The sequence below is a fragment of the Strigops habroptila genome, chromosome Z (genome assembly GCF_004027225.2).
Source record: "Strigops habroptila isolate Jane chromosome Z, bStrHab1.2.pri, whole genome shotgun sequence".
NCBI classification, from domain to species: domain Eukaryota; kingdom Metazoa; phylum Chordata; class Aves; order Psittaciformes; family Psittacidae; genus Strigops; species Strigops habroptila.
In genome coordinates this window covers 64,268,822-64,511,391 of record NC_044302.2, presented here as the reverse complement: position 1 = coordinate 64,511,391, position 242,570 = coordinate 64,268,822, and the positions used below count along the sequence as shown (strand labels likewise).

Genomic DNA, 242,570 nt, shown 5'->3' with positions numbered 1-242,570 from the left:
ACTTATTGATAAAAATCTGCATTGCGTATTTTGGATCAGTTGTTATCCATCTTGCTCTTTGGTATGGTAGGTAAAAAGTACTTCCCATTCAACTTTGGTAGTGTTTATCATTTACATTATGCAAGTGCAATCAACTACTAGTGTGATTTAGCAAGTTTAAACTGTATTTATACATAAAAATATTGCTGTAACCCATCAGAAAAAAATCAGTCATATTTGTATTTAGAGGTATAACACATCCTGTGTGATAGAAATAAAATAAATCTATTTCATTTCCTGATTTTTTCTTATATTCTTTCATTTATTAATATAAATTAAAAATATCTATTAATATATTTCTTGACAAAAATATTAAATATTAAATTTGTATATTAAAGATATATAGTTTTATTATATTATTATATGTTATATATTATATATCATATACTATATTCTTATATATTAAATATATAAATATTAAATATTAAATATAGAAATATTAAAAATATTTATTAACATAAATGAAAACATAAGACCAAAACATAATGTCCCAAAATATTTGCTGCTGATGACAGCAATACCAATTGAGTTAAAGACAAGTACACAAAACACTTTACAGTCTCTGAGGTGATGTCAGGGTACTCTGCTGCTACTGACAGTCAACCTTTCATATTGATGCACGGTTGCTATTTCTTCAGCTTCCTTAGCTGACTGCTGAGAATCTCTTTTAAACTCACTTCCTGTTTCTTTCCTCTAGAAAAGTGTGGCCTTCTTTCAATCTGAACAATTATTTAATCCTTATGATTCAGCAATTATTTTTTATTTTACTCATGTTTTCCAGCAGGGGAAAACCTGAAGGCAGAAGCAGGATTGGTACAATGCCAGTCCTTGCGCATGTGTACAAAAAACTGCATGGATGTACTGTTCCCCTTAGAATTGTAATCGTTCTTTTGCTCACAATCCCTTACTTCTTTTGGTCAACAATTTATCCTGAATCTTTTTCTTAGCTCTTCCTTTGAAAGGTGTACTAGCAAGACTAATGTGACTGACATTGTAATATCTTTGTCCCAAAACTCCCTTAAACAGTGCCTTAGTTATCTCATTTTTCTATCAGTGTTTAGGCCACTTACTCAGTTTCCGCTCACACCTCCTCACATGTTTGAAATGTGCTGGCTTTCATTGTTTCGGCTATCTCTTCTCACACTAAGCTTTATTTTTCTGTTTACTCTGTGTGAAAAGCCACAATTGCTTTGCTCTGTGACTTTTCACTCAGCCATTCAATACAATAAAGCTACATTCTCTTTTGTTCCTTGCATCTGTCATAATCTGCTTATTACCAGTCTTCCTGTGGTTAATAGACTTTTAGCTTGTCTTCCCATGAAAGGAAAAAAAAAATATAGTATTCTGTTGTTTTCCAATTTTCATCTTGTTGGTTAAAAAAATAAAATAAGAACATCTGGTTGCATTTTTCACTTTCTTACTCTCAAAATACAAAAATGTATTTAGAAGAAATGTAAATTCTTATTTTTCTTTTTAAGGAGTAGGCAATGATCCTGGACATAAAAAAAAAAAAATCATTATTTGTCTGGTAAAGACAGGACAAGAACTGAACTCTTAATCCCTTGCTGATGTAAGGTTTTTCTCCCTGTCCCTTCAAGATGAGTGTGACTCTGAAGACTTCTATTATGGAAACCATTTATTTATTCTATATCTAGGTAGTAATGATGGATTCATCATTATTACCTGCACTGTTGTACAACAAGTTGAGCTGATTAATCTGTCTTAAAAGTCAGCACAAACCTAAAGACTCCTTGACAGTGACAAATGCTAGTAATCAGTGTAGTGATCGCTTTGCCCTGCAGAGGAAGGCTATCTCAAAAGCTCTGTGCCTGTTCTTGTTTGCTACCTCAAAATGAAAAAAAGGTGTTTACAGAAGGCTGAAGATGAATTTGTTCTTGTACTCCATGTCTCAGCTTCAAAACAACTGGATCACCACAACAAACCAGAAATTCTACTACTTTCTTTCAGGAATCTGCTTGCTGTTTCCTTACCCAAAAATGAACATCAAAAACATCACCCTGAGTGAGACAGGTAGAACTGCTCACTGGACACCACTTCAGTGATACTTCTTCCTGAATAGAGCTGGGAGCTACAATTACAGGGGAGGTATTCCTGCTGCTGCTGGTGGCTCCCATCATTTCTCATGCAGGCATATTCAGTGAAAAGGGTTGAGAAAGTGAGTGGTAGTTTTAGCAATTCAATACTCCTTGCAGTTGCAATGCGATCATTTTTCAGCCAGTTCAAATAGATGTTAATTTTTGCTTCTCATTGAAATGATTGAATGGCAATCAGTTTTTGTAAATATTATGGATTAAGAGAAACCAGACAGGTTAATCATTTTACAAAAAGTCCAATCTTTAAGGTTAAATAATTCTGAGTTTAATATTTGGAAATAAATACTTCTATGTCATATGTAAAAACCTGTGTTGAAAAATGTGTGGTGAAGTAGGAAACAGATGAAGTTGATATTAAAGTAAATTCACTTTGGGAATATGGGTCCAGAAGCAATCTTTCTGGGTAAAACTACACAGCCAAACAGCTCTCTCATATATTGGGCGTGACAGTTCACTTGTTACTTTGTTTCCAGTTTCTCTTCCAAAGCAAACTGCTGAGCTGCATCTGACAAAATTCAGTTGGGGCCTGGAATACATTCTTCAGAGAAAAGCCTTGTAAAATTGTGAAGCAACTACACTTTCAGCACTATCTTATCAGGTTTCATTCCTCCTTGAAATCTATCTGTGCCATAGATACTCCTGGAGAAGAGGAAAACAGCTTCACCTCATTTTAAGGAATTTGAACTGAAACTGCATACAAAACTCACAGCTGTGTCATTCAATTCCAGGGGCCAAGGTTTCTCTGGAATAGATAACTTACGGTGTCATGACACAGCAAAAGCAGGTTTAGGTTTTTGCTGATTGTAGCATTCAGAAATATAGCATGAATTAGTCCATTCTCTCTTCAGTCAGAATAAACTGCGGAGTATATGTGGGAGAATGTGGGTAAAATAGAGGAAGGAGTGGGAAACCTCCAAGTTCTCTCCACACCATGTTAGTTAAATAAAAATACTGAGCATCCCAACTGAAATCTTGGACTGAAGTCCCAAGGACCAGGATTTTCAGTTTTTCTCAACAGCCCCACATATTGACTCAGCTTTTACAGGGTTTTTGAGTATAAAGACCATGGAAGTCTGAGCACTCCAGCAAGCCAGTAGTCCAGACTCCGGGCAGGATTTTCTTCTTTCTTTTGCTTTTGTAAAGGTATTTTGATTGACATTCTTTCTTTTGCCAAAAAAGTCCTTATTAAGCCAATGCAGTGCTGTGGGGAGAACTCGCCAGCAGGAATTCTGCTTCACGCTAAGTTCTACCCCCTAAACTAGTAATGCAACTCAAATGCTTCCAAAGGCATGGTATACTTCTTCCTGTGTATTCAAACAGTTCTTTGTCAACTGTGACTCCTTAACTCCTTATTCTGCTTCTTTAAATATTACTGCACTGTACTGGAAATGCATGCTGGAAATGCAAGCAAATGACTTCTACCTAGTTCTGCAGTCATGTTGGTAAAAGGGTCACAGTGTGTTGTGCCACCCACCTTCACTGCAGTCTGCTCTGTTGTATCCTCAGTGGATGAATTCCATGTTCTTATCTTCTGACGAATTCAAATGTTTAGTCATACTGTAATTATTCCTCATCTTAGTGCAATACAGATCATTGAAATGAAGCCCTACTTGCCCTTATATTCTGCTCACACCTAGCCACTGTGTAAGAGAGAAAGTATAGTGGATCCTATATATCCTACTTTGAATTACTCCTGGAGCAGTCTAATATCCTCAGAGAAGAAATACTGCAGGAGTTTTTTGCCTTTGAAATCATCCATTCAGAGTTGCCAAAGTCCCTCAATTTTTGCGGTATTCATAGACTAGAGCCCAAAGTTGCATGGCTTCAAGTCAAGCAGTAGCGGATGTTTAACTTCAGCATTTAAGTACAGATGATTTTAAATCTCTGGCAATGTCTTCAAAAAGCCTGTGTTGCAGGAGTCGTAGTTTCTATTGACTTGTATGTATCTTATTATCTCAGTTTCTTATTTACTCTGCTCTGCCACAGATCTCCTTTAAGGTTTTTGATTCACCACAATCTTACCCAACTTTTATAATGAACCCACCACTGTGCTTAGCAAAATGGATTAACACAATGGTGTTCTCAATTTTTAATGAATTTTTAATTTTAAAACATTTGAATAATATCATTACCAAGTCATTTAACACATATAAGATTAAACCACACAGACAAGCCTTATACTGAGTTTAAGCCTGGAAATGTACCACCGTGTGATTTGAAATCAAAGCTTTATAGCTCTTAGTGGTATAAAAAAAAAGCAGATGCAGAAGACAGTCCAGCAAGGTGAGTAAATCATTAACAGTCTGTGAACATGAAATTGCTTTATGAGAAGATTAAGGAACTCCTGGGCTTTGCTCATATAAAACACCAACGCGATTTTTAGCAGATAAAGAACAAAGTTCTTTCTTATTTATATTAGCACCTGAGCTTAAATTACAGTTAAAATCAACCACCACTAGGTTAGTACCACTTCATGATGTATTATTTATGTGAAAATCTGGCTAAGAGCATGATTTCCAGATATTGCTCCTAAACAAAGGTAGTATTTAAGCTATGTATCAACACAAAGTGGCTTCACAGTTCTGCAGTGTCTGCATAGTCTAGACATTTCACATACAGATACAATAACGACCACGACAGTAAGCAACTATGAATGAGCAAAGAAAAGCTTTCAGACAAAATCTCAAGGTATATATAGCAAAACAGACACTTCTACAGGAAGGATAGAAAATATTTTCAATAGCTGCCTCTTAGTTCACATCCATTCTGAATTTCCAGAAGAGAGTATTCCAACAGCCTAGAAATACAATAATGTCCTTAAAAGCAACAAGAAAAGGAAGCTGATGAAAATTCCAGTCCGGCTTGTTTTTCTAGAGCATGCTCAATCTGGTGCCCATGAAATCAGAATCCAGACAGAACCTTTCCTTAAAAGCATTGTCTCTTCATTACCTCCTTCATGATTTCATCTGCCATGACGCCTTACAAAGGTGAGGTTCTTGTCGTGATGAAAAACTGGCAGGTTCAAACTAAATTAAAGACATGGGCACAAAAATAAGAGGTATGCTGCTCTGATGGAAAAGTTGTGTAGGAGCTTTTGTCAATGATTGGACAGTCCTCCTTCCTCCCTCTCTCTCTTAGTGAATCCTAGAGCAGACAATATTAAAAGGCATTGCTACAAGCAGTAGAGTAAAGCATGGTGGAAGCACTTTAGACTGGAAAAATAATGAAGAGCACAAACAGCTATAACTTGTAATTCCCAATTTATATTTTATTGTGTTTGATGGCAGATATTCGTTTTCTCATTTCACTTTAATCTTTAACCTCACTTCACTTTAATCTTCCATGTTGAGTAGAAAATGATTGTTAAAACAGTTAAACAATAATCTTCTAAATTAACGGCAATAAAAAGTATGGTAGCCTGAGTTCAAACAACCTTCAGGACTTTATGAACTATCTTTCTTACGTGGTGTTTTTGTGTTTGAGGCAAGGAATTGTGAAAAGATATACCTGCATATAACAGAGGTCAGAGGTTTTAGTACCCCAGAATAAAAGATTTCAGTAGCAATAGGCTGAGGGTAGGAAGGAACTGGACACCCATTCAACTTTATCTCTCCTGGGATTACAGGATCAAAAAAAGAAAAAAAAAAAAAACCTACTCTTTCACAGTTTTGTGTTTTGTTTCCCTGCTCTCCCCCCCCCGCCATGTGGAATACCAATGTTCATAGGGTTTTATTAACAAAACAAAGTTTCCATACTCAGTGATCTTAAATACCTGATCTTAAGGATGTATGAGTCTTGTGGAACTCTACCACAGGTGCTAAATAAAATAATAATTTAAATGAATTTGGGAATTCAAACACTTTACTTACTCACTGCATACTTACATATGGTAGCCTAACTGTGCCACTGAACTATAGGGGCAGAAATAAACCATGATGCCAGTTTAACAGGCCAGTTAAACCACTCTTTGCTCCTATCCATATAGCCAAGTTTGTCTGTTGACTTTCCTTCTACATTTTTGAATATGGCATGGCTTTTGCAAGAATATAATCAAAATATAGTTGACAATCAGCTGGGTACTTTAAACTTCTAGAACTTCTGAAAACTTCCTAGCAGAGTAGGGGTGACATAAAAGGATTTTATTATTTTAGAAAATATTCTGTAATGTACTGACTTGTGAACTGATTTAAGTGGTCAAGCCATGCTGAATTTCAAAGGAAATGGAATACAGTTCTTTCCCTTACTGATGCTGTGCTGAACTATGCAGCTTGTAACAAATATGCAAGTGTTTCCTATTAGGATGAGAAACATCAGAAATCCATATAGTTTTGTGCTTTAGGGTGGTCTCAGAACAAGAATTGAAACTACTGGCTTATATCTGTATAAACTCTGGGAGATAAGTGGATTGAGACCAGCAATGCGAAGGACGTGAGGGTCTTGGTGGATGAAAAACTGAGCATGAGCCGGCAGTGCACGCCTGCAGCCCAGAAAGCCAACCGCATGCTGGCCTGTGTCAAAAGGAGAGTGACCAGCAGGTCGAGGGAGGTGATTCTCCCACTCCACTCTACTTTCATGAAACCCCACCTGCAGCACTATGTCCAGCTCTGTGGGCCCTAATATAAGAAGAACATGAATCTGCTCGAGCAAGTCCAGAGGAGGCCATGAAGACCATCAGAGGTCCGGAGCACGTCTCCTATGAAGACAGGCTGAGAGAGCTGGGCTTGTGCAGCCTGGAGAAGAGAAGGGTCCAGGGAGCCCCTATAGTACCTAAAGTGGGCCTACAGTACCTAAAGGGGCCTACAAGAAATCTGGAGAGGGACTTCTTATAAAAGCAAATGGTGATAAGACAAAAGGGAATGAGTTTAAGCTGCAAGAGGGTACACTTAGGTATTAGGAAGAAGTTCTTCATTGTTAGGGTGGTGAGACACTGGAACAGGTTGCCCAAAGAAGTTGTGGCTGCCCTATCCCTGGAAGTGTTCAAGGCCAGGGTGGATGGGGCTTTGAGCAACCTGGTCTAGTAGAAGGTGTCCCTGCCCACGGCAGGGGGGTTGAAACTAGATGATCTTTAAGGTACCTTCCATGAAAAACAAGGTTGCCTGCAAAATCCTTTTTTTTTTTTCTCATTTTTTTCCTTTTTCTTTCTTTTTTTTCATTTTTTCCTACCAGCTTTCTTCCTTCCCCCACCCCCCCCTTTTTTTTTTTTAATTTACTTTTATATAATGTTGGTACTTGGCCTTTATTCTTTAGATACCTTCCTCAAGTGGTTTCCAGGCATTTCGAAATCTTGCACTCAATATAGCAAATATTTATTACCTGTTTAATTGCAATGATGAATTAATAGAAGCTGCTTCATTACCTGAGACACAAACTTTTGTTTTCTATGCAAGCATATGCTTGAAAATCTATGCAAGAGTTTGCTTTAACAGCCCACTTGGGTTTTTTTACTGAGAAGGTCATCTCTGGTTACAGTGATTTTCAAATTAATTTGAAAACTTTTATTTGAAAATTTATCTGAATGAAGTGTTCATTCAGAAATCACTCATCTTGTGAGTAGAATTTATAGTCTTAGATATTGTTCATATTAGATAATTTCGTGTCCGTTTGCTGCACTAACTTGGTTAACTTAATGAATATGAATTTAACAATACTGAAAAACAAAGAAACTTTAGGAGCTTTAGCAAAAGAATGGAAAAGAAACTATGACAATGAAATCTAATGAGATAAGGAATTAGGTCCTGTAAATTAAAACCTAGTTAAGAAAACTTATTAACTTATCAATACAAATTAATAAAACTTAACACAAAAAGTCCAAATAAGTTAATCAGTATATGATAAGTCAAATCCTGTCTGCAGTATTCCACAAATAACCAGCAATAATTAAATGGCATTCAGGATTACCTTAATGAGAACAAGCAGATTACTTTCATTCACTCTTCTAAAGAACTCAAAATAGTTCGGATAGGAGAAGGAAGTGAACACTGAGCAGCATTGCTTGAATTCCTTGGTTCAGAGCTTTTTCAAGATTCAACAATCCAGAGAATGCATTTTTATTCTAAATCTTCTACCTTGTGATTTTTTTTTCTGTGAGAAAGAGTACAAATTTTTTAAAGGAAGGTGGAAAGAAGTATTTCAGAATATAATCGTTTATTAAGAAAGCAGGTCTCAAGAAAACACAATAGAGAAGAAAAATAATCAATATACACAAAAGTGATTAATTTCACATCCATGGTAAAACAGAAAACAAGACACCTTAAAGCCTCATGTGGGTATACAAATTTAATAAAATGAAATAAGAATTATAACAAAGTTATGTGTTATTAACATAAAATTAGCCCCAAATGTGTGTAAAAAGAAATTTGAAGAAGGAAAGTGTAAGACATTCTGATAGCAAGATATGAAAATAAAAATTGTCTTTCTCATGAATCAGTTACATAGTGGAATAGTTTAACTGCGTGTTGTAGTGTGAAGAAATAAAAAAACCAGAATTGTGATGCTGCAAGCTTCCCATTAAATTGATAAGTAATTTTAGAGTATATTTAAACTTGGAGAGAAATGTGATTTCTAGGAACTAACCCCAGCTGTTCAACAACTTCAGCAGAAAAACAAGCAAGCAAAGTCAATTAAAGTACGTGAGTCTGTTAATGATTTTACTATATTTTAATATGAAATAATGTTATAAAATAATTTTCCTAATTAATCACTGGCCAAATTTTACCAAACCTTCTCCTATTTCTGACTAGTTAAAGAAGGTATGTGCAAGCCTTGCTTAAGCAGTAGTTACTGTACACAAATTGGAATAGTTTAATTTTTAAGTACAGTATTAAAACCCATAGTAAGTTAAGCATTCTTAACATTTCTGCAATCGTTCTTCATTCTAAATTGTATTCAACACAATTGCAAATTGACTTCTCAGTCCTGCTATTGGATGTAAAAAGAGGGGATCTTATCTCTGGTCAAATGGTGTAAATGCTAACCGATTTGCTAAAAGGTCATTAATTTCTACTTTGGCATGTGTTTTTATTTCTGTTTCATATTAACAATTGTAAAACAAAGATAGCATTTTCTTCCTTTGCTATTTTGATTTTGTTTTTTCCAGGACTAGTGACAATTTGAAAACTCTTTGTTCAGCCACCAATATTAGAGATGTGCACACAAGCTAACAAGTCTTTGCTGGTTTACAGTAAAAAGAGTAAAAAAACTACACACATGAAAGTAGCACTCTATCTAAAGCATTTACCCTAAAATTGTCTGCTGTGTTAGTTTTCCAACAACTGGCAAAGACTCACCCATTCCTTTTGATGATTTTTTTTACAGGAACATGAGTTTTGGAGCTGCAGATTTGTTGCTTGGTAACAAATGCAGCAGATTTGTGTCTAGAGTTTTCCTAGACAACTTTTTCCCAGATTCAGATATACAACAGTTTTATAGAAAATTGAACATTTAAAAATTTTTTTATTTCTTAATGAAAATCTGACTTACGGTTAACATGGAACATGTGCCAAATAGTTATACTATTTTTCAGCTAAGTAAGTATGCTAAATACTTCCTGTAGGGGGGCAAATATTTGCTGTTTACCTTAATTTTCAATATATATCAAGTTAAACTAAACTGTACTTTTTATGCTGCATACATATGATAAAACGCGTACTTCCTCACCAAGCTGCAACAGACATGTAGTAGTTCACTTTAAGAGGCTTGTTTGTCCCAAACAAAGTTTTAATAACAATAGTATACTGCATTACACAATTGTTGCATCTTCTCCAAATTGATGTATATTGTTTCACTGCCATGGACATAGAAATGCCTCAAATAAGCCAATAGTAAGTTACAAACTTGTAGAGCCAGTCATGACAGGCATCATTTAGAGGATGAGCTTTTCTGGAGTCCCTAAGCGTCTTTTAGCTTGACTTGGCAACTGCTAGTATATTTTACAGCAGAATGAAGACCAATTTTGATGGACAAGTGCCAAACAGTCCTTCATCCTCCACTGATCTGCAAATGATTGAGTCAAAAGGTGATCAGTAATAGGACAATTTCTCTATATGTAAACATACTGCTTTCCCTCTGCAGAGTGTATTGCCATCTACTGGGAGATATTCAGCTTTTGTGAGCATAATGTTACACCACATTTATGCTTCTCAGGAATCCACACTGGAACTAATGGAGACACAAAAAGTGTTAAAATATTTGCAAACTGTGAAAACCATGCAATCCAAATAGCAAAAACGCGCACCCAAACTGTAAATCCCCTCTTGTTATAACAGCCAGAGCTTGTTGAACTGCTGGAGTAGTTAAAAAGTAATGCAACTAAACTCATTGAGTTGTGCTGATACAAAGTTGCTATGGCATTGGCTTCAGGCAGAAGTCTACATTGAGTTCTGGTAACTATTTTGGAGCTTTTCATGCTCCAAGGCTACAAAAAGAAAGATGTGGAAAGGGCTTACATGCAATGAACAGACCTAAAACCTGGGGATAGGCTGCCAAATGCTGTATTATTCAGGTAACCCACACATATACGAGTGGGTAGGGTAATCATAATACAGACAAATGCTGGTATAATTTATGCAGGAGGTACATTATTTCTAGAAGTGGCTGCTAGGGTGGCTGGCTGATACGGTGTGTTCACAACTGCCTGAGCACTAATGTCTGTGCTAAACAACCTCTTATGACAAAAAATTATCAAAATGTTCAAGAAGGTTTGTTTTTAAGTTCAGGCAAGTGGCATATACCTGCCTGTTCCCTCAGGTCTGCTCCTAGTGTGTTGGATGCTGTAGAGCTGCATAGACGACTGGTTCAAAAGAGTCTTTCCCGTAAGTGTGGCAATTCATTCCCTCTCACATGAAGAGCACTGGGAAACTCCTAGGTTTCCTAAAGCAACAGCTCTAGGAAATTCCTGCTAGCACACAGTTGTAGAAAACCACTTGGTTTGTTCCAGTATTTAAAGACTGACTACTAAGAAGATGGAGACTGCCTTTTTACAAGGAGTCACATAGAAAGGGAGAGGGATAAGGGACACAAGTTGCTCCTGGAGAGATTCTATTTGGACACAAGAGGAAATTTTTTCATAATGAGAACAAACAGCCATTGGAATAATCTCCTGAGGGAAGTGGTGGATTCCCTAGCATTTGACGCTGTTAAGACGCAGCTGGACAAGGTGCTGGGACATGTAGTCTAGGTCATGCTTTGCCAAGACAAGTTGGATCAGATAGCCCTTGAAGTTGCTTCTGACCTGGTATTCTACAGTTCTAAGATCCTATGAAAACAAAATGTGATCTGTGGCAGCAAAATGGAATTTCTTACGATCCAAATATATTAACCCAAAATAGAAGATACTGTTTTCCATGCCATCTTCATTTTTAAAATAAAGTTTAGATTTGTTGTCTGCATAGCCTGAGAAGTTATAAACCAATAAATTGGATACTGCATACTTCTAGCAGTGATTTTTTGGCGTGTTTTCTGAACTCTCAATAAAGTGCCTACTTATAGACACTCGCAGGATTCCAACAGGCAGAGGTTTCAGAACAATGTTGTTTTTAGTAAAATGTAAAATCCAGCATTAATATGGTTGCTGAGTAATCACAATATCTATCCAACTTAGCTTACCACTCAGTAGGATACATGATGAAAGGGGGATTTTGTTATGATGGGGGTTTTTGAGAATAAATTCAGTTAATAATTTTAATACACTTGGAGTACATATGGCCTTTTGAAAGAAAAACCTAACTCTGCAATTATTTGCCCAAGAAGTCTATGACAAGTATTATGCAGAAAACACTAAAGACTTGACCCTTCTTCTCAAAACACAGTTTTAATAACCTGAAGCTAATTATACAAATTTTAAATAATACTTTGATATAAAGGAGGGGAATGAATAATTCTATGTTAGTCAGTAGAATTCAAGCTATGGGTTAGTGCGATAGAAAGTTTTTAGCTCATGTAACTTGATTGATTCCAGCACATATCAGTTATCTGAATGTAATTCATCATTTATTTACAGTGTGATAAAAAACTTTCTTTTTTTTTTATATCAGATTACATCAAAAGTACAGATTTATGTATTTATTTATTTATTTTCTCCTCTCTCTCTTTTTGACATGAAATGACTTTGTGTTTTGGTTTTTTCATCTATATGTTTTGGAAAAAATTTTGTTCTCAAAAAAATAATTTTTATTTTTCTGCAATCATTCCCATTGCTGGTTCAGTTTGGAAAACGACAAACTAAGTTAAATTTTAGTTTAGCAACTATTCCAGCAAGCAGACTGGCTGCAAGTGCAAGCTGGGGCTGTATCCTTTCTTTATATCCTCAGCCCTCTGTGCTCCCTGACCTTGACCCAGAAGCTGCCACACACACAACCTTCCTGAAAACTGGAGAAATCAAACACTTTATGCCTAATCCTATGGCACTCTAGTTTCCAGTCTCACAGCAGTTGTAAACCTACATTTCTAGCAGCCTTTTCTGCCAGAATACCCATGGTTAGGGCTGTCTGTACAGCTTCACTCAGTTAAAGAAGAGTTAAACACTAGTCTAGTCTAGTGAGACAGGGCTGTCTGCATTAGCTTTGTGTAATTATATAGCATAAAGTGTGTATGTAAGATTTCATGTCAGTTTTCTGCAGATTTTTGCCTGTGTATGCTGGGACTTCAGCCAAGGTGTCATCACTTTTCCCTTTTTCTTCTGTTTTCTCATGAATGCAACTTTTTAGGTGACATACAATATCCAGCTGGATCTATGAATGTGCATAAAAGTCTCTTTGATCAAGGAAAAAGGTTTTTATAGGCTGTAGAAGACCCATTTCAGAAAGACATGCAAACTTACAACTTCATAAATTTCATCTTGCTCATTTGCTTATGAGTGCACACAGGTGCAATACAGAAGAGTCTGAGAGTTAAAACTGGCAAAAATAGATGCCCAGCTGTTCTATTTTTTTGTCTTTAAAAATCTCTGCTTGATCTTAGTAATTATTGGGAACCACAGATTTCTAACTTGCCTGTTTTCCAGTGTGAAGAGGAACAATGTTGGCATGAGCACAGAGGTGTTATGTTCTAGACAATCAACTATAAAAATAGTAAAACAGTTGCCTTTTTGGCTTCCTGCACCCAGCTGACTGCCTTTGATTCCAGGCAGCACTGTATGTGAACCATAATATGGCTTCTGTAAAACATTAATCCCTAGTGTGGATTTGCACAGTGAAAGGCAGCAGCCTAAACCTACCCACTATTACGACTTACTCTTTATTTTTTGAAATAGATGAGTCTTTGAATAAGATGAAAGTCAAATTTACCCTGCTCAGAACAAAATATATTCTACTGGTTTTGCATTGCTAAGGGCAATGAACTCTAGTTTATAGACTTCTTTTTCTTTTCAGTAAACATTTATTTTTTATTTTTTTTTTTTTTTAGGAAATTACTGTAGCAGGAGATGCAAAACGCATCTGCGCTATAGCTACATATGTATTCCTCCAGATTTCTTTGCTTGCTTCTAAACCCTAGTAGCAGTTGGTTTGTAGTTCCCATTGGAAGAGCTGTTTAATACTAATCAGAATAATCCTTTCATTATTTATGATTTTAAATTAAAACTCACGTTCTCCTTTTTCTTTTCTTTGACAAACAGCTAGACTAAGACACAGGTTAAAATAGAAAATCCTTAAGTGTAAGTTAACAGCTTCTCCTAAAAGTTTTCGAGTGAGGTACATTTGTATGTAGGTAAATTCTCTAGCTCGTGTGGACCCAGATATACATGTATATCCACAGAAGAAGTATTTCCATAACTGTAGAAACACATGGTCTACAGCATGTTCATCTTATGATCTGTTGCAGTCATATCTTGCAACAGTTTGACAATGCTGTATGTTAATACCTTTGGATGCCCAAAGTCACGTAGTGATTACTAAGATACAGGTGCTCATATACTTAGGGCCCAGAAGTGAGGTGATATGTCATTTGGTTATGTTGCTGAATGCATTTTGAAAGTTAATGTTTGCATCCCTGTCACAGCACATACCCCTCTCCCTGTGAAGAAACCCTCCTCTGTTGTTAATGAGATAAAGATGTGAGAATTTTTTAAGTTATTTTTTCTCCCTTTATGTAATGGATGTGTCAAAAAAATCCTTGGAAAAAGAAAAAAAAAGTCAAATAAAACCTTGTTGCAAAGTTCTGAGTCCTGTTGGCTGAGTTTATAATTAAACTTGGTTTTGCATGCAGTCTAAAACAAGGTGTTGCAAAGTTCCCTTTCCTGCCCTCTCTCTTCACCTCCTTCCCTGGGCCCACACCAGGGCTGTGTCCCAGCACCCTGCACTCCCACCATCCCTCCCCTTGCTGTCCTGAAGATGTCCGGGGTGGTTAGGATTTGTCAGGTCACACCTCGGCCCGTCAGGACGCGGCGCCTCCTTTGCCCTGCTTCGGCCCATCGCTTCATTTCATCTGCACAGAGCCTGGGGACGAGCTGGCCTCGTTAGAAGCAAATAACCACAGCCAGCCAAAATGAGCCAGCTATTTTCTTCCCACTTACCTGTCACATCCTGTTGGCTTTTGTTAAACCAGTCAGGGCTTTTATTAACCCCAATCCTGGCCATGGGAGGTAGGCAAGAATGTACATGCATGCATGTGCATATGTGTGTGCAGGCACATGTAGGCATGGAGTCCAGTGAAAGCTTCTGGTTTTGGCTTGAGGGTGGTGGAGGCCCGGCAATACTCCCAGCCCTTGCCTCTCCCAACACACTCCTTTCTCCCCTTCCTCTCTCCACCACATGCTGCCTGCGGAAACTCCTCCTCATCCAGCCCTGCTGTTTTCCACCTCTCCCACCTGTTCACTTGTTGCTTTGCCAATATTTCTTTCATTTCCCTAACATGAAGGTTTGACTCCTACTCCTCCTTCCTCTCCTTTGGTCTGGCACCATTTTCAATTCACCACACTTCTTTCCTTCAACCTGGTTCACAGTGATCCCCATCAGCCTGCCTTTCTCCTTGTCATCACCAGCTCTCCACTTCTATCTCCACTTCTCCTCTGTTTCCCTAGCTTTTACCACCCCTCTTTACTCCTGACCAGCCTGAATCTGGAGCGACAACATGTTTTGAAGAATGTTAAGTCTCACTTGTGGCAAGCCCTACAACCTCAGCTGTAACCACAGCAAATACACTCCTGTGATCCAGCAGACTCCCATCCCCACCTCTGCACACGGAGACAGGAGACCGCAGGTACAGAAATGTGGGATTGTTGGCCAGAGTCTTCTCCTGGGACTGGGGCAAAAACGTACCCCTCTAAACATGACATTATGCACAGTATGCACACACCTGAAGCTTGACTCTTACTTCATACTTGCTCTACATTAAAGTTGGTCACTGCTATCTTATTATATGTTGTACTATGAAGTCCAGCAACTAACCTACTGGTAACAACAGTGTGAGAGCAGAATCAGGACAGCACTGGATGAATTTAAGATCACTACAGATTCAGCTTCATGTTTTTACATAAGAAATCTTCCAAAGAAGGTCTATCAAAAAATGTGTTGCAATAAGTTCTATATAACGATGTCTACAGACAAAAAAAAATTCTAACAGTAAAGAGTGAAAACTTCCTGTGGACAAACATAAAATCTAGAAATTATTCTACTCCTAACTGAAAAAATAACTCATTATTTTACACCAGGATTATTCAACTCTACGTTCCTCTTTGTGCATGTGCGCCTATTTCTAACTGCTAGCCTAAGGAAAACTGCATTTAATTTGCTCGGTATGGTACAAAAAACCTGTCACTTGTCTGACATTTTTTTGTAAGGCTTAGAAAGTACAGGTTGGTTCTTTTATGATTAGTTTACATGGTATTTTCTTGGCAAAAATACATCAATAAATTGTGGGTACATGCCAGAGAAAGCTGTTGATGGCAGAGCAATAGCTGGATTTTGGAATCTGAGCTGTTCTCCAGTGGGTGCTGAAGTATTTCCTGACAAGAAGCAAGAATCTGACTTTAGCACAGCGTTGGATTGGTTTTATTTCTTTGGTGTTTTCACAAGGCACCTTTGCCTTTTCTTGGAAATGAAGGACAAGTCTGTTCTCACACCCTTCTTTTCCCCTACTTTGCAGCCTAACTATATCTGCACCTCCACCTCCTCCCTCCTTCTTTTTTTTCTTTTCTCCATCCCCTTTAAGTTGTAATTCAATCTCTTCCAACTCATGATCTCTTTTCTCTTTTTGGCACCCCCTTGGCTCTTTCTCTCTCATTAGTTTAACTTGAGTTAATTAGGAATAGTAGGCAGCCCTCAATCTGTTATGTGTTAAGATAGAACAATCCAAAACAGAGAGGCACAGACACAACTATGTGATTTCATTGTCTAAGGGAGACAGAAAACCAGTGGGGATTCTCTTATCTAGACTAACATCTTCCCAATGGTTAATCTAACTGGCTTTAAAATGTTCCGCAAATGCAGATCTAGGGTAACAATCCTTCCGTGTTTCCTATTCTTTTTTTTTTTTAGTTTTTTTTTTTATTTCATCATTGTCAAGAATGAGTGAATTGGATTGACATGGAGGTGATAGTGGAAGAGAAATGTCTACATGTCAAAATGACAATGTATATTACATGGTTAACAGAATGAGTGGTACGTGCAATGACTGTGGGTATTTTCATCTGTTCTGTTGTACAATAAGCTCCTTTTTTTCCCAAGTGTATCATCAAGATCACTCCCAATTCAATGCAGATTAAGTGTTTGCTTGAAGGATCTCTTTCTATGAGTAGTATCACTTGATAAATGTAGAACTGAGGTTAGAATCTAAGTTTTTACTTGTTGCTATTGCCAAATTGTGTATATATAGAGGTCATGCCTGGTATTCTCAATGTAGTACTGATTACAGACCTTAGGGCAGAGTGTGCTGTGGAAGTGAAATATAACAGATCTAAGAAATCAAGTCCTGATTGTAAAGGTAAGGCCTTGCATTTTTGATTGACTACATATGGTACTGTATGGATTAAATGCATGCTCAGGAAAGACACCATAACTGTGCAATGCAAATATATATGCCTGTCTGTGTATGCTTGTATGTTTATATTGTATATGTAAATACATAAATACATACAGTTTAAATCTTCAGAAAGAATTGTGTAAGATTCATGGACTATGAACAGCCAAAGTCACAGCTATCGTTACATTAAATTGCTAATTTTGCATGTTTGTGCCTGCATGCATATGAAGATGTGTGGCAGTAATTAGTGCTAATAATTTATCCATTAATTAGCAATACTAATATAAATATGCTTTGAAATGAAAAGAATTCCAATGGTCTTTTTGAAATCTGATATCCAGCAAACAGAATGAAAAATCTGTTAGAAAAAAGGGAAGAGAGACATTAAAAGTACTGCAATCAAAATGTCATTATGTATGTTAGAAAAATTAATCTTCTTTCCGCCATAAACATCTCTTCATGACAAAGAAAACATCAGACTGATGGGGCAAAAAAGAAGTTCTAATAAAAGACAAAGTAGAAGTTTGATTATCAGAACTTGCAAGAATGTTAAAGCATTGGAGAAGATAATATCCCCTCAAAAAGACATTTTTGGCAGTTTCTTTTGGGGTGTGTGAGGGAATTTCTAGCTGGACAGAATCAACAGAAGACCAACTAATGAGATGTTGTGCTAAGTTTAGGGGGTTTTTACAGTTTATGGTTAATATATTGACTTTTGTGCAATTATGTACAAACTGTATTAGATCCAGTGTCTAGAAATAGATTTGGCCCTTCTAATGATCCACTGTTTGATCTTTGCTTTATATCATCATACAAAAATGCAGTGATGGGTGTTGATGTATTTTACACCACAAATGAAAAAATACTTCTCTTTTTCCATGGTATTAAAAGAACTCATAATAACACCTCTGTTTTAGTATTGACAATTAAGACTTTTTAGTTTACACAATCATTTTCTTTCTATAAGCATTATAGATCACAATGGAAGAGTTGCATAAGAAAAAGGTATAAATGTACGATTTAATAAAAATCCAGAACATTATAGATCTATACACTAGATGACCATAATAATTTTACAGTTCTGATATCTGAGATTATACCAATTCTAGTTCTACATAGATGCTGAAGCATCTTCAGTAAGCCATAAAACACATATGAACTCACACATGAAACCATTGTTTAGTCAGAAAGTGAAATAGCAGGGTAAAACGGTAAAACTAAACTAATCTAATGTCTACCCAACAGATCTCTAGAAAGTGCATACCTTTAGAAAAGCAGAAAATGATCATACATGTAGCAAAAATACTGGTGATTTTAAAAGAGTAAACATATTTATCTCCCTACATGCAGTAGATTAGAACAATAGTTTTTGTCATTTCTCATTTTCCCCATGTCAAACTGGTGTGCAAGCTCCTGATAATGCTCTCTGCCTAAACAGCACATTTTTCAGTGCAATGCACACAAAACCCCTGTCTTCCATCAACATATATACTGGCATGGCAAGAGCAGGAGAAAGACAGTGCAGTGAACTGAGAAGAACCACTTTAGCAGGTAATATGCTACTAATAAACAAGGGCAAGTATTTATCACAAGCTGAGTAAAATGACTGGAATATTGACATGTAACACAAAGAGGAAACCACGGCCCAAGTGGTTTTGATTCATTGGCATCTATGAAATTTAGTCTGGACAGAGTTTCCACAGCAAGCTGAGCTTCAGCTTTATTGAGTATGAGACTTTGTCAAAGCTGCAGAATTGATGACCAGATAATAAACAGCTACAGAACCAAGAGCAAAGTAAATTTTAAAATGCACAGTTAATGCAGTGGTGGCTGTATCCTAGGAGTGTTAGTGTCACGTAGCTGTTCATACATGTGGTTATCTAACCTGAAATAGTACAAAAGCATAAGGGCAGCAGTTTTAGGAATTATCCTTTAAGAAACACTGCTTCAAATGGATTAACAACTGTGTTATTAAAACCTGGTGTAAATCATTTTGATGTAATGACAGTTTATCATATGTTATCAACTGGTTTTTGTAGTTGATTTTTCCTTATTCTTGAGACATACATAGATTCAGAAAAATAAATAAATAAACATGGTATTTTGGCACTTGAAACAATGGTATTTTTTTATTTGATATAGTGCTAAAATTCATCTCCGAAGTAGAACACAGACTACGAAATATTTTAAAATGCATTGGTCATATGCAAGACTGCTAATAAATACATCTAAACTCATGCTATAAAAATCTATAAGAAAATAATGTTAGCCTTTTACCCAGAAATATTTCAGTGCTTTTATATTTTAATCATGGAGAGACATACCTGAAATTCTTAGGACAAAAAGCAGACAGATTCTTACTGTAATGGAGTGACCCACCCAAAGTATCCTTTCCTTTTTTGAACGCTGACAACCTTTTTCACAAATACTTCCTTTTTAATCCACTGCATGGCATTGCATAGAGTGTCTGCTTCCTCAAATGCTCACCATCAGGCAAAGTATTTTTTATCATGAATATTCATGCTGAATTTTCTATGTTGTCTGCCTGGCTACATGCACAAACCTATTTGACAAAATGTGTGTACTCAGATTAGTATTGATTGTTACCATATTGCTTAAGCTTGAATTTGAGTAAATTAATTTAATGTCTTGGTTTCTAACTTCTATTAACATTAATTATTATTCCAAAACCAGTAAAGAAAGTCTGGCACACCAAGAAGTGTTATCCTTTTAGATTAAAGCAAGCAGCTTTTCTTATTTTGTGTTCAGGTCTGGTGGAAAATCAGAAGAACTCCGAGAATTTTTCTTTGGAGATAATTGTGAAGTTATGACATGCTCATGTGTTTGGAATTTTAAAACTTTTTCCAAAATGAATTGCCGTGACTTATTTTAAGAAATATTCTGTGTGGTCTTTTTAGAAACTGAACAATGAAATCTTGTACAAAAATACATAACCTTAACAACATGTTATGAGTGTATATTACTTAACTAACTCTACACATCAGTTCATGACAAAATTAGGGCTTGGGTAGCACAGAAAGGGAATGGATGTGAAAGGCCTTATCAAAACTTCATTACCTTAAAGTTCCTTCTTGTGGCTTCCAGTGAGGTATCATGGCCAAATAGGTATTCCTCTACACTCATTAAAAACGAACAAACAAACAAACAAATAAACAAACAAACAAACAAACCAAACACCAAAAACAAAACAAAAACCAAACAAACCACAAAAATTAGTAGATTTGTTGTTGACTTGCATTTGAATGCGTTATTTGTACAGCTGTAGCTACACTAACCCAGAGAAGACACTACAGTCCAATCGAACGAAATGTTCTGAAACAGTTTGCTTTACCTGCTGTCACAAAGAGAAAATATGGGAAAATAAATCATGAGATTATAGTCAAAACAACTCGTTCACTTAGTCTTTCAGAGCTTCTTACATTGATTATTCTTCTATCCAAAAACTGTCTATAATTAAATATTTTTAAGTGTATTAGTGAACTGAAAATGCGGTTCTCCAAACACTGAACATTTCTGAACTCTGAGTACTAAATGCATCAATACATTTACTTACAAACTGACATCTTAACAATTCTTTGGCTTAATATGAACTTGCATGACTTTTCTAGATAGATGAACCTGCTCTAATCTTACAATTGCTCTTCCTCTTCATTGTAAATTACAACACTTGAATCTCATGTAATTTTTCCCGAGGGAACAGATATTCTACTGTTTTTCCAAGAATGATCCTGAGTAGAAAGAGATTTTTCTCTACTTTTCACAGAAACATGGCAGTACACTCTTCCACTATTAATTAAGTGTCCTTGGCAATGTAGGGCACATCATAAACAAGATAAGTTTTTGTTTCTAAGAACTTAAAATTCTGGGAAGATATTAAACAGGTATTGCACAGGTATGACACAATTATTATAATTTTCTTTTTAATTAGTATTTTTTCATTTGATTTTCTGACAAGAAATCAGCTATATGGATTTTGTTGGCAAACTGGAGGCTGACAGACCTAGTAAAAGCTGATGAAAGACTGAAAAAGGGAAGTGAGTCTTGTGAAAAACGGACCCCAAAGCATAAGTATTCACAGACAGTAGACTCCATCCTGATACTGCAGTTGCATCAGTTACCTGTAAGACAAGAACGAAATGGAACATATTCTAGTGCAAAGCATATTTTAGCTGCCAGATTTACCACTTACACTTGTAGTGTAGTAGAGTGATTTAAAATAAGATAGAGGAAAAGCAGATTTATTAATGGGCCATGAAAGAGAATGTGAGAAGTTTCAATGTTAGAAAGAAGACAGAGGGCCCCTGTGTGGCCCCAACTACGGTGATTAATTGATTAGAGTAAAATGGAAGAAAAACAGGTTTAAAAACTCATTTGCAGCAGTTTGAACTCCAGCTCCAAGCAACTAACAAATTTTACAGTGGCTTTGCGAATATTTCTCTTCAAAAGGCACATCACAGAGGTATAGACACTTATACACTGAAAGAGAATGTGAACTATCTGCTTGTGCTCTCACTGAGCTGTTGAAAGGAGGATTCAGCCATTGTTAACCCATAATGAGAAAATTCTGAGTGCGCAAACTAAGTAACCAAGATCACCTACTGAGGTCCTTTCCTAACAATTTTATGTTTTCTCATTTTGTTTAAATAGGTTGATATAGAAATTCTCTTTGATTCCAGTTCATATTTTAGCCCACTGTAACTAAGTTTTCATCTCATAAACCCTTTCTTTACCTTCATTAGTGTTCTGAGTTTTAGCTCATACATAGTTTAACAGTCTCCTTTTTCCTCTACTTCTCACTTCATCTACTTTTTTACCTTCTGGTTTCGTAGAAGTTTTTATATTTACCTATGCTGAATTAATACAAAATTCAAGGTGAAACCTCAAGATAATGTCAGAATTTTAGTTAGTTTTGAAATTGTAGATCTTTCCTGGCAAAGTTAGGAAAGGAGTAGTTTTGTACAAAACTTATCCTGAGCAAAATAACCGTGAATTTATGTTGGTTTTGAAAGACTAAATACTGTCTCCATCATCCTGCAAAACGTCTGTGTCAATGAAGTTTAGCAAGCTAACTAAACAAGAAAGAGTAGGAATATTTTCATTTTTCAAGCAGAATTTAGAACTTTATCTATATGTAACTTGTTTTTCAGGGAAAAAGAAAGGAATAAATACTGATTCTGACTTCGACCACTGTCTCCTGCTTTTGACTCATTTTTGCTTTCTCCACAACCTGCTGAACTCCAGGTAAATTTTAGCTTACTAAAATTTACACAGAATACAAATTTGGGTTAACATCCAGGTAATGTGTAATTCATAGAAATACTTGAGTACTTAGTATAAGCACAGTTATTGTGCTTAGAACTTAACATTCTTACTACCAAAGCAACATGTCAGATTATATGTATTTGACAAGCCTCAGCAAAATGTTGAAAAATGCCTTAAAGTGTTATAAACATGTACTGATTTTTCCTGGGAATAAGAAACCCTGATGTTCTCAGCTCTTGTATTCTTTATTACACAAAGTGACAGAATCAAGATTTTTTAAAATTATTCTGCTATCTAATAAATAAAGCAGTCAAACCAAAATAGACCTCATTTAATTTTAAAACTTTAAAAATATATTAAACTCCTCAAAGGTTTGTTTTAAAAATCTGAATTTGTTTCTTCTCTTGGGACACTTTGGTAGCAGCAGTCAGATGACATTACACACAAATGGTGTAAAAAAAGGGGTTAATTTGTATTCTTAATTATATAGATTACCAGTGGCGTGGATACACTGATGATCAGAATAAGCTTTGGAGCTTTAGCTTAAAGTTACATGAAATCAAACAAGATGAAGTGGAGACTGAAGCACACTTTTCATTGTTTAATCTGTTTATGGAAAGAAAAACAGAACGCTCTCCATATTTCTCTGACACAAATACACATACACACAAAAAAAAACCAAACCAAAAAAAACCCCAACAAAACAACAAAACCCAGAGAAAGAGAAATTATTGTGAATTGTTTTATTGTTCCTGTTTTCTTAGAAATCATGTAACAACCTAAAAATATTTGCAGCCATTTTTTCTCAGAATTACTATAAATTAGTTGAGTACTGGTACATTTTATTGGACTACACTGTTCCCAGTTCAAACATTCTTACTCCTTAGAGAAAGCGTATTTTTTTTCTTTTTCTAGTTTTCTTCTTAGAAGGGACATGAAACGTATTTCTTGAAACAGAACCCAAAAGTGGATCTAGTTCTGTCAGTACCTGCAATAATCTACATACATATACAAATGCACACACATGTAGCACAGCAAAAAAACATACTTCCAATTTTAGATGAAAAGCGAATAATGTCACACACCACATGCTGTAAGCATCCTCCTTCCAAGATCTATTGTTACTGAGTTTGCATGTGTAAATCTGCTTGCTAACATGTTTCTTTAACAAAGCAGGAAATTAGCTGCCAGAGTGCATGTTGCTTATCTGATTTCTTGTACTAGGATGTTATCATCTTTTTAAATCCTAAATTCAAGGGATCTTACAGAAATTACTAATATACTTCAAATTTGTCACAACACATAGTGCTTTTTGCATGTAATTATTTAATTAAATGGTACACAGGACTTAAAACCACTCCTTCGCAAGACAATGGGAAAGCTCTTGACTGCATTCAGTGGAAGCTAGACTAATCACATCATCTTTCTAAAAATCATAGTCAAGTGTTTAAGCTGTTAATTCTCACTTACCAATTATGTTAATGAGTAGCATATGTACACTTGTACAATACTTCTATCAACAAACAAATGAGAATTGGATTATAACCATGACAAGGTAGACAAAAATGGAGATTACAGATAGTAAACTGATATGGCCAACTCACTGCATCTAAATTTGAAATTAAGATACAAGCCAGAGGACAGGGGATAATGTCAATCTTACTAATTACCTTAAAAAGCGAGTAGATTGTACCAACAGGGAAACAGAGACCCTTTATAATTTTCTGAAAAAGTTTTATTCTACACTGGGATTTAATTCCGAGTCCTAGAGCCCAGAGCACATGTATGCATAGATCTACAATCTTTTTAAAAAGTCCACTTTTCATTAGAAACACCAGCCTCTGACAGCATGCACAGAAACTTCCCTGAAATTTGCAAACAAAGAGAGGTCTTGCTTCATGTTAGTTGTTTGTTTGTTTAAGTTAAACTAAAAAGTTGGGGAACAAAGGAGTTGGAAATCCATCAAAATTCTCCATTGGCATTACCATACAGGGAAAATACTTAAGTGTCACAGTTGTCTTGAAAATGTTGTGTGATGAATCATTGTGCTGAGTTGGTTTTTTGGTTTTTTTATTTCTGATAATTCATATTCCTACTGTCAGTATGGTTCTTTCTTAGTATTTCTCATTTCACTTCAATAGTATAAAGGTGAGTTTTGACCCCAAGATTGCTTACCTGTGTGGGTGGTTTTTAGCCAGCTCTGCAGGAACTTTCTGGTAAAAGCAAGTTGGGGAAGGGGTGGTACAGAATGACACAAACGAAATGTTATTGATTTCATATTAGTTTTACATCAGTTTAATTGTAACATCAGTAGACTTAGTTTTGATTTCTTCTACTAATAGCAGGTTTCAAATCATGTTCCAGCAGCTTACTGCCATAATATATGGAAAGGGCATAATGGCTCCTGAGTGAGAAGGTTTTTTCTTGTTTTCACAGTAGAGATCTCAAGGCCCAATACATCCTATATCAAAAGTTATAAAAATAAATCTTTCAAAAACACAGTAGTTATGCTGATTAATGTCAAATACTAACATTAAGAATAATAAAGACTGATCTATGGAAGTCAAGGAATATACATTTAGAAAATTATTTTTATATATCAAAACCCAGGTAGATTAAATATACTTCTGACTTTTTTTCATTTATAGCTGCACAATAACTTTTTTAGATGCGCTTTAAAACTTTAAAAGTAGAAAGAGCATTATTTTCACATGCGAGGCTTTCATAACTGAAGAACACTGAAGAACACAGTCACTACACACAGGCATATAAAGCACACATTGTAATTATGTAAAATCAATCAAGGCTGTCTAAATCTTGGCTTTGAAACAAAAGTTCATGGAGGAAATGCTGAAAATTACTTGGCAGTAATTGTTGCTAACAATGCAGGTTAATAACTAGTTGGGTTTGATTCTGATCTAACCCTGACTAGTTTTGCACTTGCATGAACTCTATTGATTTGCGTTAAATTATTCATGATGTTCACTGATAAGAGCTTTTAACTGTGACCTGTGGCATAAAATCTACCTCCTCATTTATAACCAATTATTTGAGGAAACTTTAAACTATTTTGTTACTTATTACTTGCTCTCATTTGACCTGTGTATTGAAAAAAGTGTTTAAAAAAGTTTTAGTTTAATTTTTAACAGGAAAAACAGGAATAGATTTGTTGTTCTGACTCATGCAAAATGGACTTAATGTCACACTTCTTAAACAGAGAATAGAGACAAGAATAACAGTGTCACAAAAAGGTATTCTAAATGCAAAAGTTATTCTATGCTGCTATGACTGAAGCTCTAGACAATAAAACAGTACTCATTTACTAACCAAGATGTTCTGAAAATACTGTTTATTTACCAGTTCTCATTTTTACTGCCCAAATATTCTTTCTAATTTTCTGAAAGCAGTATTGCAAAAGAGATATAAATGTCCATTAACTTTTAGAAAAACAATAGACAATTATTAATGTTTTAATTAAATAATATCCTGTTGACATGAAAACTAGTTTAGTCTGAGTGAAAAACACATATTTTATCAGTTGCTAATTTATGAATAGACTGTTTCTATGCAAATGCTTAATGTCATGATTAAATAATAAAGAGGAATTTATAGAGTAGAAAAAATTCTATTGATAAAAGTAAAATACAATGCAGATACAGACCTTTACAAGTCACAGTTATATTATTTGGTATGTTTTATCCCAGTTTTGTGAGAATTTCATTCTTCTCCAGAAATGTAGATAAATTTTTGATGCATCAGACTATGATGAGTTCTTTTTATTGAGATTTTCTTGTTTGTTTTATTGCCTTCTGCACAATAACTATAATCTCTTTTATTTTTGTCTGAATTTTTTTATGATAAATTCAAAATGAGAGAAAAACAAGTCATTTCAATTTAAGGAAAAGAAATATATTACATGTTACCAAATATTCTTGCAACTTTTAGGAAATGCTGTAATGTTGAAATAGCTACTGCTTAGTCTTCTAATTTGTATTACAAAGAAAATTGCTTCCTGTGGCTGAATAGGCTCTATGGCTGTTTTGAATAATGGTGTTAATAATTCTTTAAACACTGCTCTCTTTCTCTCATTGTCCTACAACATGTATAGTTCTTTTAACATTTCCTTTATTTTTTTCTATGATGTTATTTTCATGATTGCAGTTTAGTCATTATTTTATATGCAAATTGCCCTATATACAAAAATAAAACATCTGTCTCCACAATCAGTACACAGTATACGAAACATGCTACAGAAAATATAGACCACAAACAGTAGACATCCAGGTAGCAGAAAGAGTGATGAGTTTTCTAAAAATATATTTATCATCATAGAATCATCATAGAACTATAAAATCATGGAAAGGTTTGAGTTGGAAGGGACCTTAAGATCATCTAGTTCCAATCCCCTGCCATGGACATGGACACCTCCCACTAGACCAGGTTGCTCAAAGCCTCATACAACCTGGCCTTGAACATTTCCAGGGATGAGAAAGCCATAACTTCTCTGGGCAACCTGTTCTAGTGCCTCATCACAATCATAATAAAGAATTTCTTCCCCATATCTACCTAAATCTACCCTCTTCCAGTTTAAAGCCATTACTCATTGTCCTGTCACTACATGACTTTGGGTAAAGTCCCTCTCCAGATTTCTTGTAGGCCCCCTTTAGGTACTGGAAGGCTGCTATAAGATCTTCCCTTGAGCCTTCTCCTCTCCAGGCTGAACAACTGCAACTCTTTCAGCCTGTCTTCACAGGAGAGGTGCTCCATCCCTCTGATCATCTTCATGGCCCTCTTCTGGACCCACTCAAGCAGGTCCACATCCTTCTTGTGTTGAGAGGCCCAGAGCTGAATGCAGTACTGCAGGTGGGGTCTCACAAGAGGGGAGTAGAGGGGGAAAATCACTTCCCTTGACCTTCTGGTCATGCTCTTTTTGATGCAGCCCAGCATATGGTTGGCTTCCTGGGCTGCAAGTTCACACTGCTGGCTCATGTTGAGCTTCTCGTTAACCAACACTCTCAAGTTCTTCTCCTCAGGGCTGCTTTCAATCCATTCTCCGTCCAGCCTTGATTCGTGCTTGGGATTTCCCTAACTCAGGCATAGGACTTTGCACTTGGCCTTGTTCAGTTTCATGAGGTTGGCATTGGCCTACCTCTCAAGCCTGGCAAGGTCCCTCTGGATGGCATCCCTTCCCTCCAGCAGGTCAACTACACCACGCAGCTGGGTGTTGTTGGCAAACTTGCTGAGGACTCAATCTCATTGTTAATATCACTGACAAAGATTTTGAACAGTGCTGGTTCCAATACCAGTCCCTGAGGAACTCCACTCATTCCTGGTCTCCACTTGGGCATCAAGCTGTTGACTGCAACACTTTACGTGTGACCATCTAGCCAATTCCTTGTCCACCATGTGGTCCATTTATTAAATCTATTCCTCTCGAATTAGAGACAAGGATGCTGTCCTGGGCCGTGTCAAATTCTTTGCACAAGTGCAGGTTTAAACTGATGTGCATGTTTCTAATACAGCATTTTGCTTTAGATAAACCCAGACAGATTTTAAATAAATACTCCTGGGCTTCCAATCAATCTTTTAAAGAACAAGGACCCTTCAGCAGAGAGAATGTGTTTATCTTCTGAGGGCCTGCTATCCACAGAAGGATGTTATTAAGCTTTATTTACAATCCAGAAGCAGTATAACAGTTCACAAATGATAGATACGAAACCCTCTCTCTGCAGTGGAGGAAAAAAATAAAATGAAGCCATGTCACCTGGCAGTACCTGTCTCCAGTAAGGTATTTGTGTCAGAGGCAGGTGAGTAGACTTCCTTTATAGCCACAAACAATACTTATACACCTACGAGTACTGTTCAGTTTACTAGGATACTGAGTTGGTTTAGATACCTCCTTTGGGGTGAGAGGATTTGTGCTTTAAAATACCTGGTTTCTAACCACTGTTTGTGAAGAACTGCTCAGACATAGATAGCTGTATGGGTGTGACAGAAATCTGTTAAAGTATGCCCTATTCCATCGGGCTAATCATGACATATCATGTTGTCTCACCACATCAAAGTCAATGAGTGGAAATATGGCTGGTTTTCCAAAGGTGGTTTTTGACAGACTTTCTTCAGCAAACTTGCTTTGCAGAGCCACTGGTTTACAGATTAACCTTGGTACTCCTTTTGTGTTTTGCACTATTGTCCATGCAACCATGAGTAGGGAGTTTGGGCTTTCCGCTCTGAGCCCCAAGCTTCTTTTCTAGGTCCTCTGCTATCTCTTGTTCTGTTGTCATACTTTGTTGTCTGTTGTGAAAAGATTTATGGAGAGAAGGTGAAATTATGAAATTTTTTTGCAGAGGTCTCTGTTCAGCATACAGTTGATCAGAGAGCGCCTGATCTGCATACGAAAGCAGAAGAAATTGTCTTGCTCCACTAGCAGGTGGGGCACTGTGTGAATGAAAGAGAGATCCAGTTTTGGTTGCACAGGCTTCTGTGTAGGAGCAGGGGAAACGCTTCTTTTTCCCTCCCTGCAGAAAGTGTCTTGGGACAAAAATGTCATTATGGATTCAGCAGAGAATAAGTGTCATGACAGCATCCACTGTCAGCCCAAACACTGATATCAAGAAGTTATTCGATATCTTTTGATACCAAGATTAGTAGCACTAGTTTTTCTGCTTCTTGCTCTGCCTCTGCCCTTACTACAGTGAATCAACACAAGTTAAATCTGGCCATTACTGGAGCAAAGGTGTTTGCGTGAATCAGCCAAACAGTAGCTAGAACTATGATGTGTGTTCAGACTTGTTTGTGGAAGCATTTTGGAGAAATTTCTTCTGGGACATTTCTTCATACACTGTTATCATCCATGTAGCAAAAGGGAAAGATTTTTCACGGAGTTCACATTTCGAACTCAAATAAACAGTTATGCATGCCAGCTGCCTCACTCCACAGGTTTACACCTCACAGAAATTTTATAATTCTGGTGCTTTTGACACATCTTCCACTTTTAACTTAATGTCTGTTTCTGTCAGTACTACCAGGGGATCAGTAAGAATGACTGAATGATTAACTGTCTGTATAACTGTGTTTGAAGGAAGTGGTTCAGATAATCAGGATTTTCAGTAGCAGTGATGTTGTCCCAATCAAGATTTTTCAAGTGATTTTTTCATTTTAAGTTTCTATAAAGTGTAAACATGTACTTAAGCATAAAAGACTGTCTAAATTCAACACAGATGACACAATACACCTAGCAAACTATGGAGTACAGCAGCCTATTCTGTTCATTTCCTGTTCCAGGGAACTTTGAATAACAGCACCCTCAATCACCATGGAAGATTACGCACCTTAAGTGTTTCTAATTGTAGCAATTTCAAATTTTTCTAAGTTACTTAAGTAGTTATGTCATCCCTAGAAGACATAATTGTTTTGGAGTTCAATGTGTAATTGTGATAGATCATCAGATGCCAAAGATATGTAGTTTAGACATTCTCAAAGTTGTAAATGACAACAAACAAAAGAACATCTTACTGTCTGTTTACCTGTAATAAAATACTTGCACTATCCTACATTTGAGATGGTCCAAGCTAAATACATGCAGTCTTATCTGACCTGCATAGCTTTGAGCATGTCTAGTACAAGATAATAGTCAGATTTCTTTAATGATTAAATAAAATCTTTTTGAAAGGCAAGGTCTGCTTTCTGTAGGAAGCTGTGGACGAGAATTTCTTACTACTGTGATTATAATCTCAGCATTGTACAAAGAGTAAGTCACCTGTCCCCTATTGCTGGAGAATGGAGACACACAGACTCTGGGAACTGGGAGGATAGTTTGGGAGCCATTCAAATTAAAAAAACAAACCAAAACAACCCAACAGTTTCTAGCCTTTAGAAAAGTCAAAGTAATTTCTGGATAAGACATAAATCTATGCTCAGCATAATCTTTTTCTGTGACACAAAGTAAATATTTCTCTATTAAATGCAGGAAGGGGAGTTTCTGTAACAAGTATATGGCTTTCAGACTGTAATAACACAGCATACACTAACATAAAACTGACAAGTAGAATCATAACTCTTCTGGTCATGTCGTAGCCTTTGACATAATCATCAAGAGCCAACAAGTGTTTTGAAACCACTGATATGACTATGGTAAGGTGACATAGGATCTATAAGAGTCTCCTGAACTGACATCTCAGGGCAGCTAAGAAAGGCCAAGCATTTCCAGTCATGCTAGTATTGCATTTAGGGAAGACAATCCAGTCACAGGTTACCTCTGGCTGCTTCTTGTGACACACTGATTTCATTAGACCGATTGCCAGCCAGCACAACTAAAAGCTCTGTTTTTATCTTTGTGCTGCTGGCTATTAAATTGTATCTCATGTAATGAGTATGGGGCTGGAATGAATCGTAACCATATAGACCTAGACTACAACGAACTGATCAGAAAGTAAGCACTGACAACACTGGTGATATCCCACTGTATGACCATATCTAAAGAGAAAGGATACGTGTACTCTGGAATGCTGTATTTGGTTAGATATCTTTTCTTTTTTTGATTAGTCTTTGTAAAGAAACACTTGGGCATACGGTTTACAGCTTCTTCTAGCATAAAACTTTCATTTAACTTACTAACACAATGATGTAAGTCAGACCTAAAGTTCATTCAGCCCTTAATCTTGTGTTTTAGCACCACCAATATCATGCAGCAAGGCACCTCACAGCTTAATTACAACCTGAATGGTGAACCACCATTCATTTTTTTCCTTTTTGATCTTGTATCTAATAGGGATATTCAGTAGGTTTAAACTAGGAGAAATGTTATGCATTAAAGTGTGAAAAACACTATCATATAGTCACCTAATATACCATGTAGTTCTCCAAGGTGAGAGAACAAGTGGCTAAGATTCATTCTTTAGCAGAGAAAACAAGTAGCAATCAAATCATTGACCAGAAGAACGGAAAAAAATTAGATAACATCTAAAATTTTCCAAGAAAATATTATCAAGACTGTAATGCATCTTTGTTTAGGTGAAATGTGTAGTATTAGTGATGCAGGATGAGGAAAAAAGTAACAGAGAGAAAATAGCAAGAAACAGTAATAAACAGGAACATGGGACATAAGGAAAAGGAAAGAACTTCTAGGCTAGGCTAAAGGGATCCTAGGCTGAAAGTGAATAGGAAAGTTACTGGATAAGAGACAATTGGGATGGTCACAAACAGCTGGTACAAGCAATAGCTAGAATTTCCTAGAAAAAGGGAGGGGAGTCAGGTATTCATAGATATGAGAACACAGAGAAGTTAAAGGAGTTATTAACTTGAATGGTAATGGTTGGAGCAAGTCTCAGCAGATAAGGCCTGACAAGCAGATTGAGTGAGCAGATTGCTCAAGATAGCTAGTAATCTTTTTAAGAAATGAGACCTTTTTAACAATACACAGGGTTTTAAGGGAAAAGAAAAGACTCACAGGAAGTGTGGTAGTGAAGGTGATTCATGCAACCCAAGAGTGAAAGAGTGAAATAGCAAGGAAAAAAGAGGGTAAAGTGTTTGTTAAATGAAAGAATGGTATGGAAAATAAAGCCATGATTACCAGCATGTTTGCAAAAGTTGAAACTTTTCATCTAGGGTAGTACCTCATCTAAGTAGATTTCAGGCTGTCAGTATAGACATGGGAACAGGGTAAATGCTATCATTTTCCAAAGAAGTGGTCATAATTCAGTTCTAGCTTAACCATTAAAAAAAAAAAAAAAAAAAAAAAGGAATCTGGAATGGTACCCAAATATGAGAATGTATTTAGAACACTCCTGCTTGGGAGAAAGAGGTTTTGTTTTGCTTGAAACCAGACAATTCCACTGATGTCTATCTTACAGCTGCAGTTAAATTATGTTTAGAGTTAGGCAAATCTGAGCAGTTAAGAGGTGAATTAACTAGAGACAAACTTTTTGTGAGTTAATGGAGAAATGAGTGGCAGGAAGATTATTAGAATAGACTTTAGTGTCTAAATCAGAAAATGACATGTAAATTAAAAAAAAAAGAAAAAATGAAAATTACAAAAAATTGCTATGTGAAGATAGCACTGAAAAGCTATATTCCAAATAAAAGTGAACGAACCATATTTAGACATTACCTTTTTTCATGAAACTCAAAGACATTATCTAAGGCAGGCAAACATTCTAACCCAAAATGTTAAAGTCTGAAAGTGCTGTCCACAAAACTTTTAAATATACCATCCAACACTGCTATGTCTTGAACAAGCCACCTGAGGCCCAACAGCTGAAGGGTGCATCCTAAAAGAAGCAATTGAGCTGGTAATTTTGGATATCATGGTGTTACAGTGATGGGAATGGGTGCCCTTCTTCACTCATATTACAGGGTGAATGACTGAAACTTGTTCATGTCCACATGGCTCCTTACATCTCACTGAGAGACAACTGTCACGAGAATAGTTTTCAGTCTTATCCAGAAATTACTTGGACTTCTCTAAAGGCCAGAAATTGTTGTTCCAACCATATGTCCAAACACACACACACACAAAATCAATTATAATTATAACATGCTTTTTAATTCAAACAGTATGTTACATGTAACATGCATAGTAAGATGAATCTAGTGGTATGTCCTATATCATCATGAGTTAAAAGTAACAAAGCCTCCATTGCCAGATGGTTTAGGTGATGCCTGATTGATACATGAATTAACTGAACACAGTGAGTTTTTCAAAGATCTGTGTAGTCTCAATGAAAGCAAGAAGATAATTTATATATTTCTATGGCACAAATCTGTTATGCATGTATCAGAAGCTTAGCATATAAAAAAAATGCTAATTCAGTCCCAGTTTGTTCTGTGACAACATTCATTAGAAAAGCTAGGACTTACTGAGAAAAAGGAGTTTCTTGTCCCTTATAAGTGATTTGCCAACACCAGGGACATATTTCTCATTTAATGGTTAGAACTGAGCATATATGCACTAGAGGATTCCACCCCGCATAGAAAATTCGTATCTTCTAAATAATTCGTTTTGAAAGGCACAAACTCAGATTTTACAAAGGACACTAAAGTAAAAATTCTGTCCTTAAAATTGTAGTGCTATCTGGAAAAAAACAGCAAGCTTTTGCTTGTTCTACCCGCAGAATATTATTTCTGGATCAATCAATTTCTTCCTACTTTCACATTTCTTGAAACACACGTGAAGGATTTTGTGTCACCATAGTCATCCCTTATCTTGTGATCTACAAAGCAAGCATTAATTACAGGAATTATAATGTACTCTGAACATATTAAAATGTAACCGTAGTTGTTTTGGTTTTTTAGTGAATGCTTTCCAGCTCTGGGACTTATTCTTGCCAACTCTGCAGTGAGAAGGGCTTAGCTTGTTTCCAGAGCTAAGAAGTCTGTCTTTACCTTCAGAGCTGCCTTCAAGTACGTGTAGAACTTCACTTAAAATCTGGGGGCTTGCCTGCTGAGAGAAAGCAATTTTACAGGTAAGATAAGGAGGCCTTAAACTGTGTTCCCTGGTAAGAATTCGTAGTGTCTGGCTAAGCAGATTGTTTTATCAGTATTTGCTTCATCAAGGTCTCATCTCGGGGAAAATGCTGTTGCTTTTGGTCTTAAAATAAGTTGTGTCATTTTCTCTTTGTAATGAATCCTTTCATCCAATCATATTCCTGTATGCAAATATGCCATAGCTGGGTACATATAAAAAAGCACAAATAAAGCTGGGAGCTCAGTCAGGACAAAAATCACTTCACTTCCCTTATACCTCGTTTCACCTGTGTTTCAGGAACGTCCTCAGACTCATCAGCTGAAAATATGAAGAAGCAAGGTTCAGACAGCAACCCTGCTCCAGTTTTGCCAGCCCTGCCAGAGCCAATCAAAGATCTGAAAATTAAGTACACCAAGGTTAGTAGTGTTTGTGTTTCTTAATTTTTCCTATGCATTCAGCTCAGACAGTAGGATGTGCTCATTTTAACCTTATATGAATCATAGAAGCAACTGTAAATCAGTGCTCAAAATGTTTATTTTAATCTGCTTCTGATATTATACATGTCAGCAATTAATGTTCTGTGATCTTTTTAACCTAACATTTCAAGAAGCATGCAGGTGTGATAGAATCGTTTCATATTTTACTTGGGGTTAGTGTTGTTTTTCTCCTGAAACGAACTTTCTGCAGTGAAAAGTTTCCCAGAAAGTATTAAGGGATCGAAGAAGAAAAAGTTTCTATTATTTTATGACTTTTCTGACAGTGAAAAAAAATTAAAATGTTAGTGTGTGGCATTGTTATACAATCAGATCTAAATAATTATACCAAATAAGCTTATGTAGAAAGGGATGTGTGAAAATGAAACTAAAATAAAATACATTCCACTCATATATTTTTTTCTAGAGTTTTTCAGCTTAAACTAGTAACTATCAATAAAACAGATAAAGTCTGCCATCACTAATTACTGAGTATTACCATAAAGTTTTTGTAATAGCAAATTCTTTCCATATGCAGTTAGAAATACACAGATAAAAAAGATCTGAATCCAGGCTTGTGTTCCTGGCTCGAAAAGGCGTTTTGCCTGGTTTATATCATAGTACGCAGATATCTGCAGGAACTTTGATCAAGCTATTGGCAGAAAATACTGAAACTCTGCCCTCTGAATCATTTAGGTAGAACAATTGATCAGACTGGAACTCTGCTCTTTTGTGACTCCTCTGTTACTGTTCATTTGTTTTGCTCATCAACGTTGCAATGGAAATAAATTTTGCTTACTAGAATCACTGCTTATTTTATTTCCGAAAAGCAAGGTGTTCAGGGATCATCTAGATTAGTCCTTTAGAATTCTATTCTATCCTACCTTTTTCATGGGAAAAAACCTAACCAGATTTCAATGCATGTCTTTCATGAATAAATCACACAGGATCTTACTTTGTAAATATTTAACAGGCTAGGAAAGCTATGTAGTTCTGCAGCGTGATAGGTCTCTACTGCTCTCTTCCTGTCTTTAAAAAAGAAAAAAAAAAAAGCTTAATTCAGAGAATATACTTTTGTACTTAGGTTATACATAGGTCACAGTGGTGTTCCAAAAACTACAGTGCTATTTGTTTGACTTTTTATTTTTCCAAAGGAAAACAAGTTATATGAGCAAAGTGCCAGCTCAGAATTCTGATGTAACTGAACATGCAATACATAAATTCCTGCAAACATTTCTATCCTCCTAAAACATGAAGTTAGCAAAAGCCTATTCCATTAATATGACACAAGACAGCCAGCTGAAAAGTCTATAATGTGCAATTGATGGTGTCACACAGCAAATGCATGTTCCTATTGTGTTGACAATAGATACCATTTTTTTTAAATGCAGTTTTCTTAAAAACTGCATATAATGCGTAACTGTGCAGAAATGCAATGCACGTTTACAAAATTGTGTACCTGCAAGTGATCAAATCCAACACACTGCCTGTGAGCAGTCATCTAGCAATTTCATAAAGCCTTTCCATTCATCTTCTTCATCCTGTTCCTCTGCTGTCTCATACAAATTAGAATGTGGAGGTGTGTGATTGTTTTGACTGGTTATGTTGGAGGGATCAAGATGAAGGAAGCATTAATTACTGCTGATGTATTAACCTTTCTCTCTGAACCACCTTGGACATCAGCAGATCCCTCAGTTGTGGAAACTCAGTTTTCATTTTTTCTGGCATTGCATGACATCAACAGCCACCACACAGTGATCTGAAGAAAGGTCTGCACAAGATGTTCCAAGGACATTCTCATTACTTAACACTCTTGCTATTTTATTTTCTATGAGGGGGTGTCATTCTGGGCCTTTACAGAGATCATTTAACTAAGTATTTCTGTATCTCTATGGATCTATAGATTTCCATATCTATATGTATGTTTTAGGTTATGCCTTTCACATACAGCATAAAACTAAGCACTCTTCAGGTAATTTGAATGTCAATAATTAAATTGAGTGCGTTTTAAACAGATAAAATGGCTTGGATGTTGAACTGCAAGGTGATCTTGAATTTTTTTAATGTCTGAATCTCCTTTAAAGATATTTTGATGAACTGAATTGAACTGAATGAGTGTTGGTAGCTGGCTAAAATTATGCTAGTAAATATTTTACTTAGTCAACACTGAGGAATTAGACAATAATTGTTTGGCAAATGACTTCTGTCATGATGTTTTCACATGCACTAAGCCCTATGGTGCTTCTTTAATAAAAGAAACTCAGATCAGTCAATTATTAGGTTGCAAATTTCATGAGGAGGAGAAAACAGTAGCACATTCTCTCACTAAGCTGCATGTGGAATATCAGAAAGTGTGGAAAGGTAAGCCACTTTGAGTGAAGAAAAATTGTAGCTGAGTATCACATGATGCAATCACTAACTTCACAAACGAAGATGGGGGGGGAAGGAGGAAGTTACATGAAATACTAGCCAAGTATCAACTTCTTGTAAGTAAAAACCTGGGAAGAAAAAGAGATTTCATAGCAGGTATTCTATATTGATATACTTCTTTAAAGCTTAAAATGTCAGTCTTTAGTAGTTCCTTAAATAATTTCACATATTTTAACTGTATTGCCTAAAATATGCAGTGAGACTTCATGACATAGTTTGGATATGTAAATCAGAACTTATAGCACATGAAATGAATCTCCCCTTAGTCTACAAATCCCCCTGATTTTTAGATCTAACTGTAAGACTCATGGCAGTTATCAAACTCCAGACTACCTGAAAGACTCTTATAATCTATAAGAGCAGGTGTGAATAAGTGCCAAGAATCACCTCACCTGAGTAATGCTGAATTGCCTCCGGTACGCAGGAGCCTAGCTCCAGCCATGTTGCCTCTTCACTGTTCCTGGCCTATAAAAAAATGTTGGTGGGGTCATTACCTGGTTTACTGTCTGCACTAGAAAGCTTGTGAGCAGTCAGCTGAGCAGCCAAGCAGCTGTTGAAATTTGGTGATGGCTTTTAGCTCTGTGAAACAGGCAGCTGGGCTTGTTTGAAGAGCATTGTCAAGAAAAGCTTTACCATAGGAAGAGTTCTAGGCTATCTGGGGGCAGATTTATGGTGGGAAGAAGTTACTCTTTGTCTTGTACCATATGTTTAGAAGAGTTTCTGATGTCTAAAGAGAATGTAGCTTGAACATTTACGTATTTATAAAGCTCCCTTTAGCAGCTGACTTTGAGATAGTCCATATTTTAGACAGTTCTATTACTTTCCTGCACTACGTCTCTGTAGTATGGATTACAGTTTATAACAATAACAGTGAATTACATAAAAATTCTCTGGCAAATAATAAGTTTATAGACAGATGCTGAATATGGGTTCATGAGACATCAGAAATTAAGTATTTTCTTCTTTAAACACACTTTTAAGTCACTGCTACAGAAACACTGAGACTTGAAACCCCGAGGCTTGACCTTACAGACTTTTCACGGTATTGATCCTACAAAAGCAGTCTTTTGCATTTATGTCTGACAAACCAGCAGAAAAAAATATAAGCTGCCAGTGGAGTTCTGATTGACAGACAAAACACTGTATACACTCCACAGCATTAAATGGGCATGGCTGAACACACGTTTATGAGGGCAGCTGCCTGCAATGTATGTAACAATGTTTACATGGAGACTTTTGCCTTTTTCCTTCTCTTTCCTGTCTTTCATACCTGCATATATAAGACTGCTATCTAACTTGCAAAAGACATCTGGATAGTTTGATTTATACAGTCCTGATACAAAGATGTGTATATATTTAATATAATGAAGTTATGTTTTGGATGGGAATGGTATTATTTAAACATTAATAAGAAAGGTATTCTAAATTAATATTATGGGTGATATTGCTTGGTGCAATAAATGTAGTATTTAAACAAATACTTTAAAATCTTCCAAAAATGGTATGTTTTGCTATCTGCTTTCACAAGCAGATACAAATTTGGCATACTGTAATATCATAGCAGTGTTATGTTAATATTTACCTTTTACTTTTTCTCTTTTCTTGGCAATGTAGCTAGTTACTAAAGATTTTTTTTTTCATATTAACCATTTAACTGCTTGTTTTTGCCCTTTCACAACAGTCAGAATTTTCTGTGGATATTCCTATGATCAACTTCATCATAATCTGACTTTTCCAGGGACTTACATATTTATTTCACTGGCAGCTTTTGTTAAATCAAGAATTCCCTGGTCAGTCTTGATGGTTGGAGGAAGCAGTGACACTCTACACATGGTGTTTACATAGAAGCAAGCTGAAACAAACAGGAATATATTAACAGAAAATTCTTATCATATACATTGAAATAACATTTTTATGAATCTTAATAGGTATTGTCAAATTATTAAGCAATAATTAACTACACTCAGACAGTCAGTGTAAGTAATTTTGGTACTGAAAGCTGTCATGTTTTCGTAAAAATATTGTTGTGGTGGTAAATTATAAATCCCAGGTCTGAGTGACAAAGAGCATTTATCCTGCAGTTTCGGTGTCCTGATTTTGCCCTGTCCGGAGTCAACCATCATTTGCTTTGATTTGCCTGCCACAAAGTATTTTCTCATTTTCTATTTAAATGTTCCTACTACTCTGAACAGCAACAGTAGGTCTTTTATCCTAATCGAGAGGAAACAAAAATCATATTTTTTCTGCTTGTTGGCCTCACAACTAAGCTCCAGTGACTATAGGTGGGGCAAGATGCCATGACCCTAAAAATCAGCACAGTTTGAGCTCAAAATACCTGGTACAGTCAGTCAGAGCCTGCCATGCTCTCGATGCCCAACATTATCAAGATCTCATATATGTAGCAGCAACACAGCGGCACTAGGAGAGAGCAAGAAGGGAAGACACCAGGCGAGCAGCAGCAGGAAGGTGGGCTCAGGCAGTGGCAGGAGAGCGTGGGGGAGGTGACCCCCAAACCCATAAATCACAGAGATTGTTAGGCAGAGAATAACAGGTACTTTTAACATTGGGCTATATACTTTATCATGCCCACTTTAAAGAACAACCTACACAATACTCAGTAGCAACACAGCCTTCTTTTTTCAACATCTGTGCCATGTATCAGATTTTTCCAATAAAGCTTTCCTTTCTGTATCAAGAAATAAAAATTAAACCGACCCGGACAACTTTATCGGCATGGACTCAGAGACGGCAGGATCTAGTCTCGCAGTAATCTTGTGCACCTGCAAGTAGGGCCCAAGTTTCATTTTACATTTGTGAACAGAAATAAGTACCTCAAATTTCTCCCACACATCCTTAGTCTTCACTTTGCTTGTCCACTAAATATTCACAACTGTGTTATGATATTCACAACTGAAGAGAAACATCTTTTTAGTGAATTGTTTTATTCTCTGTCACTTAGCAGTTGCTGAATCAATTCATTTTGTGTCATCTTTAATGTGACAGAAGAGAAATTTCAGAAATACGGTTATTTTAATAGTGGCATAAAGTACATATTTTAAAAGACAACATTTACCTTTTTACAATAGTCTGTATGGTGGCATATTTTCCCTACACATTTGAAAAATATGGATTTTTCAGGAACAGTTGGAAAATCAGTCTAATTTCTACAGATTTCATCAACAGTCTCATTCACTAATCAAAACCCTAGAGACACAGAGGACTGCTCATTCCTGAAGCACTCTTTGGACATAGTTTTGAGGGATATATAGCACAGCTGAACTCAGGAAATGAGAGCGTGAAAGAGAAGAAAAGTGTCATGCCAAACAGAAAACAAAATTAATAGTAAAAGTAAAGCAGACATAGTGTGAATTTTGTGCTGTCTTTGGAGAAAGTATTCTTGTATGGCACTGATGTAATGTAGACTTTCTAAGGATTTCAAACATTTAGTTATATATTCAGCTGCAACAGTACTTTTGCCAATTACTTGTTCCCATACACAAGGGCCTAGATTTGAATTTCTGGGGTTATTACACCACAAAGGGTTACAGATCATAAAAGTTCATTACGGGAACCAAAAACGCCCACCTTGCTTTGTTTAGGCCTGTTCTAAGTGCACCAGCAATGTTGCAATAGAGAGTTGATGGTATTTGTTCCAGCCATGCAAACTAAATTCAGTACACAATGTGCTTTCAGCCAGCATAAAAGTTTAATCTTTGAATAAGGACACAGTTCCTTACATGTGTTAAATGAAATGTGGGTATCAGTTCCACTGCTGCTGGGTAAACTTTGGTATAGGTTGTGGTTGCTGTGCATTATTTGTTCTTTTGCATTTCTCAATTGCTAGCTGTATGTTTAGTACTCTATAACACTTGGAAAAGAAAGATATTAATAAAAATACAGGATTTTATAGCAAGATTAAGGAAAACACGATTTTATGTTATTTTCTTGGTTTTAATGTTAATCTTTTTCCAGTCCCTGTCAAGTAAAAGTCAGGATAAAACAGTTAAATAAGCAATACATGATGGCCTAATTTTTCTGGTATACGGATGTTCCACATAAAGGCAACAGATTTAGTAAAATGGGTTTGATGATATCTGGAAGGATGGAAAATCAAGAGTGGCAGTGTCTGCTGAGGGAAATAAATGTAAAGATATTACAGAGACCCTCAGAGTTGGAATGAAGTATGAAAAACTATTAAAATGGACACAAGTAATATTAATTTGCTGTAATACCCCATGCAGTTCAAACAATAACAGCCAGACACTGGAAGTAATAGTCAGAATAGCAAGAGTATGTTTGCATTTATGCCTAAAGGCTGAATGAGAGGCTGAAAAGTGCCACTAATGTCAGGATTACAAAAGATTTGATAGCTCTGACCATTAAATTGGAGGTAATCAAGCTATTGATAGAAATTATTGAATAAATAATGAATAATATCAAATGGTTAGGAACTTTTAAATAGAAGATAGTCATACTGATTGTAGCAGTGGCAGTGATGAAATGTCTTTAGTCTTGACTTTAATTTCAGAAAAATGTGCTATTGGTTATTTTTTTGTTGGGATTTTCTTTTTCAGAAGGAGAGAGTAAAGAGAAATCAAAGCAAAGCTTAATAAAACAGTATTCTCCAATATACTACATGTACTTTATGTAGTAAACCCAAGAATTTGGTTTACTTCTATTGGGCATGTAACAGAAATGCTCTCCATCATTACCAACCCTATGAGCATTGAAAACCCTTGTAGTTTTAGGTAGATCATTTAGGGCTGTACCTCCCTTGTACATCACAGGCTTCAGTCTGAGAGAGGAAGGCCATCGCTGTAGCAGTATCTTTTTATGATATAAAACAAAGTGAAAATATCATGTAGAGAGATAAAGTTTGCCTTTCCAAAGGAAACTAATTTTAAAAAGCTGTTTCTGGTTAAGTGCGTATATGACTTCTCATCTCTTCAGAATAACATAAAAACGGCTATTCCGTTTTTAATTCAGGTAACTATCAATCAGGCAGCTCTCAGCTATGAAATACAGATTTATTCATTAAAAAAGATAACAGACAACAGCTATGTATATTTTACTATTATTGTTGCACTATTTCTTCCTCTGCAGATATTTATAAACAATGAGTGGCATGATTCGGTCAGTGGCAAAAAATTTGAAGTCTTTAACCCTGCAAATGCAGAGAAAATCTGTGAGGTTGAAGAAGGTGACAAGGTAAAGTTTTCTTTCTTGCTTTTAATCCTAGCTTTAAATTCAATTTTGAATCTTAAAAGCAGAAAGGCAAGAGACAATCTGCATTGATGTAAAACACAGACTCAGAGATGTACCTACTTCATCACGTATACCTTCTTCTGCAGACATAATTCTTAGCTTTTTTACTAAGCCTTAGTATTTTTTGTACACTGAACAGACACTGAACACTGAAAAACTGCTTTACTCTTAGGATTTTATTCATAAGAGGAAAGTTCTGAAAAAATATTTTTGTTAATATTTTTTCTTAATAATATTTATTCTTTTCTATATTTGATCAGTGACATCTAATAATTTAATTGGAGGGGTTTTGGGGTTTTTTTGTGGCTTTTCCTTACACAGTGATGTAATCTGTTCATTACACATTTGAAAAAGGGTTTTCACTATAGATGAAAACATAAAGCGGACAAATACTTACATATTCCTACACAGACTCTATAAAGATGACCTTCTCAGTATTTCCCCCTTCAAATACTTGGCTCTGTGAAAAATGTATTGAACATAGTTCTAAAAATACCTGAAGCTGAAAGTGAGCTATCACATAGACAGTAATTTCACCAAAAATGGTTTCCTTACAGCATGTTGAATTGATGAATTTAAGCAGAGGACTAAAAAAATTGTTGAATCATATCCCACTAGAATTGTACATGTTTTTGATGTAAAATGATATTTCTTCTACCTCTTCTTTGTTCAGTGTTCAAAACCAAATTACATTGCAAAACAAGTTGGCCTGATATTTGATCATCCTCAAATTAAATTACTCATGACCTGCAACTGTTCACTTACCATTCAGAATTTTTGTAGGCTTCATTCCCTACAAGCAATCTAACAACTCATTAAAGAAAGAGATAATACTGTTCAACACACAGGTTTGCTTTCTCCCCAATAATTTTGCAAACTAATGTGTAATGACAACTGCTATTAACTAAATTGCCAAGTGAAATGTACAAATCTAGTAAATTACACAGTCATTGTGAACCTAATATTCTAGAGCCTGGTCTTTAGATAATGAGCCAAGAGATTTTAGGAATTTAATTTGTGTGTACAATGGGGTTGTCAAAAGGCTGTACACTGCCTTGCAGTAGTATTTAAAAAAAACAAGAGGAGATTACAAAGCACAGACACATATGTGGGTGGGAACTGTTTTCCTTTCAGTTTGATGGCTCTTTCAAGCTACATTTGCTAATCCTAAAGGCCCCTAGTAATAATAAAGCAGCTCAAGAAACGGTCAGTGGGATGTAAAGTAAATGTACTTCTGTAAAAAGTCTAAATTAGCTCTGAAAGGAGTTATCAATTTTTAAACTCATGGTGTAGATGTACCCAAGTTAAATTTCATACAGTTGAAGAACTTTTTTTCCTTAATTTTGATTCAGAGCTCTATATTAATTTTATATGATTTTTATTGGGTTTAATTATTTCTGTACTTGTAGTAGAAAGAACACATGGCACTGTATTTAGTTTTAATTTACATCATTCTCAGGTTTCCCTTGTTCTTTTCCAGTAAAGGTCCAGGCATATCCCCCAAAGACATATTGCAAATCTGTAGAATATTTATTATAAAAAAAGATGAGAAAATAGTAGAATGAAAAAAAGTATTAATTGAATGCACTTTTCTGGGTCACAGATAGGTGATGAGGTGTTTCACAACATTGTGACAGATTCTGAAGAAAAGTAATTCTTTTTAATCTAGTAACTTGCAGCAACCTGATGTGACTGGTCAGTTTTATGCAATGGTAATGACTGTGCTATTTGTGGAGAACCTACTTATCTTTTCCCAGACTTCTGGAAAGAATTCTGGAAAGTTCTGTGGATCTTCTGCCTAGCAGGTGTGTGCTGGACTTTCTAAGCCACTTACTTACCCCACATCCGGCTTTTAAGAATTAATTGTTGGCTACCAACATCAGTTAAAGATTCAAGATCTGGTTCACAGTTAACACAACTGGCTTTGGTGCTGACTTTGTCAACTTTGCTGACATTCAACTTTGATAGTGATTTCCCTGGAGGACACTCTAGTAACCAGCAGTGCAAAAAAAGTTCGAAAGAAATCCTTCACACAATTCTTTCAGATTTGTTTTTAATTTCTAACAAAACAAACAAACAAACAAAAAAACCCAAAAGAAACCCCTCTTTTTTATGTTTTCTTTTTTTTTCTGGAAAAAAATTTAAAAAAATGTGAAATGTAGAATTATTCTAGGCAATAAAAGCCTTTTCTCAAGAGATGTTTAACTGGGTTTTTTATTTCCTGGAACACATTTGCACAGAAAAGAGTTTTACATAATTCATTGTAGATTTTCCTGCTATAGCAAAATCCAAATGGCAAATCAGAAATTATGCTATAAAAAACATTAATGGACTGGCACATCAGCTTGCGTATTGCAAAGACCATGCTTAGACTTTGAAATATATAGTCTTAATTTTTTAACCTCATCAATTGGTCAACTGTTTAAATTATTTCAAGTACAAATGCTCCTTAAAACTTGCTAAACCAAATGCACTGATTTGTCTTCCTCAATCATAAATTGGTGTTTGGTTTATGAATCATTCTAAGGAACAGATTTTTCTAACTTGGTCTTCATCACACCACCACTTTTAGATCATGTTGAGTACTTAAATATTTAACTTACAGATTTGGGCATCTCTTTGTACATAAAAGAGATTAAATTCCATCAGCAGTGTAATTGGTGGTTTCAGACACTAGCAGACACTAGCAGGTAGAGGATTTGAAAATCTAAATTTTAAAAATAGAGATCCGTAATGTGTTTTTATTTTAGAAACTTTGAGAACCCATCTGTGTCTTACACAACTTCACATTGCTGAAATGATAGCAGACGTGTTTGAAAGAAAATAACCCATATATTTAATATTATTGTACTAATTCTGATTAGATTGGCGTGGGAGTCTCTTTTTTATCTTGCAAAACACTTTGCATATTTAACAACCAATAAGAGTAATTACAGAATCAATTATTGATTGCAAAAGTTTCTCTGTTTTCCCCACAGGCAGATATAGACAAGGCTGTTAAAGCAGCTAGAAAAGCTTTTGAGCTTGGGTCACCTTGGCGTACAATGGATGCTTCAGAGCGAGGAAGGCTCTTGAATAAACTAGCTGACTTAGTTGAAAGAGATCGGCTGATTTTAGCTGTGAGTATGATACATGAACAAAAAGACTGGGAGAAAAGCCTATGTCTGATTCTTAAAGGAAGATATAAGCAAGCATAACTGCTAAATCCTTAGAGTTGGGCTGTCTCAATACTTGTTTTTCATCTCATTATGTCTCATTAAATTGGCTTACACTCTGGTCTATTAACACCCCACATCCAAAATGTACTTGGCTATTTGATTACCTTCAAGATGATACTTTAGCCGCCTACAACTGATGCAATTTCAATTATTGATTCTTAAGGACACGTTAACATAGACCATGTGCTTAACACTTGTCTAAACCAAAGCCTGAACTAAGGCCTAAACTCAAAGCCTGGCTCAGCACTTTCAAGATGATACAAGTCAGAACTAGGAGAAATTTAGAATTTCATGGCTACACATTTTGTTATCATTGGTCCTTTATTAACTCCTGCTTGCAACTGGCAATGAGCAAAAAATCTTCACCAGAACCAAAGGCAGCAATGGATTATTTTCTAGTAGGAAGAACATGGGTGGTGAGGAATGGTGTCCTGTCTTTACCAATTACTTTGTGTTGGCCATTTTACCATTCTTAACAGCAGACGCATGGGCGGTAACACCACCACCTACTGATGGTGCACTATGGCAAGAAAGAACGTTTAAAATAGAAACCACCACCAATTTGATAGCGTAGTATTCCCTCCAACCCTTGTTTGAAACCCCTCATATGATGCTATCATTAAGGCGACCTCTTTGGTATTTCAAGCACTCTCTGAAGATGAACCTTGGGTTTCTGCCAACAGTGCCAAAAATTTAAGAGAGCAGAAGGAGTACCCAGCATTCAGGATCATCATACAGACTGATCTAGTTACAGTTTGAAGTATTTAGCCATTAACTACAAATCACACCATTGATAAGCTCAAAAATTGAAACCTTCAAAATATGTGAAATCTGCAAAGAGTCTATGGCCCATTCTATTGTCCTTATGACTGTAGTATAGAAAGATACTTGCATGTGTCCCAAACAGGTTTTTAAAAGAAAAAGGAAAATTCAAAGAAATTAAGGTTATGTCTTTCAACTCTGAAATCTGCAACTTGCCAATTCACACTTTTCTTCAACAAAGTTATTTCTTTAAATGAACCTTGTGAGCTTGATAGAGACTGATAATCACCTAGTTTCTCAGGAGAAAACCTGGATGGCTAGAACATACATTCCTAACAATGCTAGATACATTGGAGTTGAAAGAGAAAAACTTTTGAGAGAGTTACATTTTTAATAGAAAGAGTATGCCTCCTTGTCAGTTAAATACTGAATAAACAGTCATTTGTGTCTTTATTGTACAGCCTAAGGCATTACTCATACAAAGAGGCTGTAAAAATAGTCTTTTTTTCTACAGGAAAGCTGAAACATTAAGTTAGTTTTTGTTCCCAGTTGCCATTTTCATAGTATGGAAGTACTGCTATTCTCCTGGGCCCCTCCCGAGTTTCTGTTTTGGTGACTTTGTTTATATTTCCTACACCTTACTCATATTATTGACTACTTTCCCCTTTTAAATAAGGTGTGCTTGAATTAGATGCTTTTCAGACCTCATCGAAATGAAGAGAGATTTTCTTTGTTCACAAATTCTCCTAAATGTAGATATAGTACTATAGGATACCAAATAGCCTTGCAAAGAATAGAGGTCAAAACTGAACCCTAAAGCTCATTGCAAAGGCATTTTCCTGTGTTTGTGCATCTGGCCAGGATCAAAATTATTCCATTGCAGTGTTTCATATAGTCAGATATGTATAAGATGTCTCTCCTGAAGCTCCAGAGGCTGAACAACCTTATAGGCAGGCTACTGGAAGAATAAGTCAAAGCACTGAAAGAGCCACTGAGAATATTTTCCTAGGTTTCAGTCTGTTGTGATGTGCAAAGCTGTAGTGTTCGTAAGTTTGGGACAAGGGAAGAATTTTCTCCCATGTCCAAACAGAACAAAGCAGTGCCAGATATATTGCCTGGAATGTCAAGGGTATATCTCATTTAATCATTTCCCTGTTGCTAAAAAACATCAAGCATTGCTGCTTCTCTGTATGTTCCGTTCTCTTCCCAAGTACAATATCTGCATTGTTTCCAGTTAACTAAAACTGCAGACTTCACAGAGGAGTTTGCTTGTGAAACACCGTAATTGCAGGATAAGCCCGTAGACTCAGCCTAAAATGTTAAAAAATCCTTGGATGTAAAAAAAACAAATTTAGAAAAGAAAATAATATTTCTAAGACCTGACTAGACCTTGAATCTATAGTTTGCGGTTTTCCTACTAATTAGGAACAATCATACAGCATTGTTAACAAAGCTGAAGTTCCCCAGTGTCTGTGTGCTGGAAAACTTGAGAAAAAAATTCTAGCAGTGTCAATAAGATGTTAACATTCTTTGAGAACTGCGCATGATATTTAACTAGATGTCCCCAGAATTAGGGGTATTGAAATGTAGTTAATGCAAACCACGTTCCCTAGATTTGGCTGGAAATCAACCCTATATAGTGGTGGTGTCTCTGTGGGTAGAAAAGAATTGGTCAGCTGAAAAGTTATAGATGTTGAATGAATATTGGCTGATTATTATTTTAAAGGCTTATATCTCCCTGGCAAGGTGATCCACACTATGGAGAGTCAGGCCTGGATTCAAATACCAGTTAGTTCACTCAGTCAGTCAATAGTCAATAAAAGAGAGTCTCTTCTCTATGAGTATTTATTCTTCATAATGAATTTTTCTCAGTTAGGAGGTCTTGATAGCTCAGAACTTTCTCGTGCACTTCAAATGCTCGAGGTATATTCATGGTATTTTATTCCATGCTTTGAGTCTTCTTGCTCATAGAAGTTGCTAATCATGCATTTATTAAGCACCTAGAAAGATGTTCCTTAATGATTATGCAACACAGGATCCTAAGTTAATGTGACAGTTATTTTCAGTAAACTAGTGCCTACCTTAGATGTCAGTGTGAATAGGTAGCAGGAGGCCACTCATTTTATTTGCATCAGTTATTTGTATAGACTCCTAGTTGACCTTTTCATCTACGCTTGTAGAATGTTTAGTATAAACTATAACAGAATAACTGATTCAGGTGTGAGAAATGTTACTGGTTTTTTTAGGAACATCTCATCATTACAAATGTGAATAAAACATCATGAAAATTTCTCATTTGTAAATTTCTACCATAGGTCTTTCAAATGCTACGTATCCTTCAGATGGCAATTAATCTAAATTTTTGTACTAATGCTGAAATCCTCTGAACTCAACAACTGAAAACTAAATGACAAAGTACAAGCATGAAAGCCATTATCAACATTTGATATTAACTTTGTAATTGCTGTTGTGTGCAGACAATGGAAGCCATTGATGGTGGGAAACTCTTTTCTACTGCCTATCTAATGGATTTAGGTGCCTGTGTCAAAACATTACGCTACTGTGCAGGCTGGGCTGATAAAATCCATGGGCGTACTGTACCAATGGGTGAGTAGTTTTGAGATAACAAAAGTGCAGAACTGAAACCCGATGTGATCTGTGAAAAACTACCTTTTTCTAAAGTTGTGCAACACCAAAAATGTATCAAATGGAAAATATTTTCCATCTTAATATCGGTTATTTAAGATTTAGCGTATGGCTCATTTTAAACATTTAGTGCTGTTATTCACATTTATTTCTTATTTACACCACTAATAAGTACTGGTTATTCACCAAAAGATTTTTTCCTGTACATACATCTAAGAAGTCTGGTAGGTTACTTTTGTATAGTAGTGTGTAGTTTATGCAGTGGTACAGTAATTAAAACTAGGTATTTACTTAATAAAACTAAGATTAGAACAAACTGATATTTGTTTCAACTACTGGATAATGTATTAGGAAGCATACTAAGAGGCAGGAATGAGAAAACATTCCTTTATTTAGCTGAAATTTCATTCCATTCCCTTTCCTATTAAGTAGCTCTATGAAAACATTGTTTCTAGCTGCCTTTTCTCAGAAGGACAAAAACAAGAATGGTAATAAAGAAGGAATTAAGGAAAACCAGAGTGATAAATACTTCCACTTTTTTGCATCACGTAGATCTCTATACTAGGCTTAATGAAACACACGTTTATTTGAATCAAAGAGAATTTTATACTTAATGGATTTGATTTAAGCTAAGATTAAAAAATGTCTGATAGGTACCCAAGATTGCAAGTAGCTTTTAAAAGTGCACTTCCCCCAAAAAAAGGTGATAAAAAGAAATGAGGAATACTCCTTGGTGCACTGTGCATACCATATTGAGAAGCACAGTTATCACTGCAAAAAGTCAGTCAGACTGGCAGAATCAAACCTTGGAGCTAGGAAGAAAGTAGATATTGAATCCAGGTGTACTTTATGGTTAGGGTTTTTTTGCATACTTAAGATTTTGAAAATACCATTTCTAAATAAAATTGTTTCCAGCTAAGTTTGGTATCCAACTTTATCTTCTTTCTGATTTAACTGTTCCTCACAAATACGTTGTCTGAATGTCTAATTTACTTCTTCTTTCCCCCAGATGGAAATTTTTTTACATTTACAAGACATGAACCTATTGGTGTGTGCGGCCAAATTATTCCTGTAAGTTGGGGCTATTTATGTAAAACACAAGTGTTCTTGTTACAAATGGAAATACTTTTGGAATTTTGTCTATCTAAGTGCATTTGTGAAACATTCTCAATCAGAAATTTTCAGGTCCTAAAAGACGGAGACTATCCTGAGTACTCAGCAAATTCTGCAACATAGAGATTTGAATGGATCAGTCTGGTCCAGCTTTGTCTCCCTCCTCCCTGCATATGGAGAGAAAATCAGTCTCAAAGTATTGACCGACAGATTAGTTTGAAAGGCAGAATTGTGTTTTATTGGAAAGGAAAGAATTAGAAATAAACAAGTAGGAGAGGGTAGTAGTTACAGCCTATGAGCAAATAGGCTCTTTAGGACCTGGAATATCTGCTCTGCTCTGAATAGCATTCAGACAGCTGGATCTTTATTTATGACTAAGACTCATTCACTGTATTGGTGGTACAAGTAACAACACAAAGAATGTGTCCAGCAAGCACAATGATACTGAACCATATGTTCCCAAGCTCCTGCTCGGAGTGTCTGAATTCCCAGTTTTGAAGACACTTCTTTTAAGTGAAGATTCAAAAGTCCTGCCTGAGTCTGAACATCCAAAACACTGAGGAACTCAACTTTTAAATTTAAATTTATTTGTGAGGTCTACACAGCTTCAGTGGGTTGCTGTGAAAATGGTTATATGCACTAGGCACACCTAATCCACACACCTCTTTGTATGTGTGAGCAACCTGACCTGACCTGCTCAACAGCTTACCAGATTCTGAAATAGTCGTCTTGTCTATCACGTTTGCTCAGACATGTGTGTCCCACACGTGTTCCTGATGTCTTTCAGTTGAGCTGGCAGATTCATTATCCCCTTAGACCACCACATTGAATTAGAGACCATCACTGGAATATGTTTGGACCCAGTGTCTTAGAGAGCTTGGGATTTTGCTGGTTTAGATTCTCTTGTAGGTCAGGCACAAGATATTTTAAATAAAGCACTCAAAGTCAAGGTATGCTAAAGAACTTTAAACACTAGATGTGACCACTTCTAAATAAAATTGCAACCAAGAACTATAAGCAGTTAGTACAAACACAGGCTTTGCTTAAAAGATGTTCAAGGACTTCCAGGTATATCTCTAATTTTTCTCCATTGAATTGTCAACCCACCAAGCTGTATGTTTTTACATAAACCAAAAACTTTGAGGAATATGTGAATGCTGCAAAACACTTCTGCTAACTCATCATTTCCATTTCCCTTTCACACGCGCAGTTCCACTCTAATGATGATGATCCAGAAAACCCTGGATATTATATGGATAATTCCATATATTATATGGATAATAATATCTTATTTTGTGTTATTTGCTCTCTTGCTATTTTTTGGGGTGGGGTGAGACTGAAATGAGATAAGGAGAGAGATAAAGAACAGTTCCATGTATATTCTTCTAAGCCTTTCTGACGTAATAGTCAACTGTTAACTGCCTTTTCCCCCACTTTCATAAACGTTTTTTGTACTGAGGCTCATGGGCTCACTGTTTCCAGCACTATCAAAAATATTCTCAAAAGGACAACTCATTTTTCACTCAGCCACGTTGTCCTTCATACTTCTGAATATGCAGCCCAAAGGAGTCAGCTGCTCTGCAGTCTGGCTGGACTGACCACAACAGAGAACTGCCAGTGAAACCTCCAGGAAAGAGGGCAGGGGCAGCGTTATTACCTTGTCTCCTTTAGAAAACTGGATTGATGACTGATGTGATCATTTAGGATAGCAAAACTCTCAATTACACCTCTAATCCAGCACCTTTCTGTAAAGCTTTGTTAGAAAACACTTATTGCCTCTTGAAGTTTTAACTAAAACCTTGGATCCCCTGGACTAACATATACCAAAATCACTGGTCTTTGTATAACATGGCTTGCCAGTTGCTTTTTCAAAAAATCTTCTTTCTGAAAAGAGTTCAACAAAGTGTTCAACGACCCAGTTGACAATTTGCACTATTATCATAGAAAAAGCAAAGGCATTTTGGTGATGTATTAGAAATAGGATATACCTTCTCATCTGTCTTTCAGTGGAACTTCCCATTGGTTATGTTCATCTGGAAGATAGCCCCTGCCCTTTGTTGTGGAAACACAGTGGTTGTCAAACCAGCAGAACAGACTCCACTGACTGCCCTTTACATGGGATCCTTAATTAAAGAGGTAAGTCTTCAACAACAGATTTTTTTGCCCTTCTCAGAAGTGTAAGAGTATACTGCAGATGAAATACCACAGGGGTAATATAAGCCAGGCTGTCCCCTGCAAGCACTTCTTGCGTGTCTAGCCTTGTACTATGGAACTTACCCTACTGTAAACCGGTGAAGCCAAGCCAGGGCAAAAGCATGCATATCTTTCAGCCTTGATCACACACACAAAAAAAACCCACAATCGCAGTTTAGTAAACTCCATTCCTTAGCAAATATATTTGTATTACAAAAGCATGGTACCTTTCAAAGTCAAAAGCAAACAAGAAGTCAAGAGCAGAGTACTTAGAGGTGGGTGGCAATGACTTTATTAACATAGTTATCACAGAAAAAGACCTGTTTGTACAGCTTTTTTTCCTTTTTTTTTCTTTTTTTTTTTTTTTTTTTAATTGAACAAACTTTTCATCCATCTGGGTTTATTATTAACAGAGAGCTGTAAAATTGAACTGTAGACTGCTGCCAAACTTGTGAACTCTCTTCACACAGAAACTGGGCAAATACACTTTATGCTCTTGAACACGAGGAGTGTGGTAGTTTCTACAGTGTCTCCAAAGTTACATTGACTATTGTGCCCAGCCCAGCAAACATTAAAGAACAGTTAAATAATTTAGCTATCTTGCTTCCCAATAAAATCAACAAAGGTAATCTAACATGTTTGAAGAGTTGACACAGATGTCAATAATCACCAGTGCAGTAACCTTAAAGAGTGTTAATGGAAATGACTTGGCATATTTTATTATTCTACTTCAAAACAATGATTCAGCAAAACATACTGACCAGTTATATGTTAGTATTTTACAGAAACTATATGACTATCAGGGAGGAGCCAAGCCCTACTTGTTATTGCACCACATAGTAAATGCTATTAGATAATACTGGGGAGGAGGAATTGCTTTAAAAGAAATATCAGATACACCTTCTCTATTCATTTTTAACAGTATATATAAGAAAGCTTATTTGTCTGAAAGAGCAACTTCGCAGGGAAAGTAACTCAGTTCTGCTCCAAGTCTGACTAAATATCTACTTTGATATTCTGATTTCCTGAAAAGAGAGCTCATAAGTGGGAATGTGATCATCGTGTATGCACACTTAAAGAGTTACAGAGTGGTAGTGATTGGTATTACACTAGATCATTTTTAGTAAAAAACAAAATTATTCTTAGTTTACCCATTCACCCAGTGTTCAATTGGATGAGAAGTTTAAGTATATAATTATGTCTTTGTTGTATTATCTGGTAAATATTGTGGAGTTAAAAAAAAAAACCAAACAAACCAAATATTTATCTTATCAAGTCCTTCAGGATTTATTCACCCAAACCTAGTTGCATTTCAATTTACACCCACATTACCCAAATAAAGTTAGAACCCAAATCCCCGATAGTGAGCAAATCCTCAGTGATCATGTCAGTAGCTATTTAAGACTCGTGAAACTATCTATTAATCTATTTAACTTTCTACTTCTCAAGTGTCCACATTAAAAAAATTAAAAAAAAAAAAAGTGACTTTTAGTAATGCTCACTATCCTTCTCAATAGTTGCCACAAGGCTCCTTTGCTAATATGTAGAAAACAGTTTCTAATACAGACATGGAAATTAATTAAATGACCAAAGTGAGACATTGTGAATTAATCCTGTTAAGAAATACTTTTCTCACTTTTGTCTACAAATTCTGAAATACAATGCTAAGCAAATGGAAGGACCCTCATTGTCTCATCAGCTGTGGGGTAAGTATTAATCTGGAATATTAAATGAGCAGAAAAAAACATCGATAGAATGTATCTGAACATGAACCTGTAAGGAATAGAAATTGCTCAAAAAAAAGTAATTGTCTGGCGTCCATAACACAGTACATGAGATTTAGGAGCTCTAATTCCCTGGCTGAAATTCACCATTTTCTACCTGAAAATGGAACCTCTGCATGTAATTCCAATGTCCTGATTAATGTTGAAAAGAGATTCATTTAAGTGATAATACAGGAAATGCATCTTTTTGGCCTTCTAATTCTACTTTTGCTCTGCAAGTGCCATTGAGATCCAGAGCTGCTTCATAAGCCAAGAGGAAATCCTGTCCCAGTTCACACACTCGTGGGAGTTTGCCTGACAAGCTGTTGGAAGAAAGTAACTTATTTTGCCTATGAATGGAACATAACAGAATTGGTGGGAAAAAATAGGTTTAATTTGACCCACAGGAAAAGCCTTTTTAAACAAAAAAATTGAAAGAAACAGTGCATATCTCAGCCAGATTTCTCATGGTTGGTAGCTGATCTGCCCCTTTTGTGCTGTAAATGCTCATGTGGCCTACTCTCTACTTACAAACTATGTTCAGAGGAAAAACCAAAGGTATTGAGTTTGAAGTACTATTTCTGTCATCCTTCTTAATAGAATTTCAATGTAAGTCGGCAGATCATTAACTTACATCTAGAATGAGGGATAACGAACAGAAACCAGCAATCACACAGGATGATTCAAATAGGTTTAATGAAACCGACATGAAATTAAACAATCTTTTCTTTACTTCAACATTTGACCAGAAGAGCAAAGAAAAAATAAATTTATTCCTTGTCAATGACACTAAAAAGAAGCAAAATAAAATGTTCTGGTTTTTAAAAGAGATCCAGTTCAATAGCCCAAAAGCAGGTGAGGGAAAGAGGGCATATATCGTGCAAGAATAGACACGTTTGGGGCTCTAGGGCTAAGAATAAGTGTATGACTAAGAAAAGGTGGCTGGAGAACCGGAAAGGGAAGACTATATGAGACAAGATCTTTTCGTCGTTATCCTTTCTAAAATTTACAGGCTTCTCTCTCCCAATTCAGGCTGGATTTCCACCTGGAGTTGTGAATATTGTGCCAGGCTTTGGACCCACTGCTGGAGCAGCAATTTCTCACCACATGGATGTAGATAAAGTAGCTTTCACAGGCTCTACAGAGGTACTAAAATGACAGCATGAAACTATAAGCAGGAAATGTGCCCGTCTGATTCCCAGTAATGATTTAATATCTAAATTGTTCTATGTAACTGTTTTAACTTTTCTCTTTCTTTTGGCTGCTGGTTTGTTAAACAAAGTCTGTTTAATGATTTGTTGGTTATTATTAACTTTAAACATATTTAAACACTGTTTGTATTTCAGGAAAGTCCTTCAAACAAAGGCAATCCATGAGATACTATAGGTTTTAGTATATGAAAGCTAGTTTAAGTCTTGACTTAAAAAAAAAACCCAAAAGCAAAACCAAAATCTAACAACCCCTCCCAAAAAAAAAAAAAAAAACACCAAACCAAACCCACATTTTCATAACTTTTTGTTTGCTTCTTTTTTTTAAGAATAATTATTTTTTAAAATGGAAAAATGAAACTGGCTGTGCTCTGTTCTTTCTAATTTTAATACCAGAATGGTAGGAAGATACTTCAGAAACCTCATTGCTGGTGCTGCATGCACTTAGGTGAAGTGATGGGGTTTTTGTATTTGAGTGATCCTGATATTCAACTGGGTGATCTTAGAAGTGATTTTGAATATGTGTTAGTTTAATAACTGAAAGGAAGGTCACTGTTATTTTCCCCTAACCTTCACTCTGAAATGAGTGACATGATCAAAGATTTCTCAGTGCAGATATTATATAACTATAGAAATTATTTTATATAATATAGATAATATAGCTATTATATAACTGCAGATATTATATAACTATATCCTTATCACAGGACATTGTGTTATCTGTCTGTATGCACGTTACATGAAAGAGCTGCCAACTGGTCACTTAACTTGTTTGATGTACACTCCAATGATAAATATCATTGTCTCATGTCAAGGATCAGTACACACTGAGTGCAAGAGCTGTGTTTACACTTAGAAACCTTTAGCTCTGAAGGGGAAAGACAACAACCCCAAATCTCACAGATGTTTCCAACAGGCAGTAACAACTACAATTCCCAGTGCCTCATTCCCCTCCAAAGGCAGGGGGACCAGAGGGTGTATTCATATACTTTGGTGACAGTCCTCTTCACCACAGACAGTGAAATTTAGCAGTGAGGAATTAAGGCAGGAAGGCTGGCAGAGGGAGGAAAATAGCTCATGGTTGCTCCACATGAGCAGTTACAGACCAAAGCCACAAGGGCTGCAAGCATGTTTTCCCTTCATAGTTTTTCCAGGACAATTCATATTAAGTATTTCCTTTAATTATGTCATCAATGGAAAGAAGCAGGGTAGGGGTTCTGCCTCACAATGTTTGTTTCCTCTTCTTTCTTCTAAGGGAGATTCTGGAATAAGGAAGATTTGGCCATGCAGGCAGTATAGATATCTGCTTTTTCCCTCATACCCTTTGTGCATCAAAGGGCTTTCCCATGTATAAACCAGAGGAATTTCAACCTAATGGAAGTAACTGCCAAAGCAGAAATCAGTGCCTACTTATATTGCAGATACAAGCAAGTAGAATGGTGGCAACCAAAAAAGCACCAAACATCTCTGGCAGTTAACTCGAGTGTGTCTAGGGGGAAACTATTCTTGAAAGCATTACTGCTTCACAGACTGCAAGTCACCTGCACCCTGACTCTTCTAGGAAGTATTACTGGTTCATAAACCACAAGTTCTGTATATTCTCTTCTTTTTATTTTCATTTATTTATTTATTTATGATTTCTACAGTTACTGGGATAGTAGACAACTGTGACCTGATTTTCACTTTTGAGGAACTCAGAGAAGTGTTATTGAGGTCATAAAAAAATTTTTGAGATGAAGCTGTCTTCTCCCTACCTTTTAGGTTGGCAAACTGATTAAAGAAGCAGCAGGAAAGAGCAATCTGAAAAGAGTTACATTGGAGCTTGGAGGAAAAAGTCCTAACATTATATTTGCGGACGCTGACTGTTAGTAATATTTTTATTATATAAACCTACTACTTTTGCAAGTCCCACATTCTCTTTCTTTTCTTTGTTAATAAATCATTTGTATATGTTTAATGAGCCAGTAATTTTTAATGTTTTCTGGTCACACTATAATTTTAAGTTAGACTGCCACTAAAAATTGGAGGGTCATGAATGGATATGAACTTCTAACAACCTGTCCACCCTAACACAACATGAATGCAGAACCAAAAGCAGCTAGAGATGGATGTTAAACAGGTTTATTAGCTATCTGGCTGAATACTCCTCTTGGTACTGCTGATAAGACAAATAATATTGAATCTACATTTCACTAAGAACAGCTGAATGTGTGTTTTCCTAGGTGCACCATGCTACTCTTAATAAAAGGCGTTTTGGACATAAGTAAATGGATGACTATCTGTATTACAGGACCACAAAAATAGGAAGTGCTAAAAAGGGAAATGGGATGGAGTGACAAATGTTTGTAAGGAATTTATGACCATTCAAGTTTACAATCTGATGAACTCTGCATTTCTTTGCAGTGGACACCGCTGTGGAATTTGCACATATTGGTCTGTTCTACCACCAGGGACAGTGTTGTATAGCAGGATCTAGGATTTTTGTGGAAGAGCCTATTTATGATGAGTTTGTTCAACGAAGCATTGAACGAGCAAAGAAGTATACTCTTGGGAATCCTCTGTTGCCTGGTGTACAGCAAGGCCCTCAAGTAAGTAATGTTATGTGTTTCCAATATAATTGTGATGTAACAACACAGTTTAATCTACTTCTATACCTATTGTTGCATTAGTTTCAAGGCTAAGTACAGTTGTCTAGTGGTTAGTCTGGAGGACCAAGAGGAGGCAACAGGAGAGATGGCTTTCTGTGACACGATCATGGGCCTAAGGGTGAGGTTTCTTTCTCTCTTCTAGTTGCTCTTATTGTGGAATGGGAACAATTATATAGAACTGAAATGCTCTGAGAAAGCTACAATGCAACAGCTATAAAAGTGCAAGTATGACCACCCATGTCAGAAATTGCTAATATTATATTCAAATAGAGCCAGTGTGAGTGAGTAGCTTGAGGAAATAAAATTTGATACTGTCTTTTTCCCTTTTTCAAGGTTCTAGTGCTTCATTATGGTGCTGTCAGTCACAGAATATTACACAATTAAAATACATCACTTTTTTACTTTTTCCTGCTCATGTTAAAAGGTTATACCAACAGCTTCCCCATGAAATGAATGCTAAAATGCAGTATTAAAAAGCACAGCTATCACAATTCTGTGGATTCAGTGGATCACATTAGAGCATTGTTAAATTCGTTTCATCTAGAGTCTTTTTCATGTATCAGCTTGTACTAGAGCATATGTATTTTTTTGGCAGAGCTAGTATGCGCACGTAGGATTGTCACAGAATAAAGGAACTCTGTTAGAGACAGGGCAAAAGCTGGAGATAAAACAACTCCCACGCATTTGATAATGTGATGTGTTCCTCATAAGGTATCACAGTCATTTTATGTAATTAAAGATACCAAGTAAATTGGAAAACTACATTCCAAGCCCCACAAACCTTGGGTAATTTAAAAATAGTAATTTGGTGTCCTGCAATGTCTTGCTAACAAGCTGGCAGGTTCAGCTGAATAAACTTAAATGTCAGAGGCTAGAGAGATTGAACCAAGTAAACTCCAGCAGTCTGGTGTGCAGTTAATATAAAATTAATAGGAATCCACTTTCATGTTATTGTGGCTTTACTGAGTTTGAAATTAATATTAACAAACAGTTTAAATGAGAGATGAAAGTAAACTTTTACTAACAAAGAAAGGAATGTTAAACATGGAAAAAAAAACATTACTGAAAACATTTGGAAGTGCATGAAGACTCTTTTCTCTTCCAATACTATGATGTGCCTTTCTTGACCTCTTTTTTTTCTTAGCAAGCTTTAGCAGAAATCTTAACTTTTACACAGGTTGTCAGAGTTTCTTCTTTTGGAACTGGTACGGTTCCATTTAATGAAAAATTGTAACTAGGCCATTTAGGCACAGTTCTTTAGTGGTAATTATGTCAAATATCTCTCTTCAAATGTTGTGCTTGGCGTAATTCTTTCTAGAAACAAAAAATTTTAGCCTGTGTCAGGCATATTCACCATGCTCTTTTGTCATAAAGCCTACCTGAAATCCGTATTCATCCTCCAGCTTACAGGCCCTCTGCAGAACCTGCCTCAGGCAGCAAATTCAGGTAACGCTTTGCACAGTGGGCACCAAAGAAGAGCCAAAGGCCCTATTGCAGTTGAAAAAATCCTATATATGCTAATTCACGCATTATTAAGAAAAATAATGATAATCATAATAAAGGGACAACTGACAGCAATGTGAGCTGTATCATCTAAATCTTTGTCTTCTCTACAAGATGTTTATGCCAAAGAGACAGCTGGCCACCAGGGCAGCAGAAATTTTATGTCTTTAGCATGCAGTAAGGCAACTGTTTGAAAGCAAAATGACAAAGGAAGCTCAGCAAACTAAAAATCACCTCCTTATAAGTATTCCTATAAATTCAGATCCTTATAAGCTTTTATCTCAGCTTTAGCGGAATAGCTGTTTAGTCTAATACACATCCAAGATTCCCCAGAACCTTAAAAAATATTGTTGTGTTCTATAATCATGGTAAAACTTCTTGCTTAAACTGAAACATGACCTTTTTATTGTATGAATAAGAGAACAAGGTACACCTACCCTGCTGACTGATGAGTATGATCACAGAGAAGAAGCTTCTATGCAAGAGCCCCTAAGAGTAATCTCAGTATCTTCATGAGCCAGTGGTTGAAGGGCTGAACTCTGAAAGAGTGAAGAGAAGAATCATGAAAATTGAACAAATTAAAAAGAAAAAAAAAAAAAAAGAAGCAGCTGTTATAGGGCTTTACTAAACGTACTTTACCATTGACTTTTTCTTTACATAGATGTTATCTTGTACACAATTTCCCTTCGGACCTTAAGTGGTGATTGGTTGATTTGGAGAGGGGAGGGGAGGAAACGATATCCAATTTTTTTCTAGTTCCCTTTTACACCATTTTCTTTTATCCACTTTCTCAATGAATATTGGAAGGGGTCATGTTCAGCTGTTAATCAGCACTCCCAGGTCCTTTTCCACCAAGCAGCTTTCTGGCCAATCTTCCCCAAGCCTGTACCATTGCATCAGGTTGTTGTGGCCCAAATTCAGGACCCAATACTTGCTTGTTGACCCTATCAAACCTGGTGAAGGTCAGAAGAGTCTTGCTGGCTAGATCAAGCCCTCTGTTATTTTTGCAGAATCACGCTCAGCAATTTTTATTTTGGTGAACTATTTGCAGTTGGCAAAAATACTGGGAAAAGTATAAAACACAGTCACTTGAGAGATATTTTTTCATTTTTTCTACTAAAGAAAACCAGGATATCAGTCCTTCTATAGCTGATTCTCCTGTGCCAAAATTCCTGATTACTGGTCTATTTGAGAAAAGCCTGCAAAGTTTTTAGAAGTTAGTGACAAGAATATTTGCAGGGCTCTCCAGCTGTTCCACTTCAACACATGTAAGTTAACAAGGCTGGAACATTGTTAGGTTTTGGTTAATGAGTTAGAAGAACCATTGTTATCAGTGTGTGCTGGTTTTATCCCTGTAATTTCTTTTCATTTAGATTGATAAGGAGCAGTTTCAAAAAATCCTGGAGCTAATTGAGAGTGGGAAAAAAGAAGGAGCCAAACTGGAATGTGGAGGAGGTCCATGGGGAGACAAAGGTTACTTCATCCAGCCCACAGTTTTTTCTAATGTTACAGATGATATGCGCATCGCCAAAGAAGAGGTAAATAAATTCTTGAGAGCCTGTACTCTCACTGGAGATTGTCTGTTTAAATGTCCATACAAAATATTCATTTAGAAAATCAAGTGACTACATAAAAATGCTTTGAGTAAATCTGTTGCTCCGTCCTGGTGGTGTTTAAAATGCTTTTCTTGGTTTCTGATACCTGTTTCACCAACTCAGTGGGGGTGAGGTACAGAAACATGGGCCTGGCCTGCCAACAAAGGTTCCAGCTTATGTTGGCAGTAAAGAACAAATGTTGAGATTCAGATTGTTTAGATCATCCATATTGCCCATGTCTCACATGATAGAGTCACAGTAACCTGTAACAGAGAAGCAAACCTTGATGGCACAGCCTGTAAATTCTTTGGACTGCCTAAGGAACCACCAAAGTTGGGGTTTGGACACAATTGAGGTGGCAGTTCCAGGGCACCAGTGATTATCTGCAAGGAAAAGGAGAGAGTTCAAAGTACAGAGCTGATATATCATTGAGAAAAACAGTTGTGTAAACACAGCCTTGAAGTCCAGCCATGGCCACTGCTGTGTGGTTTTTTTTTAATGTTCATCTTGGTTAACAACTGCTGCAATTTTGTTGCTATTGGTGTCCATTATACTTCTTCATACTAGAAAGCTCCTTCAAAATTATTACAAATCTAGGTGTTGCTTTTAATAACCATCAATACTGTTGATGCATCTGCTCAACATACCTAGTACATTCAGCAAGAGTCAAAAAGCTGAGTTAAAAGGAATAGCAGAGCATCTAGATTTAATTGTGATTGGGAGAGAGCTGTAAAACAGGAGAGTGTTGTAAGAGAAATAATTTGGGTCTGGGAGGCAGATAGGAAACTGATCTGTTTCTTCACAGATCTATTGGTTTCCTCTGGGTCAGCAGTACAAAAATTGCTTTCCTCATGCTATTTTGAGTGTATTGAACAATGAAATCCCAGAGAGCTAAGGCAGTGTAAAGAATATCCAGGTTCTGAACCTCACAGCTTGAACAGTGGGGAATGTTCAATGGTTTTCTGAGCAATGTAGACCAATCCCTGGAACTCTAGTTAGAAATTAGCACTAAACACTTTCCAGGAAAATCAAGTGGAAAGCTCACGATCTATGGAGCAGAAGTAATTATATGTGACAATGCCCTCCTGCTCTACACAACCTTGCCACGGTGGGCACCTCTGGCTGAGAACACAGAAGTAGTGCTAGTGGGAAAGATGAGCCTGACGGACTATAACCTCACATAACACCCATATGGAAAGCAGAATTAGTTGTTTCACTTGGTGGGCATACCCAGTTGTTCAGCTACCTGCAGAAACGAAAGTCTAATAGAAAGTTTAGGAGAAGGAAGAGTTGAACATCTTTCTCAACTCTCAAACTGCAGCTTACCAAGAAAATACCAGTTTGTTGGTAAGCAGCGTAGATATGTAGCACACTGTGACCCCATGCTAACTACCTTTATGGTGGGTGTCTTTTGGTCTATTTTTATTTGTTTTCATATTTTGTTTACTTATTTATTTATTAGTAGTTTTACAATAGGCTATTTTGGTTTGCTCCATGCTACAAAAGTCTTTATGTGAATTTATAATCCTTTTTAGAACTCTGTTCTGAGACACACACTCTTGACTGAATGAATTTCGGAATAGGGCAATCTGACAGAAATATATTTTAGAAATATACATTATTTACAATAGTAAGATGTTCTAGTCAACTTCATATGTTTACATGTGTCTGAAACAGATATTTGGACCTGTTCAACAAATCATGAAGTTTAAAACCATAGATGAAGTTATCAAGAGGGCAAATAATACTACCTATGGCTTAGCAGCAGCAGTTTTTACCAAAGACATTGATAAGGCACTGACATTTGCAGCTGCTCTTCAGGCTGGAACTGTATGGTGAGTAGTGTTTTTTTAAATTCTTCCTTCAGAACTGCAGGTCGCAATGGCAGTAATTGTAGGACATTTTAACACTTCTTTGGGTGGTATATTTTTATATTTCAATTCCTGGTCATCTTTAGAGAGGTAGATTAATGCCATTCTCTTACTTCTCTCTTCCCCTTACCTCGCCACACTTAACATGCTGTTAAATAAATACTTCTTGTAAGTCTTCACAAAGTTGTCCTGTAAACTTAGTCTGAAAACAGAAATTGACTTGCTAAGAAGGAAAGGAGACAAAACAAAATACGATGACAGTGCCACTTTGGTTTCCATTCAGGATCTGGAGATAGCCCAATACATAATTTGTGGTGATTGTTTTCTGTAGTGTGTAAAGAAATTAAATATCTGAAGTTCTGAGGCTATCAATCTGGGCAGAACATCCACCTGTGATGTAAAAGATTGATAAAATGTGCTTGAAAAAAGGAAGGAGACACAAGTAAGAGAGAGCTACTACAAGTAGAAGGGCAACTATTTCCAGCAATGGAAAAGAAAGAGGCAACCTACATGGACCTGGAAAAGCAAAGGCTGAGAGATGCAAGAGTGAAAGCTAGGAAGAATAGCAGCCTGAGTCTGATAGCTATCACTGACAAACACCTGCATTTCCGTACAGCTATTTCTCAATGCGTCAGAAAGAAAACAACCAATTTTACTTGAATTCAAAACCCATGTCCAATTTCCATTTTATCTGAAAGAACTTGCGAACAGCACAAATTCCTGCCCAGGTCCTATGACCTAAAAATATACACTTTCAAATAATAATTTAACAGTTTTGACTTAGGAATTTATAGAATCATAGAATGGTTAGGGTTGGAAAGGACCTTAAGATCACCTAGTTCCAACGCCCCTGCCATGGGCAGGAGCGCCTCACTCTAGACCATGTCACCCAAGGCTCTGTCCAACCTGGCCTTGAACACTGCCAGGGATGGAGCATTTATCACATCTTTGGGCAACCTGCTCCAGTGCCTCATCACCCTCACAGTAAAGTACTTCTTCCTTATATCTAACCTCAAATTCGCCTGTTAAAGACTGAACCCATTACCTCTTGGTTTTCTTTAAAAGTAAGAAAGATTAAAATAAGAGTGGTACCTTTGGGTTTTACTGATATGTGATTTGCTGGTCTGTCTAGGAACCCTTAACTGTGAGCAGAACCTCTTTTATTGAAACCAGTAGACTGATTTCAGAAGTAGAAATTGTAAGATATGGAAATAGAGAATATCTGATTCGACAATGTTGCAAGACAAAAAGAGATTCTGTGATTCTTAGCTAAGAAGCAGGATACACATTCTGCCAAAACTCTTCATACTGTAAATTCCCCTGTGAAATTCTTTTCTTACTCATGATTGTATTTTGTTCTCAACCACAATACAGAATATGGTTTAACATTGAGTAGAACCAGACAAAACTTCCTAAATATATACAGAAATGATTCTGAATTTACCTATTAGAAGTGTACCTGCAGAAGATTTATTTAACTGTGGCTAGTCTTTAGTTTGAGAGCCTATGCACTAGTTAGGAAGGAATTTTATCATAACTATCACTTTTGTACTATTACTTTTGCAAATACGTTATTCAGATATAGTGTGTGAATATCCCCATAGGTTTATTTACAGGCAACAGAAATCCACTGATTTTTCAGAAGTTAAAAAAATTGTTTCATATTGTCAAAAGTAATTTTCCTGTTCCTCCAGGGTTAATTGTTACAGTGCAATGTCTGCTCAGTGCCCTTTTGGAGGATTTAAGATGTCAGGAAATGGACGAGAAATGTAAGTAAATACTTTTTAAAATGTAGACTCACAAGAACTGAAAAATTAAATTCTAAAACTCAAATTTAAACATTCATAACCAGGAGGGCCAGTTCAATATTTTGTCAAATTAGTCTGCATAGTGTTTAGATGCTTCATGTTGTCTAAGACAATGTCAAGCAAAGAATTACTCCATAAATCAAATAAGAAAATTACTTTGATACACACTTTTTCAAAATTACCATTTTTAGTATCTTGTATCCTACTCATATGCAAAACTATGTTTATGGTTTACAGCTTTTTCGTGTATATAGAAAGTGTAATTTGCATTAAGTTATATATGGGTGTAGTTTGTGGAATCGCCTTTCAATGCTAGTTTTTTGGAAACAGAAGATATCTAAAAATCCTTGATTTAAACTAGGTTTTCAGTTTAAAAGTCTCGTGACCACATTTTTACGTTGCATTCCAGCTTGATAAAAAATTATGACAAAAATAGTCCTCTGTAGTATTCAGATTGGTGGAGGAGTGTACAGAAATTATAAGATGATAAAATTCTTTCAAATTTCTCAGGTTCAGCCTAGTTTCAATTTGAATCATGTCTTGTTTTACCTGAATTCATCCTGATCTTCACAAAATGTGCCAAACCATGAAACTTTTGGTATGACACATCTTCATTAAATTATGTAGAATTATATCTTCTGCGGGTTTTTTGGGGGTTTTTTTTGAGCATGAATCACAAGCTGTCCTTTGTTAAAAGTGCCATATATCTGGGAAAACAAAGTATTTTTTAAGCAATGCATAAAAATCAAAATGGGTAAGTTTTCCCTTTTATTTAGCCAAATGCTTAGTACTTTTCTAAAGAATAATGGAAATAGTGAAAAAAATATGTGCAGGTGAAGTGATTCAGGGCTTTTTTTCCTCTGGGTTTTTTTGATTTGGTTTGGTTTGGGGTTTTTTTCAGAGGTAAAGTCTAGGGTTTTCATGTTTGCTCATCACTGGACTCAATCTGTAACTAATGGCAAAGCTTCTACTGACTTCAAAGGAAACAGATATGCCAATGCTAAGAGCTTTAGAAAACATCTAAATGAAATAACCCACATAATTTAGGTCATTGCTACCAAGGACTGTTCTGTGTTTGCTAGTTGCCAAAAATTGCGAGATCATCAATTCTGAATTACATCCCTTTGCAGAAATATTTTAGGGATTCATTTCCTGGAAATAACAAGAAAATTATAATAGGCTATCATAAAGATTAATATTGTCTATAACAGTGCATTTTGAAGGAGTTAAACTTTGTGTAAATGAAGTTTTTCCTAATGTTTGTTTCAAAATCATGATTAGTGGACAAATAAAAAAAATTCTGCTAAAGATCAAGGAAAGAACTAGCACCAGATAGATGTTTGCATTGGAAAGAACATTTCTGGCAATTAGTTTCAGGAGAGGCAGAAATATGTGTGAAATAACTGCACTGAAATAATCAGGAAGTTAGTATGTCAAGCCATTGACTTCTTTGAATCCCAGAATAAAATTCCCTGAATAAAATTATCATTCTTGAAATGACAATACCATTATGAATTAAATTAGTGAATGTCATGTACTAACAGAATACCTCTTCAAAAAGGATGAGAATCAGTAAGCATTTCTCCACTGCATGAGAGTCCTGAGCACAGATTTCTGTTTTGCATACATATGTATCTAGTAAGATGGCAGTGAGAACTGAATAATATTGTGCTGTAGCAAAAAATAACATTGTATTGTTCTATAAAACAATCAATTATGGCTAAATAGTTTGTGTCAGATGTCAAACATCTATGCACACAAACAAGCTTCATCTCGTCATGTAAAACATAAAGGTGGAATCGTGTGAATAACATCAGTAAGATTTAAGTGGTTTTTACTGTCTGTAAGATTTTGTAATGGATTAATTATGTATGTCCCTCCTTTACTTGAGAGAAAGCATCTATTCTTTGGAGAAGAATCTTGACATTAGAGGAAGGCATTTGCAAATAACTTGTTGAACATGCTTCTGCAGACCTAATATGTGCCTGATTTGCTCCACAGAAATGAAATTTTCTCTCTCTCCTACTTTTCTCAGGAGACAGATGTTGTAGCTTTTCCAAAGGCTTCCAGCAGCAGTCTAGAGGTCTTCTACATATGTCTAGAAGACATCTGCACAGATGTCTTCTAAATATCTCCAGTATACTTGTTATATATCTGGCCAATTGCAAAGCAGAACTGAAAATCCCATCCAGGATATAACCCATAAAAAGCATTTACATAAACATTGCTCTTGGTTCTCTTTTATCTAGGGGAGAATATGGCCTTCATGAATACACAGAAGTTAAGACTGTCACAATCAAAATCCCACAGAAGAACTCGTAATGTTGCTTCAGGTGCAGAATTTAACATCTGAAAAGGCTACCTGAATTTTGAAAGGTTTTGTGTCCCAAATTATTCTTTAACCTTTTTGCTTTCTGATCGTGTGTTTACATTTACAATACGAAGAATATTGTAGAAAATTTTAGTGTCGTTAACTGAGAAAAGGAAACCTTAATGTTCGGTACATAGCTAAATAATGTTTAAATTCATGTTGAGAAAAAACTATTTCTATTTTCAGTAGAAAGTGTCTAGTGCTGTTAAAATGTTGCTTCTTCAATATATCCTACAGGTACAGTTTGAATTTATGTGCTCTTCTAAATGTTAGATGGTGAACTCTTTGCATTTTCTTGTCTTTGTGGCCTTAACAAAAGCACTTATGAGTAATTAGCAGACAGATACTCCTCTGTGTCTTAAAAAATAGTAGACTTCTTTTAGATACAGTTCTTAGCCTACTGAATTGTTCATCATACTGCAAAAATGTAATCTGGATAATATTAAATGATATTAAAATTCATCTTCAAAACCTAATATTGCTCATTGCATTAGTCTTTTCTATTACACTGGTTTACCACTGGGTCTTATGTAGCACATATAGTATATCATTAAAGAGGCATTACTGTCTCAATGGTGTGCTTAGGTCATCAGAAATCTACTATATTGGCTACATGGAGACATAAGTCCCTAATCCTTCGACAGTATTACAAATGGAAAAATACGAACACAGAGAACCCTGGGCAGTTTGCAAAGAGGTAACACTTGGCTTTTTAGTGTTACATATACAATAAAGTTCTAACAGATGACAAGCAAGAAATACTGAAGGGAAAGAAGAGAAGGGGAGGTGAGGCAAGGCAATCTCCTCTACTTTAAGTGTACTCATATTCCTGCATAAAACTTGCATGTTTTCCTCCCTTCTCTTTCTGCTTCTAGTCTATCATTTCCCTTCATTCTTTTTCCTCATCTTCTCTTTTTCTTATGGCTGCTATTCTCATAAAGGCCCTCTGCAGACATATGTGTGCGAAGTTGGTCATAACCTATAAGGTCTCTCAGTCTGTGCAGCTTTAGTATTTCACAATCTTCTGCCAGTGCAGCTTTCAGCATGCTTTGATGGCCACTCACAATCAGCAGCCACCAGATAAGCTCTGAGACAGTGATCTACAGACACCAAGCACAGCAATTACATAGCCTGATACAGACAGGGTCATGTTTTCTCTGGACTGAATCCAGAGCTACAATTCATCTCCTGTTAGAGGGGGTCAGCCTTACATACAACCTTATGTACAAGCTGTGCCCATTTTCGAGAACATAACACAAATTTTTAAGCAGCAGGTATGGAGAATTTGCACAGCATTGAAAGGAAAGAGGTTATGGGTTTTGGATATGCTTTTCAATTTTTACTTTTATTTTTATTTTTTAATTTATTTATTTTTTTAAATAAGATGGTTAGAGCAAAACCCAGATCAGGCTTCCACCCTATGACTCTTTTCTCAATATCTTTTTTTAATGAAGTCAAGAACTAGACGTAAGACTTGTGGTACAGCTATATATCTCCACAGGCCTCTATGTTATCTGTTCTTGGGAGGTGTCACTTCCAAATCCCATACATATGCCTCTGAAATATTTCATTAGCCATTGTTGTCAAACACACACAATCCTGGTTTCATATCACGAAAGAAGTAACAAAATAATAGAAGAAGGAAAAGAAGGAAGCATGAATTAAAAGTAAAAATGTACTGTGGCAATAATTAGCAGAGATTGTTCAGAAGAGGAAAGAAAGAACAAAAATCAAAATAAATACCAAGTAAAGAAAAGAAAAAAATCCTAAAGAAATCAGCTGCAGAGAAGATAAGAATGGCAAAACACTCTGAAAGACTTTAGGAGTGGTAATGAACGTAATGTTAGAGAAAGACAATCATACAATGAAAGATCAAATATTTAAAAAGAGATGAAAAGCAGTACATAGAGCATAAATTTCTTCTTAAATCTCTACTGTCCAAATTCTACTTTGCTGAAGCCAGTTGCAGAAGTCTCAAAGAATGCCAAATGACAATTAGTCTACATTTGCATTTTGGTTTGAATCAGGAGTGCACTTCTGAAATTATATACCTGATCATCCCCACTTACCTTCTTTATTCACATGGAAGAGTGATACGGGGGAGCAAAATTGGGTGCCTTTTTGATGACACTAAACCAGAAGATGCACACTTGGCCTGTGTTTGGTATAATCCAACCATTAATAACCATTCAGCCCCTGGAAGCAGACTAAGGCCAGTCTGAAGCAACTCCCCTCTGAATGTGTACTATGTGGGTGGTTGGTTCTCATCCGCTCACAGTGTCCCTTGGCAGCACAGGACTGCAAATCCAGTCCTACCAGGCTATGCTGCCTGCATCTGCAAGCCCAAGCAAAGAATGATTTTGAAATATAACCCAAGGAAAGGAAAATCCCAACATAAATAGAGGGGCAAATGAGAAGGATCAACTCAGCCCTTGCATGTATACATGTGTTCTTCTTGACAACACCCAAAATATTTTAATACTGCTCTCAGCAGTATTGTAAATCTATTTTAGTTGTTATTTGAGAGATACTTTCTCTTATTTATAGGTAAAATAAAGCTGGCAATGGTCTTCTTCTGTCAATTTAAATGTTTAAATGTATTCAAAATGTAGCATCTAGTATTGACTTTAAGTTCTCATTTTTTCAAAAACCTTGAGTCAGAGAAGTGTTTCCATGTGTGATTAGACATATGAGAGAGACAAAGAAAGCAGAAAGAGAGAGCAGATAGAGACCACAAAGGCTGTCATTCAACCAAAGTGAAGCACCCAACTCTTTCATCAGAGCCAAGTATAGCTTTGGGTTAATCTGATGACACACTGACGTTGTTCAGAAGAGATGCCAATGTAAAGAGATACATCTTTTGGCATTTAGTAAGTTTAAGGAATTCAACATGTATGTGTTTCTATAAAGAACTCGAGGTATGTTTGAAGGAGGCAAACAAAAGCTCAAGAAATTACATAGTCCAGTTTATTTTATAAAAGCACGTTAGTTCACAGTGCATGGCAGTGTCCAACCTGGAAGAATTTCAGAACACAGTCCCATTTGTTCTTCAACCATGGGTTACTAACTCAGAGTCAAGGTCAGGAGTGGCTTTCTCTTCACAATGCACAGACTATTAGTACTAATGCAATTTCTTTGTGAGTACAAGAAATGTCCTTTTACAATTAAGAGTAACTGTAACTGTTCTTAGTATTAAAGGTTCCACCTGACAGTGAAATACCTTTGCTACATCTTCGCATTTGTCCTGGGTTCAGCTATAGCAGTCATTTTTCTCCTGCTTAGTAGCTGGTGCAGTGCTGTGTTTTTTAACTTTCAGCCTGGGAACAACGCTGATAACACCGATGTTACTTTATCCCCCTCTACAGTACGTAAAAGTTCTGATTGGGCTGGGCCAGCCCTGTTGGCAGATACCCTACTGTTGACCAACCAGGTGGCTTTTGGTAAATGTGTATCCCAGTGTTTGAAAGTCCCACCACCCATTGCTCTCAGTGTAGTTTTTAACAGCCCATTGTACCGTTCGATTTTCCCAGAGGCTGGTGCATGGTAGGGGATGTGGTATACCCACTCAATGCCATGCTCTTTGGCCCAAGTGTCTATGAGGTTGTTCCGGAAATGAGTCCCATTGTCTGACTCAATTCTCTCTGGGGTGCCGTGTCGCCACAAGACTTGTTTCTCAAGACCCAGGATAGTGTTCCGGGCAGTGGCATGGGACACAGCGTATGTTTCCAGCCAGCTGGTGGTTGCTTCCACCATGGTAAGCACATAGCGCTTGCCCTGGCGGGTTGGTGGGAGTGTGATATAGTCAATCTGCCAGGCCTCCCCATATTTGTACTTCAGCCATCGTCCTCCATACCAGAGAGGCTTTAACCGCTTGGCTTGCTTAATTGCAGCACATGTTTCACATTCGTGAATAACCTGGGCAATAGTGTCCATCGTTAAGTCCACCCCTCAATCACGAGCCCATCTATATGTTGCATCTCTGCCTTGATGGCCTGAGGTGTCATGGGCCCACCGGGCTAAAAATAATTCACCCTTATGTTGCCAATCCAAGTCCATCTGAGCCACTTTAATCTTAGCAGCTTTATCCACTTGCTGGTTATTCTGGTGTTCCTCAGTGGCCCGACTCTTGGGTACATGAGCATCTACGTGGCGTACTTTCACCACCAGGTTCTGCACCCGAGCAGCGATATCTTGCCACAATGCAGCAGCCCAGATGGGTTTACTTCTGCGTTGCCAGTTGCTCTGCTTCCATTGCTGCAACCACCCCCACAGGGCATTTGCCACCATCCATGAGTCAGTATAGAGATAAAGTACTGGCCATTTTTCTCGTTCAGCAATGTCCAAGGCCAGCTGGATGGCTTTCACCTCTGCAAATTGACTCGATTCACCCTCTCCCTCAGCAGTTTCTGCAACTTGTCGCAGGGGACTCCACACAGCTGCCTTCCATCTCCGATGCTTTCCCACAATACGGCAGGACCCATCAGTAAACAAGGCATATTGCTTTTCACTCTCTGACAGTTCATTATATGGTGGGGCCTCTTCAGCACGCGTCACCTCCTCTTCTGGTGACATCCCAAAATCTTTGCCCTCTGGCCAGTCCATGATGACTTCTAGAATTCCTGGACGACTGGGATTTCCTATTCAAGCTCGCTGTGTAATTAGTGCGGCCCACTTACTCCAGGTAGCATCAGTTGCATGATGTGTAGAGGAGACCCTGCCTTTGAACATCCAGCCCAGCACAGGCAACCGGGGTGCCAGGAGGAGCTGCGCTTCAGTTCCGATCACTTCTGAGGCAGCTCGAACCCCTTCCTAGGCCGCCAGTATCTCTTTTTCAGTGGGAGTATAGCTGGCCTCGGATCCTTTATATCCCCGACTCCAAAAGCCAAGGGGTCGACCTCGAGTCTCCCCTGGAGCTTTCTGCCAGAGGCTCCAGGTAGGACCATTCTCCCCAGCTGCGGTATAGAGCACATTTTTCACATCTGGCCCGGCCCGGACTGGTCCAAGGGCTACTGCATGAACTATTTCTCGTTTAATTTGTTCAAAGGCTTGTTGTTGCTCAGGGCCCCATTTGAAATCATTCTTCTTCCGGGTCACGTGGTAGAGAGGGCTTACAATCAGACTGTAATTTGGGATGTGCATTCTCCAGAACCCCACGACACCTAAGAAAGCTTGTGTTTCTTTCTTGTTAGTTGGTGGAGACATTGCTGTTATCTTGTTGATCACGTCTGTGGGGATCTGGCGGCGTCCATCTTGCCATTTTATTCCCAAAAATTGAATCTCCTGTGCAGGTCCCTTGACCTTATTCCGTTTTATGGCAAAACCAGCCTTCAGCAGGATTTGGATTATTTTCCTCCCTTTCTCAAAAACTTCTTCCGTTGTATCACCCCACACGATGATGTCATCAATGTATTGCAGGTGTTCTGGAGCTTGCCCCTGTTCCAGTGCAGTCTGGATCAATCCATGGCAGATGGTAGGGCTGTGTTTCCACCCCTGGGGCAGTCGGTTCCAAGTGTACTGGACGCCCCTCCAAGTGAAAGCAAACTGTGGCCTGCATTCTGCTGCCAAAGGGATTGAGAAAAATGCATTGGCAATGTCAATTGTGGCATACCACTTGGCTGCCTTTGACTCCAGTTCATACTGAAGTTCTAACATGTCCGGTATGGCAGCACTCAATGGTGGTGTGACTTCGTTCAGGCCACGATAGTCTACTGTTAATCTCCACTCTCCATTAGACTTTTGCACTGGCCATATGGGGCTATTAAAGGGTGAGCGGGTCCTGCTGATCACTCCTTGGCTCTCCAGTCTGCGGATCAGCTTATGGATGGGAATCAAGGAGTCTCGGTTGGTGCGATATTGCCGCCGGTGCACTGTTGTGGTTGCAATTGGCACTTGTTGTTCTTCGACCTTCAGCAACCCCACAACCGAAGGATCCTCTGAGAGACCGGGTAAGGTGGACAGCTGCTTAATTTCCTCTGTCTCCAAGGCAGCGATACCAAAAGCCCATCTATACCCTTTTGGGTCTTTGAAATACCCTCTCCTGAGATAGTCTATGCCAAGGATGCATGGAGCCCCTGGACCAGTTACAATGGGGTGCTTTTGCCACTTCCTCCCAGTCAGGCTGATTTCAGCTTCCAGCATAGTTAACGCTTGGGATCCTCCTGTCACTCCAGAAATAGAAATGGGTTTCACCCCTTGATACCTTGATGGCATCAGAGTACACTGTGCACCGGTATCTACTAGAGCCTTATACTTCTGTGGGACTGATGTGCCAGGCCATCTGATCCACACAGTCCAGTAAACCCGATTATCCCTCTCCTCCACCTGGCTGGAGGCAGGGCCCCTCTAATAGTGATCACAAAATTCTCCACTTCTGTCTTGTAGAAAGGGATTAGTATTCCTTATCACAGGAGCTGGAGTAAAATCAGCTCTTTCGCTCCATCTGGGAAACTGCTCGCCAGAGACTGGAGCAGCAGCTTTCCTGGGAGGATCATCCTTGACCATTGTTCTCCTCTTCAGTTCACGCACCCGTTGCTCCAGAGCTGAAGTAGGTTTTCCATCCCACTTTCTCATGTCTTCTCCATGATCCCGCAGGTAAAACCATAGGGTGGCCCGTGGCGTGTACCTCCTATATTTTCTTTCTCGAGCAGTAGGGCGCCTTCTGTTAATAGCTGAGACATGGGTTGGTACGCGTGGAGAGCTGGATAGATCGGATAAATCGTCTCTCAATTGTTTGAACTCCTGGGATAGTTTTTCCACAGCTGAAATGATGGAAGGGGTGAGATTGTCTTCGAACTCTCGGAGTTGACGAATCAGGAAATCCACTGTTGGTGATACTCCGTCATTCCAGGTCATTGATGCCAATGTGTGGGCATATGATGATGGCGCACTCCGTGTAAGTTTCCGCCACATGGGTCGTGTACATTCGACTTCATCTGGGTCTACGGATGTGTTCCTGGAATCCGGCCTACGATAGGTCATCTCTATAATGGCTGATTCCCTCAGGGACTGGATGCCTTTCTCTATCGTGGTCCAGTTGGCTGAGCGATTCGTAATATCGTCTTTGTAGGGAAACCTTTCCTTCACAGCTGCCAGGAGCCGCCTCCAAAGACTGAGGGCTCGCTTCTCTCTTGCAATCGCTTTGTCAATTCCTCCTTCCTTAGCAAGTGATCCCAGCTGCTTGGCTTCCCTACCTTCTAGTTCATGACCGTCGGCCCCATTGTCCCAGCACCGGAGCCACCAGGTGACAATGTGCTCCCCTGGAAGACGGGTGAAATCTTTTCGCATATTCCGTAGTTCGGTTGAGGTCCGGGGTCGAGAAGTGACCTCTTCTTCTTCTTCCTCTTCCTCTGACCCACGTAGTAGTAACTCTTGTTCAGGTGCTGTTGCATATAGTAATGGCACTGGGTCTTCATCTTTCTTCACTTCGCGAGTTGCTCTTTGTGCCTTTCGTTTGCTTTTGCTTACAGGGGCAACAGACATTGTCACAAACTGGCCATTTGGTTTAGCTGCAGTGTTTGTCACTGTGGTTGGAGTGGCTGCAGTGGCTGCCACTAGGATTGGAGTGGTTGCAATGTCTATTGCTGGGGTTGGTGCAGCTGTTGTGCTTGGGAGTTGAGTAACACCAACAGCTGCATTATCTGTTGCTGTCGGGGTTTGAGTAGCTACTGTGCTTGTCACTGGAGTTGGTGTAGCTGTGGTGCTTGGAGTAGCCACATTGTCTGTTGCTGTCGGGGTTTGAGTAGCTGTTGTGCTTGTCACTGGGGTTGGTGTAACTGCTGTATTTGAAGTTGGAGTAGTTGCGTTGTCTGTTGTGGTCAGGGTTTGAGTAGCTGTTGTGCTTGTCACTGGGGTTGATGTAGCTGCTGTACTTGGAGTAGCTGTATTGACTGTTGTGGTCAGGGTCTGAGTAGCTGCTGTGCTTGTAGTTGGCATAGCTGCGTTGTCTGTTGCTTTGCCATCAGATCCAGAGACATTTTTTTCCCTTTGAAGGTGCTGGATAGTGTTGAGCAGGGCTCTGTAGGCATAGGCCAAGCCCCAGCACGTTGCCAAAATTTGTCCCTCTCTGGTATAACCAGGACGACAGCACACCTCGTTTAAGTGTTTTACTAGTTTTTCCGGATGTTGCACTTGTTCAGTGGTGAAGTTCCAAAGCACTGGAGGGGCCCACTGGCCTAGGTACTTGCCCATACTATCCCACACACCCTGCCACTCATAACTGTCCAGCCTCAGGGAAAATCTCCTGGTGGTCCTCCTATATCGTCGTCTAACCCTAGACCAGATTCGAACCTGATACTGCTGAATTTTTGACATTAAACGAAATAGGATGTTCCTACGACGGGATGGCCGTGGGTAAAACACACTCCGTATGTTTGCCAACATGCTGATCCCCAGCACAATCAGCAGGCAGGTTTCAAGGGTACTCAAAGGCCATCTAAAACCTTCAGAACTCTCAATTGCTGTTGCAAATAGGCTGGTGGGGGAACGGGGGGTGAAAGAGAATGCTTCCTTCGTAAGTTTACCCCCCGAGGAGAAAAAAAAAGATATGCAATTGCTAAAATATTTCATTATATACCTCCCAATGTATAGAGGTGATGGCCACGCTGGAAGCACAAACCAGACCAGTTTCATGATCAATGAGTCTATTGTATTACAAGTCATTACCATGAAGTACAGTGAAACAAGAACCTTAGCCCAGGCCCCCCAGCCGATAAACGCTAAAACAGCAAATAGTGGCTGTAAGTAAGGTACAACATGCTGAAACTCTGAGATCAAGCGCAACACGTCTGAGAGCCAAATAATCACCATTTTGACGAGTAGTAACAATGAATGCTTATCACAAATATGATTAAACACACTCTGGTCAGATCTGTCGTTATCTCAACCTTTCGAGCCCCACGTTGGGCGCCAAAAAGAACTGTCGTGGTTTGAGCCCAGCCGGTAACTCAGAACCACACAGCCGCTCGCTCACTCCCCCCCCCCCCCCCCCCCGCTTCTTCCTCCCCCCGCTCCCGGAGGGATGGGGAGGAGAATGGGAAGAATGTAACTCCGACGGGTTGAGATAAGAGCAGTCCCGCAACTAAGGTATAACACAGAACCACTACTGCTACCACCAATGATAATAACGATTAGTGAAATAACAAGGGGAGAGGATACAATTGCTCACCACCCGCCGACCGATACCCAGCCCGACCCGAGCAGTGATCTGGGCCTTCCGGGTAACTCCCCCCGGTTTATATACTGGGCATGACGTGCTGTGGTATGGAATACCCCTTTGGCTAGTTTGAGTCAGGTGTCCTGTCTCTGCTTCCTCCCGGCTTCCCCTCCTCCCTGGCAAAGCATGAGACTGAGAAAGTCCTTGGTTGGAATAAACATTACTTAGCAACAACTAAAACATCAGTGTTATCAGCGTTGTTCCCAGGCTGAAAGTTAAAAAACACAGCACTGCACCAGCTACTAAGCAGGAGAAAAATGACTGCTATAGCTGAACCCAGGACAGTATTATATCTCCACATGGGTATGGTGGCTTGTGATCACCCAGGCTGGGCAAGAATAAATGAGGACTTACGTAAATATTACACAAGTAATTCAGGACACCCTTTCTTTTTGGGATCTAATCATTACCATGTTACTCCTATTACATGCCAAAGCAGCACCATTGAAATTTACTTGGATAAAACATGAAAAAAGCAATAGTTGATTCTGGGTAATGTTGCTAATAATGTTGGTGAAGTTGTAGTCAGCATTTCACAGAAAACAAAAAACAAGACAGAAAACTTGCTGCACTTCCTTTCAAAGCCCCTGAAAACTGACTGCTATGGTCAGCATCTATTACTAAATCTAAATTTTATGTTCAGATTGAAATGGTGATATTTTTCATATAGTTCTCCAAGTCAGTAAGTGCCTGAATAAATAATGCTCAGCAAAATTCCAGCAGATTTGAAAGGAACTATTTCTTTTTTGAGCGAACTGTGTTTCTGTCCCCTTAACACTATTAAATGCACACCTTTGATTTTCATGAAAGTATGATCAAGGAGATGCTTTTGCAGTCTTCATAAAAAATTACCTGTTTCAGGCAATTTTATACCATACAGAAAAGCAAGTCATAGAAGCTTGGGGCTTTTAAAGCCATTGTCCTGCCATCACTGGAGCCATCTCTGCCCCTCTCCTGTCCCTGATACATTATTTTTTTTTTAAAGGGGGGAAGCTGTTGAAAGGCAACAGCAGGCTAGAGACACCATCAAGCTATTCCAGTCAAAACAGTAAATCTGTAAGGAATTCTCGTTCCATCTCAAGAAAGAAAACTGCTGATAATCCTTGACTGCCATATGTCCAGGTCTTAAGACAGAAAGGAGAAGATATGGAAAAAATATTCACAGCAACAAAAGCATCTGGCTTGGATAAGCAGTGAAAATTCCCTGGTGAAGGAGGTTTTAGGGAAGAATTTGAGAGATGTGAGATCTTGGCAGGCAACACAGCTCATGAGGGAGGAGGATGATATATTCAATCTGTGTCACAATAGATAAGTGCAGAAAAGACAAGTGCAACAAAAAAGAGGGAGAAAGGAAAGGAAGAATAGCAGAAGTATAAGGAGTCTGATGGGGAATGAAAGTAAAGCTAAAGATCACCTTAAGATTCTGAAAGATCTTACTGTAAGATATTAGTATAATTCTGTAAGACTTCCAATGAAGGGCTCTAATGGGTGAAGTGTCCTTCCCCAGTCCCTTCATCATCATGTTTTCTGGCAGATTATATTTGTCTTGCCTGATCCTTCTCATTCAGGTCTTGTTACAGTTATTGTGGTGTCTTGTCTTCCATCTATTTCCCTACTGAAAAGTGAGATTTAAATAACTCCTTTTTAGAAGTCCACTTTAAAATAATGGCAAAAAAAAAAAAACTGTCTCTGAACATTTGGGAATAATAGTTCACATAGACATGAACTTCGTGGGAGGCCCTAAGGACTGAATTATAACCTTTGCTATACGTGGAGAGAAACAGTGGCTTTGTAAATATACTGTTCTGGAAATAAAAGTTAATGATCTGGAAGCACAACATAAACTGACTCAGCCAATAAAATTCTGCATAGTCTTGTAGGAAGGACATAAATCACTTGTTGCACGAAAAAATTGGACAGGCATAAAGATTCAGTAAACAGAACTGAGTACTGGGTGGTTGGACTGTTGAAAATCCAATTCATGAAACAGTCCTCAAAGGGCAGCAATAATGATTCATACGCAGTATAATAAACTGGTCATGTAAAAGAAAGACACCACAGCTGCTTTTGCACATTAGTAGCAGGCATTGCAGAAAGATCTGAAAGAAGTATTAATCAAAATATAATAAGGTTGTCCCCAGTGGGAGCAAAATAGAAGTAGCTCACTCTTCCAAGAAAAATTATTAGTATTGAGGGTTGTTTTGATGCAAGCAAGCAAGCTGGAAGGGATAGCAGCAAGGAGAGGGTTTGTTTTACTATTTTAGTTTATATCTTCATATTGCTTACAGAACTATATGGAGCATAAGATTATGACTAAATAATAGCTTGACAATTACAAATGCCCAATCCAAGATGGCTCTGGACATAAGGAACATTTCAACAAACTCTACCAAGTATTTCAAGTTATTAAACAAACCACTGCAACTGTGCACCATCCTCTCACTGTCAGCACAGAAAAATCCCTTAGACTCCATTACCTGTTTCATGGACTATTAAGAAGCTTTGATAATATAGCATGATGCATGCAGCACAAATCCGGCTGTGGCAAACAAAGTAATGCCTTTGTGTTACCTCGCCAAAAGGTGCCTTATAAAAGATTCACCTATTAGTGAGGTGAGTCTTATATAAGGAATCTTTGGCCTGGACTGTATTGATGGCAATCTTTAAAAGACGTAAGATTCTGTAGCCTTCTCCATCTCCAGAAAACCTCAAGAAAAGCATCCATGCAAGTTACCTCTTATAAACCATCATCAACAATGAACAGAGCACTTATTTTCAGCACAATGGTCAAGTTCAAACTACAGGCAAAATGCCAATGCATACATTTGGATGATGAATGAACACAAGAAAATCATATTCTGTCTACAAATATTTATCCAACAGAACAGTATGATGAATATATACAGTGAACACTAATTGCAAATTACTTCTTTAGTATTGATATATTTTTATTATTCAATATTCTTCACATATTTTTTTTCTCCTAGTCTTTTGTGTGTACTAAGTCAAAATTTTCTAAAATAAGATAAATGTGAGTATTTATTTTTTAGTGTCCTGAGCAATTAAGGGGTTCTGTTTTTTAAATATGGGAGACCTTGGGCATAGGTTAAATAAAGCTAGCAGAGGGAATCCGAAGTCACAGCTTCTTGTATCCGCATGTCAGGGAGATTCAGTCTGAAGGAGGAAGGAGATACAAGCACCATTGTGGCTATAGGGATCTAAAGGCAAAACAATGTGATTAGAAAGAGATGAAATACTTTACAAAACCCAGTTAAATAAGAGAACAAAGAAGCTCTTGGATAAGAAGTTCGTTCCCCATGCCACCTGCTGGCTTCATGTCCCCAGGCTTGATCACAAATAAGGGGGAATTATCACAGTCAAAATAACAATAAGGAGGTAGGTGAGAGGAGCACTCCCAGGTCACATACCCAAATTCCATCACAGCAAAGGAACCCATATACTTTACCCACTGCTAAACAAGGGAGCCCTTGCAAAAACTTGATTTTTTTTCTGTCACTTTTCCCTGCCTTCATAAATATGTAGGCTGAATAGTTAACCTCCCTTGCCTTATTCACTTCTAGAAATTGGGCTATTTAAGTATGTACCTTTATGGACACTGGAAGCCACTTTTTAAACTTTATTTAGCCAAATGACTAAATTTTTGTGAGATGTATTTGTTGCATGTGTGTATTGCCTATTTGCTTCATTCTTATTTTTTTCTGTAAATACTTTGCTTGCAGAAAACAACATGTAAGTACTAATTCTGTGCAACTAAATGCAGGTATGAGCTTATATGTAAAATATTGTATTACGGAATATATTCACAAGAAAATAACCTGGCAGAATTTTATTTCATAAAAGGACATTATGAAAATTAAAACTTTTGGCATATTGGACATACGAGAAGAAAAATACATATGCCTTCTCCCTCACACTAGGCATATCTGTCCAGATCAAGATCATAGCAGTTTCGCTGCCTACTTCTGAGCCTACTTCTTTAGCACCACAAGCAGATACATGGGAGGAAAGAGTGGTGAGTCAGTTTGATTCAGATTTTTGTGGGGTTTTATGTCACTATTGCAGCTGGAAAGCAGCTGGAAAGAAGACTTTCACAGCTCATTAGGAGTTCCTTCGTGTCATATGAAGACATGTATGGGAGCAGCTAACTGTGAATTATAGTGATTGATTTCTTACACACTCAAATCTTCCATAACCACCAAATCTAGTAGAGTCTGACATGATTTCTGACCTTTAAATCAAGCACTCAGCACTGTCCATGCTGGCACTGACTCCTTGGCTCAGAGACCACCCTGAACACTCTATAGCCTATCCAAAATTTTCAGTCTCATCCTTGAAGAGACTTTTTAAACTGAAGATTCCTAGGGATGTCAGATGTCACTAGCATTAATTCTGACAGCTCCGGATATCCATGTGATTCAGGCAAATATCTTCTGTAAGTGTTGCTATGTTCTGAATAGAAGAACAAGTTATTCATCGTGTTTTGGTGCTTTACTGCCTCAGGGCTGCTTGTGTGACATTACTGCTCTAACTTCCAAAAGCACGTTTTACCTGAAAGATGTATTTTAGCTCTTTAGTTCTTAAACAAACTAAATGGACAACTTTAAAACTAGTCTTTCTCTTGAATGTTGTATATAGAATATATTATGTTCGAGGTGAGACTTTTAATATTGGTATTCAACTAGGAAAATATTTAACGAATGTGAGGACACAAAAAAGAGCATGCTAGTTGAGAGAATCCAGAAACAAGTTTTAAATATTTAAAACTAAAATTTTCATTGTATAAATAAGACATTACACCATTAAGCAGAAAATATCTGTTTACTTTTTACGCATTGTGCTCTATTTGAGAAAACTTGCTGTTCTGATGCACAAATCTGTGAATGTTCATGGCGGTGGACTACAACTACCTAGTAAAATCCATAGCTGCAAGGTCAAATCTTGTTCATAATAGCCAGATGAAGGCAGAGGGAACCCAGTGAATAAGGTGGATAAAATTTTAGCTCCCCAAACCATTATGGGCTTAAAAAGTGAAGCTTGAAAAAACAATCAGGAGCAAAGATATAAAGAAAGTTAAAAATTGTTTCTGAGAAGGGAGAAAATACATATACCCACAGAAAAGGTAAACAGAAAAGTCAATAGGAATTTGATGCCAAAAAAACCACTGAACATTTTGCAGAGATAGAAAGAAAATATCTCAAGTTATATAATAGGTTGCAAAATCAAGGCAATTATGGTATTTTAACATTTCTAAGAATGAACTTTTTGTTGCAACATTTCAAAGTGACAATAAATTAAAAATTCCACCCCACAACATCTTTCAGTCATTTAAAAAGTCCCACTCCTAAGCTTTAGAGCTTACATATTTCCTTAAGAACGCCTAGCCCAGAAAGTTAGAGATCAGCATATATACAAATTATTTAGAATTGAGAAAAAAAGATTACATAAAACAAACTCAGCATAATGGAAAGATTCAGAGAATTCATAGCTAAGGCTGGACTGAAAAGACATGTAAGTACGTAAGGCAGAAAAGCCACAATGTGGTACTCAGACATCAGTAATATTTACAGTGATAGTGTGTAGTTAACAAAGGACAAGAAGCCATTTGAGAACCTATGTAGCCAAGTTAGAGGAACTAATATACTTTAATTTAATTTAATTTAATTTAATTTAATTTATGTTTCAGCTTTTAGTATTTTCTCTCTTAGAATCATAGAATAGAATCACAGAATAGTTAGGGTTGGAAAAGACTTTAAGATCATCTAGTTCCAACCCCCCTGCCACGGACAAGGACACCTCTCGCTAAACCATGTCACCCAAGACTCCATCCAGCCTGGCCTAGAATACCACCAGGTATGGAGCATTTACCATTTCTGTGGGCAACCTGTTCCAGTGCCTCACCACCCTCACAGTAAAAAACTTCTTCCTTATATCTAATCTGGACTTCCCCTGTTTAAATTTAAACCCATTACCCCTTGTCCTATCACTACAGTCCCTAATGAAGAGTCCCTACCCAGCACCCTTGTAGGCCCCCTTCAGATACTGGAAGGCTGTTATGAGGTCTTCATGCAGCCTTCTCTTCTCCAGGCTGAACAGCCCCAACTTTCTCAGTCTGTCTTTGTACAGGAGGTGCTCCAGTCCCCTTATCACCCTCATGGCCCTCCTCTGGACTTGCTCCAACAGCTCCATGTCCTTTTTATGTTGAGGACACCAGAACTGTACACAGTACTCCAAGTGGTGTCTCACGAGAGCAGAGCAGGGGGCCAGGATCACCTCTTTCGATCTGCTGGTGACGCTCCTTTCAATGCAGCCCAGGATACGGTTGGCTTTCTGGGCTGCGAGCACACACTGCTAGGTCATGTTCAGTTTCTCTTTGACCAACACCACCAAGTCCTTCTCCTCAGGGCTGCTCTGAATCTCTTCTCTGCCCAACCTGTAGCTGTGCCTGGGATTGCCTTGACCCAGGTGTAGGACCTTGTACTTTGCACTGTCGAACTTCATGAGGCTGGCATTGGCCCACCTCTCAAGTATGTCAAGGTTGCTCTGGATGGCATCCCTTCTCTCCAGCATATCGATGGAACCACATAACTTAGTGTCATCGTCAAACTTGCTTAGGGCACACTCAATCCCACTCTCCATGTCTCCGACAAAGATGTTGAACAAGATCAGTCCCAACACCGATCCCTGAGGGACACCACTCGTTGCTGGCCTCCAACCAAGACCAGTTTGACCACAACTCTTTGCATGTGGCCATCCAGCCAATTCTTTATCTATTGGGTGGTTGTGTTAGACGGGTCTAATACTGTGGAATTGGTCCATGGTGGACCACCCCAATCATCTAGAATGAGTGTGCACAGCAAAGAGCCAACAAGGCCACTCCTCCTGGCGCAGGCTGGCCCCCTGCATCAGAATGAGTCTGCACTTTTTAACATATAAAAGCCCGGGATTCGAGAGAGACGAGGAGGCAGATCCAACTACCATTAAGGGAGACGTTACCTCTGCGGGGACACCCGCTAAAGTAGTGCCTGCCACCCCATCTCTTCACGATGCACCTCAGAGCTGGCCTCTTGGTCACTGGACAAGTGTGTTGGTCAGTAAAAATCTGTGCCTAACCTATGTTTTGGTAGCCTTTAGTTATCTCTCTTTCTAGCTTGTTATATCTCTGGATTTTATATCTATTTTTAGATCTTGTAATAAACTTTTTAGCAGTTTGGGGGGGGGGGGTGTGGCGTACATTCTTTCTCCACCCAGAATCCTTCAATCCCTGGAAGAGTGGTCCCTCCATCAAATTGATGTCTCTCTAATTTAGAGACAAGAGTGTCGTATGGGACCGGGTTGAATGCTTTGCACAAGTCCAGGTAGATGATGTCAACTGCTTTGCCCCGATCCATCAGTTCCATAGCCCCATCTTCTTGTCAATGCTTAAGAAATAACTGCATAAAAGAGCAGAGTCATCCACAGATAACCTGCTAACGGGTAGGATGCCATTCAGTTCAATCTTTGATGTAATTATTAATGTGGATCTCAAGCAGGCTTTGAACAATGACTGATCTGTGAAATCTGATTCTGCTGTTATGACATTTATGACAGATGGGTCTTGTTTTCCCTTAACAGTAGATACATTTTTCCTTTGCAATAATGCAATACAAACACTTTCTCAGAAAAAAAAAAAAAAAAAAACAAAAAAACAAAAACAAACCAACAACTATATATGAAGAAAACCAATCTGTCAAAAGACTACCTGAAGAAGGATTTATATAAAGGAAATGTTCCAAGCCTTAAGGAGATGATGGCACATTACTTTAACTCACCTCTGTCTGTCAGTGAAAGAAGAAATGTGAATGAATGAACAATGATATAGTTACTGCAGAGCCAGGAAGGATCCTATTTTAACCTCAGATTGAAATATCCTTTATTTAATTATCTGCCTGGGAGAAAATCATGCTCCTTATGCCAAAATCCCATAAAAATTAATTGTAGAACTACAGTACAGTGGAGTTAAAATCTGAACATTCTTATTTTAATTTACTCTTAATTGAAATCCCTCCTAGAGCACACCTGTGAACACCTAGGAGATTGTCAAAGTAGCATAAAAGTTATTTTATAACTTTTAACTATAACATAAAAGTTATTTTATAACTTTTAACTATAACATAAAAGTTATTTTATAAAGCTCAGGGCTTTAGTCTAACTGGAAGGCAGCCTGCAGCCCATGAACATTTACAGGAGGTGCTCTGAGTTCTCAGTTTCCAAGTGGGCATATTAGGAACTTTGAAATGAAATCTGCAAAATCTTGTATGCTAACCACTGAGCTAACACTGCAAAATAATCAAGAGTAATGGGACAACTAAACATAGCACAGGCTAGGGGCCAGCTTCCATCATTTGCAGGGAATAGCCTGTATAATGACTAGTCTCTGGAGTAATTCTGGCTCAGTCTCTGGTGCAAGGACGTTTTGCTGCAGGTGAAACAGGAGAAAAGGAGAAAGTGCCATCAATTTGCTGTATTGGTATTTCCTGAAGAGAGAAAACACACTGAGAAAAGTCTGGTACCAGAGATCTGAAACTGGAGTCCTGCACCACAAAATCCATTCACCATCAGGACTCTAGAACAGAAAAAGAAAAGGACTGCTCATATGGTGTTAATCACCCTCTGCAATGCTTACACTCTTAAAGTTTGTAGGGTTTAAGCTTGAGACTGAGTTTGTTACTCTTAGTATAATTTAGGCACATATTGGGTGACCTGGCTTTTGGCACTTGCAACAATCAATGTTTAAACAAGTCAATGCCTGTTCTAGTGGGTACCAGGGTAACTTTGCTAGTGGAAAGATGTTCTAACAGAAAATTCAGATCACTTCAGACACAGCAGCAACAATGGGAATTTTTTAGACTGTAATTCTGAATACACACAGTGAAAGTAGGAGTTAAATGCCTATCTTTGCAAATTCAGCTGCTGGTCTTTACTTGTTATCTCTGTTAGATGCAGCCAACACAGGAAAAGTATCCACTAATTTACTGACCACCCAGCAGAGAGATCTCAACTGAATGACTTTGGGTGGCCATGCATTAGTTTATAGACTAATCCTGGAAAGAGCCAAACAAAAAGAGCCATATCAAGCAGCAGAGCCTCCTGCAGCCTTGCTGGGATGTAACCAAAGCTCACCACGTGGGCAGAAACAGTACCACTACTTGAAACGTAGCACGAGCAATTATAACTCACCACAGACAGTAATAAAACATCACTAGTGATCAATTCGGTGAAGAAACTTATCCTGATAATGCTGGGTTTTGTATTCATACTTCCCTGGAGTTAACTTTCCTTATTTCTTGCTGCAACATTCCCATTTAGTTTGACTTTTACTCTTGGAAAAAAGAAAAAACTTACACCACATTGCACAGTAGTAACTGGAATTAACGTGACATTTGCCTTTTCTAGTGCAATACGAGAGGTTGCCGAGGAGGAGTATTGTTTGCTGGTGTATATTTATTTGTTGTAGTTAACCCAAATACAAAGTGGGGATTAGATATACCACTGCTGTACAGAACCTGGCTGCCCCTCTGCCTTACATTGCATTGGAAATAAGAAGCTTCCTGCACCTTCATACTTGTTTTGTGCTATGGAACAGAAAGGTGTAATCTGATGTATTCTTGATCCTGTTCACCCATGATGCAGAAAAGAAGGGATAGGTAGCTGTAACCCTCTGTGACAAATATTTCAGCTTTTGAAACTGTGTTGTACTTACCTACATGGGCAGCCTGTGTGAGGCAGGACCATCTCTCCCTCTGCCCTATTCTGTCATAGCTTGTAGAGGCTGTCACTTTTCCTTTAATCATATCTTTGCATGTGATCTCTTATTACTGTGTTTGGGCCATAACAAATGTTCCACAATATGGACTCCTGCTGGATTTTTGCAGAGCTGTTTTTTTACCTTCACTGAGGGAATAACAATTTACAGTTTGTCCATACATCTTTGCTTTGCAAAAGCACTTCCCAAGTTATTCTGGATAAGGCTTTTCTATCTGAATATTATCACTTATCTATGCATTTATCCAGGGGAAAAAAAAGAATAATCATTTTACTTTAGACAAGACACACAAGACTGAGAGTATTATTTTAACTTCCCAAACAGAGGCTCCTAAAATGAAAACTCATTTTGATGAGTGTGTAGTTTGCGTTTTCTGTGTACTTTTACATAATGTTTAGAGTTGGCTTTTTGAACAAGTTTACTTGTTGTCGTGTTTGGCATGAGAGAATAGATGGACTATTTTGACCTGCAAAATACCTGTGAGTCAGACTATGACATTCAGCAATGTTGCTTTTAAAAAGAGAGACCAACAGACTTCTTCCCAAACCATTATACTAACAGTTATTATACCTGTAAAACAGAGAAACATTGGAAAGATTGTTTTTTCTCTGAATTTTCCCTTGCACTATTTCAGATTGCCTATTAAATTATTTTTTCCTCTTACTTATCCACAGCACAGCAAAGCTTGTACTATTGGCATTAGTCCAAACATCGTATCAGCAAACTCTTGGCATTCCTATGAATTTCCAGTTATCTGAAACTCTATTAGGAACCTTAGTTCTGTCAACTTTTATGTGATCAGATAAGAAGGCAGTTTCCTAAGGCAGTTGCTCACATGAATGCAGGGCAATACCTTATGTTGTTGTGACCTCTGCTGGAGGAAAGAACAAGGCACATGTAATCTATTTTTTTTAATTTTTTGTGTTGTTGTTGTTTGGTTGGTTTTTGGTTGGGTTTTTTTTTTTTTTTTACCGGAAAGGAAAAAGTAATTTTTTACTTCACTGCTTGGTTAAAACCATTTATTATTATCCATTCATTAATAGATTAATTCATACCTGGTGGCAAGTACCAATAGTTAAGTACTCACACACCTAGTGTGTGTATACCTAGTACTAGAACTAAAGATGTTAACTTTATTAGTAGCACTCCGGGATCCTAATTAGATTTGGAGCAGCTCTGGAGTGGGAGCCTCACAAACAGATAAAAAGGCTAAGCTATTCTAAGGAGATTACATATAGCTTAGGACATAGTACAGTCAGTTAGTAAGTTTGACAAGGAAAAATAGCTGAAAAAGAAGTGGCTAGGCAGATGGCAGATGAAGACAATAGTAGTAACTTTTTTTTTCATGAGTTAACTTTATCTTAATTCAGCAGTTATTAAAGTAAGTACATGAGGCATCCTTCTGAAGTCAGTGGACTATTTACTAAACTCGTATTTAAATGATGGGTTATGATATCTGTAGTTTGTAGTGACAGAGTGAATACAGTAGAACTACAAGCAAGGTTCACAGCAAGAAGGAAAGGAAAGGAGCAGGTTTTCCTGAATGTTAGAAAATATTAGAGACATGTCAGTGATACAATCTTTAAAAGTAAATCTATTCAGCCTAGGCTTGCTCAGGTAAAAGCTTAAATAATCCTATATATTACCACTGGCTTTTTTTCTAATGGTATTCTGCAAAATTGCAGAATGGAAATGAGTATGGGAAGTATAAGACAGTAAGGTAAACTCATACATTGAGTAAGCAAATGTAATTTTAGCCTCTGAGTCAGGTAAATTCTGCTGTGAACTGTAAAGTGAAACAGAAAAAGAGCAAGAACAAGAGTACTGGGGCTTCTCTCAGCTATTCAACAAAACAGGAAAGAAATCATAGAATCATAGAATAGTTAGGGTTGGAAAGGACCTTAAGATCACCTAGTTCCAAATCCCCTGCCATGAGCAGGGATGCCTCACTCTAGGCCATACCACCCAAGGCTCTGTCCAACTTAGCCTTGAACACTGCCAGGGATGGAGCATTTACCATTTCTGTGGGCAACCTGTTCCAGTGCCTCACCAACCTCACAGTAAAGAACTTCTTCCTTATATCTAACCTGAACTCCCCCTGTTTAAGTTTAAACCTATTATGCCTTGTCCTATCAAGTCCCTGATGAAGAGTCCCTCTCCAGAACCCTTGTAGGCCCCCTTCAGATACTGAAAGGCTGCACTAAGGTCTCCACCCAGCCTTCTCTTGCTGGATTCTCCCATGTGGGAATGACTTGGAGAAGATTTCAGACAAAGAAACTGCTATCTGGATGCAGGGAAAAAAAGAACAAAGTAGTTTTGAGTTGTCAGGGTTTCTTACCAAACTGCAGTCCAAAGAAAACATCCTTTGTTGGTGAAATCATACATTACATGCAAAAGAAGGGGAAATTATGCAAACAAGACACTGAGCCCTAAGAGCTGATCCCATGTGTAAAAGAAGGTGTACTTCTGATGACACTGAAAGGCTGAGTGCAGGCCTGCTCTTTAAACAGCATTGGTTAAACACAAAACACCTATCCTCCTGCCTCAGCTGCAGATGACCATCCCAACACAGTGCCATTAGTGTAATATACACAACCTAACACACAGGGAGTGCCAGCCACATATTTCACATATTTCTTATAAAAAAAAAAATACATACAACTTACATATTTTTAATCTATTTGCAGCTGGAACATAAGCTGATTTGCAGCCCACCAGCATCATTGTTATGTGTAGTCATCAGAGATACTTGAAGGTGTCAGACTGGTGCTGTACACTACCGACAAGAATATGCCTTTAGAATGGTACAAGAGATTTTGGCCTTTGTTGTTTGCAAGCAATGACAAGGCCAACAAGGTGCTTGGAAAAACATTCTCAATGTTTTGTATATGAGTCCTTTAAACAAATTACTCTAGCTTGCAGGCTTTCCAAGAAGTACTTACATACTAAAAATATACTTTTTGCGAAGTATCCCCATCACTGTCTGCAGGGCAGCCATTGAGTGATCTAAAAAATGTAGGACACTGAGAATATATTTGCTTCATCCTTCTAGCAAAAAGGAAGAGAAAGAAAAGTAAAGATTTCAAAATATCACGTTTACCTTCAGTTAGCAAGAAATTAATCCCATGTTGATTACAATGAAATTCTGCTTCATACCATCACACTATAAGGATCAAATAAGATATTAGATTGATATCATTTACCGGTGGAGATTGGTGTTTTGCTGAAGATTCGGTCTCTGTATCTTGAGAACACCTGAAGGTATTTTAGAATATTTTGTTTCCTACAATTATTACATAACACTTCATATCTTTCTTCTGTTCATTTTTCCAAGTCTGAAAGGCTTTATCTCGTGGAAAAAACAAGACACATTCCTTATGCTGTTTTGGTTAGCTCATGGAAAAGAAGTAGCTTTTGGTTTGTGGAGTCAATCACTTGGGATAAGCACATGTACAGTTTTGTAGTCAGAAAGTTCAAATTTATAAATTAATGGCTTTCACGCATAGACTTTATACTGATCAAAAACTATTTGGTTTAAGAATGACGCAATTTTAATATCTCCTATAATTACTTTTTTTCCTACTCCAGTATTTTGAGAAAATGGGGTGTAACTGTTATGGACTACAGATTACATACAGGAATTTTTCTGATCTAATCCCAAGAAAGAGAGGACAAAGATGTTCCTATTCTATTTTGTAGAAAGTTCTAAACAATGGATTAAAAGTTTGAAATATTAGAAACTTTCCCCACAGCCATGGAAACCTGGCAAGGGCACAGACAAAAGAATCAAATGGTAAGTGATAAGCATAATACAAACCTCATTAGTTATTGTATGATAGCAATGCACACATAATCAGAATGGAATTAAGCAGAAAATCAACCAAAACCATAAGTTTTAGGAATTCTCCTTTCTTGTGCAATTTCAAAATTAAATAACCAATATTTTTCAAAGGGCACATAACCGTGATAATAACTGCACAGAGTAGTATGTGCAGATATACAAAACATCTTCCAACAAAAAGTCAAGGACAAAAATAAAGCCTCAGATAAAGTCTGCAATACTTTTTTTTTTTTTTTTGTTATTATTATTATTTTTCTAACTCTTCAGCAGATGTGATTCAGCTTTCTGTGACTATGCACTGCAGCTGAAATGTTATGTTTCAAAAGAAAGGCATGTGGCTTACAAGCTCCTTTATTTAGGTCTTCATGCTAAGCAGGATAGAAGAGTCAAACACCTGAAGTGCAGGTTGGTATATTCAGGTGTTGCCCAGACTTTCAGAGAGTTCATGCTTATTCCTACCTCGAATTACTGTTAATGCCAAACATCTTTCAGCTCTTTACACTAATGTAAAATCTTCTGATAGTGTAAATACAAATGAATATTTCACTGAGAATTCTTGTATCCAAATATGATAGTGGTAGTGCATTTGTGTCCCAGCCTTAGCAACATTTCTATTTGCAAGCTGTCAATGGGATCTGTCAAATGACACAATCTCCTATCACAGTGTTTGGGCAAGAAGACAAAAACGTACTCTGATAAAAATATCTTGGTGCGTTGTTTTTTGTTAACACAGACAGATGTGAATTCCCTGGATAACCTTGCTGTTTAGGTAGATGGACATCTGTCACATACAGTACATACATAGGAGCTGTACGTAGAACCTGATGGCTGCATGTGACGGAGTATGGCCATGGAGAGACAGCTTCTACCTTGTGGTAGTAAGCAAAAGAAGCTAAACTAAAAGAGGACAGGAAGAGAGGGACAAGGCTGTGACTTGTTTTCTTTGCTGAGATCAAAGGAGAACAGCTGCCTGGGACCAAGTGTGGCTGATACCTGTGCTCAGAATGCATTAGAGACACTAGCTGGTCTGAAATGGATGGAGAAAACTGAGAACTCACAAAAAAGTGTACATTCCCCTATAAACTGACTTTCATAATTTGAAGAACACCTACCACTGAATATGGTTATAATCTGGTAGGTAACATCAGTTATCACACACCGTCATTTTTTATAGTCCGGTCTATAGACTGTAAACATCAGATAAAGCAGAGTTTGCCACATCCATACAGAACCTTAGGTCACAACCCCCAGGTCATTATTTAGTTTAGGTATATACTGTTTTTCATAGATTTTTTTTATAATTATCTTTTCTACAGGAGGTAGCAGAATACTGTTCATGCCACCATATTGGATTTGGTGGGTTGTTTTTTCTTTTTTTGGGTCATTCAGTGATTTCAAGAAATAAATGCAGACTGGTTATGTGACGTGGACAGCATAAATCTCATAGTGAACTCATACAGCCTCATTTTTCAACAAAGGACAGAGCAGATGTTACCTGCTTCCAAAGTTAATCTCTAGCCATAATGAGTTTAACAGCCTATTTTTTCATAGAGGACTAAAAAGTGTAGCAAAGGATTCAGCATGGATAAAAACTGCACTTAATTTTCCAGTAAGCATTTTGCAGGTTTTTTAAACAATGTAGGGTAATAAAATGATTCCTTGGATTTAAGCATGTATCAGCTTTAAAACAGTTCAAAATTTCTGCAGATCTCCATGGATGTTATTATTGCATGTATTATACTTGTTGTTTTCAGGTCCCAGCTACCACAAATCTAGTGTTGAAAAGGATATGTTACAGGAAGTTCTGTCTCGCACTTGCTGTGAATTCAGTCAAGTCTGGAGTTTATTTTCATCGTTTTGTTTCCTGTTCCTATAAGAAGATTGCACAGTCCTGGGGTAGGACTCTGTCTATGACTACAATATTTATTCAAAGCAGAAAAGAAAAGTCAAATAGGAGAAGGGAGATGTATTCAATAGCCATCATTTTACAGAAATCGTCATTTTCACAAGGCAGTAAGAAAATAAATTCTTGACAAGGAGTTCAAAATATTTTCAAGGTCCCTCTGTACCAGTACACTAATATAGTGAAGTGCATTTTTATCACGCAGAAAAACTGAAAGAGGGTAGATTTAGATTAATATTGGGAAGAAGTTTCTTACTGTGAGGGTGGTGAGACACTGGAACAAGTTGTCCAGAGAAGCTGTGGGTGCCCCATGCTTGGAAGTGTTCAAAGCCGGGTTGGACGGGGCTTTGAGCAACCTGGTCTGGTGAATGGTGTCCCTGCTCAGGGCAGGACTTTTGGAACTAGATGGTTGTTAAGGTCCCATCCAAACCAAACTATTCTATGAATCTATGAAAATTATATAAAATATTCAGCCAAATATTATGAAGATGGTATGTAAATTGAGCAGAGGAAGATGTGCGACATGGTAAGATGCACTGAGCCCTGATTTCACTGAAGGTGATTGGATAATAGAGCTCTAAGGTATCCTTAGCACAGTTTGCAGGTCTAACATAGAAGAAAGAAAATAGTGTATGTGCCACCAATGAATACAAAATGTATGTTGTTTCTATAAGCAAGATCATTTGCCTTGATTTGAATCACAGAAAGTTTTATTCCTGTTATCAAGAGTATTTGTTACCTGTTCAGAACAGTACAAGACTCAGACAGAGGAGCAGCTGGGTGAAGGTTGCATGAGGTGCTTTTTCAAAAAAAGCTGATACAAAAAATTTGAACTGAAAGACTCAGTTTAGAGACAGATAGAGAAAGGTTGTACAGAAAGGAAATGTGACTCGAAATCTAATAATGCAAAATTATTGAAATTATTGTAATAGTTTCAAAATTACTTCTACCAAGTAAACAGTATGTTTTCTTAAAGGTGAACTTAGTATAGAACATTGAAACGTACAAGATCACATCTTGTCTGCTAAATCGATATTCTGTTTTCAATACGATGTCAAGCAATTAAACAGAACTAAGCTAGGAAGCTTTGAAAGCACAGCTTCATGAAACACAGTGATGAAAAACCTTTACTTAGAGGTACCAAAGGATAAGAATAAATATCGCATTTTCAGTCACAGCAGTCTGATGCTGATCACAGGGTATGAACAACATCTCATCTTGTTATTGTTACTCATGCTGGCTATTACGTGCTCATCACTGCATATACAGCCACATTCTGAGAACACATTTATTGTCAAAAATCAATACAGCATACAGATCTAACAAAAATTGCCTCAGAATAATTTGATCTGGTGGATTTCTTGTTGGTTTCTCTCCCATTCATGATGTAAAGCAATCCCACAAAATTAAATACTAAGCCTACTAATAATGATAAAGCCTTTAATACGCACAGAAAATTTTTAGTCCCAACAGAACAAGGAATCCTTATTAAGATCTGTGCATGTAGCATAAACCTCCTTCTACATTTCAGGGAACCAGACTGCATCAAAACCTCTTTACAATTCCAATTTATTCCAACGCCCCTTGAAAAACACAGATAGATCACCAAGTAATACAGCATCTTTAAAAACAGTTTCTTAGCTTATTCTATATACAATCTTCTTTTTCCTAAGGAATATGCACTGTTTTTGTATTAGGAAATGTTAAGAACAGTGAGCTAAAACCTCTGTGAAAATCAGTGTCTCATGATAGATCAATCCGAGCTTGTAGAAATAGGTTTACCTTAAAAGCATGGAAGCACAAGAGCACTGGGGCCTGTGCTTAACTGACAGTATTATAAATTTATGGGCTAAAAACATATGCAGTTTAAAAATTAATCATGTTAGAAGAAGATTTCAAATTAATAGTTTGAATTACTGTACTTTTCCCACATGTCTGAAATCCATAGGTTAGAAATCTTATCTGAGAAAGATTAAACCATTTGCACTGAACTTATCTCTACATATCTCTAAGTTCAAGACTGCCTGCACCCACACGCCAGAGGCACACATGCCCCCTGATCCAGTCTAAACTCATTTGTCCTCTCCCTCAGTACCAACATTTCCAGTCTGTGCACTAGAAAAGCCTCTCCCTTGTAGTTACTGCAATCCACTTATCTCCTGATCTGTTTATCAGTGCTCAGTACTTACACACAAAACAGCTATGATGGTGCTCACTAAAGGTCTGATTGGTCGAATATCTTATCTCCAGCTGATAGCAGATGCTCATGGAAGCAGTACAAGAGTCAAGGCAAAGTGAACTTCCCTTGGTTTATCCTCCTAGGAAGCAGTACAAGAGTCAAGGCAAAGTGAACTTTCCCTTGGTTTATCCTCCTAGGAAGCAGTACAAGAGTCAAAACAAAGTGAACTTTCCCTTGGTTTATCCTCCTAGGTTCTGGCAATTGATTCAAAGACTGCCTGAGCTGAAAATTAGATCTGGACCATTGTGGTTTGAGGAGATACATGGTCTATACTGGAGTTTTTTTGTAAGCCTTTTTCACAATTTAGCTACACAATTAAAGTTCCACAATTTAATTATATGAAGGTTGTTTTGTGATGTCACAGGCTTGTTTCATACTGAGTTGTGGTTAGTTTTTCTATTGTACAAAATGGACCTCTGCACAAGGTATCTGTGTTTCCACAAAACCTATCAGACTAAGGACCTGTTCTACCCTGGACTCTATAGAGACCAATACAAATATGCAATCACAGATCCACAGAGAAGATTATACAGCACATATTCTTATGCAATACAAAGTGTCCCTGTGTCATAACACAATCCTGTAAGTATTTGGGGGAAATATTGCATAACTGTCTTATGTCTCTTCCTCAAATATGTTTTTCTGCACATGAGATATTTCTTCAACACTTTGATTTTTCAAATTTAATTTTAGTCTTTCAGAATGTGTTAAAACTATTATTAGCTAAAAGTTGTACTGTGATAGGAGTTAATTTTTTTTTCATAGCAACAGGCAGAAAATTGCCTTTCTTTTACCTTTTAAATACTTTCCCAAAGACTTCAGGCATAGTCATTCGGCTTTTGAAAATATCCTAGTTTTCTCATGTATAATCTGAAATCTTTGGGTAAGCATATCTCACCTACAGAAGACAAGAAATATGCAGTGTTTAAATATAACTGACTCCCAAACACTTCGTACGGAGGTATGTTTCCAATGAACTGTACTTCTAAGAAAAAGGAAAAGATCTTAAGGATCTTTCAGGCTTTTAAGAAAACAATCAACTGAATACAAAATATTATTCATTCTTCTAATAAATATGTTCCAATAAATATCCTTAAGTTTAGTAACCTATTGACACAAACAACACATTTTTGCAATGCTTTCAAATGCAGGAAGACATATGCAATGTTTCCTTCTGAAGCATCCCCTCCTGAAAAAGAAATAAGCGCTTGGGCATGCACATGAAGACTTACAACAAACACAGGCAGGATTTTGTACTTGCAAGTGTGTTTGGGTTTAGGACTGCTCTTCTATCCCTTAGCATACTTCATCATACTGCACTGTGTTTCAGGCTCTTTATCTGTAGCTGGGAGGCCCCCTAGGCATTCCTGGCTGCATGCCTGGGAAGCATGTGTTTCCAGGTGGATAGCCCAGCATTCCATATCCCCTGGGCGCTGGTGGCCTGGTGACAGCTATGGATGGGGGTGGAAGGTTTCCTCCTCTGCTCTGTGGGAGATAGTGGCCGTTCAGGTCAAGGCCTGCATGCTGGAGCGCCTGAGAGGAGCTGGCTTCTTGTGGCTGTCCTGTCCTCTTCACTTCATTGCCACCCTGTCCTTTCTTCTTGTCTGCAGCGTGTTTGAGAACAGAATTAACACATAAACATGCAAAACAGAAATTCCCAGATAGGGAAATCCTGCAGTAAACCCCAGAGTGTGCTGAAAAGTCTCGGGCCTCCCCTGCCAACAGCCTGAAACCAGGGTAATGCACCTTCACGATCTTTGCACCCTAGTTTCCCTCCAGTCCTTTCTGCAAGGCCCGGTGGAGGAAAGTGGAAGTTTTCCCCAGACAGCTATATGCACTCAGATACAACTTATAAATGGTGATGAAGGTAGCAATTTCAAAGTTAAGCAGGCAGGTTTTTAGGCTACAGATGTGCCTTGCATGTGGTTCTTCCAAAGGCAGTCATCTCCAATCTGGGTTACTTGAGCCTATACTGGCTGAATGGCATGCATGCATGCATGAGGGGGAAAGTCTAGCAGTGTCCAGGGAAAAAAGAAACAGTCTGTGAGATTCTTCAGGACAGACTGATATCTGTCTGACCATGCTAGGCTTTCTAATAAGGATTGCTACCATACTTTGTTCTCACTGCACCTTCTCCCAGTGAACATGGCACAGAGGACAAATGCTGTCCTGAGCAGCCCTGGATCAATGAAATACAAGAGGAAGGAGCAAGATTTGGAGCTGACTGATTTGTGATGGGTAAGAGTGATCACTGACATTCAGACCAGGCTTTAACTGCTGGTTGCTGGGTTGGTTTTTTTTGCAGGGCTGTGATCTTGTGATTCCTTATAGCTCTGTTACAGGATTTTTTATTTAGGCATTGCCTGGTGTGAAATAATGTTGCAGTGTTTCTTAAATGAACCAAAGAAAGAAAGATGGACTGGATTTTAAGCTAATACTGGTGACTCAATATTGTGAATATCTTTCAGGAGATTATGGCAAAGGAAAGTCATGGCAGTGAGGAAGAATATGACCTGGCATACATGAATTCTTTATACTGAGGAGTTCAAAACAGTCTTTACCTTGGTTTGGGGTGGATTCATCTTGTTTGCCTCCTGTTTGCTGTGGTGGTTCTGTTTCAAATGAATTTTCATCTTGTTCATTTGATTTTTGTGCCTTTTGTTTATTTCTTCTTTTATTTTCTTCTGCTTGCTAATGATGGGGAGAGAGAAAGGGCATCTTTCAGTGATCTGAACAGCTTCTCTAATATTTAGTAAAACCAAAAATCAATAATTCTTTAATCCTTACACTTTGTAGCTTCTTTTTAAGTTCCAAGTTTGCTTCCTTGTAGGATTTGGATGTAGCATTGAGATAATAAATACTCAGGCTAAATTTAAAGCAAAACAATTCCTTGTTAGGTAATGTTTTAAATATCAAGACTATTACAACATTCCTATAGCAACAACTACAGTTGTGTTCATATAAAGTCAGTATTTTTTCCTCATTTATCATGCCTAATCAGTAGTAGTATTTTGACAATAAGCAATATGCTTCCTCACAGTATGAAGAAGGCAGGAGAAAAAAGCATTGAAAAAAAATTGCTGTCTTTCAATACCCTACATTCAATCTTATAGTAGCTAAGAAAGATGATCCATAAAGCTATGCCTGACTGTGCATTGTATTTTTCTTCATTTTTTAAAAGCTTTCTTTATTTATTTTTAGTATCTTTGCGTGTGACCATTCCAGGAAAGTAACAGTACTCAGGAAAAAAAAAAAAAAAAAGAAAAATCAGTAGGAATTGACCATGTTTTTCAGAGGACAGTCTGGATTCTTTGTTTTTCTAGCCATGGTTGTAATAGAATATGTTGTTACGTGAATCTTGGCAAAATTTCGTCTCAGAATTTTATTTTGCTGATGTAAAATCCTTTTTCAGTGTCTATTGTATTCTGTAATCTTCTCTATATTTATTGGCAGTTCTACAACGAAGGTTTAAATCCCAGCTCATCTCTACATAGAATTATTTTTTAGATCAGCAGTATGCTAAATAATCCTATATATGTATACAGCATTTTAAAATGTGCTTAAAAGCAGGACTCAATACAGTTTCTAAGAAAGACTATTCGCGGGTCATTATTCTTTACTAGGTACTGACTGACTTACAAAAAATCTCTCCTAGCCCTATTTCATAAAGTCTCCGACACTCAGTCTCATACCCCTGTCCGAACAGCATAGAGGACACTGTTTATCAAGGAAAGGCCAAGTCACTGAATAACAGACTCATTGACAGTTACTGAGAAATAACTCTGCTTCATGGTGAATGGTCACGTTCCTATTGAACTTGCTAAGGATTTAAGTTGTGCTATTCTGCCTACTGGACAAGCTGATCAAAGTCACAGCACTTCAGATCCCCTATAGGCTTTTGCATTTTAATAGCTTTTCCATTATTGTGGCAACAACAGAATTTTGAAAAGCAATAGCAAAAACTAGAAGAAAGCCATTGAACACAAAAGAGATACTACCCTTTGTGCAAAGGCACATTAATTATGATCAAATAAAAGGCTCATGAATTCTTCAAGTCCCTCACCACAAGGCAATCAGCACTGTATTTAATTAGATATTCAGGCAGTGAAGATTTGGAGTGGGAAAAAAGCAAGCTTTGTCTTAATATTCTATACATACACCATCAGCAATATAAAAGGTAGGACGAGTCCAGGGTTAGAGGCATAACCAAACACCTTCCCAAACCAGGAAGGGAAGTCATGCTCCAGAGTTTCTGATATGACTTCAAACATTCTAGTCTTCCCACTATTAAATAGAAAATTTGACAACATATCACATACAAATATTATGGTAAAGTCAATGCAGTAGTATGAATATATAGGTTAATAACATCAAACCTGGGAAAAGGACAATAAACTAAATGTTAACATTATCTAAAAGTTGACAGTCCAAAAGGAATGTTATTTAAATTAGTATCAATGATGTTGTCATTGCTTTGATAAATACAAACCATTTCTGTCTTATCAGAATTTTTGGCTTTTCATGTAATTCTTCATCTTAGACTGTGACTATTGCAGGTGGCTAGACACAATCTCACAGATATTTTGCTTTGGCCAAAGTTAATGTGGCAAGATTTCTGTTCCTTTATAAAGTGCACTGGGGATTGTGTAGATATCCTTGTATTCACAACAGTAATGTATTACTCAAAGCTTTAACTGAAATCAGGATGTCTCTTTTACTATTCTCCTTGCCTTGCTTTCATAATACTCTGTTCAAATCAAAGGCTAAAGTCTTTTAAAATTTTAATTTCATATATTGACTGTTGTGTACTCATTATAGTTGCATGTTATACTACCTGACAAGCAAAGGTGGTGAAAATGGTCCTGGACCTTCTGGGTAGTGTGCATAGGAGAAAATGTGGCAACATCTAAGCTAGATTGAATGCAGGGCACATGTTTGCACAGGCAAGGCAGGCCTAAGTTTTTAGAAGGGACTAATGAACATGAAGGTCTTGAAGACTTCAGAACTAGAATCAGCTTCACAGCAGTAGTACAGATACATGAAATACTGTGTTAGTTGGAGAGAGTCATAGCAGTCAAAGACTGCACCACTATACATTTAGCACACCACCACACATTCTAGGATGCCCCTCCTATGCATATGCAGACATTTCCTGAAAAACATCAGCTTCAAGCCAGCAGACCAGAGATGCATAATAAGTGACTGCTCTCCTCCTAAAGAACAATTTCTGGTGTAATGACATTTTTTTACATTACAGCTACCTAAAATAAAGGATTTCTGTTCTATGCTTCAAATAAGCTTTCTAGGGAATTGCACAGTTTTCTAGGATTCCAGCTTCAGGAACTATCCACAATGAGAAATGTGATACAATTAAACAGCCAATCAGATGCTAACACTTATAGAAGCTGCATCATTCGCTGTGATGTGTTAAGGCAGTTCATTACATTAATAACAAATGATGGATGTAGAACACAAAAAACCTGAAAGGACCACAGTCAAAAGATGGTGGGATGGAGACAATGGTGTACACAGCAGGCAGTGTGGAGAGAAAGAGGATGAAAAGCAGCATGGCCATATAGAAGTTATTGGATCTGGAAGCCTTGAAGACCCTCTCTTGGGGGACGTTGCAGCACATCACTGCCCAGCACTGCAGGTACATCGAAGTGTGGAGGCGGAACACGTTGATCGCTGGGAGACATGGAGCATAAAAAGATCCCATCCTAGAAAAAAAGCAAATAAAAAAATAACTGCTTTGTTTTTGGACTTCTGTCTTCCTAGATATGCCACCTGTTCCCTATGTTAATGTGCTTTGCACTCATGTGCACTGCGCATCTAGAAATCAAGTTCATAAAACCATTGTTTTTGTTGATTTTTTTTACTGGTCTTGTCACTTCAGGCTTACTTTAAGAAGAACTGGAGGCTTATGGAGCTAATTCTCCATATGAACGTTTTGTTTCAAAGTTGCAAAGCCCTCTTTCTCTTCAAATTAAGTGATCACCTGATGAAGCATTATCTGCTCCTGCTTTGTCCCTTTAATTTAGGTAGCACCTTACTCGTGTTTTATAAGAAAACCCAATAGCTCTAAAGCTAGGTATTAACAAAATTATTTAATTTTTACTTGTTTCTTCCTTGGTATGTACAGTTGCAATGTTATGGCACTGAAACAGTTACAACCATTTTATGTTATCACACCTTGTTTCTTGTGCCATGCTGACTGAAGGGCAATTACTTTCATTTGCCTGGCCAAAAGATACAGAATGTAAAAGATCGGGAATGTACTTTTTCCTTAATCACTGTCATACTCACAGCCTCTTTCTTTGATGTATTTCTGTGGCACTTCTTTGGCATACACACAAACTTTGGGCTTTACAGAAGTGGGAGCTTTGACCAAGCAGAAAGTCTGATCACCAAAGTAATTTTAAACGGGAAAACTGAGTCTTGGCAAGAATTAACTTTGAGAAGTCAACAGTCTTTGAGGAGGATAATTCCCGAGGAAGACTGCGCATCTTGCATGAAGACTCTACACGCTAGTATCCTTTACAACTCATGTAAAGTCCAAAGCCAGGATGAAACATAGACCTCTTATCCTCTACAGCTAAGGACTAATACTGCAGCAGCAGCATTCTATACACATTCATATGCCTGCACAGAAAAAAATATATACATTTGTTTTAAGGTTTTTTTTCACAGGACACATGGGAAAAGAGTGGTAAGCTATTTTGAAAGGCTGAAATTCAAAGCAAAACAGTACTGGCTAGGTGCTTGCTCTAGCTAGCAGCCAGTACAAAAATGAGATTCATCTTTGCAGCTTTTTACTGGTTGGTCTTACCACCTCAGTGCAAAATCCTGATTCATCTGATCTAATAATCTTAGCTCAGAAATAGTTTTGAAGTGGTCCCACTGACTGCGGTCTGCCCGAGTTTGATATATACAGCATTACACTTCCATCAAAGTAAAGAAATGGGACAGGATCAGCATTTCAGAAGAATCTTTCATAGTTACAGCAGTCCTGAAGATGCAACATGTTTTGCCACACCTACCAGATCATGCCTTGGTTAAAGATCAGTCCCAGCACATTTCCACTTATATCAAACTCAGAATACGATGGCTGAAAGAAATAATACAGATGCTTTCATTAGGCTTGAACTAAGACTTTTAAGATGACTTGCAGTAGATTAAAACTGTCCAGCATACTGGCATTGTGTTGTAAGGCCTCTTGTTGCATCTTACCAGTGAATCATGAAACAAATTAATACCACTCAAGACCAGCAGGCAGACTTTAACACAGCTTGTGGTATGTTACTGAAAAACTTTTTGAGATTTCTTTGGAGAAAGTACTAACGGAGAATTAAAAATAGTTCTGAGTAATAGGTAAATTGTAAAACAACTATTCATAAATGTGCCATTGGAGTGGCTAGTGCTGGTCAGCCTGTGTGCCCTCTGACACAGTACCAGCCATGAGGCTGCTGTGATTTAATTCCCATTTGAACTATAACAGTATCTTTCATATTTTAAGTTACATTGTTGAAGAATTCCTGTTAAACATTGATTGATGTTGCCAATCATTGTCTTCTCTGCTTAAAATTAGCATCTTATTTCTTATTTGAGTGTGTTTATTTGATTCTAATTTTTACTTCAAAATTCAGCTCTTGGGTCTTGTTATCACTTTGTCTGTGGAAGAAAGCACAGTACCATAAATTTTTAATTCCAGTATAGACACAACAGATAATTCTTTAGTCTTATATTTCTGAACTATTCATCTGTCCTTTTCATTATGGCTTTTCAAATATGTAATCGTTTCCACATTTCTTCTTTTACTTTATTTATTACTCACTAGTTCATGAACACTTCCATCTGCAAACACTGAATACACTGCATTGGAACAGTGACTGAAATACACACACATGTATGAGTTTGTGCACATATGAACCAGAACAATACTTTCTGGTAAGAAATTGTAGCTGTAAACTTTCGCTTTCCAACTAAATATCTGGCTCAGGCATTTTATTCATATGGCTTTGCACTGTCACAAGTTTTGATTTAATCAGCTACCTCAGAAAGTTTTGTTACACCATAGCTGGTGACTTGCATGATCACCACAGTAGGTGGACAAAAAGATCATGAATAATGCGTCTTTACCAGGTATTAATTACATGGATGACTGGTAGAGAGAGGAAGGTGCATGACATAAAAAACCAACTATTTCCTTATGGCTGAACCAAGACAAAATTGTTCTATTAAAATCACCAGTTAAAGTCACAATTTTGAATTGTACTATGTTTTTTTTTTGAGAGCCCCTACACTCCTCCTATGTATTTTTGTGTATATGTACAGAGATATATGTATATGTTTACAGCAAACTGCTATGTTTATGTTGAACGTATTTAGGAATCTGCTTCTATATGAGGACAGACTAAATAGATTACTAGTATTCAGCTGGAAAGCTGTTGACTAAGGAGAGCTGTATAGAAAGATAGAATATAATAACTGACATGGAGAGATGAATAGGCTAATACAGAATCAAATAATGTGTGACTGTTCTTCATAACATAGGGGCTAGCATTAACAAATAATCTGAAATTTATTTTTTAAACAACAAAAATCAGTGGTTTTCCATACGGCATACAAGTTAATGTCTGGAATTTTTTGCCAAAGGACATTTCAGTTGTCAAAATACTTAGTCTAAAAATTAATGGATAATATGTACATCATGGCCACTAATCACGGAGATACAGGTAGATCTGTTTCCTGGGGAAGATTCTAAGTTCAGATAATTCCAGAAATTCAGCAATTTCCAGTTTGCGTTTTCACTTCTGGCTGTTGTTTCAGGCAGCTTACTGGACCTGAAGACCACAATAGACCAAACCATTACAGCCACTCTTATAAACTGCCAAATAAAAATGTCAGTAATAAATTCGTTTCAACATCCCTTACAAACAGATGTGTTGCTGACACTTTAAGAACAAAAATATATCATGGAAATAAGTATCCCCTTGTTGCTGGATAAACATGCCACAGCTTCCTTTAAGAGTGTAGAAGCCCTTGTGTGTGGGCTGTGAGTTTCACTCTCACTGCTTATCACCTCTATCTTCTTTACTTTGTTTATGGATGAATGACAAGAAAGAAGGATGGTACCCATGCAGCTCTTTAGTCCAGATCCTTCATTAAAGTTCTCTCCTTTATAGGCTCTGTTCTATTGATTGAATTACTGTATTATATTCTATTAACATCTCTAATGGTAACAAAAAACAAAGAGTAAAAAACTAAGTCTGAAGTGTTAATGGATGAATGTATGTGTCTTCATTTGACAACTGGCACTCTCAGTTCAAGAAAAAAGGTCCTGTAGTTTACTCTGTCTCTCAACATTGGAAGATTCAGGCATTTCACAAAAAAATACATCTAGTAGCCCCATCCACCTGTTCAGGCTACCCAGGGTCATCTCAAATAGCGCTAGACACCTCTGGTTGGGAAGGTCATGCAAGAAAAAAAAGTGAGTCCCTGGAAAAAAGGTAGCTGATTCAGTGTAAACAGCAAGACAGAAGAAGCTTCTGGAAGCCCAAATGGAAGCCAAATCATCCTTCATAAAAAGTCAAGCCTGAAAGACATCCTACAATCTGCAGGATGGCTTTCAAGCTTGCATTCATTCAGGCTTTTTCACTGATTGTTGATACCCTGAGAGGGAAAAGATCCAGGCTATCACTTCAACATATTTGGAAAATATGTTTGAGCCATTTCCTGTCAGATATAGCTTTGGCTACAGTGATTAATGTGTTCCCCACATCCAGCCTCAGCTATTGCGATGACTGTGGGACATCTGAAAATATGAAGAAGCTCCAAATGCAGTCTAAATATGTGAAAATATGCAGTTCCAAAAGCCGTGCTGGCTCTCTGCCCAAGCTGTATTGAATTTTCTGCATCTGATTTTGATATTACAAGTGTTATAACTTGTTTGTCCAAAACATGGTCAACTGGTAGTCTTTGTCTCCAGCCCTACATCAGCCCTGTTCAAGACACACCGCAGAATTAAGAGGGAGAAATCTAAACTTTGCTGTAAAGCCCAAAATTTCTGGGATCCAGCCAACAATGAGATTGCTATACCAGAAAACTGTGTTTTATTTGGTTTTTCAAGAAGAAGGCACTAAAAATTTCTTTTCCTCTAGAAAACTATCATTTTCTGAGAGGCTACTTTTAGTTAAAAAAAGAAATTTGTACATGAGCGAATTAAAAATTTTGAGGAAAGGAGGACTAAAGGATGGCAAAACAGCTACTTTGGCCACTCATGCAGATGGCTTTAAATGACCTAGCTCTTTTACATACCTCCTGGTAGGTACAAAAAGGCTTCTAGAGTTTCACAAGTTCTGCCAGTACCCTGACTACCAGTTAAGAGGTGAAAAAGCAGCATCAGACCTTACAGTGTAGGTGTGTTAGCTGGCTATGTCAGCCTAGCTCAGTTCTGTGTAAAAGAGTGGAAATCTCATTCCCAAGTGAAGAGCTCTACACCTACTTCTGTTATGGGACTTGCTACCTTTATATCAGGTACACTAATTCTAGCAAAAATACATAATAAGATTTCTAGAACAAGTTCTTTCATAGTTTTCTGCACAAACACTGTGTGCTAGAAGGCCCTATCCAAAATCCTGTAGAAATCAATTAGACTGTATTCTGTGGAACAGGGAATAAGTCTTAGAATTGGAAGTATGTGAAAAATGTGTACTCAGTCTTCTTACACGGTCCAAGGATAAAATCCCCAACATTTCCTAAAGCTAAAGAATAAGACAAATATTAAGGCACAAGCAAATTCTGAGGAAAACTAACACAATGTTGTTCAGGTATTTTGAAGGTGATGCCTCTAGCCAGTTGTTAATTCTGTAGGATTGAAAGGAAAATGTAATTTGCTACAAAAATGTGAAGTGATAATCTGACAAAGGCACTTAAAATCGCAAATCAGATACTTACAAATCCGTACTCCAAGTCCCAGCACCAGCAGTAATTGAAAAACCTAACAAAAACAGCTCTCAAGAAATCTCCAATTAGAATTGTGATGTATGTTGTCATTGTGTCGGAGACAGTCAGCCGCACAAATTCCTGTTAGAGCAATATTTTGGTTTAAGCGATTAAATAATTACAATAATAATGAAACACTGAACTACATCCCTAACTGCGCTTACCCTGCTTCAACATGGAAAAGACTGCTTCTGCTCTACATTCACCAATTATGAGAAATGCCAGGAGAAAAACTGTGCCTCATTTGCTAGAGGTATGCTTTGCTCTAATTTGTGCTCATATTATCAGATGAGATTTCCGGTGTATGATTAGACTGGGAAAGGCTTCCGGCCAAGATTGCTGCTATAACAGAAATCTGAGCTGATACCTTAAACTGCTTTTGATCTCTTTGACTGTGGGAAAATTTAATAGAAAACGAGTGGCTTCTTTCTCAAGGAGCACAAACTCCCAGTATATATGGAGAGGAAAGAAGAAAATCTTACTGGAAGTCCTCATTCCTTTACTTTTAGTAAATAAACTAAACCCTGCTATAACAGGACCTACCCAATAGCCCAAAAGGCTATTACTCTCCCTGATCTGAAATTAAGGAGAATATTAGTGCAGTGATGAACTCTTCATGTTCTTAGTTTCTTATTCAGCATCACTGGAAAGAACAGAGGGGCTGCTTTTCCTCCCTATCTGCTCCACGATAGTGATGCATTCAACCATGAGGTGAGATGACCAAAGTGATGGAACAACAGAAAATGTTGTCATTCAGTGGTGAATTCATTCTCATGCATAAAACAACAACAATGGGGTATGATCAAATAGAGGAAAGAGGGCTGTTACAAAATTTTTTTGAAATTACATTTTGTATTAATAATGTATATAAGTAATAATAATATATGCTCAACTGGATAAAAAAAAAAGACTGAGCAGATTTACAATTAGCCACTATTGTTCTTTTGCATTTTGTTACTTGGCTATAGGTAGAGATGCCTTCTTAAAAGTACATTGCTGTAACAGGTGTCTTACATGTATTTCCTTGTTGAGCTACTCCATTTTTTATAGACCTCTTCTTTAGGTCTGTAGTGATCACAAACAGATACTGCTTTATCAGAATTCTAATAAGAATTACCACATTTATTAGGGGTTGTGTCAAACCCAGCTTTTCAAAATTGCTAAACAGGTTTTGCAAGACAAATATGGGATAAGGAAGAAGGTAAATGAAAATAGTGAAAAGGAGGGGGAAAAAGTGTTTTAAATGCTGTTAACTACCAGGATAAATAATTTTCTACGTAGGATCCGAAGAAACTCAAATTATTTTTTTTGCTACTTTTTAGCTCAGGAAAAAGTCCCACATTGTGCTTTTCCTCACATTTTCCCCACCTTAATCCCACCACTTACTAGCAGAAATAAAGAGGGTTTAGATATCAAACCATGTAACAGACAATGACCTATTTTCAAATAGGAGCTCAAAGCAGTTACATTACCTGTCCTACCATTGTTTCCCAGCACGGCCCTCTGGGGACATCTGCAGGGTCCACCTGTATTGGAGGAGCAGTCGAATTTTCTGGAATAGTACCATTGTACAGACTAGCTTCCCATATTGTCATGTTATACTTGACTATCTTTTCTTCTTCCAACTAAGTAAAGAAAGAAATGGGGAAAAAAAAATACAGCATGAGCTTGTTACCAGCTCACAACCTTTTCTACTCCAAAACTCCCATTACCAGCTCAGGCATGGACATGATTTACAGTACAGAAAGAAAAAAGAGCGTCTTTTACTGGTACGTCTGTGACTGGCTGGAAATCCTCATCCTTGCCCACCTACATATTAAAATCAGTGAAGGGAAGTAAATAGCTTGCCTTGAGATTGATTTCATCCATTAAGGCAATAATGAAAGTGTAGAGATTGCCAAGAAAAAGAGCAAAGATTCGTCCCAGCTGCCATCTTAGAGCTATTCGAGGGTGGTAGTTTTCCAGAGAACTGATTACATCAAATAAAGTTGGACAGAACATTCCTAAAAGTGACATAACCATGTTCACCTAAGAGGGGAAAAAAAAGGGGGGGGGGAAAGTTTATACTTAAATGTTAGAGGCAAGTGCTTTTGTCATTATTGATTTGGATGTACTGTATATTTCCATTACTACCTTTTATTTAATGAAAAACAAAATCCACTCTGGGAGTCACAAGATGTTTTCAGAAAGGAAGAAGAAGACGGAAAGTTAGTTGTTACCTTCTGCAGATGGATATATGAGATTTTTTTTTTTAATTTTCCATTTCACTTAAAAATAATCAAATGTTGGTTATTCTGACTAGAATGTACATTTCAAACAAAATTCTGCTATTAAAGAACTTAGCAAAATCTATTTTCAGTACTGTTTTATGCTGCATCTCTACCACATCTTCCCAATAGACATAGACATCCTATAGAAAGCATTCCTACAGAAATACTGCACTAAGTTATATTTATCTGAGATCTCACCCAAAGTTAATCGTAGATGTCACAGATCACGGAATCATAGAATATCTCAAGTTGGAAGGGTCTCATAAGCATCAACAAGTCCAACTCCCCGCTCCTCAAAGGACTACCTAAACAACACAATTAAGATCATCATCCAGAGGCTCCTTGAACTCTGACGGGCTTGGTGTCACAACCACTTCCCTGGGGAGCTAGTTCCAGTGACCAAACACCCTCTCTGTGAAGAACCTTTTGCTAAAGTCCAGTATGAACTTCCTCTGATACAGCTTCATTTCATTTCCTCATGTCCTATTGCTGGTCACCAAAGAGAGGAGATCAGTACCTCTTCCTCCACTGCACCCCTTGAGGAAGTTGTAGACTGCCATGAGGTCACCCCTCAGCCTTCTCCAAGCTGAACAAGACAAGTGACGTCAGCCATTCTTCATCAGTAGACCCCTCAAGACCTTTCAGCGTCTTGGCCACCCTCCTCTGAACATGCTCTTAGTAGTCTGATTTCTTCAAATTGAGGAGCCCAAAACTGCACACAGTGCTTGAGCTGAGGCTGCACCAGGGCAGTGCAGAGTGGGACAATCACCTGTCTCAACAAGCTGACTATGGCTGGATGTGCTCCAGCACATGGTTGGGCCTTTTGGCTGCCAGGTCACACTGCTGACTCATATTCGACTTGGCATGAACACAAACCCCCAGGTTTCTTTCCACAAGGCTGGTCTCCAGCCTCTCATTCCCCAGTGCATGTATCACCAGGATTACCCCATTCCAGTTGGAGAATTCTGCATTTGCTTTTGTTAAATTTCATACAGCTGGTGATGGCCCAGCTCTCTAGTCTCTCTCAGACCTCATGTCCTCACTATGCAAGCAAATTCAAATCAAGCCTGCTTCTTTCTGCCTGATTTTTTTAGAAACCTAATATAATTAACTCACCTTCTTAGCAATATGGAAATAGAACAAGTTTACTGAAGACAGAATGAGAAAAACAGACAATTAGCTTTTATAGAAAGTTTGAAATACAGCATAGCTTATAAATTCTACTGATGAGTGAGGCACTCTAGGAATGTAACATTCCTAAGTGATTGTTGGAAATCACTTGAAAATGTTGGTTCTGATTCATTGTGTTAGCCAAAAATGAAAACAAAAGAAAAAGTTTCAAAGTGCAGTTATTCAATTTCAATTTAAAATAGAATCATATTACAAAAAGTGTGCCTTTGAGGGACTAAAAACAACAAACAAGAAACAAAAAACACTGCCCCAATCTAAGTCACAAAGGTGGTTGAAAAACACAAATATGCTTATTTGAGATTAATCATATTAAAATAATTAAGTAAAAACAGTCTATTTAGTCACCAAACAAAAAAAAATATTGTTCACAGAAGTCTGTCTCTGAAATGAGCATTTCTCAGCCATGCTGGAATCCACTTTGCTAGAACGAATATTATACATATTTCCTTCTACTTAGAGAGTTAGGACTGCTATTGTTTCTCAGAAATAATACGGCAGCAGAAAGACACTATGACAACAAATAAATTCACTCACAAATATGTACATTCCCACTCTTAAAATGTTTCATCCATAGACTAGTGTTCTTAATGAAAAAAAAAAAAAAGCCGCTTTCTTTTTGAGATTTCTCTATTCTTGGTTTTAGTGAGTTCTAGAGTTAATTACTGGATTTTTGCATTTTTAGGCTATTCGGTGTTCATTCTGTGCATGGCTTGTGGCACCCTATGAGCAGTATATAAGACTTTTTAAATGATTACGGGAATTCACTGATGTTTCTTACGTATTTGGATAGTATTATTTGTAACTGGGATTACCTTGTCAAAATAACAAGGAGTTACTGTTACCTCATAACACTCGGAATAGACACAATGACCAAAAACTTGTAGGTATCATCTCCTTAAGCACTTGGGTTTATAACTGAAAAAGGCAGAATATATATTTGGATCTCCTGCCACCTTTACCTTATTACCTAAAGATCTGTGCTGGGTTTCTTATATTAAAGTTTTAAATAAATTTTCTTTTAGAAGAATTGAAGATAATCCTATTTTTTGATAATTCTAGGAGGTGATGAGATGTTGGTGGCCAAAATATTAGGGTTTTTTTTCTTCACGGTAAGCTGTATCAACTTTTTTGTCTTGAAGTCTTTAAAGTACCTGGCGTAGTTTAGAGCACATATTGTCTCCAGCTCCATTAAACAGAAGGCTTTACACCCAACATGGCACAAGATGGCAAAGCTGCAGGAGTCATCTATAGCCAACACAACTAATTGTGTATTCCTAAAATTCTTGTAACAGGCCGTATATCCTGTTTTCAATAGAAAAGTTCTGTCCTGATGCAATACTTGGGACAAATCTAAAATTTGGCATTGGCAACCACCATTCCTTCCCTTTGGCCTTTTCTGAACCTGGCTTCTACTGAATTCATTTGATGTCCCTTATTTTTCATACTAAAAGACATTGCAAATATATATTTTGGAAGAAGATGTATGTTCTTCAGGCACTTTTAAATTTAGTGCCTGCTAACCTTATTGAAAGTTTCTTTGTTGCGGTGTGGGCGAGGCAGGACGGAAATCACTGCTTTTCTTTCTCTTGAACGTTCAATATTTTCTATATTTTTATCATGTTTTGCCTTTTTTATCACTTATCTGAAGCATGCATATTCTTTCTCATTTGCTTTCTATCTCCATTTTTCCATGCCTTGACTATTCATGCTCCCCATCTCAAGAGCAGTTCTAATTCTGGAGAGAAAATATCATGAAGATAAGAGGTGAAATGAGGCACAGAAACTTGCAAAGCTGAAAAATGAGAAATTATTACAACCAAAAATGCAAAATTTTACTTAGACTAAATGTAGCACATTGAGTCTTCAAAATCCAAAACCTATGATGGGTTCCGTATATCAAAAGCATAAACATTTCTTGTGTAGTTTCATAGATATATTTTCTATACTTTTTGGTTTCTGAGAGGGATTTTGCTGAACAAAGAAATCGTCCATTGAATCATCCATTCAATTTTAGCCACTTTAATCCGGTTTGATTTCAGAAAGTTGCTGATTTATATTCTGGACTTCTTGTCCACTTGAAGCTCAGGTGTTGGAGCAGATTTTCTTTCCCTATTTTCATCAGTGACAGTTTCACTGCTCTGTATGACTTTAAAAATGTGGAATGATATGGCAGACTAGGGGCAGCATGCCAGCATGCATACATGCTAGAATTATGGCTGATAGCCAATGTTGTCTTATCTTGTTGTCTTATATCTGCAGAGTGAGTCTCAGAAGCTGTCTCTGCTTTTTCTGTATTTTCTGTAAGAATTTTCTATAAGAAAGCAACAACCAAGAAGCATCCACTAATTATTAAAACTTTGGTTGAAAACAGTTTTTTATCGCTCTGTGACATTAAATACTCCAGAAACCCAAGTCCCTGTGTTACACTCTGAAAGGCAGAAAATTACTGCTTACAGAAGCTTCTCCAGCTGCTTTGAATCTAGTAAGAAATCCTGTGACTGCAGTCACATGTAAACACCAGCGGCCTGGCATATTAAACTGTGTCAACACAACATAAAATATTGAACACTGACTGCTAGTTGATTAAATGATAAGTTCATTTAGAGTAAATAGTCTATCTAAAACTGACAATAATTGCAGTAGTTCTAGATTTGTTTAGCATTGGCTGCAGAAAGCATTAATAAAGACTTCTTTTTCTAGTAAATAGTTTCATTTAAAAAAAAAGAAATTAAACCTAAAAATTATATTTCTTACTAATAAAATTTGCTTGATGATGTCTAGAATCAAAGAGATCATTGACAACCCAGCTTAATAACTTCAATATAAATGTACTCCATATCCATAACTAGGAACATTAAAGTAAATAGCAGGAAATTTTTTGGAAGAAGATCTGTGGGGTTGTTTCAGCTAGCAAGACATGAAATATTAAAGCTCTACTTTCTTGACACTGGGGAAAAAAACAAAACAGAACAAAACAAAAACCAGATGTAAAACTCCTCTTTGCCCAAGTGTTGTTAATGATTCTGATTCAGAGAATTCAGTCTGTCTCCTCCTAAGTTTTCTTTGCTTTTAAGTAGGTCTATTTTTAAACAGTAGAGGAATAAATTTGAGAAAACAGGGTACCACAGTTCCAGAAAGATGCTCACATTATCTTCTACCTCTGCAAACTATCTTCTATCACATGAGAAAAGTCAAATTTTTTTTAGTAATTTTGATCCAATTTCAGAACTCTTTACCAAGGGAATCACTTCATTATTCTCCATTTTACCAAATTTTCAGTCATGGGGAAATTGTCACATGATACAGAATCATCTTTCACCCATGACTAACCACCAAGCCGAATGCACACACGAGAAGCAATGCAAAGACTGATGAAATCCCTTATCAATCCCCGTCTGTATTTTTCCTCTATTTTCCTGTGTTTCATGACACACTAGGCAATTATATCTGAACGGCTATCTGGCAGAACTAGGTACTACCAATGTGGAAAAGGAGTATAAAGATTTGCAGCATTATGACAGGACAGTCAGAGAGGAAAAGGTGTTGTCCACAAAGTCACCAGTGGCACTTTATTAGGCTGTGAGTCTCAGGAACAAATGATAAAAACCTGACACCATAATTATGCGTAAACATTTTCTTAATCCTTTAATACATCCACTGTGATGAAAAGAAATTTGTTGCAAAAAAAGCTTACTATTTTTACGAAGAATGCCAATTTTTACATACTATAGCTTGAATTGTATGTAAAAGCTGCACTTCTATTTGCTCTAAGTAGTACATTAAGTATTTATGGGGTATTTTTCAGATGAAAATCTCAATTCATTTGTGAATGATACAAATATAAGAGAGACTGATCTAGAAAACTATTTAAATGGTTGTTACATACAGCCATGTATTTATGTAATTAAATACTAATATCCAAGCAAGGGCATTATCTTCTACCTCACAAATACATCCATTTTCTATCAATAAGAAAAATTCTTTAGCCAAATAATGGCAATGATGTTGCCTTATCTATTGCCCTTTAGAGACACATCTGCTCCAGATCTTAGTTTTGTGATACAGAGTCTCCTTAGCAGTACTTTTTTGTAAAGCAAAGTAAAACAATGAATGTAAACATGTATATCCTTAACTACTTTCCGGATTGCAGCATAAGCTAATATAACAGCTTTCAGTAACACAGTTCTTGTTCCTACAAATCTGTTACACCTTTCAAGTGAGAGAAAGCTGAATTCCTCCTGAACTGTCTTCATCTGCTAGTATGCTGTCACACTTAGAGCTCATGTGGCTTTAATCCAAGCAGTTTTGTACACAACTTTTCTTTTCCATCAGATCAAAATCTAGCAACTTTTATCAAATCTCAACAGCCCCCTTTCTCTGATTCCAGAAGTGGATTGATGGAGTTTTTTAATGTTACTGGCTTAGTCAGATTTTGGCGTCGAAAATTAAGAATTTACTTTCCTCATTCCATTGTCACCCATCCCAACAGCTTTTTGAGGCTAGCATCTTTTTGCCTTACCTTAAATCAGGTATCTACTTTACTTTTCAGCTCAGAAGAGGAGCTTGAAGTGACAAACAGCTAGTTTTAGAACATAGAGAGCAGTGTCTGCTAAGTAAAACCTGCGTAGGTTTTCATGTAGCAACACTGACTGGGTGTTTTACTGCACACTGTTACAGCAAACACGATCACTATCACTATACACCTCTATCAGGCAAGGCTTCATCTGCTCTAGAAGAAGCAGATTAGGCAGAAAAAAATGGTATTGGACTTTTGGACTGGGCATCTGGAACAGCAAGGCATGAGTTTCATCTTATTGCTATCCACAAAGCCCCAGATAACCCTGGATATGCCCACACACCAGTCGCTTTGCTTGGGCCAGTCTCTTCAGGAAAGCAACAACAGATTGAGCTCTTTGCAAACATCTTATGAGTCCACAGAGTGGCTCGAAAACAATCTTAACAGCACAGAGGTGGAAAGGAAAAGGCCTCAAATAGAAACTAAACACAAAGGGACATTTGAAAGAATCAACCAAGGAATAATCATCTTAATCAAGCAGGAAGCAGAGAGACAAGGACAATTCTTTTGTTGGAAATTTACCACCTTCACACAGAGCATTTAAATTCTCAGGAAAAAAAAGGCAACATGCAGAGTAAAGGAACACAGTTTCAAACCACATCTATTTTAGAAATGTGCTAGCACGAACTTCGTTTCTTTCCCACCACCCGTAGTTCTCCAGACCTTCCAGGGCAAATTTCTGGGACCTTCTGACAACAAAAAAGATGAGGTAGCCACTCCCAGCAAGCGTGCATAAAGCTAAGAAGTTAGCAAGAACCCTCAGAAATCGAGTCAAGTGAATATTTTCCTCTTTTCGGCTCTCCTGCTCCTCCACGATAGCCTCCTGTACTTGTTAGAAAGAACAGAATATTATGAGTACTTTAATGGTCAAGGCTCCACATTACTTCCCTAGTTGTTAGAAGTCAGTTAAATAAATTACCAAAATGTAAAAGCACGCCTGGGTATCATGTTTTGACATGAGCTTACACTGTGTCATAAAATCTGGTTTAGACACTAGCAGACCTTGGGGTTTTGTTTCCCAGTGTTCGGTTTGCTTCTGTTGAGTGTGTCTCCACTGAGTCCCATGATACCTGTACTCCTGTGCCAAAAAGAAACCAGCATGTTCTGTGAGCTTCTGGGGTGCTGTGAGGCTGAGTGACCCAGCAGGATAAATGCGTGAATAGCTGTCAGAAAAGGACACACCTTTAAAATGTGCATTTGTGAGAAAGAGAAAAAAAGTTTAATTCTGAAAGTCAGCAATTCAGAAGGAATGAATAGACAGTTTAGATGTAGGAATCCCAAAAAAAGGCAGACAGTGGACAGCTTCAGACTGCAGAATAAAATGTTTGTTGGCCAGTGCTGATAAATATTAAGACTCAGGTGTAAGCATAATCTGCATCTCTGACTTTTGCCAGCAGAAAGGGCTTTTACTCTGAAGTGTCCTCATGAAAGGGAGTTTGGTTACAGCTTCTCACTTTAGTATAGACATCAGTTGCGCAGAGGGGAAGCTGAACTCCTGCATTGCAATAATTACTCTGCATGGTTCTGTTTTTCTTACAACTTGTGTTTGTTACAGAAATGAAAGGCTTGAGCAAAACTCCCATGACTTCACCCAAGTCAAGACTTCACTCTTTCTTTTTGACGTTCCTTGCTCTTTTGCAAAGATCACAGTAAAGCTTTGTGAGTTTATTTCTTAAAATTGTCTTTGTCTCTACTGATTTGTATTCCTCTCCAAATAGCTTTCAGCAACTGACCACAGTAGGCGGGTAGGGAAAGAAAGGGTGGGAAGGATGTTGTGTGTGATTGGATAGCTCAACCACTGCTTGGTCCTTCAGCTCCCATGTTGTTCTGTTGTTGGTGCGACTGCAAGTCTAGCACCTTGATTATTACCTGGCAACTCCTTTCCAGTGTATTCCCTGTACATTATTACATTTAAAATTAAACTTTCCTTTACATGCTGCATTGGTGTGTCCAAGTGACCCCCGTGTAGAAAGACATTCTTTAACATTCAACATACAGAATATATGCCCTTCACTGTTTTCACAGCGGTGCATCTCACATCCTGCCCCAGATTCCTCATACAATGACTCTTGAAGACAACATAGCCTATAAATTGAAGAGGCCTGAAAACACCTTGTATTGCCTTGCAAACTGGGATTTATCTCATAATAAATTTGAAAATAAAAACTTTATTTTATGCAAGGAAAATAACCTCTTTTTCTTACTGAAAAGCAAGTATATACCAAAATTATGAGGCCAATTCTGATATGATGAGTAGCCCTTTATAGATGATCCTACAGCTTTATCTTATGGTATCTCTTCCACGTATCAAGAGAAAATGATGTGAGGTTGGCAAAATGTCACCAGCATTTAAAAAAAAAATGTTTTCCAGACAAGCACCATAGAAATTGGAAGACATCAGAGATGAGAAAAAGGAGAAGATTAGTTTACAGTAGAATCATTTTTCTAAAACTAGTATTGCAGTCACAGAGAACACAAAAGATGTTAATGCGTTTTTCTTCCACAATCAAAGAGGAAAAAATTACGATGGCAAGGCACAAAGACCCCTACTCAGAAGGGTATAGAGCTGAAAATTCTTGTTTAATTTTCTAGGCTCCAGGCACAGCTAATATTTGACCTTAGTTCCATGTGATTCACACCAGTGTGACAGACAAATCAGGTTACCTCTCCTTAGTGAGCTCTATTTTACCTTAAAGCTTGTCGTGATGGAGGCAAACTTATTATCTGCTGTCTCAGGATTTCCAATCAAGTAGTCCCAGCTTGTGAACATTTTCCAGCTGAAATTAAAACTAGTATCATCCCCACCACCATCATCATTTGCATTCCTTGCCATTCTACAAAAGCCGGAAAGACAGATGAAGTCCTAGTTAGAAATATTTCTGTTATGTGAGCATGATTTTTAAATTGTTCCTAAATTCTGACATTGTTCTGGAAAAAAAAAAAAAAATTGTTATTGCATTTCATAATGTTGTACTAAATCTGGAAAGTTTAGTCTGAAACAAGAGAGAAGGATGGAGATTTTCATAGTTAGACAATTTATAAGCGCATTTTGATGAGAAAGCATTAATTTATTTCATTCACACATCAGAGAAACTCTGCTGGATGAGAAACTCAATAGGAAAACAATATCAAGAAGATCTCTGAGATGGAAAGCTGAAGAACATCCTGAACTGTCATAGGTTTTATTAGAGACTTCACAAAGAAAAAAAAATCTAAAATAACACGCCAGAACAAAACATGGTTATTACCATACAACAGTATTACTAGTACAGCTTCCTTTTCATCTCCTATGCACTTATAAACAAGATTTATAACAGTACCCAGAAACTTCAAATTATTTCTTTAGTGATTTGACTTAATCTTAAATACTAGCTTCTTTATTTCAAAGCCTTGTCCTTCATATAATAATAGTGGCCTTGCTTCTGCATACTTTATCACTTAATTCAAACCATTAAGCACAAGGATGGAGTATATTGGTAGGGTACAAACCATCTAGCCTTCAGTATCGTATTGATTTCTTGGTCAGGAAAAGCTCACTAATGCAGCACTGTTATGTTATTAACATCAATACCTTCTACATACCACATTTTTAACAGTTCAGTAAAACACATACTGTCAAATCTAGGAAGATAGTAATAAGTAAATAAATCTTTCTGAGCTGTCACAAACCAATACCAGGTTGGGGGTTTTTGTTTTGCTGCTCATATACAGAAGGGACAGACATCATGAAAGGTTCTTGTTAGGATCTATCCTGCAGCTGGTTTCTAGACTAAGATAACTCCATCTCAAGAGTTCCTAATGAAATAGTGAAGAGTCTTGTGGTTGGGATATGATTTCTTTGAGACCAGAAGTATTTTCATTTTATGTTATGTACTAGAAGAGCTGCAGAGAGGAGCCTTAAATATAAATATTTTCCCTAACTAGAATAATAATGCTTATAATCCTCTCTACCTCTTTTACATAGATATTCCCTTTCCCAGAGCTCAGTCAACAGCAGAAAAATGGTATCACCTTCTGTTACACTGCTTTTAGTTTCTGTCACGTGGTCAGATGGGAAGTTAACATGTGCAGTTTATTTTCTCCCCAAGGATATTACTTCGTTTGGGCTGCAGGGATTTTCTGCTAGAGGATTTTATTTTTTTTTTGTCTGAGTGGCAGTCACTGAAATGCAATTGTCTGAGACTAAGAATTTTCTAATTTTCACAGCTACATAATAAAAAGAAAATATAGTATTTTTGAGCCAAAACTATTAATTTTTTATTGTACTACTTTGTTCTTCCTCCAAAATACATATATGTAACTGGAGACTTTATTTTTTTCCTCTGAAATGCTTCTTTCCCTGTGCAGAAACCACATCATATTTGAAAAACAGAACATGAATTAATCTAGTGCTCCTGCAAGTAAAGAATACTGACTTCAGCACAAAACAGTGGAAATAGATTAGCTGCAGTTTTCTCTGTATTGACAAGTGTCCTTGAATCTTGACCTGCAATGCTCCGATTTTTTTCACTGTAGGGATCTTCTAAAGCCACCACTACAGCTGACTGTATTGTTGTAGTAGGTTACTTTGCTTGAATCAAGATTATTAAAAGTTGTATTCCTTGGCAGCTTATCTCCTGAGAAACTATCAGAATTATCCAAGTTTATTCCAATAATGAATTTAGCTATAAAATAATAATTTTATTTCGTTTAAATTCTGATCTTAAGACAATATTCAAGTCCACAATTTGAGAGCCAAAAGGCTAATGTATTACCAGTTTTACTGCCTAGGCCCTGTTTCACTTACCCCTACGATTAAATCTCTACTATGGCCAGTAGCATTAATTCTACACCACTGTGAAGATGTGAGCACTCCACTATAGTCTTGCTGAGACTCATTTACTGCTGAGTGTGAATTACACACAGTATTATTTGCCATATGTTTGGTTTTTTCTTCTTTCTTCACGCAAGAATTTAACTCACATAAGGTATGACTAAAGGTAGAACAATTGAATTTCCTGGATGTTTGCTGACATTCTGCTAGATGCAGGGTATTATGAAAAAATGGGCTGACAGCTCTGTTCCTTACTTCATGAACTCATTTTTTCATTTGAAATTCAGGAGGGAAGTGTTGCGTTACTTCAGCAAAGATTTTTCCTAGTTTGACAACACTGTAACACAGCTGCTTGTGTAAAACAATAAATAAATAAATAAACACAGACTGAAGGAATCTTACGTGACTTAGACCTTGCATTTGATGTTGCATTGTCCTGCCCTTAAAAGTATCATATTTTTAAAAGGTAATCTCAGTGGTCAACAGTGGAATTATCTGCCGGTTTGAATGTACTTAATTTGAGAACCAAGGAGAACTTACGTTCGAATGACAATCATAAAGCTGTAGCCAATAGTCCCAACACCAACAAGAAAATATGAAAGAGGCATCCTGAACTTGAGCCATCCAATTGTCCTCTGGTTATTGTAGTAACCATAAAAGAGTACAGAATACTGTGCAAAGCCCTGAAAAGTCATCAAAAAATATAATGTCATGTCTGTTAAATATGCATGTAGTCAGAAATTGTACCAATAGCAGTGTACTGAAACATCCATTTCAATGCATTCTAACAGTTGTAAGCATCACTATAATAAATGTCCTAGGATGAAAAAATCTCTCCTTTCATCTAGAAAGACCTAGAATACTTCACAGCAACTTTCAGATCTTCTATCTTTAAAATTCTTCATGGCATTCTATGATTTTATGAATTAAAAGGTTTTTATCCACATATTTCTTGCTGTAAAGGCAAAAACATTTCAGTTTACAATATTTGTCTTAAAAATTATGTACAGATAAGATGCCAGATTTTTAACTCAATTTTCACATTTCCAAAATTTGCTTGCATAGCCTATTTGATATAAAATTCTCATATGCTTTCTCTGTCTATCAGTGTTGTCTGCTGTTTATTGTGAAATCATTCAACATACGTGAATCAATAGTTCCTTGCATGTTATGGATACAGGGTTTTTTAACAATATTATTCAAAATGTCTTGATTTGGTAATCAACATAACATATCTCATTTTTCTTCATATCACAATAGCTTTGAGAGATGTGCCTACACAGAATAGATGTTCTTCTCTGATAAGGGAATTATTGTTATAGAACACATTTGTTGCTAATTACTAATAAAACATCTACACAGTCAGGACATATTCAAATTCAATAGTATGTCTCTGCATCTTTTTGCTCACCTTAGCCTAAGTTTCAATACAGCCTGACACAGCTCTGGAGAGCCTTTTGGGTCCCTTATATTATTAAAATGTTTTTTAAATCACTGTGTTCTGAAAAGTCAGAGATAATTCCTCCACTGTGTGTCATTCCATATGTTGTTTCCTGGGCTTTGCCTATTGCATTTCACCATGAGATGTGAAATATTTTTTTAGCTGTGTAAAGGTAGGCATATATGGAAGATCTTTTTCACTCCTTTCCAAGACTAACATAAAAGAGGGGTGAGATAAGAATATTGGTAAAAATGTTTTATTGAAGTGAGCCTTGAAAGTCTGAATTTTTTAAGTTTGGATCATTATCTGAACTGTAAAATATAAAAAGTTAAAACTGAATTCCAAGTAAAATATATCAAAATCCAAAATTGTGTGTCTCTGCCATGTCAGTAAAATGAGTACAATATCAAGTGCACAAAAGCAAAAGGTATGTTGAGCTCATCTGTTCTTTACTGTCCTAAAGATTGGTGGGAGATTGAGTTTCTTTTTTTAGGATAAAATAATGTTTGCTGATCTGAGTTCATTTCTTTGTAACTTAGTAGCATAGAAGAACTGTTAGCAAATGCAAGATACTACTTCCTGTGCTGTTCAACCAAAGACGTCGTTGTCTTCAGGGAGTATTTGTCAATCTGACAAGAAAATTCTTTTTTTCCCTCCATATTTCGGGTGATCCATCTCTTGCACTGCCTTATTCTGTTTATTACTTTTGCATTTGCTGCTTGTGAGAACTGCTACTCTGTTATTTACTATAATTTCTTCTTCAGAGCTGTCAGATCCTGTTTCTGACAGCTGTTATAAACTTCCTCTCTCTTTCCACCATGTGTCTTCATTCATTTTTTCTCAAATATGTTTCTTTTTAAAATTTTCTTCCTATTTGCTGTATAATCCTCTTCTAGTCTCTATTGTCTTTACAAAACCTCCAGGATACTATGATTCCTTTTTCTCTAATATCTCCCTGATGTTTCTCATTTTGTAATGTCATCATCATTATCTAACTTCCCAGCTACATGTCTAGATGTATTCTTCATGTCATTCAAATATACAACTCCTAAGAACCAGACCCAATATCATCTTATGCAGCAGTCCTCGCAAAATATTACACATGTGGCTTTTTAGAAAGATCTTTCTATCCTTTTGTATCCAAGGAAGCTCCATCACTTCATGTGACAAAATAAAGCAGAAATATTCTGTTCACTTTCTGTACCTTGAAGTATTGTGGTTTTTACCTATTATTACAAGATTTTCTTGAAATTCAGTTCTCTACAGTTAACAAACCTAAAAGATTTGCTTGTAAATGAGAAAATGGGTATATCCAGTCAAGTTTTTTCCAATATTCTGTCATTTTACAACCTGATTTTTCCTCCATTGATAGATGCAGATTGAAAATAAAGCCAAGAAAGCTAAATAAAGAGCCAAAATCTGGCATCATTGGAGTCCCCACATAAAGGTATTGAGTCACAAACCAAGGGATGCTGTTTGAGATCTGCGTGCCACAGACTAGGGATCTCTCCACACCTTAACCATACTAAAAATGGCAATATTAATAAGAAGCATAGCCATGTACCCTGTACCCTTTTTATGGAGGCATCCATTGGAAAGGGGACAGGTATGAAAATCTGCACCTCCTGGGATTGCCTACATAGAGCTCCACAGCCTGCACATTTCTCCCCATTAGCACAGGTGGAACGGGCCCCTACATGCACCAAGCCTACATAGAGTGGTCACTTTCAAATGAGGGGCTAAATGTACACAGAGAGGTCACTTTTAGATAAGTCATTCTGTAGACAGCTGGAGAGGATGAACTGTAAATGGGAGGAACCTGCGCCTGAGTTTATTTTTCCAAGAAATGGAAAAATCCATTTCCTTCCACAATCATATTCATGATTGCTTTTGCTGAAAGAACACTAGTGTTAAAAGACACACATATGCATAACTCCTCAGAAGGCTTGGTATGTCTTACAGAAGGGAGCAGCAGATTGACGGGGAAATCACACGGAGTTCAATGAATGCTGCTTGTATTAATCTGAAGGAAAACCTTAACTAGGTGGTTGCACCCTTTCACAGCTGAAGAGAACCTTTTGATGACATTTACCTCACACCAGAGAGAAACCTACCAGACTTCTAAGCAACATGTCATACTACTAAAGTTATTGTCAGCTGACTTTATGCTAAGTTGTATCATTTTATGTAAAGTGGCCAACTACAGAGACATGCCACGTGCAAAATTAGATAAAACTGCTGTTTCCAGGAAATAAAAACAGAATGACATATTTAGGAATATACCATTAGCTTGGCAGTACAGGAGTTACAGATCCATAGGCTAGACTGATCGTTACATGAACGGTAAAGAATTAAGACATATTTCTCAATTCAGCTAAAATATCTGCAGATTCTATGAGATTGAGAAAAACTAAAGATAGCACTGTTTGTTTTAGGAAAAGTCTACAGAGCACATTAATGGATTTTCCTTTTTTTCTAATTCACACTGCATCCTCAAATACATAACCTTAATCATATAAAAGCAGAGGACAAAATTCACCCAAAAGAAATGGAAAGTCAGTACCCAGGGATGTGAATCCATTTTTGAGACTTTTCCCCATGTGTTTTTGTATTGCTACATATACTGAAATGTGCATGTGGACATTGAGCTTCATTACATGCTTACTCTGAAGGAAACACATACTCAGAACTTGAGGGGGGGGGGGGGGGGAAGGGTAAATTAATTCTATTGCCTTTTTCTCCTGTGTCCTGGGTTCATCTGTAACAGTTGTTTTTCTCCTTCTTAGTAGCTGGTGCAGTGCTGCGTTTTCAACTTTAGCCTGAGAACAACGCTGATAACACATCGATGTTTTCAGTTGTTGCTAAGTATTGTTTACCTCAATCAAGGACTTTTCACTCTCATGTTCTGCCAGTGAGGAGGAGCACTGTTACAGCTGAACCCAGGACATCCTGAAATATTTGATATCTCTGAATATTAAATAATGAAGTAAATAAGAGAATCAATGAAGAGTCATGTGAAGATGCAGTATTGCAAGTTTATGCACTTACACTAAAATCCCAGAGAGTAGCAAAGTTCATAGCACTTGCTTCTTCAGCTCTTGGGACAGTTTTTCTAGGTAAAGAGCCGTATGGCTTCCCCATCAAAGCCTGGAACAAAATAATTAGAGCAATTTACATTTTAAAGCAAAATACCAAGAAAGGGCAGGGACAGTTATCCCACTGCTGCTCAGCCACAGTGTAAGTCCTCACAGGATCCTTTCCAGGCTTTACCCCGAAAACTGTTTGGTGTTTTTCTGCTTTGGCTTCAGTGGAAGATGGATCATGCTATTGAAATGCTGTACTAGAAAGCTCTTGGAAATTCCTACCTGGCCTTTTCTCATCTGCTTACTAGAAGATAAGAGGATGTGGAATACTGAAATCAGGGACATGGCACAATACTTTTAACTCCATATAGGCCTTCTTTTTAGGAAGACAATATGGTGTCTCAAAGGAACTAGAAAAATATTACGTTTCACAGAAGTGATTTCTACCTGAATTACATCTGCCCTGAGCAGCATTATTAACAGTGATGCTGCACACAGTGCGAAACATGAGGGGTCTCACACGACTTTACAGGCCTGTTGGACCTTATCAACATGTGAGTATTAAGGCAACTAAAAAGGATCCATGGTGCCTCAGAGGCCCGGAATACGTCTTTCTACTGAAATGTATATTTTAGTCATCATATTCTACTTGTCTGCCTCTTAGTCTCAGTTCCTCTTTTTAGTTCTCCATAGGAAAAAAACATTTAGCACAATCCCAGGCCATGGGAAAACACTTTCAGGACACATGTCTATTTCAAGACATTTCTCTGTAGAGACAACTGTCCCTAAAGAAACTACATCTTTAAAGTCCTAGTACAAATTAATACATTTAAATGGAGCATAAAGAGATGAATAATTTATTTAAAAGTCCAGTCGTATGAAATCTCACTTCAAAGACAAAAATTCACAAAACAATTCTCAATGATAATTTAAAAGATTCCCACCTCAGGCACCATTACAAGTCCAAAGGTCAGTCCAAAGAGAATCATGTTTATTCCATACATCCAGCGCAAGAATATGAAATAAGATGCTACTGATGAGCCAAAGTGACCTATGAAAACATGAGAAGTGAAAAAAAGGTCAAATAAATCAGTCCTTTTATGTTATTTTACCTCTAGATGAAGACACTAAGACTTTATTTAAAATAAATGATATCAGGAGAGGCTTTTCATTTGCTTTATTACCACAATTCTAATAATTTTTTTCTAAGGGAAACCTTATAGCAGCCCTCTCAGTACCCCTTTAGGGGCCTGCAAGCAAGCTGGAGAGGGACTTTTTACAAGGGCAGGTAATGATTGGGCAAGGGGTAGTCACTTTAAACTGACAGATGGGAAATTTAGATCAGACAGGAGGAAGAAGTTTTTTACTGTGAGGGTGGTGAGGCACTGGAAGAGAAGCTGTGGCTGCCCCCTCTTTGTCAGTGTTAAGGCCAGGCTGGATGGGGCTTTGAGAAACCTGGTTTAGTAGAAGGCGTCCCTCCCCATGGAATGGGTGTTGAAACTAGATGGTCTTTAAACCAAACCATTCTATGATTCTATCATTGCAAATCACAATGCACAGACTGTGTGTGGACTTCACTCTTTTTCATAAATGAGGCAAGAACAACAACCTCCGATAAGTGAAAAGCTTAGCTGGGGATGAGTATAATTTAACTGTGGTTGCCCTTAACCACATTTCCAGACTGGGCAGGTCCAAACAGGGAGAAATAGGGAACATGATAAAAATCAGCATGCACCCAGATGCGAACAAAACCAGTCCAAGTTTCACCAGTATTCTGAATTCACTCTGTGGTGCAACATGTTGTGATTATGAATGAAAGATTAATACTTTAAAGTAGGCTTTACCCATCTTTTCCTGCATCCACAGCCTCGTCATACTATGCATTGGCATGCAGATTGTCATGCACAGCATAAATTTCAGCAGTGCAATGAAGCGGTTCTCCTTGTCCAAACCCAGCAATGTGTGTTTTCCACAAAGTCCTGTTGCACAGATATTACAGAATGTCTATTCTGTAAGGAAAATAAGCACCTCTTTTCTAAATATAAATACTTCATCTACTTATCTACTTCTGTCTCTCTTAAACATCAAAAAAAAGGTTTACCTATTGCCAACACAGGGGTGCAGCACAGCACAGCTTGCTTCCTGTTATTCTGAAGCTGGGCTCGCTGTGCTAGAAAGGACTCTCATCTTCAAGCAGGAAGCCTACCTGAGACAGTCCAGAACTTCACACTGATACCTGGTCTTTCTAGATAGCTGGGGGCCTGGAAGAGTCAGACCCAACTGAAGAGGATTGTAAAAAGAAGGGCCCTATTTGTTATAGTGGGGAGCATTATGAAACTAAGCAGAGGTTAAAGATGAGTTTTGTTGCTAGGGCTTAAATGTAGTTAATACTTTCCTTTTTTCTTGTTTTGATTACTCCATTAATTTATTCTTTTATTTATTATAATTATATGAAATTGTTGATTACAATTATCACATACAGAAAAACTCAATAATTTTAGTATCTAAACGTTGACAATCCCCTTGCTGCCAGTTCATAGGCCCATCATAAACAATCCTTATATGAAGTTCAAATGTGTGATTAATGCAAGTTTGTAGTTTAGGACACAGTACGAAAAGTTTAAAATGGAGGTCTGTCTTCTCTGCCAAAATTAATAATGATTAATAATGAATAACTTTTTTTTTTTTTCCTATATTCTTCTGTAGCACATCTAAGGTATAGTAGCATGACTGTTGAATTACCTGACTTTATGTGGCCAAGATGGTTCTTGGATGTCGACAAGTGGCCTTGAAATAAAATCAGAATTATTTCTTCAAAGCAGACAGGAATGTTTAAGATTTTCCTGTAGCATTAGCTGGTCTCCTTAGATTATTCTGACCTATCCTGAAGGAACCCTTTGTTAATCAAAAGTACCTTCTTGAAGTCTGTTTAAATTTCCCTATCAAGCTGAAACCATGGTAACAAAAAAAACTTGATAAAACTTGTGTCTAATACCTCAGGAGTTCCCAGGCATACCAGTATAACTCAAGATACAGAGAATTTGCTCAGTATGAAGCATTTTCTTTCCAGGTCTTTCTGTTGTGTAAGTAACGGCCCAAGAAACTCTTCGGTTCAGCAGCACTGCCAGGCACATGTATGTCACCTTCCCCAGTCCAACACATTCTTCATTCGATCTCTTTCTCTAAAGCTATATTATTTCTATTGACTTTATGTGAATTCAGCCCTTCTGTTGTTCTCATGAAGTGTGTTTATTTGAACATTGCTTTTCCCTTTAAGTTTCCTGCATCAGTTGGCAGTGGTAGGGCAGCACAGCTACCAATTCTCTTCAGTTTGTGCGAGAGAAAACTTTCTATGTCATCTGACATTGTTTTACTAGTACAGTATTTCTTTCTAAGTCAAAGAAACCTTGTACAGTAGGATCTAACTGATCCACTATCCAGGACCTTAATTCACTTTTCATTTGCAATCTGTCTACAACCCTGGCTGCTTTTGAAAATGGATCAATGCCCAACAGCACTATGTAAGCATAAGCATTAGGGTTTTTTTAAAAAAAAACTCTATGTTAACTCCTGAACTGCACCAAAAAGACAGATCATTCTATTAATATATGGCTTGATCTCCTTTGCTTTGTTGATCCTCTAGATTTCCAAGTAGGTATCAGTCATGCTTGGTTGTTCATATGCAGTTTTTTAGAAGGGCTGAAGGATAAATATTAGTGTTTCTCCGTGGTTAGAAAATTATATTTATTTAGCCCATTTTCTGCTGTAAACAGTCACTGCCTTTTGCTTGGGATTTTTTAAGAAAGAGCTCACTTTGAGATCAGAAAATGCAAATTGTCTTCACATGAGAGCACAGAGATGACTTATGCTGAGAAGTTTACTGCTTGGAAGCTAACAACTCTAAAGATTTGCTGGGCATAAACTATTCCCTCACACAAAGGTATTTAGCCAAATGAAAATGTTTCCTGTACAGAATAGTCTGCACATAACTGTCAGGTTCTTGTTCTATTCATGCTCCTGCGGCTTACACTTTTTTTAAGCTAGGATCACACAAGACTCAAACAGAACTCTCATAAATTTCTGCATCTGTTTTAGGTGCTATTCACAAGACCTTTTCTTATACCCTGTTAATACTTACACCTCTGTGCATAGTGCCTGCCTTTGGAAAGAAAATAGCTTATAGCATAGTGTTTGCAGTGATCATCGAAGATTATATAAAAGTTTTACTTCTAGGTTCTTTGAGCTAAGAGACTGCTTATTGAACTATAATCCCAGCCATTGGAAGGAGTAGAAGCTAGCAATGAACATTTCATTTTCAAACATATTTAAATGGTGAATGAAATATACCAGAAGCTTACCTGTGTGTGCGTGTGTTCTAGTGGAAAAATTATCAAAAAAGAAATATTATTTTAAAAATGCTAACCTGTGTGGTGATGTGGAAAGCGGTTGTGCAGGCCCAACTCTGTAGTGGAGAACTGAGCCAGCACATTTGGCATCATCAGATTTCCAAGAATGGTCCAGAGAACCTACTTTACCTGTCACAATCTGATGTCATTTGTGGCTTGATTCGCTGTACTGTCTCCTCTAAAACTGAGCTGTCGTGTAGACAATGCTCCCTCAGATTTCCTTCATGCAGCCGTATTTTGCCACAGGAGGCTGCAGTCCATGGGAACTGACATGGCTACAGACTCACCACAAACAATGTTGTCCGGCAACAGTATCTTTAAAAATATTGATCCTGGTGTCCAAGCCTAGTGTTGAACCATTTTCTTCAGCCACTCCTCAGTATTTTGGGTAGACTGAAGGATCCAGTGGTTACATGCAAGGTGTTACCTGTTCCAACAAGATTCTCTAAGGTGTTCAATATGCTGCATTTAGCAAGTCTTACACAAATTCTTAAGCAACCAAAGATATTTTTCTGCCAAATTACTTATAAGCATTATCAGGCATATTCTGTTCACTTTCTGATGTCATGTATTTAAGTTAGTAGTGTTACTGTCATTTTACAAGGGTTTGAACTAAGCCCCAACATGCCTCCCCTTGCAGAGGTACTTCTGCTTCTTTAACACAACTGTGTGTCTGAAGACAGCAATTGTTAGGAACATTTCATTCCCTGGAGTTCACGCATACAAGCTTGAAGCTGGCTGTTGAAAAGGTGGCTGCTCCTCCAATCTATTTGGTATTTGATTTTTGATCAAATCTGGAGATTTTGATCAGAGCTTGATGTAAAAATGGTTTTACAAATGATCACATAGTGACTCTGCAAACCTGAAATTTCGGGAATGCAGGGTAATCCTTGACTCAGCACCAACAGTTTGTTAAATACCAAGAAACAGAGGATTACTCTTTCCCTTTTACTAAACATGCGGTACATGTCCTACCTACATATAAAATCAGACGACAATTCATTTTCTACAAAAAGTTGAAGCAGTAGTTTTTTAGTCTCTGTGACTCAATGTATCTTAATCTCTACTTTCTCTTACACACAGACTACATTTTTTCCATGTAAGTTTCCCCTAGTTCTCCTTTTTTAATACCTAAATCCCCTTTTTTCCCTTGGCAGCTTTATCAGAGTCATCATTAAGATGACCTTGATCTTAGTACTACAAATGCATTAATATGACGTACATGGTGAGAGCTACTGCTTGGATTAACCAGAATCAAACAAATTGTGACTTAAAACTCTTTTCCTTTGCAATATTTCAGAGCTGCTCCCTTGAAATCAAGCCTTATTCTAGACTATATACTTTCTGACCAAAATTCAGCATATGCTGAACAGATAAAAAAATAAGCAGAAAAAGAATAAACAATCTTACCTCTTGAGATTATGAGAAGTTACTATCCCACTGTGATTTGGGGACCTTCCAAGTAACAGTAAAAATGTTACTCATTTAAATGAAAAAATAAATATATACAAATGCAGGACTGGAAAAATCACCCTGTTCTATTCTTTTGCATTCTGATTTTACAAGGAAACAAATGTATCTGTTGGAAATTATTACTAGCAGAACAGTTTGTGCCAGGACTACTCCTTTGTAGAAACTTGTAGAAATGTTGTTCTCACAAATCCGCAAGATGCCTGTCATATGTCCACACCAGTAAGAAACCATGTGTATCTAGCTGCTGAGATTGATTTGAACTACACACACACAGTAGCTTCTTTCTAAACTGCGCCTCAGGTGAGCAGATAATTTGTTCGGCAGCCCATAGATCATATGTTTCCAGACATTATATGAGATCTTCTCAAGGCCTATTTTGCAGTCAAAACACCACAAAATTCACAATTTACCATTTTCCTGTTCTTCTACTGTTCTGGGTATTGACTTTTGATGCAACCCACAACTTCTTCCAAAGGCAACTTCTCTAAAATCAGTTTGCATCACACTTACATCTGCACTTCATCAGTGGCAAGCTTCACTCAGGTACCCGTGTAATTAAGTCAAATCTCCTTCAAAGAAAGGACTGAAGTTTAAATGTATCACTGGAACTTAAACACAAAACTGACTTGTGCCAAAAACCTACTCTCAAACATAACCATAGTACTAACTACCCTGGGTGTTTTTACATTTATGCCTAATATATGAGGACATCCAAGACCACTATTGTTTTCTCTATGTTGTATTATATGGTTGAAAATAAGAGCAATAATGCCAAAATACCCCTTGCATAAGGCTCAAGATGATGAAAAATGTCACAGAAATAATTATAAATACAGACAAAAAATGAAAGTGGGGAATATCTAAATCATAATTCCACTTTTCAAGGGTTAACTTCAGCACTGGCTGCTAAAATGTGTATTCAAGATTTTTATCTGTAAACTGGCTAACATTCTCTCAAGGAAATTTTCAACTACCTATAATATCAAGGTCAATAAATATTAATAAAAAATAAATGCTCATAGAGTTTATCCTATACACTGAATACAGACCTGTCTTTCTAAAGTATTGATAAATAACTTACCATTTTTACATGCATCAGGAATATGACACTAGATAGTAATCTTTATTACCTTTCTTAAGTACTTACTTTCAATCTCCTTAATTTTCATTTCCCAGGGTATGCAAGCTGTCTTAAAATTCTCAAAATCTCTCTGAAATTTCATCCATTTCTGAAACGGGTCACAGATAAAAAAGACCACCATTATCTCAGTGCCCAGATGCTCAGTTTCCCCTTGAGCTAACATAACCCCTTAATCATTCACTGTATCCTTTGGCAGAGCCTACTCTGATAGAAGTACTAACTTATGAAAAACCATCTTCTTTTGTTTGTTCTGAATATGCCTCCTACTGGCTTTGTGTGAAGTCCCTATTTCTTCCACAAGAAGAATGATTAAATAACCCCTTCCTTTCATTCCATTCTTTTTTTTTTTTATATACTTGTTTCTGAGAATTTAATGCAATTCCTGTGCTTTTCAAAATTCAGATCTGAATTTTTATTTAATTATTAATTATTTAATTACAATTATTCTACACAATAGCTTATCTATTAGATAAGTGTAACTTCTGTAATAGAGTTTTTTGTGCCCAGCTGTGTTTGAAAGCCTAATTATTTTTTGTGAACATTTATGCTTATGAGATGTGACTCAGCAGATGCTTGAGTCTGTGATTCTTGCAGAAAATCCAGTCTAACTAAGGGTAAACCTGTTCATAGCAAGTAACTTACCAAATATTCCTAGCATCATTCTGCATAAGCATTTTAGTTTTGGGCAAGAGCGTGCTTTCGAAGCAAATCTCCCAAACCGTCCTGATTTACCACACTTAGATTTGTACTGTAACGCAGTGTTAGAGCACAAAACTAAGTCAAAACATGTACTTGAGGAGCATGTTAATCCACATCCACTGCTAGTGGGTATTTATTCTTTGAGACCACAAAGGACTTATCCGAAGCAAAGACCAGCCAGAACACATGTTGTGTGGACATCGGGTTCTCAGAAACCACTGTTCAGCCTTTCACAATCCTACGGAGCCATATTACTTCCTAGAATATATGTAGCCCTGAAACCTTAGCTCAGTGGAGATACCTACAGCACTTTTGCTGTAGGGCGAAAAGACACTTTTTGATCTTTCACAGAAGATTGTCTCAAGGTAAAGACTGAGCTTTGGATTCAATCCACACAAAAGCCAATATATACCAAAAGAAGATAATTTTCACAAGATATTAAACTTTTTCAAACTCTTGCAAAATTAAGCCTCAATTAAATGGTGAGTTTGCATTAGAAATATTTTCATGCAAGAGCAGTGGAAATAAAAGTGTCAAAATGCAAAGAAAGACAAGGAATTCTGTTTGAGTAGATGGGTATATATGGCAATAATGGGCAAAAGGCTCCCCAGTTGCATTACATGATGTTATAAATTATAGTTATATGTTATAATAATATTTCATACTATTATGAAATAATACATTTACCTTGGTCATCATCACTTTGTATGCATAGAATTTTTTCCCTTTTCCTTTTCCAAGAGCACCTTCAAACTTTTCAACAAAAAGCTGGGCTTCCCTGGAAAACAAGGTCAAAAGAAAGATATAGGTGATGCTATAGTAAATTTCATGTTGTCTCTACTGTATCAATGTAATTTTTTATGTTTTCCAACTCCTCATAAGTTTTGTATAATCTTATTCCCTTAGAAATGTTTGCAAAGAAAAGGGTTGAGATTTTGTATTTCATGGAAGAATAATTGTATGTATGTAGTGCAAACAGAGCATGCAACTTCAGTAATCTGCTCTCAAACAAATGTATTTGGAGCTCTGAGATCTGCCTACATCCAGGTAATGTTATCAATATTTTTAGCCATAGTGACTTTCTTTTGCAGTTCAGCTGCTGCTTATATGTGCCGCTCACAAACTCTTATTCCTCCTGGTTCCACCTAATATAAATTGTTGTTGGGCTACCTAAGGAAAAATAATTTTCATTTTTATTTTGGAAATATGTATACACTAAAGCCTTGGTTCCTGTGTGTTTCCCCTGCTCAAGGCTAGATTTAATTCAACTCTTCAGAATTTATGCATATATCATCTCTAATTGCACCATTCTCAGAATCGTTTTATAGAAGTGTAGCTTCAGTGGTCCCCAAAAGACTAAAATTTTGATTATAAACATATGGAAGTTAAATAATACCATGGTGCTACAAATATGAAAGGAAGATTTTTAAATTGTTTTAAAAGACATAATGGCTGTGGATGAAAACAATTTAATCGAATTTTCATTTGTAAATATGACTATCATAGAATCATAGAATCATAGAATGTTTAGGGTTGGAAAGGACCTTAAGATCATCCAATTTCAACCCCCCTGCCATAGGCAGGGACACCACACACTAAACCATGTCACCCAAGGCTCTGTCCAACCTGACCTTGAACACTGACAGGGATGGAGCATTCACAACTTCCTTGGGCAACCCATTCCAGTGCCCCACGACCCTCACAGTCAAGTACTTCTTCCTTATATCTAATGTGTCTCTATTGAGAAAATGTGCCCTAAGGGCTAAATGTCCTGATCTAAAACACTTGAAAATAGGGTAAGAAAACTTAGGTGTCAGTATATGCATAAGAGTGTATAACTATTTTGTCATCATTCTAGATGACTGCAAAGCTTTGTATATTACAATAAGTATAACACTGAACACTTGAGAAAAGGTAGACTATTGGGAAAATGTTAATTGTGATGCACATCTCTCCAGAAGCGCTACAGATAAATTCACTGAGTGAAATAAATTACCATGCTTATATCTTCTGTTCACATATTTTATGCAAGCAAGCAAAAATATTTTGTTAAACTGCAAAATCTGACAATGGCATTGTCAGAATAGTACATAGCTGTGATAAAGAGAATTAAGATTACATATGAAGAAGGCCATTAGTTGTGTCATATTTTCCCTTAACTCACAGTTAAAAATCTTAACCATTATTTGTTTAAAATATGGTTAAATGTCATCTTTTAAAATACTGTATATTTTTAGAAACTGTAAATACTTGGGGTGATCTTCATACTATCATTTGAAGACCTACCAAAACCTCTCCCCACTAGACACCCACTGCACCAGCCTCTTTTCCTCACAGTAACAAAGCTCCAAATGACGTTTTATTTCTACACCTCCCAAGACTGCAAAATTGAGCTACAGTATTTAGCTTTCACTCTTTGAGAGCTTTCCATCCTTGATAGCCCTCTGAGCACTCTCACCTTCCAAGTGCTCACACCTAAACCCAACTGGTGAGGCATTAGGATCAGTGCCAGTTAACCTGACCTCCCCAGGAGTTCAGCATATATTTTCCCACCACCTGAGATCCCCTTTTCTTCTTCAAAGACAAAGGTTGGCAGAAGTGAAAACTACACATAACAAAATGTATCTCAATCCAGTCACTCTTTTTTTTTTCTTTTTTCTTTTTCCTGTAGCACAAGGCATGTACAGATTCAGATTAAAAAAAAAAAAAAAAAGACCCAGCCACCACCCCTGCCACACATTCCACCTATTCACCACTTCAAAGTTTTCCTCGGGGACAGAATCAGTGTCGTTTTAATCTAAAGATACCTTTTTCTCAGTTCTGCTTTTCTGGATCATGTTTGCCTTCTGGATTTTGAAGTCTGATCTTTCTGTACTTTAGCTAACTTTATCACTGACTTAGCCTTCTTTATTCTCCATAAATTGAGTCCTTCAAAGATTTTCTGGCTCTGCACTCACATCTCATTCTTTTATTTTGATTCTCAAAAAAAATTCTACTTTTACGTTTCAGTCCTCTCAAATAAGTCAGCGAAAACAGACTCTTCCAGTGTCCAAGAGTCCCTTTTCAATCCATGTTCTCAGGATTTAAAATCTTGTTGCACTATGAGGAGATATAAGGCAGTCCTAACAGCAGATGGCAGCTTCCTCATAAGCTCAGCAGTCGGTGCTGGAGCAATACTGTAAAGGCAGCCAGAATCAATAAACTGGAAATGTACCAATCTCCCAAGGCAGCATATCATATTCTGGACTTAAGAGGAAAACCTCCCACCACCACTTCTATCACTAGGTAATTCAAGTACTTGAGCTTGTTTATGAAAAATTACTGAAACCAAAGCCCGCCGAGCTGCAGTAAACCTGCGCTTTCAGTCACTAATTACTTGCTGTTATGCTGCAGAATATGAGGATCTCAAATCATAGGGATTTTTGTTTGTTTAGTTTTGGGGGTTTGTTTTGTTGTTCTGTTTGTTGTTTGTTTGGTTTCATTTTTTTTTTACAGTGGAAGTAGATTAGAAATCTAAGGGATAATATGAAAACAACCATTAACACATAAAAAATCATTCATAGCAGATATGAACATATTTTGCACCTATAGCTGAACACAGAAATTATCCACAAACATGTTCTGCTAGAAAATTAAGCCAAGACAGAGTAAAAAGGAATTTTCCACACTGGAAAATGTAAAAAGATTTATTTTAAACTCCTAGTCCAAACATTCTGTTCATTTGTTTGAAATGTGTTTTTACAAAGTTTTTTGCAAAAGGTAGTGTTTCTTCTTCCTCTCTACCTCCTGGACTCTCCATCAAGCAATCTTTCAAGTCAGAGCACTATTTAAGCTTTTTCTCAAAGACAACCCAAAACATTGCTTTTTGAATTAGGTAATCTGGATCTCCAGGTTTAACGCTGCTGACCCTCCTGAATGCTTCCCTGAGTTTTACTTTGATAGTGGCTAAGGTTTCTTTTCTCCCTGCAACACTTCTTTCCCAATACTGCCCACTACAGTGTGTGTAGGGTACAGAGCCACTATAAAATGCCCCTAAAAGTTACTGCTTTATAATCTCTTTTTGTCAGATTTTCACTTCATTGGCCTTTGTTGGACTAAGTTCATCATTGCAGCACAGACAAACCAGACAATGATCTGAAATCAGATCACTGATACCACCCAGTCGACTGAGTTACATATGCAAGATCAGAGCACAAAACCAGTTGGATTCATATATGCACAATATTTGTAAAGCTACTTTAATGTTTCATGAAAGAAGTATGAAGCAGCCCGTTTCATTTTCTTCATATATTGCTTTCCAGTGTTTATAAATTTGCTCTATAAATCTTGAAAAATAACAACTAAGCCCAAACGGTGGACTTGTGGTATTATTTTAGTTTTACATTTACATTGTATTTATGTTCTAGTCAAGTTACAATGTACTGTGGAGTTTCTAATTAATAGCATTTTTTACCATGTCATATTTCATACTGACCATGACAAGGTTTCAAACATGCATTAAAAACTGGCTTTCATATTTCCTATTTTTGTGAAGTAATAGCCAAAATCATCACATAATAATGGAAAAATCATTTCATAGTTAATAAAAAAGTAGCCCATGTTATTTGCCCCAAATGGTGGTGATGAATGGAATTAAACACAGTTGGCAGATGGCCACAAGTGATGCTCCCCCGGGCCCAGTACTGGAACCAGATCTGTTGAAAATATCTTTATCAATGCTCTTGACGAGAGGACTGAGTGTACCCTCAGTAAATTTACAGACTGGCAGTGTTGGCTGTTGGAGGTTGATCTGCTGGAGGGTAGGAAGGCTCTGCAGAGGGATCTGGACAGGCTGGATCAATGGGCTGTGGCCAGTGGTACGAGGTTCAACAAGGCAAAGTGTTGGGTCCTGCACTTGGGCCATAACAACCCCATGCAACGGTACAGGCTTGGGGAAGAGTGGCTGGAAAGCTGCTCGAAGGAAAAGGACCTGGGGGTGCTGATAGACAGAGCTGAACATGAGCCAGCTTGTGCCCAGACAGCTAAGAAGGCCAACAGCATCCTGGCCTGTACCAGCAATAGCGTGGCCAGCAGGGCCAGGGCAGAGATCATCCCCCTGTACTTGGCACTGGTGAGGCTGCACCTCGAATCCTCTGCTCAGTTCTGGGCCCCTCACTACAAGAGAGACATTGAGGTGCTGGAGCAAGTCCAGAAAAGGACAACAAAGCTGGTGAAGGGTCTGGAGCACAAGTCTGATGACAAACAGCTGAGGGAACTGGAGGTGTTTAGTCTGAACGGATTCAGGGGAACCTTATTGCTTTCTATAGAACCTTATTGCTTTCTACAACTACCTGAAGAGAGGTTGTACCGATGCAGACGTCAGTCTCTTCTTCCAAGGAACAAGTGATAGGACAAAAGAAAATGGCCTCAAGTTGTGCCAGGGAAGATTTAGATTGCATGTTAGTAAAAGTTTCTTCACCGGGAGGGTTGTCCAGCATTGGAACAGGCTGCCCAGAGAAGTGGCTGAGTGACTATCCCTGAAGGAACTTAAAGATGTGTAGATGTGGTGCTTAGGGATGTAGCTTAGTGATGGACCTGGCAGTGTTAGGTTAAAGGCTAGGCTCGATAATCTTAAGGATCCTTTCAAACCTAAATGATTCTATCATTCTATGATTATTATGCATTTGAAAGAAATTAAATTATTTTAAAAAAAGCATTTTGTGAAAGAAAAGAGTGAAAGCCTTCTTCCACTCTTGCAATAAATGACATCAAGTTACCTTTGATGTTTTGTAAACATCTTTTCTTTTGAGGTGCAGTGGATTTTACCAATTAACATTCTAAATAGCACTTCCGTACCGTTCATTTAGAGGGAGTAAGTCATACAAGGGAAACCCACCACATGCAAATATACAGAGGAGTTATTAGGTGCCCCACAGCAGCCTGTTAGCTGTATCCATGAATATTTGCATGACTTAAAGATCTTGCTTAATTGGTAGTTAAATGCAAATCTCAATAACAACTTGATCCTGAAATGAAAAAGTCCCACCAGAGTTTTAATGAAATATCTGAAAAGCAAATTCAGTGAAAAAGCAGAGCGTGAAAAAGGCCCTATGGATAATGAGGCAGAAATGTGTGCAGTTATGTGCAAGGAAGTAATACAGATACCATAACTACCAGCTAATTCTGAGCCATCAAACAGAACATGTTTTCCCTCACACCCTCAGCTTTTCTTCCCTCACCAGCTTTGCAGCAGGTTAGTCCCACTGGGTTAGTTCTGACCTCTGTGATTTGTAAGGTAGGGAGACCTTTCCCTGACCTCTGCTTAAGCTTCCTGGCTTTAAAAGTTCAGGAATGACTTGGCAAGATCCAGGCAGGGAACAGGCTTGCAATCTCCTTTCTATGTCTGTGACACATGCTTTTTTTTGTTAAATATAATTCCATATGTTACTTAATTCAGGTTCCTAACTTGAAGTCTAAACTACCTCACTGAAAGACCTGTTTGTACATGCCTGCAGACTTTCACCACACTTTATAATTTCTTCCATTTCTCTATTTAAAAATAAAATGTTAAGACAGGAAGAATGATCAAGCAATAAAAAGTAGTTCTGAACCCATAGAATTGTTTTAGAAACCACAACAACCAAAACTACATACATGTCTCTGCACACCTATTTGAAAGTAATGAAACTTCACTAACATGAGGACGTGTCAAAACCAACACAGAGTGACAAAACTGAGCTTTGTAATCACTGGTATCATGTGTTATAGGTAAATTATCTATATCACAAGATAGGCCAAAGTGTGCCCCGTTAGCTAACCGTGAATTTAAAGAAGCTTCTGAGAAACCTTATTAATTGAATTACAGACACAAGGAACTAATAAATGTTGCATGGGGTCGAGCATTATTGTCCCAGAGAAGTCTGAGTTAATTATTAATACCAGGTGTGGAGTTACAGCTCCCAAAGTGCTAGGTGTACAGTGCTGTGGGCACTTCAGTGCTGCAGAGAAAGGATGCATTACAGCTCTCAGAGGTTGTTGCTAATGAATAGGATTCAAGTGGATTGCTCACATTTTTCAGTAACAGTTCAGGAAGGTTTCAGTCTCCAAGATCTAAAAACTCATTAAAAAGTAATGTCTTGTTAATATTGATTACCCAGGACTTCTCCAACTCTTAAAAAGATTGGCTAAAAACTGACTGCAAAACAACTGTTGTCAGGCACAGCTCACGTGAAAAGCAGTTCAGCGATAATAATGGGCAAATTGTCGTGTTATTTAATACCCAGCTGGCCTCCAGGACATCCAGTATATCCACATTAAGAGAGATAAAATACTGACTCATTGTAGTACAAAGAGGGCATCCAAAGATGAAAAATTTCCACCATCCTACACATGTACCTTATGTATCTCTGGGGTTTGTATATATACTTCTAAAGTATTCTGTTTCCAATTCGTCTGTCTTGATAGGTAACCTAAGTTGTGTAATAAAATAAATTATGCTAAAAATACTGAAAAATCGCAAGATTATATTCTCTCCCTGGCAGATGAAGAGGAGACTGCTCTGCTTTTCACTGTTTCTCTTAGAAAAAACCAAAAAGTTGTCATGGCTCTCTTTATGTCCGTATTTAAATGGAAGTCCTTTGAAAAGCCTACACTTGACATTTGACTGCCTTTTTCTTTTTTATATTGTCATGTCACTTGTTTTGATAGTTTGCTAACTGGCCTATGGTACAGCTTTAAAGTGAGACCAATGTTGATGCATTTCTGGACTCTAGTGTTTAATACTCTGATTATATGGTAACATAATAGGCTTTGCTAATGGATATAAACTACATAGTTGTTAATAGCCTTTGCTATTTTATAGCACAAAACTTGGCTATCCAAAGTGTTACATGCACTAACAAAAAGGCAGTGAAATATGTATACCAGAGCCAAATACAGTAGCACAGCTTTTAAACCTTCCCCTTTCCTTCATACCTGCACAAAACCCAACCAAGAGAATGCACAGACAGGCATGCAGTCCCCAAAAATCAAACTCTCAGAGGTAAATTAGGATAGCTTTCCCTGGAGGTTTTCCAATTTGCAACAGCTGAAGCGGTGCCCATGAGTTTTATTTTTTTGCACCTTTTTCTAATCCAAAAGTATTTTCAACAGTTTACTTCCCTTTCTAAATCTCAGTGTTGTAAGTAATGTTTGATGGTCATTATCATCTAATGGCTCTTCAGGTTATTTTGTCCTGGTCAAAAGGCTGCCTGAGTATGCAGCATCAAGAGGAAAAATTATCATCTCCCATAGAAAAGGCACAACAGCAGTACTCACAAACCATATAAACCAGTAGGAGAAAAATGAAAAGAACCAGAAAACCCTCTGAAGGGGAATATTAGTATTAGAAAAGAGAAAACATCTGGACTCCAGGTACATGTATGCTCTCACTAGCACAGACCACTGTCCCCATCCCACAGCCTAACATGTCTATTGCTTCGGGGTTGGGAGAATGATGATGCAGTTTCCTGCATAACACCTTTTCATGGCTTCTTCCTCACTTTTTTCATATCTCCAGGCCTGTAAAGATCTGACCTCAAGGTGAGGTGAGAGTCTGACAGCTCTAGTACAGTTCAGCTTCAAACTGCAGAGGAACACTCTGGAGCAGAGCGGTATCTTTAGCTATGGTTCTTCAGAGAATAATCAGGGGCTGTTTGAAACGCATTGTTCAAGACACAGGGATGCAAATTAGAAATTAAGGGATGTAAATTAGAAATTAGAGCTGATCTAATTTACCAGTGCAACTCTATTAAGAATGTCATTTAAGCTAGATTTTGATAGAAGGCTTATTATAGAGAGCATCTATTTCTGCATTTGTGTTCGAAAGTTGTCGTTCATTCATGCGTTTTCAGAACAAAGATTGAAGGAAAAGTTTAACTATTTTATCAAATGGTTACTAGAGCCAAATACAAATAATCTTTCCTACCCTATACTTTCTTATCAATTTCTTATAACACAAAATTTAGTGGAAGTTAAATCTTTCCCAAAAAATAGGGGAGGGTTCTGACAAATTAACGCTTCTTAAAAAAAAAAAAAAAATTAGAATGAAAAGTCCTAATCAACCCTTCTATTCACTTTTCAGAATAATATGAAAAAGTATATATATTTTTGTCTAATTTTGTCACAAATATGTAACAGACCCTTGAGCATTCCCGGGAAGCATGGGTTTTTTCATTCTTGGAAAAAAGGAGGTGCTAACACATGATAAACATGGTAGTTGGTTTTGGCAAAATAAAGAACATTTCTCATAATGCTGAGAAGATATCTCCAATTAAGTATGTCTCTATTATGGAAACTAGAAGGCAAAGAATAGGGGATTTCTTCTTCTACCTCTAAGAAGGTAGGTTTCTTTTTTTTCCCCCCAAATCCCATAATACTTTAGATCCTGCACAGAGGAAGAAGTGGGTGACAGAGAAATATTTGCTAATAATAACTGTTGACCAAAAACTTCAACAAGAAGAGATGCTTATAGAAGAGTATTCGAAAGTCACATTATTGATTTACAAGTTTAAGGCATTTAAAGCCAGTGTGTGGCCATTTTCCACAGGTACAAGAATAATGCCAACCCAACTAATGATTCTGGTATAAATCTTGAATATCTTGCTAAAATACAAAACAAATACACAGATACCCTGAAAAACACAGATATAGGCACTTCTGTAACTACAGTCATAAAAGAGCACTCATTGATTAAATGTTACTTATTATTTTAAGCAGAATAGTAACACCAGGTTACATTGCAACTCAGTTGAACTTAGGCTCCAAACAGCCAATTACAAAAGCAGGACTCTAGAAAACCCAGTCTGTGATTTTATTTCGGTATGTAAATGATTGGGTTTGACTTTTTAAAAAGTTCTGAGTGCTTCCAAATTCCATCGTTTTCATTTAAGATGCTAAACACAGATTTAAATGTCTAATTCTCCGCGTACAGCTTTAAAAATGTCACCAAATATTAGGTTTTAGCTTTTATTTTTTTTATTCCAGGTGTTTGCTGAAATTATGTGTTTTCTCTGCTGAGATATGCAGAAGGCTGTACAGAACTGCAACACTCTGAATGGAATTGCCTGGAATAAAATGTGACTATTTTTGAAATCTTATTTGACAGAGAAACATAGTAATAAATGTAATTCTGAAGTTCTAAGAGTAGATTCAAAATAAATAAACTAATCTGAAGAACTGTAACTTGCTTTTGGAATACACGTTTTTCTAGGACAAATAAGCCGATTTTATGCTTCCAGGCATACTTCAGAGGGGGCTGTAGCAAAGGATTAAAAAACCCACATTTTCACAAACTGCTGTAAGAGCACATTGATGCATCTTGTTTACTAAAATAAATCTTCTGATGTCAGCAAATGAAGCTGAATGCTTGTCTAGTTTCTCAGACTAGATTTCATAAATATAAGAATTTGAAAGTTACTAAACTAATGGACTGTTAAGTACAGTTGCTGCCTATGCTGAATGTACAAGGCCCATTCCACTTTGAATATGAACAAAGAAATCATTACAATAAAAAGGCAGACAACAAGGGTAGGATTTTGGAAATTCACTACTGGTTTAAAGCCCACATAGGAGAAGAAAAAAGTACAGCAGTATAGCATTCACTGAGGATTGCTAGAAGAACTTTCTCTTTTCCAAGATAAAAAACCTCAGCTGCTCTCTCAGCCTTTCGTCATGGGAGAGGTGTTCCAGCTCTGATTGTTTTTGTGGCCCTCCTCTGGCCCTTTCCAGCAGGTCTATGCCCTTCTTATGTGGGAGCCCCAGAGCTGGACACAGTACTCCAACTGGGGTCGCACCAGAGTGGAGGGAGAGAATCACCTCTCTCGACCTTCTGGCCATGCCTCTTTCTATGCAGCCGAGGACACGGTTGGCTTTCTGAGCTGTGAGCACACACCGGCAGCTCATGTCTAGTTTTTCATCCACCAGTACACCCAAGTCCTCCTCCACAGGGCTATTCTCAATCCCTCCATCCCTCAGCCTGTATTGATACTGGGTATTAGTGAAGTCCCTCAACAGGATAAGAGCCTGCAAGCATGATGCCTCCTGCAGCTGGAATACAAAGGTTTTGTCAATAGGCTCCCCTTGATCAGCAGCCTGTGCTAGCTACAAGTGCCAGCTACAAGGTCCCCATTGTTGGCTTGGTGTCGATTTTTTTCCCGTAAGCTTTCAACCAGCTCATGGCTATTCTTCAGAGACAGCTTTTCACAATCTACCTATTGCTTGGCATAGAGGGCAACCCCTTTATCCCTCCTTCTTCATGTATCTCTTCTGAACACTTTGTAGCTACTGATAGCAGTAGGATTCATCCCACCAAATTTCAGTAATTGCAACTAGGTCATAGCAGCACAGTGGCTTCCAACTCCTTCTGTTTGTAGCCCATGCTGTGTGCATTGGTGAAGAGGCACTTCTCCTGGGCTGTCAGTCATGTCATCTTTTTAGAGGAATACACCTTAATTCCTTTGAAATATTTCACCAGTGCTTCCATGTTGGTTCTTAACCTCAAACTTCAAGTGGGCTCCAGCGCACCTAGCACATCACAGAGCAATAGACTGAGGGCCCTCACATCACCCCATCCCTCCAACCTTGGTGCATCGTCCCCTTGTCTGTCATGGGCAAGCTTGATGTTATCCCCTTCCTTCTTCAAGTCTAGTTTAAAGCTTTGTCAATCAATCCCATTAGCTCATGAGCTCATTAGCTCACACTCTTCCCCCGTGGAGAGAGAAGAATCCCATTCAACACCAGCAGTCCTGGTGCCATGCATATCATCCCACAACACAAGCCATGGAGCCATGCATTAATAGGCTGGATCCATCTGGCTTTTCTAATATTACTACCCACAACTGGAAGGACAGAGGTAAAAATTGTCTCTGCTTCAACCTCCCTTACCAACCATCCCAAGGCCCAGAAGTCTCTTTTGATTGCTCTTGGAATATGTATTGCAGTGAAAGAGTTATTCAAAACAGAGGAGCTAAAAAGAATTTTGGCAGTTTTGGCAAAAGAGTAAAGTTCTCTGTGTTTACCCAGTTACCTCTGTTTGGTGGAAATGTGTCTCTAAACGAAAACCTAATTTTTAACCTTAACAAAAATATAGTGATCGGCTTGCTAGGGCAAAATACAGTTTTATATGTAGCATGCCTTAAAATACATGAAAATGCAAGCTCAGTTTCCAATCAGTTTGCTTTTTTGTAAGTTAAAAAAAAATAAAAATCTATTTTTCTTCACATAAAGTTAAAATAGAAAGACAAATCCTCTCTTCCTACCCCAGTAATCTTGAGGTATTCCTGAAATGGCATCATTTTTCTTGAATAAGATATTAAACTTATCCATGGAAGAATTTACTAATTTTTCTAACTGAAGAAAAATTAAAGATTTTGCAGAGTGGGGTAATGGAAACTTAAAAAGAAAAAATATTTTGGTTTTCATATCTCATTTCAGGTTTACAGAGACAAGAAGCACTGATCTGAAATGCTATTTACTTCCACTTTCTGTGACAGCACACCCTGGGAAAGAGAGATTAGAGATGGTTTGAAGTGAATTATACCAGTACATCTAAAAAATTCCTAAAAGTTCAGAAAAACAGTGCAAAGTGCAAAGCAGATATTCATTATGGTAATCAAACCATACTTCAGGACAGACAATTTCTTTTTCATCTTCCATGGCTTGTTTCGTAGTGTGGCGATTAGTTTCTTTTTTTCTTCTACCTCTTCTTTCAACTTGGCCAATTCCTCCTCTGTAATTGGTTCCTCTTCAGAGTCAGAATCAGAGCTTCAAACAAAAGCAGGAAGATAAAACATCACCAAAACTCAGGAAGGACAGAAGTTTTCACTGAAGCACATGCTTGGTGTTAATTCTTGTTAACTTTAAGACCTAGATAAATGCCTTCACTGTTGCGCAGGAGGGAGGACACAGTTCACTTAGACTTGTTAATTTTAGTATGAAAGGCAAAGCCCACACATAAAGTGCAAAGCTACTGCTGAACCAGCACTACACCCAGAGCATCCCTTGGAGAGTGGGCAGTGCTCCTGAAGAAGTGTGCGGCAGCCACCTACTGTTCCTTCACGATTAACCGGCCTCCTAAGAGTTCAACCCAAATTCACGACAGGCAAGTGAGGACACTTGACTGTGGCCATCAAAATGAACTTGTTCACCCCACTTCAGTGTGCCACAGGAGAGAGAAGAGACACCACAGCCACAGCAAAGACAAGTTTAAACACCAGATGACAGCCCATCCACTGATCAAGGCAGTAGCATTTCAGAGATGGGAAGGATTCAAAGCCACATAGCAGCAAGGCTGTGATGTGTCCTAGCACTCAAGGTAAGCAGACACAATAGTAATTGGCATCACCAGATGTGTTGCGTTTGTAAACTGAACTTCTCCATGCACCAGTTTATGGTAGCTTTGGAAAGCATTGCTTTGGAAAGCATTTGGAAAGCAACGTGCACTTTCCCTAAAACTTGCATAGAAATCCTTTTCTGTGAGCAATCTTGCATCCCATACAATTGTATATAACAAGTCATTAGCAACAACTGTTTCCTTTTCTTAGATCAGCAAACAGAAAAAAAAATAAAAAGGAAATTATTAAACTCTAACTTCCTGCACTAAAAAGCTGACAGCAACGACTACCACCAAGTGAGTTCTTGGTAAAAACAGTTCGATGCATTTCTATTTGTTTCTCTTATGCTTTTTTTGCCTTCTTTTTTTCTGTTTTGAATGCTTGAAAATGTACTGGGTTTTTTTTTTTAATAGTTTTTTAGATTGTTTTGGGAACAGTTCATTCAGGCTTTATCAAGCAATAGTTTTCAGACTGTTTTGCTTGTAATTCATCTTTCTGAGGGCTTGATATTCAAAATCTGCAGTCAGAGCTGAATGATTCATTACCTAAGTCACCTAATTGTATAGTTTCTATCTTCTGGAAAACTAAAGAATTATAAACTTTTTGTTCTACCAAAACAGTGTGACATAAAAGTCAAAGGGCTTATCTGTATGAGATAAAGGGTAAAAGGGTTTATCAGCAAGAATATGAATGAAAAATTTCAAAACAAACAAACACAATAAAAGAAAAATTCTTGCAACAAAGCAAAAAACAAATATCTCATTGGTTATCCATCTTTAGTTCTCATGAAATACACATCATTATAGCATATGGTACTGGGGGTCAGTTTACAAATCTCAGATACACAGGAGTAAGTTGGCAAAAGAAAGAAAGAGTCTTTCATAGTTATCAGACGCCCTGCTATTAAAGACTCAAATGTTATTGAAAAGACTGTCATGTTAGAAAGTTGAACCCATCAGCCACAAAATTTCGTGTGATAAAAAATTATGCCACAGAAAATATAAATCTACAGAAAGGACCGCTACTGAACACGAGACAGATGATCAGGGGGCTGGAGAACCTCCCATACGAAGACAGGCTGAGAAAGTTGGGGCTGTTCAGCCTGGAGAAGAGAAGGCTGCGTGGAGACCTCAGAGCAGCCTTCCAGTATCTGAAGGGGGCCTACAAGGATGCTGGAGAGGGACTCTTCATCAGGGACTGTAGCAATAGGTCAAGGGGTAATCGGTTCAAACTTAAACAAGGGAAGTTTAGGTTAGATGTAAGGAAGAAATTCTTTGCCAATGGCAGGGGGGTTGGAACTAGATGATCTTAAGGTCCTTTCCAACCCTAACTATTCTATGATTCTATTGCAACCAGCAAGTTAAAAACTATATGAAAACTTACGTCTAATGGATGAAGGTAAATAAAAAGATTTGTGCATATAATTTTGAGGCATCATAATGAAGAAAAGAGCCATGTCTTTAAGAACAGAAGGATTAAAGGAGTCTGATTTTGAGAGAGCTTTAAATCCATACTTTCTACAATCAGCTCCTTTGCATTTTACATATACAAGCAGGCAGTCATGTGCCCAATATTGAGGATTTCCTTTGAAATTAAATTGCTGGGTTATGCAAAATTGAAATATGCAGTTTTATGAGACTGCAGTGAGAGTAGTGGGAAATATGAGCAGTAAGTGCTGATGCAGTGAGTTTACTGAGGAAAAGAAGCTGGGCAGAACACAAGAGGTAAAATAGGAATAATATTGGCTCTTGTTCCCATTGCCAGCTACTGTTTTGTCTTGTAAACTTTACTCATCTTTCAATTTTCACTTTCCTTTGGAACCAAGAAAATAATAATATTCCAAATTTCTAAGCATTTTTTAAAAATCACTATTTTCAGGAGTGTTTACACTACACAGTCAAACTTTGTATGGTTACAGCAGATTTTACCTTTAGCTCAAGCAGTTGAACAGTGAGAGATTCAAGCCAGGATACCAGAATTCTGTCTTAGCCTTTCATGAAAGGTTGTGATTTGTACATTTGAAGGACAGAAGGATTCACTGTGACCTTCAGGCTGTCACAGAGCACAAAACATCACTAAAGAGTTTCACATCAAGCCCTGATCTTCCTTGACTCCAATTCAATCCATACAATGCATCTTTTTCTAAGTCAGTAGAGATCTTGAAATCAATGGCACTTCCTTAAATGACACACACAGTAATTGGCCTACTGTTTTCTCCAGAAGCTGAAGGTAATAGCTAAACTTTTTTACTAGCATGGAGTGCATGTGAAGTAGTTTGAGCATGATATAACAAAGACATTTAATAATATCAAAGGAGAGGGAGTGTTACAGTCCAGTGGATTGAATCCCAGGCACAGCTATAGGTTGGGTGGAGAAGTGATTCAGAGCAGCCCTGTGGAGAAGGACTTGGGAGTGCTGGTTGATGAGAAACTTAACATGAGCCGGCTTCAGTGTGCGGTCACAGCCCAGAAACCAACCATATACTGGGCTGCATCAAAAGGAGAGTGACCAGCAGGTCAAAGGAGGTGATCCTGCCCCTCTGCTCCCATGAGTAGCTGAGTTCTGGTGTCCTCAACATAAGGAAGCAGACCTTTTGGAGCAAGTCCAGAGGGCCGCAAGGGTGATAAGGGGGCTTGAGCACCTCCTGTATGAAGACAGGCTGAGAAAGTTGGGGCTGTTCAGCCTGGAGAAGAGAAGGCTGCATGGAGACCTCATAGCAGCTTTCCAGTATCTGAAGGGGGCCTATAAGGATGCTGGAGAGGGACTCTTCATCAGGGACTGTAGTGATAAGACAAGGGGTAGCAGGTTTAAACTGAAATAGGGGATGTTCAGGTTAGATATGAGGAAGAAATTCTTTACTGTGAGGATGGTGAGGCACTGGAATAAGTTGCCCAAAGAAGTGGTGAATGCTTCATCCCTGGCAGTGCCCAAGGCCAGGTTGCACAGAGCCTTGGGTGACATGGTCTACTGTGAGGCGTCCCTGCCCATAGCAGGGGGGTTGGTACTAGATGATCTTAAGGTCCTTTCCAACCCTAACTATTCTATGATTCTATGATTCTATGATTAATCTGTGTTTGGTTTTATGCCCATATTACACATCCGTATTTTGGTTCTAGTTTCATTTCCTCTTTATGGAAGCATCTATTTGTGAAAAGATTTTTGTAAAAGCCATTTTATAGACTTAAAAATTTAGGTGAAAATTTTTTCTTGGAGCTTGGAGATTTTCAGGGAAATGACTGGTAGGACTTCAAGAGGCTAGAGTGATGAGTGAATAAATTTGATTACATTTCTTCCTTTTTTTTTTTTGTAAAATTCTATTGTTTATTGATAATCCTCATAATATTCCCTGGCAGTTAGTGCTCTTCAGCAATCTTTCTGCTAGCAAGAAGATGCAGTGCCTGTACTGCCTTAATTTTCCATGTACAGCTAGAAAAGCATAAGCTTTATACTCTTGAGCAATCCTACTAAACAGTTGATTTGCTCACATATAGAGCTATACAGTAAAAACAGAAGTTGCACAGGCTAGGCAGAATATAAGATTCCTTCTCTGAGGATTTTTAGCATAAGTGACTGCATGCGGATTCCATCTAAGACCAACCAGTCACAATTAGACAATAAAGAACACAATAGCTTTTCAATCTAGGAATATCATAGTTCTTCGCAGTGAGTCTATAACGAGCAATTTATCACAAATATTTTTGGGATGATGTGGCAAAAGCCACAATGAAGTAGCAAATTCAATATTATCACCCTGTGTGGAATAATATCACATTTAATTTTACTTTCTTTTCTTTTTTAAATTTTTTGTTTGGTTGTTTCTGTTTGGTTGGTTTTTTCTTTCTCAACTTCTTATTTTGCTTTTATCATGCTTTTTCATGCTGAAATGTCTTGGCTATTTAAAACATACAACAGCAAGGTGTACGTTTAAACAGTAGAAAGCATTTGCTGTGGTAGGTCCTCATGAACTTGCTAGAAAGGTTATATTCCTATGCTATCACCCTTCTCTTCTGAACTGAAGGTTTACAAATCCTTTGTCTGAATCACAGCTGAACTGACTACCAGCCTATTTTCCTTTGTTTCTTACATTATTTGGTTTTCTTTTAAAAATCTTTCAAAATATTCTTATATTTATTTCTCTGTAATCTTGTCAGCTGGTCTCTTAAAAAGTAAAAAAATATAATGTTTTTAAGGTATATTCCAGAGCTTCATCAGGTTTTCCTCAAACATTATGCTTACTACTTCAAGAACAAAGCCAATCCAGGTAGCAATTTCAAATTATTTAGCCGAAATATTTGTATTTTAATGTTAAGATCTTTGGAAGACAATTAAAAACATTGTGCCCTCATTGAATTTTATATTTTCAGTGGCCTTTCTTTAAATTAATGTTCATTAAAAGTTTACAATGGAATACAATATAAGCAAAGGAACATGGATTGACACATTCAGGACTGTCACTGTATGAGTACAGGAAATTGCACAGAGAGCTATAATTGGCACCACAGTGAAAAGCCAGCAGAAAGAAAGATTATAGGCACTCTTACAGGGAAGGGAAATAAAGTAGAAGTGTACTGAAATGGGATCATGGATAAATTAATACAACAGAATGTCTCACTGTATTTCCTTCTTTCCTTCAACTCTTGCTGTGCTCTCCAGTGATGCCTTTGGGAACACAAACAGCTGTAGCAAGTGCTGAATGGGGGAAGTGGAATCTCTCTCCCTCTCCACTGAGATAAGCATGCCTAGCACCATTTGCTCCATTATACACAACTCCCAGGGGGTATTTTCTTTCAATAGCATGAGAAGGGTTAGGGAGCAAGAGAATGTCAGGATGGCAGAAACATACAAAAGAGTTTTCTGAAGTGCTCTGTGTCAGTGGAGTCTCCCAAAGACACCAGGTAGCATTAAATGCTTTAGAAAAAGTGAGCAGCAATATTTCAGAGGGAGTGATTGGGAGACAGACTGGAAAATCCCATCTCAGTCCTTGCTTCTGGGTTATTGAAATTTTGGCACAGGTCTGTTTATAAAAAGCTGACTCAAACCTGACTGGGAAACAAGAACTTCATGTTGTGAAAAGTGTCAAGATTTTTGTTCTGCATTAGAAATAAAACTAGACCATGGGGTCTGCAGGTTTGTCATCTTGGGGGCTGGGGAATTTTAGTTTTGGTGAAAGGAAAAAGAAGGAGGGGTCTTACATGTTGTCACCTCTTTCTGTCATTTGCTTCCCTCCTCTGTTATTTTCATACCCATTCTATAGAGAACTGCTCTTAAACTTAGGATATATAACTACAGTAAGGGTGACCCTGGCTTGAGTTCCTATTCTGCATGACCAAATTTGACCTAATCCTTAGGGTATCAGAAGTCACAGAAGGGCCTGGCTGGTCATTTCCTGAGGTCCCACCATGGACCTGTGAGAAACCCCTGACTTCGTTCCACTGAAGTGGATATGGATTTGTGGGAACTTTTCATTTCATTCAGCCAGCATTTCTTCACTGCAGAAAAAAAAAGTATCTGTCTCGCTCTAATTGGGCTATAATGAGTAAGGAAGTTGTACTGACCATTGATATTTCACAGCTATAAGCAAAAGCAGGTTTCATGTAAGATAACTATGGGTTTATATTGGAAAAAAAAACAAAAAAAACCAAAACTGAATTACCCAGATCCTGATTTCTTTTTGTCTTTTTTTTTCTTGTTGGCGTTCTCTTTTTTCCCTTTCTTATCAGGCTTTTTGTCCTGTTTCTTGTCTTTGCCTTTCCCACTTTTACCCCCTTTCTCATATTCCTCTTCATAATCTTCCTTGGATTTCTCATTTGCTTGGTTCTTCCTGGTAGGGTCACCTTCAGAGTCACTGCCCTCATTTCTAGCTGCTCGTCCCCGTCCTCTACGGTTTCTGTGCCTGCGATGCCCAGCTCTCCTTGTACCATCTTCATCATCCTCATCCTCCTCACCACCACACCTGGCTCTCACTCTAGCATGTCCCCTTCTGGTTCTTGGTGTTGATCTCTTCCCCCCTTTATCTGTGATGGAGGGAAAAAAAACACGAGAGAGGGCAGTATGTTAGAAGGAGACCTTTCCTCCTCCTTCCTTCATGCAGATAATCAGAAAACATCTGAGGATGGCCTCAAAGTAATCCACATTACTGACCTGTTACTTTGACATTTTCTTCATTCTCAGCTGCACTCCCTTCTTCACTGTCAACATCACTGCCAACTGTGGAGAGAAAACAAAGGCCAACGCATGTGAAGTGTGGATTGGTTATTAGGAACGCAGGGTTTTCAAGACATTCTTGGCAATTACTGCATTTGTACTCCCTTACACCTTTTCACAAACTCAGCTTTTTGGGACATGGCAAATGTTCTCAAAAAAGAAGATGAAGGCAGAAAAATTTCCTTCAGCGCCTAAATAAGTAAGGCCCAAAGTGATGTCATGACAACCTTCGTTTTGTGGAAGAAATACTTACGGCACGAAGACCTTCAAAAAGAAGCACAATAACAGTATCCTACAATTTGGGTAAAAGAACAAGGAAGATTAAAATGCTTTTCAGACAATTCTCAAAGATTTTCTTAAGCATATGAACGATAAGCCCTGGCTGATATTAAAGAAGACTAAAAGAATCATTTTCTGATATGACTGACTGAAGAGCATGAAGCTTCATAGTGGCAGCATGGCTGAAGAGCTCAGTACCAGAAGAAAAATACTTACTCTCAGTTCCAGCAACCAAATCTCCAAGCACGGTGACAAAAGTTGACCCCAGGTCACTCATATGCTGTACCACAGTCCTATTCTACCACTCAGGAGATGATAAAAACATTGGAGACTCTAGAGAGCCTATTAACAGAAGCAAGTAGTATTTCTGATCAGAAACATCTTTGGTTTGGTAGATCTCCTGCTGAAGTTTTTCAGTCTCAATGAGTTCAATAAGAGATGCTGTCTCTGCCACTCATCAATAACCAGGAAGGTATCCAATTCAAAAAATACTCCTCTCTTTCATATACACTATATCCCTCATAATATTTAGTTAATTCTGCAAATATTGAACATATCACTTGTGAAACTGCTATTGGTATTCACCAGCAATGTTTCTTCAGAAGCAATCTAACACCTGAGAAGTCAGCAGCTAATAGGATCTCTTGAGGTATCTTTGAGCCTCTACATGTGTAACAGCAGTTGAGACATATCAGTGGAATACATAGAAATACATGGTAGTAGGACAGTAATGAGAAGACTAATAAGTATTACCATGAATAGAAATAGGCAGCTGTCATTCCACTCCTATATACTATGTATGTTCCAGATGTAAGCTGTCTAATTTTCCCTCTGTACAGACAGGACAGGCAACATGTCATGATTTCTATAGTTGTATTTTTCAGGCAAGAAGAAACTACAGTTATCTTCCTTCTTCGCTCATCTAATACTTTTGAACTTTTCTTTATATTCTCTCTTTCTCCACCCTAGTTCCCTAGTTCCTTCTGTAAATTTTATTCAGCTACTAATGATTCATCAAAGATTTATACACAAATTGGTCTATTTAGGAACTGCTAGATAAATGTTGAGGCACAACTTCTTAGCTTTACCTAGTATCAAGGAAAAGCAAGGATGTAAGAATGTAAGGATGCAAACAAGAAGAAATCTAGGGTCTTGTTTCACTAGAAATCTACGGTCTTGTTTCACTATGTGCAATAATGGGCAAAGGGTTAATATCCAGAATTTGGCAGGCATTTTAAAACTGGGATATATGTAGGGAGTCTAAATCCCCTGCACAAAACATTTCATTGTAATTATATTTTCCACAATTCCTACAGCGTCTGCACAATAATTTTTTAGCGCTGTGCAAAGATACTATCATTCAATATCGTCAGTGGAATGTGAAAATAAGTGCTCCTTTGTTATGTATGGACATATGCCTTCTGCTGCTGACAGTAACAGGATCTCCATTTGACAAAGATCACTACGTCGCTATTGAAAGCTTGCAAAGATGAAGACAGACACTTCTAAAGATATACTTTGCATGCAACAATAGGGCATGGTCTTTTATTGCAACTAATGCTGTTGCTGAACTCCTCCAGCCAAACAGAAATTCTTGGGAAAGCACTTCAGTGGTATAAGATTGGCCTCACTGAAGATTCTGATGAGCCCATATAACAAGCAAACAGCTGCAGATTTATCATATGTACCGAAACATGCAGTAGCAGTGAAAATGTATCATAGTTCAGTTGACATCTTATTGACATATTAGTGAAAGTGACAATGGACTATGCAACAGTGGCTTAAGCAGGGCAGAAGGTAGCTGTTGGGGTTTAATTAATTCTAATAACATAAGGGAAATAGAACTGAATCCAACATTTCAGGCAAAATCCAACATTTCAGGTAAAGTAGTTAACAGATTTCAGGCTGCTTGAAGAAAGTACTGGGAACACGACTAGAGGGAAGTGTATCTGAAAAGACACTTTGTATGTTTGCGTCTTTTTTTTGCTTAAATGCTGAGGTACATATCGAAGAAGTTTTTGAAGAAATAAACAAGCAGCATAAAATCAAATGGAAGTATATATTGCCACAAAATAGGCCATGACCAGTAGAAAACATGACCAGTGATTACATGGAATCATGCAGCCAGAAGAGGGGGTTTACTACAGACAGACTAAACAGGCACAAGTGCAGCTTCAAAACTGTTTCTGCAAAAATTTGAAATTACAGTTCCAAACTGAGCTTTAGAACGTTCCAGCCTCCACAGCCCCACGCACATATAGAGATGAAACATGTAGATATAAAGAATATTAGATGTCTGCCCTTATCCTGGTGTATCCACAGAACAAGAGATCCCTCCCAAGTCTTGAGCTATGACACAGAAAGCATTGTACTAGAATTTATTTTTAAAAGAAGCTGGAAGCCAAGAACTCTTCCAGTTTTCTCACACTCTGTGTCATGAGCTCTGTGTCACTAGTATAAAAGCTGAAGCTCAACGTAAAATGCTTTTCCCTTGTGTCAGCTGTGATGGCAGCTGGTGCTATCTCACCAAGGAGGAACAAAATCACTTATGAGGGGGAGTAAAGGAGTTTTAACATCCCTAAGGTCTATTCTGTATAGCACATATGCATGCATTCAGGTGAGCTACATAGGAAGCTAAGAGGCTAGGCAGTTCATAATTCAGCACTTTAGGTGCTTGTGGCAAACACTGTCTTACTGAATTACTGGAGAAGCATTTCAGTGATACACAAATTACAGTTCATGATCACTAAATCTAAATGCCGTTTAGCACTAAATCTGAATCTTCTATAAACCACAACATACAGAAACAGTAAAGTGCATTCCTCAGGCACTGTAGTATCACCCTATAAGAAAACTGATGAGCACTTTTCATGCTCTGGCTTGTTAAAATAAAAACGTACAACCTCTGTTGCAGGCATAAAATCATCACTATATGGGATCCTTTTAGGTTGACATACTTCTGTTTTTTTAAACAGATCTTCATGTGATCCCATATATCAAAAATTCAGTGATTCCTCCTCTAAAAACAACCAAGTCTCACTAAAGCAACATCTAGAACTCTTCGTTGTTCCAGAAACAGGTTGATAGGACCTTGTTTCTTCATGGTATCAATATTCATAGGGCTAGTATCAGATCATTAGACTCTGAGTCAGCTAACTTGAGTTTAGGTGACCCAGAGCAAACTATTGCTCAGTAGTTACATATTCCAGGATACATTATCCTGACATAATAACACATATATCATTAAGCATATTTGGAGCTATAGTCCATAACTGCTTATGCTCTAGGAAATCCAATCACTTTCTGATTTTTTTTTCCACAGTAGTTTAAGGGAAACTTTCTCATCTTTCTAGACTAAGGATAGGGAAAGTGTAATCTGAGTAAGCTATCGTTTTACCTGAAGTCTTATTTATGTTTTAGACTATAGCCACAAATGAGCCAACAAGACTAAAGGAGCGTGTCCTGAATATGAGCTCAGACTAACCTGTAAGTCACAGACTGCAGTGAAGACAGAATATCAGACAGCTCAGTAGAAAGCTCAAAATGTTGAAATGTTGCTGGAAATTAAGGACAGAAAAAAAAGTACAAAACCATGGGAGTTTTTTGCTACATGAGGTGTCCATATAGCAGATTGTGGGTGCTGTTTTAACCTTACCTTGTTTTCTCAGGTTGTTTGTACACCACTTATCAGAGTGTGTGATTCAGATTTCATGTTCTGGAATTTTTTTAAACTTGTTTTACACTGACATAGTTTCTTTGATTTTTCGCTGTGAGAGGAATAATGATTCTTGTAACTACACAGTAAAATATGGCCCATTGTTGTAATACTACTGCTCACATTACTACTATGTAAAACTGACAGCTGCTAAGCAATTCTGCGTGCTGGTGTCTTATAAAAAAATATAGAAATCAGTGATGCACAAAGGAATCTGAAAGTCAAAAAATGCTATCAGATGTAAAATGAAGTAAAATAATTCCTATTCAGTTACACTTACACTAGCAGATATAGTGCTTACTTTTCTGCACCTGAATTAACAAGGTTGTAAGCACTCATGTAGGCAAAATATTTATACTACAATGTCATAAAGCCACTAAAGTCTCGGAAGGCTCATTAGTATTAATGTATATGCTGTGGCCTGCAGACTTCTACACCCAAAGATTTTCCAGAAGTTGCCTGCGGGGCAATAAATTTTCCCTCTCTGTAGATTGCCAATAAGGACAATTTACCCAACTTATTGTAGCTCAGTCAACATTTGAAAATTAAGATGAAGACAATAGGGAACAAATGGAATCCATTCAATTCACATCGATAAATTTTTCATCTTTTCCACTGGTAAGGAAAAATTACAAGTGTTCTACTAAAACAGAGATAGAGCTCACACAGATCAGGTTGGCACTGTGGCTAGCATTGGGCACATCATCTGGTAACACCCTCCTCTCTTTAGTTTACTTCTGGGATGTATTTACACACCATGAGGTTTGAGTGTTGCTTCTCAGTTTGTGGATGAGGACTTCTCTTATGCAAAATTCCCCTTCAGGGATAAATAATTTTATTGCATGATTCAGTGAAAGAATTTTAGGCCAAATCTGATTTTCTTTTATAAAGCCCACAGAAGTTACAGGAGGAAGATAATTCAGTGAGAACTCCCTCAGTATTTCACCCTCTTCAGGAAAGCATGCATAAAAGTTTCCAGGCCATTGTGTCTTACACCACCTCTGTGGACACAGCTGCACGACCCTACCTGTGCCAGACAAAGACCTAGCCAGGTAGTGCTTTGTCCTACCCAAGACTAGAGATCTGACAAGCTTGCGGGATCTTTTGGTTACTGTAATAAAACAACAAGTCACATTTGCATTGTCTTCATCAGACAGATGGCCTGATGGTGGGCAATTTTTCATTTTCATTGCAGTCTTTACTGCAAGAATTAGGATCAGAATAGTAAGTGTCCAGTACATTTTGAGGAGTGCAGAAATGCAGTAAATCATACTGATCTGACCTTTTCATGTTCTGAAAAGTGACTTACTTAGCTTATTGTCATTCATTCATAGTACTGTTAACATGGGAAGAACAGGTTAATATGGAGAAAACAGGTTAGGTTCAAGATAAAATGTGGCATTCTTAATGGATCCAAAGTCAATTGTATTTTTGACTACTTTAGGAGAAGACAGCTCTTTTAAGGTTGATACCTACAGCTGACCAGCTCATCACATATTCACTTTGTTATTTTTAGAGGATAAAAGTCACTTTCCATCTGATCTCTTTTAAATATCCACTCTGAAGATTTGTGCCCTGTCTTCTTTTCCTGTATGAGACGCCTAGAACAATGAATTCATATTCATGCATTTAGCATAAGGAACCATACATCTCCTACTATCATAGATTTTCAGAAGACATGTTATGAAGCAAGAAGAATGGCCAAATGAGGGCTTCACTAGAGCTAAAGATATCAAAAAGCAAAAATGTACGGCCTCAGACTGTATTTTTGCAACTCTCATCCATTCTTTGCAAGAATATTCCTTAGGACTGTCTGTCAGCAATGACAAAGCAAAACCTCTTGTAAAGAAATTGCTACTAGATTTTTACCTGATTCTGTTCTGACTAACTTCAGCCCTTGGAACATTTTAAGTCAAAAGTGGATGGAGAACCACATTCTGAAAATCTCTTAGTTACTTTTAATGGAGCTCTCACTTTTTAAGTCTTCTTAAAGGAAGATCGAATCTTGAATTTGCTCATACGATCTCATCTCCAAATATCCGCCTGTTAAACTACCATCATCAAGGTAGTTATATTTTATTATAAATTAAGTACAATATACATTTTCAAGCAAAGTGTATCAAAGAGTGGTCATGATCCAACCTTCTCCAGTTAAAAGATGTGGGTTTTGTTCACCATGGGAATGCTAACCTCTGTACTTTGAATGAATAATAAAGTCACTGAACAGGCGATAAATCAAGTCAGTTAGATACCTGCAAGTAGAAGGCAGGTATTTACGGTAAACTTAGAACGTTGATATTTTAACAATTTATTCATTAGAAATGGTTATAAAAATACATATGGTCTATGGCCATATTAGTTTTGTTTCTTATTTAGATAAAAATTCTGCTGGAGCTAGGAGGTATTTTGGATGTGCTACATTGAATTTTGTGCTTCGCTCATGTTAAAATGAACTTCATTAGCATGTACTGCTTTAAAATTAAGTAGGTCAGGAAAGGGACTTGTAGAAAAAACATGGGGGGGGAAGCAATGAAGGTCCTCAGACAATAAAAGGAAGGAAAATAGGATGGACTCTTAAAATGAACCACATGTTCAATGACATTTTGCTGATATGCTAAGCAGTCCATTCTGATGTTTTCTGTGGAAGTCAAAGCATTTTATTACTACTGCCTACACAAAAGTGGATTAAAAATATAGAAAGCACTGTTTAGTACTGCCAGCCCCGGTTCTTAGCAAGGCCTAATAAACTAATTCAGAAACTAGTCTAGAATAAGGCCCCTGGCAATTTTCTCCCATCCTGAAGATGAGAAAGATCATGCCTGTTCCATATGAACAAATTCCATATTTTGAGTAGTATTGCCCATGAGAACTGAAAGCACTTCACATATCAAAGAGCTGCCTTGCACTTTCCCAGGATAAGCCATTAGGCGTTATCATCCTTCAAAATATTTCTTATATACAGAACAGAGCAGTATCAGTATAGAAATATTGTTAATCTCACTACGAAGAATGCTCGACATTCCATACTAAATACTGAAAGCAATTAGAAAAGGAAATATTGCCTTTGTATAGGTTACAGAAGCCACCAAAAATCGTTGCATTTTTTATCTTCCCTATAAAGTACTTACAAATGTAAGACAGGTAACAGGGCTGTCATTGCACTTTTTTCATTTCTTAACTAGTGGAAAGCCACACTGCCATTCTACAAGTAGTCAACTTACACAGCAAAGCTGCTTTGGAAAGCCAAGGAGAATACATATCTTAACAAAAGATAATGAATTGTGACGAAGGAGATTTTGTATTAGAAAGAACATGAAGAAAATAAAAATTGTGCTCTGCTGAGCTACATGCAGCAAAAATGTGCTTAAGATGCATAATTATAGTTGTAATTACCATTTTCTTCAATGTCGTTTGGCTTTTCCTGTTTAGGCATCGTGACTATTTCACAGGGCTGCTCCAGCTGCCACCATACAAGAGATCGGCTGAAGGTTGACTGGTTCAAGGTAAAGTGTACCACATCAACATCGTCCTGTCTGTCACTGAACGGATGGCGCTGGTGAAGTTTCACTGACTGAAATATAAGAAGATACTAATTTCCTAAGTGATTAATCTTTCATGAATGTTTAGTTTACTGTGTAGAGTTGGTATGCTAGGGTCAAAAGAATGGAAGAAGTGGTTCACTTTCATTATGGTTATTACTGAAAAAATACAAACTCTCCTGCAGTGTACCTACTTATGACTACCACTGTTTAAATGCCTGAAGCGTCTTCCTTAGCAAGGATGTTGCACTTTGTCCTCACAGGCACATTCTGATGCTGTGTACAGGTCTATACTTCTGCATGTGGAGGATGTTGCATGGATTTTTTTCTCACAAAAGGCAGCTTTTACCTTTAAATTGCATAGCTGATTAAAAAAAACCCTGCAACTGATTAAAAAAAACCAAACATCTTAGCAAAAGGAGCCAGATGCTGATAGATCTGCTGGTTTATATCTACATATTCTTGCAGTTCCATTAAGACTCCTTCTGCCTTTATGTAGATATTACATCCTAAGTTTAACAGTTTTACCCTGATTCACCTTCTATCTACAACACCAGACAGGCTTGATGGTGAAACAAAGCAAAAATGCAATTAACTAAACAGGTCAGGCTTGGAAGTAAAAGATTTGAAACAACTTATTACAAATAAAGCAACATGAAATGCATTTCTCGATATGTATTGAACTAGATAATTCTTTTGTAGCTTCCACAGTATTCCTCATCTGGAATTCTTCCAGTGTGATCCAGCCTGAAAAACGGGGTAGGCATCTGCAGAGTACCCCACTTTCTCAGATGCTCCTGGATGGTTTTTATATCCTCTTACCCACATGACTATGAAAGCCATTTGGTTTCCTTTGGAGCTGTCATACAGATGTCTGAAGGAAGTTTATCTGGAAATTTATCCAGTGATGCCAGCTACCTTACATTTTCAATTTCAAATTTTAGCATTGGGGATTTTTTTGAAATGCTGAAAATGTTTGTGGGTGTTGTTTGAACTGGCTTGAAATTCAATTTACATACAAAAAACATCCACATATTTAATCCTGTTTCTGCTAGAACATTAACATCCTATGTTTCAAATTTTCCTAAACAGATTGATTTTACATATACAATTATAAGAGGTCTTACGCCTTTGTCTATAAGATATTTTTTCTGAACTGTTATTTCTTTTACTGCATTTTCATGTTACTCATTATATCACATCCTAGCTCCTGTGCTTTTATATACCTTGAAAAAAACTTTTAATGCAAAAAAGAAGTACAATAAAACATTTAAATCTGTAGTTAGACCACGTCTAATAAGCCATGGTTTTAAGAACTCAGAAAAAGAATAATCATATTCTAAAAGTTGGTAGACTTCTGTACTTCTTTAATAGCAGAAAGAAGAGCATATTAGGAAGAATTATGAGCATTGGCTTCAAGTTAATGAGTCTTCAAGTATTTGAAAAAAGCAGTGAAAGAATTGTAACAGAATGTTTTGCAGTTGCAGTCAAATTGGGACCATAGCCTTGATGGCACTGTGTAAGTTTTCAGCAGAAATTTCAGTTAATAATACCTCACTTTCATTTATTAGCCACATTGGAAAATATTTGACTGGATATACAAAAAGGAAAAGGACATACATTGAGGGCTGATCTTTTAATCTTACAAAAAAAAGAAAAAAAATTGTATTAGATGAATATCAAAGATGCAAAGGCAGTATTCAAAAAGGTAGACAAATAAAACTATTAAGGTCATATACACAGTCTGAATGCGGTCTCTGGGTGACTATTTCCTATGGTATAGGTGAATTGCACACTCTATTTTATTTGTTTCTCAAGATCTCCTGACTCAGGCAGTCATCAGAGTTAGTTAAATACTTTTACCACAGTGCAGATTTTTAGAGTAGACAGGCCAGACTCAGTCTGATTTGTGGTTTACTTTTGTGGCTGCAGGAGTTAACTGTCTTCATGAGTTCCACCACTTGCTACCCTTGTTGGTGTACCACTAAAACTGCCCATGGGGCTGTCCTGTAAACTGGGTCACTAATCAAAGCAAATAATAATTTTCTTAAGTCGGCTTAATGCAGTGATCCCATCCACAGCACACTACCAGAAATAATTGCACTAGCACAGAAGGGGGAGTGAAATTGTGACATGACGTGGGAAAGGGAAGTCAGGGTCAGGAGACAGAAAGAGGGTGCAGATCTTTGAAGACAGACTTGCCGTTGGACATAACATAGCACAGACCTACATCCTGTATTTCTGTTTAGCCTTGGAGGCCAAATACTAAGCAGAGATTGAGGACAAACTGTACCAATTTAACCTCATAGCATCCTACTGCTTCTCTAGTACAAATATAAATGACTGCATGGACAGTTTTGATTTACACAAGTTTCTCAGCACACCAGTCTTGCAAAAAAAAAAAGGGGGGGGAGGGGGAAAGGGAGAAAAAAAAAGCCTTTCATTTAATTTAGCTCTATTTAATAACAATCAAATCAGAACGACACAGAGTGGTTTTAATATCTAATAGATTATGAAAATGGCCCGAGTACAGACAGTTTCAGAGAACTGGGCTCATTCCTAAATGAGTTGAACACTGCAAAAATTGATGTTGTTAGCAAACATGCCACATTTTTCTTTCTTTGTTCACATTTATATCTCCTTGCCAGAGACACTTATTGTATATTCAAACTGCTAAAGCATGCGTGGTACACAAAAGATGAAGATGGAAATATACAACTATCCTTTTACCACAGCTAAAACTCATAGGAAAGCCTGTAATGAAGGAGAAATGGAAAGTATGGTCCACACACCCTTCCCCATTCCGTTAAACTGATAAACCATTTGATAACTATCTGCCAACCAGATAAATACATCCAAGGGAAATAAAGATGACACCAAAGAATGATGACGTAACTACGTTTAATACAAACATTAGTGCCTCAGTAATTCTGCAAGCATCAATTTTGCTTGTAATCAGCATTTAAGTTACAGAGCACAATCTATTCACAAAGAAATAAGCACTATAATTTCTTTCCTGTCACTTCTACTCATAAGCTGTAAACCCTCTCTACCACAATGACATGCCTTGACTGTTGATTTTTCCATATTTAATGGTTTTCCACCAATTTCTAAACATACTGCAAAACTTAGGGCAATAAACGATTTTCTGTCAGACTTTGCTGCTAAAGGTGACTCTTTTCAAGACGGGATTTTAAAATGCCAGTTTGGTTTGCCCCACACAAATTGTATATTCTGCCCTGTTGAAGGACATGATCAAATCAGGAATTTCTGGAAGTAAATACAAACACAAGTTGAAGCCATGTGTGTGGCTGTGCAACTGAAAATGCCTTTTTCTATGTATTGTAATACTTAGGTCATTCTTTCTTTAACCTGCTGCATTCAAATGAATCAGATGAGCAGCATTAACTTGTAAGTCTGTGCCTACCAACCTCATTTATCCCACATCTTTCTACAGTCAATCATGTCTGGGAGCAGCAGGAGACTGCACCAGGAGGGGCCAAGGCTGGACAGGGGTCAAAATCTCCCTGAGGGACACCATCCCAAAGCAGTGCAAGCAGAGCTGGGTGATGACAGTAGCACTTGGGGTCAGGAGTGGGAAGGCACAGTTAGATGACAGATCAGATTGATTAATTTAATGTAAGAAACATTTAAAAGCTGACTTGCATCCTTCCCAAATATTAATTTCCAAAATATTCCCTAATCAGTGCTCAGCTCTTGAACACTGATTAGGGAATGCCATGTAACAGAAACACCAGTAACCCTCTTCTGATGTCAGACTAGTACTCACAGAGAAGACAGAGAAAACACCTACTTGCACAAAGCCTTATTTGTGTAGAGGTCTCTAGTTACCTCAGGAAAAGGAAATCTAACAGCTAAGTCAAAAAACTACACAAAATTCCATCATACTTCTGCAATTATTGTTTGTGAGGACATTTGTAATTTTTCTGGCATTTCTCAAACATGATATTTCAAGTTTCTCTGAAAAACTGGAAGTTACGTTGAAAATACAGTGGGATGTGTTTTATACTCTCCTGGTAGACATGATCACCAGGTTCAGAGGAAAAACATTAGATGTCTCATGAAGAAGTAATTTTTTTTTTAAAATTCTAGTCTATTAATGTGGATCACAAGAAATCAGGGTGATACATACGATTTAGAGGAATTTATCCAAGTTGCTCTTGATCACTGAATCTATCCTGCTCCATTATTCAGAAACATAGAATCGCAGAACGGTTTGGCTTGGAGAGACTTCAAAATCATCTGGTTCCAAGTCCTCTGCCGCGGACAGGGACACCTTCCACTAGAGCAGGTTGCTCCAAGCCCCTGTGTCCAACCTGGCCTTGAACACTGCCAGGGATGGGGCAGCCACATCTCCTCTGGGCAAACTCTTCCAGTGTTTCACCATGCTCACAGTAAAGAACTTCTTGCTCACATCTACTCTAAATTTCCCCTCTGTCGGTTGGGATTGCTTGGCCCCAGGTGCAGGACCTTGTACTTGGCCTTGTTGAACACCTTGAGGTTCGCGCTCACCCACCTCTCAGCCTGTCATGGTCCCTCTGAATGTTTTGTTAAATGTTCAAAACCAGCTTTAAATTCCTAAACATTCATTAAAATTCTGCTAAATTAATTTTTTATTAGAAAGGGAAATAGTTTCTACCTCTATATGCTCTGTTCTTTAGACCTCTTCTGAAAATTTGTAGCTGGAAGCATTTGGGAAGTTCATCTGAAGATATGTGTGTATGCATTTCCTGCAAAGATAATGCTGCTTACAATTAGGCAATTTTATTTAGAATAGTATTCTTGTCTTTACCCTAGCCAAAATGAATGGCTGGCTGAGTTGTTGTTAATACAGCTGCTTTCTTTAATAACATCCGATATCACATGCTGCCAGCTATGTCTGCTCACAGTAGCTGCTATGCTGACAAATGGGCACACTACTCAGATAAATGCATTTGCTGCTTAGTTGTGGCTGCACTCACTGGAGGGACTCCAGATTTACTTCTCGGTGAACCCTTCATTGCTTGCTTGTTCTGAAACAAGATTTTTAAAAAATGCGAATTGTGGCGTGTCTTGAAGTACTTATTTGCACAGTAAGTGCAGCTGGAGCAGCCATAAACGAGTGAACAGAAGCCTTAGCTTGCACAGGCTGGCTGAGGCAGGATGTAGTAGGGAACACTAAAATCCTGAGACTTTATGACTCCTCAGCCACCAATACTGCATGTAAATCACAGTTCAGGTCCCCTTAAATACTGTGTCTACTTTAATGTACTCTATTATACAAGAGAACACTTGCACAAGCCATTATCACTCAGAGAACGTAACATACAACAGTGACTACTTTCCACTCCAAGGTTTCATTGCATTTTTCAAGTAGCCTGTTTGCAAAGGACTTATCAGGCACAAGTGGCGCAGCTCAAAACTCTCCTCGCCACAGCCCATGCCAGAGGAATTGAGAAGGTTGTAGTCATTGTCAGGGACTCTTCTTTTTGGACTTTGACCACTGCATGTTCTTGGATCAGGCTTGTCTATATCTCATGAGTGCACTAGGAGCATAATGAGCTCCACATGTTCCCCAGCTAGCATATGTACCCCACTCTGTTTCCTCTGCTGTTAAGTGGCAAATGTATTAAACCCAATAATGACCCCTTTTATTTTTTCAGGGAAATTGCAGAGCAAGGAGCAGCAGAATCGTGTTGCACCATGGTCAGCGGTTAGAAATTAAAATCTTGAATGTGAAGCTTCAGCAAAATAACAAAACCCTGAGTTAAAAAAGCGAATTCTGCAGAATGACCTAGGGCATGGTGTCTTTAGCCAGAAGAACCAGTGTATTCATACATCTGTTTCACATTGCCTGTAAAATCAAGTGAGTACTGTATATATTCAATGAATGGCAGAGTCTAGGGAGGAACAAAACAACAAGTAGTCAATTCAATACCAGGTTTTTCAGCCACTGAATGTAAAATTATTAATAACACAGGCCATAGTCCTTCAGCGCACTCAATCAGTGCCTGTTCCTAGGAGCTAATAAGTATCCTGAGAGAAGAAGGCCAAACAAGCTAAGCACACTATCAGTCCTTATTGTAGTAGTGGGAAGAGCCCAGTTCTAGAAGAACAGAATGAATTTTTTTTTATGAAAGTGGAAAAAACAACCCAAAACATATTACTTACAGTCTTTTCAACTGCTCATATGGCAAACTTCCCATAAAACTCATTTACCTCAGGGTTGTTACAAGAATAAGAACATATGAGTGAAAAGCTATTTTTTGACTTCCATTTAAACCTTAGTTTGTGAGCTGATGTGCCAGAATGGATGTCCATCAGTGTCAGTGACTGTATGAGTCTTTGACACATGAACATCCCTTCTTTAGGAAAGATGTTGAAGCTATTAATTCATTTTCTACTGGCCTCGTGAACAGCTGCTGAACAGAGATAAGTTTTGTTATTTGGCCACCCTGGGCAAACTCATATAATAGGTTGAAGTTTTAACAAGTCAACTGCAACCTAAGGTATTCCTAGACTATTAATGATCTCTTGAGACACAAATCCAGCAATTCGACTGATGAGGGAAACAAACATTCTTGTATCAAGTGAAAACAGAATAAACCAAGGATAAAATAAGATAAAACATTTTGAAAACAAAATATGAAGGTCTGCAAAAATACACACATATGAACAGGCCAACAATGACAGGAAAAATAGTAATATGTTCCAACCCCAGACAGCTGGGTCTTCAAATGTATGCTTGAAACTATAAAAGCACATTCTCATTAAAATCAAAGCTATAAAGTTAAGCACTCTTGAAAGAATGATTTGCAACATCAAAGATCCTGTGAAAAAAATATCACTAAATGTTGCAGAGACTAAAGCTTGTCTTAGAGTCACTAGGATTTCAGAAAAACACAGATCATCAGCTACTGAAAAAAAAATACAGAAAACTACACTATTTTGACCTGCAAGCAAGCTTTTCTTCACATAAGCTTTGGTAGTTGCTGAAAGACAAAGGCAATTTTAAAAGGGTTTTCTCAGAATACCCTTGTCCTTTTTCTTGAACACAGGAGAATTGTGTCATCATTTATTGAGGGAAGATCATTGGGAAAAACACAGCCTCATATTCCTGATCAGAGACATCTCCAGGGCTGTCATGATCATATGCCACAATCAAAGGTTTGATATCAGTGACATTCCTGGTAGTGCAAACCCTGGGTTTTTCACACAAAAGATATCACTCAGTTTGTAAAAATATGCAAAGGCAGAAATATAGGCAATGTCAATGAATAAGTCATATCCCTAGCTTATAGATAGATAGATGTAGATAGATGAATAGGTAGATAGTGGTTTTGTCAAACTACTGGGTCACAATTCGCTGTGAGAAAACTCCAGGCCATTAACATCTGCCCCAAGAAGCTGCATTTTCAGCTGCTAACAGCAGATGGCAATGCATGTGAATCAGTCGCACCTTAATGCAAGGGCTCCATTCACAATAAACCCTGCAGTCAAAGACAAATCGTGGTCTCCTTACTTAAGAAAGCAGAGGACCACGCAACAGATGTTTTGCTTAGAAGCAACAAAAGAGAGAGCACTAAATTAAACCACATTAATTTTGCATCATGTCAGTTATGTCCCTACTTTCCATGACGTTAGATTCAAAATGATTAACCCTTTGGATGCCAGAGATAAAATACTGTTCTTAGTTAATTTGTCAGAGGCATAAACAATATTCTGTTCTATTTCAGTGTGTTTGTATGGCTTAAGTGAAACAACCTCAGAATGATACCTCAACTGCATCTAACTACAGGAGATAAAGGCTTTGAAGACAGTCCACTTTTAGTGTGACACACACACCTCGTTTCTTTGCCTGTTGTTTCTAACTGTAAATGGATGCTGACGTGCACAAAATGCACCACTTGACAAAGCAAAATAGAAAGAAAAGCAGGAAGATATGTATGCTTTATACAATCCTTTCTTCCGTTTGGGAGAAAAAGTGGGTTTAGAATCATAGAATGGTTAGGAATCGGAAGGGACCTTAAAGATCATCTAGTTCCAACTCCCCTGCCATAGGCAGGGACACCTTCCACTAGACCAGGTTGGTCAAAGCCCCATCCAACATGGCCTTGAACACTGCCAGGGATGGGGCATTCACAGCTCTCTGGGCAACCTGGGCCAGTGCCTCACCATGCTCACAGTAAAGAACTTCTTCCTCACATCTAATCTAAATCTACCCTCTTTTTGGTTTAAAGCCAATACCCCTTGTCCTAAACATAATTCTATCTTCATGAAGTCAGAAGGCACATCAATCAAAAACTTCACTGAGGCTGTAAGACTTAAACATCTACGAATAATTTTGTGAACCTATCCTTACAGAAACTCTAAGTACAAACAATCTGATTATAAGACAGACATAAATAGAGACAGGAAGGTGGACAGGTATAAATAGGTATTTTCAAAAGTACTTACCTTGTCATTCATCTGTTCCCTTTTCCTAAGTAAAGTCCAGTTTTCCTCTAATAATCAGTGCATAAATTTATTTACCTGTATCATCCTTCCATGTCTCATCCTCAACAACACATTTGAAGATTTCTATTCAGGTATATAAACATATATGAGGAATAAGCCAGAGGAACTAACTGATAGAAAAGTCAACAAGGAGAAGGGCTATGCTGGACCTTGTTCTCACCAACAGGGAGGGCCTAGTGGGGAATATGAAGCTGGAGGGCAGCCTTGGCTGCAGTGACCATGAAATGGTGGAGTTCAAGATCCTTAGGGAAGCAAGGAAGGTGCACAGCAAGCTCACTATCCTGGACTTCAGAAGTGAAGACTTTGGCCTCTTCAGGGATGCGTGTGGTAGAGTACCGTAGGATAAAGCACTGAAGGGAAGAGGAGCCCAAGAAAGCTGGTTAATAGTCTAGGATCACCTCCTCTAAGCTCAGGACCAATGCGTCCCAACAAAAACAAAGTCAGGCAAAAATGCCAGGGGGCCTGTGTGGATGATTAAGGAGCTCCTGCACAATCTCAGACACAAAAAGAACCCTACAGAAATTGTCCAAGCAGCCAGGGATCAGGTTAGGAAAGCTAAAGCCCTCATAGAATTAAATCCGGTCAGCAAAGTTAAGGGCAACAAGAGAAGATTCTATAGGTACATCAATGATACAAGAAAGATTAGGGAAAATGTGAGCCCCCTCTGGAAGGAAATGGGAGACCTGGTTACCTGGAATATAGAGAAGGCTGAGGTTCTCAGTGATGCTTTTGCTTTGGTCTTCGCCAACAAATACTCCAGCCACACCACTCAAATTATAGAAGACGATGAGCAGAATGAAGAACCACCTGCTCTGGGAGAAGATCAGCTCCCAGAACAATCCATGGGACCTGAAAAGATGAATCTGTGGGTCCTGACAGAACTGGCAGATGAAGTAGCCAAGGCATTACCATTCATTTTAAGAAGTCATGGCAGTCCAGTAAGGTTCCCACTGACTGGAAAAGAGGAAACATAAACCCCGGTTTTAAGAAGGCAAAAAAAGAAGACCCAGGCAACTAGAGGTCAGTCTCACCTCAATGCCCAGCAAGATCATGGACCAGATCCTCCTGGAAAGTATGCTAAGGCACGTAGAAAATGAGGAGGTGATTGGTGACAGCCAACATGGCTTCACTAAGAGCAAACTGAGCCTGACATATTTGGTGGCCTTCTATGATGGGGCCACAGCATTAATGAATAAAGGAATAGCAACTGAGGTCATCTACCTGGATTTGTGCAAAGCATTTGCCACTGTCCCACACAACATCCTGGTCTCTAAACTGAAGAGACATGGATTTGATGGATGGACTACCCAGTGGATAAGGAATTGGCTGGATAGTTGCATTCAAAGAGTTGTGGTAAATGGCTCAATGTCCAAGTGAACATCAGCAACAACTGCTGTTCCTTAGGAATCAGTATTGGCACCAGCACTGTTCAACATATTTGTCAGTGACATGGACAGTGGGATTGAGTGCACTCTCAGCAAGTTTGCCAGTGACACCAAGCTGGTCAAGTGTCACAAGTTCAGTTGACACACTGGAGGGAAGGGATGCCATCCATAGGGACTCAGACAGAGAGATGGGCCAATGCCAACCTCATGAAGTTCAACAAGGCCAAGTGCAGGGTCCGACACCTGGGTCAGCGCAATCACAAGCACAGCTACAGGCTGAGCAGAGATTGGAGAGCAGCCCTAAGGAGAAGGACTTGGGGGTGTTGATTAGCAAGACCAGCATAACCCAGCAGCCTGGAAAACCAACCATATCCTGGGCTGTATCCAAAGAAGTATGACCAGCAGTTCAAGAAAGGTGATTCAGCCCCTCTACTCTGCACTCATGAGACCCCACCTGGTGTACTGCTTCCAGCTCTGGACCCCAGCATAAGAAGGGCATGGACCTGCTCGAGCGAGTCCAGAGGAGGGCCATGAAGATGATCAGAGGTCTGGAGCACCTCTCCTATGGAGACAGGCTGAGAGAGTTGGGCTTGTCCAGCCTGGAGAAGGCTCAAGGGAGACCTTAGGGCAGCTTCCAGTGCCTGAGGGGGGCCTACAAGAAAGCTGGAGGGGGACTTTTTACAAGGGTGTATATGGCTAGGACAAGGGGGAATGACTTTAAACTGTAAAAGGGTAGATTTAGATTAGGTGCTGGGAAGAAATTCTTTACTGTCAACGTGGTGAGGCACTGGAACAGGTTGCCCAGAGAAGCTGTGGCTGCCTCATCCCTCAAAATGTTCAAGGCCAGGCTGGATGGGGCTGTGAGCAACCTGGTTTAATGGAAGGTGTCCCTGCCTGTGGTAGGGTGTATTGGAACTAGATGAACTTCAAGGTCCCTCCCAACCTGAACCATTCTATGATTTTATAGGTCAGTTAATTGAGTCTGTGTTTGAAACAGAGATGAAATCTTTCAGAGATTCAAGGTATTAGATCTAGAGAACAATTTCATTTTTGCTGGTGTAATCCCTATGTACCATAAAGAACATACTGTTGTAAACTCTGCAAATGAGATGCAACTTTGTCATAAGAAGGAAGGACATGAAGTTCATTACCTCATTGGAGCCTCACTAAAATTATTAGGATGTTCAAATTCAGGATTTTCATTTAAGTCTGCCTTACAGATATGAATGTATATTTATGGGTCATGTTCTGCTCTCTGCAGTATCACCTGTATACAAAGCAGTATTCAATTTCAGTACTGTAAATGAAAGCACATTTAACCCAGATGCTTCTTTCACAGATCTTTTAATTTAGGCACAAACACCAACCACTAACCACAAAATGCAGCTGATTCATGTCAGTCTGCTAAACAAACCTTTTTACACAGCCATGTTAGCAATAGCCTTGGTCAGCTGTAGTCACTTCCAACTCACTGATCACTATTTAAGGATATTCTCCTTGTAGATCACAAAGTACCTGTTCATTGTGTGATTTCAGTACATTTCTGTTTCAAACAGATCATGGTCAATTTCTTTAGAAGTTGTTTTGAAAATTTAAAAAGATGCAGGTTTTGCTTGCTGCTTCTGCAGAAGAGAACTGCAGGCTGAAGGGAGATAACCAAGAGGCTCTGCTGGCCTTAAAACCACGGAGGCAACCTCTTTCACATACCCACCTGTGGAAGGGGTTTGCTCCCCAGCAGGTAGAGGCTGGCCTGTCACTGGCGTGCACACAGAGTGTTGGCTTTAAATGAAAACATCCATGTCTACTCTCAAGTTTAATCATGTTTTATGATGTCCCGGTGTCTTTTCCTTGTCAAATTTTAATTGTTACAGTAAATGGGGATACAGTAAATGTAATGTTCCTAAACACAAACCTAAAGACCCGTAACACTATAAAAAAATGCAATTACCAGAAAACATGCATTTTCGCACAGAATTACTGTGTCACACCTATTGTTGCATATGGTGGAACTCACTTGTACAGCTGATGTAGAAAAAGGGGTCACTTTCCTCTGTATAGCTCTAGCAAGCAGTTGCATTTCAAATTGTACATTCTCCATATTTTAAGCGGACATAATATTTGTAAACTTCGGTCACTTTGGTTCACTATTCAAACTCAACAGTAATGGTGAAAGACAAAAGCCCTGAATTGCCCATGGCAAGGGGGTTGGAACTAGGTGATTTTTAAGGTCCTTTCCAACCCAAGCCATTCTATGATTCTATGGTGCCTTTTTTTTAACTACACAAGCCTCTTGCATCAGCAAAGAAACTTTAAGTAAGTGTTACAAGAACAGATAAACTTATAAGATTCCAAATCTTCAAGCCGGGCCAGAATAACTGTGGTCTTACTTTCACTATATTAGCATTTCCTTATCCTGATCAGGCAAAACCAGGAATCCAAATAAAACTAAACAGCAGTTATATATTTTGGAAGTCAGAAAATAAATACGTTTGATTCAATTTTGGCATAGACACAAATTATTTTGCATTTTATTCCTTTTCTTTCTTCCATCCCTACTTTTTAACTAGTAGCAAACAATCACATTGCTACACTGGAAACTTATTTTGAAGTTTTGCGGTACTCAGTATTTCTTCTTAAAATCAATGATCTTCAGTCATCTAAACATAGCCTCTCTTCAAAAAGAATAGCCTTCATAATAAGCTTACGAATATGTTCTGAAAAACAGCAACTGCTAGAAGGTATATGTAAACACTCTATATGTTGCTGTTCAGACATGATTTCAGAACTTTCATGGCTGACACATTAATATAAGATAATGATGTTTATTTTTAATTGAGAGAGTGTCAGAGTCTGAGATTCAAAGAATTTGAAATGTGTCTAAGTTACCACTTCTGGGGTTTTTTTCAACTTTCTACCATTCACTGCTTCTTATGTTTTCTCATGCAGACGGAAATCCTGCCAGATTATCTATTTAGCTATACGGACCCCTGAATATATTTGAGAGTGACTCTGGACTGCTGCATGGGAGTCTTACTGTTTGGGAGACTTGGATCTAATACCAAAATGTTGTGTGACTTTAGGCAGAACATCTCACCTCTCTGTGATCTTGCTTCCTCATCGTGTTACAAGGGGATATCTCCACTTTGAGACCTGGCAATGAAATACTGCATCCGTACAAGGTAGGTTATAGTACACAACTTACAGCCAGCATTCCTCCTTTAGCTAATTTGCAGCCTGGCTGTGCTGGTGTGGGGTGAGTAAGAAAATACTGTAATCCTTTTGTTCCTTCTTTCATTTCTACTTCTGCATGTTCCATTGTTTCACAGTGATTTTTAGAAATTAGCTGAAGCATACTGTAATGTAATTTATTCTTTTTTTTTTCTGACACTCTCTGAGCATGAAATGAAACCTTCAGAAAATGTAGCCACCTTCTCATGGGCTACAAAGAGCTGTCCTCAACCAGAGTCAGCAGACTGCAGTAGAAGTTGCCCAGACAATTAGTGGAGACCCTGGTTCAGGTGAAAATCAAAGCACATGCTTACCCTAAAGCGTATAAGCAGTCTCATCCAGGAAGACAATTAGCCATTAGCTGTTTGAGTGACTAATCTTATTCCTGCTTACTAAATGGCATAAGCATGAGGTATTTGATTCTCAACAAAGCCAATGGTAAACCCTTCATGAAGAACAGACCACGTCAAGGTCAGTGACTAGGGATCAGCCCAATCACACACTCCAAACCATGCCCAAATCAGACTGTGAAGGTTTGTAGGAATCTTCCCACAGATGACAGAGCACTGCTGCAATTCACCATTTCATTATTTCGGTTTTGGACATGAAACTCCATTGAAAACCAGTTTTGAACCTATAAAAGTGGTGTAATTCCGCAGTGAGAAAATCTCAAATATTTTGTGGGAATTACTTTTTCCTTATCTTAACATTTTACTCAGTTACAATTAATGATAAACTTAATATACATTTCTCTCTTACTTTCTTCTCAGCTTACTCTCTTAGAAGAGTGATCTCTCCTTTGATTCTTTTCATTCTTTTTTTTTCCTTACAATTTAATAAAAATACTACACACATTATGTATTTTTAACCAAAAAGATTGCTTTTTTATAAAATTAAGTAAGAATAGGTTTCATTATTGAAAGCTTGGAGGAACATGCACAGTGGAGCCTGTTCTATCATAAAATGCACCGGGGGAATCTTGCAAATTTTTAGTGGTGTGTTTTATGTATAAAGCCTACTGCATTTGCTCAGGCAGGACAACGACACAGACAAACAAATAATCGAAAAAGAATATCAGTATATCAGATGATTTTCACAGCTAGAATTTTAAACTGAGACAGACTAATACGAAAGCTGCTTTTGTACTAATATACTTCTTTTTCATTGGATTTCATTTTTAAAGTCAAAATTTCATTGACCTAATTGTATAATGCAGAAGAGAAAAAAATCACACAAAATCCCATTTTTGTGGATGACACTGTTTGTATACTGTGAGTATATAGTTCATGCAGATTTCAATATCTATATTAATGAACTAATATGAGTCTAGGTTCATCTTCCTAGACTCGGAAGGTGACAGAACAGATATGGTCCTCCATAAGCAGAAGCCTAATGGGTGTGCTCTGAATTGGTCAGATTTAGTATAAATATTGGTGATTGCTTCTCTATAAGTTTGGTTTACACTAACCATTGAAAAAGAACTTATTCATATACTCACACCATTTGCAAGGGTATGCACCTGGATTCTGTGCCTCTCAGAGTAATAAAATCACTACTGTCAGTAAGTCAATAAAACCAGTGCAAGGAGCATAGATGATGTAATATTGCCAGTGATGACATTATACCAACTCTCAGTTGCTTTCATAGAAGGCATGCTCAAGAAAAAACTGTGTCTTCCTAACTGGCAGAAAGTGTCAGAGCAAAACTGTAATCGGGAGTCACCATTTGTGCTCTGCCTCCAGTTGCTTACAATTTAGCAACAATCTAGCACATGAGTTTTGCTCTGTCACAACTAAAACCATGACTTTTATGTGGTGCCTGTCTCATTATTTCTGCTGATTTATTGTAAGTCAATATAAAGAGCACAACCATGGCAAAACATGCTTCAGGCTAATCACCAGCTTATGACATTATGGCAGTTACACCGATCAGTGCTAGCCATAAAAAGCTCACATGTGTTTTTGTTTTGTATAGCACCCCATGATTTAAAAATGGAAGCCATCCTTCCTGTTTTTAACCACTCTGATCTGTCATGTGAGAGTTGTGCCATTCTTGCAGACAATGCCAAGTCCAACTAGGTTACTCATTGCCTCATGAGCCAAGAAAACATTGTGCTGGACTGTCAATGCCCTCCCAAAGACTCCAGCTAAATCAATTTTTGGTGAGTTAAGGTTATAGGGATCTTCTAAGGACAGTTTCCATAGCAGAGGCATGTGTGAGGACAAATAAAGTCCTTTAGACACCTTTGTTCATCCCTAGGACAGAATATAAAGCACAGAGAGAAATATTCACTAAAATGCAGATGAACAGATAGAGAGATTCACAACTCATGTTTATGTAGTGGGGCACTTAACGTCTGCTGAAGCTAGTGGGACTTAGTCGGTTAGAGGCAGTTTCCAACGACACCTTTGTTTGAGCACCCAAACACTGAGCCACACTAAATCACTGGGCTCTCACGAAAGCACTGGCACTAACAATTTTGTATCAGCCTCCGTGGTGAGTCACAGGTACTAAAATGCATGTGGGAACACTTGTTGGAAAGGCAGAGCCTGCCTGTGGAAACTATTCCACCTACGTTTTGTAATGCAATTTCTTTCTTAACTCATGGAATTCCTAAAAAATGTATGACTATACACTTATGACTTAGCTAAAAGCCTATACAAAAATTCTGAGTCAGAATGTTTCCTCAGGACAAAGGCCAATCCCTATTCATGAGAGACCCTCTCCAGCAATGCGGTTATTCCTCATCTACATATGAACATCTTAGAAATATTTTAGACGAGTAAGCACAATGTCTTAGGTTCAGCTGTAAACAGTTATTTTTCCCCTTCCTAGTAGCTGGTGCAGTGCTGTGTTTTGGCTTTAGTCTGAGAACAATGCTGATAACACACCGATGTTTTAGTTGTTGCTCAGTAGTGCTTATCCAGTTCAAGGACTTTTCAGTCTCACGCTCTGCCAGTGAGGAGGGGCACAGGAAGCCAGGAGGAAGCAGAGACAGGACACCTGACCCAAACTAGCCAAAGGGGTATTCCATACCACAGCACATCATGCCCAGTATATAAACTGAGGGGAGTCACCCAGAAGGGACCAATTGCTGCTCAAGCTGGGCTGGCTATCAGTCAGCGGGTGGTGAGCAATTGTATTGTGCATCACTTGTGTTTATTGCTGTTTTTTTTTCCTTTCCCCTTTTAGTTTTATATTCTCTTCCTTTGTTATTTCCATTATCATCATTATCATTAGTGGTAGTAGTAGTAGTTTTGTATTATACTTTATTTACTGGACTCTTCTTATCTCAACCCATGGGACTTACATTCTTTCGATTCTCCTCCCCATCCCACCAGGAACCAGGGGGAAGAAGAGGGAAGTGAATGAGCGGCTGCATGGTTCTGAGTTACCAGCTAGGCTTAAACCACGACACAAGAGAACAACATCAAAAAAAAAAAAAAAAAAAGAAAAGAATAAAAAACTCCACAAAAAATCAAGATCCTCTGTCATTTCTGCCGTCTTCAGAAATATTCCTATGGCATTTTTCAAAGTAACATTCCACTCTTTTAGTGGCTTGTTGTTTCAAAATAGGTTATGTACTTTCACACGTATATGTATAAATAAGAATAGCTTTTCTGTACCAGACCAAAGGTCCATCCTGCCTTTAGCAGCGGTCATAAGCACAAGCTATGAAAGCATAGCAGCAAAGGCATCTCTGACTCTTCCCTCTAGCACCCTCCTCACAGCCTTTAACCTTCCTGAGTTCACAGACCTCCCAAGCCTGGTATGTTCCTTGTATATTAACCAGTCCTCAGGGGACTTCTCTTCCATGAATTTGTCCCTCGGCCCATGCATTATTGTGGTGCTTTTCCACACCCTGACCCCTATCAGCCTGATGAACCAGAGCCTCTGTTCCTGCCAAATCCAGCTCCACTTTGATTCCCCCCAACAATCATATTGGAAAAGACCACAAATGAATGACCCTGCCTGATGCACTACATTGGTGATTTGACAGATCCCTGAGGACAAGCCACACTGGCCTGGTATCTCAGATGAGGCAAGCTTCTGCCAAGTCCTGCCACTTTCCATGCCATGCACTGCCAAGGTTTGGCATCAAGTTGCTGTGAAGCTCAGTGGCAACACAAGCATGGCAGGGTGGTTTTCTACCCTCTTTGCAACATTAGCTTTCCGAAAGTCTTTTATTTTCCAAGTGGCTTTTTTAATTTGTATGTGGAGCTGGTAAGAGCTACATAATAGACATCAGCATAGATGTGAAAGAATTTCAAGCACTTTATTTTTGGAAGATCCAAATTAAGCTAATTTTGTGTGCTGGGCAGCGAATCAACAAAATTATTTCATTTCTCTAGAAGAAATTTTCTGAATCCAGACCTTTGATGGGACTTATACCACTGACATAGCGGCATGGTATGAGGAGGAAGGAGCTACTGCTAGTTTTTCCTGAGGCAGTAACAGCAAGATCCTGTGGAGACACATAAGGATAAGTCAGTTAGCCAACTAAAAAGTGGAGCAGGGACGATTTGGACCCTTGAGATATCTCTGTGGAGGCAAACACAATTCCCAGAGCAAAAGCCACACATTGCCACTGGGAATTAAGAGGCTGGCTCTTGTTTGGTTAGTTGTTTATTTATTCATTCTTGCCGCCTTTTTTCTTTCACTAATTACTAAAAAGATAAGAAAAATTCCAGCATCTACTGAGCCTAATGAACAGCGTTCTTTTCTTCTACAAGGGGTGAGGGGGTGTTCGGCTTTTTACATGCCAAAAAAATGACTGAAGCAATCTGCTTCACACTGTGACATTCATGTGTGCTGGCAATGTGATTTTTCACAGCTCCCTTCTACTGCCCCAAGTTGGAGCATGCACACTGGAAAAGCTCCTGCTACCAGGGCCTCTGTCTGTAGTCCCACACGTGTCCTCCCCACCCAGCTCCCATCCCTCTCTCTGGACCTTGGGAGGTATCCCTGGCTGAAACTCAGTGGCAGTGTACAAAACCAAGTTCCCTGCCTATTTGCATGCATGGATGCTGTAGCTCTGTGTGCCTGGAGGCCACAAAACTCTTATTTTTGAGACTCCAGCCAGAGCATAACCCCAGTGTATGCTGCACCACACACAAAAATCCTTGAGCAACCATCCCAGAGACTAACCCTACTCTCAAATACACAGAAGCGTGTTATTGTTTGATCAGAGTTGTTGCCTGTTTTAACTCCTTAAACAAAGTGGTCAACAATTCTGTGTTTGTTTTTCAAATCAAGTCATCATGGAAGGAGTAGTCCGGTGCTCAGATCTGTGCCAGAGTTTCAAAACAAATATTGAGCAACATATATAATGAGAAATTACTCATTATTCTTATTACAGGGTTTTTCACTGGTGCAGTTGGATGAAGCAAACAAAAATAGAAAGAGAAGCACCAGCTGGTTTTGCACAACTTTTTCAACCCAGCGACAATAGGAGCATCTGCTGAGTCACCCTGAAGCTGTCATCATAGCCAGACCTTACAGTATCTCCCCAGCCAGTAGAAACAGCCCCCTCTAGCCAGTGCTTCCCTCTCTGCCCTGGATTACCAAAGAAATTAATCAGATGCTTACAACACTGTGGCTGCAAAGTCTGAGACTCATTTGTTCTTAGGGGAAAAAGAGAGCAGGAAGATGAAACTGGTAAATGAATTTAGCAGAGTAAGAACTCCCAGCCCCTTTGACACTTTTTAGATTTCTCGTTCACAGAAGATTTTCTGAGTAAGGTTGCCCAGATTGTCAAACACAGCAATCAAGTAGTAAAGGAAATGTCAGGTTTCCTCCTGACCTACTTTCAAACAGGTGAAAGATCTTTCCCCACAGCTGATAGCAAAAGATGCTCCTAATTAGTCTGCATATCAAGTAAACATGGCAGGGGCACTTCTTTCCATGCTGTTACTCTGCATTTAATGTATTGCCTAACAGTCAAAGTGTTCGTATTTACGAATGACTATAAAAGCAATGTGCCAGTGCTCCTCATCAAAGCAGCTATTTACGTCTTCAAAAAGTGGGCCTGATTCTCCTTTCCTTTACACCAGCTTGACATTCATGTAGTTCTGCTGTTTTCAAGCAAGGCAATGTGAAGATTCTTCGCTACAACAAGAAAAACAGCTCTGTAATTTGGATGAACAGCACATTAAAAATGAGAGCCATTTGCAGCCTTTTGTTATCTATTAAGTCTTTGCCAGCAAAATACATCTTCTCATGCCCTAAGTTACAAAAGCTGAGCTCTGTGTTAACCTGAGAAAAAGCATGGTTCCTGCTGTCATCCCTCCCTCCCTCTCTACAGCATGTCACACTGGCAGCAGGCACTCCAGGAGCACTGAAAGGATGCAGTGCTGCCAGACAGGGTAAGGCAAAGACACCAGCTGGGTCCCCACTTTGTTTCAGGGGGTGAGCAGGAAGGAAAGCTGAATGATGAAAGCAAAGCTCCTTCCAAAACAAGTCACTGATTAGTAGCTGATAGAAGGGGAAAGGTGAAGATGTTGCACTGTAAAATATGGACATGAAGAGGGTTCTGCTGAAGTCAATAATCTTGGGCCATTTAGATGAGCTGAAAACTAAGTCCACCTAAATTCAGCAAAACTATGTCATTTTGCAAGAGCTGAAGATGCTGTGCATACAGTTTTATGACACTCATTCCACTAAGCCAGGCCAGCATGCCACAAGCAACCAGGGCTCAGGCACTAGCTCTAGGTCTCAAACACATCTGTGCCTGGAAAGTTTACACTGTGAAAAGCCCGGGTTCAGTTCCCTCCTTTTTAAGTATTCATGCTGAACAGGGTTAATATATCTGTGGTCACCAGATGCATCATTTGGTTCCTGTATCCTGTTTGGTGTGACCTTTTTAGACTAGCAATTTTGATTTGGAGGCCTGATGCCATTTAATGCAAGATTTTTTAAATGCCTGAAGAACTCACATGCTTCTGGTTTTCTTCAGTAGATCTTCAGCTATCTGATTTAGGCACCCTCTCTGCTAAATCAAAGGAGGGATAGTAGCTTGTAATGTACCCAATGTTAGGGCACAGAAAAGTTCAGTTAAAACTCTGCCTGAAGCAAGCCTTCTCATAACATTCTTAACATACTTTCTGCTTTCACAGAGGTAAAGCCCTTAATTCCCAGGCAGAAGACAAACTGCTTGGATTTCACACTCTGTTGTTACATATTAGAAATCCTCACCTACATGCTAGACACACACCAGAAGTATAAAGGGCGGGGTGGGGGGGGGGGAAGCTGAGACCTCTACCATAGTTCTGAGGTATTGTTGTGACAGGATAGGATATAAATTGAAAAGTATATCAAAATGGCATGTGGTGCTCATGCACAGGCACGACGGGCATGCAGATGTGTCCTAGGGGCCTGTGTAACACTGAGTCCACCTTGTCCTTTGCACAGTTTCCAGTTGTCTCTCATCAGCTGCATGGAAATAGCAGACAGTGACAACAGTGACTGGCATTCCTGAGCCTGGAAGAAAGGATATCAAGAGTTTCACCTCACACTGTCCTCCTCCTTCCCTTTTAATTAAAGCAAGGAAATACAGAAATTATCAAGCTATACGACTCAGCAGTTTCAAATTAATAAGCATCTTCCACCGGTAAAGAGAGTTTGGGTTCTGCTTTCCTTTCACTCACTCACATCAGCCTGCTGAGGAAAGTATTCCTCCCAAAGGCCGAGGTGATCAGGTCTGGAGTGGGTCCATTCTGCAGCAGAGCTGGGGATGGTGGCAGCACAGCTGGGGATGGCAGTAGCAGACCAGGGACTGAGGGGCCCCCAAGCCTGGGGCACCCAAGGGGAGCATTGGTGCCACCACAGCTGAGAGCAGCTGAGGAGTGTGGGCTTCCAGAAAGAATACCTTTTGTTTAAAAAACAAGATCAACTCACTCTCTGCACTGGTTTTCAACTACTCCACAGGCTTTAGAGTTGCTACTTGGTTGTGACGGTAAGAATCTGTTCACAGTTCACACAGAATGAGGAGACAGACTGTGATTCAGACTACTTGTACCCCGTGTATTGCTGGGTGCTTACAAACTTTAATCTTACAAAAGGTTCTCTCAGTTACATGTTTGGAAACACCAGACTTCACATTTCTGGTTGATTTTCATTTCATCAAACAGACATATCTGCTGAGAGGTGAAGTAAAATTCATATGAAGCAAAAATATTTGGTAAATACTGTCTTAGCAGGTCATAGAAAGAAAACCACAGGAGCAAGTGAACTATTATGAGATAAAGTTGCAACTTCTAAATATCAAATATTGACTGGACATCAACTAACAAAAAAAAAAAAAAAACAAATCTCAAACAAAAAACCAAAACCCTCTCCTCAAACACCTGTTCATTCAGGTTTGTCCACAAAAACACTGGTGGTTCCCTCCCTTCCTTTCCCACTCCAGGACATCAGTTTGGAGGTTTTAGTATGGCCAGTTTCCACACTTCATGAATCTTGCCCAAAATCTACAGTAGTCAAGCCAGGGACAGAAGAAAGCATTTGCAGTCCAGGCTGAAATACGTCTTGCATACTGTTGGCTAATCTTGCATACTGTTGCAGTTATGTACCATGTGTCTCTGTTTCAGCTAACAGAAACTCCATATTCTTGGTTTGCAACCTGAGGGAAGAAATGGGCACCATCCACTGAAGTGCTTGCTCAGAAAGGAGAGATTGCGTCCACTTGTAGGAACACAGCCTTCTGGACCCTGTTACTGCCAATTAAAGCTGAGGCAGAGCTACAAACTGCTTCAGCACCTCAAGCCTGCATCCTCCTCCCTGTAATGTCTACAGTAGTCAGTGTGAAAATTAATGATACAGAGCTCCATTAATTCTTCAAAACCAGTGCTGAACAGCTGCAGATATTCTAACTGATGTCCAAAGCCATGTTGCCATGGTGGGTAGAGACTAGGCAGATGCAAGCAGAGCAAAAAGCCTTTCATTTGAATCTAGGAGGTCTTACTCAGCAAATCCTTAGTCCCTTCTGTGTTTGGAGGCTTCAACATTTGATGATGGAGTATGACTCATAGATGGCAGTTTGTAATGACTTCTCTTGGTAGACCCTCCCAGAACTTTCTCTGGACCTCAGAATGATTTCTGGTTATAATGGTTGAAATCACTTAGCAATCTCTGTTATTAAAAACACAGAAAAGATTTGTGTGTCTCTCTCAGCATGCAGTAGAATGAGCAAAAAAAATTTCTTAAGAAGTGGTACATTGTGTCTGTGATGTGCAATGATATCACAATCAAATCTGAATAAATCCAGTCTAAATGCAGTGCTACATGACGTTATAGGCCTGACAAAATTGACTTCTTAATCATGGAACAAAAGAAATCTTGGCAGGGTTTCAAAGTTACTTCAGAATTATATTAGAATGAGGCATTAAGTCATGGAACGGGGAAAAAGTCAGAGACAGCAACAGAACTACTCAGCTATGTTAATCATTCTTTTAGTATGTCACATGGCAGACCAACATGGCAGAGGTTGAGATAAAAAAAATGTGCTACAGGACTTCTGGCAGAGCAGGTCCTATTTTATAGCTTGCTGAGCACATATTACAGTGGCTGCAACTTTTTTAGGCTTTATTTATCCTTGGAAAATGGAAAAGCAAGTTATAGAGACACATTATGGAATGTTAAGGTTTATCTGGCATCAATAGCTTTCACTAATAGATTGAAAATAGCTACATTTTATTCGTATTTCTTTAGTATCTTCCACGCAAGGATCACAAAACACATAACAAAATGAATATATTGATATATATAATTACAGCAGTTGCCATGCATCAGTATAGTATCCTTTGTCTCCATCCTGTTAGGCTGGCACGCTATTTACCTATGCTTGTGGCATCAAGGAGTAACACCATTTTTATTGGTCTATATCAGCTTCAGGAGGACACAAATCACAAGGAAACCTGAAAGAGGAGAAAGCGTTTATGGGATTCCTGTGGAGGTAGGACTCTGCACTCTCTCTGCCTTGTTCTTATGGACATGGAAGTACTCAGGACCCTGAGAAGAACAGCTTCCTTCCAAAGCATGGAGGCCTTGGGACACACTGAGACATGGAGAAGGTCCCATTCACTCCTGCTCACACCAGAATGGTCTGAAGAAATCTTGCGAAGTGTGTGAGTTCTACTGCCTTCACTGGGCAGACATGCAAAAAGCCGGCAAGGGAATAGCATGATCATGTATACCAAAACATTGCCAATTACTATTTCAACAGAAGTATATTGAGCCTCCAGGCAGTACCTGATACCCATTGGATATTCTTACCACACTCCACCAGCGAAGCAAGTATTATCCCACCAACAATATGAAATGGGTTGGCAATGCACTTAAATCCCCAAACTAAAGTATCAAGACAAATCTAAGCTACAGGGAAATTAACCTGATGAAAGACCTTAAAAATAAATAATAACGTCTTTTGAAGCATCCTTGCTTCAGCTGTTCAGCTGTTACAGCTCATGGAGCTTGTTTGCCTGTGAAATATTTTTTTTCTGTCTGTCTTCAAGTTTTTGTCCCTGATGAAGTCTCGTATCCAACCCACTGTATGGCCTTATAAACAGTTTGCATCTTTACAATTGAGAGGGTATTGTAACTATACTGAAATAAACACATTGATAAAGACATGTTTGGGTCAGATACTCATTTCACTTGTGACAATGAAGGGCAGACTTTAAGTTATTCAAGTATACCAGGATAAGAATAAATGCAAGGGATAGAGCCTCTAACAACAGCATAATTGCCAAAAGAAATGCTCATTAAGTCACAGTTTGAATTTATCTATGAAAACTACCTTCCATTAGATGATATTTTTTCTTTCATTTCCAAGGACAATTTATGAAAAGCTTTTGCTATACAAATGAAGTAAAGATCAACTGGCTAAAGAACTAAATTATTTTCTTCTTTTATTGTTTACTCGAGGTCTGTAAGAGGTGATATAAAAAATCAGTACAAAACCTGAAATGTAATATGATTACATACTGCAAAACAACTGCACTTATAATCAGTTCCAATCATCAAACCTGAAAATTCTTCTGCATGTCTTCTGAAAATGTCTACATCTTTTCCAAAGTGGAAAAACTGAATATCTTCAAGGATCTGAAGAATATGACTCTTTGAAAACCTAGATTGCTTTTAAGTTGAAAAAAAGTGGAAAGTTATTAAGATATTTAAATTTCTTCTAAACATTACACATAGGACAGGGAGAGAGAACGTTCTTTAGATGATCTGTTATTTATTTATTCTGCAGGAAAGAGAACTGTTAAAGAAAAAATGTGAGGATCACAGTAGGAAAGCAATAAAGCAGTGGGTAGCATAATAAGGAGGAAAAAAGCCACACAAATTGAGACTACAAATCGAGGGTTTGACCTCAATTATTGTCTATCTACTGTTTAGAAACCAAACCTAATGTCATATTGGAGACAAAACAGGCTGTTTTTACAGCTGGCAACCCACAAAATTAACAATGTACACAAGCTGGTTTGTCTGGCATACAGTGGAGTCATCTACAGCAGTTCAGAATGCCCTTGTGCCTTACACCTATTTTTACCCAAGATACCATCAAGTAAAGAAGTTCTTTCAAGAAAAAACCTCCCTTATGGCAATTGACCTCTGAGACAAAAACTTCTGAAGAAGGTTGTCATGAAACAGAGAGAGATGTAACGACTATCCCTTCTTTCTCCTCCATGACATAATGTCTTTGAGAGGTACTGGGTAGCAACACTTGTGATTATGAGACTTTGTCTCCCCGATGTTTTAAGAAATATTTCAAAGTCATAACAAAAGTGTGCAGCAAAATAAAAAAAAAAGGACCTATGCAGAATGAAACAGGCTAATATTGTTAACAAAAGACCACGCTTTGCCCAGGGCAATATGCTGTATAATGGAAGTGCTGCAATGACACCAGCCACATTGCTTTTCCTGTTCAAGATGAATCATCTTTATCTTCCTTGTCTTTACTCATGCTTTCAATAACAAATCTTTCTACTGATAGTCTATTTACCAGGGTTATTGGGAAATGCATCTGTTTATTCACATTGACCAAAAAAGAAATGGTAATAGAAAAGGTCCTAAGGTCAAACTCAGAATTGTTGGTTTGGGTGCATTCTGAAAATATTGCTTCTGCTATTCATTGCCCAGACTCTCTGCAAACCTAGCCTTGAGTGTGATTATCTTTTGGTAAGTGTCTGCTTGATAAAAATAAGTTTGGCTTCATTAGACTTCAGCTCTTATATCACTCATTTTATCATTATTCTGAGATTTCAAAAGCACAAATTATTAGCTTGCCTAGTTTATGCAAGCATTGTGGAAGGAACCAAATCCATCATAGGCTACTTGAGCATTTTATCTTATGCTTCATTCTCAGCTTGGCTAAATAGGGCAAATGCAACTAAATATGAATAAACTACCATGAAGACTGAAGTAAACATCATATAGGGATAGTTCATACACAGAATGCTCTTGCTTGGCATTGCTGACCCACAGATCCCTTAGGGAAAGAAAAAACTCAAATAAACTAAATACTATGAGGGTTACACAGATATTAAACTGGCAAATGGGTGTTCTGGTTGATGATTGGTTGTTACCATCCTCTGCCAGACATAACCAATGTTGGGAAAGGGAATCCAGGAGTACTTGTCCATTTAACAGTTAGTTTATCCAGCCAGGTGGTTTGAGTTGGCCTACCTGACTTTTCCTGATGTGGATAACTCACAGCTCACAGGATCCCTTCCACTGGAACAAGCCTTTGGGTGGTAAACTTTGCTCAGCAGATGCTAGCAAAAAGCTGATAACAATAATCTCTTGATTCAGCAGAGAAACACTCAAAAGTAGTCAGTCTCCATTTAAATGACCATCACCGCAGTAGGTCACGGTCAAAGCACTCTACCTACCACAAATGTCAAGAGAAATCACTGACAGAAAAAGATATCCTCTCTGATAATATAAATCCATTTATTTCAGATCATTATAGGCTAGCCAAGCCCTTGAACAAGCATCTTGAAATCAAGAGGACATTATACAGCAGGCACCTCCAGAGGGTCACTCACTATCAAGTTAAAGCTGATCAGAGTACTACCATAAAACACAACAATATAAAAATACAAGGAGGTAAGGTTAGCAGTTATTGTTTTCCATTATCCATTAGTTTGAGGGAGATAAAATAGTTGGAGTCTTCAAGGTTGTGAATCCTGAAAACTGAATTCACTACAGAGAAGAAAAAGTCCTCCCCAAAGTAGGATATATTTGTAAGGTACCTCTGTCCTTTAAGAGTAGTCTTCGATTTAAAAAAAATAGATTCACTAAGCTACAAAGAGATGATTATTTATAAGAATTTCAGTAGCACCCACAAGTAAAATAAACATGCTACTCTATAAAGGCTTCTTTAGGCAAGCACAGCATAAGCCACAAAATCCCTGCCCTGAGGAGACTGCTGTCTAAGCTCATTCATTCTTGAATTTGCGATTGTCGTACATTTCTGCTCTTTACACAGCTTAAAATATGTGTATCCTACTAACCATAGTCAATAAACAGCTAATTTGGTACTCCTTTCTTGTCCAGAAGCAAGAAAGTTGACCATTAGAATATGTACCTTAGTGATACAACAGGTGCACAAAACCACTACTAAATATCTTTACACAAGTGTAAGACTCTTACTAAGGTTCAATTAGTTAGAACTAGGCTTTTTAATTTTTTTACTCCCCCTATTCTCTCTCATCGTCTCCCAACAACTTCATAATTATTTGTTCCAAAGCACCATTCAATTCAGTGGATATTTATAAGAATATCTTAATATTTTATCAGAATCTATGAAAAAACCAAAAACAAACAAACAAACAAACAAAAAAAAAAAAAAACCACAAAAAAGCCCCACAAAACCAAAAAACCCGTGAGGCAGTCATAGAGGCAATCAGTTAATCCAGGCATCCCTTTGTGCAGTACTTCTGAAATAAGTGGAATTAGGTCCACCATGGAAAGATGCAGTGAAGTCACTGCAAAGATTCTTCAGTAGGTCCTCCTCCTCCTTTTTCCTCTCCCACTCTCAGTGAGACAGCAAAGGGTTTCTAGTTTTCTTTTTTAATCAGTGCCTCTCACTAGCTGACACGATTTCCATCTCTCTGCTGATCTCCCGTGAATGTTAGTCCTATTAAGACTCCCTTTTCTACATCTGGAGCTATTGTCTTGAGCTATAGGAGGAAGGCAGACTACTATCTTGTTGACTTTATTCTAGTCACATCTGAATAATAAACCTGTTTCAAGCCTCTCCTATACCCAGGTTGTCCTTCACTACTGCAAAATTGTTTCCCTGGTCTTTTATCTTGGTGTTACATTTGTTTGAAACTTCCCAGCTCTTCTGTGTGATGTTCAAGTACCTGCAGCCCTCAACTTCTGTTCCCTTTCCAATTTGCTTTTGCCCCACTTCTTTATCTCCTCTCGTGTAGAAAGAGATTACTACTATAAGAGGTCTTATTCCCCTTCTGGCTGCACAATACACTTTATCTCACAGAAATACTCCTTCATCCATGCTAGTCAACTGTAGAACAATAATTTCACTCACTTTTCACACACATACTGCTGAAGATTCACTCAGGAGTTCAGTAGAAGGTTACTCACAGGCAACTCTAACTTGTCCTTATTCACATTTGATGGGATTTGGGAACTATTTGCAGGAAGAAAACGTCATCTTTCTGTGTGCAAATTTGTGGGAATTGGAAGAAGAATGTGCTAGATAAGGATACAGGCACTAATGGACAAGCACATTGAGTCCAGTGCGGGTACATCTTATCCTTGCCACAAACCTAAAAAGCCATTGTGACTTATTCAGGTTTTGGGGTTCTTTTTTCCTTTTTTTTTTTTTTTTTTTTTTTAATAAAAAAAATATTGCTTGGGAATAGAACAGGCAAAAACTCCCTGAAAAATTTGTTCTTTATATGAGTACCATACAGGCCTTCAGCAGCAGCATGTAGTAGTTTTACTTTAGTATATTACATGGCAGAATACGTACTTCCTTTGCAGTTAAGCATGTGCACTTTAGTGGAGGACATCTTAAAAAAAGAGGAGATTTTAAATGCCAGTTGAAACATATAAACAAGCAGCAAAATTCATTTACCCTGACAAGGTAAATGTTACAAAGCCAACTATCTCCAAATCAATCTAAACCAGAGGATATCAAAAGCAGTAGACAGGCTTGAAAACATCTGGGGTTGGCTTTCAAATATCAAATGTCACTTAATTAATATCAAGCAAAATATTTAGCGGGTTTGTTTGTTTGTTGATTGGGGGTTTTGGTTGTTTTTTTTTTTTTTTTTGGGGGGCGGTTCCGTGATATAACAGTGCTATCATTATCTGAGGTACAAACCAGGTTACATGTAGCAAAGACTTCACTATAGTTCATCTTTTGTGAACACTGTTCAACCTTCAATATATTTTTTTGAGAAAGCAGCTGAAGCTTCTCTTGATTGTTCTTTGCTTTATCAGCTCTATGATGTGTGCAAAGCCACAACTGAAAGTTTAGCTGGTTAGGGCTTGTCAATTGCAATGTAAAAATCAGAAGGAATTTACCTGCTCGTATCTGGGAATAACAACTGATAAAACAGCAACTGCAATAAAGAAGGTAGAATGGTAAACACGCTTGGTGTAATTCTTTTCTGGTCTTTTTGTACCTCCTCAGGAGCAGAAATGGGCTTTTTGTTAATTACATGGATTACTGTAGTTTTTTAAATAGGCTAGAACTTTGAAAACTGTGGGAGAGCACCTCTTGCACAAAGCCAATTCATGTACCTGGAAATCCAGCAAAGACTTAGGACCTTCCTAGATAACCACCCATGTTGTCATCATCAGCCTGCATGCATGAGGCTGTGAGAGTCTTACTCCATCTTCTTCTATAGGAAATGGTACCCTTTCCTCCCAGTTGAGGTTACAGACTCAGTCACTTTCTCTCCTATGCTCATCAGATCCCCCTTGGAGTATTGCATCTCTCTGTACCGTGAGGTTAAAGAGAAGCAAGAAGAAAGTCCTGTTAGTAGACTATGCCTACCTGTTTTTTTAGCTAGATAGATGACTTTCAACACTATTCATTTGGATTGAAATACATTTTTCCACAAGTTTTTAGTTTCTCCATATTGTCAGGACAATATCTTGATCAAGACATTGTGGACCTCCGTTAATCATGTTAATGACTGTGTCTCTCTAAAAATAACTCAGAAAGGTCTCAATGTCTCTTGGGGTAACAAAGCACAGAAAGAATACAGATATTCATGTGCATGCTGGATGGAGGAAAAGTCTCTCTTCAGCCAAGTACAAGAGAGTAAAGGAAGAAGAATGTAAAGTGTCCCAGTGACCTTTCCGATCCCTGATCCTGACCTTCAACTTAGATCACACTGGTAGTTGTACTCATCACCCCATATCCATAGGAACTTCTCCAAGGATTAGAGGTAGGTCAGAGGCTCCTTTGCACCTCCCCAGATGCTTCCTACCAGCTACTAACTCTGCCAGATCCTAACCGCTCGCTTCTGTTGGATGCAGATGGGAGACACACAGCTGGCCATTTCCCAGTGCTTGCAGTTTCTCTCCTGTGCCTCTTCTGGGTAGCTTTCCTGCATTGCCTGCCACCCAGTTTACCAGATTTCAATGGTACTTAAACCAGGGCTAGGACTGAATAAATGACATCATTTCTCCTACACTGTAAGACTTGAGTCTCACTGTAATGAAGTTGTAACAGTAGTAGATCTCTTGATAAATGCTGATCTAGACAAGTCTGAATGAAACACCAGGAAGTGTTTGTGACTGTTCTGATGGCCCATTTACATTCACTGGCAGAAAGGTACAGTCTTTCATTTTAAACCTTAATACCACCATTCTTTAATCTCATTCACTGTTTATGTAGTTGAGTTCTTATCTTGATAACCAGCACCAAAGTATCTGATGTCTCAGAAGGATTAAATTAGCAATAATAAATCTCTCCTCTTACCCATCAGGTAGGAGCTGGAACTTGATTAGGAATAATTTAAGCCATTGTTACTCCTGCATTCCCCCCAGGCAGCAAACAACTCTTGTTGACTGAAAAATTAGTAAACACGAATATGGTGAAACAAATCACCAAAGTAAAAGAACTGGGGTGTGAAGCCCAATACATTTATAGAAATGCATTAGTCATACCTTGGAAATCAATCAAGACTTTGGGGAAAAGGGAGCAGAAGGCTAGAGAGGCCAAGAGGTAGGCAGAACTAGCTGTAAATAACTTCCCTCAAGATAGCTGACTAACATTTAGCGCATCAGCTGAAACTTGTTTATTTGAACCCTGTGAACCCTGTACAGGTTTCTACTGGTCAAATGTTTTGGAGCTGGAGGTAGATGCAAGTGGTGAAGGTTACTCCCTCGTTACCACCACGAAAAAACAACATGCTCTCCCTCACCTTTCCACCTGAGGCTGGCACAGGGAGGCCAAGCAAAGAGACCTGCCCTTTAGCCCCTGGGAAACACATGAGTGACAAGTGGGAATGGTCCTGGAGAACAGCATCATGCATGTTTATGCACCAGACATTTGGTACAGCCCAGAAGTAAGACAAGGAAAGGAAGGTGGGACAGGCTGTTCTGGGGTTTCTTATTTGTTTACTAATTTTCTTCAAATTCACAGCTACTGAAGGGGAAAGTAACAAGGGGAATTGGAAGGGTGCTTATCTCTCTCAGCACCTCTCCTCCATTCTTTGTTTTCCTTCTCTGCCCATGTCACTTTTTCACTTTGTCACTGATGTCTTTGTTGCTAGAAATGCGTACTTTGTTGAAAACTGCAGAAAAATTAGCACTATGCCCAGTGAAACTGTCCTGCATACATGTAAAAAAAAAAAAAAAAAAAAAAAACCCTCCACAAAAAACCCCACAAACAAACAATGAACAAACAAACAAACAAAAAAATCCACACACGAAAGAAGAAAAAAAAACAAAAACCAACACAAACTTCTTCTAAAATGTTAGGATCTAATTCTTTTTAGCAGGTTTTTTCCAGTCAAACATCTCATCAATGAGAATTCATTCCTTTGCAGGTATTATCTTTTAATATGTCTTCATCATGCATCTTAAGGAGGGAAACTCTAGAAGTGGGCCCAAACAGAACATTATTTCACAGCATTAGTAAACCTCTCACATCCCAGTGCTAAAGGTGAGCTGTAATGAACTTGTCAAATCACTTAAAACTCCTGTAATGCTCTAAGCCCACCTTGTGGTCTGCTCCTGCTGCAGTACAGCTCATCTAGAATGAGTCAGCTGATGTCTGGCCCACTTTGCGGCTGAACTCAGAAGCTAATTCAAGTTAAAAGCTGAATTAATTTGGTTGCAGCTACCTGAGACAGATCTCTTCTTCCTGAGACCAGTACATCTCAAGACACTACTTCTCTGCTGTTGGAGTGGAAATGTTTATTCATGCAGGCAAAATCATGACCCAAATTTTAACAGGAGGAAGATGAAGGCTGAACCTAATTGCCAGCTGAAGTGAGAACAATTTTTGAGTTCAGTGCACAGCAAGGTCAATGCAAAACAACCTTTTCACACAACACTCATCATTACATTGGTGCTTCTGTCCTTTACTCTCATGGTTATATCGCTGGAAGGAAATAAATGGTCTCTCATGCCCATTCCTTACTGGAAAGGAAGGAGAAAAATAATAATTCCACCATTTTTACAGCTGGCCCAAATTTCCTGCTGAAAACCTCCCAGATTAAGTATACAAATTCTATGAAAATGGCATTTTCTCCAAATAAAAATATTAATACTTGATTTTTCTAGAAGAAATTAGAAAATTACATTATTCTGTTTGACCTGCTATTTTGTCATGAAATCTCATTTGAGTATATCCAAATAGCAACTCGTAGGACTTTCAGTACAGCCAAAGCAATAAAGCCAACTATGAAAAAAAATAGCTGTTTTGGTCAGTGAAATGGTTCTTCAACAACATCAATTGCAAATGAACACTCATCAGAAGACTGGAACTTTGTTATTGTTATTTCAAGGGATGATATGAGTATTAGAGAAATAACAGGTTAATATCTATAATGCAGTCTAATTCAACGGGCTGCTCCACAAAGAACATGATAAGGCATAAACAAGTTTTGACTAATTATTAACTAGGTTAACGTGACATAGTGTGTGTGTGTGCATGCCTTGGATGGAGATATTATTCTTACACAGTATTTTGAATGTGTCATATCTGTAATACCAATTACTCACCTCTGCTTGCAGACAGGCTGAAAGTACTTGCTGTTAAGCATATGCACCGATTTAGTCAGTGCACTCTAATGGATTAAGTGAAGAATATTATCACAGAGGGCACTGGTGATTCAAATGTTACAGCTTGGTGAACGAATTCTGGCTTTTAATCATCTTCTGTTCCCTCGTGTTACAGTACCTTCAACATCTTAAGAGACCAGGGCATGAGCTCAAAAACATGTCCACAATTAATAGCTAGTATTAGCCCATCAATACGTTGCAGCGGTCCAGCGTTTCTCCCCACCACTTTCCGTGCAAAGCTCACAGAATAAATGGCCTTGAGAGCTCTCTGAGCCCACTATAGCTCCATTTGTACTTTCCCACAAAGGTCAAGTGACATCATGTGGCTGCACTCACCCTTCGTGTAGCTGTGTCATCTTCTGCAGTTACTAAGGCAAACCTAAGCCCCATGTGCAGCGCCACCCTGTTCTCCCGATTCTGGTGATAGGCCAGACTAACTCCTTGCCTAGCACCACCATCAGTCAGGAGCTATGACTGCATAAAGCCCACTACCCTTAAAACTTTTAAAGATGCTATCCACTCAGTATCTACCAAGCGTGAGGAACCACAGCAGGATGTTAGCAGGATGTTTTTGTATTTCCTGTAGCAGGGATAACAGCCACACTTCTGTAACATTGTTTCAAAACAACTGGAACATTTTATTCAGAGGCTTTCTGCACCAAAGGCAGCAATCCCAAGGATCCTCACAGCCCTGGGTGTCAGGGTCTGCTGCCTGTCCTCTTCCAGGCAGCTTTATAGGAGTGAAAAACAGCCAGATTTTTAAAAATACTGGTAGCTATGGGTGAATTAACAGTCTAAGAGCTTTGAGAGCCTCGAATTTTACTTGCAAACCAAGAGTCTGAGGGCTCAGCCAAAGACACCATTCCCTAGGCTTCCACTTCTTCCACAGAGAATTTCAAAGCCCTCAGAGTTGCCAGGATCAGGTTTCAGGAAAAGCACTTTCCTTCCTCCTGCTGATGCCTTGCACTTGGGTGAGGCAAGCCTCATCAAGAAGCTGAGGTGCCTGACTCCAGAGCAGCATCCCATGAAACAGCTATCCAGTGCCTTTGGGTCCCCAGCCGTGGGACCACCTGCACAGATGGTAAGCCTACATGAATGGTCAGTCTAGATCATCCTTTGTACTACTTCCAGTTAAATAGGAAAACTGCTAGTCTAGCTGAAGATGGCAAACAGTTCCTACCAAGCAGCAAGCTCTGCTGATGGTTTGTAAGGTTGATTTACAGAGGTACAACCTTTCTTTTACTTTCAATATAAAAGCTTTGGATTTGAGCAGTCTTCCAAAATATTTAGGAACTGAAGAGCCACTTACACTTGAAAATGACTGAAAACCTAAGCTTTTATTGTGGACGTATTCCAAAAGAAGTGTTCCAAATTTAAAGAGTTGACAGAAGAAGTTTTCTTGAAAATTTTATAATCCTTTTCAATGTAGGCAAAATGCTGCAAAACATGGTTTTTGACCGAATGTTTAGCTTTTCCACACCCTGTTGTGCAAGGGACCAGTAAAGGTCAGGAAAAAATAAATTAAAAAACAGTATCCAACAAACCTCTGTCCTATTTTCAAATCTCAAAGTGATACAGCTGTAGCTTTATTGGGATCAAACTGGCTTTTGCTTCCTTCTAACCAGAACCTCTTCAGAGCAGGCTTTAACACTGCACATCTGCAAAACCTATGCCACAGAAAACTGTTTGTAGACAGTATCATGAGCCTAGTTTATTCATGCAAGTTATCCCACCAGCTTCAATGGGACAACTTATTTTCTAGGTTGATCTATATTTTCAAACATTTGCAGAATTTGTGCTAAAAACAGTTATTGAGGGAAAAATGAATTATTAATGAATAATTAGCCTCAATATGCCGTCTATGTTCCACAAGGAGAGTGAGGTTTAAAGATTTAGCCTTCCACTCTGCTTATGAACAAAGTATATCCGGGACTGCAACATGCAGAAGGACAGCCTTCCGCAGAAGGATGGAAGGGGACAAAAAAATCCACTTCCTTGCCAAAAAGGAAGTAACATTAACACAGATCTTAGCTAGTAATTTAATGAGATGTTCTCTTCACTGTGCATAAAGCTTCCTCATGTGATTATTTCCTATTATTGCCTTCCTCCAGGTGAATTTAATGACAAGATTATAATTTTAAATGACTGGAAGGTATACCTAGCATCCAGACCAGTTCACTCTGGAATCAGTATGCATAGGAAACTGGAAAATTTTGGCACATGTATCTGCTTCCGAGACAAACAGAAGAGATAATCCATGGACATTGGGACTTACAGAAGAGTTGGTAAAAAGGTTTATTTCAAAACTTGAAAAGGCAGCAGCTTGATGGAAGGGTAGGACAGGATTCACCTCCACCTTAGTGACAGACATAGCTTTGCTTACTTCCTTGCCTGAATTCATCCATTTAAACACCCTGTCATTACAAGACTATTTTGCAACAGAGGAACCTTGGACCTGCCAAGTAAGTAAACACTGCTCGAACATGCACATTTCCTGGATATTAACTGGCCAGAATTTCTGGGTATGAGTGAGAGGCATCACACAAGACACAATAAATTATTATAACACACTTATCCATGCTTTCTTTTGTTTCAAAAGATGCAATGCTATCTGGCTGGCTGGTATCTAATGTTAATAGACTGGGAAGCAAGCTATTGATACTGGGCTCAGGATTTAGCCACCCAGTCAGACATGACCCAATTCATATTGCACAGTCCCTATCACAAAGGGACTGCATCCCCAGCTGACCCTGAGGAGCTCTTTCTAACAGGTTGTCAAGGAGCTGTGGTCAGACTCCCAGTGCCACGAGGCTTTGGTGGTCCAGAACAATGCTGTTCCTTGCCACCAGCACAGGTTAAAATACAAGGACTGAACTGGTTGCCAGCAGCCCACATACAAAACTACAGCTGTTATTCTGCATTTCAAATAATGTAAAAGCCTACACCAGGGCCTAGTTTGACCTCTAAGTATCATTTTTGTGTATGCAGATATGTGAATTGTACACCCAGAATCATGTCATACATACAATTGAATTTACTTCCCAGTGTATGCATTCATTATGGGGATCTTTGCTATTTCTAAGAGTTTAGCCTTTGTTATTCCTGAAGAAATAAAAAGGAATAATACTGTGAACACTAAAAGTTTAAACCTGGCATGAACATTAAAGAAGCCAAAGTATGTTACAGTTGTGCAACTGCTTAGACGTCCTGTGATTTTTGAGTGCAAGGAGTCAACGCTACAGGGCTGGTACAACTATTTTGCTTACAAAGTGGAACACTGCCCTTCAGGAAGGAGAACATCAAGTTCTTGAAAAGGCGGGTTGTTTTGTCCATTAGTCTCAGTGAGGCCCTCTATGCCAAACCATGTCCATGTTTGAAGGGTTAAGGACTTTGTGCAAGTGGTTCTTGGCAGGCACAAACTAACTGCTAAAAACAATCCCATCTGTAAAACTGGCTGGCATAGAATTTCCTCTCCTTTACTATGTGCTAGCTGATGGAATATGAATCATAAGAATTAAAGATAGAAAAGATCTATTAGCTCTTCCATCCTTCTACTGCCAGGCCAGTCTTATTCCTTGACGTATATTCAGCACTGCTTTCAAGTCCTTTTACAAAAGTTGCATACAGACTTCCACCAGTTCTTTGGCAATGCGCAAGCCTAATGGCTCCCAAATTAGAAAACCTTTCTAAACGTGCAGCTTTTGCCTGATTTCATGGCATTACCTCCTTGGCATGCCCTTGGCAACTTCTCTAGATGTTGAAGTCTCTTGCCACTTGTTTCCACTTCTGCCACATCATCCCTGTCAAATGCCACATCAAAAGAAAAGATTCACAACAGTGACAGTTTTTAGCTTTCTCAAGCTAAATTCTCAAATCTTCAAAGCAGCTCTACGCAGAACAGTATGGCTGCTGGTGTGGATGGTGAGCAGCTGTTAAAAGGAAAGGCAGAATTACATGAAGGTACAGCAAGAAACTTCAGCTAGTGGAGGCATGACTGACCCTTTACTGAGGAAAAGCAGGCTTTCCTTTATGTTTCTATATGTCATGCAGTCTGTTTACAAAACAAGAATCTACAAAGAAGATACTGCAAGTCAAAATTTGAAGTTTCCTCCTGCTGTTTACATCTTCCTGTAATGGAAACTGAAAGATTTCTCTAACTGGGCAATTCTTCTGCATTCTTAAAATGCCATGTTCATTCATTTGGAAGTGTATGTGCTAGCTAGAAGTACATAGGTAGCTTCCTGAAGCAGCTTTTCTGTATAATGTATTTTCTATCTATTCTTCAGACTGAGGTTGAGGGTTCTGCAATAAATATCCCACTTCAGAACATGCCAGTTGCTCAGTATGCCAAAAGCCCAGTTTAAAAGACCAGAGTCTAGACAGAATACTTGTATTCACTACCTTCCCACCTGCAGCTCTTTTCCTAATATTACAAAGGTGGCAATGCCATAGAAATTAGAAGTATTTGTGTGGGTTATAATTCACAGGTGATTCATCATTTGATTTAATAGAAATCTTCAGTTGCCTCTACCCTCTTTCATTATGGAAAATGTTGCCCTAGCTGGCATATAGGAAGGTGAGAAAATCTTACTACTCTGCTAGTTATCTCCTAAATTACTTGGTGGCCTTGAAGGAAGACTCAGAATGGTCGTTTAGAATCTTCTGACAGTGTCAGATCACAGCACACCCACTAGTGCCAGGCAGCAGGCTGAGCACGAGTAATATGCCTCATTTAGCTGACTGAGAGGCTGGAAATTGATGGTGAGAATGCAAAGTTTATTTTAATGAGTTAACAGCAGACAATACAGGGTTACAGAATCAGAAAAGTACAAGGTAGGCAAGCCATTTTAGTTCATCTAGTCTTGTGCTAGCTTGTTCCCTAAAACATATTTTCTAGATTGTGGCTGTCTCAAATCAGTTTCTTCCACTTTCTTTGTAGTGTTATATCTAATCTAATATGACCACCAAAGCTCTGCCAATACAGCAGTCATCACTAGTACTAAGCCATGCCAGGGATTATGTTCTATGAAAGATTTTCACTTGTTATACCCCTGTAGGGCCACCAACCCAAAATTTCAAAATTCTTCAGGGAGGAAATTTCAGGACCTGGAGAGAAAAGGGAAGTGTTGAGTAGTCAAAACATCTTAAAATTATCCTTTATTAATGTAATTTTTTCAACTGCTATGTTGCATTATATATATTGTAAGGTATGTTGTACACATACTTAATACTTGAAATGAAAACTTTTTTATTAAACACTGTAGATTTGCAGCCTAAATATTGATTGGGAAATCTTCATATGGTTCAAAAATTTTCCTGTTCACTTTTTTGAGAGAAGATCCAGCAGCAGAACAGGCTTGATTTCTTCAGAATTTTTATATTTACACACTTTAACTGTGCATTTTCTAACAGAATGCTTGTCAGAAATTTCATCTTTTACATTTTATTTTTGTTTTGCAAGTCCAGACATATGGTAAAAACGTTCCTATTTTGATCATTTCATGTATACCAAAGTACATACAACGTACACCCTTGAGTGAACTCCAACATGTTCTGAACGTAAGTATAAATATTTTCCATTTCATCACATGCATAAACCTGTTACACACAACTTAAAATAAATTCTATTCAAGAGAGAGAAAAATACATCGTGTTCTAGTTTAAAAGCAGGGAAAAGGTGTGGGAGGGAGTTTTCTAATCAATTCTGAATGGACGGAAGAGGGATGCTCTGCTGTCATTTAAAAGACACTTTTGCAAAACCGCTTGTAATTTTATAGTTCCACTAAGACTTATCATGGTTACAAGTATTAAGCAACTCTCAGGTTTTAATAATAATTCCCCAAGGGACTGTGATAACTGCTACGGTTCACAGAAGAACTGCACTGTCAGCCATAAAAAAAGCTCAGCTTCAGTACAGAGTTAAGCAGTGCTGGTGTGGTAGGTTAGGCTCCACATTTAATTGTTTATACTTATGATATTATTTTTAAAAGAGTCTGAGCAAATCGCATGATCCTGAGAGAACACAAAGAGGCTCCAGTAGCCTTTTCCCAGAGTTTTGATTTCTCATGTTGTCAGTTAAAGGAAGGACACTAAAGGGCCCTGAACTTTGAAAATGTGTTCAGATTTAAATAAATTATCAAGTATTTTGGAATTAGTGCTAACGTTGAATATTAACCAGATACTGCAAGTTTCTAATCACTGTATTTCTCTCCACTCCTCCAATGTAGCTAGTCACTACTGCAAGATCCTAATTGCTATACCTGTTCCCCCTTACCCAGGAAGATACATGAGGAAGCCACACGGTGTCTTTATGTTTTGGAAAATTAAATAACAAGACACCAGCATATAACATAGCTTATGGAAAGCTTTGTGTCAAGACACTGTAGAACAAGGCTTTAAAGCTTGGGCTGCTAAGCTGCACCAATAAAATCTGCATGCACACCCTGTGCACATGTAAAATAGATTATTCCATATTGTGTTATTTTTATTCATTTGCATTTTGGTAATGATGACAATGTGCTTGGCATGCTCCTACCACACACAGAGAAAAGACAGCTTGAACACACACATGCACACACACGTAGTCTTCGTTCATGCAGTTTGGGAGAGGATTGAAATTGTGAATTTACATAATATATACCAAATAAGTAAGCAACAGCTGAATAAGATAAAAAGTAATTCTATCTCACAACAGTCAAACTCACCAAATGTAGCTTCTCTTTATTAAATTTTGGTTTTCATTAGAAAGAAAGCTGGACACTGAAGTGAAGACAAGAAAATTGTGAACAGAAGAAAGGAGTTTGCTCCCAGTTGTCACTCTCATCTCAGCATTGGCTCTGCCAGTGTTCAGAGGGCAGCCTGGTTTTATTTTCCTGCACTTACGTCATCGTTTTCCTCACAGAGCTGCTGAGGAAAAAGAATTGTGGCATTTGTGCAGCAATATTGAAGCAGTGAGATAAACGGCCTGCATTTTCCAGTGATTTGCTGACAGGATTTCTGAATTAGCGTTAAGGGATTTGAAGTCTCCTGGCCCAGCAGCACCTCTTGAGTGCTGCAATGGTGTTCAGCGGGCCTGGCAGCTCAGCCTCTATTCTCTGACACAGTCATAATTCCGGTCTGTGGCATTTTGTAGGTAGGCCATAACTTGGAACAGAAAAGGGAAGACAACAAAATTTTCATCTAGCATAACTAGTCTGGGATTGGTAGCTAATTTTAAGGGGCTTTTTTTCCCAGGTATTGTGGTAACGAAGTACTGTTGCTAGACTTCATGACCAGCTTAAAGCTGGAGCCTTGCTGCAAAAAGGCAGGAGTACTCCCAGACTGTTGAATTTTGTTTGCTAAAAAGAAGCTAAATTTTAGTGTCATGGCCAGAGTTATTCTAGGTTTGGGATCACATCAAACAAGTCAAGACCCCTCTAAAAAGCAGCCTAGAGCAGTTGGAATGAATAAATACAGCTCACTTGAGCAAGTCCATTTATTTCAGTGACATCAACCCAAGCCAAACCAATACAGAGAAAAGATTTAGAGCTTTTCTGCTTTCTTCAGGTTACATCAAGGTGATGTACTTCACTTTGAGCATACCATCTGAGCAGGCAAAGGGAGGCAGCATGCGAATAGCTTTCATTTTACAGTGAGTTAGTGCTTTCAGAAAACAAAGACTTCTCTGATGGCTTCACTTTCTTATAACAGTGCTGATCTCCATTCATGGTGACATTTTTCTAGCAATTGGATGTCAGCCATGAAGCAACTAAAAACTGCTGCACCCCATCTCAGGATCATACAAGAAAAATCCTGGGAAGTTCTGCTATCTCATCATCTGACTCTGGAACAGCCAGAGTCAATGAGCAGCCACAACCACTGTCAAGGCAACTCACGCTTCAGTCTGATAGGCAGGCAGACACACCACATACATGGCATGTGTACATTTGACATGACACTGACCACTGCAAGCTGGCTGCAAGCCAAGTACTGTGCTAGTCAACAGCTGTGACAGTAGCTTTAGTGGCCACGATCACAGGTTCCTCCGTCTCCTCTGCAGCTGCCTAGGAAAGAGCATAAGCATGAGGCTAAGGAAAGAGAAGAAGCCTGCATAGCTGCTTCAGTGAGAACACAGAATAGCTTAATTTAGCACACTGTTGTTCTGGAAGCAATAAATAGGCATTGTTAGGGCAAAGAGAGTAGCTTGCAGCTGCAGATGATAGACATCTGTGCACTTCAGCATGAAGAACGTACACACAGGTGACCTCCTGCAAGCACCTAGAGCATCTGGAAGTTGGTGATGCTCTGTTGTGGCCTGCAGGTACTAACCAATACAGTGTTGACAGCCCAAGAAGCAGAACTGTTGTGAAGAAGGTGGGCACATGCCTTGAATTACAGATATTGCTGCTGTATTGCCCTCAGCAGTCCTCAAGATTGTTACTGTCTGTTTGGATGTACAGACATTACTGTGTCTGTTTTCCTGTCTTCTAAGTCTTCCTGATTTCTTCAAGATAGCACAGCTGATGAAGATGTGCTTATACCAGGAACTGTCTAGCCGTCACCAAAGCAGCTGCAAGGTAACTGCAGAGCACGCTTTTCATAACAGTGATCCCTGGTGTGCCATATCAACCTCAGAATCCAATTCTGCTGTGTTGGCTGCGATACCATCTGGAGCAGTATAGGACACATCGCAGAGAGAAAAAGACACAGATTTTCCAGGCAGTCTGAGTGCACTAGGAGATGCCACCTCCTCAGGGAAAATTGCTAGGGATACAGTATCAGGGATGTCTCACACAGATGCTCAGACATTCCTTTGGCAAAGAGGCTTAGACTAACATACTGGGCCATTTGTCCTAGCCTATGTAGTGTGACACCACCAGCCAAGGCCCATGGTTTCCTGGGCCCATGCTTTTGCTGCACCTGCAGCGTGCCTTATTGAGGGTACAGTGGTATGAGATACACTTATTAACAAGAAGATAAAACCTTAGTTCTATTGATCTCTGTGATCTGCTTAAGCACTTTGAGCCTATTGGCTCAAAGAAATGGTGGCTATCTCCGTGGAATACCTCCTCCAGTATTTCGTAAAATGGTATTTTCTTAAAAGAATGGAGGAAGAGCTCTCTCTGGCCAGGAGCATTTTGTTTAATGGGCAAAAAGAGAACATCAAACCATATCTCAACAAACAATATCTCTGTCTTTGTAAACTGCAACTGCTTTCCTGCTGTGCAAACAATGGGGGCTTGAACTGTAGGATCAGAGAGGTCTCCATTTGGAAACTTTAATCTTTGGATTCAAAGTTCCTTGTTGCCTTCTGGATCCCCCTCGAGAACCCCAGCAGCTGAAGGAGTTCAGGAAGCATCAGTTTCACTTCCAGAGGAATCAAAGCAACTCAGACACCATGGGCCACTCTTTTCCCTACAGTAGGAATCACTAGCTGAAGGGTTATGACAGTTCAAGGTATGTTCCTTGCAAGAAGCAAAGTCATTCATGCTTGTTCAAAGGGAAATGCTCACCCAATTCACTGACCAGCAGCACCAGCCCTTGTACTGATCCTTTGGAGAGCAGCAGGAAATATCTTGCCAGCCCCAAAATTTGCCAAACTTCCCAGGTCTATGAAGTGTCCAGGTCTATGAAAACTGCCTGTAGACAACTCTGATCTGCTATTTCATTTCAAGCAGTGCACCCCACTGCTTCACTTTGGTTCACTGATTCACCACATTGATTCACTTCGGTTTTCTATGCTCTCATTGCCTCCATTCTGTCACTTTTCATTATACAAAGAAAGGAAGGTTTATTAAGTGGAACAATACCAATGTACAAGATAAATATGTTTAATTAAAGCAAATGCAAATACAAACCTAATTCCTATTTAGCAACTGGGCTATTTCTTCACTGCTTCAGTACTCTTTGCCTATAATCAGCCAGGCCTAGATGTGGCAGGGGGCAGCAGGGCTTGTGTGTGCTATGACTATATTGTGGGGCCCTGGATCCTTTGCAGGAGCCTGGGTGAACACCCAGCCACATAGCAATGCTGTGTGTGGATACTGGATGCAATACAGTCCACAGCATCCCCTGTACCCTGCTTTCCATATAAGGGAAACCCAAGGACAGAGGCCAGAATGAAATCGCGTTATCCAAGAGCTCCACTGAGTGAGGTGATCACAGGATCAGGACCTGAGAGATAGACCCCAGAGGACACTTGTTCTGCAGAGTAAACATAACCTCCATTACACTGTCTCCTGTGTAGTGCCCTCAGCTGAGAATGGCACCCCTTACACCCAGACTGTCCACTCCGTAGCCTCTGCATCTAAGTGGGACATCCGATACAGTTACCACTGAGCTTGTATGCTCTCGAACAGTATCAGCTGCCTAAAGCGGTCACACATAATATATTATTAATACAGATGAAAAAAACCTGTTGCTTTGCTTGACAATGCCTCTTCTTTTTACCAGCTATTATTGGAGTTTCTGAGGCACAGATTCGTATGAGCAGCTGTTCCTCACACACAAGGTTTTCAGAGTGTGCCGCTGGTGGGACTTCAGGTCAATATAAAGGCAGTCAGACACCAAAAAAGAAGAGGAACAAGAAAGCATGCTTTGTTAGTTCATTTGTCCAATAAGATCTGCAGCTGCAATGCCTTTCTAGTTCCCTGATTATTGCAATTTCAGCGATTCTTCGGTTTTGCTTCCTTGCCTTGCTGCCTTTTTGATTATCCTTGATATCTAACCCTTCCAAACCCAAACCTCTCTCCTTCATTTCACCATGCTCATATAGGTTACCAAACATCAGTTTGCAGATGTTGTGCAGTGTTCAGCAGCAGTGTTCCAGGAAAGCTCTGATACACTTTGAATGTAAATTTTCTGCTGCTCATCATTCAAATTTTAAGATAGCAAAGCCAAACACAAAAAATGCCGGTATAACAACTGGCACTTAATGTTAAACTAGGGGAATATGCTGCCTACATGAAGATTTTTTAAAATCAATGTAGCTTGAGTTACTACTGAGTAAATTCAACATGCACGAAAGTCCCCATGTACAATCAATATTGACCCAAAAAAGCAATCTTTCTTTACTGCGCTGTCCATGCTGCTAGGACCTGGTTACGCAACACCGAAATCAACTGAAAGTATTCATTAAGAGTTAATGCAGACCAAATTCTATTGCAAGCTTTTTCTTTTGAAGTAGAAAAGGAGGTCAAATGTAAATGCAGACCTACAAATCCTCTTTAAATTAATCATGACTTTGCACATAAAGCACCCATCACACTATTTACACATACTGTCATAGTAACTATCCTGCTTACAGCAGAACCGCCCACAGATTTTTAACCAATATACATCAAATACCCGTTGCCCATGTCATTGTTAGTGTCCCTGGCCTACAGATGTCCCTGAAAGTTCCACTCCTCCAGAATAAAATTAGCTACAGATGTCTCTCAAGTTGTTTTTGCTCAATGAATGACATATATTGTGAAGAAAAAATACAGTGTTTTGGATAACATCGGGAAGCATCTGTACTGTTTCAGTGACAAAGAACCTTTCCAGATTATGATGAAAAGCTTTAATGGTTAAAGCTCAGAAGAGGAACTGACAAATATGTGGAACAAAAGGGTGGGTAGTTGAGCCAATCTCCAGCACTCCACTGCAGATAACTCCAAGTCTTGCCGTATACTGGGTACGAGTCTCAGACTTTATCTACATGGAGAAATCTGTAGGTCAAACAATGTTGGTATTATTATCTCAGTAGAGCTATATCAGTATAAATCCTTGCATGAACACTCTCCTTCCTGACTAAGACTGCTCATATGGGAATTTATTCCAGCATAACTATAGCACTATAATTACATCAATATAGTCCTACTGGTAAAAATTCCCATCTGGAAAGTGCTGTCAAAATTACTAGAAGAAACAATACCAATTCACCTTAATTTGTTCAGCCACATTTCTTCACTGCTACTTCTGTACATAGAGAAAGGAAAATAAATTCATTCTCTATGTAATGCTGAAGGGAGAATTTTCTACCTTGCCTGATATTATACATTTTTCTGTGTCAACAGTAATTGCTATGAAACTTCATATCAAGAATATGGTAGTTTAATGTAACTCAGCATCCAGAGAATCAAAAGGCAATACAGACCCCCAAAAAGACTCAGTAGAGCTCAGTGAGCTATGATTAAGAGGGAAAATGGCAAATTTCCCATTGGCACTAATTAAATGTAATCACAGCTGACAAGTAACTGTTCTCCCTAGGGGCTTACTGATTCTGTTTGAAAGCTCTAATTCCAGATTAAATCAAAGTACAAACAGTTCCAAAAGGCATCAGAGGTAGCATGGTCACTACTGAATTATTCAAATATAACATCAGCCATCTGACACAAATCAACTGATTTCTTATCTGGCCAGTTCTTGTCATAATGAAAACCCCTGTTCATCCCAGCTCAATACCATTCTTCTCCTCTGCCTGCACTCAGTAATTTGCTCCTTTCTCCACAGCCAGCAATAAACTGTGGAGGTGGAACAATGAACTCTTTCATGGCAAGAAAGAGAACAAAATAAAATCCCTTTCACTGGACATCTTTTGCTTTTGGTCTCTCTCTTTTCCTGAGACAACGGTTGCCTACTCATTTTCAGAAAAGAGAGGGATAAAGAAGAGATTATTAAAGTTATAATGGTCAAAGAGGACACCCTTTTCATAGCACATCTCTTACCTACACAGTTTCAACATTCAAAGAGCTGGAATGACCCTGATCAATTATAAGCGGGCAACTGCTTATAAGTGCTGGAGGATCACTGCAGGCAGCTGCACATTGACACCATCTCTCCTTGCACACTACAAGGTCTCCATGCTCCAAGTTGTTGCAGCGGGATGGGTGTGTACACCCCCGATTGGGACTGTGGATGGGCTGATACAGGCGCAGGACCCTGCCATGCTGGAGCGCGGGCTTGGGGAGTGAATCCAGCACTCCTCACCTCTGTGCACATGCAAGCCCTGTTGCACACCGTATAAAGTCATGCACTGATCCCATGTGCTACAGCAGCACTGTGCAGGCACCAAGCACAGCTACAGCATGGCCCATTTGCTTGGCTTGCCAGACCCACTCTAGTGCTGTCATCATCATCATAAAACATCCCTGACCAACGTAAGTCTATACTAGTAAAACTACAAAGCAGAGACCAAGCAAAGCACTGAGGCTCCCCAAAGCTGCCCGTTACCTCCCTTCAAAACATTACCCTAATCACTAGGAATATCAGTGGAGCTCGTGTTGGGTAAAGGAGTTTGCCCACATGGAGCAACTTGTGACACTGGAGCTTTCTTCTCTCTTTCAGTGGTGCATCAAAAGGTCAAATAATCATATCCATAAGGATTCCTGGATTTTTTTTTTTTTAACAGGATCCCAACAGAAGCTTACAGTTTTAATTACAGCTGGTAGAACTGAAATCTGTATTCCATCCTCTCCATCCCAACGATTTTTTTCTGTAAGTTTTTGATTTAAAAAATATGTTCTTATTGTTCCCCGGAGTCTTTTCAAACGCCTGCCATTCTTTAAGGACAGTGTCTAGGCTGTCGCAAGGGCTTTGCTTAAATATTAATTTATTTTCTCCTCCAACATATTCTTTCATTAGAAGAATATTTTGTCATTTACTACATGGTCTGGGTCCTCTAAGAAGTTCAGCAGCTCCTGAAGTGTGTGAGTACTTAGCTCCTCATAGGGGAGGCTCAAGACAGCATCCCTCGGGGAGCGCGGAGAGGGAACTGGGAAAAGGCTGAATGCAATTCCCATCCAAGTGAAAAGCAGATGAATAGCTGCCATGAGAACAAAGGCTGCACTTGCTGGCAGAAAGAACTGAAACTAATCCAGTGTTATGGGCCTGGAACTCTGATTCTTCTCGGAGCATCTTCACATTTATATTCAGCCTCCCAGACTGGAAAAGTAAAGGAAAAGGGAGAGCGTTTTATGTCATCCATGAAGACAGGCTGGTAGCCCAGGCCGCCTTATACATCTCTAGCTTTGCTGTTTAGCATTTTAGGAAACATAAGCCTCTTGGGTTTCTACTACTACCAGTCATCCCTTTAGTTCAAACATGAGAAAAGTGTTAGGATTCCTTATCTCTGGTAAGGACCCATATGAAAGGTGGTCAGGAGAGCTCAAGAAGATGACTTCTTCAGCTTAAAGGGTGACTTCCTTTTTAAAAATCCCAGGAAATTACATCCCCATGTTTCCAGCTTACTCCACACCTGAAGAAAAGTCTGATGTGAGAGAAAAGTTAGCAATGCAAAGTCAAACACTGACAGGTTCATAAATGTTAGAACAATGGTAAGAAAAATTCTGAGTGGAAAAAAACATATGCAACAACATAATTAAAGGTGCTAGCATAATGCATAACCTCAAGGGGCCTGAAATGAGGCTGCCCCAGCAACCCCAACTTTTAAATACTAGAGATTTCTGTCAGCTTTCCTTGTGGCTGTATGGAAAGCATAATTTTTTAAAAATCTGACTTCAAAATGCCACAGTTACAGCTACCGTGAAAAGGTATACTGATTAGCACTCGCTTTTGAACTTCATAAAATAACCACAAAACCTTCTTCCTAGAAAACATAGGTCTTAACTCCCAGCTCTTACGTTGTAAAGCTAGTCTGATTGCTGATGCTTGGGAGCCACAGCATTTCCAGTTATGAGAACTGCTTCTGTAAGCTTTTATCGAATTTAGTTAAATTCTGCTGACCTGATGAATGAAGCCACTATTGCTCCTCACAAATCTACCAGCATCTTCTGTCCTTTCTGCAGACATGAGTGTGTACCAGGCTCAGGACTACAGCAAAGGGAGTCTGCTGAACTAAAGATGGGTGACTCTCTGTGATGTACATCTAACACAGATTCACAGACATATCTCCGGCTGTTTGGCTCCTACAACTCCCAAACTCAGGACGTTATCTTAACAATCCTTGTTTCTATCTATGGGATTTGCTAGCTTGGTTGTAGGTGAAACTCCAACATGGAGAGATATTACTAATACAAAAAGACATATTTCCCATTAAAGTTACTCAGCGAAAAGAGAGAACCAGCTGATGTCATTAAGACTCACAAACTGGACATTGCCACCACTAACAGATCTTAAAAAACCAGGTCATCCTGAAATACTTTGAAAGCTTCTAAAACAAGTGCAAGACCAAAGATGACAAGGTCAGCATGCCTGAGTGTTATTACAGTATTTTGTCATTTGTCACTGCTTTCAAAAGGCTTGTTGTAACAGTTGGGTGATTTCAGTCACATACTGTGACTTCTTCAGGATAACCTTTTAATCTCATGAGCTTGATTTCTTACAGTATAAAGTATCTTAAAATAAAACAGAAAAGCAGACTTTCAATAGTTAGATCAAACTACAAGCTTCTCTAATTTCCTCAAAAGTTCTAGGAAGCAGAATACTGGATTTTGTGTTGTTTTAATGATCACAAAATTCCTAAAATTAACTGCAAGACTTATCTACTTCGCTTTCAAATACAATCTCAAATCCAAATTTGCCAGCTAGGAAAAAAAATCATGTCAGGGTCACTGGGAACTGAAAAAGTATGAAAATTAGGAAGTATTCATGTAACCTTTGAAAAAGCAGATGAAAAAATCTTTAGTGAAACACTGGAGCTCCTGAGCCAAGGGAAACTGATGAAGATGGTGCACAGATAATTTTCAGAAAAATCAAAACTGTTACTAGCAGATGCTGAGATTCTTCAGTGGGTGGTAAACACTAACATACAGCTCCTGCCCATTCCGCCAACCAGCAAGAGTTCATCTCATATCAGACATCAATCTATGTGCGGATTAATGGTGTCATGATCCCCAAAGTTAGAATATGCTGTAAGGCTTCAACAAAGTTTTTCATTTCAGTAATACAAGCAGAAGCATAAACTGAAAATCGTGAATATTAAAAAAAAAAAAAGGTCATCATTGGAGATGTAGGTGAAAACCAACACATTAAAATCTGCAGGTTTAGATACTCCAAAATCTAATCTGGCATAGTAATTTTCATTGCATATCAGATATACAGTGACTCACAGTAATTACAGGCATGTAGACAGAAATAGAGACTATCTGCAAATAGGCTGCATATCAATCCAATATGAATATAAGCCTTTGCAGCTGATTTATTTTTATCCTTTGACCCTCTGAGGACATGTTAAAAGCGTATTTTAATATCGTGGTTTCTAGAAAGTGAGAAGCTCAGCACTAATTTAGAAATACAACTTGGGAGTAAATTGTTATTGAACACACTGTTTACTGTCATAGTGCATCAAAACATAGTCATAACTCTTCAAAAAGCAGATGAGAACTTGCTTTGATAGTAGCTAACATTTGCTGTCTTTCAAGAAAAGTGCAAGGTGGTGAGTGATATTTGTTAGCAAAAATTACCTGTAAACTGAAATAACATTCAAATTCTATCTCTATGACCAGTCACTGTGCAACAACCCTCTTTGGTTGCTGCTTCACTTCTGGCCTCTCAAATCACAATACAGAGAAGGTCCCAGCTACTGCTTTATACTATTGATCTTTCTTGGTACCTTCCTGTAAATATAAACATTATCTGGGGAGTCTGGTACCATGCACAGACATGTGGCAAAGTTGTCAAGCCACTGATTATTTTTTATTTGTTTGTACTTGAAAATCACTGCTTCAGAAGTGAAATATAGCTTTACTTGTAAGCTAATCTCCAGCGATTATTATATTTTGTCTCAAAGATTATGAATCCTTGAACTGTATTTTAGTTGATAACAGCAGAACAAACCATGTCATGTACTCCTACTCCCTTTATCTTAGTATATTCACTCTGTAGCTCTAAATTAAAAAATTACTGTAGGAGAGCTGACACCAGTGCTGTCAGTGCTGAGAGTTTTGTGTAGTAATTGCAAAGTGTTCAAGAAACTCACCTGTGAGGCTTGCCAACGAGGAGAGCAGAGCTCTGTCTTGGTGTCATAATATGGTCCTAAATGGGGCTTTCTGCAGCAGAAAACTTGTTCACTTCATGTGTTGGTAAATATCACAAATCAGTTTGTGAATCCAAGATTCCTCTGTTGGGCTTGTTATCTAAAACACAAATAAGTGTATTCTGATGAACTGTATGCACTTCAGTATATGCTCTATATTACTCGGCTTTGAATAGCTTTGGGGCGACTGTGTGCCTACTCCCAAGTGAGTAGCAGATGTCCTGGTGTGTTTTATGCTACTGTTTATATTTTTCTTTCTATTTTTAGTTTCGCTAAATGCATGTCAGTTCTCCTTCATTAGTTCCATAGCTTTCTCTGACTAAATATGAGAATAAAGCCAAAGTTTGCTATCTACATCTAAGGAAAAGATGTGAATGAGAATTAGTACTTCTCATGTATGCACCTATGCAGGCTGGACAAATGTGCTGACAGGAACCTCATGATGTTCAGGAAGCGCAGAGTCCTGTGCCTGTGAAGGAACAATCCCATGCATCAACACGTGCTGAGGCCACGCAGCTGGAAAGCAGCTTGACAGAAATGGACCTGGGGATCCTAGTAGACACCAAGTTGAACATGAGCCAGCAATGTGTGCTTGCAGCAGAGAAGGTGAACAGTATGCTGGGCTGCATTACGAAAAGCGCTGCCAGCAGGTCAAGAGAGGGTGATCCTTCCCCTCTGCTCAGCACTGGTGAGGCCACATTTGGAGCACTGTGTCCTACTCTGGGCTCTTCAGTACAAGAGAGGTATGGGTGTACTGGAGAGCCCAGCAAAGGGCCACAAAGATAATCAAGGGACTGGAGCACCTCACATATAAGGAAGGGCTGGTGAGAACTGGGACTGTTGAGCCTAGAGAAGAGAAGGCCTGGGGGGAAAACTGCTGATGTATATAAACACCTGAAGGGAGGGTGTAAAGAAGATGGAGCCAGGCTCTCCTACTTTCCCCATGACTGAGCATTGACAAGCAGGATACCCAAGGGAGTTTGCAGAGTCTCCATCACTGGAGATACTTAAACGCAATCTGGACATGCTCATGGCTAATCTTCTCTAGGAGATTCTGGGATGGGCAGTTGGAGCAAATAAGGTCCCTCCCAACCACAGCCATTATGTGCTTTGTGATATTAAGATGGTCCACAGGATTATTTCTGCCACCAGCCCCTGTGACCTACCAGATAACTCCTTCAATTGATAGGGTGTGACCAGGGCTCCACACGGCCCTTTTGTTATCTTTGCACTACCTCGCAATAGGTTGGCTTCCCCTGTGCTCCACTTACACACTTGATATCCTGTTAGTGTGATGTAATTTAACACTATTCTGACCACAAACAGGCAAAGAGAGAGGCACTTTTATACAACACAATTAAAAGATGTAATGTTTAGATATAATACAGTAGCATGGGGATGGAGCGTGACATCTAGTGATAAAAGCAGGAAAAGAAGGAAGCATGACAAACCTTCCCAAAAGGCATTTCAGATGTGAAAGTAATAAGGACATGTATCTACTCTCCAAAATACAGCAGCAAGTAAAAGGTAGAGAGGAGAAATCAAGCAACATATCATACAAAATCCACTGCCTACACTGTGAGAATTAATTTGAAATTTTGATTAGGGCAAGAAGGAGAAAGCAGAGTGTCCAGACACTGGCACGAGTAAAACGCCACCTAGAAGCAAACACAGCCCACTGGGCTCTGCATACCTCTTCTCTGCAATTTCAATCCTGTAACCTGCCAACAGACCATTGATTTCCTCTAACACCAGCCCTGGTTTATGACTGTAACCTCCCTGAAGACACCAACCTGCCAGCTTGGCACAAGCACCTACAAGCATGACTAATTTTACAGCTGAAATGAGCAGAGTCATCACATAAAGGGGAAACGGGTGCCAGAAGTGTGGAAAGCCTTCCACCACCCTCCTGCTCAAATCTGGACATGAGAAAAGGCAGCAGTTTACAGACAAGCCAACCGTTTGTCTGCTTTTGTTCCTAGAGCACACACCAGCACTGCTACAAAACAGCTGCAAGCTGGAAAGGGAGTCGGCGCATTCACATTCATCTGCTCGGCAATGAGGCAGGCCAGAAGTGCTCACTAACTCCTGGCTATTGAATAGCAGCACCAAGGCAATCAGAGAAAAATATAAAACTTGAATCACACTGGGCTTGAATCACACTGGCTCTCTCTTTATAAAGAGAGGTAAACCAAATCAACCAAGCAGCGTACGTGCCAAGCTCAGATTCTAAGTCTAGAGCTACAACATTTTCATTTGGTGTGGCTGGCTTTTAATTTTTCAGTATTTCTGCTAATGTCTGCAGGGCTGTCTTAAAGCCTGAGCAGAGACCCTCCATACTAGTATGAATGAAAGCAAATACATTGAATGTGTGGCTTAAACGGTGGGGTTGTTGTGATTTCTGTATCACAGGAGGGGACATACATTCATCGTGACCCTCTACGAGGGAGGACTGCATCGCTTTATGAAGATAAGAAAAGAAGTAGATGAGGAAGGAATGTTCTGGCCACCAAGTGCAAATGGGGCAGGAATCCTGGTAGGCCACAGCCAACATGAGAAAGTAGATGACAGAGCCATGCTCTATCTTGCCACTGCCTTTCCATGAAACTACTTTCAGTAAGTGTTTATTGAAGAGACATCTTAGAAGATCTCCATATACAGCATCAACGAAAATCTTCTGATACACTGCCAAATAGAGAGTCCCCAAGTCACTGGGGCCATGCTCAGCATCTCCACAGAAATATCACTGGTATCATATTTGAAACCTTTCCCTTCTTACCTCATCCCTATTTCCTGTGCACTAGACTCATCAAATCTAGGCCCAGGCTAGAAACCTACAAAAGGATTTATTTTCCACTGAAGTGTAGCTCAGGCAATACAGCTTAGCCCATTTGAGAGACTGCTAGAGACTAAACTGAACTAAAGCCAGCTAAGCTGGTTAGGCAGTGGGTAAGCAAATACCATGAGGATTTTCCCATCGTACTATTGAGCAAACACAGAGGAACTGCTGCTAAGGCAGGACCTTCCCTGCTGCTCCCATAATACCACCTTGCCGGCAGTGTAAATTAGATCTCCAGCAGGCAGTCACCAAAAGGCTGCCCTGAACCTATTCACTCACAGCTCACCAGTCATGGGCAACCCCCTGCATCCAAATAAAGGTCTGGCTGCCCTCTCCTCTCTTTTTGCAGAGTCCCAGAAATTGAGTTTGTAGTAAAAGAAACCAACGTAATTCCACGCAGCACTTGGGATAATCTTGCTGTGCAAAGGGAAGTGATTGATGCCCAATACTCAGCCACTAAACACTTAAGTGTCTTTTTGAACAAGGTGGGATTTTATGACAAAAATGTTCATGTCAGCATGGTTTTCCGTAGTAATTGCTCTGAGAGACTGAAAATACAAGCTACACTAAGAAAATCTGTAGGTAGAATTTCTATATATTTTATGTTTTCTTTTCATTAATACATTTCATTACTTTATATTATTTTGATTAACAATCTTCAAAATGTTCTGGGATAGACAACCTCAAATGTAGAGGGTAAACACAGTTTCCTTTAATAAAAAAAATTGGTATTTTTTCCCAGTGTATAGTGCACAGGAATAAAGATTATAATATCTTCATGGTTTGGATGCCCTGATGCCCTGAGACTGTTAACATAGGTTTATATGTTTTGACATCTTTGCATCTTTGGTACCTTCCTTTAGAAGTACTTATATTCATTATCTGCTAGCCATAAAATCAGACTCCCCAAAAGAGAACAACTGGTATTTGGTATCTTCTGCCCACAGGTATTTCCACAGGGTTCTGGTTTGGCTCAGTAGATGCATTAATGTCTCTGTCCCTCTTCTGTTGTCCTAATTGTAAGCATGCAATACTCAGTATTGTTTATGTTTTGCTCCACTACAGTCAGTGAGAGTTTCACCACCAATTACAAAAGAAGGCAAGTTACATATGTGGTAATATACCAGCCCTAATTATATTCCTCCTTTGTCACTTGTCTTTTATAATTATTTCTTAATCGCAGTTACATCATTTTAACTACTTTGGCATCATCATTTTGAGACTGATGACAATCACATTTGTGTTTCTCTTGGTTCTTTGAATGACTCGGCCAATTTTCTAAGCACCCCTCACTTTCCTTCCCCTCTGCCTGGCTCTATCAACACTTGGCTTCAGTTCCACTTTCCTCATTGTGGCTCCAATACAGATGAGCCTGCAGGTCAGCTAACTGGGCTATGCACTTTTTGTCTCCAGTGAAGTGGGCCCCCAAACTGGATCTCAGTATTGTCCCACTTTATACCTGGGGAGCAAACAGAAAGCAGCAGATAGGACCCATTAGCTGGTGCTTAAGCAAACAGACATGTTCAATTAGTGAACTTACTGGCAGACTTCCAGTCTGCCTGTATGCATCACACTGCATGTACACACCCCACCAGGGTCCCCAGGTTCCCCATCCAATCTCCCTTCTCCCTGGTGACTCCATCCTGCATGGCAGCACTTCCAATCTTAACTGTCTTTTTTGTCAAATATTGTGCTTTTCCACTGACATTAGGAAAGCAATTTTGATCTCAAACGGTTTCTTAATTTTCAAAGGCCATGGGAAGAAGGTTGAGATTGTGAAGGTAATCAAAACAAATTACAGTATGCCAGTGTTCACGTTAAGGCTGCAAAAAGGTTACAATGCAGACATCTGTTCTTTGTCAGAGAAAAGTTTCCCTTTACACAAAGTCTGCTATGTTATACTGACGGATCATTCCTGTTCCAACAATGTATCACTGGTACTACTATATTAAAACCTCTCCCCTACTCCTCTTACAAATCAAAGAAGCCACACAGAGTTTTGTCATTATAAAAGTGCTGGCACCAGAACAGTCTGTAGCACAGAGTCAGAGATAACATCACCAAGACACACCTGCAGCATAATCCTGCTACGCAGTTATCTAATCCTCAATTTGGCCAAAAGGCATCTGAAAAATAATCTCAACATTAGCAGTTGTACTTGGAGGGCTTATTAACAGGCTGTCTACTTAAATATCCACTAGCTGTTTTTATCACTTTCTGTGGACTGCAGTAAAAGATTCCCAAGTATAAAGCTATGACTTTGAAAAAAGAAAGAGGACACAAATATAATTTTAAATTATTAGCTATACTTTAGATGCAACTTTCTTTTTTCTTTTTGAAATCAGACTTCATGGACCTCTTTCATGCACTGTATTCATCTTTGTTTCATATTTTATGAGCTACAGTAATAATTTTCTTCAAAACACTGTTCAGAGGTATACTGCCTCTGTCTTGCGAAAGCTGGTTCCTTTGTAGCAACGTAAAGGAAAGAAATGTTTTTAATATTAAATTACACTCTTGGGTTTAATTATGCTCTACTGTGCTTTTCAAATGTTGAAGTGATGAATCAAGTGAAGTGAAAGTGTCAGAAAGATAACCACTTCCTTCAACAAATAACTTGACTAGTAGGAGATAAAGGAAGAGATCAGGCTAACATTATGACATTCAATTACTACTGAAGAAAGGCACCTGACGACTGGATCTCTTGCCAGGAAAAACTAGTTTCTCTTATGTGTGCCTAGGTGGAACACACTGAAAAGAAGGTTTTCTCCAGTGCGTACAAAAGCCGTACCTTGCACAGCTTCTTTCTGACGAGATACTGATGGTAGAGAGAAGGTCTTGTGAAAAAGCACTGTGAATGTTCTGGAAATGCCATTACTGTGACCTTGTAGACTCAGAATTCAAGGACCGCAATTTCCACAGGACTAAGAATCCAAAGCCCCAAGAGTTCCGTGCAATGTGACAAATTTTCAATAATCTCCTCAGTGGCTATCTAGCTTTAAAATCTGCCTTAGTCATAAACTGTGTGTGAGACTTAAAAAAATAATATGGGCTGCTAGAAACAGAGGATAATAGGAAGGTTATGAACAGTGGAAGCCTAAGAGTAGGAACAACGCTAAAAATTCAGAAGCACATAAACCAAGTAAATTAGCCTAGGTACTGAAAACCTAACAGGATGCAAAGATATACAGGATGCTTAGACATACTGCAAAAAGAAGCAAGAAAAGACAATTATAGTCCAAAGAAGTAATTCCTTGAAGTTCTGGTAAATTATACATTTTTCCATACAAAAAATGTTCATGGCATAGTTTTGGGGCTTTTTTAATTAATTAATTGTTGAAATGCTTATTTTACAAAAAAGTCAGTTGGCATTTCAGGCCTATGATGACAGAGTATGCAAAACAACTGATGGGCCATGGTGAATGCAGCCAAAGTGTCTGCAGAGGTACCAGTGGCATTGCTCAGGATAGGCCTGGAAATCTCCGTTACTACTTAGAAGATTGAATGCCAGCTCTCAAAGGAGATTCTCCTTGGCTCTGCAGTTTTCAAACTCCAGATTATCAAGCAATCAAATTTATTCAGTGGCAGAGTAACTAAACTGTCCAGTGTCTGCCAATCCACACAATTATAACAGTGATCCTATGCTGTGAAGAGACTAATACATATCAGTAAATTTGCTTCTCAGGATTGTACAATGTCTAGAAATAGATGTAATTGAGTTTGTGTGAACTAGCATGGGTGGTCCAGACTAATCTTTTACAAGGAGTACTGTAAGTATTGAAGCAGTCTCCTAGGGATTAAACAAATGGTAAGGCACCTAGGTTCCTGGGGTCCTTCCTGGCTTCTCCTGCTGTCATAACATCTGCCCTTGTCCCAGTCTCTTAGGTCAACAGGTTTGACTAAAGTTAGGTACATAAATCCTAGGTACATACATATTTAGGTACTGATCTGCTTTCTGGAAGCATTCAGTGTCATTCCCACTTTGTCCCAGTACAGCAGGCCCTCTTCAGCCCAGGAGAGAAATGCGTCTTCTCCTCAGCAGCTGCGGCTTTCTAAAAGAAGTAGTGAGTGTAATGAGACGAGCAACAGGAAAACGGCTATGCATTTTATGTATCCATATTATAGACCAATGTTGTGATCATTGGATTTTTTTTTTTTATTATTATTTCAGATTAAAATGCAAGGGAGCATGCAGCATTACCCAAAATGACAAGACAGTCTGCAAGTGAACCTTGGTAGACAGTTCTCTATTGCTGTCATCTGCATTCCCTTCTGTATCATCGTCTTATATTCAAGTCCAGGTAAACACCTATCTTTATAAACAATTTTTCTTTATTATTTTATTTTAGTAACTCTACCAAAGGGAAGAGAAGTTAGAAACTGATGCCATCAGATACCTGGAATGGGTCAGGAACACATAGACAAAGAAACCTCCTATCATTGAGAAATGAAGAGGTAGGTAACATTAAGTTTCCTCTAGGCTTATGGTGCCTTTGGAGTGCAATGAAGGAAATGCTTTCTCAGATTTGATAATTTTGCATATTCATTATGTTTCCAACTGCACTCTCAGCAGTGACTGCATGCTTTTTCCGAAGTATGTTACTCCTGGAAATGAAACATGAATGACAAACTGACATCTTGATGAAAATTATCTGCATTTGTTTACATTCACAGGGCTTTTTAAGTAGACTAGGTTGCAGAGAGTTTAAAGACTTGCCAAAACAAGCAGACACACACTTGTGAAAGGAGCCTGAAGCAATGGCTTGTGGGTGAAATATCGTCATGAATGTTTTTAAGTTCACAATTTAAGTAAACATCTTCTGTGGATCCACAGTAAGAACACTGGACTGGCATGCAAACAATTCATTTGCAGAAGCCCAAACTGGCCACTACATGAAACCAGCTGTGGAAATTAGACTAATACACATCTTGATTTTCTTGAGTTGCTACATACCTCTTAAAAGTCACTTACGATTTTTTAAAGCTTTTAGGAATTTTGGCTAGATGGATCTCTAAATGTCATACCCTGGATACCCTGAAGGACATATTAGGCTCATGTTCAAGGTTTGGCTTATAGGAACTTTGCCAAACCATCTTCTTTAAAGGCTATCTCAGTTTGGGTGTGCACCAGACTGCTAGCTTCTTTGGAGAAAATCTCTGTGTGAGTTACAGAAGAAATATCAGGGATACAATGGAGACATTTTAGTTTTCTGAGTGCATGCACATCTAGTGTTACCTATAAATTTGGTGTTACCAGCTAATGAAACCCTACTAATGACTAACTATGTGGTTACAGAGAACTGCCTATTAAGTCACCTTAGAACTGCAGAAGGTGTTATGGTGCCATTTCATATACATGCATACGCTACAGCACATCAAAGTACTGTAACTGCATCTTCCACATGCCTCAGAACACTTTAAAAATCCAGAATAATAAGCAGGATCTCAGAACAGTGTTACCATTTTATCTAAAAGAGGTGCATTCAGTTTCACTGAGAAATTTTTATACCAGTGCTTTCTGAGGGTGATATGCTTTACACAATATAAACCAAAATTTCAGTTGGTCCTTATTGTCCCAGTAAAAATCTAGATTTGCAGAGAGAAATTACCCGTATACTGATCACTTTTCATTCAGTTTGGCAGGCATGCATGTGTTTGTGGACATCATTTTCAGATTCTTGAGAACTGAACCAAAGCTCAAACTCCTTTTAAGTTCCCAATACTGAAGCAAGAGGAAGGAGAAACAAGAGAAAGGGTGTATTAGCCCCCACCCTGTTACTTCTCTTAAAAAATGTATTGTATGTAAATGTATGTCTACCTAAAGTGTCAGAACATTCTTCATGTTTATTTCACTTATTTCAAAACACACAAATATTGCTTTTAAACTATTTTCCTTTGAAGTCAAATTGTACTTAATAGTTTTTGCAACAAATACTATTTTCTTCGCTCTACAAATTACATGGAATGTTATATACCCATATCTAGCTCCAAGATCCAAATAAAACTATAAATAACACATAATACAGAATGTAAGTAATGCTATAAAAGAATAGAATAATATAAATAACTCTTAGAACTGGAGGCTATCAACATCTTATCCCACAAAAGATATCCTTCACTCTCAGTGAAAAGGTAGCATAAATCCCTACCCCTCAGTCAAGCAGTGTTGAAAACTTAAGAAGGAAGCAAATTTTCAAAGACCAGTAACTGAGTAATGCTTCACATAATTCTATAGTCTTCTGAAGTTAGCAGAACTCATTCTAGTTAGAAGGGAACATTTTTATCCTGATATGCAAGTTTCAACTATGCCTTTTAAATGCCCCATATTAGCCCTAAAATAAATTTGGCTTCTATACACACAACACCCTGGAAACCTGTTCATTACAACTTCACTAGTATTGCATGAGTCTCCATATTGCAGCAGATGCAAAGCATTTTCCTTTCTATTTCATTGATCCAGTCTTAGCTCCAGGGCATAAGAATTCCTAGGGCTCTTTTGTGTGAAGGATCTAAGCAGATTAAAAGAGTAAATTTCTTTCATGGTTCCACCAATTCACATTCACAATTTTCATTCTCTGAGGACATTTGCTATAGGCTGGTTTTGACTCAATAGTATGGTACTCATGGGGTTCCCACAGAACAGCATATGAAAGTGTTGGGGTATAGGAAATGGAAATTAAAGATATTTTCCGAGCAAATTGACGAATTATGCCTGAGCTCTTTCTGTCAGCAGGGAAAACAAGTACAGTATTGTCCTGAAAAGTCCTGTGAAGAGAGAGTTAAAGTTGTGTTGTTTGTGGGTTTTGGTCTTTTTTCCTTCCTCAAACTGAATGAGGACATTCATAGACCACTACTCAGGGGTGTCCTGCCAAATATTTATATCTCTCTGGTAAGCAAATTACAAACCACAGATCCAAATTAGCTCAAAAGAATCCCACTCTGAAAAGATAGAAAGGTGACCTGCTCCAAATAAAGTCCTTCCCTCATTGCAGGCATCTTTTTATGTCACACAGAAATCTGAATAATTGTTGTGGCCTGAACAAATTATCTTTCACATCAGGTATGTCCCAGCAGTGGTCAAAAAGGATCAGTTTAGATTGGTATCAGACAAAAGAACCGTATTAAGGCACAGACAGCCAAGATTGAAACACAGAACATGAAAGAACATGATTCAAAATGTGAAGCAAGAGAAAACTAAAGAGAGACCTCAAGGGCATTACGCAGATCAGTAGCAGAAAAAGTTTCAAAGATCATGAAAAAAAATTTGTTTACAAGAGTTAATCTATTTATCATTTATATCCATTATCAAAAATGCTACAGAATTTTATTACCAGCAACAAAGATTTCAGTAAATGAACAATGCACATATCCATTTCAGGACACATGGCTGATAATGCTGATTACATAATAATAATTATATAAACCTTATTTTTTGTCAGGCAACAGCTTCTGAAGAATAATTTGGAAAGTAGTACTTTTAATGAAAATGCTCATCTATCTCTATTCATACTACCTTCTACAAATTGTATACTTTACACATGTAAAACATAACTATGTTCATAAAGCCAAGATTTAACCTGTGCAACAGATTTTAGGCAGACTAAGATACAAACAGCATATCCCCAACTCATACTGTATACTCATATTTCAGTGCCTCCTGCTTCCTCCCGGCTTCTTGTTCACCTCCTCAGTGGCAGAGCATGAGAGACTGAAAAGTCTTTGAACTGAGTAAGCGCTACTTAGCAACAACTAAAACATTGGTGTGTTATCAGCACTGTTCTCAGAGTAAAGCCAAAACACAGCACTGCACCAGCTACTAGGAAGGAGAAAAATAACTGTTATAGCTGAACCCAGGACACCTCTCCACAACAGACTGGAAGCAGAAGATTCCAGAAGAAGAATCAGGAGGTAGAGAAAGGTCTCCAATTTGGTGTGCTTAAAGCTGAACAATCAATGCTTAATACAGCATGATCAATGTTTGCTATATATTTGAGTTCTTGCTAAAAATTTTTAGTAATTACTTTATGAAAGAATCACTATATTTTTTTCAAACACAACTAAATACATACGAGATCTGAGGTGCTTCTTGGTGCACAACACTGTTAATTCTGTGGATGCTGTGAAATTTTTTCTTACAGCAACCAGGTTTGGTCGATGTGGTTGACTGACATTTAGATCAGTGGTCTCCAAATTTTTTGATTATGCACCCCTATGAGTAAAACATTTTTGAGCACAGACATACAGTACAGATACACTTATATATTACATTCATTACTGAAGTTCTAACATTTTCTTCCTACATCCCAACAGATCATCTTGCACATGCCACTTTGGAGACCACTGATTTAGATGATCCAAGTAACTTAATTGCAGTGCTTTGGATGCAAAACACCTGGGCTTCTTCCTTGCAGAAAACAGTTGGATGTAGAAATCTGTAGTCCTTGTGGTCTGATACAGTTTGCCAGCCACAAGTACAGGCTATCAAACTACGGATTGTATTCTGCATATTGATTTTGGTTTTAAAATAATGCAGCAATTAGAGAAACTAAGCTAGTAGCTGAGGCAGTCATCAAGTACTCCACTGATACAAAACTATCATCAGAAATCAAGGCACAGAAGTATTAAAATGTTAAAAAGAGCTCCTAAGAGTGAAAATGAGATGTATCAGAGCAGGATGTGAGGACTTGCACAAAGAGCGAGCACCCTATGCAGAAAAGCCCATGTCTTTGGCAGCACACTAAGCTCTGAAGGTTAAAATGAGTGGGGGCAAGACTGAGGTGCCATTGGCACAACAAGGAAAGGAAACTGAGAAGCACTGCCTAGGATCAGTGCAGCCAGCCTAGAGGAGGCACTCATTCACCATGGTCATAGTGGTTCATAACTTGACATGTCTTTAATCAAGGCCCACTATGGGCTGTTCAGTAATGTACATTACTTTTATCTGCTTAAAAATACAGACATTTCAGTCACATAAAGGCCTTGCTACACCTAATTATGTATTTTCCTTGTTGATCACTGTAACACTGTCCATGTTGGAACTAACTGGGACTTCAGTTTAATACAAAATGTACAGGTTTTACTGCCAAGCCCAAGACCACTGTTCTACATCTCAGACCTGCGTCTTACAAGCAGCAAATAGAACTGAACATGTTCAACTGATAAAGCCCCAAAATTACTTAAGACCTGACTGCCTAGGAGATGATGGCTTTTGCCATGTGACATTTCCACTGATCAGCATTTAAGGCAGACAATAGACCTAGAGAGTCAAAGAAAATGCATCCAACAAGGTATTTCTAAGGCAAGCATTGTAGTGGGACAGCTTACACAAATGAGTGCTGCAACGGACGGAGACGAGCCCTTCAGAAGAGAAGGGCAGAGAAGAAGAAGGGGGCTGCTCCCCATGTGAAGGAGCACTTAGATGTGTGGGGTTCAGGTCTGGGTAACAGCTTGTGGGTCATTTTTGGAGGAGAGGTTGCTGAGCATGACACTGTGGTGGGATGCATTACAGACCACTGACCACAGTAAGGAGGAAGGTGAAGCTTTCTCTAAACAATCTGAGGAAGGCTCTGTGTCACAGACCCACATCCTCACTGGGAAATTAAACACGAGGGAAAGCGAGCCATCCAGGAGATTGTTGGATGGTGACAAGGATAACAGCCTATTAAACAGGTACTAAATGGGCCAAGCAGGGCTGACAGACAGTGGATGATGCTGTACTGACCATGAAATAGTGGAGTCAAGTTAGAGGCAGGTGAGGGAGGAAAGCAAGTAGCAGAGTACGGACCCCAGGCTTCAGGACAACAGACTTTGGGTCATTCAGAGAACTGGTAGGTGGGATACCACGGGCCTCAGCTCTGAAGGAAGAAGGATCCCAGTAAAGGTATCCAGCCTTTGAAAAGAGCATACTCAAGCACAAGAACAGTCCACCTCTACACTCAGGAAACTAAGCAGGCGCAGCAGGAAGCCAATCTGGCAAAACAGGAAACCCATGACAGAACTCCAACACAAAAAAGGCAGCGTTCAGAAAACGGAAGCAGAGACAGCCTAAAAAGTGAGAATCAAAAAATACTGCTCATCCACGTAGGGACTGCAAGAGGGAAGCCATAGCTCAGCTGGAGTTGAGATTTAAGGCACATCAAGAGGAACAAGAGGTTCCACCATTACAACTGTAGTAAAAGACTGAACAGAAAAAAGTACATAACCGCTGCTGAATGGAGTGTATCACTTAGTCATAGTAGACACAGAAGAGGTTGAGATACTTAGTGCATTGATTTCAAGATGTGCATAAATTTCATTTCAGGAAAGCTGTATAAAGTGCAATTAGAGCAGAACTTTTCCCAAATAAAATTAAGTGTACTAGAATGGGTATTCACAAATGTACCCTTGAAAACAGGTCATATAAAGATTTGACAGCAGACCTTTCTATTCTGTAATAATGCAAATAATGATTCATTCTTTCAAGCCATACACTATGACAATGATCACCATTATCATCTATTTGTAACCTAGGAACAGGAGCTCTATTAGGATCACAATATGTCAAGCAGCACACAAATACAGAAAAAGAGACACTGACCAAAGAGCCTATAGTCATTCTCTACATTTCTTCTACTGCCAACAGTGAAGATGAGACCACCAGAGTGCCATTGCTCAGATGTCAGCATTACAAAAAAAAGCAGAGGGGAGAAAGTACTGGCAGCTTTTTACTATCCTTCTTTGGTAAAAGCTTACAATTATGTACTATGAGGTAGACTGATACATTTTAGAGAAAAAGAATCTGTGGGAAAGATGGGCACTTGTCCCTTTGTGTCAGACTGATCACCACCTAACTCTAAACAAATAATCTCCACCAAAACATTTCAGAGATGTTACATTTCACCTCGGGGCTCTTCAGACGGCAGCTGCCCTTCATCAGGAGCTAAGCTTGCTCTTTCAGAGGAGTGCTCTGAACTCTGCTCCACACCCTGCCACCCTCAGATTCCCAAATTATGTATTTCCTGCCTCCCTTAGCTGCTAAGGTCCAGGTGCCTACAACATTGAACAATTAATGAAATACAACCAGGGGAACAATAGCTCTAAGACAGTGTAAGGTGTGTGTTTCTGCTCTACCTATTGACTTACAATGAGGATGTTCACCTGAGAAGACTTGTTTAAAGTTCTCTCTCTCTAAACACAGTCGCCTGCTTTTTCAGAAGTGCAGCTCACCTGTGATTCCATTGAGCAGACCAACACGAGGCCCAAAATCACCTCCTTCTTCTGAAGTTGTGAATTACATAAAATGTGTGGCTACTTCTTTATTCCTTCTGGGTTGGTTTTTTTCATTATTTCTCTCAAGGAGAAAGAGACTATGATCAGCAACTGGTAATGAAATTCATAATCAGCAATTTAAATTGAAAGTTCTGTTTTGGGGCAATGCTGCTGCTGCATTTTTGCTTTTGATCTCACAAGATACCTAGATCTTGTAGGTAAATTTAGGTCAAACAAAAAGAAAAAATACCAAAGAAAATTGTTTTAAAAGCCATCTATTTTCTCTAAGACACTGTGTAGTGGGAGTGTATCCCAATGACTCCAAGGCAAACACATGGCCCCTGCCTAAACCTTAAAGTTAGAAATCTCTGGTAGATATGCAGAGACACAGAGGCAATTTTTCTGTGGTTTGCAAAACTGAAGGGCCTCCCAGCTCTGCAGCACCCCATAAAAAAATGGGATACTGTTAAGTACTCATGCATGCTCCTGGTTTCTAGGCCTGAGAGCCTAAGACAGTTCGTATATAGAAGTTAATAGCCACGAGAAAACCGCATAGCCAAAGAACCTTAGTAGAGAATTCTGCCCATTTCCCATTCCTCTGGGGCTCCTTATCTTTGAGAGAAATTTTGTCTATTGACATACCTCTTGAGCAATCACTCTGCTCTTTTGAGATTTACCTTGGAAAAAGCCAGAGAAGCAAATGGCTTTCAGTTGAAACTATTCTTTTTCCTCCACCCTGCCATTGTTAAGAGAAGTCAAAATAACTCTCCAGGGCTGCTAGTGGACCAACTTGAACTTTTACAGCAAGTTTCCTGTCATCCTCAGTTTTGGTTCTGGTCATAAAATCTCTGCAAAGGGAAAATACTACACATCTCAACTCCTTTTTATAGTTTTCTCCTCAAAGTGACAAAGATATCCAGCTCTCGGAGTTTTGAGAGCAGTGGTCTCAGATGACTTCTCTTCTACACCATACATCAGGAAGCTGTGCTTAAATGTTTTCTTCTAATATTTGAAACTATTTTGTACTACCAAGTAGAAACTACTAGCCCAAACACTACAGATCACAGGGGTGTTATTCCAAACACTGTTTACAGAGCTTCTGCTGTTCCATGGCACAACAGCAGCCTTCTGCAGCAAGCAGAGTGCCCTGCACTTCCACAGAGAGTGCTATACTGCAGCACTATGCAATGTCATTTACCTGAAGCTTTTGGGTCTCAGGAGACATCTCTCTCACAAACGAGGAAAAAGATGAGCTCTAGAAGACACATTAGGCAAAAGAAAAAAAAAAAAAAAAGACTTTATAACAATTCCTGTGGTTTATTTCCCATAGATGCATACATTTTAATTCTAGCTGTTCTCTTCAGATTAAGTGGCTTGGAGGCGCATAAATATACGCCTCAATATACTGTCGCCTTTGAGTATCCCTAGAACATAGTGGAAAGCTGAATTATTCAGAACACTTATCTGAAGCAACTTTTTATAGCTGAAGATGTTCTGCCCTTAAGAAAAACATATCATGCTTGTATGAAACCATGCATTTTCCACTTCCCAGGAACAAAGCAAGTAATATACCTATTAACAGTGTTTTCAAGTCATCAGGTACCCTGTGTTGCTCTCAGAGTGAAGACAACGTAAAACAAGAAAAAAAACAAGAAAAAAAAAAAACAAAACCCAACACGTGCCCCCAAAAAAACCCCACCAAACAAGCTTTATTCTCTTTCCTCCAATTTCTTTTTCTTCCCATGCTACCCAGGCTTGCATACCCTTCCAATTCCTTCTCCCCAAAGCAATGCAACCTTTCCTTCTCTCTTACCCACCTCGGTCAATGCCACAGTCTCTAAGAGAATAGCCTCATCAACATCCAATAGACATGAAGTCTATTTATGGTACCTATACCACCTCTGAACCACAGTTTGGACATGCAGAAGTACAGAAATATCTAATCTTGATGTTCAATGAGCCACAAACGTGCAAACCTCAACGCACATCAAGGTCTGGTCTTCAAGTCCTCCTTGTGCTTTTATGTGGCAACAGCCAATAGTTAGGCGCAAGTCCTCAAAACACGAGCATTCAGCTGGAAAATACCTGGGCCTCCGGGAAGTGTGGCAAACCCCCAGGCAGGCCAGGGCACTAGAAAGAATGTATCTCTTATGGGTCTGATTATGGGTAACAGACTAACATGATGCCTGATACATGGGTGTTTTAGCTGACACTTTTGCACATCACAGAGATTATTTCACTGGTAGCAGACTGCCCTTTGCAAATACTCCAAAATTAAGAATTGTAGATCAACACAACTCACAATACGCAGGACTCATGTCTCTACACTTTCATCTAGCAGAAGGAAACCACCCAGGACGGGGAGTCACCCATGGCTACTCTGCCACCACAGCCTACTTGCGGGGTCTGACAGCCCCTAAAAAACTACCCAAAACTTACTTGCCGTACACTTTACGCTTTACACGTGAAAACTGCAGGCAGAGAAGAGCCCCGGGACGCAGCCGGGGCGCTCACACAGAGAGCGTTCAGAAGCCGAAGTAAGCATCCCTATCCTCCGAAACGCCAGAGCGTGCCCCCACTGAGACACACCGCACGCCTCCCGTGGCGGGCTTGGGCACCTAACAGCGAGAGACCGCTTCGCCGAAGGGAAAGGAAGGGAAAGGAAGGGAAAGGAAGGGAAAGGAAGGGAAAGGAAGGGAAAGGAAGGGAAAGGAAGGGAAAGGAAGGGAAAGGAAGGGAAAGGAAGGGAAAGGAAGGGAAAGGAAGGGAAAGGAAGGGAAAGGAAGGGAAAGGAAGGGAAGCCCGGCCCAGCCCTCCCCGCAAGCCAAGGCCGGCCGGCCGCCTCACGCAGCCTCGGCCTCGGCCACGCCCCACGCCGGGGCAGGGCGGCCGCGCTGCACACGGCTGGCGCGCTCCCTCCCGCCCGGGGCAGACGTAGGACTGTGACGTCGCCTGGCACAGCACCCTTCCCCCGTCCCGCGGGAAGCGGCGGCACCACGGCGGACAGCGCGCGCACTCCCGCCTCGCCTCGTGCCCCCGTTCTCCCCGCCCCCCGCAGCTCGTCACCGCCCCCGGGCAGCAGCGCGCATGCCCCGGCGGCCCGCGGCGGCTGGGGAGAGGCGGAGGCGAAGGCGGGCGGACATGCCTCGCTCCCGCTCCTCCTATCCCCGCGCCCCGCCTCCCTCCCGCGCCTTCCCGCCGCCCGTCCCCCGCGCACGGCGTGTCTCGCCTCGCGCCGTCGCCGCTGCCGACGCGGCCGCCGCTGGTGCTGGGGCTGCTGCTGCGGGAACAAAGGAGGGAAGCGGCGGCGGCGGTGCCGCCAGCTCCGCGCCCCCCTGCCCTCCTGCACACTGCCCGGAGACACCCGCGGCGCCTTTTCCAACACCCGCCGCGGGGTTTCTGGCCCCCACCGGGAATAGGTGAGCGGAGGGCGGGCAGCTGGGCTGGGATCCGCAGGGCCCTCACGGCGGCGAGGGGTACATGGGCCTCCCCTCGGACGGCCCCGCCGCCCTCCGTCTCTCCTGGCGGCCTCGTCCTGCGCGGCCCCTGTCGGGGGAGGACGCGGACCAGTGCTCGGTAGCGCCGGCGGCGAGACAAAAAGGTTTCCGTGGCCGGTGGCGGCGCGGGGCCCGGTGGCGGCGGGGCCGGGCGTGACTCAGGGGTTTACGAGGAGCGGCCCGGCCCCGCCACTCTGGCTGGGCACCCCCACCCGCCGTGGCTGCTCCTCAGCCCGGCAGCCTCCGGGTCTTTTGTGTTCCGGTGTCCTCGGCGGAGGAGGCGGGGGAGTTGAGTGGCAATTAAGACGTACCGCGCTGCGGGCGCTTGGCAGCGGCTCTGCTTTTGTTTGACTCGCCCAGCCGGCCTTCACTCTCCTCGGGAAGCGCCCGGTGCTGGTCTGCCTGCACCGTCTCGCGTCCTCCATCACGCTTCCCCCGAGCGCGGCCGGGCTGGGGCGGGCGCCCCGAGCAGCCTCGGTGACACACGCATACACCGGCTTTTGTTTTGTTTCTGTTTCTCTTGTTTAATCGTGGTCTCTTCTTCGAGAGGAGGATGTGGAGGGAAATAAGTATTTAGGTCAGCAAGCCCGTCGCTGGTGCGGCTCCCGAGTTTTGTGGGTGGTTTCGGTGCACGATGTCGGGGTCTTGCACTGAAAGGCGGGATCGCCCGGCGGGAGAAGGCCGGGAGCTATGCCCGCCGCTGCTAGGGCGGCCCGGCCTCGCCTCGGGAAGCGAGGTTTTACACAAAACCCGCTACCCGCCGAGTTTCGCTGGTAACGGCGAGGACGAGCGGTATGAGTCGCTGTTGGAGCGAACGCACCGAGCAGGGGACTGATGTCCGTACGGGGAAGGAATGGGAGCGGCCCTGAGGCGAGAACTTGCTGGTGGAACGAGACCTTTCTAATGTTACTGCCTTTGCTTCCTCTCTCTGGGAGGAGCGGCCGGGTTCAACTGCCCGGCCCGGGCTGTGGCCACCCGCGGGGCGCCGGTGGCGGCCCCTGGCCGCCCTCCGCGAGGGGGTGAGGTGTGTGCTGGAGGTGACGGGCGGGTGATGCTGCGTTTCCCGGGTTGGTTTTCAGCACCCGCGCTGCCCGCTCCCCCCGGGAGGGAAGGGCAGTAACGGGATTCCACCGCGTCCCGCCGGGGCTATAAATAAGAGCTGATTTCAGCGGGGCGGCGCGGCCCTGCGCCCTGGCACGTCACGCCTGACAGGCGGAAGCGCCGGTGCTCGCCCATGTGACGCGGAGAGGGGCCGGGCCGGTACCGGAGGGCTGCGGAGAGGGGTAGGCCGGGGTGAGCGAGCGACAGCTGGAGTGTTACCGGAGGCGGGCGCCTCGTCAGCAGCAGCGCGGGAGACAGCCGGTCCTCTTCTAGCGGCGGGAGCTGCGGCTCGGTCAGGGGCGTGCGCTTCAGACAGGGGAAGCTTGTGCTGCTGGCAGAGGAGCTGCGGAGGCGCCGGCTTGTAGTAGGTTAATACCAGCGTTAGCGCTTAGAGCTAGATTTAGATGGTGGTGAAACGTGTTTGCACGACGCTCATTTGGGCGCAGAGCAAGTCAGCTGAGGGTGGCGGTGGGAGTGTGTTTGGTAGCTGTTGCAGCTTACCTGCTTGATAAAAGGGCCGAAGTACAGTCGTTGCTTCTGTTGATATGGGTCTAGAGTATAAATGACAAGATTTTTACATTTCTCTAGGTGGGTTATGGTTTCTTCTGGCTCCTTTGGCTGGTGTGTTTATGGCTGTAAAGCTGTATAAGTGTGAAGCTGTTTTATAGTCCTGAAAGGAAATTATTTGTACCTGGAAGGTGTTATAAAGGCATTAATAATGTAGTATAAGTAACATAAGTATTTGTACCTGGAAAATGAGGTCCTATGACCACCAGCAGGCAAGCAGATGAATTTTGCTTGTTTACTTTGATCAGAGAAATTTAGTTTAGACAAAGGCAGCTGTCGGTTGCAGTTGTCATACCAGTGGAACGTAAGTTTACTACTTGCAGCGTGGGACTTAATTAAAAGAAGTATTTCTCTGTAAGTTGCAGTGAATTAGTTTTTGGCATTTTTGACTTCTCACAGGCACCGACAGTCAAGTATCTCTTACTGTGACTGTTCCTGGAACAGGAATACAGCAGTCTAGAGATTACACTAAAATGTCTCCAGGTGCCATGTGCAGTGCTTCTACTAAATTTAAATTTTGGGAGGACGAGTGCAATAATCTTTCATGTCCTCAATTTGTAGCAATTGCTTGATTACTGTGTTCCAGTTTTATTGCCCTTGGGAATCAAACATTTGTTGCTGTTCAGTTTTTCTACTAACCTTGCTTTACAGAGTTTAACCAGCAATGAAGGTAAAGTATTTTTATTCCTAACTGGTGCAGTTCATGCAGAGTTAGCATTTAGGAGCCTTTGGGAGTTCACAAGTCTTGCTTAACTTTATTAAGACAAAGGATTTAACTGGCATGTTTTTGTTTGTTTATGTATAGGCTGTGGAATAAAACATATTCAACAGTTTAAAGTTGTTATCTTTATTTCTCTTGGAAGAGTAAGACCTGGTCTAACTTATTTCAGAAATGCTCTTGGTTGAAACTCCCGTTGTACACATGCTGTTGCCAGTTAGTACTCAGGATCAGATTTTAGATGCAATTTAAGCAGTGTACACGAGCCTTGTTTTGGAAACTCCTTCTAAAGATAGGAATACAGACTGCTGTATTGGCTGCTGCCAATACTTCAAGGATTTTTATTGTCCTGTTTGACAAATATATTGTGAAAGTAGGAATTGGTAATACTGGAATTAGCATGAAAATGATTCAAGAACAACAGTACTGAAAAAGTGGGGCTTTTCTGCTGGAATTTGGGATAAAAATAAGCTATGTTATTTGCCAGAACTGTTTAATAGATATGAACTTGGTTCTGCTTATTAAGCATGTCCCTGTTAGTACTAAGAGGTTGGTAATAAAGGGCTTTTTTGTCTGTCAAATGCTATTGTGCAACTCGGTGCCCAACAAGTGTATTATTTCTCAGTATTAGTATGATGACACTTTTTCTTCCCTTAAAGGTTCTTAACGATGTTACTTAGCAATAGAGTTGCAGTATTGAATGGTATATTAACATCCATATAACCCTCTTTGGGAATGCTGATATCACTTTGGTGGGGCAGGGTGAGCAGACATGCTTTAATTCTATAACCCTATAATTGATTTTGGTGACATGCCAGCCTCTAATGCAGTTCTTGGTTTTATTTACAGCATCGAGATGACTCAGGAGACAAACCAGACCCCAGGGCCCATGCTGTGTAGTACAGGATGTGGATTTTATGGAAATCCTAGGACAAATGGGATGTGTTCTGTTTGCTACAAAGAGCATCTTCAGCGGCAGCAGAATAGTGGTAGAATCAGCCCAATGGGTAAGGGTGTGTGTTTGTGGTGGGGGTATTTTGGTTTGGTTTTGTGGTGGTTTTTTTTCTTTCTCTCTTTCTTTGGGTTTTGTTTTTTTTCCTTTTAAATTAAAATACACAGAAGCTGACAACCAATCCCAGAACATTTTTCAGGAGAACTTTAGAAAGCTGTGTACTAAAACAGTGATTATCAAAGAGAATACTACTTTAAATCACAGTAAAGATAAAAGTATATTTCTGTGTAACGTGTTCTGGTCTGCTTGGCATTCAGCCGTAAGTTGCTTTCCCACTTAAGCCTCCTCTGTTAGAATATTGTTATACAATCTTTGTATTTTGGTTGTTAACAGTATAGCCTGTCTTCAAGTACAGGTAATGTGCAGTAGCAGTGAAGATTGTATCCAGATAGTTCATAGCTGTTTATGAGACTGTTTGACTAACATGTATTTTACAATCTGTTTATAACTAACTTATCAAATTCTTATTATATAGGAACAGCCAGTGGTTCCAACAGTCCTACCTCAGACTCTGCATCTGTACAGAGAGCAGACACTAGCTTAAACAACTGTGAAGGTGCTGCTGGCAGCACATCTGAAAAATCAAGGTAAAATGAAGGTATCAATTTGAGGTTTGAATGAGGTGTGAGTGTGCAGCAAGTTGAAGGCCTGTGGCAGTCCTGCCCTGTTGCAGTGATGTTCTGGGGAAGAAAAAGGGACAGTCTGCCTTACAGCGTTCCATGAATCTGTGTAAATAAGAGCTGATTAAAATACTTGGCATTTGACTGCTACATTTAAAAGTTTGGTTTTGACTTACCTGGAGAAATAATTGCTGCAGGCTTGCCTGTTTTCTTCTGGGGAAACTAAAAGAGAGTAAAAAAAATGTAGTTCAAAAATAGTAGAGGCAGAGGGCAAACATGTATCAGTAGGAATTGAACAGGTACTTTATTCATGGGTATGGACAGCTTAAGCTTTTGTTAAGAGTTCAAAACTAACATAAATTATGTGTTTCACTGCACTTAAACAGAAATGTGCCTGTTGCCGCCTTGCCTGTAACTCAGCAAATGACAGAAATGAGCATTTCAAGAGAGGAAAAAGTAACACCGAAAACAGAGACTGAACCAGGTATGTTCGCAGAGTGGCACTGCATACAACTGGTGACATAGTGGGAGCTGACAGGTTGGTAACTTTCTAAGTAGTCATCTCCTGTTGCAGTGATGATCTTGAGGAACTGTTAAGATGATGAAGGATGCATCTTGAGTACTCCCTTGGCAGAATCAAGAAGGACTAGTGCCACAATAGGGTTTTGAGATGCATGTTCAATGTTAGTAAAAAAAATTAACACCTGTGAGGATTTTTACTCCCAAACCTTTGTTTTTCAAAGTAAAGCACTCTGAAATTGGATTTCGGCAACGTGTTCAATTTTGAAGTGTTGAGATTTCTGTGTGTTACCTACAAGTACAGTTCCTGCTGACTCATGGCAGTAAAAATGGCTTGTTGCATTTGTAGAATAGAGTTATTAATAAACTCCGCTTTACAGAGGAATGAGGCTGTGGGGGATGGGAGTATGTGGTTTAAAAATACTAACAAAAGCTGTTTAGGATTCTTGAACTAATTGAGTAATTAGTAGGTATAACCAAAGTATTGTTCTGTGGATGCAGAATACTTGCAGCATTAGTTGCTGGGTGTGAATTGTCAATTTAAAAATTTTATTCTTGTACTGGAAGGTTGTAGCTGTAGTAATTACAGTGTAAACTATTTCTTGGAGGGAGGCAGAGGGGGCTGCTTTCTTACCTGGAACTAGTGTTTGAATACCTATCAATTCAAATGGATATAGTAAACCACTTATTCCGTACTTAAACACACATCCACGCTTTTTTTATTTAACACAGCTGAAACAGTCTTAAAGTGCTAAAATGTGATGTTTAGTAGGAAGTCTGTTCACTCAAGCTGAAGATAAAATTCATTTTTCCAGTTTTGAAGTCCAGTAAAAATTGTAGGAGATGTTACTCAGAACTGTGTAAGTGATTTATTTTTTTTCTTTTTACCTAGATATATTTTTGCTGGCAAAGACTGCTCTAACACCTGACACTTAATTGCTCAATACTTGTACAGAGTATTTTACCATTTGCAGTAAGTCATGCTAAGTCAAGAATCTGCGGCATGAACTAAAGTAGTTATACAGTATATGGGGTTTTCATTATGTATAGACTGAGAGGAGATTTTTGCAAGTATTACGTATTACCAGCATGACATTAACTAGTTTCATCTGAAGAGTCTTTCATATGTAACTGAGAAATAGACTTTGCTACAAATTCATAAACACATCTTGCCTTGTTACAAATTCCTCCATGAAATGCAGCAAGCAGGAAAAAAGAATACATAAAATGGTAGTGGTGAAGTAATAGATGACTTTACTCTTATTAGAACTTCCAGTAAGAATCTGTCATTTTGCCAAGTGTAAAGGACAATCTTCAGCTATTATTCACATACTACCCCTTTAAAGGTACTGTGGGTCAACAGTACGGTAGGTAGTGTCGCAAAGGACTCTATTGATTAGAATAGGGGAAAAAATCCAAAAGCAGCACAAGACACTTACTTGTTGGTAGTATTGTTGTAAATAATACCACAGATTGAAACTAGTGAAAGCTATGTGTAAAGATCACTGGAAAAACTACCAGAGAACTTAGACGTGTCTGGAAAAAACCTGCCTTCCTGAGCATATAAAAAACCTGCCTTCCTGTAAATTCACGAGACAGCCTCGGCTGCTGTAAAACCCCAGTTCCCTTTGAGTGTTATGGTTTGGCATAGATTGTAGATGGCACAGGATAGAGTCTTTATTATATACTATTCTTAGGGTTTGTTGGACATCTAAAATTCACAAAGTGTTGGCTGTATTCAGTGGTACATTGATCTCTGACTTGCAGGCAATAGACGCTTGCCTAGACTTCTTATAAAAATCCCTGGTGTATCTGGACTAGTTGCATTTTTCTTCCTTTTTCCAGCAGCATCCAATGTGTGTTGGTCTCTCCTCTCAAGGAGGAACTGAAACAATGGTAAATAATTCACATTGCCTCATAACAACAAATAATACTTCGTGAGGTGTAGTTCTCTTAATGCCACAGTCATGGAGCTGCTAATGAAAACAGTCTAGTTGTAAGCACTGTCTGTCTGACTCTAGCAACTGAATTTCATAATCATATGTCAGATAGTACCAGATCATGAACAGAAAATGTAGCCTTTAAGCAAAGTAGCTTGTTCTCCTTTTAATATCTTCAACAGTATGAAGTCACAGTCTTTTCTGCCAGATTTTCATTAGCAAATAACATTTTGGCTATTTTCCTTACAGGTTAGAAAGACTGAAAAAAAAAAATACTTGTGGTCAACTGATTTATTTATTTAATTTTTTTTTAGCTGTCTTTAGAATAAAATTATACTTGTTTACTCTAGGAGTTGAAGGAGCCAACTTGAAAAGGTGAAGTTGAGAACAATGAAACAATGAAGCTTTACAAGCTTACTTTTCTTGATGGGTTTTTTTTGGTGTGTTTTTCTTTCTTTTCAAACAGGTTGAGGTTGCCACCTGAATTCACATTCAGAACAAATCTCATGTTAAGTCATTTGTATCTTGACATTTGAAAGAAGAAAGGCGTGATGGATGTAAATGACCTAGTTGGTTGTAATTCACATCTGTAATGTGCTATATTTTAACTTTATAGTTAAATTAAACAGTGGCACAGGTTCAGTGTAATTTTGTGTTTAAATGATTCAAAAGTTTGAGACACCTAAAGGTCTTTATGTCGGAACTCAAATTCATAAGTGGGAAATATTTGCAAAATACTTTTTATAGCATTTTGGTAAGCTTTTACACTTTTTAAGGATTGAATTTTAATACACTCCTGAAGTCAGACTATACCTAAAGCATTCTAGAAATACGATTCGTAGCTGCTTTTTCTGCTGTGCGGAGTTGCTGGAATTAAATGCAAAACCTAATTAACTATTTGTGTTACGGTATCAGAGCAATATATTTACCAAGTTGGCGAGGCATAGTGGAGCCCTTCCTTAAGAAACATGGGGTTTGGTGTTTTGGGGGTTTTTGTAGCAGGTATTCAAATGGAAATAAAAGTTTGTAAAAGAAAGAGAATTGAGTTACGTAGAAACCACTAAAAATAGACTGTTTGAAAACAAGTTTAAACAATCATTTTGTTCCCAGTTACAGCATATTTTTAGAATTTTCTTGCACTTTTATAGGTCATTACCTTGTTGAATGATGAGTCAGGTCTGTGTTTCAAGATGTAATTAGTATCAGCATGTGTACTGGAGGCTTGGGGCTTCTTTTGGGTTTTTTGTTTGGTTTGTTATTTTGTTTTTTGTTGTTTTTAAGCTAAGTAATAGCTCTGGTTTAGGGTGTAGTGTGATTAGGTATCATACTGTGAAGCCATGAATACGCTTTCCAGGCTTTGCCTCACTGGTGTGTTACCACTAACTAGTACTGTGAAAGTCATGCAGTTTTAGCTGTTGGGATCTTATTTTGGTCCATTTTTGTTTAATCAGAGAAGGTTCTAAAAACTTACTACTGTTACTTTGGTAGCCCTTTCTGGTCACTTCTGATACAGGGAGGGTTAAGAAGTGCTATTGCTTTACTTTCATCATGTTTTGTTCAACTGAAGCATTAGATTCATTCCAGCATGAAATCTCCAGTGGGAAAATTCCTACAGTAGGCATGCTCTTTTGCAGCACCCATACTGGTTTATATAAGGAAAGCTACTGTAAAATCCTGTTCTTAGTAGTTTTTAATTTTGAGTGGCAGCCCCACAGAGTCACTGTGGCTTAATAGTTCAGGGTTTGAGAAGAGCTTTGTTCTCCACTTGGTGTAGGACCTTTCTGCATACAGGCTGAGTAGCTGTAATTCTAGTAATGGGAGTGAAGTGACCATGGTGATGGAAAGGGGTACATGCCAACAACAACTGTGTTAAACCTGTTTTAATAGTGAAAGGTTTGTTTCATCTGAGCACTGTTACTGAGGAAGCAGGTCTACTGATAGCAGTAACCATTATATTCTGACTTTCAGCATTTTTTTCAGTTATTCCGTGGTGATCATACAGCAGTCATCTAGAGCGCTTTGCCTGATGATTAACACTGTATGATTTTTGAAATTAATATGTTGAGGACTGGAGTTAACTTGCCCGGTTGGGTTTGGATCTGTGCTAAAATAAGCCTTTTGTGACAAGCAGTTGTCAGGATAGTATCTCATGAATTTATATTGGCTCCTGATGTCATCACAAAACAACTACAGTTCACATTATTTTTCATCTGAGCCACAGGTTGATGAAAATTGATTTTGTCCTGAACTTTAAGTAAGGGGAAGGATGGGCAGCTTTGCCTGTGTCCTAGGCATTACTCAGAAGCACATTTCTGAAGGTTTAACATGATAAAAATGCATGATCAAACTTGACTCTGGCGTAAAATAATAGGAGAATTCTTTGGTCATGGAGAACAACAAACTGAACATTTTAATTGGTACTTAAGGGACTATGTCCCATCTTGTCTTGGCACTTTTCAGTGCCCATTACTGCATGTTGTGCACTGCTTTTCCTTCTTGGAACATGTTGTGGTTGTGGGAGAAAGATCCTCCTCAGCAGCCCTTGCAGGAAATGTGCTGCCGGTTTCTTAGGGTCACTGTCTAGTTCCCAGGCTGCCAGTTGGCACAGTTTCTTCATGCAAAGGGGGAAGTACCTGTAGCAGTTGGTTGACATTTTCCCTTAGATGAATTTGTTCTCAGTGTCTTTGTTTTGTGGTAGAATGATCTACTAGGCTATCTCTTTGCCTTGGTGATTCCTCGGATGTTGCTGTTTGCACTTCTGCTTCCTTGTTGCTGCATTAGACAGTGGTAACAGTTGCTCCTCTTCCAGTTTTCATTTTCTCTGAGTGCATGTTGTGAGTGAGTTTATTTAGGTTTTGGTTATTTTGCCCCTTCTGCATTTTCTTTGCATCTGATTGAAACAGCATGCGTGCTCCATGGGCTTGTACTGGCAGGTTGGTTCTGGAGATGTTTGGTGATTTTTTTGTTGGTGTTTTTTTTTAAGGCCATAGCTGATGGCTGTTAGGCAGGTTGCATGGTGTCCATCAGGTTTACACTGATTTAGCGATATCGCTGGGTTTGAATCTGGTTTTCAGTCACTCTTGATCAGATTGAGATACCAAGTACTGCTTTCCTTGGGATTTAAAGACAAGTTCAGAGGAATGTATCTGTTCATCTAGAAAATGCTAATCATAAGGACAAAGAAAGTTTTTTTCCTAAAAAAAAAAAAAAAAAAAAAAACAAAAACAAAAACAAAAAACAAAAAACAAAACAAAACCAAACACAAAAGCAGCAGAAGAAACTACTCCAAAAAGTACCAGTAGTATTAGTGACTGTAGTGTAGTAGTTTTTTTTATCCCTCAGACTTGGCAAAATAGCAGTGACACTGAATTTCACAAACTTTTTAGAAAAATATCTATGCAAGGTGACAAAAAATAAAGGTAGTAAAAGGTCTTGCTTGTTCATTAGGACTGTTGCTATAATCTATAAGTGAAGTATAAGAAAATATTAGCAACCATTGTTACACTGCATGAAAGTTTTTGGTAGTGAGCAGTGAAGGTTCCTTGTTACTTCTGAGAGCTTGTCACTTCTAAATCTTGTTTAAATTATGAAGTCTTGACTGGGAGCTTGTACAGTTAATTGTGGGGCTTTCTAGGTATTTGTGGTAATAGGTGGTTTTTAGAAAACCTGTGAACATGGTAATGCAGATGCAATTTTAAAAAGCAAGTATGAAGTGTAAAGATATAAAATAACTGGTTATTTGTGTCTGGAAAAACCCTGCTTTTCACAGATATGGCACTTGCTGATCCAAAAGAATCTCAGCTAGCAAATCCTATATGTGTGCGTTAAGTTGATTACAAAAAAAATCCCTAAAGGTTATATACACTACTTATTCTGGAATGCATTTTATAATTTGTTCTGGGTTAGAACAATAGGTGTTATCAAAGAGCTGGGAGTGTTCAGGAAAACTGTACAAGGACCAGGTATTAAAGTTCTGTATAAATGCACCTCTCTCTGTTCCAGGTTGGCTATAGAAAGGATATTTAAAAAAAAAAAAAAAAAAAAAAAAGTGTGTTTGATTGAAAAAATAACTTTGGGGGTTTTTTTTTTTTTTTTTTACAAAACGAACAGATTCACAGAAGTTCACAAAAGGACAAATTTTTAGCCTTCAGGGAACTTAAAGGTGACTCAAGTTTGTCTGAAGGTGTTCATGACAGCAATTAAAAAATGACTAATTTTGAGCATGAACCTGTTTGAACACTAGCGCTGGATATAGTATAAAAAAACAGATGTTCAGTGTAAATTGGCACTTTGTTCTTTAAATTACTGAAAGTGTCAAAAATGTGAGGGCTCTTTTGAACTGTGTGTTTTGTAGCTGTGTTCTGGATCTGCCACAAAATCAGTGGCTTGCTAGCTGCTGTCTTGGTGAACTGTTTTGGGCATCTGACTTCACAAGTGTAGTGGTACAGTAACATAGTACTACGATAGTTACACATTACTGAATTCCATTTTTTTCTAAAATATGTTCCCATTAGTTATATTCTCTACAGCTATCCCTTCTGTTCAACAACTTTAGTTGTGACAATATTACTGGTTTAAGTTAAATGTTAATTGAACATGATTTTTTTTTTTAATATTTTAAATATTAAAAGTGTGCATGGAACTTCTGGAGTGCTTTCCAAGCCCTTAACACCTGTAAACACCTGTACAGGTGTACCAAAGAAGTGCCTTACATTTTCTAGCTGGTGGAACTGTGGGGAAAGTGAGGTTGTCTTGTGTAGAGTCGAAAGAAAAGAAGAGAGTACCTAAAAATCCCTATTCCTGATTTACATTTTTGTAGACTGTGTAGTACTTTAGACAACAAACATCAGGGTCTTAATAGGGGGAATCAATCCTTAAGAAATACATGCATGCTACTGAATAGCTACTGAAGTCAAGAAAAAGACATTGAATCTTTATTTCCTTTGCTTGCTTTAACAGTTGTTACTCAACCAAGCCCATCAGTTTCTCAGCCTAGTACTTCACAGAATGAAGAGAGGGCTCCTGAACTGCCCAAACCAAAGAAGAACAGATGTTTCATGTGCAGAAAGAAGGTTGGCCTTACAGGTACGAGAAATATTTCATCAGTTTTGAACAGATCTGTATGATTAGTTGCCTCTTGTTAGATTAAACTTGATTAAATAGCTGTGTTGTTATTTCCCTCTTCATTTTTCTTACTCTGTCACAGTAGTTGAACACAACCCCTTTGTACTGACTAAGGTATTAATTTACAACTTAATTAAGTGTGAAGCTTCCTAGTGATGTTGATTCTTTTTCTATGTACAGGATTTGACTGCAGATGTGGAAACTTATTTTGTGGACTTCACCGTTATTCTGACAAGCATAACTGCCCATATGATTACAAAGCAGAAGCTGCAGCAAAAATCAGGAAAGAGAATCCAGTTGTGGTGGCTGAAAAAATACAGAGAATATAAATTAACTGCTTGTGAAAAGACTGACTGACTTTTCATTTTGTTTTTAATACATCCTAGAAAAACGTGAAAGAACAAGTGCATGGCCTTTTTTCTCTGTTCTTCAAAGTTTTACTTTTAGTCTTGTCTGTCTTAATGGTATTTCAGAATGTTTGAGTGTTTGTTACAGGCAGAATTGGATAGATACAGCCCTTGAAAATATATATGCCCTCCCCAGAATATAATTGAATGATCAGAAACCTGCACAGGAATACACATGCACAGAGGACGGACTCTAGGTCATATGTGCCAACAGATGTATGCTATCTGCATATTTGCAGCAGATCTGCCTTTCAAGATGTGTTTGAGGTACATAATCTTTGGCTAGTGTTATTTACCTGTTTTGGAGAAGGATATATCAAAATTATTGGCAGTCTACTTCTAGCATTTAAAATCTCATCCTAATTTTGGCTTCCACACTCCATTGTTTTCCAGCGGAATGTAAGCTATGTATAGGGGCCTACCATTCCAGTAAGATGAGTGTTGGTGCCATATTTAAGGAAGTCATTGTATCAATTCCACTGAGAAAAATGGAAAAAAATCAGATAAGTATGAGAAGAAAACTGGTTTGGAAAAGATTACATTAACTTTAGAATCGTGAAAATACATTGGCAAAGGAGATGTCCTGCTAGGAATTTATGAACTGGCCTGCAGACAGAGTCGTCTGCTTTTCCTTTCATAGCTGAAAATGTTGTGTACCACAATATTATTAAGATTGGTATGCAGAAAAAAAACCATATGTTTTTAGACATACCACAGCAGCTTTATCAAGCAACATGTCTGATGAGTAAGTTGCTGATGTGTTAGAGCAGTTTATTATTCATATACTACTTACATTCTGTGTGTTCGGAGTTCAAAAGAATGTTAGGAGTTAATTTTTTCTAGTTTTAAATGTAGCAGTTGCACCGTTCTGCATGGAAAACCATACCCAACATGGCTGCTGTAGATTTAAGTGGTAGCTGGAACCACTCTTGGAGGGCTGCTTTATCATTTTTAATTGTACTTGGGTGTAGGACTGTAGTGTTCTTGGGTGTATTGCATGGGCTGCATTATCTACAGCATTGTACAATAACAACTCTAGAAAAGACAGTATACTTCACTGATGCTTGTCTGGTAATATCACTTCTGTGTTATAATGGAAGGGGTTTTTGTGATGTATGAAACTTGTGATTTTTATATAAACAAGTACGGTTTAGACTAGTGTTGTGATAATGCCTGTTCTTATCTGTAAATAGTTACATATGTACACAAGGCGCTATTCCTGAACTTCTGATTTTTATCGCAATGTTCAATCTTAGTTTTTACTTCACTATTAAAGCATCAGGTTTTTGCTTCTAACTTTGTTCTTCTGGGTTATTAGATATGCAGACATGTACAGATAGTTCATATTTATGTATTGCACATAATCATGCTACCCAGCATCTATGGTATATTGTATTATGTAAATAATAAAAATCATGTACAGAAGGAAATAACTTCCTTTTGTGATAGTTCATTGGTTTTAATTATTGCTGTAATCAAAAGGTGACCTTGTAGAGGTTGAGGTGCAGAGTTAGTACTAAATTCTTACAGGTGTTGTCTTAATGCTAAAGTCTGCCTATGTCCTTGTTTGGATATACCAGCTTCTTTTAAGATAACTTGCATGAGCAGCTGGAACACAGGTGACTACTTGATGGCCTGACAAATATGCCAGCAAACAACAATGTGCTTAAAGGCAGCAAAGTTGTGGATTGGCAATGAACATCAAAGGTTTCTTTTGCATACGAAACTTATTTCCAGTGGATCTGTTATAATAGAGCCAGTATACTGACTATGCCATTCTGTCCACAGCTTCACCAGCAGACCTGGGCAGTTACTGTGAGTGTCAGCATCCAACAGATGTTAAATATGCCAGATTTATCCTTCCCAGTGGGAGAAAAGGACAAAGGACACTGTACATGTTGCTTTGGAGGAAGACATCTTGGACTGCTGGATAATGCATAAAAATTACTTATATCTGAAATGGATAATGCGCATCCCACCAGTCAGCTGATATTTGCATGCTAAGTTACTACTGTAGCCACTGTATACGCCTCCAATAAGGGAACACAGGAATGCTTGAGAACTTCATTTTCCAGGGTGAATTTTATGACTTGATCATGGAACTGCATTAAAGCACTAAAATTATAATTTTTCTGCCTTTTGTATTGAAACTAAATCAGCTTCTCCATTGCAGCATAAAATGCCTCACTCCCCCTTTTTTTCCTTTGGAACTTGAAAAGGTTATTTGAGGAGAATATGTCTGTTTTTTTGATACTGTTGTGGCTACAGTGTTTTAGGACAGGTAGTATAGTGCTGGCACTTGGTCATTATGATGGCCTCAATCTCACTGCTTTTTCACCTGAACAAAGGCTGTACTTTGGAAGACGTGTTGAAATAATTGATTTCATTTTTGAAAAAAAAATCGAATTGAAATTTGAAATCATTGTGAAGGGAAGTATGAAATGAAAAATCCCTCATTGTCCTGTAAAATCATAAACTATCATATGTAAATTGCCCGTAAGTGGCATATGGGCCTGTACTGAAAAGCAGGTCTGCAAGCTTCACTGAGCTTTGTTGTTTTAATAATTTGTTGTAGTGTCTATCAGCATTCAGGAAACCTAATTCTTCTGTGGCTCACTAAACACTCCAAGGAGGGGAAGGTTGTTCAATAAGAGAGGTATTGACAAAGTGGGGGCAGGAGGGGTATTTAAACTTTGGTGCAAACACTGTGGTACATCTTCCAAGAAAGAAACATGATCGCGTAACACTGATCCTCGTTTAACGTTTGGCTGTTAAGACACAGATGTTCTTAGCTTATACATAAACACTATTCTGGGAAGAGTCTTACTCTGTCCCAGACAAGTTTGCCAGATGATGAGGACTTTATATAGCCAAGGAACAAAATGGAATATATAAACAAATGAGTAAATGAAAGCAGCTAGGTGACTAAAAACTGTTTGGTAATCTCCGAAATACTTGTCTACCTATGTTAACAGCCATGCAACACTCTGTTCCGCAGGATTCCCTAATGATAGACGGGCTGTGTTTGCTAAATGAATCACCAAGGCTGCAGTGTTCATGAAAAATGTTTAAATCCAAGGAAAGAGTTAAGTGTCATTGACTAATTGCATAATAGCCAAATGTAGTTAACTACTTGGATGCAAGACACCTTGGCTGCCCACTGCTTCACTTGCTAAGCTACTTCAAAATGTGGCTGCATCTGAAATGGTTTTATTGTCCATACCCCTTGCCAGCATGCCTCAATCCTAGGGGAAAAATCAAGTTTTAAAATGCTTTGTTTTGGGGTTTTGTTAGATTTCTGAGGTTATTTTGATAGGACTGTGAGTACTGTTGATGGTAAGTCACTTTCAACCTGCTCTTCTGGGTTCATGTGTTTCCAGGTTCCTCTTATACCTCCTTCTGGTGGTACAATAATGAAATCAATACAAATTGAGGCAACATGACCTAAAGGATAAAGTGAAGTCATGATTCAGTACGGCTGCTCACAGAATGAAGCTTTCAGCTTCATTTTTCCACCGCAACCATGGGTATCTCAGCCTCTTTATCCAGTGTTTGAAAGGTGTCATTAAATGTTAGCTGGGCATATTTAGAGATGTGTATTTGGACTTCTTTTTGGTTGATTTCAGGTTCAGATTTCATTGACAGTGGTCATTACATGTAGTTAATATATTTTGTTTTCTGAAAGCATAGTGATGTTTATCCACTTGCTGGTGTACTCTTTAGTGAGAAAGGTGTTAGAAGCACAAGGTGTTGAACTGCATGGCAAATATGTGGGTAGAGAAATGCTCGCTACGGCTCAGACCTTTCATCTTCAGAGACCTACAGTGCCCCTCTCTAATATTTTTGCCTGGTTGGTGATTTTGCAATATAGTGAGACAGGATCGAGTCCCACTGTGAAACTTCACTTGTAATACCACCAAGACTAGCATTGTAGGATCTGAGGAAAAGAAAAGCAATTTAATTCGCTGTTCCTCATTCCTGTTTATCTACTCTTTACCATAGTGTACATTTATATTGTTTAAAACCCACCCAACATGCTTCATTTGCTGATCAGGATTTTCCTGGAGCAGGCAGCATTTTTACAGTAGATTTGAAGTTTACTTTAGTAGGTCAGAAAGAAGTTGGGCACATGGTGAATATGCCCTGAGTTCCCAAGGGAGCCTGTGAAACAATTTGTGCACCGGACCATTTGACTTTGATAATGCTTCTGGGAGACCAGATCAGACTAGGTTTAAACAGGATTAGGCTAAAGTAGATTTTCCTTAGTTGTATTTTAAGTAGCATGAGATTTATGAGGGGAAAGTAAGTTTTTGACCCTGGAAAAATCCTGATCCCTTTCAGTCTGGCTATGCTCTTCAGAGTCAGACTGAGTTGGTTCCCCTGATTGCTGTACTGGACTCACCTGATGTACAATATCCATACAGATTTGTGTATTTCTACTGGCTCACCTTCTGAGTGACCTTGTAGGACCAAAGACTTGGATGTTTTGCGGCCGGTTCAGCCACCACAACAGCTCATAGAAAGTTCATTGAATACTAGATTTAGTGCAAAGAGGAGGCAGTGAGAGGCAGGAAATGTGCTTCAAGGTTTTCCTGGCTGAGTCCAATCCCTTAACACGCAGGTTGCAGAAATGGGTTTACACTGGATTTAAGGTGGTATTTTGCTGATATTAGTAATTTAGTCTCTTACACGCAAGCACCTGACTACCAATAAAGGACCAACAGTGGGAATAGTTCACTGGCTCCTCAGCAAGATTTTCTAAGCCAGGCTTTGGAAATCATACTATGTTAGGAAATGGCCTTGAGTTACAAATTAATTTACTCAGGATTTCACCTGAGCAGAGGTGGTCTTGTTCAACAATTTGTCATCTAGTGAGGCTGAATCACAGGTCAGGACAGTCATTTCTCAGTGATGACCCAGCCTTCAGTAAATAGACGCATTTAACACTTGCCCGCAAACAGCCGCTGGAGACCAAAGGTTATATCAGTGAATAATAACATTAGGACTTTTACAGTCCTCTTACTCTTTGTTTCTCAGAGCCCTTCAAAACGGTGGGTGAGGGTTGCCATCCCCAGTGCACAGAGGTGAGGACGAAACACAGAAGGGGTTAGCGAGGACACAGCCCTGTGGTCCTGGCTTCTGTGGGCTGAGCCACATTAGCAAGCTACAGCCAGCAGCTGCTTGACTCCCCTACAGCGTGAGTTTCCTTTTCTACACCACCACACCCCCCCCCCCCCCAGTGGCGTTGGGAGGTTTTTGTCCAAGTGCTCCAAGTCTAGAAGCCATGTTTTACAGAGCAATACCACAGATCACAGAGCAGGTGGGTGAGTTATGCTGCCAGGAGCAGTGGTATAATATCTGGGTTTGCCCCAAGTGCAGACCAAGCCCATGTCCCAGTGAGAGGAACTCACAAACCATGTCCTAAACTATCCCTGGCTGTGTAAAACAGCAGTTACAGTGCCAGGTTCCAGACCCAGCTTTCCTTGTTTCTTCAAGGATGCCCCTGCCACAACCCTGCTTCCCCCAAGCTCTGGGGTGGAACCAGCTTCTGCCCCTTCCTGAGGGAAGTGAGGGCCAGGGGAGGTAGAGCAGCCCTGTGGCTGGGGCCTGAGCAGGCACTGCACAAGCTGCACTTCTGTCTAGAAGTAACTGTTCTTATTTGTACCTCACAGCAAACACTACAGCCCCAAATTATCTGTGTACTGCAATATGTTTCTATGGAGGCTAAAACCACCCACCACCATGCTTTGTCCTCGATCAGGCTATTAAAAATCTTCAATTGCTGACATTTCAGCTCAGGAAACTACTGTGTCACAGCCACACCAAGCAATAAAAGCAGCAATAGGCTAGAATATCCTTACCTTGCTGCAATTCTGTTCCCAGACCTCGGAAACATCCTTACTCTGTAACTCCTGCAGCAGCTTTGGCTGGCCTTTCCTTTCCTCTTTCGTGCCCTCTGCTTCTGGTAGCACTTTTAACAGTGAAGCAAACCTAGCTGTGATTTTCTTAAAGCAGTTCACATAATTTGAAAAGCTGCTGGGGGAGGGTATTTTTTAATTAACTGCAGTAAAACGTTTTGCCAAGAACATGTATTTGCACAGCTTATTAGTACTGGAGGAAGGAAGTTAATACATGCACAGCCTGCTTCTGAGTAGTATGTTGATTTGGGCTACAAATAGAGGGCTATTTTTAAAAAAGCTGACACAAGAATGTCACTATTGACTGCAAGTCCTAAGCAGTCAGGGTAACTTCCACTTTTTTTCTGCTAACTATGCCCTTTTTTTAGGCCGTGTTTGACCAGCATCAGTTGCTGACTTCTGTTTATTTTTTTAAACAAGTACAATTTAGCTAGGTGTAGTACAAGCAAAGAAAAAAAACAAACAAAAAAAAAAAAAAAAACCAAAAAAACAAAGTTTTGTTTTCCCAAACCTAGTCATTGTGTTCTAAAAAAGTCTATTGTTCAAACACACCTGACTGGTGCATAGCTGTGCTCTAGATGAGAGCTGGATCTGAATATCCCTGCCCTTTGCTCTCCTACCTCAGTTGCCTGAGCACCGTGTGTAGAGAAGCGAAGCCTTGTGCTTTTCAGAGATCAGGTGCACACTTGCTTTTCTAAAAGCTTTTGTGTTTGCAGGGTTGCAGCCATGAGTATGATGTATAGCTCTTTTGTTTCCTACTTTAAAGAAAGAGCT

General features: G+C 38.7%; 3 protein-coding genes and 1 long non-coding RNA gene across 17 annotated transcripts; 2 read left to right on the top strand and 2 right to left on the bottom strand.

Annotated features, from left to right (window-relative positions):
• Positions 1–15,970: 15,970 nt before the first annotated feature.
• Positions 15,971–67,198, top strand: ALDH1A1 (aldehyde dehydrogenase 1 family member A1). Of its 2 annotated transcripts, XM_030469873.1 has the most exons (15): positions 15,971–17,069; positions 33,782–33,853; positions 34,153–34,271; positions 41,862–41,966; positions 45,002–45,142; positions 48,481–48,610; positions 49,659–49,720; positions 51,770–51,898; positions 54,751–54,864; positions 56,688–56,790; positions 57,330–57,514; positions 60,451–60,615; positions 62,350–62,507; positions 64,238–64,312; positions 66,601–67,198. In XM_030469873.1, the coding sequence occupies exons 3-15, from the start codon at positions 34,182–34,184 to the stop codon at positions 66,671–66,673; spliced, it is 1,530 nt and encodes a 509-aa protein (XP_030325733.1). In that variant the 5' UTR covers positions 15,971–17,069; positions 33,782–33,853; positions 34,153–34,181; the 3' UTR covers positions 66,674–67,198. The 2 variants fall into 2 exon arrangements, with proteins under 2 accessions (XP_030325733.1, XP_030325732.1); XM_030469872.1 differs by lacking the exons at positions 15,971–17,069; positions 33,782–33,853 and having other exon boundaries at positions 34,104–34,271.
• Positions 67,199–92,192: 24,994 nt separating this feature from the next.
• TMC1 (transmembrane channel like 1) lies at positions 92,193–223,253 on the bottom strand. 12 transcript variants are annotated; one of them, XM_030470020.1, is made up of 24 exons: positions 222,813–223,252; positions 221,572–221,628; positions 220,332–220,455; positions 206,231–206,387; positions 156,777–156,954; positions 149,327–149,392; positions 148,839–149,199; positions 142,476–142,616; positions 130,524–130,614; positions 129,144–129,225; positions 123,962–124,096; positions 123,062–123,168; positions 122,083–122,181; positions 118,134–118,276; positions 115,470–115,614; positions 106,592–106,771; positions 106,216–106,368; positions 104,696–104,824; positions 100,780–100,847; positions 99,220–99,459; positions 97,898–98,023; positions 96,527–96,605; positions 96,301–96,430; positions 92,193–95,343 (listed from the first exon to the last, which is right to left on the bottom strand). In XM_030470020.1, exons 5-24 carry the CDS (start codon positions 156,814–156,816, stop codon positions 95,075–95,077), a joined length of 2,784 nt encoding a protein of 927 aa, XP_030325880.1. In that variant the 5' UTR covers positions 156,817–156,954; positions 206,231–206,387; positions 220,332–220,455; positions 221,572–221,628; positions 222,813–223,252; the 3' UTR covers positions 92,193–95,074. The 12 variants fall into 12 exon arrangements, with proteins under 12 accessions (XP_030325880.1, XP_030325879.1, XP_030325881.1 ...); XM_030470019.1 differs by lacking the exon at positions 220,332–220,455 and adding an exon at positions 213,059–213,178; XM_030470021.1 differs by lacking the exon at positions 220,332–220,455 and adding an exon at positions 213,059–213,174.
• A 236-nt stretch (positions 223,254–223,489) lies between these two features.
• On the top strand, positions 223,490–237,311 carry ZFAND5 (zinc finger AN1-type containing 5). 2 transcript variants are annotated; one of them, XM_030511476.1, is made up of 6 exons: positions 223,490–223,792; positions 227,106–227,263; positions 227,744–227,855; positions 228,275–228,372; positions 235,307–235,432; positions 235,652–237,311. In XM_030511476.1, the coding sequence occupies exons 1-6, from the start codon at positions 223,515–223,517 to the stop codon at positions 235,798–235,800; spliced, it is 921 nt and encodes a 306-aa protein (XP_030367336.1). In that variant the 5' UTR covers positions 223,490–223,514; the 3' UTR covers positions 235,801–237,311. The 2 variants fall into 2 exon arrangements, with proteins under 2 accessions (XP_030367336.1, XP_030367337.1); XM_030511477.1 differs by lacking the exon at positions 223,490–223,792 and adding an exon at positions 225,202–225,335.
• LOC115619379 lies at positions 233,331–242,024 on the bottom strand. The gene is made up of 2 exons (XR_003994996.1): positions 241,740–242,024; positions 233,331–233,459 (listed from the first exon to the last, which is right to left on the bottom strand). It is a non-coding gene; the product is annotated as an uncharacterized LOC115619379 (long non-coding RNA).
• Between the last annotated feature and the right edge of the window lie 546 nt (positions 242,025–242,570).

Excerpts from the sequence above, each read along its gene's own strand:
- ALDH1A1 (XM_030469873.1), top strand. The coding sequence starts at position 34,182 with ATGAAGAAGCAAGGTTCAGACAGCAACCCTGCTCCAGTTTTGCCAGCC. Across the intron at positions 57,515-60,450 it reads GTGTACAGCAAGGCCCTCAA|ATTGATAAGGAGCAGTTTCA; the intron begins GTAAGTAATGTT and ends CTTTTCATTTAG. Across the intron at positions 62,508-64,237 it reads CTTCAGGCTGGAACTGTATG|GGTTAATTGTTACAGTGCAA; the intron begins GTGAGTAGTGTT and ends CTGTTCCTCCAG.
- TMC1 (XM_030470030.1), bottom strand. The coding sequence starts at position 156,816 with ATGCCTAAACAGGAAAAGCCAAACGACATTGAAGAAAATG. Across the intron at positions 149,393-156,776 it reads AAACGACATTGAAGAAAATG|TTGGCAGTGATGTTGACAGT; the intron begins GTAATTACAACT and ends TTCTCTCCACAG. Across the intron at positions 142,617-148,838 it reads AAAAAGAAATCAGGATCTGG|CTCTGATTCTGACTCTGAAG; the intron begins GTAATTCAGTTT and ends TTTTGTTTGAAG.
- ZFAND5 (XM_030511476.1), top strand. The coding sequence starts at position 223,515 with ATGCCTCGCTCCCGCTCCTCCTATCCCCGCGCCCCGCCTCCCTCCCGC. Across the intron at positions 227,264-227,743 it reads TGGTAGAATCAGCCCAATGG|GAACAGCCAGTGGTTCCAAC; the intron begins GTAAGGGTGTGT and ends CTTATTATATAG. Across the intron at positions 227,856-228,274 it reads AGCACATCTGAAAAATCAAG|AAATGTGCCTGTTGCCGCCT; the intron begins GTAAAATGAAGG and ends GCACTTAAACAG.